We start from the raw sequence: 260,835 nt of genomic DNA on the forward strand, positions 1-260,835 counted from the left end.
GAAGACATATATTGGTTGTTTGTTTTATCCATCTTTAAATCCCTCTGTTTTTAAGTGCATAGTATCACATACATGCTCGGAGCGATTCAATTTCACATTTGTTCCTAGTTGTATCTTCCTTGGAAGCCATCAGTTCTGTTTCTCTTCAAGACTCTTCAAAAAGTCATTCCAAGGCTCTCATAGAAGCCTGAATCTCTCCCCATCTCACCGGTGTCGAGATTAAAACCAGGTCGTCTTCACCTTCGATTGAAGGAACGCTGGCAGCAGGATTGATTTAGGGTTTTCTATGTGACTCTAAGTTGTATTCTCTACAGGGAGAGATCTTTCTTCTTCTGTCTTCATGTTTTTACGCTAACGGTGCCTGCCACAACTGATCTGCTGAGCTGTTCTGAACACTTGTTCACTGAAATAATAATGAGACTGAGTTGAAAAGTTTGGAGTGATTGGGAAGTGTATCAGAGACGTGCATGTGAACATCAAGTTCTTGACACTTTGAATCGTCTTTTTGTCCTCGGCAGGTGTTTGTTTGGTTCATATTTAGTCTTCACGTAAGATTCAGCTCCTGAGGACTTCGAGTGAAATATAAAACACTTTATTTTATTACCTAAAGGAGACCGTCAGACCGTTTCTAAAATCAACATGGCTGAAGAGCCAAAATGAGAAAATTACTGCTGAGTTCTTCCGACTGAAGAACAAGTGCCGTATCAGCGGTCTACAGCGGCTCAGGGAGCGATTCAGAGGTGTTGGATGTGGCCAGTTGCAAAATGAAAGTAGTGAAATGACTTAGAGACTGCAAAGTCAGACTCCTTGGGGGTGTAGTGATTTGACAAATGAGCTACATTTCTGGGGAGGCGTTTCATCACTTCCTCTACGGCTCTGTCAAATAATTCTTCTTTCTGTTCCAACAAAGCACAGCTTAAAAGCATTTTCTCCAATTATCTGCACAACTATTTTTTGTTCCTTCCACATATTTCCTGTGTGTTCGTGACTTAGCTCCACCAAAAAGATTTCAAATGAGTAGGGTGCAGAGCTGCTCCAGCTGTTCCTATAATTGTTGCCTCATCAGTTTCCTTCTTCAAGTCAGAACCTTGCTGAGATAAACACGCATGTCATTTGTCCTCCATTAACCAGAGCTCAACCTGCAGGACTTTACTCAGGTGTAGATACCAAATCTTTAAAAAGTACACTGATAAAACACACTGTTGGAATGTAAAAGTGGGATAATATTTTTGCTTATTTTATTTTGGTGCATTTAAATCGGTTTTTGAGTACAAATGGTTAAAATTTAATAGCTCAAAGACACTTAAGTTAGTTAAATTTCAACCAAATTTGAAAATATACTTGCCTAAATTAAGCAATGGAGACAATTTTGCTTCCCTGGTTTATCCTCCATTGTTTGTGATAAACTAATATAATATCACCGAAGCACTAAGCTTTATAAAATCTATTTTAACAAGTTGATATGTAAACCTATTCTCGTTGACAACCACAGTTTACGTGGTGAGGTTGAAAACTTCAGCTAGTTAGCATGTTTAACTTTAGCATTAGCACTCAACTAGCTAAAACTAAGAAGGTATAAACTTTTTTCTTTTACTCCAACACACAGACTTTCCAAAACCACAACTTTCAGAACTGTCCTCAGTTTTTTTGTAATTTGACATATTCATTCATATTACAACCCATAGGATATACCCGGCTTACCTTTCTCTGGCTCACAAGACGAGTGAGCTGACAGAACTAAAGATGCTACCTAACTAGCATCTTTAGGATGTCACAAAAATTACAAATGTTACAATTTAATAGTTACATTACATTCACAAACTATGCTAACTGGCTAAACATTTAATAATTTGGATGGATACGTTATAGCGCTCTCCAAAGTTACGAACCTAATTTAGTAAACACAGCATAAAATGTCAAATTAACCTCGACTTGAGTTTGCACAGAATTTAGAGAAAACTGGAGCCTCGAGTTTTGGGAGCCCAAATATTATTTTATGTTTCAAAATATAAGCCAGTTCTATTGTGAGACTTTTAAATGTATTCGTTCTTTTAGAAATTGAAGGAAAGTCTAGAATTGAATACAGTTTCTCTGATGTTCTGTTTCCCCTGTCAAGGTCTCTTCAACTCCAGTTTTTGCTGAGGTAGTTCAGCATCTCTCTCTCTGTGAGAATCATGACTGGAGGTAAAATGTGCACATCTCTGCATCTTATGAAAAAGCAGCTTATGCTGTTTTTGGAGGAAAAAAGATATAAATAGACTTGCATCTCAGAAAGATTGCTCGCCATCGCTGAGAACATCAGTTATTTGTGTAAAGTGTGTCCATAAGGGGCGTAGTGCCTTGATAAACAAGATAAATGTGCAACCCAACCCGTTTTTGTGAACGTGTTGAGGGAAATGATCCTCCAACGTGTTTAACCCATCAGGTGGCCGGTGATTGGTGCCGTCTGCCAGAAGGAGCTGTAGGTTTATGGAGCAGATCCTGGTGACCTCCTGAGATGTTCATTAAGCTTCAGACTCTGCTGCACATATTAGAGCCAGATTAGCCAAATTAGCCACTTTTTTCCTCAGATGGGAGGAAAACTCCTAACTACAAAACTATAAAAGCAAGAAGGTAAAAAATATATATGAAAATGACTTTAACTTAGCCCAGACCATAAACAAAATCCTAACTATATCTGGTAAAAGCCAAATAACTGAAAGAACAGAGAAGGAAAGGAAATTGCTTAAATTCAATAGCAGTAAATAGTTTGGAATTGATAGTTACTCCTTAAGAGCTGAGAGTATAATATTAGTTGATTCAGTTACCAAAATATGTAATCCTTCAATTGCTTGATAAAAGTTTCAGAGTTTATTGTCAAAACTAAAAATACTAACTGGCTTCGCTTTAGGAATGCGCTGATTGCAATGTTCTGGCCAGTCGCAGATCTTTAAAACGCCTGATCTACCGATTCTAATTTTGACTGATACTGATTTCTTTTTATATGTAACTGACTCTGTCATGTGTTATAAGGTCACAATACCCCTGTAATATTCCAATCCTATTTTGCTCAAAAACATTTAACAATAATCAGTTATTTTATGTGTTGTTGACAAAGACTCAAAAGAGATTGAAAAAAAGTTTATAGTTTTGTCACAAAAAAGTCACGGGAGGGGCTTGAAGAGTTGCTTTGCAGAGATTGATAAGATCGGTTTCACATCGGCCAGTCACCCAAAATAAAGACTGATCAAACAGTGTTTACATATTTCCCTTTATTTTTTGTTCTCCAGTGTGAAACTAAGTCTTTATGTTTTTCCCACGTTTTGATATGCAACACCCTTAATTTTAGAGAGGGTGTACTTTCTTTTTACTACGACTGACAGTGCAAACAACCTGAACAAAGACCAAATGCAAATATTAACTATGAACCTAAATAATCCTGAGGCATGTTTCTAAGAGTTTACAATCACTGTTCATCAGCGTCACACGAGCCTATTTCAAATATATTTTAAAGCTTCTTATTTATCTTGATATTGGTTTAAGTTATCTTTTACTTCAAAATGATGAAACATTTACTACAAAATAACTGGCTTATATAAATCTTTTAAACGAGGATTTAAAGACTGGAATGTTTCATTCCACTGACTGGAAGTTGAAATCAAGTTAATTATTCTTCTCTAACTCTGCGTGTGTCAGTTTCAGATGGAATGTTTACAGTGCCAAATGTTTTGTCAGTATAGGTCCAGTGTCTACTTCTGCTTCACATGTGAGTAGAACCTAGTCAGTGGGGGATGAGGGATGGTTGGCGATTTAGTTTTTTGGCCTTTTGATGGGCAGAAGTATAAAAATACAGTTATTTTGTAGTTCCGTTCCAGGTTAGCTATGTAGATGCTGCTACTGCCACCTTGTGTCCACTTCTTTTATCAGTTCAGACAGAAAACAGAACCTGGCTGTGATGAAAGATCAAGCCTTCACGGCAGAGATGAGATTCACATTACTGATCTGTAGCTAGCTTTCATAGCTTAAAGTTCATTTTCACTGGACTTTTGAAATAGGTAAGTAAATAAGTATAGTACTTTCAGTCCTAATGTAATGTCTGCATCAATCTACTCAGATTGATGTAACTATAAAAAAAATAGGTCCATATGCTTAAAAATCATTGTCCTCTTGTGGTTGTTATGGTAACCTCCAAATATCTCAGTAAGGTGAAGTGAACAACGAAATCTCATTGTTGCTAGGTTGTCTCGACAACTGTCACATCCTAAAAGTCACTGACACGACTGTTGGGGCATGTCAAGCACCATCCGTGACTGTAACCATGGTTTCCCAGTAAAACACAGCCCAAAGCATCACACTGCCTCCACCAGCTAATTTTCCTGAGCCCAAGGTAAATAACACACTCACCCATCTGTGGGATCAGACAGAAAACACAATTCAGTTCCATTGGTTCCTGGTCACATGTCTGTTGTTGGTGGTGGTTTTCCATGGTGGACAGAATTTATTCAAAAGTTGATAAGGTACTAAAGACAAAATGTCTACATGCCAGTGTCATTCATTTCATTTGCATAAGGGCATATTGTGTTGTATGTCTCAGTCATTTATTGGTGAAATGGATAACATCCTCGTTCCTACTCCTCATGTACGGAACACCGAGAAGGCCAAAAACGTGGAATTTCACATCCATCATACACAAAGTACGCCGGTAATACACAAGTAACTTAACTTTATGTTAACACAAGCAACTTTAAATTAATGCAATCAACTTACTTTATATTAACAAAAAGAAACTAAGTTAAAACAAACAACTTTAAGTTAACACAGCAAATTTAAGTTAATGATTTGGTTAAGCTTACAACTTAATTTAAGTTTACAAAGTTAGTTTACAGGCAGTAAGTTTACAGCTTAAAGTGTATGTAAATGAACCACACGTCCAGCAAATGACAGATTGTTTTCATCCAATTGGTGTATTCTTGGGTTCATAAAGAACCAATCACAATGAACAAGTTAAAATATTCCAGGAAGTGACTTTTGCACTGGATCCGTGAATACATCCTGGTTACAAAATTTTATTACAGCCTTTTGAGAAATAAAATATTATACCAAGTTTTAAATCTATACAAGATGTTTAAAGTGTTTTTAAGCCTTAAATTAAGCAAGCAGAAAAGTCACACATGCTTTGGTGTTTTCGACAGATGGCATTTATTCTCATCAGGCATCTGACATTAGAATCGCTACAGTTTGCCATTTGGGGAATGGCTACTAAACCTCCATTTAAGGGACAAAAAGCAGAATAAGATAAAAACGGAAAAAAATAACTGTAGTTGGAGAGAAAACTCCCGCTAATGCTGCCTGTTGGTCTTTCTGCTAAGTCTGGTCCTCCTGGTTCTGCTGTGAGACTGGATTCGGATCAACGGTCTCACAATGCCAATATTCAGTCACATTTTTATATATGCAAGTTTCACAAACATCAGATATGAAATGCAACAATTCATACAGCTGCTTTTCCACTGAACATTCATAAGTAACGGCGCACAGTCGAGACAGACGGAGAGATTACAACTGAGAGTCCAGAAGTCTTCAGTCACAAGGATCAGAACTGGGAGAGATGAACGACACAGACTCTGAAGTACGATGGTGTGTTAGGGCCATTGTAGATGAGGCGGGAAAAAAAGGACATTTCTGCCAAAACAATCTCAAACTATCTAGAAAAACAAGGACATTTCTGAGCATGAGAAGTCAAAAAATGCTAGAGAAATTCAGAACTTTAGATTCATCTCTGAAATTTTCTAGAAAAAAGTCTAAAACGTTTCGACTTTTGAAAGTAAGACAATTACTTGTTTTTTCTACAAAATTTCTGAGATTAAACTCAGAACTTCATTTTTTTGAAGCAAATATTAAAATTTTGAAACTCAAATGTCCTTGTGGTTTTTTTTATATATATATATATATCTGAGAATCTCAAAACTTCAGAGTTTTTCCCCCCCAACAATGTTTTTACTTTTGAAACAGAAATTTCTTTGTTTTTCCTGGAAAATTTCTGAAATTAATCTAATAATTTCTGAGTATTTTTGGCAGTAATTTGCTCATTTTTTCCTCTCTACAATGACCCCTAACACGCCATCGTACTGAAGGCCTCTCTTCTCCTAACGAAAACAAAAACATACCGTTAAGTATCTACAGAAAGTGGAGCTGTGACATCAGGTGAAGCTCACCTGTAGCAACGAGACGACCACTCATAAGGCTAAAGAAAGTGAGCAGCAAGGGGACAGAAATCTAGTAGTGTGGGATTCACAGATTGTCACACAATGACACAAGAACAGGTGGTGTGTTTATTGTTCAAACCTGTTCATATTTAATGATTACATTAGCCTCAAAGCTTAACTGTGTTACTGTTTTTTTTTTTTTATTTTTTTTTTTTGTTTTTTTTTTACAAGTGCTCAAGTGTTAAAGGAATAGTTCCACAAAGTTGAAGGAGATTTCCACTCTTCTCATTACATTAAGAGGCTAAAACTAAGAGCGTTGCCCTGTAAAAGGTCTGCAGTTACTTGGAGAGGCTCAGAAAAATGAGGGGCTGACTGGAACTGGACTGAGAGAAGACTCAAAGTTAGCAGTTTTTCAAATAGTGAACGTGTTTAAAGTGAGAGGAAGGAAAGAAGTGGAAAGATTATTTTTTTAGATAAAACTGAATATACTATATCTACTTTTCATTCAGGCTGTGGGAAAGCAGAAGTTTCAATAGATAATCGGAAGGCTGACAATTTCATAAAACATATTGTTTTATGTGTACCGTGAGCCAGAACATGCTGGATATAAAAAATGTTGGCAGCCTTTTGGAAATCTCCGTAAACATAAATATTTACATTCTCTAGGATGTATACACGGAGTCTGGTTTTAGAAATGCTAGCAAGCTAACAGTGATGTTGCCAGTACATGATGCTAAGTCCAGTTTAAAATGATTTTGCTTTTTGCTTCTTTCTTTGTTACAAGAAAGAAACAAAGAAAAGACAGAAAAAAACAAAGAAATGCTGTTTTGTACGTTCTTGTTTTGCAATCCTTACAGAAGAAATTAGAGTTAGCTAAAATCTGGACCGGCAGATGGAAGCTTAAGGAAAATTTAAGACTTAAAATTGGCCACAAACCTCTGAACTTTCACGGTGGGGAAGCATTCTGTAAAACTGGGATTTGAAAAAAAGGAAGGAAGAAAAAGAAACAACCAAAGAAATTGACGCATAAAATCCTGAAAATTCCAAAATTGTACAAGACATAATGACTTGTTTTAAATTAATAACTTTAAAAAAAGGTTGATGTAGCTTCAGATATCATTCATGTTAGTGGTAACATCTTAACTTTGCATAAGTTGCACATATTTGCTTGGTGAACTAAAGATGCTATCCAACAGCAGAGTTGAGATGAAACAGTGTCCTGTTAGTTTCCCGTCAGGAATGGCCATGTGAGAAGTTGGTTCTGATGTGAAAGAAATCTATTAAATGAACTCAAAAGTGATCACTATCAACTCTAAATCTACCAAGTTTTCCTTCTACAACAGAATTCCTATCAGTTCTTCCCAAATCTGAGAACAGTCTTTTGTTTCTGGGTAAGAGTTCATCCGTTTTGTCTCCTAGATCAGGATTTACTATGCTGAGCTGAACAGTTACTCTAGGAACTGTATCGTCGTGTCTGTTCTCAAAGTACAAGCTTCTATGATTACTCTTCTACGGCACAAGCAGAAAATGCGTTTTTCCTAGAAACTGTAAAAGAGAGTGGACAGAGTCAGAGTCTATGGCACGTTTTCATTGCGTGGCATGGCGCAGTTCATGCTTGGGTTTTCTCTGTGGTTCAGAATCCTCTCGATGCAGGCGGGGATCAGCTGCTCGTCTTTGCACCGTCTCGGACACACAAACCCCTTTCGAGAGTGTGTGTGTGTGTGTGTGTGTGTCAGCGGACACTTTCGAGATTTGGAATGAACTCGTCATTTCAACTGACAATCAGGAGAAACTCACAATGCTGCAGTTCGTACAGCGGAAAACCTAAAACGGAGCCGTACCGAACATTGAAATGAATAAAATGCCTTAAGAGATTATGAGATTACTGAGCGAGTTTGGGCTGAGTCAACGAGACAGTGAGCATGTTCAGAGTCAGCACTGGGTTAAGATGTTGAGGGCAAAGTGCAAGAGCAGCAGCGTCACAGAATGCAGTTACGTCCTTCTGGAGTCATCACAGGCAGGGGGTGCTGCGCTCAGTTACTGGCCACCTCGTCTGCATTGTCCACGCCCTCTAAGGTGCTGTCCAGTCCGCCGCGGGCGCGCCAGATCTTCACTGTGCGGTCGCTATGACGCAAGAAAGCAAATAAGCATAGATGGAGTTAAACATTTCAGACAAATGTGTCATGACGTGTGGTTGGTGGTGGTGAGGAGAGACGCAGAGAACCCAGGTTATGGTGAAGATAATGAATTTAATGAAGATAACTCATAGAGTCCAAGTCAGGCAGCACGGCAGGAACAACTAGCACGCAGCTAACAACCGGTAGCAACTGACAGCATCGAACAAGAGCGTCGCAAACCAGGACTTAAACAGTTCTACTGGAAAAACGGACTAAACGGGAGCCAGCACAAACCAGGACTTGCCAGTTCCACTGGAGAGTGCCGACTAGACATAGACAACGACATAGACACTAGGGCTAACGCTAACCAGGACTTAACAGTTCAACTGGAGCGAACACTAGACGTCAGAACACTGACAAACGACGACAAGGACCCGACGAGGAACACAGACAACAGGTGGGTTAAAATACACACGGGGTAATTAAGGGAATGAGACACACCTGGGGAGCAATCAACGGGGAGGACAGGACAGAGACTCACAGGGAAACAGGAAAACATAGAAAAACATACAGAAACACGGAACCTAACAAAATGGAAAGAATGCCAAAGTTCATGTTAACCTGCTACAGATCCATGTCTTGTTTTTTGTCATAAAACCACAAAAAGAAAGGTCTTATCTACTAGCTCTACTTAATCAGTGGATGTGGTGTAACCACCATTTTTAAGTTTGAAGAGGTAAAAATGAACAGAACTGAATCTGGATTCTCACTGCAAAAATTTGAGGTTTTTCACCTGTTCTTACCTCACAATCCAATATGGCTTCCTTATTGTAACACACACAGTCTATCATACACTCAGACCCATACAACCGCCTTAAGCTAACATGTTGCTTGCATGAAATGCAGAGAATTCACTATTAGCTTGCAGACTGGCTAACAGCTGAGCTAAATTTTCACCCTGTAGCGCAGGGGTCCCCAAACTTTTCCCTGTGAGGGCCACATAACTTTTCCCTTCTGTGGTGGGGGGCCGGAGTCAGTTTGTAACAGAAAAGGTGTGACGATTGCAGGAGTGCCTAAATGTAAAAATGTATTGTTTTCCAGAAAGCACAATCAAATAACTCTCTCTGGGTTCTTCACAGAACAAAAGTCAGGAAGGATTATAGTCCGTATTTTCCTAACTATGAGCCACACCAGACCACAAACCACAACCCCAAAGTTTTTTTGTTTTTTTTAAACCAGTAAACATACACATATAAGCCGCAGATATCTCTGCCGCTCCAGGTTTTCCACAGCGATGCAGCAGCAGCAGAGGGGGGTGGACAGCCAACATTTGAGCCATAACAGGTCAATTGAAAATTACATTTATTACGGTTGAAAAAGAAAAAGTTGCCAAGTTTAGATTTAACAGAACTGATTACAGTAGTTTCTGAACGGTAACTGTAACAGTAAAAGTGCTGATCCTTCGTGTGTCTGCTACTGGCATGTGCTAAATGAAAAGGGTCTCCTTCTTCTTCTTCTTCTTCTTTTGTTTTTTATTGGCGGCTGGCATCCAACTTAAGGTGCATTTACCGCCACCTACCAGACTGGAGTGTGGTCATCAGAGATCTCAGAGGGAATTACATCCACCTCAATGATGTGTAGGATGTGCAAATTCACATCCTAACACACTCATTAATACCTGAATTAATGCATGAGCATGCACTGGCATACACACAAATACTTGTTCATATCCTAAATACGACTCATTAACCCAGTGTTATTTAAGAACCTAAATAAGAGATTTCTAACATAACTTGATTTATTATCTAATAGACTAATCATAGACAGTCCTATATTCTTTCTGCTTAGTAACGACTTTAAAATCTGACGTTCCTCTGAGTATTTATCACATTCTAACAAGACATGCTCCACTGTTTCCACCTGATTGCAATAATTACAAGCCCCATTTTCATGCTTTCCTATTTTAAAGAGCGAACTATTAAGTCCAGAATGTCCAATTCTAAGTCGAGACATAACTACTTCCTCTTTCCGCCTTCCACTCAGATAATTACTATCTCCCACACTCTTTTGAATTGTATATAGTTGTCTCCCATTATCATGGTTATCCCATATCTCCTGCCAAATCTTAATAATTTCTTTTTGAATAATAGATTTACCCTCATTTTTACTCAAAGGGATATTCAGATGAACAATATCTGATCTCAAGGCCTGCTTAGCTAAAATATCTACTTCCTCATTTCCTTCTATACCTACATGAGCAGGAATCCAGACAAATTGAACCAAGCATTTATTGTTATGAAGATAAAGTAATAATTGATATATTCTTAATATCAAATCTAATCTGCTAGATTTACCAGATTTAATACTTAATAATGCTGCTTGACTATCTGATGCTATGATAAATGTACTTACTTCCCTAGTATCATTATCAAGCAACCATTCTAAGGCCAATATGATGGCTGATAATTCAACTGTAAAAACAGCTAAATGGTCAGCTGTTCTCCTCTTAATCAAGACTTTATGGTGTGGGATATTCACTGCTGCTCCAGTTCTACCACTATTTGGATCTTTAGATCCATCTGTATATATAATTATGTTGTCTTTATATCTTTCAAAATATCTATTAACTACAACCCATTCTGGAGTCTTTCCCTTTTTAAGAATTTCATTTAATTGAAGATCAACTTCTGGAGTTAAAAATAACCATGGAGGAATTTCAGATTGAGGAACTGTAGCACTATACTGGAGCATAGTTAAACCAAGCTGTTTTGCCTTTATTTCCCCAATCCATCCAAAACTATTACAATTTAATTTATGATGTTCCCAACATTCCTTCAGCACCATCTTAGTTGGATGATCACCCTTATGTCCTTGTAGGTTCACCCAGTACATGTACATTAATTTCAACCTTCTTAATCTTAAAGGAAGCTCACCAGTTTCTACTTGTAAAGCAGCTAAAGACGATGTTCTGAAAGCTCCACAACAAATCCTCAATGCTTGTGTTTGCTCACTATCAAGTTTTCTCAAATGACTGTCAGCAGCTGCCATATATGCTATACTCCCATAATCCATAATAGATCTCATGAGCGCCTGATAAACTCCCAACAGTGCACTTCTTGAAGCTCCCCATTCCTGTCCTGAGAGACATCTTAACAAATTATTCACTTTTTTACATTTATTTTGAACTGATTCTATTTGATGTTTCCAAGTTAAGCTTTCATCAAAGATGACACCTAAAAACTTCACTGTTTTCACTTGTTCAAGTTTATGTTTATAAAGATTCAACGTAACTTCCTTATGTCTTCTATAAAAGCAAATTACTTGAGTCTTTGCAATTGACATCCTAAAACCCCATTTATTAGCCCAACCTTCCACTTTCAAAATGGCAGCCTGCATCTTTTTCTGTAAATAAACCAGATTATGTCCCCGAATCCATAGAGCACCATCATCTGCAAATAAAGATTTACCTATACTACTATCTATCTCATCAAAAATGTCATTAATCATAATATTAAAGAGAATTGGGCTACACACACTACCTTGTGGAGTACCATTCTCAACAGCATATCTAGAAGAGAAATTCGCTCCTACCCGAACTTCTATTTCTCTACCAAACAAAAAATCCAAAATCCAATTATAAATCTTACCTCCTATACCAATTTTCCCTAATTTAATCAATAATCCTTCTTTCCATAACATATCATATGCCTTCTCAATGTCAAAGAACACAGCTATCACTAACTCTCTATTCGCTTGAGCTTTTCTTACTTCTGACTCTAGACACAGAACTGCATCCATCGTATTTCTCCCTTTACGAAAACCACTCTGGAATGGACAAAATTTATTTTTACTCTCAATAAAATAATAAAGCCTATCTGTAACAATCCTCTCCATTATTTTCCCTAATTGAGATGTAAGAGCTATAGGTCTATAATTTGATGGGTCTTTTGCATTTTTACCAGGTTTTAAGATGGGAATTATAACTGACTGTTTCCATTCTGCCGGAATTCTCCCAGTCATCCAAATCAGATTAAACAATTTTAATATAACAGTAAGAGATGAATATTTAAAATGTTTGAGCATTACATAACACACTCCATCCTTCCCCGGAGTTGATTGCTTAACATTATTAATAGCTTTTTCTAACTCATACATAGAAAAAGGCATATCTAAATCCTGGTTTGAGACTTCTCTCCTAGTAGTAACTCCTGGATTTCCATCCAATAAATCTAATTTATTACTTTTCATTTCTTCAGATAAATTTTCTGAACTATTCACCTTAATTAACGTTACTGCTAATAAGTCAGCTTTTTCTTTATTACTAACCGCCATTTTCCCATTTAATTCTAAAACAGGTAAGGAAAACCTCTTTTTAACACCATTCATTTTCTTAATAACTCTCCATACCTCTGACAGTTTGGTCTCTCTTCCAATGGAATTACAGTACTGCCTCCAACAAGCCTTCTTAGCTTCTCTAATAGTCTTCCTAACTATAGCTTGTGCTTTCTTATATTGAATTAATGCCTCAAAGGTATGACATCTTCTTACCAATTTAAAAGCTTTATTTCTTCCCCTTATAGCAATACTACATTGCTCATTCCACCATGGAGTAGACTTTTTATTTCCTCTTCCCTTTGATTTAGGAATTGAACTTTCAGCTGCATTAATAATAACAGACTTAATCTTTGAATAACACATCTCCACATCACAAAACAAATTCTCATCCAGTTTATTAAATTGACTATCAACTAAATTTTTAAATAACTCCCAATTAGCGTTACTTAACTTCCATCTTGGAATCTGTCCTTCCTCTTCTTTTATCACTTCAGAACCAACTGAAACTAGAATAGGAAAATGATCACTGCCCATTGGAGAATCACTCATCACCTCCCAAGAAGTAATTCCAGCTAATGTATTTGAAACCAATGTTAGATCTAAAACACTCTTTAAATTCCTACAGCAATCATATCTAGTAGTGCTGCCATCATTAAGGCAAACCAGAGAATGTAACTCAAGAAATTCTTCAACAGTCAATCCATTTGCATCTGTATTAAGACTCCCCCATAAAATATTATGAGAATTGAAATCACCACACCATACAGTCTTACCTACATTTTGATCATTTACTTCATTGAGATTCTGAATGGACAACTTCTTGTTAGCATTATAAAAATTTATCACCGACATTTGGTCATTTTCTATCCAAATCTTAATAACTATTGATTCATAATTTTTCCCTATTGATTCCACTTTATATCTTATACTGTCTAGTACAAAAGTTGCTACTCCCCCTCCTTGTCTTTCTTTTCTATCATTCCTAATTGATGTATACCCAGAGATTTTGAAATCCAGATGAGGCTTAAGCCAGGTTTCTTGAATGCAAATCAGGTGAGGTTTAACTGTCAAATCTGAAATATATTTCTTAAACTCTAGACCATTACTAATAAGACTTCTTGCATTCCACTGGAAAATAATTAACATAACGAAGAGGGGCCACCACTGCATGATTGAGGTTGAGAAGATTGCGTCTCATTTAATTTTTCCTTTATTGATTCCCAATTAACATTTTTACAATCAAGATACTTTTGGGCTGCCTTCACTATTATTTGAATTTTTTCCGTTTTCCTTTGTGTTTGAGCAGTGCAGTTAACAACTTCTACCATGAACAATACAAAATCCTCCTTTGTCATGAGTAAAGTGTCACCTTTAATCTTAGAGCATTCTGAACAATTAGATCCTTCTTTTCCTCCTCCAGACACTTTCTTTGGGTATAATATTGGTTGAACAGGAACTTTTTTCGTTGCTTCCGCATAAGTAATGCCAGTAGTGACTTTGATTTTCTGAACTTCCTCAGCTCTTTTACTAACTATGCATCCCCTAAATCCTGAACTATGCCCACCTCCACAATTACAACATTTCAGCGGAGCCCCTTCCTCACATTTCCCATACTCATGATCCCCAGCACATCTCCCACATTTCTGTTTCCCCTTACACACTGCCGCGACATGTCCAAATTTCTGGCATTTAAAGCACCGCAGCGGCGGAGGAATAAATGGTCGGACATCATAGCTCATATATCCCACAAACACTTTATCTGGCAGACTGTTCTCTTCAAATTTTAACATGATAGAAAAACTATCACTCCTCTCTCCATTTTTATTTCTTTTCAATCGTTTGGCTTCCACCACTTTCCCTCCTGAAACATTAGACTTGATCTCATCAATTGGCACATCAGGTGGAATCCCCGAAATGACTCCGCATACATACTTCTTGTCATCCAAAAGTCTTCCTCTCACATTCTCACCAAGGATTCTTTTTATATTCAGCGCCCTTTCTTTTTGTTTAATATCATTACAGATAATCAATAACGATCCATCTCTTAATATTTTAACAAATTTCACCTTTCCAACCAGTGAATTGATTTCTTTTGTCAGCTTTATTGGATTCCACTTCCCAAAGGACACACCCTCTTTGACAAACTTCAGAACTATTTTAAATTCTGACATCTTAACAGTTTCTCCTTCAGCCTCAGAAACAGATGATTCTATTTGTTGTCTTGATTTTTTCCGTTTATGCTTAGCTTTTTGAATATGCCAAGGTCCTTCATTTTCCACATCATCAGCACCCTCTTCCATTTCCGCAAAATCACTACCTGACACATTTCCCTCTGACATCCTTCCAACCATTCACAGTCTGGTCGTGCCTCTTCCGCCTTTGCTCCCAATCCGTGTTGCCGTCAAGTCTTCCGCCTCGATCGCCCTCTCCTTCTTCTTCTTTAGATTTCAACAGCAGTTTGAATCCATTATTGTTGCACTACTGCCATCTACTGGATCCTAATATCTATACCTCAAATTCTCACAATAACCCCAGTATTAAAAGACTGTTAAATAGCATTTCCCCTCAATGCTATTTAACTGATCAACAACATTCTCAAATTTCAATTCCCTATTAAAAACTAATTTTGTTTTAATGGGCACGTTCTTTTATTTCCAATTTTGACTTCCAATGATTCACTTTGTAATGGTCTCGCTATGGTGTCTTGTACCAAAACTAACCATCAGCCAAACTCTTTTCACACGAGTCAGGATTAATTAGTTCTTCCTTTATTTCCATGTACAATGGAGTGAAACTGTCAAAACACAAACAACTCAGGATGAGCTCAGAGCAGCTAACAGAAGTGTTTTACATTCAGATACATACATTAGAAGTACAACTGATACAACAGCTACCTCAGAATGCTATGAGCTGCAATGCTACATAATGACCTAAGAAATCTTAGCAGCCTGTTGGTTAGCAATGACGTAGCACATAATTAAATCGCCTGCAGGTATTTCCAAAACTAATTCAATAAACAAGTTACTTATTTTATCACATGTTAACATAAAGGCTCGTTTTGAAGTATAAGCTGCTACTTAGAGGCATCGCTTCGAAGAACTCGACCTGGACTGCGGCGTTCATAACAGACACGTTTGTTCATCTGCTCTACCGCTAGCAAACAACCGTACTGATTAAATAACATAAAAATTAAGCAGTTCCCTTAAAGTCCAACATATGGCAGCAATGTGCCATGCAAAACAAAACACCCACAGTTTACAGAATACACTTCCTGCTAAAGAGCCCCCTGGTGGTTGAAGAAAAATCCACATATAAATACAATATATGAAAAAAAATCTGAATGCTCTCTGGTATTGTTCAGGGGGCCGGATCAAATGTGGAGGCGGGCCGGATCTGGCCCGCAGGCTGTAGTTTGGGGACCCCTGCTGTAGCATTTTAGATAACTTTATAATAATAACATTGGAATATATGCAACAAGTTCATGAGTTGGATTCTGAAACATGAAACTAAACCTGATTACTGTTTGATTTTTTCCCCCATCCCTCACTCTGTAGCTCAATAGATGTTAAAAAAGTGGTTAAAAAAAGTGAAGCAATCAAAAGTATCAGAATCTAAAATGGAGCCATTCAGTGGCAGCTTGAGTTGTATTCCACACAAACTGGCCCAAACTCTTCCACAGAAAACTGACTCTCTAAGCTCACTGCAGCCAAAGCATGTGTGTGTGTGTGTGTGTGTGCGTGCGTGTGTGTGTGTGTGTGCGTGCGTGCGTGTGTGTGTGTGTGTGTGTGTGTGTGTGTGTGTGTTGGACTTACTCGGAGGCTGTAAACAGGTGGCTGCTGTTTGCAGCGATGCTGTTTATGGGGCTCTCATGACCCTTGAGCTCCCCCAGAGGCCCCAGTGTGTCTGTGTGCCAGAGCTTGAGCACCCCTCCTCTGCAGCCACTCAGCAGGGCCGGGGAGCTGGGAACGATGCCCAGGGCGCAAACCCAGTCACGGTGAGCATTTGGGACTTGCTACGAATGACAATGACACATTTTATTATTCTAACGGTGCAATTCATAATAACAGGGTTCAGGCAGCTATCTTAAAGTAGCCTCTTGAACAGACTGAGGGATTGGCATTGTGTACCTGCAGCAAGTCTTTGCGATCCAGATCCCACTTTTTGATTCCGTTGTCGCGGGAACCGCTAAAGAAAATGTCCCCTTGGACCACCAGTGACTCGATACCGTCATAGTGGGGAGGCTCAAAGTTGTGCGCAGGGCTGACGCTCCCCAGAGAGCCTTCACTTACATCGAACAGCTGCAACAGCAACAGACTTTTGAACAACTGGCTGCTGTTTTGGATTTTTACTGGGTTTTTTCTATCAAATGCAAGTTGTCAGTAGGAAACCAAACGCCCATCAGAAGGCTGAGTCAGACTGTATTATGTTACAAGCAAAAAAACCCACCTTAATGTAATGGTCCTTAGACCCAGTGATCACCAGGTCTTGGTTGTTTCCAGACTGATCCACAGTCAGACACATGACAGGACCCAGGTGACCTGTTAGCTTTCCGGTGGAAACGAACCTGAGCAAAAATTAAACGCATTGCCACTCAACTGTTCCTCCCAGAACCACAAAGAGACAGCCAACAGGAAATCTGATTACATTATTATTCATCGTACAACAAAGGGGAAAATGTCACCAACGCAGCAGGAGGTTTATACAGCACACTTTGGAAAATGTAGCTTGTTCCTAAAGTTCAGAGAACAAGTTTGGCTATTTGCGCTCAGAAAATGACAGAATATTTCCATCTCATGTTGTTTTACTCATCCAGGGTGACGGCTATTAACAGATTTATTTTCCAGCAATGGATAAACAGGCAATCCATCAAAGCCAACAGCAGGCGGTGGACAGTAACTGATGGAGGCTGGAGATTGGATTCTGTCTGGTTTTCAGTCTGAATTAAGTCGTTTAAGTGGTGAAAACAATCAAACTTCAAGTCTCTTAAACATCTCCATGTTTTGTCACTCTACCACCCGAAATCTTAGAGTACTTTGTTGGGATTTTGTGTTACAGACCAACAGAAAATGTATAATTGAAGTGGTTAGAAATTGATACCAATCTTAATTTTTGGAAAGAAAATCTGGAAAATGTGACAAATGTGACATTGAGAAAACTTTACAATTCCAGGTGCAAATCTTTTGGGGTGAGTCTCGTCTAGAGAAGAAAATTGTTTGAGCCTCAAAACACAGAGCGCAATAAAGATGCAAACGTTTGACAGACAGGTCCGGAAAGAAAAATAAAAAACATAGAACATACAAGATTAAATAGTCTGGCCACCATAACATTTAAGAGCTGGGATTACTGGGACTCAAGGCCAAATTAGATTTTTACAAAATAAATGCAAGACATTTTAGGGGCTTCATTTTAGATACACAAATGCATGTGGACATCCTGAGAAGGTAATTCAACATACGTCAGTGGATTAGAAGAGAAGTGTAAAGGCAGCTCACCTCCTCAGATCCCACACCCGAACTGAGTTTCCAGCAGCAGCATAGAGGACCATCCCATTGGGATTGAGAGCAATTTGGTTGATCTGGTTTTCCCCTGACGGGATGGTGACCGTCCGACTGGTGTTAGATGCACAGATATCCCCAACATTGACCTGACCAGAGGATCTGGACACACAGATGGGAACTGATGAATATCTGTGACCAGAACATTTTCAGCTCACTGAACAGGTTCTGTCATATTTCGCCCCAACCTTCTAACATGGGATTGTCATGTGAGACGGTTGATATTAAATTCAATTCAAAAATACTTTCTTAACCTCAAGGCTAAATTAAATGTTGCTCTAACTTATATTAGCCAAGTTTCTTGGATAATTTCTTAAAACATTTTGCTGACAAACATGTTCGAATTTTTTCAAGCAGCACAAGGGAGAGTGGTGGGCACCGCCGACTAAAAAGATAGCTGCGCTAACCCTAAAACACTCATCATAAACCTTAGCTCCACCAACACTAAACGGCTATGTTCACATAGTATTTTGCAGAAGCTAAAGCGCTAAATTGAACCATTTTTCATGAGGAGAACGTGAGGAAACTCTCAAAACAATTCAAAAGTGAATTTATGCATGTATTAGTTCAATTATTAGCCCTGGCTGTTTGTTCATGTAAGTGTTGTTTTCTTTTGCATAGCTCATTCATTCGTTTGTTATATACTACATGCCATTTGCTTAATAAAGTTTTTTCCAGAAAAAAAAACAAACACTGAGGAGGGGAAACAAAACTGCTGAGTAAACAGTTTCCACCCACTTTAAAATAAGAACATAAAAGTAAAAGTCTAACTACTTGAACCATTGTCAACAGCTGATAACCGAGATTTCAACACAGATGTCAAACTTTCGTCAGCTGAATGTAAATTACAGTCTTATAATTTATCTGGAAAATTTGTATTTAGGGGAAGCAAAGTGCACCAAATGTTTTCAAAGTTAGTTCCAGTATTGGCGCGTTAGCGGGAATTGAACACATTGACGTTCCTGCTTACGTCAGAGTTCTGATGCATTTGGCCGAGTCCCTGATGTCCCACACTTTGATGTATGAAGTGGAGACGGTGAAGACTAGACTGGAGCTGTAGCGGACCGACACCACGTTGTTAGGGTGGCCTCCCAGGGACATTATCTCCTGACCCGTCACCAGGTTCCACACTTTACAGGTCCGGTCTGCAAGAGGATCCAGATCTGTTAATGCTGCCACTGTTTTAGATCATCAGAACTACAGAACTAAAAAAAAAAACAATGCAGCAAATATAGACGTTAAAACCGTTAAATGATAAAAACATTTAACTCTTTCACTATTAATAATTAGTGAGAACAGAGAGAGCTGTTCTAGAATAAGATGAGTCTCTTTTTATTATGTTGAAAAGCCTCTTCAGGATGAGACTTTTCCTTTTACACAGAAAGTCATTTTGTTTCATTACTTCATTTATCCACAGCCTTCAGCCCTGTCAGCCTTTATATAACAGCTTAACAAGGAGTCAAGCACTAATAGATGAACAGGGGAGCAACATGGAGACATGAATGGAGTCCTGATGAGAGATGTGACAGTTACAACCAAGAGGAGTGAGAACTGGAAGCATTAACCTTTGGATCCGGTGAACAAAAGGTCGTCGGTGCAGTCTACACACAGCACGGCTTTGCTGTGTCCCTCTGCCACGTGAACGCACTGCAACGTCGCCGAGCGGCTGCTCTTAGTGGACGGCACTGGGTTGATGACGCCCCTAAAAAACACATGTGCACATCACTATAGCGATCAGCTAACAAGTCACCGTGCAGCCCAATTATCAGAGAGGAGAAGAGAAAGAAAGCACACCCAAAGACATGCAAGGTACCGAGCTCTCAGAGCCAATTAACACACAAATGGAGGACAAATCTTTGCTGTGCCGAGAGGAAAAACGATTGAAACACACCTAAGCAGAACGAGATAAATGACGTTAATCGCATTAGCTGGTTTAGTGTGTCACTGTGACAGAAAGACACCACAGCAGTGAGAATGGAAACCCCAAAGAGGGCAGTCTGTGTTCAAATCCACCTCAAGTGATGGAACAAATTGTCAAACTTTACTAGAAGTTTACTTTTTTTTAATTTTTTCTTTTTTTAAAGGCAGTACTTTTGTGGGCTGATGGAGAAGGGAAGAAAGAAGGTGGAGGATTCTGTTGGAGAACAGGGTGGGGCATTCATGCATCCTGGAAAGGAAGACAGAGTCCAGCATTCCTGAGACGTGATTGGCTGCCTTATTATTTTTGTAGTCAAATTCTTTGTTTCTAATGAAATAATTCTGCATTCTAAGACAGGTCTTCATGATAGTCGCACTTTCAAACTTAAAAAAGTTATGATCAGCTCGTTCCTGTCTCTAAGAGCAGAATAAGCTGAAGTATTCTGTGTGATTTACTCAAAAATCTAGTAAATTCAGCTGAGGTTTTGTTATATATCTTACTTTAGTTAGCCAAATCTGTACAAAACACAACAGTAAATCTTTTAAAACATTTTCCATCACCTAAAACAGACTTGAAATTAATTTCAGTACTTGTTGAATTCCATTCTTGATTTGTCTATAAATGTTTAATGAATAGAAACTAATTAGTATGAAACAGAGTGACTCAACACGTGTTCTCCGACCATCCATTATACCAAAATAAAAGAAAAATAATGTCCTACAATATTACTGTAATAATATATCATTTTAACCGTTTAAATGAAATTGTTACCAATCTGTTTTAAGTCAAAGCTATTAGATAATGTTCTACATTATTTTTTGCAAATATTCCCATAAAAATAAAAAAACTTTTTCAAGGTCCTATAGTCATGCTGTTCCATGTCTACTTCATAATTTGTTATGCAACATACTTATGTTAAATGGGAAATTAGGCACCAAAACAGAGTTGGAAAGGTCAGCAACACTTCCCAGTTCAGCTGCTGCATCATTGAAGGGTGTGCAAATCTGTTTCCACTCAGGAGAAAAGAGGGAAGACACATGAAACAATAACGTCACTGCTAGGATGGGCTCTCAGCCAGCAGTGTCTGTCTACAACACACTTTATGTTTTATTTAAGGTAAACGAGGCGTTGGGGGGGGGGGGGGGGGTCTGGGTCCAGCAAAACATGAGGTCAACTTCAAATAAATCCATCTTGCATACCTGAATGGTGGTCTGCAACGTCTCATGATCTTATCCGATGTTTTCAGATGTGAAATGAAAATCTGAAACCTATCCAAAACCTATCTGAAGCTCTAATGTTTGTGACACACTAAGAAAATTATTAATGATGACAAATAAGAAGATTTGCCATATGAAATGTCAGTGATAGCTTCAGGCTGGTGCCAGTGTAAATGTCATGTTGTAGTCTGGAGGCTTTTTTTTGGTTGGTGTCCTGCTAGCTTAGTGGTCAAAACACAAACTGTTTAACCGCTTCTGTTCCACGGCAGGAACCTCAGGAGTGGTTATTTATATCCGTGTGATTATTGGATCACCTTTCTGGAATTCAGAAAATATTGAATCAAAACATTCATAAAGAGGCAGTGTTATGTAATTTTCTAGACACATTAGTGTCATTTTAGAGCACAATCATGTAAAGTTATGTTGAAATGGTTGTTAAAAAAATTATATAGATTTCAAAAATGGCTTAGAAGAAATATTACTGTGTAATATGACACATTGAAATTGGGTCTCTGTCTCTTTAAAAAGTCCTGTCCTTTCTGAAACTTCACCTTCAGGAAGTCATCACAACATGGCTCCTCTATTAACCCTTTAACAACGTTTTTGCCAGCGTTGCTCCTTTAATGAGCTCAGCAGATGCTCAGTTCCACCAGGTGTTTGCTAATTGTTGCTGGCTAGTCTGAAGGAGCTGAGAGGGGGAGAGGCGCTCTGTGAGGTGGAACCTTATAATCTTGGAAGCTGCAGCTCAAAGGAGGAGCTTCATCCAGGAAGGCAGAGCTAGGTCCACCCAGGCGTTTTACACAGCTGAATGGTTGCTACAGGAGATTAAAGAATTTCTTAAAGATGCATGAAAAAAAAAGCAACACTATCGGTGAGGACATAACATTATAACATGATGTAAAGCTAAAAATTATTTACTTAATTGTACACAATATTGTCCCTTCAGTAGGGAGTTAGCCTCAATAGACTTTATTTTGGGCCGTCAGAATAGAAGAGATTTGATGCAGGTCTGTATAATTTCCTTCCATTTTGAAGCTATGGACTACTTTGTGATGGTTTGAATTTTTAAAAAGGACATTTTTAAACAAAAGTGAATTCGTAACAAAATATAGATCCAAGGAGCATCAGATGCAGTGATAGGCCAAAGTCAGAGCCAGCAGGAATGAAAAGAGTCATTATGACTCAAGGAAGAGTCATAATTTCAAGGTTAGGGAGCAAAATCATGTTGAGTTCAGAGCACAACTGGTTTAGGAAACGCTTCATGCCTCTCGACAGCAGGAAATTGACAGGAGTATTAGTAGAGTTAAGGTATTGTAGCTTCACCTTCTTATAGCTTTCCAGCCAAAATGCTGGCAACAAGCTCTTACTGTTTATTCTCCTTGACCTTTGCCCTGTCAGCCGCTGCTTGTGCCTTGTCATAGGTCTTCCTGCGAGAGAGCGGGGACGGCTCTGGGGTTCGCTTCTCCAAACCTGACACAGTTCTGGAGCCAGAGCTGAGTGTTCGGTTGGACCAATTGTTCAGAAACACAAACAAGAATATTTACAAAGCAGCAGTTGGGACACTTCAATCCAAGCAAAATGCCGTAGAGATGGAGCATGCAGCAGTGGACACAGAAACACAGTTACCTGGTACTGTAAGGCCCAACAGAGGGGGTGTTCCTGGCCAAGCCCATGTTTACTGATAAAGACACTTCAGGTTTTTGTTATGCTCTAGCAGTCAAAAGTGGAACTAGTAATTTGAGTTGGGGTGCATCTTTAGAAAGTGTTGTGAAGTAAATGTGCAACTGGTTTGAAGCAGGGATTTAAAAAAAAGGAGAAAGCAGTCTGGTTAGTATTTTTACAAGAGATGCACCGAGAGATAAGTTAGTGTTTTCACACCTGATAGTCAGGCAGATTTAGCTTGATTGGCGACCAAAATGACAACATTTGTTAAATTTCCAACTGGTGTGTTTCTCTTTCACACCACACTGCATTAAATGATTCAAACCTTTCAAAAAACCTGTTCCCCTCCTCGCCTGTGTTGGCGCTGCACCAAGAACCACTGAAGAAAACGAAGACGACACGGAGCACAACTTCCTTCTTCATGAAACGTAAACAAAAATGGCGTAATGTCAGATTTTAGCGGTTGTAGGATTTCTCAAAAAGACCACAAGCCATTTTCTCAGCGAGCACTAGTTTGTTTTGGTTGCATTTACCCAGAATGCCCTGCACTGTAGTCCACTTCCTGCTTATGGAGCGGAGAAGTCTTTTATAAGTTCATTATCTGTATCAGTGAGGTGTTTAAAAATAAATTTAAAGTAAAAAAAAAAGAAAGAAACTACACAGCAAAGGAAATACACAAAAGGATTGTTGTTGGTAATACTAACTATGCCAAATGCTAATAAACACAGCCAAAGACAAAATATCCAAGATGTCAAGAATTTAATTATCATTGTTTTCAAATATTATTCAAACCCAGAGTGGTTGCAAGCCTCTGCTCCTAATAAAAAAATAACTATTGATCAATCATGATGGAAAGACTATAAGGCTCCTGTAATGGAAGAGATGACAATCTAAAACGTAAGTTGTTAAATATTTTTAAATGATCTTACAATAAAAAAGTGTATATGTCGTGACAATGGGACACATTACATCACCAGGTTATTGTATATTTTCAGCTCTTCCCTTTATCAGAAATCAGCTTAAAAATCTCTGACCGGTGCATCTCTACTTTTAGTTCTGATAAAGCCGTAAAGAGCTTGTTTTTGCACGGCATGCATTCTTTTTGATTTATAAATCTTTTCATGCTTTTATATCTGCTGGGCTAACAGATGGTGTTTTAAAAAAAGAAAAAAGAAAGGCAACCAAACTAATAAAGCTGCAGTCTCCACCATGCAGCAGCATAGAGAACTGTAGAGCTGAACCTGTATGTGGAAGAGAGCTGGGCCTGGACTTACATGCTGCCCATTTTAGAGGAAAAGCCAGGGGAAAGAGCTGTGTAGTCTCTGACTGATGGGCCCGACAAGTCCATGTCCACTCCACCTCCATCTGGGGTTTCAGCCAAAGACAGCATGGGGCCGGAGAAGTCAGCGGGCGCATCACCGGCAGATTCACTGTTTGCATACAGAAGCTCCATCTGAGTGGTGGTCCTCCTGCGGGCCTGTGTGGAAAAATCCACCCAAACAAATTAAGCCTAGCTAACATTTATAATCAATCAGACATTATGACTATAATTGAAATGTACCTTGCTCCTTGTTTTGGACTCCCCACAAAGTTTCATAAGGTCCGACGCCAATGTGCTACAGAGGAAATGCAATAAGCATCAAGAAATGCACTTAAGGTTCACCGCAAGTAAAGCAAAAAAGGAACTCATACAAAACAAACCAGGAGAAACTCCAACATCAAAAATCAATTACAGCACACACTGCCACAATAACGTAAAATAGAAAAAAACATAAGAGACATGACAACCCTCAAAATAACCCACAATAATAGAAGCATCTTTAAGGAAAAAAAATAAGCAAGAAGCTGTTTTTCTTGAAGCATTAACTCACGTTCCTTCTGCTGAGGGACTCTGGGCTGACTCATCGCTGCTGCTATCATCCCCGTTTTCTGTCAAATGAGATCAGTGAAGAACATCAGAGCTCAGTGATAACCATCATCCACTGTGATGACAGTCTTTCTTTGTAAAAATGAGATTCCTGCTCATCTTCATTAACATTGCTTTACTTATTGAGTTTTCCATTTTTTCTGCTTTTTTTGTTGCAGCTGCTTAATTAGGCTTCTAAGCATCTCAGCAGAATAGAATATTATGAGAAAAGTTCATTCATTTCAGTACTTCAAGAGTAAAACTTGTTACACAGATTCATTATGTGCATAGCGATATATTTCAAGTGTTTGTTTCTGTTGACTTTGTGGATTATGCTTCTAATGTAGGCCCAAAATAAGAAAGAAATCCTAGGGCCACGTTGTGTTCTACACAGTCATGTTGAAGACTGGTGACAACTTGGCAGCTGTCCACCAGAGAGTAACTAGGCAACTTCAACAAGGATGGAATTCACAAAATATTCTACAAATCTTCAATTCACTCAAGGTAACTCAGAAAAATTGCTTTTTTAGGCGATTGTTCCCTCTGGTGTTGGATGTTGTTCACTAGTCTTACTGGATATGACGTCATCAGCTCAGTTGTTGCTAAACAACAGACATGACAACCCCAGTAAGTTTGTTACAATATCTGGCGATTGTAACACGTTCTTTGCCACACGTTCAACATTTCAAAAGTTTGTCAGCTGCTCTATTAGGGAAAGTAAGATATTGGATTTACTTCATGCAAATCTCAAGGATTCAAGCATCTCCAAAGCAAGACCTCTTCCTAGCAAATAAAATGACCATCTTTTGTGTCTTTGCTTGGAATGTAAGCCCCTTGTTCAGAGGTAATGAACAAAAGTTTAAGAAGGAGTTTAAGCTGAAGAAGCCCTGTAGGGTTGTTTTGAGGTTACGGATTGGGATGCGCTGTGCCAGCCACATGGAGAGGATGACACCATGACTGAGAGTGTGACCATCTAAAGTTCTGTCTGGATAACACCCTCCCCTCTAGAACAGTGAGATGATTTTCCAATAACAAACCGTATGGCATTCTATATTTCCCCAAGTGTTGTAACATTTTATTTCTGTCTGGGATTAATGGAATATTTCTGAATTGAAAAAGGTAGTTGTTCAAAAGATGCACAAACCACAGAAATATCAGCAGCTTTCACAGTTTTATGAAGCAAAGCACAGTCAACAGTTTGGAGGGGTTGTGGACGGCGGATGGAGTCAGTCCTTCAGGAAAACACCACACACAGATGTATCTGAAAAATGGGCCTCAGCAGTCACCTTCCTTGTGACAACACTAGGAACTTTCACTGTAGCAGTGACACAGGATAATTGTCTCCATGTCATGATACATGCAAACCGAGTCAGGTTATCATGAAGTGGCCCCAAACAAGTACTGGCAGCATGTACTGTATAATACATAGACATACATTCAGTGGGCCAACATTTCTATATTAAAAAATTTAGTTTTAAAATTATTTGCATGCAAAACAATTTCTGGTAAACTGAAATTTTGATTTTGATTTCATACAAGTCATTACATTTTGTCACCTTCCAAAAATAATGGCCTAAATCATTTTTTTGCCTAAAGTTGTCTGGGCAAAAAAAAAAAATAAAATAAAAATAATAATAATAATAATAATAAAATCACTTTTAGAAAAAGAGATTAAGGCCAATATTTTTAAAAGGTGACATTATTAACTGCAGTAATGCTTGAAATATATCACTCTTATTACAATGAATTTAAGATCTGAAATATTTTTTTTTACTGAAATAAATCAACTTTTAATAATATTTTAATTTATTGAGAAGTACCAGCAAAATGTGAAAAGAAAAGAAATAATCGCCATGCTTTTTTTTGATAGTCAACCTTGCTCCTTGCTGGATCCGCTGGGATCAACGAGCAGGAAAAGATGGGAGGTCGGGGGTCAGAGTGTGACCCGGTGTGTGAGGGCTGGGATGGAGGTAAGAGGTCAGAAAAGTTAAGAGTGTGAGAAATTATTAGCTTGTCTCTCCTGTTGAGACTGGAGAGATCTGAAACAATCCACGTAGTTATTCCTGTAAAACGTGTCTGCACCAGGGTTAGCAGGTGCTAAAGCATGGAGGCCATAGCACATATCAGCTGGAAGGGAGACGGAGGGGAGGAGGAGTGTGTCTGAATTAAGGAACAGGGGGAGGAGGGTCAGCTGGCAACTGTAGGGAAGCTTGGCTGCACTGCACCTCATGCACCTGCATCTGTTAAGTTTAGTTAGTTCAAAAAAAAATGCCAAAAGTAGGAACCATGCATTCATAAGGAGCATTAGGGTCTAATGTGATTTCACTTACCAACTGGGAAGTTACCTAGCTCTGTGAAAACATGAGAAAGCAAAAAAGAAAAACATGGGGGAAAACAAAAGTGCACAAATCAAAAAACAATCCCCCAGTAAAAAACTAAAGCAAAATTCAGGAGTAAAAGTGGCTAGACTAAATATAGCATACTACTGAACAGGCTGGCAAAATACAAACAAGAAAAAAACCATAGGTAGAGCAGTGCAGAAATGTTTTTTTTTTTTTTTTCTGCTGTAGTATCAGAAACTAATAAGGCCAGCTTCTGTTCAGCAGATGGCAACAGGCAAGAGCATCTCTCCAACAGTTCAAACATGCAGCTGACCAGCAACCCAATCCTCTTCCTGAAAGAACAAAAGCCTTTCTAAAACTAACCTGAGAAATGAACAAACATGTCAGCGTCCTACTTTCTAAGATGAAATTGGAGCTAGTCTGATTAAAGGTGAGGGTTTGTTGTACCTTGCAGAGCGTTTCCCAGCAGAGCGTCCAGCTCCGGGTTGAACTCGGCCTTCTCCTTCAGCATGTGAAACAGCAGCTGGTTCTGTGTGGCGCTGGTGATTTCAGTCTGCTTCAGGCGGCCCTCCATCACCTTCACCTGAGACTCCCGCTGAGCCGCCTGCAGACCCTGGAAAGGTCATACCCTTTACATTAACCACCGTTTTTTTATTTACCCTTAAATAAAATAAAAACCTATTGATTTGTCTTTAGAAATCACTGGTTCTATCGTAGGCACACATTTGTATCCACCTAAATTATAAATCTAGAAACCAACTGGACGACTTCTCTTGTTACTTGAAGATCTAAAAAAACTTCTTCAACTTCTATAGAGAACTATCATGTACTAAATGCCTGAAAATCTCCACCAGCATATGGAAAATTATAGGTTATAAAGCATATTGGCCTGATGCATTATTATGCTTGAATGTCTTAAATCACCACATTAAGATCAACTATTTTTACATATAGTTACAGCTAACAGCAGTGTTGGTGTCTCCTGTTAAGGTGAGGGGTGGTACCTTGTTAATTGCCATGGACATGAAATGATCCAGTAGGAAACGAGCTTCAACCAGAGTGCAAGAACCAATCACAGCAGAGACGTCCACTGTGTCACCCTCCTCCTGCAAAAAAACTTATTTACTTTAATTATTTTGAATTACTGATTCTTCAGCAAATAAGTCCTAAGCAGGCTTTAGTATTTATGTGGCTAGTTAAGTACAGTTTGGCATAATAACGCCTCCAATGTAGATACTCAGGCTATTCAAAAGCCTCGACTCAACTCCTCCAAACATACTTCAGAGCCAGCAGCCCTTCTTACCTTGGTTTCCTCCATCTGCATGATGTTGGCCTGACAGTCGGCGATGCTGTCGTTAATGTAATCAATGTTGGCGGTCAGAGCATCCACTTCCTCGTTGAGGGGGAGCACGGTCTTCTCTGCCTCCAGACCCTCTCTCAACAGCCGGTCCCGCTTCCTGATCACCTTCTCCTTTCGCTTCGTCAGCTCCTCTCGTTGCTGTGTACAAAATATTAACAGTTATTTAAGTCTATTTATAGAACAACTTCTGAATGTGATCAATGTTGGAATTGATGGGGAAGAGCAGAAATGAAAGATATCAGATGATTCAGCTGTTTATTGTTTTACCTTTCATTCTATTTTTAAGTCATAATGCACTAAGCATTAGTTTTGCTAATGCTAAAGCATTTTGAAAGTTAGCGAAAGCGCTAATTAGAGTGCTAATATGTTTTAAGCCTATTTTTTACTATACGGACCTGAAAACAAGAACAATTTTACAAAATTCACATGAATCAGTCTGGCTATTAAAAATAGCAGAACTTTGAAACGGATGTGTCTTGAGTTGTCACCAACACATACCAAGTGTATTTAAACATATGCTTTAAAAAGAAAATTTAAAAGGACTGCATCAGGCAGCGGGTCTTTGATGAGCCTGCTATATTAAGAGAACTTTTACACAGTCTTATAATAACCTTCAACCTAATGTAATGCATCATGTCCTCTTTTACTTTATTAACAACAAAGATAGCAAAGCTATTACAGGGTTTCTGTTGGTTTCACCAACTTAAATTTAAGATTTTTAGAGACCATTATGAATGAATTTAAGATTTATCTCCACAATAATAAATAAATGTTGCCTAGACAACTAGTGATAAATTAGCACACACCCATGTTAGATGTAAAAAAAAAAAGCTAAGTAGCTAGCAAGGGTCTGATAGCAGTGAGTTACCAGTAAACGCAACAGTTTTGAGGTTGAGTGTGACTCAAACTTTTGCCTGAAAAAAAAAAAGAAAATTAAGAAAAAAACAAAAAGAAATACATGGAATATACTGGATTAAATAGTCCTGGCATGACAAAATTTAAGATTAACGCTTTTAAGGCCAACTTTTTAAATGAATTTCAGACATGAGACTTTAATTTTAGATACATTAATTTAAGACTTTTAAAGGATGTACTAAACTTTCAACAACCCACAGGTGGTGTTCTGGCTCTTGTCAGCTTCATTTAAAACCAAAGCTGAAATAAAACATCCCACTGGGTGCGTCATGACTTCACCTTGAGGAGACGGTTCATGTCGGCCTCCATGTTAGAGATGGTCATCCTCTGCATTATGACGTCTGTGATGCGCCGCTCCAGGGTCTGCCATTTGTTACGAGCGACTCTGGTGGAATAAACACCAGCTGTGCGCCTGTAGGAGGACCTGGACACACGGCATCGGTCGTCAGTCATTCAGGCTCCTCAGTACATACAGTATAAAGACACACTTCAATTTGAAGCTTGAAACTTTTTTTAAAAGAGAAGAAATGTGAATCATTTTCCTTAAACGTCACGATAATGCACTATTTGGTGGAAATGTGTCGAATGTAATTTGTGGTTATAAAATGATAATATATGAAAAAGTTAAAAGAGGGTACTGTATTGATTAGATGAAATCATATTCAGGTTCAGTTATATCTTCTTAGCAGGAACCTAAGAACCATTTGTAGCCTCACCATGTGCCGTTGGCAGCCGTGCTGCTGGAGGAGTAAAGGCGTCCGGAGGGCGGGCGGTGGCTAGAGTCCTGAACCTCCGGAAGGTTGACTTTCCGGACCACTTTACCTGAGGTGGGCCTCACCTGCCTTCTCAGAGCGGTCACCTGACAAACACACACATGCCAGATATGAGCTGATGCAACATGGGATCACTACAAGTTGGCGAACGAGGACAATACTAAGCAGGGCCGGATTTAAAAGGATGTGGGCCCCTGGCCTGGAGACAGTTTGGGTGCTCTATCCACTTACAAATGTAAATTACAGTATATGATTTATGTAATACTATAAATCAGTAGGTATGCACTGATACATTGTTGGTTTAATATATCTTCTAGCCAATAGCTCCATGTTATTCTCAAAGAAACTGAATATAATATTGATTTGGTATACATTTTGTGTTTCTTGAATGATTTATGATGCTGTTTTAATAGATTTCTTTGAATGTAAAGCACTTCGCAACATTTGCTTAAAAATGTTCTATGTAAATAAACTATTATTATAACTTCATGATTTTGAAATACTTGATTATTGTTTATATTAATAAAATATCAAAATGATACAACTCATGATTTGGGCCTATGAGATTTATACAAAGTGTAGTCTTTGCAAAATATGCATTCATTAAAAAACAGGTGAAAAAAAAAATCTTAGGGACTCCCCTTAAAAGTTGGCGCCCTGGGCTACTGCCCCTTTAACTCTGGCACACTCACCAAGTATTAGCAGCACTGTTGGCCTTGATATGAATAAACATTTTTACAGAGGGATTTTTTTCCTGCTAAATAAATGTATTAAAATTCAAAGTTGGATTTTTTAAATTTTTTTATCTTAAGTCAATATAAGATCATGCCATTAAATTAAAACTAGATTTTGGTCTGTAAAGCTTTTATAAAAGTTTGGTGGGATTGCATTTTCTAAATCATATGCAAACCTCTTTGAAAAGTTAACCAACTACATGCTTGATACATAACCAATCACAGCAGGGAAGAACCCCCCCACCCCCGCCAGCCTGTTAATCTTCCACCTTTTGTTCTCTCTCTCCTCACCTCCTCAGTCTTCCTCCTCAGAATCAGCTCCTGCTGCCTTTTCTGAGCCTCTAGCAGCTTTAGTTGATGCTGAAGGAGAAACAGTGTCATCAGCAGAAGTGGTTAAAAAAAACTGAAGCATTTCCTACATTGTTTCATGTTGCTGCAGCAGAGTTGCATTAAAACAGAAGTGAGAAAGCTGACCTCTTGCTTTCGCTGGTCCTTTTTCAAAGAGGCAATTTCTCTGTTCCTGCGCGACTCATTCAGTCGATTTTTCTCCTGCTGCTCCTTCATTTGCTTCATAAGACGAACCTGAAAATATCAGAACACACTAAAGTTTACATAATGCATGGCAAGAAAATCTACACCTGAAAAAAAACCTGTACCTTTGTCTTCTTCATTTCAGTGACATCCATCTGGAGCTTCTTCAGCTGCTTCTCGTACTGTGATTGGTTCTTCAGCAGGCGGGCGTGTTCCTTCTGAGCCGACTGGAGCTTCTGAAGCTCCTTGTTCATGACGCTCAGCTTCTTCTCATATTCAGCCTTGATTTTACGAGCCTTGTCCTCTGTGCCACTTTCCACAGAGTCTTTAAACGTCCAGCACAAACAAGAAAGGTGGATTACAAAAAGGACAGGCTGACAAGCTTTTTAAAGGTGCATTACACAATCTCTTATTTTAAAGGTGATGTATTATGTGAAATAAACAGTTTTTTAGTTTTATATCATGTTATAATCTTATTCCCTCATCAAAAATATACCCTGGGTGTTGATTTGATTTTTTTTTATTATGTATGTTTGACAAATACTTTAATCTCCATGGCAACCATTCATCTGTGCAAACACCTGGATAGACCTAGCCCCCCCTTTGAGGATGAAGCTCCTCCTCAGAGCTGCAGTTTCCAAGCTCCATGTTACAGAATAGCTTTCCTCCACAAAGCTCCTTCAGACTAGCTATAGCAGCAATTAGCAAACACCTGGTGGAGCTGTGGAGCATAAGAGCTCATTATAGGAGCTACTTCTCAGTCCAATGGTGGTAAAAACGTTATTAAAGGGTTAATAGAGGAGCCATGTTGTGATGACTTCCTGAAGCTGGAGTGTCAGAAACAGGAGTATCTTAAACAGATAGAGGCCCTATTTCAATGTGTTAAATTAAGAATTTAACATTTTTTTAAGTCATATTTGATATGTACAACATATTTATCACAACTGACGGTACAATAGTTACTTTATCGTGATTTAAAATGGCGCTATATGCCTGGAAAACACATGATACTGCCCCTTTAATAATTCCTAGAAGAATGTTTGATCTATTACTGTTTTTGAGCCTAAATATAAACCGTTTCCATCTTCTGACAGACACTAGCTTCATTATAGTCTATTTGGAGAACAAAACGAGTTAAATTTGGGTTTTTCTGAGCAGATCAAACATGCATATTTTTCTTCATTACTGTCACCATCTGAAAACAAGACCACATGCGCCACCTAGTGGATGATCTGTGGGTCTTACTCATGTTCTGAAGGACGCGGTCGCGCTCCAGCTGGGTGTCCCTGATCTTGCACTGCAGCATCATCAGCTTCTGCTCGTACTGCTGCTTGAGCGTGTGCAGACGCCGCTGGCTGTTCTCCAGCTCGTCGATCAGCTTCTGCTTGATGGCGATCTCACATGTGATGTTGGCCAGATCAGCCTGGTAGTTCTCTGCAGCCACAGACATATTTCAGCCTTTTGAAAGGTTAAGAAGTTTGCAGGACTTTAATATCTTGCATCTATCTAACAGCCCAAATATACGGTTGGTATACAGACTCTGCATGATTGGCATTTGAAATAAAGTGTTTCAACACATATAGTAGCAAAGCTACTGATGTATTTGGTGAGCTTGTTCCCCAGAATTTAATGTATATTTTTAGTAGCTTGGATGCTAAATGTCGCAAAGAGAGGGGTAGAAAGTGGACAGTTGTGTTGAAGAAAATTAGTTGGCAAAAATGTGTGTTAATCGAAATTGTAATCACAGTGATCAGTAACAGCATCGTAGCTAAATTTGTCATGAGAAATCTAAGAACATGTTGCTAGAGCAGAATCGTAGAGAAAAACAAAAAAACACCAATTTCTGAGAATTTTTTTTTTTGCTAAATATAATCACCTTCCTAAAATAAAGGAAAACTGTAATTTTTATTTTTATTTTTTACCAAAAGTGATTGTGGGTGGAAAAAAAGGGGGAAAAAAAGAGAAAAAGACGTGGCTCTTTATTTAGGAAGGTGATGGTACACTAGAAGAAGAAAGTCTTTCCTGCTTTAAGTAGCAGATTCTGAGGTTTTAAAAAGGTAAACTTTGTGGTTGAATTCAGCTTTTTACATTTTGTCTGTCTAAAAGAATATATATCCTACTCTGCTGCACATTCCTTTGTCTCAAAGTATGCCATTTTTGATAACAGCACAGCCTACTATGTTGTCATTTTGCCTTTACTGTATGGGATATTAATTTTGAAACATATTTGCTTCTGATACTCACTCAGAAAGCTCTCTGTGTTGATCACCTTTACCAATTTATCCTTTCTTTGATACTTTTTCTTAGCTGGTACACAGAACCTGAACTGCTTGTTAATCCTAAAACATTTGTTGACACAATGTATTTTCTCCACCTAACATCGTCATCAGTAATGTGCAGGAAGAGGAGACCAACACCTCCATCCACATCCAAACTGATTAAACAGACAAATGTGGAGAAAAAGAAATATGGAAGACATCACAGCAGGCTGACCTGCATTAATGTTTCCTGACGGTAAGGGAATAGCTCCACCTTCTGGAGATATATCGAGCACTTTCCACTATTTAATGATCTTCACACCTTTTTCATCCGACTCGGAGTCAGAATCGTCAGAGCTCTCCTCCACATCCATCTCCTCTTCCTCCTCTTCCTCCTCATCCTCTCCATCTTCATGATCACTGGTGTCTTGTACATTCTAAAACATCAAAATCAATGATTTGTTTTTATTATTAGCAGCATCCACAAGAATATTAAGGTCTCTGTATATTACAGCCTGATCTGAAATCTTGATCTCACCATTTCAGTCTCTTCGTTCATTTCCTTCTCATTTGGTTTCTCCTGTTCGTTGTCAGGAACTTCTTCTTTGTTTACGCTGAGAGACACACAGACAACAGTGAAAAAGATGTTCATTAATGACAAACTGAAGAACAGAAACTGGCAAACAACCTGGAATTGCAACTTCATGTAAGCAAGGATACAAAACAAAGGCCTTTTTTATTATTTTCGAAGGCACAGTGGTGAACAGAAATATGCAAAGTACATCTGTTATCGAGGGTTTACACTGTCTTTTTGACAAATAAGCTTTTAAATTAAAAAACTTCTAAAACAGCAGAAAATGTTGACGCATATTTGAGATTTCCAATCACATTTTCTTCTAAACCAGAACGCCAGAATGAGCAGAGGAAAGACATCGTTTGACGCCGTTCTGTTTTCCGTAGCCTTATTGTGGAAAAGACAGTGCATGATATTAAAATGAGGAGGCTTCCAACTCTGAACAAAATAAAACAGTAAAGCAGCATTTTGGGACGAGTGCAACACAAAAGATACACACGCAAACCAAATTCATGAACTGCATCAATTGGATAATTGTTTTATCCAATCAGAGATCAGCTAACCTGTGAGGCAAAATAAAAATGTGAAATGGAAGATCAGCTTAGTAAAAAAGAAAAGGGGTTTAGTTTGGACTCGTTTTGAGTCAAAGGTAGAACTCCCTAGAATAGTTGTGACTGGGTGCTGCTGTGTGGAGTCCAGATATTAAATTAAAGAAACCTAAAAATGAACAAACGTAGCACAGCAGGTAGTGAGAAAACAAAGGTTTGAGTTTTAAAATGATTTAAAACAACTGTCCAATAGGAGCAGCATTTGCTTTGCTAAAGTATTCATACTCTTGAACTTCATCTTCTGTCTCATCACTACCACAATGTTCAATAGTTCCTAATGGGACTTTATGTGGTAAAACAAATCAAAATATTTTGATTATACTGTAATTTATATTTTCATTCATGGAAAAAATATATACTTTCAAAATTTTGACAAACTACGGTCGGAAAGAGGTGTCCATTTTCCTCACATCATGGCTGCTATCCCAGCTGTTTAACAGGAATTCCTCATTTTCAACACAAAGATGGAAGAGTGGACATTCTCCACTTTCATCCTGAACACTGGTGCACCACAGGGGCGTGTCCTCGGCCCACTCCTCTTCTCTCTTTTCACCCAACACTGTTCCCACATATTTCTCACCTACACCACCATCAAATTTGCTGACATCACCACTGTAAAGCCAGAAACATCCTCGTCACTCAATGTTTTTAACTTCCCCTTTTGGGAAGAGATACCTGGACTCTCAGAGAAATGCATTTGTAAAAACATTTTAAAAACCATGCATCCCTTTACGTCCATTTCACCAGATGAACAACTTTAAGTTCCGATAAAATACATAAAATGCTTATAGTTGTAGTGTGACGAATATGTGAAAAAGGTCAAAGAATGTTAATGTAAGGAACTGATATCAGTCCAAAATAAATAGGTCAGTCGCATGAAATCAAGATGGAAGCAGGCGATTTGGGGCAGGAAAAGGAAGGTGGAAGCTTGAACAAACCTGGCATCCACCTCCTCCAACACCTCCTCCCTTTCCTCCCTCTCTCTCTCCTCCAACAGCTGCTGGAGTCTTCAGGGAGGAGAGAAGGGTAAAAAAAGAGAGATGGAAGAAGAATGGAAGGAAGAACGGTCAAGTGAAGCGCTACACTTTTGAGTCCAACAGCTTCACAGCAATCCACGTCTTTCACTTTAGACATCAGCAAAGTGTCGTGGCCACAGCTGCTCTGCTAGTAAAAGTTTTACAAACCATATTTTCAATTTAAGGTTCTACTAGCAGCCAACCTCATACAAATCATGAAGCTACCACCGCAATTCTTAACAATTAAAGGCATGCCATGTTCTGTTACTTCCTGGTCAACCTAAGTTTTATGGAGATAGTGGTAAAAGCAACAATCGCTGTGAATTCTGTCCATAAAAGAAATGTATTTGTAAAAACAGATTTTTACATATTACAAAAAACAAAAAATACTTTAGGCAGAGACCAGGCTGGCTAAAAAACTAGATCTGCAGAAATGAACTAGAAACACAGAAGCCACAGCTTCAAGGAATCAGTCAGGAGACAAACCCCACTGCTGTAAACAAGCCTTTAGTGTATGATGGTGTCGAAATACATTTATCTGATAGAATTAGAGCAAATTCATACTTTTGGCATTCTCTGGCCTTTCTGGAAAGAGCTTTAAGTTTTGTATTTATTCTTCTTACAAATAGAATACTTAAAAAAACATGAAACAATACTGTTATAACGCCAAAATCCCAAAGACCAAACAACAAGGATATATTCCAACATTAGCTGTATAAAAAATGGGCACAATATGGTTTTGACAGCAATGTAGTTGCAAGTTCTGGAAAAAAAAATTCAGAGTCAGATAAAAAAAGAAAACCCTTATTAACGGTTATATTTTTGAAAATGTTGAATACTTTTGTATAAAACTAACTGAAGACAAAATGATCAACTCCTTTGTAAATCTAAATAATCCAGTTGACCCACATCCTTCTCTCGTTACCTTTTCTTTTTCTTTTTCTCTCGCTTCTTCAGTTTCTCCAGGTCTTTCTTAGCAAGCTCAATGATGTCGGCAGTCTCTTTCTCGGGGGCCATCAGAGCGTTGGAGAAGGAGCCGGGCCCCCCGTAGAACGACTGACGGGTGGAGGCGCGCGACAGATTCTTCCTCAGGTTCTCATTCACCGCTTCACTCTCCAGCAGCTTAGCCCTGAGAAAAACATCCAGGGAGCAGAAAACTCAACTTATACCAACAAAACTAAAGTCCAGTCCACTTAAAGCTCCACTTTGTAACTTTTACAAACAATATGGTTTTTCTTATGGATTTGTTAAAACTATCACTATTTCTTAACAGCATAACAAATAATCTATGAAAAAATAAATAAATAAAATCAGGCTCCTCCTGGCCTGATTAATGGCAAGGTCTATACTTCATTGAAGACAAACAGTTACACAAGTAGCATCTATCTTTCTTCTTTGGTGTATAATTTCATCTTGTGATTTTATTTAGATAGCTGCTGATGACCTAAGTCCTTCATGTTGGTTGAGCACTAATTAGAGTGATAAAAAATTATTATTCTTTTTCTCTAACTTTAGTTTTAAAAAGATCCCTGTGCCTTTATTTTCCCACAGTTTTGAAAATAAAGTGAGTATTTTACTTGGCTTAGGTAAATGGACTGAACTTAAAAAATGTTTTTCCAGGCATTTTCACCATTAAAGTGATTTACATCAGAGTCACAGTCAACTCTTCACACTCACAAATGCTCACATACACAAATCAGTAGGCTTATTGGGAGTAAGTGCCTTGCTCAGGGGCACATCGACATATGGAAGTTGGAATCGAATCCACAACTCACAAGTAGAGACGACTGCTCTACCCACTCAGCCGCAGTCGCCCCATTTGATATGAGGAAAATGTTAATATCATCATAATTCTAATACTAGAGCTTATGTTGCACTGAACATATGAAAAGTATGAAGAAACGCATCCAGTCATTTACCGAAGATCTTCAATTTCTTTGATGTAACTCTGTATCATGTTTCCGATTTCCTCCGTTCCTCCTTCACCTGGGCGAGAAACAGATTCCTGATGAGGTGTTTGAACAGCGAGTGGAATGTGGAATGCAGACAGGTGCCTTCGGTCCTACCTGCCCTGGCCAGAGCCTGGTTGGCCTGATCGCTGAGCAGCTGGGTGAGGCGAGCCCTCTGGACGTCAATGGTCTCCTGCATGGCTTTCACCCTCACCCTCAGGTTGCTGTTCTCAGTCTGCAGCATGGAGTTCTCATGGAACATGTCGCTGAAGCTCTCCACGCCGTCCTCGCCCACCATGCGTTTACCCTGCAGGAGAGAACGGCTCCGTTACATCCCCACAGCGGGAGTCTACAGAAGCCCAGGAGGGCCTCGTCCCAGTTCCCTCTCACCGTCTTGTACTCCATCAGCTCCATCTGCAGTCGGGCGATCTCGGTCCTCAGCGCGCTGATCTGCTGGCTGGCCTTGTCCTGGTTCACCATCACCTTGTTCTTGATGTTGCGGGCTCGGTTGGCGTACTTTAACGTGTTCAGGGTTTCCATGAAGTCACGATCGGACGGACTAATGCATGCAATCATAACCGTTTGGCTGAAAAGAGAGTGGAAGAGTTTCTTGGTTATAAGGCTGATACCTAAAGGGGATTCATAGGGGAGGGTCAGGCGCAAGCTCAAAAGCTTGGAAACTGGAGATTCGAGGGGGTGCTAGGTCCAACCAGGCCATGGGAGACTTGAGGGTTTCTCAAACATGCATGAAAGAATCAAAACACTCCAGGTATGTTTTTAATCTGGGAATAACATTATAACACGATGTAAAGCTCAAAAAGTCGACATAATTTTGTCATTTTAAATTTGTATTAGCAGTGACAAAGAAAGCCATCACATGGAAATGGGTAAGTTGAACCCCATTTCCACCGTAACCAACTGGATGGACACAGTGGAGGAAATTCACCACATGGAGAGATTTACAGGCACTCTAAGTCAACAAAAAGCAAAAGCTGAAGATGGTAATATGTTGTCACCCGTCACTCTGTTCTGTTTTTGTACATGTTCTAAATATTTAGATGGAGTTAAACATTTAGAAAATTAACATTATGCAACAAATCAAAGTAAAAGTCCTAAGTTTAAAAAGAAAAAAGAAATTTCTGGGTGATACACTTGAACAACTTTACTATCATACGTTTTGGTCACCCAAGACATAACTCTGTGCCAATTAAAAAGCAGATTTGACAGACATAACTTGCACTACTTGCTCTGATTGACATAATGAGTGATCCACCAACCTGTTTCCTCCCAGCGAGTCCTGCAGCAGTCGGGTCAGTTTGGAGTCTCTGTAAGGCACATGAGAAGCCCGCTTGCTTCGGTCTCCTAGAGCACTGATTACGTTCCCCAGCGCCAGCTGAAACACACCCAGGGACCCAGAAGAACAGTTATTTCTTCCAGTCCTGATTGTTACCGACATGTTTCGTGTACTAGTAAGATAAAAACTTTACAGGAATTAGCAACGGCACTGTAATTTCATTACAAAATAAAAATCAGGAAATAAGCCCAACTCAAACACAGCCTGTTGTATGAAGCTGTTGTTTCTGTCCCTAGACACAACGCTTAACGATGTGCATGTTGGTGTATAAATGTATGCACGTCGTTCATCTACTTCAAATTTTATCACAACATTTTGTAGTACTATTGTGATGAATTATGATTTAAAAAACTATCATTTCTTTTTCAGGTAACTGTATGTCTATGACTGCATGACATCACATTCATAGAACCACAAGCTACTGTTGTTGAAAAACATTCACTTTTGAAACAGGCTTCTTCAGGACGTCACTTACTGAAAGTGGGATTTATATCACTAATCTGCTCACACCAACTACATTTAAGCACATTTTCTAAATGATTGATATTTACTGATGCTACTGATGCTCTCGTAGAACAAACAGTGGAGAAGATAGTAAAAACATCTCAGAAAACGGTTTGTTCTTTTCTTTAATCATATATTGAAGCATTCAAGAATCCTTACTGTTATACCAGCTCATATTTGCATGTTTATGATTCAATATTCAGATCCCAGTTTAAGAAGTCTAGTAAATGAGTAAATATAGATAAATATATAAAAATATATATATAAAAAGTGTAAGTATAAAGAGTATGCAAAAAGAGTTTATTAAAATTACAATAAATCAAAAGACATTTTTCATTATAAATGATAAACGATGCAATGAATTCCCATCCCTAGTGATTGTTTGTGAGTGTAAATGTGGTTCTGGTGTAAAGTGCTGTAACCGGTCAGTATGACTGGAAAAGCATAATACAAGTTCAGTTAAGCAGGGCAGCATCCCTTCACAGAATCCCTCTATGAGGAAGAAGAGCCACAAATACCAAAATATTCAGCTTATGAGAATTTAATAGCCTTCCAATTTCAGCAAAACCCAGAAAAATGCAACTAGAGGGTTTGGTTCTCAATAAAATAAACACAAAAACTACTTAGCCCTTTGACTTTCAGCAGCTTTTATAAAACCATCAATGAGAATAATTATAGGGCAGAATATAGTGTTTCTTTGGGGGAGAGAAAAAGTGCAATTTTCTTTTCTTTTTGATACCTTTCAGGACAGTAATTACATACTGAACCAGTAGGTGGCAGTCTACTTCAGGATAATAAAGAGCACAGCTCAGGAAACTAGTGAGGCAGTGAAGGAGAACGTACCAGTCCACAGTTGATGGAGATGCCCTCTTTGGCCCGGTCGCCCGTCGCTCCGGTTCTCTTCAGTCTCTCAGAACCAGCCAGGTCCACAAAGTGAAACTTGGCAGTCAGCGTCTCATATTCATCCATCTCCCCGTTTCCATTAGACACCTTATTATCATTCTCACCTTCTTGCTGAAAGATAGTTGTTTTTTTATGTACAAATTTAATAAGTGAGAAAACTAAGACTAATCAAACAATCAGTTGGTATTTTCAATACATGATCATCGTCTCTCACTAACATTGTCAGAGGCACAGACGCGAACTTGGCACAGGTGGATGGTGAAGATGGCGTGGGATCGGGAGCTCTGGACATTCATCTGAGTGCTGGCTGTCGTACGAGACAGAGCGCCCAGCTTCAGGCACTGCATCATCTGCGCACACACACACGCATGGACACGAATAGGAATGATTATACATAGAAACATTTTGTTGATTAAACAGGGGGAAATAATTCTGAATTCTACAAAGCAAACATTTCAATGATGAATAAATAAAACTTTATGACTTTAAACCTTGAGGTGCTAAACTGAGGAATGTATTGAATGAAAGTGATTCATTTATTGTCACTGAAACATCATGGTGTCAATACTACACACAGGTTTATGGTCAGACTAATCAGTTATGGGTAATCCTAACTCTAACCAGGCAACATGCACTTTTATTGTTTAGCATTAAGTAAGCTGCCATCTAAGGCAGTTCACACCAAACTAAAGCAAGTTTTGAGCCTAATAAAACTTTTTGCAATTAGTAATTATTGTTACTTTTGCACCAGTAGGTGACCCAAAAACCTAAGACGTTCACTGAGCAGTGATCCAAGTGTTTTGATGCCACTAATGTCCAGATTCTAGCTAAGTTAAAACAGTCCTTCATACAAGCACTTGATGTTTTTGTATTTCACCTCAGCCTCCGAGGAAACAGTCCGTGTGGTCACTCCAACCGTATAGATGCCTCCGTTGGCGTCTTCGTGGATCTTAATGTGAGATTTCTGCTTCATGTCTCGTGTGGAGTCAAACAGGTCCAGGACCTCCTCATTGTAAAGCTACAAGCACAGAGTAAAGGCAAAAGACAGAAAAAAAAATCAAATCAAGTCAATTCAGTTTACTTATATTGCATCAATTCACAAAATATCATCTGAGACATTTCAAGAATAGAAATAAAAACAGAGCAGACGCGGAGCTACAGGGGAGATGGGGGGGGCTGCTGCCCCCCAAACCGGGCCTGGAGGTGCCAGGGAAGGAGGACTGGTTTCAAGTCATTGAAATATGTGATTATAGACAGAGAACATGCACCCTCGCCTGTTGAGAAGGGTGTATTTAATGTTAAATACCCCCCCTACCCCACCCCGCTCAACAGTTTCAGTTTCACTCCAGGTAAGGGGCCCGGTGATTCCTTAGGGGCCCAGTAATTGGCCCCGCCCCCCGGCCCGACGCTGACTTGTTCCGCTAGTGAAACAGAGTAACTACTGTAGAGAGGCTGCTGCAGTTATTAGCAAGTAGCTCTGGACATTCATCTGAGTGCTGGCTGTCGTACGAGACAGAGCGCCCAGCTTCAGGCACTGCATCATCTGCACGCGCACGCACACACACACACACACACACACACACACACACACACGCACACACACACACACACCTAGACACACACACACACACGGACACGAATAAAATCAATTTTTTCTTTCCGATACATTTAGGTAAAAAAAGAAAAAAAAGTCAATACAGTAAGCACTGCTCACCCCTTTCAGTGATAAATGAAGTAATTCAAACTCACATCTACTTTGATTATGTCTGTGTGTAGCTTTCAAGAGCAATCGCTGAAATCATCTGCCATGATGTAAACAGAATACAAATGTACAATAAAAATGATTAGGGTCTCTATTAAGAAGAATTATAATCTGAAAAGTAATTAGTAAAGAAAACATCTCCTAACTGATGTACTGGAACACTGACTAAACAGATTTTAACAGTGACTTATGGCAGCCGACGAACGTCTGAAAGAATAAACTAATCACAATAGGAAATGCCTTCGCTTTTAGGGGTTTTATAATTTACCCCTATAGCTAAATAAGTACTGCAGTGTGCAAAGGGGCCCAAGGTATTATGTGCCAATACAAATGATGATTTTTTTTTTTTTATTTCAACTCCTCGTGACAAAGATGCAACCTCCCCCAACTCCAAGCAAATTCCTTAGCAGCAGCTGTAGCACAGGAATTGTCAGAGATTTTGAAGTGACTGAGTCCTGCTGTCACTGTTGGTTCAGAAATACTGAATCTCCACAAGTTGTATTCATGGGGTGTGTACCTCGAGGAATTGTGCGTTGATCTTGAACTCTGGTACCGGACGTCCCTGCTCCTGGGCCACCTGCCGGCGCTCCTCAATGCCCTTGAAGAGATGATGGACGGCACGAGGAATGATCCCCAGCTCCTCCTCCATTATGTTGACGTCAAAGCCGGTCCCCATCGTGTACGTCTTCCCCGATCCTGTCTGCATGGGAAAGAAGACATGTTCAGCATGAGCTAATGTGATATCAGCTCAGTTAGCTAAAACATAACTCTCCTACTTTTCTATTTTTGACAAAAAAAAACTAAAGTTGGTTGTTTGAAAACAATATTGTTTGCAAAAATACAATCAGTTATGTGAAAACTAAAGAAGCACCAATAGCTTCTATTACTGCAGCTATGTTTTAAAGCTACAGCTAGCATGCTAAGTCTGAAAAGCAACTCACTGCAGGCTAGCTACCCTAATAACTAGCTAACGTCACAGTATATTTGTGCTACAAATAAGGAGCAGAACAGTAAAAAATGATACTTTTCTGTCCAATAACCACTTGAAAATGTAATTTAGCTTGTTTAGTTTGTTTTATACATTTCTACAAAAGTGTACACATCTGAATCTAGACAAAAAATGTTATGACGATAACTTAATTGTAATAATGGGTTCGTTTTGCAGGAGTTGCTTTTTTTGTTTTTAATTGAAAAAAAAACATTTAAATGACATTTTAATATTTATAATCCAATTCAAATGTATATCATATATTTTCACATAAGTCTATCACACTGTGAAAAAATGGTGAGCATTTTTCATTTATAATGAACATTTTCTAATCAGGATCATTTGATTTATTGTCTCGATAAATTTCAATTAATGTTTAAAAAAATAAACAAAATTGACAGTATTATCAGAAAATCTATTTTTATTATTTTCTCCACTGTTTGTTACTTTTAAAATGGACAGCAAATTTACATTCGAGCAACAGGGGAAACCACTTTTTTTCAGTCCAAGCCGAGTTTGTTCTGTGTTTTCAGCTGCATTCAATCTGCCAAACTGAGGCTTAAACAGCCCAGTGATTTTTGGATGAGACGGATTTACTCTGCTCGGCCATGTCGTTAATGTCTGTTTATATCTGCACCCCAGCAGGGCTGAGATCTTGTGATGCAGCTGAGTGGGTCGCTCTAAATCTAGATAAGTCCCTGTAAAGAGGGACATGCGGGGGGCAAACGGGCAGATCTGGGCCAGACCATCCTCTCTGTGTGAACATGAGCTCCAGTCAGAAGTAGGCCAGCAGCAACACAACTTAACGCTGCCACACATTGAAGATGCATGGTTTAGACATGAATGTGAATGCTCTGAGTGCCATCCATCAGGAGCTCTGTATCTATGGCAACCTGAGTAGTAGGAGAAGAGAGTTGTGATGGACTTCACACTGTTATGATTTAGACTAAAGGTGGACTGGATGAGCAGATATTAGCTACAAGCTGTTGTTAATGGGAGCTTTCTAATATCAGCATGACCATACAAGAGAAACACAAAGTGGGGTTCGCAAAAATATTTTCAGTGACCGGAAGAAAAACAACAAAAAATATTATATTTAATTTTTTTTTTATTTAATTTTTTGTTTTGTTACTTGGGCTTCACATTTTTGTCGTGTTCTTACTCATGTTTGTTGGTTGGTTTGGTAAGTTTTTATAATTATTTTATACATTTTTAAATTTTATTTATTTTACTGACACTTCAGTAAAATAAATAGTTATTAGGTTCTGACAAATTAGTGTCAGAATTTGGGCCGCTGAGGAACATTTCAGTTCTTTTTCTCTTTAGCCCAAGAGATTCTGATGTCTGGTTCAGGAGTGCTTTGACAAAAGGGATCCAGCACTTTTTCCTTCCACTCAACTTTCTATGAACATACTAGGATAAAGTACTTTCAAATCCCAGCTTCTTTAGCACTGATTTATTGTGGCTTCCTCTCCATGTTGAGAATGCCAATGGTTGTCTCGTGTACATCTGTTCAGTCAGCAGTTTTACCAATGATTGTGTAAAAAATGCTTTTCTAAATAGGTGTTGTGTACTTTCTGAGACAAGGGAGTTTGTGTTATCATCTATAAGCCAGAGTCCTCAAAATTACAAGAATTAGAGGTTGAAAATATTTTATTAAGTATATTAAATATGAGCTTTTCTTTCTGAAATGAGAATTTTTTTTACACAATATTCATTTTTTTAATATACCTGTATGTGCAGCACAAACAAATCAACTTAACTCCAAAATAAGCTTGAACTCCCTCACATTTGAACCTACTGGTTTCCATAGTGACACCTTAAAACTAAAGAGATAATCAGTGTCACCAATTGTGTATAATAATCTCATAATCTGAATTTTATGTTCCAAACTTACATTCCTTGTAAAACTATTGCTATCCAGTCAGAAACTAAAATGTAAATTTCCAGTTTTTCTGCTTAAAATGTCAAACATATTCTCTTTTACAGATTCCCCAGCAACCTCTTCTTATTTTCCTCACAAAGAGATGAGCTCAGACAGAAATATGTTCCACTAGCTAGGCTAAAAGCGTCGTGGGTGCTGCAGCTGCAGCGGGCTGGAACACAAAGGCTTGCCTGTCCGTATGCAAACACGGTGGCGTTGTAGCCCTCGAAGCAGCCCTCGATCAGCTTCTCAGTGCAGGTGGAGTAGATGGCGTCCTGCTGGGAGTCCATGTCGAACACAAAGTCGTACGTGAAGGCCTTGTCCTTCCCCAGGATGACCTGAGGCTCTCCAGGCATCACGTACGTACAGATGTGGCATCCCTCGATCTTCTCCCTGGGCAGCTGAGGACGGATCCTGTGGACAAAGACACAAACTGTTTAAATGGGATTGTTTTATTAGTGCCGACTGTTCAGGATGGGAATATGAAAATGGTCTGTACTTTTAAAGAGATTTATCAAGTCTTGGAACGCAACTACTGACTTCTCAAGAGCAAAGAGCATCAAAATGTAATTTATAGCTTCATGGATTTATTAAAGGCATCACTGAATTTAAATGGAATCAGTTTCATCCAACATTCATATAAAGGTGACAAATCTTACATTAACGAATCCAATTGAAATGTCAAAAAACAATGTAAAAGTATGCTTCTGGGAGAACAAATAATTTCTCCCTGTGCTGCTTGAGTCTCCTTTCCCAAAGCAAGCTTTTTGTGTATCCCAAGTTTTATTGTCATGAAAAGCACATTTGTTTAACATTTTGTTGGCTTCAAATGTTTAAAAGGCTTCAGGTCTGTTGAGATGCACTGAAGACAGATGAACAGGACAAGCATCACCATGGAGAAGCTCAGAGTCCACATTCCAGTCTTTCAAATGACTCTTGCTTTCCCATCATATGTAGCTCGTCATAACAAAACTCTAAAAACTCTCTCTGTTCATTCCAGTCAGTCTGACGCTTTAATTTGAACTTTTAACCAAAAACATGTGTAAAATATTCCACAAAATATCAGGGGTTTGCCTAAAACAAGTATCTGTCTTGTTTTAACCACTGCCAAAATGTGAAACCTTTATTTGTGGAAAAAAGTGATTTACATAAAATGAATGTTTGTATATTAGAACAGAGCATTGGCTTTCAGTGACAATATATAGTGTTTACTGTATGTTACATAACATTAGAACAACAAAGCTGGTGTAGAAACAAGAAGTCACACTTTAATGTAAACTGTACATGTGCTTCTCTTTCATATATTTTTCGTTAAAATATGTTGGTTCTTTCTTCAATGAAGTTACTTGTATTGGATGGAGAATACAGAAATTTTACTCAAGTAGCAAAAGTAATAATATTCATAATAATATTACAAGTGCATTTGTTAAAGTAAATGTAAAAAGTACAGTGCAGTAAAAGTAATGTTTTTTTCTAAAATGTTACTCAAGTAAATGTAAGTAGTTACTACTCATTTCTGCCTATGTGAAATGCAGATCAAAATGGAATTAATTCATGAAATCTGGACTAAATTGTAGAAACAAACACCATCTGCAAGAGAATCTATTCATGGTGCTTTAGCATCCCTGAAACAGTAAATCAGTAAATCATTTCCATTACATCTGCAAGCATGACTAAAAGTTTTAGACATGAGTGTGAACGGATCTGGAAGGAGCAGAACATCACGATCTACATTTAGCATCATGCTTGTCTCATTTGTTAAGCACACTCCAGATCTGAAGATTATCTCCACCAACTTTTCACCATAATTTCATCGCATGTCAGGTTGATGTTTATTCATCTCATCAAAGCAGATCATAGACCAAAACAGTTTAGCCAATAGAGGAAACTATTAGGGGATTGATAATTTCTCCATTTACTCCTAGCTAACGCTTTATTTGCAACCACAGAACCAATTTTGATCCTTTTCTGCTTTTTAAACACATTCTCTTCAAGGCTTCAGCAACCAAACAAGCTGGGAAGAAAAGCACCTGACAGTGAGTCTCTCTCAGCAGTGTGGATAAGGGCCTCATTGTGCCTCCAAACTCAGGAAAGAACAATACGGCCAGCGGACTACAGAGCCGCCATTGTGTTCGCCTGTGTGATACTGGATCCCAGCACTGACACCAACGCCTCGGCTGGACGGAGGCGAGGGACGAGAGGTAACGACCTGCAAGGAGGTTGTGACATTTAGTTACACATGATGTGGTCGGAGATGTTTTCGTTAACGCTAAGACTCCTATTTTGATTTTATTTTTATGTTACTAGCTATCATGGATGATTTCATAGTTGATTCATTACTTAAAAACTACTTAATGATTGGAGACCTTGGAGAAGACGAGCTGTTTGAGATAGTGAGCAGATCAACAACCATGAACCCGTAGAAGTATTTTAATTGGCTTTCATGGTAAATTTGCCGTATTTAACCAATTACATGTTTCCTTGGCCTTTAAAAGTGCTTTTGGAAGTGTAATCCCATTCAGTCCACACATAGGCCTGCAGGGGTGTCTTTGTTTCACACCATTTAACTCACTAATTGGGTTTGTAATCCCGCTTTTCTGTCTCTCCCAGAGTGCCTTCACACCCGGGAATCTGACCACATTTCTTCTGTTTCTTGCTTCTCATCTGCAAGTAATCTCTACACTTCTGTTGCGCAGTTTGCTTTGTAGCTTCTCGTTAGCACTAGTCATCTTAAATTGGAGGAAGATTATTTGTCAACTCCAGTAGCTTTGTATTTAGAAGACGTTTCATGAATGAGTTTAGAGTTATGTTGGTAAAAATGAAGGGGAAAGGCAACCTGAATGTATCAATGAGGGCCTAGCCTATTTCAGAGTTGGATGCAGAGGTCACAGATCAGCTGAGGGTCAGGATTTGACTTCTGTGCTGTTATGTCAGCCACAAACTGACATTAAAATCCACTAAATAAAAAACAACAATAAGAAGAGACATACTGACTTCAATGAGGATAAATTCATCCAGTCCATGACTCCATATCATGTAGAACAATCTGTAGCAACAATAAAGTTTTCTTTTTGGTCATAAGTCTCTCACATCAGTGTAGAAGAGTTTTGTTTCACTCTTATTTACAACATTGCTTCAGTTCATTGTTGTTTGCTGATATTTTTGCCCCTTCTCCATCTTCAAGTCTCACTCTATCAGGCCGCTGTCCGATTTGGTTCTATCCAGGCTGGCTGTCTCCACTGGCAATGAGTTCTTCACCAAAGTGGGCATAAATATGGCTAGTAACGTGGGCATGCAGTGAATGCCCAGGAGCTGAGGTTGATGCGCCGATAACATTGTTTTGCGTATGTAATGTTAGGTGGCCAGTATCTCTAAAATCTCTAGGTATATTTGTCCGTCTTGGGTTCCAGTTGATGCATACAGCATCAAAAGGACGGGTGAGCCACAACTGATAAAAGCTTTGGACCTCAAGATTTGATCATCTAGCAATTTGCGCCTCGCCATCTCACCAAGTGCCACAGTCTTGTCACAGACTCTACATGCTAATCAACAAATGCAGTATGCTGATAGTCAAATTACATGAGCGTAGGACCTGCGTAGGCGAGGACCTGTTTCTACCACCCTTGAGGTGGTTCCAAAAAAATGGGGAGTAACTGAATAAGTTTGGGCCAAGCTTATGATGGTACTTAAATATGCCAACAGAGAAGAGTTCATAGTTGACTCAAACACTGCAGGGTGGTTGTTGTAAAAGCAATACCCAGTACTTCTCCACTACCTTACTTGACAGCTGGCATGAGATATTTGTGCGGATCACCATCGCTTTTATCATTATTACCATAAATACTTAAAGAGTGATCAGATTTAAAGTCTGTATCACCCACTTCTATGCACATTTGCTCACAAGTGCACTTGACCACCTAAATCCTGTAGATGACAGGAGGTGTGCATTTTCACACCGCTTTTTCATTTTGGTTGCATCGTGTAAAGTACATAATAAGAATGAGGAATCTGTTGTGTTTTTTATGTAACCTGTAGGCCAGGGGTGGTCAAGTCCAGTCCTCGAGAGCCACCATCCTGCAACTTTCAGATGCATCCCTGCTTCAACACACCTGAATCAAATGAATGGCTCGTTATCAGGCCTTTGTAGAGCTGATCCCGGTCTGTTGGAGTAAGGATACTTCTAAAACTTGCAGGATGGTGGCTCTCGAGGACTGGACTTGGCCACCCCTGCTGTAGGCGGTATAAATTTTATTAACTGGAAATCTGATAATTTTATGATGTATTGATGTGTAAACACTCATAATTTATAAAAGTGCGCCTTCCTTCACCTCTGACCTTATTTGACGTGTTTGAGTCACCTGTGTTCAGATGTTAACAGCACGCCTAAACCTGTCCCAGATGCCCCACGGCTCTTGAAATCACTGGCGGACTGGTGTTAATAGTTTTCAAGATTAAAGAAGTTAGTCATATGTAAGTATATATTTAACAAATCATTTAAAAAAAGAAATTCCAAGTAACAAGACATTAATCTATAGAATTATTGCTGACCAGCATGAAAAGGATCAGAAATATTGATGTTTTTTAATCTATGGCCAACACAATTACCTTGTTCAGGCAAAATTTATGTTTTTTTTTATTATTTATTTAAAAAAGAAAGCTGCAGTGCAGATGACTTAAAAATCATTCCTGGCTGGATGTGTGCCAGGAGGGAGGAGCTTAGCTTTCAGTATATCCAGTTAAACAGGATGTTAATTACTGAAAAACAAAGTGAAATGCCGCTTCAGCCTCTTGCTGTCACTTTTGTTAATCTCTCTGTCAGGCAAGCAAAATTTCCTCCCTTGTGTTTTTAAAGTTGTCTTTAAAAGCACAAGGGGCTGTGAAAGGGCTGGGTAAGACAACATGGATAGAATACACAGTTTCTGCAGGTTTCACCATCTCAAATTTAAGGTGTTATAAGACCATTACGAATGAAATACAAGACCTACACACAGAAACGTACAAACTTTTTTCCACCTTCTGATGATAAATTTTCACTTTATCCATGACAGATGCAGAAAAAAAAATAGCTTGGTAGTTATCAGTAGCCTCAACCGTCTTGAATCACAATGTGACAAAATTTGTCCACATACAACTGAAAGTTTTGTCCTGTGATTAACATATTTAAGGGTCAATTTATGTTTCTCATTAACTTAATACCAATAAATCAAGGAAAACCCCTCAGACATCACCAAGACAGTAAATAAGTAATGGTGTACCAAAAACAACAAAAGAAACTGACTGGCCGATAATCCAGCCCTGATTTCTTTCACTTTGGAAGATCGAAGATCGGCATACCAGGTCATGTCTGCATGTGGGTGGTTAACAGTAGTTACCCAACTGTTGCCAACTTTGTGACCTTGTTATATTTTGTCTATATTTTTCAGACAAAATATATATATAGTATCAGCCAAAATTGGAATTAGGCAGTCAGGTTTTTAAAAGTTCAGTGATTGGCCAGAAAACTGTAATTGGTGTTCTCCAATTAACTAGAGTTAATTTCTGTGTAATTAAATCTTGGTTTGTCAGAAAACAAACTTCACCATTTAGTGTAAGAACACAGGAGATAAGGAATGAAGTCAAGAAAAATAAAGTTCTGTAAAAAATAGAAAACATCCAAACCTACAAACCTTTTGTGGTTTGTAAGTGGAGCTACGAAATAAGACACAGGTGGGCTGAAAAACAAATGCTTGCCACACTGTTCAGATTTTGATTCAAAAATTTTGATTCAGACCGCTCTGTGTTGGTCTGTTGCATAACATCCTGATTAGATACATTGAAGTTTGTTGTTGTAACATGACAAAGTGTGGAAAAGGTCAAAAGGGGGTATGAATAGTTTTATAAAACCATGTACATATAAGAATTTCAACCACAAAATGTGGAGGTTTTACTTTATATCCACTCTCTGAAGAATCACACCTAACTGTCACTTTGGTTTGTTCATACCTCTGTTCAACACTTGGAGATGAACTGAAAGAAAATGTACCAAAATGTACCAAATGTTTGAAATACTAAAGATATATAAATGTCATGTTATGACAAATAATGCCTATGCTGGAATTGGACAGCTGTTAAAAAACACCAGGTATTATTTCCGCAGACATTACAGAAACAGAGCAGAGCTGGTTCCTGCTGAGCACACAACTAATCTAGTGCAGCCAATACTTTTGAAGGAATTCTTATATATATATATATATATATATATATATATATATATATATATATATATATATATATATATATATATATATATATATATATATATATATATATATATATAAAAAACAAAAACCCTGCTCTAAAACTCAACCGGAACAGTTCTATGTTTCATCATGACCTACCCAGAGAGGAGTCAGACTCACTGACTTCAGCTGTAGCTCTATTTCTGCTATTACTGAAACAGTGGGTTGGATCTTGGAGTCAAAGGGGACAGAAATCTGTCGATCCAATGCAACAAAAATGCATGACAAATGCCAAGTAAAAACACATCGGCTTTGGTGCTTTGTCTGTGCAGCCAGCAGGACCACCACAGTGGACAAAGAGCTCAGATGACAAGCTGGCACAAAAACAGAACGAGCAAAAAAAACAAACAAAAAAAAAACATTAGAACAGGAAACCTCTGACTGACTCAAACTATCGCCCTTCCTGCCAAAAGATTCATCAAGTCATAACAATCCTGCATGTCTGTGTGTCCGGTGCGCATTTACTCAGTGTGCGACACAAAAGAGGAAGGTTGCCATGACAACCCATAACAGAAGGACTGAATTAAAGTGTTAATCCGATCCCAGCAGGATATAATGCTGCTCTGGCTGTCTAGGAGATGCCAAGGAGAAAAGCATCAGGGAGAGGAAAGCAGTCAGCATTCTGCCACCAATCAGACTGAAGAGATGAAGTTCATCTGCTGCTGACCCAACAGATCAGACAATATGTGGCTCAAAACACGAGTGAAATCATTCATCTGTTACATATAAGGATACATTTTTTCTTAAAGGAGAAAATGTATGTATGTGAATTCCAAGCACAGACAGGAAAACTAGACAGTCAAGAGGCTGCTGCATCATAATTAGCAGGGGTGTGAGTGCAGGAGAAAGATGTTATGTCTCAGATGTATTGCATAACCCTGTTCCACTAGATTTCAAACAATCACAACTAAAAAAATGGCGTATTAAACGCGTATTAGTAAAATAAATTAATTAATTAATAAATAAGAGTATACTTTGCAAGTATACTCCTATTGCATAAAGATTAGTGGTGCACCAATTGCAGTTTTCTGGCCAATCGCCATTTACAAATCTTTTAAAAAACTTAACCTGCCGATTCCGATTTTGGCCGATACCAATTGTTTTTGGTCTCAATGTAGCAAGAAAGTTATAGAGTTGACAACAGTGGGGTAAATATTGTTAATTGTAAGCGTCGAGACATAACTTGGTGGGCCGGACTGTCAATCAAATTCTCACCAGAGAGCAAAAGAGGACAGTGGTCTTTGTTCTTTGCCAAGCAAGATAAGATTGGTGGATAAGATTAGCTTCACATGTAAAAGTCAGCGGATCACTGATCTCACAAAATTAAGGAAATGGGCACTGATAAATCAGCTGGCTGATAAATCAGTGCACCCCTAATAGAGATGCAAGATATGTCAGCATTAACATCATAATTGACCTATGTTGGTCGATTTTTAACTTAACAGCATCAGTTTGATAAGTAAGAATATGCCAATATTAATAACTGATATTTATTTCCATCTTATTACCGATTGTGCATGGCTTCGTAGAGCAAGAAGGGGTCGATCATGTGGTATTTGATCATAGCAGTGACACAGCACAAGATTTGAGGAAATTTAACTGAAGAAGAGAGGTATTTCAATGGTGTGGTTAGTTTTCCCCCCCACATAGTGTTCAAAGGGTAGAGGAAATGTTTATGATATTGCTAAATATCAGATATTGCTCATCACAGCAAAATTAATATGAACCCAAATTTTTAGATTCATGTATCTCTACTATTTTATGATCCAAAAATGCACTGCAAACTGAATGAGTAGCTACGTTAAATATAATTTTGAATTGAACCAAAATAACTATGTATGATTATTTTTATATTACAGTAAAGCTGTATTTACCACCAGGAAACTGACTGTCCCCTTCAGACAAAACCATTAGGAGTGCAATAAAATGTCAGATTTTAGAAGCCACAATGTAAATTAGATGTAAAAAAAAAAATCTATAAAATGACAATGATTGAAAACATTCCAGTAAATCCACTAATGGGAATGTTGATGGGAATTTCACATTTTATCCAGAAACTGGTCTTTAAAAGACATTTCTTTTAAAGTTTAATGATTTTTTTTTCTAAAATTAATTTGGAAAAGTTGTAGAATCTGACTGTTTAAAAAAAATGAATCAGCTATACTCAATTTCTACAAATGAATTGCAGTTAAGCCATTTTCTATTGAACGTTATCCGATAGTAGTGATTCCTTATTTCTGGACAGAATGTGTATTAAAGTACCTTTTGTTTTAACAATATGACCTCATGTTGCGGTGCTTACTACTGCAGCAGGATAAGATGGAACAAAATCACCACATATTGAACACAAGGGCAGAGCTTACAAAAACAGGTCACACTCCCAGGCCTCTGCCAGGACCCAGGGACTTGTTTAATCTGCATGGCAGGTTCATGAAGGCCGAGGCTTCCTGACCTCACTTTGTTTGTTTTCCTCTAATACGCCTCAAATGCACAGCAATTCCACAGTTTTGAGAACTTAAAGGGAAATACCCTTTTAAAAACACAATGGGGGCGACCTGAAATGCTGCAGCATGCTGATAACTATTTCACTGGTTCCTGTAGGTCAGAGGTCAGGTAGCGGACCGCCCCTTAATAAGCAGGGAGGGAAAAGTTGGCCAATAGGAGGAGTTTGCAGGAGGTTGTACAAAGTTAGATATGAAAACTGCCAGTGTCAGATGGGTTCCAGTTATAGGCAACATGAACTACAGGTACTCACCAACTTAGAAAATCTTTGGAAAAGGTGGTTTTGAGAATTGAATTCAGAAAGTAAAACTCCTCAAAAAGAGATATTTCTAAGGTTAATTTAACAATTTCTCAATAAATCAATTACAGAAGACAAAAACTGTTGTCTCACCTGTACCAAGGAGAAAACTGAGCTGAACCTTTTGCTCAGTGGTTCAAAAACTCTTCTTTACAGAAATGTTGCGTTTCATTTGGAAGTCATGGAAACACACAGAATGCAAGGTGTTTAGGCGCTGTGTGAAGTTTCCAGGTTCAATAGCCGTTTCTATTCAATTGACATGCAAGTTTTGAACAAACGTCTAAAACGTTGCAAAGAAGAAAATGCTATAGAGCAGAGCAATACAGTTTCTTAGAACCCTAGTAAACTAGCATAACCAAACAGATAATTTATGCAGCTAAGAGGAAGCTAAGACACACCAGAGCTAATGTTGCACATGAGCTACAGGCTGCGATCAACAGGCTAATCTCCACGCCACACTGCGCTGATGAATTCATGTAAAAAGGAACCCTGACTAAGTATTGTGTGCATATACTGCACAGTAAATCAGTACCTGAGCCCTCTTTAGTAGGTGAAGAAATTTCTGTACAAAGAAATCTTTGGTTATTTTAAAAAAAATCTTATGTGAAATTCTTAAAGTGTGTGGTTTTCTTTAGCCATAATAAGAACTTAAACATGCCACACTTTGTTAAATTATTCCATTTCATTACAGTTTTTCAATAAGCCACTAAAATAAAGTTTTCAGTGATATTTATTTAGGTGCACTTGTAGTATTCCCAATTAGAAGATACAACATCATGTGGCAGAAAGTGTTATGTACCTTCCCAACTTGATTAAATTTGTGCTTTGAGCGGTACTCAGGTTCTGGTGGACAGCTCAGTAAACCACACAGCCAGGAGTTTCCTCATTGTTCTTGAGCTTTGAAGCCTGCTGGGGCACAGGACTGAAACATGATATGTCTGAGACGTTGATACAATATAATCTTATGCAACACCAAAGAAATAATTTATCTTCTTACCGACCACAATAACATAAAATTATTCCAAGTGGTTATTTTTAAAGCTTCCTTTTATTGACTTGTTGATTCACTTCATATGGACACACCAGAGTGCTATGGCTGATGCATCCTTTTCAGGAGTGGAAATTGGAAACCAAACTCTTGGACCTATTATGAGAAGGGTTTAGTTACATTTGGATCATCTAACTTGGTGACTCCCAACCTGGGGTGCCAAAAATCACAGAGGGGTGGATGAGGTTGCCACCACACACCGAGTAGGGCTGTAGTGATGCAATAATCTCACGATACAATACACGATATTCTGTCCACGATACGATATATATTGCGATATTCAGCAAACGATACAATTCAGTACACTTTTGCGATTTTCTGAAAGATTTTAGAGGGACAGAGTGATTTTGGTGACATTTTGTGACTGTTATAGAGTTGGATTGAATTAATTTAACTGAAAACTGATTAAAAGCACCAGCTACACAATACCTGGCTCTGGTTGGACATGGAGACAGACTTAAAGTCGACAGCTGGACAAAATGAATCAAAGAAGTGGTGAGAAAACATGTTTCTTTTAATTGAAATAGTACAAACTGTAGCTTACATGCATTTGTAAAGTAAATAAAGTGCACCAAGTACTCTGCTCTGAATAGTTGAGTTTGATACCTTTTTAACCTTGACACTTAACATCTGAAGGAATCACTCTAAGCCTGATGACCTAATCACTCTCCCGGTGAAGCAAGCAGTGAGTGAGCAAGGTAACAGCTGGATGTTACGATACTTGCAGATGAATATCGACTTTTTTCTAGGAAATAAAATATCGATATATATCGCAATATCGATATTACACAGCCCTAACGCCAAGTGTTAAATATAATTATACACATATATAAAGTAGGGCAGGAACTTCTGTTGTTGCTTCATGTCTAATCAATATCCCGCTTGTTTCAATTAATTTCGAACGTGCTCTGAAGAGTGATCTGTCGCGATAGAACTGTGGAACAGGTCTGAGAAAACGCTGTCTGTGAACTACATTCAAGAGAGAGATTCCTTTGTGGCATCATAGAGTGATGACATCACTGCTGATGTCATTGATACCATTGGAACTGAACATTCTATTGTGGCCTGATGCAGCCCAGGTCCCAGACGAGTTTAACAGGGGAGCATCGGCTTCTTTTGGGTGGAGCAAAGTGAATACACAGCAATAATAAAATTATTAATGTAAAAGAAAAATGTACAGTGCAGTAAAACTACTCATATAAGTACCTTTTTTCCAAAAAAATTACTCAATGTAACAAGTACTATTTTTTTTAACATAAACAACATCAGTAGCCTATTGGCAACTAGTTAATAAGCTTAAGGTGCTGCATTGTTATTAGCTAGTCGCCATTTAGCTAGCATTACCTGCATCCAACAGCTTTACTCAACTCAGTCGGTTAGTTTGAGGGAAAACTGTGCAAAGTTCTTTGCGTTTTGCTGGTTTGCTGCCATGATTCTAACACACCTGAGTAGCTCTGCACAGCAGCAGCAGGTCTCCTTCACTGTTGCACAGGTGTAAATCCAGCGCGAGCGTCTTAGCACTCATGTTGTGTTTAGAGGCGACTCGGAAAAACAGGTTACTACATGTTAACAACAATTAAACTGTTTTAATGGCTGAAAAAAAGTGACAGAAGGCACAGATATTGGAAGTGCGGAAGCCCCTACTGTGTCAAATTGATACAGGAAAAACAACAAACAGCTTCCAGTCCCGGGGGTGCACAGCTGACTCCTTCAGCGGGCAATGACCCCCAATGCCCACCCATGTCACCGGGCCTGCCATCACCAAAGGTCTTCAAGTATAAAGCTGAATGGGTGTAATGACACTTTGCACCAATCTAATGGTTGAATAAGCCAGATAACAAATGAAAGTATCTTTTTTGTTGAGGTCAAATTTAGTGTAAATAATTTGCAGCAAAAAATGTTTCTTTTGTAAGTTTTTGATTAATAAAAAGCAACTATAGAAATTTGAGGGAAAAAAACTTGAGAGATGAAGCTCACAATTTCTGAGGTTTTTCTAGCAAATGTTTGACTTTCCAAACTCAAACGTTTTGGCAGAAATGTACTTCTTTGTTTTGATCCACTCCCAATATGCCATAGCATGTGTGTTTCAAAACTCATCACTGCTTTTGTACTAAAGAAATATTATCTTGACTTTATGTTGAAATCATAAAATTATTACTGTGGTGTTGTGTGCTTGCTTTTCCATGAATAATGTTTAGGTTAAAGCAGGAAAGGGTGTGTAGCTTTTTATATGTAGATGTAGGGGGGATTTCAACCAACTTCAGAGTTAAACCTAGATTGCCTCGTCACTGAACCATGTTCTGTTGACACAACACACATCTCTGTGTCAACTACAGGCCAGCGACACAAAGGCCAGCCCTGAAAGCACAGAGTGTGCATGTCTCTGTGGGTTTTGAGTGGGAAAGAGCAACATCAGCTATCTCCTGCTTCTGAGCTAGAAGAGACAGAAGGTACCGGGATAGCTAAAAAGAGTGGAGTTAGGCATTCAGTGAACTGTTTAATATCAGATATTTCTTCGTTCAGCAGGTGGCCAATTAACACAAGATATAACAACAGACACGTGAACTGTTCAGACTCACCTGGAGAATAACTACCGCCTCATAAATATGGAGATTCAGTCAGCTGCCACATGATGCCAGCAGGTGGGAAGAGTTCATTTGCAACTTTGCTTTAGCATTGTTTAATTCACACCTTCAGGTTAGAAGCAACACCATCTGACACAGTGAGGTATTTGGAAACCAAGCAAGTAGTCAAAGTTCAGATATTAAAACAACTTTCACTACAAAAACACAAGAAATTAGTATCCACAAGAAAACAGAATAATTTTATTGGTATAATTTTTTTTTTTTTTATGATGTTCAGATTTCATTTTCTGCTCTTCTATTTTATTTGTTTGCAGACTAAATAAATACACTTTTATATTAAATAGAATAATAAGAGTTATTTCAGTGTAAGCAGAGCTTTGTAAGAAATTTTTAAAAAAGTTTCACTCACTGAGACTCAAGTCCTATCGTTCATGGTAAGCAGCTGTTTAAAAAAATCGGATTATATGTGAACATCACTACGACTTTCTCTTTTTAACTCTTTGGGAGTTAAAAAGAACACACACCATGTGCTGTTTTACCAACTGCAACCCCAGGTAAGATAATAAGAAAGCTCGCCAGACATTTTGTCAATATTTCTGCCGTGGCTCGGAGAACAGTCTGCCTGGCCCAACACTTTCTCAGAGATATGATGCAGATTTTTTTTCTTTCAAAAAGCTTTCAAAAAGCTGTTCTTCGGCAGAACATTTTCTCCGGGTTCCTCATCTTTAGCCACCAAGGTTTTTATGGTCTCAAGCCGCCTAGTAAGACAGTAATTTGAGTGCGACCCTAAAACATTTACAGTGTTTGGTCACGATGACCGGCTCTTCCCTTCTATGACGCTAACCATAGCCTACACTTAAAGTCAACTTGCCTCAAAATAGACTCCCGACTGGCCGCAGCATTGCTGGAGGACCTCAGTTATCTATATCACCACCTAAAGAGTCAGCACATTTCTGCCTGTTTGCATCTGCACCAATGCAGGGAGCCTTCAGCTGTGCGGTCCCCACATGTGGACATTGGTTTGACAAAAAAAAAAAAGCGCTTTCACACATCCTTCTCCTCCACAATTGTGCACAACTTAAGAAGCCAGCAGCTCATGGTCAATGAATTGGATGTAATTACAGAGCAGCTTTATGTACACCACACCCTTCAAAATATGTTGTTTCCTCTCATGTTAGGTCTATATTACTTCAGTGTTAAGCTTTTCCTCTTTTTATAGTCGTTTTCTACGATATTTGTTTTCCCCCCTGTAATCTCCAGCTGCTTGATGCCGACACCTATCCAGTTAAAGGTTCAGCTAAAGTGGACGAGGCTTAAATGTGGATCTGTTGCCACAAATAAGACACGGATGCAACTTCATATCCTTCACCAAGTATGAAAACAGGTCACAAATAGTATGCAGATGGCCACAAATAGCTGCATTTTCACACCAAGCAGCCTTCACATGCATGCCAAGACAGCCTTTTAGTGGTTTCCTTCTATAAACTGACATGTCCTTCGGGATCCATCATGTGGGTCAAATCCAAGAACTCACCAGGGACACAATTCTATACATCACTCTTGTAATACACAATTTGCATATTATCTTTGTATTGTAATGCTGCAAACTCCAGTTGATGTATTTAGAAAGTTATGAACATTAGCACGAGGTACAGTGCCTTGGAAAAGCATTCATACCCATTGAACTTTTTCACGTTGTCACATTAAAAAAACAAATCTCACAAGGTCTGTTTGAATTTCATGTGAGAATGAAAAGTGGTGCATAACTGAGAAGAGGAAGTTGGAAAAGGCGGTGCAACAATCTGGGGAGGGTTTTCCCCATCTTGTAAATGAAGTTCAGGGTAAACTAGTGCCTTCAGATGTTGCCTAACAGAGTTTATATATGTCAGTGAAAATCCACCTGTTCTACAAAGCCATGAGAGGTTTGTTAAAAATAATTTATGAACAAACAAGTAAAAACAGCACACAGTTCAAAGAAAAAGACAAAGAAGTTTAAAGGTGGCTTCTCACCTGATAGTCCTGTAGATTTGAATTGATTTGGGGTCAAATCTGCAGCATCTTTGTTTTGTTTTCAAGCTGGTGTGGTTCACAGAGTCAAATGATCCAAACCCTTTGGAAAAACCTGTTCACCTATTCGCCTGTGGTGGCACTGGACCAAGAACCATTGAAGAAAACAACTCAAAAACCTCAGAAGACATTGAGTGCAACTTCCTCCTTCACAAAATGTAACCAAAAATGAAGTGGCATCAGATTTTAGGGTTTGTAGGATTTCTCTTTTGTCTTTGGCAAAAGATCATGAGCTTTTTCTCCCGCTAGTGTTACAAAAGCGTGTTTGTTTTGCTTGCATTTGCCCAGAATGCTCTACAGTACAGTCCGCTTCCTGCTTTTGTAGTGGTCTCCGGTCCACTTGGTATTCGAACAGCACCAAAGTTGTGTTGTTTCCTTCAGTGGTTCTTAGCGCCACCACAGGTCAGAGGAAGAATAGGATTTTTTCAAAGGGTTTGGATCATTTGATACAATGTGTACTGACAGGGAACTACAGCAGCTCACAATATAACAAATGTAGCAATTTTAGTCCCCAATAGAACCGAGTCTACTGGACTATTAAGTGTGAAAGCACCCAGAAACTCATGGAGTACCCCACTAAACCTGAGAACAATTCCTCAAAGAAGAAGCCAAGAGGCCCTTGGTAGCTGCGTTTAAGGAACTTACAGAACATCTTGATAAAGATGCACTTAATGCATTTACAGAATCACCTCGACACCTCCTGACAGACTGCTTCAGCTCAATGGATGCGAACAAAGCATGAGGCCAAGAGACACTTCAAGTCTGTCTGGAGGTTTTATGTTTGTGTGGTGCTGCCATGGGTGACCAACACTCATCCAAACATCCTGCACTGAAGCTCAGCCTGGTTTCTAGGGTTCTACTGTCTACTTTCCCGGATAAGTTATTTTGTAATCTTAACCCTCCCAGGTTGGTCTTTCAGGATAAAAACATACAGGTTTTGGTCAAAGTAGTTCAAAACTAAAAACTCTTATGCTCCAAACAATATTGTTGTGACAACTTTAAAGCAGATATTTGGGAATACTCATGGCTATTTTGCCATATTTTAAGCAGTTTACAAATCTGCACCTCACTTATCCTCTCAACTGAGGGGTCCCTAATCTCTGTTTGCTCTGTAACCCCCCCTCACAGCTTTCATCAGCTGTTGTCTCTTGTCAACACACATGAAGTCCATTCTGGTCACTGGATATCAGCCAGTATCAGCTCTAATCTTGGAGCTCTTTTTAACAAGATTTTTAAACCACAGTTGTCTCTGCTGTTGGCTTGTGAACTCCAACCCGAGGCTTAGATTGAGCCACTTATACCAGTTGCTGCATGCCTCAACACCATTACATGTAAGCACGCCTGCAACCTAAGCCTTAAGAGGTTTAACGATCTATTTAATTTCATTATCATCAATTTGATTGCCTCAAGAGGAGAGGCGGCATCAACAAGCCCCGACACAGGAGAACAAAAATAGTGACTAAAGGGAGATGTTTCTTTAAATCTTGTGGGTTGCTTCATGGTTAATAAGCTTGGCAACAGTAGCACACTAAGTAGTTTCACCACATATAAACAAAGCTGAAGTTACTCCCTTTCGCTTTGATCTACGCTGCTTCTATCACCACCAAGAAAAGAAATGATACTTAATGTTTGTTCTGTAGCAGGCGCCCAGCAGGCAGGTTTAGCAGGTCCTCCTGCCCTCCAGCTACACCTCCCACTAAAACCATTGGAACATGCTCGTGTGTGCTAACACACCAACTAAAATCCATTTTATATTGCCTCAGAGTTTCACAACCATCTGTTTTAATGTAAGGGTAGAGCATACAATCCTGATGCAGATATATACAGCTAATGGTTTGTTTTTTTTAATTCCACAGTGCAGGTTTGAAAGACTGTCTTCTTTTAAGCTAGGGTCTTAAACCATCAGCTAGCAGGACCCGCCAAGACCAGCCTTTCTAATGTATTGTAGACTGCAAATGCAACTTAAGTGGCTTTTTAGTGCTGTATGAATTTTTTTTTGTCTTTTTCATAGCAGCCTGAACGGACCAATTCCGATATTTTCACTCAAAAACACAAACCAATTTGTGCCACTTCTATGCATGGTATTAAATCGATATGTATACTTTTCAAAATGTCTGCAGACAGAACGGTCATGTTGCATTTTATCTAACTTTTACGTCATTTCTTCTGCACCAGAAAAAAACACAACTGGTAGCTGACTTCTTCTGCAGTGTATTTTTCTGATTTGTTCAGGTGAACAGAAACCAACAACTCATCAATAGAACGTCAACACCCCAGTTTACTTTAGCTTCAGTTAGGCCTGTTACAGTCAGTGACATGCGGTCAGGGGAGGCAGGTGAGGCAGAGCCTCACCTCTCATTATGGAAAAATAATATATAATAATAAAATCATTTCTAAAGATATTTTCACCCTGTGGTTTGTACTATAAAGTACCTATTTTTCATTTAATTTAACCAAATCTGATGGGTTTTTTCTTCAAAATCGCTGAATTTTCTTATTTTCCCATTCGAAGCCGGTGAGGCAGCAGTGAGCTGAGCCTCCCCTTGGATTGCGCAACCTCTAGCTAACTGCACCGGTTGCCATTCTCTGAGAGCATTGCTCCTCCTGTCTGTACGTCGCCAATGAAATGGCTACAAAAACATTTAATGTATGAACTGACTTTCCATAATTTAACTTATGTATTTAATGTACTGTGTTTTTATTGTCACCAACTGTGTGTAACGTCGTGTGCGGAGGAGCGATCAGAAACGGCAGAGAACAGATTCGAGGTGAGGCAGGCAGTTCTCTTGCCTCATCGCTGGGGGCGCTCATGAACCCAGACATTGTGGCTCCACAACTGCAGATTTAACAGCGATTTAGCCATACAGCAGCTGCGCTGATACAGAGAGCGAGAAACACGTGGTTTTGAGTTGTACTGTAATGGTTTCTCCTTTTGCTGTTAAGCACAGCACGAAATTAATAATATATCTACATGTCTTAAGTTTGATTGAGATAACGGAATTATTCTGCGGTGGCGGCGTGACTAAGCATCACATGTTAAAGAATAGTTTTTTTGCCCTCCAGCATTGTACGCATGCGCGAAATTTCCTTATGTAAACAATAACATACAGGGGTCTAGATTTGTAAATCCGATTATAATTAAGTCGGTGCCTCGCCAGCTATGAACCTCACCGCACGTCACTGGTCACAGTAACACAAATTGTCCCAGAAGTTATTGCAATAAATGATAATATTGTTGTTGTGAGATCATTTTCAAGTCATAATGATGTAATGTCCAAATTATGCAAGAACACATTCTCAGAGATCATTAAACTTTAAGTCCCAATGAACATTTAACACTGGGACATTTTAAATATGCAAAATAAATCCACAAAACAGAAACAACAAATAACATGATTTATTTAAGACTCTGTAAACAAAATTGTCCTTTAAAAAAAAGAATTAATTGAGTCCAGAGTGAAGACTTTTGTCATCCAGCTTTTGGTAGAAAGAAAGAGAGAAATAAGAAAAAAAAATGATAAGAGAATTATTAAGCTAGTCTTAATATATCATGTGATTAATAGATTTATTGCCTAGTGGAGCAGGCCTCGATCTGCCTGTCTCTTCCTTTCTAAAAGAAAATCCAAAGAAAAGGTCCAAAACATACAGATTAATTACCACAAAACAATTTTTTTGCAGCATCCTAAATTAGATTTTCCCCAATTTCACAAAACACAAAATTCCCCACAAAGCATCTTTTAATGAGCAATGATGATGCACTTTTATGAGCAAGTACAGGCAGACATGTTGGGAAAGTGATCAAGTGCAAGCATGGCAAATATTGTATTCAAAACAACAAGAAAGGAGAAGAAGAAATCAACAATGCATCGTTTTTATGATGACCAGAACAGAAACAAAGAGACACTAGCTTCTCCTTAACAAGTCCATCTCTGCCTCCTTACCAGATGGGTGGGAGTGGCTCTTTTCAATATGACAGCACTCTGCAATGTAATCATTCCCTAATCTCTACATTTCCTTGTAAAGCAAGCTCGCATGTCGGATCTGATTGGAATAAAGCTTAACAGTGAGATCCATCACTGGATTCTCTACTGAAAGAGTACAGACAAAAAGTAGAGTTGACAGATGAACTGAATGCTCCACCGCCCCTCCTCCTGAAACGTGGCTGACCGTGAAGCTCTTCTTTCAACGATTATCTGTCTCTCTGCGGGCGGCCCTGAGGACAGACCAGGCCAGGCCAGGCTGCTGGACAAACGGACTCATTCTCTTTGTCTCACCGTGTCTGGAAGCTGAGCCGCTGCAACAGATAAACATCACTCCTCCCAGCGCATGATGCCGCGTGCAAGGGGACGGAGCTTGTGCGTGCGCACCTGAGCTGAGCGAAAAGTGCTTCTTTGTTTTGCTACATCCCACATAAAGCCTAAAAATCTCAACCTAAACCATAATGTCTAAAAGAAATGCCTCCCTCGCAATAAAATGATTGGAGGCAGAGGACGTCTCTGGAGCAGCATCCGCTGCTGATGACCTGCAGATGTTTGCTAGGCCCGCGGCGCTGACTGACAGGTGGCACCGGGCAATTAAGACAGCTACGCATTTAGTAAAATGATGGAGACGTTCAGAGACTTACCTCAGTGCCACGCGGACTGAACTTTCATCCTGTCCCGTCGTCATTGCTCCGTAAAAAGAAAAGAAAAAACTGTCGAAAAACTATAGTATTGCAGCAACAACAACAAGAAATGTATCTTGGCTTATTTCCCTTTGGATTAAAAAAAAAAAAAAGGCAAGAAAGCAGTGCGCACTCTCTCCTCGGTACAAGGCAGACGGCGCTTCTCACCTCGAGTTCAGTGTCGTCATTTTGAGACTAGCTGAAAAATAACCTTGAAGGTGTTCAAACCATGGTATGAGCTAAAAGTTAAGTGATGCACCGCATCTTTGTGCCGCTCTGGCCGGGTGCTTCAGCTTCGGCTGAAGCTTGACATGCACACTGAGAGAGAGCCGCTACGGCTTTAGCTACGGGGAAAGCCATGCGCGCGCGCAGAAACGCACGTTAAAAAAAAACGCATCCGCGCGCTGCCATTCCTCTTTTTTTCTGCTCGGTACACACCGGGAGGGAGCCGCAATGCGTCAGCAAGCCACGCCCTCTCTTACTTGGAAAAATTGCCGGCGGAATGACGTCATAGAACGACTTTGGGAGAAAAAACAAATACAGGTGTTTGAAAGAGTTTATTCCATGTAGCTTTATTATTCACACCTTCCTCTTCGCTTTGCCTTCGCTTTGCCTTAATATTAGCACTGTAAGACCACTTTATTTATTATTTTATATAATCACAACTGTTGCAATTTCAATTTTTGATAGTTTGAAATGTACATTGTTTTATCTTTTTTCCTATTTCTCGTGCTTTGTACAAATCAATAGAAGCATATTTTTAATCCATTTATTCCCCATGTTCTATAGAAAAGCATAAATGTGAACACATATTTTTATTATTATATCAACTTTAATAAGTTGATTTTCTTATCACAAATAAAACAAGTGATCCTTAAAAATATATACTGCTCAAAATAATAAAGGGAACATTTCACTTTAATTTTGTGTGTGGCTCCAAATCCAGGCCTCCATTGGTTAATAAATTTGATTTCCATTGATGATTTTTGTGTGATTTTGTTGTCAGCACATTCAACTTTGTGCAGAACAAAGTATTCAATGAGAATATTTCATTCATTCAGATCTAGGATGTGTTATTTGAGTGTTCCCTTTATTTTTTTGAGCAGTGTATATTAAAAACAGTATCAGTTCACATATTGTTGTTTTTTTCCTATTAAGCCAAAATATGTAATTTTTCCTTTTATAGTAAAATACAGTAAGTAGAAAAGTAACTGGTTAGATTTCCTTGTAAAAATAAAAACAATCATAAAAGAATATTTGTCCCACTTTAAAATAAATATAGATGAACAAGATAGTATATCTTACATTATATCAAACATTTTGATGATTCACAGCAGGAGTTAGATGTGGAGAATGTCAGAATTATAAGAAACAGATCACTTATGTTTTTTTTTAATTGTCAGTAATTTTATTATCCTTTTAAACATTAAAAGCAAATCAAACTAAATTTATTCATGAAAATCCGATCCAGCTGCAAGCTCAGAGAAAAGTGAGATATTGACATTTTCAAGGAAAAAAATAGAGATTTTATAATCTCATATGACTCATTAATGCCTATTGATTTTTATAAAGCATGCTTTTTTCTTTTTTACACATTTGGTATTCTCAATTGAGAATATACAGTGGACATAATTCTAATATTTATTTTCAAGCTGAGGGTGATCTTGACTTGTGCTCCGCTACTGTTTAACATCAGAAGATCATAGAGGAGCCAAGAATGGAGCCACTTTTCAACAGACCAAACCAATGGTGCCATCTTGTGGCTTCAGAGGGAAAAAACAGTGACACAAAGATTTGTGTTGAGAGCCACTTACGTTACGATTACTTATCTTACTTACATCCCCGTACATCATGAGGCTTCCTCATGCCCAACATTTGTCTTCTAATGGAAGCATAATAATATATTATCTGTCAAAATTTGACTGAAATCCTCTCTGATAATGCTAAATATCATATTCTGTAATTAACTCTTGTTTGGTTGTTTACTGAATTGGATAACTGATAGTTGGAGAAACACAGCATACCATTATTTTGTGCATGGGAGGACTGCACCCAGCCTGGCACTTCCTCTTCATGCTACTTTATTTTTGTAATATTACGACTTTATTCTCGTAATTTTATAATTTTGATTTTCTTAGAGTGTATAATTTTGATTTTCTTAGAGTGGCCATAACACAAATGTGGCAACATTTTAGAGAAAATAAAGAGACTTTCAAAACAGTGTGAGATTTACTGGCAAAATTCATTGTCACAAAGACAAAAAAAAAAAAAAAGAAAAGAAAAAAATGATCAAACGTATGTACTTTTTGTAGCAGCAAGTTCATTCGTACCTCAGACACAATTATTCTAGCAGAAGAGGGAACCTTTGTCAACATCTGCTGGCAGAACATAATCTTTTATTTTTGCACTTGGGACAGAGTTTGAATCGTTTTACATCGCAAAGCGTCGGAATGCATTCATAGTTCATAGAAAACAGTTGCCACCATAAAACATACAGATACAAAGGTCTTCCAGTGTGCTGGACATTTTGTGCAATTTGCAAACACCTCGAGTATAAATAAAATCAACAACGTAACAACGGTTTAAGTAAGAAATCCTGTACAGTTTGAAAATACCCACAGTAACACAAAATCAAATGAGCACAAAATGACTGTGTAAAAAAACGACTCCTGTTCAGGGACACTTGGCCACGATTATCTGAGCTGCAACAACAAGGACATATGATTCATAACAATGTTACAAAATAAAGGCAAAGCTTTTAGCACTTCACCATGAGGCTGTACTTACAGTGATATAGGCTATGGCGCAGTCTGAGTCCACTGCTCCATAATGTGCTGGCCTGTAATCTGAAGACTGCTATAGAAAAACAATAACAATGTAGGAACACGTACACTTTCTAAAATGTAAAAAACAGTTTAAAAAAAAAACAAACCAACAAAACATTTGGCTTACATAGTGCAGACTCCCACCACGAAAACAGCAAACCATGGTTGTTTTCTTCCCCCACCAGCCCAGATTAGGAGAATAAAACCACGTTAGTGAATTTGACAAGAATGTGTTTTGTGATGTGACGGAAATCGCTGGGAATCTTCATGGATCTTAAGAGCAAAAACACATTCTTGCCGGTGTCCCGTGTTTGAACTCTCCCAGGCTAAACCACAGAAGTAGGTGTCAGACTGAAATCATGCAGAGTTTGCAGGAGGTATAAATCCACGTATCTTTACGCTCCAGAATGGCTGAGGAGAACTGAAGGTTTGGTCCCTCTAATCATTTTTATTTTTTTTTTTGTAAAATTTCTGCAGCCAGATGATGGTTCAATTCATAGGAAAGAGAGTTTTCTGGGACACAACAATGATCTGCTTCTGTCACATGGAGAGGTTTGTTTCCCTTTTAAGGTGGAAAACAACAGCTAACGTATTAATGCCTTGAGCAATAGTCAGCCGTTAGCTGCATTTCCATTACAAATGTGTGCAAAACTTGGTTCATATTCTGCTAATGTTGAATAAGCACAATTATTGCTGTGTTTGCATTAAATAGGAAACACAATTAAAATCACACACAAATGAATTTGTTCACATGAAAAGTCATTAAAAAACATCCTTCTGCCACTTCCTAGTGTCTTCTTTGTCGTTTCTGCCAGTAGTAACCTCTAGTTGTTGATCATGTGACTTGTGCAATGCAAAAAAAGTTTCAGCTTTGAGAAATCCACCAATTCTGACAGAGCAAATAAACCACCTCGTCCTAGGGCAAAAGCCATTTAATCAAAAAAAGTTTTTGTCAAAATTGCTGTGCTTCCATTAAGCAAATTTATTTTTGTAATTCCAATTTGTGCAATTGTACTGCCAATGGAAACGGAAAAGTCAGTGTTTTCTAAGGCAGCATTGTTGTCTTTCCTCCCTGCATAAGCAGTCTTCAGACAGAACAGAAAGCAGAATCAAAATAGATAGGAGAAAGTAAAAAAAAAAAAAAGCAACCAAAAATTAAAAGCCAACCCGCTCTACTCTACATCTGAGGCGTCGTTATCAGAATGGAGGTAGTTGTTGCCTTTTACCCGGATGTAGTGGACGTGGCGGTCGTCGCTCGCTGGCAAATCTCCACAAGAGCAGAGCCGCCTGGCGAACAGGTTCTCGATTTCCTCCAGCTGTAAGCCCTTCGTCTCCGGGAGGCAGCAGAGGACGAAGAGGAGCCCCAACACCACCAGGCCCGCGTACAGGAAGAACGCACCTGGGAGACAGGAAGTCAAGCAGGGGTCTCTGGTGATGTTGTTGTTTTATTTTGGAAACCCTCAATGGATTAGCCAGGATTAGCATGTACCCACCAGAACAGAGAGTAAATACTCTTGTGGAAACGTTTTAAATGAAGACAAACGAGTTACAGTTTAACAGAGCGATGTGCAGGTGTCCTGAGCATTACCCTTACCGTAATACGTCAGATACTCTGCAACATGGAGAAACGTCAAAGACACCAGCACATTGAAGATCCAGTTGACGCCAGCAGAGCAGGCGTTTCCAGTGCTGCGTGCCCACAGCGGGTAGATCTCTGAGTTCACCGTCCAGGGCATCGTGCCCATACCTGCAACACGCATAGCGTCTCTGAATTTTAAAAATAATTGTCAACTTAATCAGTAATCGATTAATCGTTAACTGGAGTACACAGACTCAATAAAAAGGGCAAGTGCTGAAAGAACAGCAAACTCAGAGCCAAAAGTGTATGAAAAAATATAACCATTTTGCATCTGGGATTAAGACTAAAAAAAAAACTTTGTAAAGGTGTTCTGCTCCTCAAGGGACCTAGTTTTAGCTTCACCCAGTTCTAATTCTGTTAAAAAAAAGAAAAGAAAATTCATAGGAAAGAGAGTTTTCTGGGACACAACAGTTTCCCTTTTAAGGTGGAAAACAACAGCTAACGTATTAATGCCTTGAGCAATAGTCAGCCGTTAGCTGCATTTCCATTACAAATGTGTGCAAAACTTGGTTCATATTCTGCTAATGTTGAATAAGCACAATTATTGCTGTGTTTGCATTAAATAGGAAACGCAATTAAAATCACTATCCATTTATTAATCGGTTCTTCCAAAAATAAAACCACAACAAAAACCCACAACAGACTACCGTAGAATTAAGATGTATTCTTTCAGCTGCAGATGTATCCTTTGCTACAAATGATCAAGCGCACACTAAGAGAGAGTTATATTGTTGCATTTTAGGCAATAAAATTTTTATTTTCTTACTTAAAAAAACAAGAAATGGAATTATTTGGGGGAGGGGGGAGTTCCACATTTCTTGTCTTGCATAAAACAGGCTCAAGTGTTTAAACAAAAAATCTGCAGATTGTGCCAATATTTCTATCAGATTAATCTGTCAGAATAATCAATGGAATAATCTATCACTAAAATAATGAGCTGCTGTGTTTGCTAGCTGTTGGTGTTTCACTGTAGGAAAAAATGGATTTTTGTTTCATTTTTTTCTCAGGTAATGTTATGATAATTCTTCCCATTTTGTGAGAAATCAAAGTTTTGTAAATAATTCCTATTAAACATATGTCATAAAAAACAAACAAAAAAAAAAAGACTCATCTTTACATGGTAAGCAACTTGTTATCCGTTTGAAAAGAAAAGAGGTGATCTGACCTGGAGCAAATGATGCGAGATAGAGGATGAGGCCCAAAAGAACAACCCAGGAGTACGATGTGGGACAGTAGTTGTAAGCCCAATATGGGCTGAAAGATTCTTCTGTCCGATTAGAACATCTGGATGAAAAAGGAAAAAAAAGAAGGAAGAAAGCAGACTGGTTTTAGATGTTAAACTCTACACGTCCAACTCAAAGCACATGCAGACGGTGTTCTGACCTTCCCCAGGCTGCGCTGTCGGTCGATGCCGGACTGACAGGAACGCAGGAAGAGTTGAACACGCCGGCGTCGTTTTCAAGGTAACAGAATCCACAGTCTGGATCCAACATGCACGGTTCACAGGACCTGGCAGAAGGAAACATGGTTAACCTAAACATGCCTGCAGGAAAAAAAAAGGCTCTCATAAGAAATTAAACAGTCATTAAAAAAAAGCCAGCCAAGTAGGTAGAACTACAGAAAATGTTTGAGATGAAACAAGACAAAAGTCTAGTCAGGTCATATAACTGTAAGCATCCACTCATATTTAAAGGGGCAGTATTATTTACACAAACATAGTGCCATTTTATAGCATGATCAAGTAGTTATGTTACCTTCAATGTTAAAAAAAAAGCCATATACTTCAAACATGACGAAAGGAAATTTTACTTAAAAGTAATTTGAAATTGGGCCTCTGTGTCTTTAAGAAACTCCTGCTTTGTCTGGAACTGCCTTCAGGAAGTCATCACAACACGGCTCCTCTATTAACCCTTTAACAACGTTTTTACCTGAGAAGTAGCTCCTATTACGAGCTCAGGTATTTGCTAATTGCTGCTGGCTAGTCTGAAGGAGCTGAGCGGGGGAGGGATGGGGAAGAGCAGCTCTGAGAGACAGAAGATTGTAAAGGTAGAAGGTAAAATGACTACAGCAAAATAAAGGGAAATCTCTGTAAGATCATTTGTTTCCATCAGTCAGAGAACATCTATTTTCCAACAGGACAGCGACCCGAGGCACCCACGAAAAGATACACGAGGTGGTTTGTGATTGCAGTCAAAGATGCATTTAATAAACACTGACCCGAATTGGGTGAAAATTTATGCAGTCACTTTTATGTTACTTATTTAATTTGATTGTCATTATTTTGAAGAAATCTGTGCTTTTTTTGTAAATTTTTTGGCCAAAAATGCCTAATTTTGTTGCTTATAACGAATTTCAAAAGGCAATAAAAGGGTAAAACTTCCAAGGGGGTGAATACTTTTTACAGGCATCGTATGCAGCCATGCTTTATGAAAGGCAAATTGTGAGTCACCTGTATTTGAAATTTGTGCCAACTTGCAATCTTGGTGCATTGCTCTTCACGAAAAATATGCGGCATAAAAACATTCGACATTTTACTGCAAATGGGAAGTTGGAATTTCAAATAAACAAACATGTAAACAGGAATCCTAAACAATCAGGTTTACAGACTCAGAGGAGCAGCTTCCCTTAAATCAATTCCTGTAAATATGCCATGTTAAATGCTGAGAGTATGATTTTACTATCATTCTCAAGAGAACAGAACACGGCTGAAATTAATTTGTGGGTAAAACCAAAAGTGAGAACAAAAAATTAGCCTTCTGAGGAACAGTGATGGTTTCGTTTAGTGCAGCAGTGGAACTTGAGAAGACGCCCATCTTTGAGCAGTCGGTTTCTCTAATGAGAAAATAAAAAAGGGAAGTGACTCCTTTGTGAATTTGGTTTTCTCACCCATAAAGTCTGCAGGTGGAATTGTGAAAGTCGACGGGGTGTAGCGTGACAGGAGGAGAGTGTTGGGCCGACAGCAGGAACCCCACAGCCAACAAAGTCAGACTCAGTCCAGTTCCTGCGTCAGAGTAAATAAAAGCTTTGAGACAAACATTTCTGAAATTTAAAGGGGCAGTATTGTGTTTCCTAGGCACATATAGGCTTTTTATACCACAATTAAGTAATTATGTTACCTTCAGTTGTTATAAAAATGCTGTATATATCCAAATATGACTTTAAAAAAATGTTGCTTTGTAATTTGATGCCTTGAAATTAGGCCTCTGTCTCTTTAAGAAACTCCTGCTCTTTCTGAAACTCTACTTTCAGGAAGTCATCACAACATGGCTCCTCTATTAACCCTTTGATAATGTTTTTTTACCAGCCTTGCACTGAGAAGTAGCTCCTGTAATGAGCTCAGCTGATGCTCAGTTCCACCAGATGTTTGCTAATTGCTGCTAGCTAGTCTGAAGGAGCTGAGTAGGACAGTGGAGGGTTGCTCTTTGAGACAACACTCCAGGAATGTTTATGAAGAGAGAATAACATTATAACATGATGCACAGCTCAAAAAAGCTGTTTTCACACAACACTACCCCTTTAAGAAGTCCTCTTGCCATTCAAACTGCCTTTCAAGCTAAAATTTGATAATCTGAGCAGTTACGAACCCAAAAGACTGCCTAGCGTCAGCTTCCTGCGGCCCACCCTCTCCACGAGCCAAACTCCCACCAGGGTGAACACGAAGTTGGTAGCTGAGGTTGCAGCAGCCAGCCAGATCGCCTGTTTGTCTTCCCGCACCCCGGCCATCTGCAGGATTGTGGCGCTGTAGTACCTGGACACGAACAAACAGAGCGATGAGGTTAGCAGAGCGAGGTAAAAACGTCTCAGATGTGACAGGACAAGCAGGGCATACATGACTGTGTTGATCCCAGACAGCTGCTGGAACATCTGGAGGCCACACCCGACGATGAGAGCCCTGCGAGTCGGTCCGTAGCTGAGGATGCGCAAAATGACGACGCCTCCTGAAAACCAAGAGTTAGTTTCCAACGTGACGTTAAAGCTGCAGTATGTAACTTTTATGAAAAATAGTTTTTTTGTTTTTACATATTTGTTAAAGCCGTCCCCATGTCGTGACAGTATAATATGAGACAGATAGTTTGTGAAAAGATCGATCTCCTCCACCTCTTCCCCGAGCTGCTATGCTGTCTGAAGAAAGGCAACAATCATTTCTTACAACCAATCAGAGCCAGGAGGCGGGGCTTAGCGCTGTCACTCAACCTCATGTTTACAGCTGACTGAATGATGGTTTGGTGGTCGAAAATAGCTCATTTAAACTATTGGCAGAGGGAGGATGGGAGGGGCCGGGGGGGGGGGGGGTCACAAAATACATTAAATTAAAAATCCAAAAATGTGTTTGTTGTGAATTTTCTTTTTGTTGTTGTTTTTATTTTACTAGTTCAATAATAAACAAAATATTTATGAAATGTGCATATCCAAAACATAAAAAGGACTTTTGCCTTAGTAAAAGAAAAATGGAAAATTTCCACATTTTTCACACTTTTTGGAGCAACAACTGTTTTCTATTTTATTTGCCAGATGTTTAGGGGTCGGAGGTCGAAGAAAGTCTTGTCAAGGGCCACAAATGGCTTAGAGCGCAAGGTTCCTAACCTTTTCCATGCCATGGCCCCCTAAAGTGCATTAGTTTCTGGCTGGGGACCCCTTTCCAACGCAGAGACAATGCTAATATGTAAAGAAACATCAGCTTTTAGAATGCGTTGCTTTACTTTTATTCACTATTTAATAATTATTACATTTGTTAACACAAGTGCTGCCTCATCCTTCCTTATTTTAGTCAGCCAGGAGCTATTAGGGGTTATTTGTACGAGGACAGTTCCTTTGGTCTTTTTATTATCTAAAATTATTATTATTATTATTATTATTATTATTATTAATACTAGATTCGGTTGTTTTATTTTCCCCCCTCATGTCTTCTCTCCATCTTTCTGAATCCCCCTGATTCCCCATGGTGGCCACCATTTTGAAAAACACTGGTCTAGAGAGCCACATAAAAAGCTACGGGAGCCTTGAGTCTCTCAGACCTGATCCCGTTTCGTTCTCCTCCTCCTCGATGCTGGTCCTGATGGTGTCGTACTCCTCCTCGATGTTCTGGCCCCCCCGGATCCGGTCCAGGACTTGGCGTGCCTCCTGACTCCGGCCTTTCTGCAGGAGCCAGCGGGGGCTCTCCGGCAAGAAGATGAAGCCGAAGAATTGCAGCACGGCAGGCAGGATGGACAGACCCAGCATGTATCTGGGATCGATCGGGAAGTAGTTGGAGGAGGACACTGCTGAACAGAAATTACCAGAGAGGAAAGGTGACATTTCAGGTCAAATACCTCCAGCCATCGTGACTCAGGTAGCTGAACGCTCCGTCCACCACACTGGCAATAAACTGGCCACCAGTGATGAAGAGAGAGTTGATGGTGACCAGCTGGCCTCGCAGGTGCGGAGGGGAAACCTCAGCGATGTATACAGGGACGGTCATAGAAGCAATGCCTGTTGGGAATAAGAGACTTTTTGTAAGTCATAACTCCAGTTTTTGCATTTTGCACATGTAATCTCTGCCTTAAAGCAAAGAGTAGCAGCATCAAGCAAAAGACTTGAGACTAAGGTGGAGAATGACGTTCCAGGGAAGCGTCAGTCCTTAACATCAGGGCCTGACTTCAGGAAGGGCTTACAGGGGCAGCAGCCTGGGGCCCTGATTTTTGGGGGCACCAAAGACTTTTTCTTGTTTTTTTTTTAAATTAAAGTATATTTTTCAAACGTTGTACTTCAAATCAAACTCATAATCCAACATCAGGTAAGTTGTATTGGGATGTGTATGAAGAAAAACAACATCCACTTATTTGAAAATTATTAAGTTCTTGCTGATGTGTGAAAAACTGGTAAATAACTCAAAATTGAATTGCAGCAAAAAGTGGTTTTAATGTACTAATGTGTTTTATTATATATTGCAAGTAAAATTTTGCTGGGGTGGAATAGCTAAAAAAAGAAAATAATAACTAGATTATGTGTATTTAAATAAAAATGTATGTAAATTTCTATAGAATATATGTATGTATTTCTTTATGTATCGGGTATTACATTTACGTCTTGATTGAAGAAGATAACTCTGTATGCCTTTGTGTGAAATGAACATGATTATCTGGTGGGGACCTATGCACTCCCCTTGGGGTCGCCGCTGATTTATACTCTTCACTTCACCAACTGGAGTTACTCACCGATGCCCAAACCCACTGTGATGCGACCAACAAGGAGGACCACTTTGCTCAGGGCGACAGCCATAACAATCCCACCGCCACAGAAGATGAAGCTGGCGATGAGGATACAAATCCTGCGCCCCAGCCACCCATTCAGGAAGCCCCCGCTGAGGGCGGAGAGCGCCGCGGCTCCGACGGTGCTGGACACCAGCAGCTCCTGCCACAGGGCGCTCAGGTGCATCTCCTTCTTCAGGAGCAGCATCGCACCAGAGACCACCCCAGTGTCATACCCGAAGAGGAATCCACCCAGGGCGGAGAAAAACGCCAGCAAGTAGACGAAAAACGGGGTCGTTGAGGCGTCTTGATCCCGGACGCTCTCCCCGGCGTGTCCGGACGGAGGTCCAATGAGACTCCGCTCTCCATCCTCTGCAGCTTTCTGCCTCCTGCTGCCTGTGCGGTTACTCATCTGTCATTGAAGCTGCTGGACACAGGAGAAAGCCGGGGTTAGTTAGTTAAACAACCTGCGCTTTTTGGGGGGCATGTCAGCACCAAGTTAGAGTCAAACTTAACCTACTATCTGGTTAACAACAGGCGATAAGGCAGCGTTTGCTATTTCTGCTTAATATTCTGTCACAGCAGCGACGACAGTCGCAACGTCGTAAGAAAAAAAAGCCCAAACTGCACTTTGGCAGTAAACTGGCAGGGCACATTTGTTTGTTTACTCATCTGATAAGGAGACTGCTAAGCGCTCGGGGCAGCCATGTTTGCGTGACGTAGGCAGTCTACATAGGCATGTTAGTGAAAAAGAGGAAGAAACACGTTTTAAAGTTGGGGCCGTTTTAGTCCAATTATCCGTAAATCCATTATTACAGTTGAATTACAAATACAGGATAACATTCTTTCTCCCTGAAAATTTGATTTTTTTTTTCCTTAGGGAATAACGACGTTAAAAAAAATCAGAAATGTTCATTATTGATAGGAAGTTTGTGATTTAAGATGTTTTATTCTAGTCTTTTTGTGGTTTACAGCTAGCCACACTAGTTTAGTGAATGCTAAACTAGCTTGTCTAAAGAATTTAACAGAAGCAATTCTATTTTACTGTTATTTACAGAACTTTTATTTAAGAAAAAAAAAAATCAAAGCCGAACTACGTTTTACAATTTTCATGCCCCTCGCAATATGGCGGAGATATTGACGCACGACCTCTGGAAGCTCATTGCTCGTCTCTTTTTCGAGTTCAAAAAGAGAACTCGAAAGAGTTCTGACGGTGGTTATCTGCAACCACCGTCAGGCTCAATGCAATGACTGTGTCACAGTTGAAAATCGCTGCTTTTCGGCAAGTTTCATTAAACCAAAACTACATTTGCTGACACTGTAAGTCAACATCCGCAAACGGCGACTCGATCAATTTTCTCTCGCTGGTTGTTTTCATAAGCGCATTAAATAGAAAACTATTTGCTATGAAGATTTGCTTAAATGAATGCATTTAAGCATATCTTAGTTTATAGAGAGCTTATAGACTAATCTAATAGATCCAAATTCGTTGAACGTAAACTTTTCAATCCTCAAACTATTTCTTTGACTCAGACAAATGATTTGCTTTGGTTTAGTTATTATTTTATATCTATTTTTTGCTTTCTCTTTATAATTGTATTACTTGGATCCACTTACCTCCTAAAAAACTTCCAACGCTCTGCTGCACAGCATTTCTTCTTCGGCGAACAGGAAGCTTTCTGTTGGATCATATGATATTGCCGATTAAAGGGACAGCAGGAAGGCGGCGGCAGTCCAGGTCATGTCGTAACCATGGTCGTAACCTGTTCATCTGGATGTTCAGCGAGAGAGACTCAACAAGGTTTATAGATGGAAGTTTCCAAAGACCAACGGACTTCGACTCCATTACTGAGTTGATTTTTTTTTATTGCACGCACTTAGTTCTAGTTTCAAGACGTCATGTTTTTTCGTATTTTATTTATTATAGCACAAACTTTATGTGCTCATTAATTAGTTCCACAAAAGTTTTTTTCTTTTGTTTTCTTTTTTTTTTTAAATGTTCAGATGTATGGGATCACCGTAGTGCCATAAAACATGAATATGAAACGTGAAGAAAATTAGAAAAAAATGAAGTAATTCACTATTGTTCAGTGAGATATTCACAAGTCTTTCCCCCCACGTCCAAGACTACATGCAAATACCTATATTTTGAAAAAAGATAAAGGGTAATACTTGTTTAATTAATAAATACAAATATGCAAAAAACATTTAAAATATAGAGAATAAATCTGTTAGGATTTTTTTGTGCCTCGAGAAACAATCCTTTACAACTCTAAACAATAAGCAAGTTCCAAGGTGGGCTATGAGTTACACAAGATAATAAATAGATGAGAATGTTGAAAGTTGCCATGATGACATTTTCATCATCATCATCATCATCATCATCATCATCATCATCATCATCATCATCATCATCATCATCATCATCATCATCATCTTTATTCCAGACACAGACAGACAGAACAGACAATGCTTTTATTTTGATAAAAAATTAATGCTTATTTTGCTCTGAAACAACCCAAAGTCATTTAATGCAATGTTTATGTTAATGCTGACATTAAACTCACACTGAAAAGGTTGAATGTTTTAGATAAGGTAAACCCTGAAGTTCAGCTTCCAGAAGGATGTAGATGTCTTACATAATTACAGTTATAGGTTATAGGACAGCAAAAATATCTTGATTAAGTTTTTCTTTATTTTGTTTTGTCAAAATGTTTAATTTGAGCTATTTTTTCTCAGTTTTTAAAACTATGTAATTATTTTCAGGCATTCGAGCATTCCATATATTCCAACTACCGTAACACTTCTATTTGCGCGCCAAAGAATTAAACACGTTTGAGATAGGAGACACGGCTGACAGTTGTTTTGGTTTTCTTGTTGTTTTTAATATACGACGTTATAAAAAATAAATACAAAATAATGATTGCGTACTTGCATATTTTCTTCCCTAAAATACAAAGATTTGTTGTCTAAAAATGAAAAACAAGCCATAAATAGTTATTTTCAATTTTGTTTTTGGATCTATTAGTTTTTGTCTAGTGACGCTGGGATTCTGAGACGCATTCTGATTACCGTAAAACTTGTGAATGCGCCGCAAAATCCAAATCATTTGACGGTGACGTTAGAGTACGTTGAAAAAATTGTTTTCCCTCTTCATTCCGGATTATTAACGAAATATATGTTGTATTAAAAATGTTTTCAGACATATAAAAACATGTCTAACGCTTGTTCTTCACCCATGGAATTTGCTTTGTGTTTGAGTAACGCAGATTGGGAAGTGCTGTCAATGGAACACGGCGTAAATCAGTGTTGAGTATTTATAAATTAGCAAACTATCATACAAATTAAAAAAGTTTTAGAGGTTGACTATTTTTAGGGTTGTGTCACTTATCAGCCGATGTTGCCATAGTTCCAAAACATTCCTCACGAGACAAACTTGGTTCCAAACTTGTGTCGGTGTGACAGCTGCGCCCTCGTGCTGCGCCACCGCGCGGTGTCCCTTTCCAGTCTCTTCTTCTCTAAACGGGAAGTTTTTTTTTCCTCGCTCGAGTCATATGATGTGACCGTGGAGAAGCAGGAACAGTCAGAGAGGAACCAGCGGCGTCTCCCACAGAAACACCGGAACGTGGACGAAAAATGGGGAACACGCGAAGGAAAGTTATGAGAGGAAGCTGATGTCAACGCTGGGACCGAAACTCCTCGTCACTGACAGCTTCCCCCTTATAACAACTTGTAGCTCTACTGTAGCTACTGTAATATTACGCAAACAAGGTAACGCATAATAATATGGTGTTATGATACATGTGGCTGTCGGGGACGTTTGCTGTAACAGCCAGCTTGGGCTCACGGAACACGTTCTCGGTTCTCACTGCGAGAGAGTGCACTGATTGACCTAAATGCACGTCAAGCCTTCAGCAGGAAAACAACTCTTCAAAGACCATGGTTAACAAAGAAGAGCTGGAAGGAAGGCTGAAGAAGCTGCTGGTGCGGCTGAAAAACCCGCAGGAGGACAGGCAGCTGTCCACGCTGATCCAAATCCTGCAGGATCTGCGGTCCCTGACGGCAACGGAACATGGTAGGAAACCCCCCATTGTTCCCTGCATGTTCACCAAACTGCTGGTAGCAAACAGGAAAACCTTTAAGTAACCATGCTGCAGTAGATTGAGGACATTTATGTTTTAAACGGTAACGACTCCATGCAAAAACCTACAGTCCAGTTAGTTGCTGCATAATCTAAGATGTAGTGCGTAGTAAACTTTATGCAGTTGTTACAAAAATCCCAGGAAGTGGGGTTTATTGGCAGAATGACAATAAACCCCACTTATGCATCTTAAAACCCTTCATCTTTTTTTTTAAATAAGTGGAAGAAATATTTGATTATTGTCAAACCATGTTTAAACAAATAGTTGTGCAGTATAAAAGATCAATCTCAGTATTCTTTAACATATATGTAAAAAAAATCATACTAAGTTACCTGTAAAATAAGCCAGCTGTCTTATTTTTGCCAATAAATTAGAAGCTGTGTATCCCAAGTTTTGTTCACTTGAAATTAATTTGAACTTCACTCAGAATCACTGTGCAAGAAAGCAACTATGGAATACATACATACATACATACATACATACATATATATATATATATATATATATATATATATATATATAGACATAAAATATATAGCGGAATCAACCAGAAACAACCAGGATGTTAAGAAAATGCTTTACAGTTGGTGCACACTTCCCATTTATCATCAATGCAGCAAGCAATAGGAAACTAGTTTGGTACACAACTGGCATGGATTTTCACTTTCATTTTCTTAACACTCCCCACCGCCCCCAAGAGTTTGCTGCCCTGGGGGGAGAGCCCATTTGGCAATATAAAAAAACCACAGAAAAATCTGAATTAGAAAACAGCAATACCTTTTAACCAATTTACTCTTACAGTCAGGGGGCAAATCTAACATCTCCCTGATGAGCTGATTATCAGCAAATACGACCACCTTTAGTAAAAACAGGAGTTTTCACAGTGTGCTGATTACCAGTGTATGTGATGCCAAGAAGAAAAGATATTTGAGAGGCAAATTTTGCAAACTGTCAATTCCGATCACATTTCCAACAAATCAGATTATGGCATTTTGGGAAAGTTTTAAGATGTTTCCAGCAAGCTTATTCCAAATTCAGGTCAGATTTTAGTTTTTCTAACTGTGCAGACGTTCTTGTTCCTGACGGTGTATATGACCTCTTTAAATTATAAATACTTCACCTCATAGCTGCTGATGGAGATGCTAAACTCATTTAAAATTCCTTAGGACTGTTGTCAATCCTGCATTTCAGTCAGATGGTGTTGTATCTCTGTTGGTATAATGTTTAACATTTCCAGGTTTATTCTTAAAATATGTGATGTTTTAAAAGCTAAACTCACCCACACTTAAAGCTAAGTACAGTTAAAAAGCTGCAATAAAAATCCTGTCAGAGTAATTACTGCTTCCTTTGACTTGTTCTTGCTGTAACACTGATCTTTTTTTGGAATTCAAATTTGAATTCTATTTTTAATGTGACTTCTTTCCAGTCACGTTGAAAATAGAAGCAGTCGTGTGTTTAAAGCTTACTTGTCAGGTCTGATGTTTTTTTTTTTTTTGTTCTTGTTCATGTTATTGCAGCAGCTGAGCTTTTTGAAGACAAAGATGTCCACGTTCCCCTCACAGTGGTGCTTTCATCTTATACAAACAGCAAAAAAGTCCAGGAGGTAACCCTTCGCATCTTGACCTGTCAACGGCTTCACCTTTAGCTTCTGTTTGGAGAGTTTTTTGTGTAAAAAGCAACAGAAATGTGAAGTTACAAACTTGCTTTCAAGGGTGTGTGCTCTGTTAGAAAATGACTAATCTGTAAGCGACTTTTCTCTGTCTGATCCAGCCAATTTATGGCATCAGGTGTATCTTTGCTTACCAGGCTAAGAAATGCAGTACAACGCAAACTGAAAGTATGATTGTGAGACAGTATAAGCACAGATGTGACACACTCACCTGCCTTTCCCAAGAGGTCCTGAAACCGAAACCAGTTTAGTCATTTAGAGAGAGAGAAAAAAAAGTTGTCTGATATGATTCCTCTTTCACCTCTTGTTACCTCAGGTGGGCTTGTCACTGCTGTGCCGGCTCATTGAAATACGGCCGAAAACGCTGGAGGAGCTTTGCAGACCTCTGCAGGCCAGCAGAGACTGGGAGGTACTGGCAGTGCACCAGTAAGTGAAGACAAACCTATTTGTTAGGGATTCATATCTTTTTACAGACCTGTAAAATATTTCAACTCACAATCTTAACATCGGTGTGTGTTCAATAGTCCCTGTGTTTGGTGGGCTGGAATGTTTGCCGTGTACTCGCACCGTTAATGCAACTAACTTTCTCCCAGCCAGTAGCTGCGTTTCCATTACACAGGTGTGTAAATCTCTGTCGATATTCCGCAAATGTCAAAGAAACACAATTTCAGACAAACTAATATAAACCCGGACATAAACAACAGCTGAAAAATTCTAAGAATTATGAAAGAATTCTGTGTCTGTAAAGCGCTTCACTTCACCATCCCACCACTCTTAGTTCCAACGTTGTATGCAGACACACTTCTCTTCAGAAGTTGCAGTCAGTACTCCACAAAAGGCCGTTGCTATTAGACATGCCTTTTTTTTGTTTTTTAATCTTCCTTTATGTTATGATCTTGTGACGTTACTGTCTGCTCCCGTTGCGCACATGAGTCACTTTGGGGTTGTAAAATGGTTTTCAGCAAAAAATCAGAATTGAGCATCAATACCTGCTGTGTATGTAGCCTTATTGTACCATAAAGTCTAAAGAATTGTTCAACACAACTGCATTCCACAGAGGTTGATCACTGAAGGCCTTGTAACTGGGTCAGGTCCAGCTTCTTTGACAGTCAAAAGCTTCTTGAGAGTTCAATTCAGTCTGTATCTTCCAAAATGACAAAAGTTCCTGGCAGAGGAGCCTTCGTGAGGTACGGATCAGCCAATCAAAATCAATAGTTTGTTATAACTAAAATGAGAAATTGCTTGGGGGAAATATCACATTGACATATTTGGAACTTCCTTAGTGCAAATGAAAGAACTTGCACAGAATGGTGCAACAACAGTTTGGAAAAAAAAACCCTGAAATGTAGTAGTTATCTTTTTGGAAACTAGCTGTATTTGCCTTGTTTTGGCTGAACTACAAAAAACATCCAAAGTGGGCAGGAGAGCAAAGAAAGGCCAAAGCTGGTTCCTGATACTTGATCAGTGGTCCTGTCTTCATCGATGAGTCGGTATGAAAAGGCATAGACAAGAGATAATGAAATGCCACATACCAGTAATGTTCAAATAGTATGAAATTATTCAAGTAGGTTATGTACCTGTGTGTCGTTGTTAGCTAACAATGTATAGCACCTGCTCTGCCCTGTCCTCTGCCACTGAGAGAGAAAAATGCTTTAAGAATAAGAAAAGTTGACTCCACTCCTCTTGTTATGAGCAACCTTTAATCTCTTCTGTCAACATAAAAAGAAATGAAATCCACTCAAGTGTAGCTACATTGATATTTTACAAAGCAGACAACCATCCACAAATCTGCAAGTTAGCAGTCATGAAAACACAGGAAGTGAGCAAAACAAACATTGCCTGATGACAAACTATGACACTCTTCCATTTGTCGTCAAATGTCCAACATGTGGCGCTATAATTATGATGCAGTATTGTACAGATCGCAGCCCTCTGGGCAAACATGTTGCCCTTCCCTTCCTCAGACATTGAACCCATTGACCTGGTTTCCTCTCCTTTGTTTACATGATTTGAATAGCCATCTATGAATTTTATAATTAGTTCACATAACGCAAATTTTGTCAGTTTTCAAGTTGCCCAAGCTTAATTTAACAACACGACCAAACATGCAATCTGCCGTTGGGGATTTTCCTCTCACAGTACACCTTCCACAGTTATTTGCACTCGTGATAAAGACGTGCCTTTTAGACATTTTTATTTCTCTTACCATGGAGCTTACTTTACATCATATCTAGATGAGATCAGCGTCTTGTTCAGACTTGTTCCTTAATGTCCCAATTGTTTTAACCTTTTTCTTATCGCTTCAAAAGTAGAAATGTCTACATTTTGGCAAGAAGCTATTCCCTAACTTACTGCCGTACTTGATCGATATGCTCTCTCGTCTTTCCCATTTTGCCAGTAAGAATTGGTGTTTGTCTTGCTCGGACTACAATACCCAAGATGCTAAGGGAGTGTTGGAAGAACAGCTAAAAAAGGGAGAACTAAGAAAAATATGTATTTGTCACAGTAGATACCAATATTAAACTATTTTACCAATAATTTTGCCACTACATGATTTCACCAACATCATGCGGCTCTATTAACACGATTTCTCGTTCTGATTTTGTTTTCAGGCAGATCCTGAAGGTCTTATCGGAGTTTCTTGCAGACCATCAAGTAACCATTGTTGGACTCAGAGCCCTGGCGCTTCTGCTCACATCAGGTACATTATGTCTATGTGTAGGAAAGAACTCCTGCATACATACACTGTATAACCAAAATAACCTGCTTACTGACCCAAATATTAGATCAAGTATTTCAATCACTTCCATGATGACAGATGTGTAAATTTCGATGTGTCTGATGCTGTGGTGTAAAACAAGCCTTCCATCAACTCTAAAACAGTGTAAAAGTGGAAAAATCAATTATGCCTCTCTGTCAGTTCTGTGGATGAGTGTAGGCTTAGCAGTTGCCAGGACAACAATAATTTCTTGACTTCACTGTGTTGTGTTTGTTTCAGGATGGATTACATTTGGGCAGTGGTGGGGAATGCTAACTAAAAACATAGTTGTGCTAACCCTAAAGCATTAATCATAAATGTTAGGCATACTCAGATGATTTTCTCTCCTCCCTGGTTTGCTCTGGCCACACTCTTCAGTGTATAAAACATATAATATAGTACAAAATAACTAAAAATGGAATACACATACAGCAAAGCTTAATATTTCCTTGCTAATAACTTCACAAGTCTTAAATAGCTTTTTAGCACTTTAATATCTTTAATATAATATCAGTATAACCTTAAATTCACAAAAATGTAAGCATTGCTCATATTGTATACTTTCTTAACTGTCATCTCCATTTTTATTTTACTTTTATTTATTTTTTTACCAATTACTTTATTTCTATCCCTGAACAAAATAAATTTAGGTCCAATACAGTATAGGTTTTGAAAGTGCCACAACTCCACCCATGTTTATTTTAATATGTCAATTATAACATGTTTAATTAAAATGAATCATGGTCATTGATATAATCAATACAAAAGTGACAAAAAACCCACATAGCCTTTGAGCTTAAGGCATTCAAATGACTTGCAACTGCCTCAGCTTTTAATACACTAGTTATGAAACAATCAGCATTTAAATCAATGAAAAATTGTTAGCTTCCAATACTGAACCTTGTGGAACACCGCCTTATATTATTCTCTTTACCCAGGATTCTGTGCCATACACTCCGAAAGCTGATTTCTAAATAACTTTTGTAATCCTCTTGTTTCGTTTCTCTAGTTTCTCTCTATTTATTCGTGTTTGCCTACAATTTTGGACAGATCCGATTCCTCTGCTGTTGCTGGATGAAGAAGAGGACGTGTTTAGCTTGGTCGTGCTTGCGATGAAGACATTTCCCTCTATCGAGGAAGTTCAACTCCAAGGTTGTATGGCTCTGCAGCTGCTGCTGGACAGAGGTGGGCTGACAACCTTTTCTTGTTTAATGGTGTTAGAAGAGTAAAAACTTGTTCTCATTTAAAAGAAAATAATAAAATCTGGTGGTTCAGTTACATACGTCACATCAAAACCAGTCACAACAGTTCTGTAGCTATGTCCAATGTGGAAATGTTTGGCCGTATTGCACAGTGGATACCAGTAGAAAGCAGTTTTTTGTAAAGTTGGTAGTGGAGGACTGATGTTACTTAGCTGTATATTAGTAATCACAACTTCTTTGTCCTTTTTTTCTCTTTATAGTAAGTGACGACCATCTGGGCGAGTTTGTGGAAAACCTGGACCATGTTGTGGTTCTCTCAGCTCTGCAGAAGTTCTCTGCCAGCCCCAAGCTTCTCACTCAGGCCATGAAGGTGTTACTGCCTTTAGCTCGCACAGGTACGCCGCTAATACGTCCCCTAATGAGACGGAAAATGTCTGACTCTCTGAGTTGTTCTCTGAATTGAAGCATGGGTTACACTGACCTTACAAGAAAGAGGTTTTTATCTCTAAAAGGCTATTCAGCAGCTGTGAGGACATTTTCACTGTAAACCTGTAAAGCTTGTTTGGCTGTCCTGATGTAAATTAGGCTGCATGGTAACATGAATGAAGTTATTCTGCCCCATTGCAGCAAACAGATCTATTTGGAAATTCCCCCAATGGCAAAACCCCCCAAAACAAAACAAACAAAAAAACAGGAGTGAGTCCTGTTAAAGCTGTTTGACATTTATTTGCCAGCTAACTGGTTTAAGCCCTTTCCAAGAAAGTTTATTCTTATTTTTTTACATCAAATACATTTGTGGAAATCACAAACATGTCCAAATTCTGACAGGTCGTAATGTGCTGCTTTAAATTGCAGACTTGTCAAAGTTTATATTTATGGAGTACCCAAAGAGAGAGGGTGTAAAATTACTTCCAGATTTTTATGTTTTGCTTTCGTTTTAATCGCTTCTAAAAGTTTCAAATCGTCAAACTGGTCTTAGCAGCGGATGAAGATATCCTGAATGAACACAAAGTCTAGGTTTCCAAGATTTAGATGAATGATGATTTCATTCGTGTAACAACTTGACTATGTGTGTAAAACTAATCACTACCTTTTGTTAAATAATAAATTAACTATAATTAACCACATGTAAACTCTGAATTAAATCAAATCTATCCACTTTTTTCACTTCCAATACCGATATCTGAGGTCTAGTATCGGCCGATACCGATCCGATACAGAAAAACAGTTGAATTGACTTAAAATGTGTTTTTAAACACAGACATAAATGTACTGAATTATAAATGTATTTGATGACTCTGCACTAAAATACACCAATAGCTTCTCAAGCTTGGTCAAAAACAACTTTAATTAGTTCAGTGTAATTAGGAGTAGAACAGCCAAGGTAAAATAAATGTTAAAAAAACTGAAACTGACAAAAACAGTAAGTTGACTACCTTTGTCAAACATGAAAATATAAACGGCAACAAACCTTCTTTCAGATTGTTCAGAAGGTGTAAACATAATGTAAAATAAATAAAGCATGACATGGCTCAGAGCACAAAACAAAGAATTAGACTGAATAGATCTGCCTTTATAGATCAGGTACACTGTCACGGTACCCGATCTATAATATTTTTAAATATTGGGACCGATGCAGATATTAATATTGCATTGGTGCGTCCCTAAAGCGGAGATGGTTTTTATTTTAATATGTAAAATCACGATGAAATTACTACATTTCTGTTTTTGTTTTTACTGTCTTTGTACATGCCTCATTAGTTTGTGAAGAAATGCTCTCTTAAACATATCAGCTCTGCCTTGCATGACCAAAAGCTCGTGATGAGGTCGACATGCGTTTCTCCTGCAGGCAGTAACGTGGAGGTGTTGATGTCGGGAGGCACTCGGTGTTACACCATCATCATCGCGGCCATGGACGCCTTCCCTGGCGTGGAGGAGCTGCAGGAGACGGCCTGCCTGCTGTTCAGGAGGTTCACATCAGGTCAGAGCTCCAACTCAGGTGATGTTTGTCCTTCTGAACTAATCACCCTCCTACTCCTCCTCAGTAATAGTCTGATTTAATTTCATATTTGTTTGTTAGTGGTGTGCCTCTGTCCAAAAATGGAATATTTTTTATGAGTTTCAATAAAATAACTCATAAAAAAGACACTTGAACTAAGATCAAATCAGATGAACATTTCCAGTTCAGATCACTAAAAGTATTTCTATTTGGTATAGAGTTGTTTTCCTCTAATTTGATTCAAATTCAGAAGTTTGCATAAACTAAGATTACTGTGCCTTTAATCCAGTGATGTCCAAAGTGTACTGGAGATTGACCTGCCAGTACATTTGTCTGATGCAAACATGTTTGTGTTTTGGTGTGTTTTTTTCTTTATTATTATTTTTCTAGGGTAAGATTTCACACATAAAAGAAATGTATAAAAATCCTGTACACTCTTGTAAATTTGTGGGTGGACAGCAAAAACTTTTGACAAAGTCATATAGTTCAAAGGCTACTACACAAAATAATAAGGAAATGTATGAATACCTTTAAAAATCATTAATTTTGAGTTTAGTAAATTAGAAACAATTTTGGTAATCCTAACTGTCCTAAAACAGGAAAGGTTTAATGTGTGAGGAAAAGTACTAATACTTATTTTTATGCAATATGTTTCATCATGTGGCTTCTTCTATGTTAAATATATTATTTTCCTGTCTTATGAGAGAACTCATGCTTCTCTCAGTTAACTACTATCTGAATAAAAGGAAACTAGAGTAAAACAGCTAAGCAATCATTGAGATTCCTTGTCAATAAATAACTGCTCACATATTGACAGATGAAGATAACATTGCTTGTGAAATCAATACACTACTGCTTGAATTTGATCCACTTTGATAAGCTAATGTGTTTTTTAAAGCTGATAAGGTTAAAAGAAGCTTCTGTCTAACTCAGATGTCTTTTTTTTCTCTTCTTTCATTTTCCTGCAGAGAGCTTCTACAACATCCTGGTACGGAACGGCGTCCAGAGAGTCATTGTGAGAGCCTGTCAGAGTTTTCCCAACAACCCTGTCCTGCAAGCTGCAGCTCTGTCCTGCCTGGCTGAACTTAGTGAGCACACACCTTCACAAGTTAGACTTGAGTCAATAACGTCCTGGAAGTTAGTCGACACAACATAGTAGCAAAACGTTACTGAAAATAGTTGAGTTTCCATTGGTGACAGAAATGCACAGTTTGATATTTTGGAAATAACTTTATTTAATGGCAACACGATAATTAAAAAAAAAACTAGATTTTTGGTCAAATGTTTTTGCGCTAGGACAAGTTTTTTTTTTTTTTTTTTTTTGGTTTATTTATTTAGAATTGGTTTATTTCTCAAAACTGTAATGGAAGCACTTTTTTTTATTTGCATCACATAATCATCAACTGGATGTTGCCACTGCTGCAGACCACAGAGAAGATGGCTACAGGAAGTAAAGGATGACGGCGCTGCATGTTTTTAAATTGCTTCACGTGAACAAACTTTCACACGTGTGATTTTAATTGCGATTCTTATTTACTGGAAACACCGCAATTGCAAAGTTGTTGTTTTTTTTTACATCAGCGGAATTTATGATGAAGTTTTGCACACATTTGTAATGGAAACACAGCTGGTGTTCCATACATCTAAACAAGATTATATTTCTTCTGCTTTTTTTTAATGGATGTACTGCATTGTGTTATCTGCTTGCCACACTGCAGCTGCAACCATCGTACAGAACAAAACAGTGGCGGAGGAAGGACTGAAGGAAGAGGAGAGGGGCCCTGAGGAGGTGGAGAACCTGGGGCTGGACTGGATGGAGGACTGCTGCACGGCGCTGGACCTCCATGCAGCCGAGCCGGCTGTTCAGGTCAGTCCTGCAGCTCCTAGCCGCTGGTGCTTTAGAAACTCTTAAAGTCACCATCTAACTCCCTTTTTCCCATCTCAGGAAGCTGCGAGCTGGGCCATTCACAGTCTGTTACTGCATGGAGCCCAAGTTAACCCTTCAGAAGAGGAGCAGGATGACAGGTATGTAGGAGTTTAAAGGGGAAAAAAAGCCTTCTGAATGAGTTAAACACTGTTTCATGGAAGCTGGATGACTGTTTTTCAGGACTCCTGTTCACAGACAGTTAATGGCTACCATGCTGGTTCACTCCTCCTCTTCCAGTGTGTTCATTGCTGCTACCAGCGCCATCGCCATGCTCATTACCAACAACAGTGAGTTTTCAGAAACACATATTTACTGCATATGTGCTGAGGTATGCATCTAGTTGTTGCATACTTACAGTATTCAGTATATATTATTGGGATCAAGTATCAAATTTTAGTAATTACTTAAAAAAACAACAACAAAAAGACCCAAGGGTGACTAACTACAGAGGCATTGAGTCGCATTGAGTCAATGAGTCAAACCATGGAGATATGGCAAAGTGTTGCTGAGTCCATGTTAACAAGAGAGGAGATGGTCAGGGCGTAGAGGTTTGGTTAGTATTGGTGAAATGTTGTGAAGGTCAGATTAAGGACATTAAGCTCTCTCCACTGGCCTTGAGCTAATCTGAAGACTAGCTATAGATTCTGTGATGACCTCAGGGCATTTTTGGTTGCCAGCATCATATCTGGGATCCCATTTTTTTTGGTTACAGTCCATATTTAATGCTCTCAAATGGTACAGTGGTCTCAAACTACAATCCTCAAGGCTCAGTTTCCTGCACCTACTAGATGTCTCTGCTTCAGCAAACATGGCCCCAGTATTAGCTCATGAGCAGAGCTCTGCAGTGCTTGACTACATGCTAGTTAGGGAGTTTCATCATTCAATTCAAATATGTAAGATAAAGGACACACCTCAATGTTTTAGGACTCTGGCCCTCGAGGAATGCAAAATCCCTTCCTGCCACAGAGGAATTTCAGAATGTAGACAGACCAGTAAATTCAGAGATTTGCTTTTAGGCTCAGCTCACCACATCTGCCTCATTTGGTTTTTATTTTCATTCTTTGGCGAAAGACTTCAAAACCATTCACTTCTTCGGCTACTTAAATCGAAACTATCCGCTTTGCTTGCAGGCAAAATGAGCTCCTTGCTGCTGTCTGGTGGCCTCCATGTCAATCTGGTAGAGATGATGAAGAGACATGCAAGCTCAGCAGAAGTTTCCATCAGCGCCTGCAAGTTGTTAAAGCTGCTTTTCCACGGAAGGTTTGGACCAAAAAACATTCAGTTTTTTAGAAATATTACCAAAAGCCAAAGTTTAAAAGGAAATGCATAAAAAAAGCCTTACAATGTTTGAGTAAAGTCATCGTTCTTAGGTGGAAGAGTTCAGGATCAGACTTTGAAATATCAGTGCTTTCTAAAAAAAAATAAATAAATAAATAAAAAGCCATAAAGATGGGTTAGCCTGCTGTTTAAAATTGTTTTTAGTGTTCAGTTATTTTTGAAAGATAGTTTATAAAATGTTATCTTTTACATTGGGGTTTATTATAATATTCCTTATGTAATATTATTATTACTGATTCAGTGTAATATTATTACATAAGGAAAGTTTAAAGTTGACTTGAAATTATACAATTATAAAGTAATGGGATTTGATTTTAAATTGGCATCTATAACTTTGTACGTTTTGATGATGTGATTGGTCAGACATTTTATCTTTGGACTGTTTCCTTGTTGAAGGTCTGTGACTGAAACATTGTGTAACATTTTACAAGATCAAGAGTTTGTGTCTGTCTCCCTTTTTTAAAATAATCAGCTATTATTTAAAATTAAGAAATAGAGCTCATTTCTTTGCTTAGCTAATTTTTTGAAGTAAAAAATATGTTTATTAAACTGACAACCAAAGGGGAGATTCCACTAAAGAGCAATATGAGGTACAACATTTCACTTCCCGTTGGTATAAAAAGTTTTTTCTTAGTTTCAGAACAAAAATAATCTTAACAATTAACAAAACATGAAACGGCCAGGTCAGCGCTCGTCTTAAAATAACAATGTAAAAGTTTCATAGAAAATTTGCTAATACAAACATCCTCAGTGGTAACAGAAACAATCCTAACAAACAAAAAGCAGTCATTCACCAGTGTTTCTCAAAGTGGCTGTTAAATAAAATATTTCTGAATAGAATTAAACAAGTGAACATTTTCTATTTTTTCTTTTCGTTACGTTTTATCTGTACAGTTCGTTAATTGCATTGACATTTATGGAGGTTCGGAATTGTGTGCTGGGTGTAGAGTTTCCATGAGTTCTGGTTGGTTTGTTAGTGAAAACTGTCCTTGTGTTTGTAGGACGGCCAGCCTGGATGAGCTGAACATGGCCATGAGTCAGATCCTCGTCACCATGAAGAGCCACAACTTCCAATCAGAGGTCCAGCTGGCAGCCCTGGAGGCCAGTCTGATCTTCCTCTGCCCAGGTAAGCTGCTGCTCTGCTGGCAGGCTTTTTCACAGCTCAGGTGCTACTTTAAAGATGATCTGATAAGGTAAGACATACTTTATTGTTCCCTAAGGGAAATTCATTACTGTTGGTGGGACAACCACAGCGAAATGTACAAACTCATTACAAAAATACAGGACATATCACAGCGTAGTCAAATTTCAGGAAAATGAGACTAGGCCTGTCACGATAACAAATTTTACTGGATGATGAATTGTCCCAGAAATGATTGTGATAAACGATGATGTTGTTTTGAGACTAATTTTCAAGTAATATATTGATAATGAGATTATAATGCAAGTTTGCTCTCTCAAAGAACTTGAATGAGACAGCTGTACTAAAACATGACAATAAAATTGCACCAACAACTAATTTAACAGCAGCTGTTGCCCGTCCCAACACAACTCTATTGCTGTTGTAATATAAAACAAAGCAATGAAACAATTAAAATTAGATAAAAAGGAGCAAATATCCAAATTACTGAATACTGAAATGACAGCCACTCAATCCATATAAATGGCAATGATTTTTTTTTCATGGCCATGTGTGGAAGGATAGATTGTAAGACACTTTTTTTATGGAGAACACTGTTTTGTTTTCTTGATTTCTACAGTTTTATATATAGCACGTCTTAACTGCAAGTCTGATAGTTGTATTTCATGAAAATGGTCTTAATATAGTCCAAAGACACAACATACACTAAACATGGACCAGGATCAGGTCACTCAGTCTTAAGAGGATATAATTAATGTGTGATATGTCCTGCTCTTGAAAGCTGCTTTATGCTTTCATTTTTCTGCAAACAAGACAAAAGAAGTCTCTGTACATGTTTCTTTTGCTGTAAAAACATCAGAAACATGCTTCTACAGCATGTTCTCTGTTTGGAGGAGGAATGCAAAGCTGATTCAGTGCTGCAGCTTTGTTTTTCTCTGCCTCTGCTTAAGAAAGCCGTCCACAGTGTTGTTTTAATTAGATTAGTCATTGAGCACAGTGAGGTTTTTTTTTCCCTACTTCTGACTTTGTATGTTTTCTTGCCTTTATTTTGTCTGAACTTGTTTCCTTACTGTGTGGGAATTCCCAGACAGGAGTTTAAGGGAGAATGGTTCCTCCATCGCGGATCCTGACATGGCCGACGTGTCGCTGAGAGTCCTGAAGAACCAGTGTGTGGTGGAAGGGGCTCACACACTCTACCTGGAAGCCCTCAACAGGGTGTGCAGCATAATTCTCTCTCAATATTCTCGGAATATTCTCAATATTTTTTTTTTACATTTTTAAATCAATCATTTACTTGGTACTTGGAATAAATATGGATTTCGTTGTGTGTGCATGTGTGTGTAGTTTATCAACAGACCCGCCATACAGCAGTGCGGCCTGAAGGTGCTGTCATCCCTGGCTGATTGCTCAGGTGCAGTGGATCTGATGTGCCAGCAGGGGGCGATAGACACCGTGCTTCATACACTTCATGCGTTCCCAGAGCATCGAGGTATATCATTGCCTTTGACAGAAATCACTCAGAATGAACTAAAACAAACTTTTGTCATGGTTTAAAATGCATTTTAATAGAAAAAAAGTTTTCATTATTAATTTGACACCACAAACCAAGATAAATTGAACTAATTCTATAGTCATGTACAGGTCTGTGAAGGTTTTGATGCACAGTTGGATTTACTCTGGTTTTTGTATTTTTTTGCGAGCAGATTTCTAATTTCTGGTCTTGTATTAGCTAACTAATACTTCTCACTAGTGACTATAAATAACAGTCTATGTTTTTTTTTTTTTTTTTCACCTCATACATAGCTGGAAAATAGTTCTGGCTAATCAAATCTTAGCACTGGAAAGTAGGAGTAAGAGTGATGTTTTAAACTGTGTTTAAACAGAAGTGTTGCTTATTTGCACTGTCGACCTCTAGCTCTTCAGTTTGCTACATGCTAGTTAAATCCAGTGACTAGTCAACAACTAGTCTCTCACTAGTCTCTCTGTTTATGAAGCCTTCCAACATGGAGAGGGTAATCTAAATGAAGCTGTTAAAAGATTAATTCTGATGTTTCCAATTCCTCCCAGAGATACACTATTGGGGTCTAACCCTGCTTAACTACCTCGTGACAAAGAAGAAGCTCTCCAGGATGATTGTACCAGTCCTGGCCTTCGTTGTGGTCGCCTCCCTAAGTCAGTACAAAGAAGATTCTGAGATGGTGCTGAAGGTGAGCCGTTTAGATCAATAGACATCATGTTAATTAGCTGTCTGGTGACTGAAACGCTCAAATAAAATGTACAATAGGTCTTAATGAATTAGGGTTCAATGCAGGAAGGAATCACATTCTATATATTATTGAATATTATCTGACGATTGACATGAGCTGAATGTTAAAGTTTTGCATACATTTGTAATGGAAACGCAGTTACTGAGAGTCTTGGGGAGATGCGGACCAAAAAAGCAAACTTTGGTCCGCCTACAAAACTCGGGCTCGGGTTGGTTGAGGTGAACTCTGATGAGATTCAAATGCATGTGTGAATGGGAATGGAGACCAGACCAAAAGCAGGAAGCAAACTGTGGCACAGGGCATTCTGGGTAAATACAACCAAGACAAACGTACAAGTCTAGCATTAGCGGGAGAAATGGCTCGTGATCTTTTCCCAAAGAGAAATCCTACAACCGCTAAAATCTGACACCACTCCATTTTTGTTTACATTTCGTGAAGAAGGAAGTTGCGCTCACTGTCTTCTTCAGAGGTTTTCATTGTCATTTCCTTCAGTGGCTCAGGGTGCAGCGCCATCACTGGCGAGGAGGGGGAGCAGGTTGCTCAAACGGTTTAGCTTGTTTGACACAGTGCATTGTGGAAGCAAACTGCACCAGCTGAAAATGTAACAAATACTATTATTCTCTTCTGCCGGACTATCTGGTGTGAAAACACCCTCAGTGTTTTAAATGTGGACCTTCCAGTGTTTTCAGGTGGCCCTGCGGATGCTGGACGCCTGCTCGGGGGCAGCAGCTGAACTGCAGAGAGAAGACTTTGACAGGCAGATCTTCCAGCACCTTATAGAGGGGAGGGAGCAGAGCGTCAGCCCAGTAAGTTTATGTTCAGATATGTTTTGAGTGCAGTGTCTTAGGGTTTTTTTTCCACATCTGAGGTATTTAGTACTGCACATTCAAAACAAACTTTGGTTCATTTCACATTTAGTGTGGTTTGTTTGTGTTAAAGCAATCACAGTATTACAGTATTACGTTAGGAGATCATCTACTCCAAACAGTGTCTGTGCGGTTCCAAACAAACTTCAGAGCAGTTTGTTTAGAGTTTGAACGTGAACCAACGTCGATCCAAACTTTAGCAGTATGCATGTACTTCCTCATGAACATTTTACTCAAAGTCTTATCCTTCTCCTTTTTGCTTCTGTGCAGCAGGTTGTTGTGTTTCTTGTAAATCAGGTGAATGCTGCAAGCTTGAACCAAACGCCTTCCCGTAGGCAGTTTGTTTTGTATTGTGAGATGATGTTGTAGAGTAAACCCTCCAATAAACCATCGGCTGGGCATCTTTACCGCGAAGCCATAAAACCCTTCTTCTACCCATGACTGTCTTTTTGTCTGCCACCAGCTGCGGAAAGCCGTGTGTCTGGCTTTGTCCAAGATGTGGAGCGACTCGGAGCTGCACTACAGCATGCTGGAAAAAGCCTGCATGGACGGCAACACACTGATGGCAGAGTGCCTCATCGAGCTGGGCGCCGACATCAACAGGAAGGCAAAAACAGAGTCTCTCATCTATCAGGTTAGCCCCTGAAAATGTTAGCTTAAAACCGTTTTGCTGTAGGTTCAGGTCAGTTTTGATAGATGTGATATGTGGTGATGATGCAGTTTTATGAATTTTTGAGGTGTGTGAGAAAGGAGGTCCTCTGGAGCTGGTGGAGCTCCTGCTGAGCAGAGGCGCTCCGGAGCAGCAGCTCCGCAGGGCTCTGGCTGTGAGCGTGAAGAGGGCCGACGGGCCCATCGTCATCCTGCTGCTCAGCCGGCTCGGTCTGGACTTCAACAACAGCGCCCTCTGTCTGGGAGGCTTCAGACTGGGCAGATTGGACTCCGCTTGGCTGAGCCCCCTGCTGGCCGAACGGGGCAGGACATACAGTCTGCGCTACAGCAGTGAGAAGCATTTGCAGATTCTGTCTTAGTAGTGCTTCCTGTTATCTCACAGCTTTGGAAAATGATTATGTTGTTGAAATTAGCAGCACAGCTTCTACCTGCTTGTTCTGTTGTCACTCTTAAAGGTAAAGGTGTGAGTTTGGCCAGGTACATTCAGTCCCTGCAGAGGTCCAAGAGCGTCAGCGGTTTTTCCAGACCCATGTCAGACCAGTGTCTGACTTCCGGCTACATTTCAGACGAGAGCGATGACTCCAGCTTCAGCGCCGTGTCGATGGATGACAGCTTGTTTATGAATGATGAAATAGAGAGTGATGGTAAATTCTTTCTGCTTCTCCTTTTTGTTTCTCTATATCACATAAAGATAACTTGAGTAAATACAAAAAGCTGTTTTTAAATTATGTTTGTAATTTCTTAAGAAGAAAAAGAAGACCTATCCAGACCAAACTGACAATTCCTGAAAAGTCTTTGCCCCTAAATATATTAACTGGTTGTGGCATTATATTGCTATGAAAGAATATTGGCCAAATCTTTGGAAAATTGTTTTAAACAGACATATTTGAAGGTTTTTAAGAAGTGGCGACCCGAGAAACATTTCGAATGGATGGCCAAACAAAAAACTTTTATATAACATTATTGTATGCATATATATAAACTGTTGCTTATATATATATGTATATAAGCTTCCATTTCACATATATATATAATAAATATTGAAGATATAAATGGGGAAACAGGCTTTTTCTATTTATTTCTGTTTGTCTAATACTAACATTTGTTTGATGATCTGAAATACCTTAGCGCACCAAAGACTAGAAACAAAATGATCCTGTATATGGTACTTGTTCATTTCTCTATTGGGTATGAATGGAAACTGTTTGTGTTGATTTTGCTCAATTCCTTCTTTCTTTTGTTCTTTACTCGGTTTAGGAAGTGATTCAGTGCCAGGGGCTCTGTCTCCAAAGTCAAAGAACAACTCCGTGGAGGAGCTGAGGGGAGACTCCATCAAAAGGAAGCAGGGACGTCACAGGCACTCCAGTGCAGAGGTCGTTTATTCTTTCAGACTCATTACGGTTCAGTTTCCTTGCTTGCTTTACTTTATGCAGCATCGGATTCAGGATGTTCTTTTCCATCTGTTTGATACATATGCAGAGTCCTCAACCTGAAAATGAAAACAATGAATTGATTAATAGAAGATACGTAAGGAGAAACTCTAAGCCAGGTAGGTCTGTCCAAAGGAAAAGAAAGAAAGAAAGAAAAAATATCTTTTCTTGGCTGGAGTATTGAGCCTCTGGCCAAGAGGCACAATACTCTGAATTATTTCTGTGTCTTATTTATTCATTTAATTTGTTTTGTCTGGTTGTTTCATTTGACCAGACAAAAAAACAGAGCTTAAAAAAACAGCATAAAAAGTTATCTGTAATCGTAGCAAATATTAATGTGTAATTTAGGGCTGCAAATAACGATTATTTTAATAATTGGATTATTCTATCAATTATTCTGATGATTAATCGATTAATTGGAAACGGAAATTGACACTCTGCAGATTTTTCAATTAACCACTTGAGTATGTTTTATGCTATATTAAAACACACTAAGTAAATAATGCAACTATTTTTTAAAATAAGAAAGTGAATATTTTATTGCAAAAGCTACAATAACAACGCATGCCTTTACTGAATTTGAACTCCAATATGTATGCATATATCTTGGAATAATTACTTAATTACTGCTCTGAATATGTTGGGGTTTTTTCTATCAAATTATATATATTTTTTAGTTAACGATTAATCGATTACTAAATTAGTTGACGATTATCTCAACAATTGATTAATCACAATCAATCATTTCAGCCCCAGTGTAATTGTGTTCTGGTTCGTCGTCCTCAGTGCTGGGCTCTGGTGAGAACTCCGCTGCTCTTTTCAAAGAAAAGGAGAGGATCCGCCTGCTGGACCTGTCAGGGAACGAGCTGGACTCCCTGTCCTGTTTCCTTGACGATGCTGTTGTCCAGCAGCAGCTGTGGCACATCCATCGCCTGGACCTGAGCAGCAACGTTCTGCTGGAGTTCCCCTCTGCCATCTGCCAGGTAACACACTTCAGCCAAATATGATAATTAGGTTGTATAACAGAGGAGAGTTTGACTCTTGGCTTTTGTTTCTTGTTTTGGTTTTTGTTTTGGTGCAGAGTTTGAAGAGTCTGACCCGTCTGGACTTGCAGGGTAACCAACTTCGGTCGTTGCCAGACGACCTGCTGGCTCTGCCCTCACTGAGCACACTCAACGTTTCCCGTAACTGCATCGGCCCCATGCTGACCTTCAACCCCGCTGTCACCTGCCTCTCACTGAGGCAGCTCAATCTGTCATTCAATAAAATCACCACATTCCCCTACGAACTGGGCCGGATCATGGGAAAGCTGGAGGAGCTGTTTATGGACGGGTGAGCTGTCTGGCAAACCGGTCATTTTATAGAGTTCAAAATCAAAATACTTATTATATTTCAAACTTTTAGTAAGGTGGGGTCAGATTTCTTTTTACCATCACTTTATGGAGTTTCAAGTTTTAAATTTCTTCAAAAGGACAAAAATGTTTTATCCATAAATGTTTTCCATATTTGGTATTGATTTTATTTGTTTAACTCTGTTTTAACATTTTAACACAGTTTTCAATTAATTTAGTCAGTTTGTTTTTATGATTTGTTTTATATTACTTGTTACTGATGTTCAGTACTTTGTTTCAGCTGTAGCGGTGTTACAAATAAAGTTGATGATGCTGATATTTTATTAAACTTTTCCTTTTGCGCTTTTGGCAAAACATAACTTAAGTACAGTTATTGTGGACAAACATCATTTCTGTCTTTTTTTTTGGCCCAAAATGATTTTGGCAAAAAAAAAAAAAACCCACTTTTGGCTATTAATTTAGGAAGGTGGTTATATGAAAAATTGCTGCCTGGAAACATGCTTTTCTTTCCTTTGGTCTTCCAGTAACGGTTTAACTGAGCTGTGCTCGGCTCTCTACCTCCCGGAAGTCAAGCTGCTGGATGTGAGCAAGAATAACGTGGAGAATATTTCTCCTGACTTTCTGACCAGCTGCCCTAAACTGGAAACTTTGAATGCTTCAAACAACAAAATAAGTAAGCACTAATGTGAGATGGATATTTGTTTTTGCACAGTCAAGAATGACTGATACTTTCTGATAACATAGACAGACACTGACCTGATTCAAGCAGAAACTATGTGAAGGTGGAAGGTGCAATCAACAATCAAGAGCAGGGTGAAGACATCTGCAGATGCTTAGTTATGTCATCAGTATGTTTTATTCAGTTAGCTATTTAAGTGGGAACGTGATCTGTAGAAATTCAGAGGAAGTTGTATTTCTACAGGAAACCTTTCCAAGTTGGCAGAACCTTTAAAGTGAGGAACTACTACTGACATTAAGCTAAAAAGTTAATTGCGCTAACCCCAAAGCACTAATCGTAAACATTAGTTTGGCTAACGCTAAAGCAGTACACCAACAAGGTATTTAGTAGAAGCTAATGCTAAAAAGCTAACTTCAATTCAAATTATATATGCCCTTGAAAGACTACAACCCTTGAGCACCAATTTTTATTTTCAGTCATCATAATTTGCATGTTCTGTTTATTTAAATATTGTTCTCTACTGTCTGTGTTTTTGCCCTTGTATGTTTCTTGTTTGAAATAATTATTTGGAAAAATAGAGAGGAGAGGAAACGGGATTGATGTGTAAAAAGTCTTCACTCATTTCAAAATAAGAGCATGAATGTAAATGACTAACTACTTGAAGAATCTTTTTAAGTCGACAATCAGCTTCAACACAGATGCCAAACTTTAGTCAAGACATTTTCTGACAAGTGAAGATCATTTTTCTGGGTCTGGGTTTAAATCCCTTAGTTATTCAGTTGCATTCACTTTACATTCATATTATTCAATCTAAATAAATCAATGTTACCTATGCCTGTCCAGGTTCCCTTTCCCAGCTGCCAACCAAGGTCACAACGTTGAAACTGGCTAACAACAAGTTCACTCACGTTCCTGAGGCCATACTGAATCTACCAAAGTACGTCCTGAAAAATAAAACGACGCCTTTTCGTGTCTCGTAGTCAGATGAGCAGATTCCGCAGTACGTAAGGCCTCATTCTCTCTGTCCAGCTTACGCTCAGTGGACATGAGGACCAACAGCATCGACGTTCTACCTGGTCCGGGCTGCTGGGTGTCCCGTAACATCCGAGAGCTGATGTTCAGTCAGAACGGCATCAAAGGTTTGGATCTGAGTGGGCCGATCTCCAGATGGTCCAGACTGGAGAAGCTCCATCTGAGTGACAACAAGCTTAAAGAGGTGAAGCTGCAGAAATGAAGAATGTTTGTGGCAGGAGAACATCGTTTAAACACCGTTGTGTTGCTTCCTTGCAGATCCCGCCGCAGATCGGCATGTTGGAAGGCCTGAACTCTCTGGATGTGAGTCGGAACACCAGACTGAAGTCGTTCCCGGATGAAATGGGAAAGCTGGGCAGACTGTGGGACCTGCCTCTGGACGGCCTTCGACTGGACCTGGATCTGAAACTTATAGGCAACAAGACCAAAGACATAGTCAGGTCAGCAGCGTTCTTATTTTTAAATATAAACTTACACCAGTTGTGTCCATGGTTGGTCCTCGATGACCGGCATCCTGCATGTTTCAGTTCTCTCCCTGGTTTAGCACACCTGGATCAATTGATGGCTCATTAGAATATTTAAGAAGAGCATCGACATGCTGAGGAGGTTGTTACTACCACCAGGGAGAGAACTGAAACATGCAGGGTGATGCCAACCTTGGAGGACCCACTTTGGGCACCGCTGACTTGTACTGCAAAAGCGCAAAATCTTACAAAGTGTCTTTGGTCCAGTTTTTAGTGCAAATATCTGAGTTCATTTGAAATAAGACTAAACTAACTTGCAAGTACATTTTCAGCAAGATATAGGAACTTGTTTTAAGAAAATAATTCCTTAATATTGATGAGAAGTACTAGTTATAAGTGAATTAATCTGCTAGTGGGAGAAGCCAGCTGTGTGAGGCAGAAGCTTGGAAACTGCAGCTGCAAGGAGGCGGAACGAACTCCATGTTTGGTTTTGATGAGGGACTAATTTTATAACGTGATGTAAAGCTCAAAAATGTTGATTTCACATAATATTGCCACTTTAAAACAAGCCGTTATGCTGAAAAGTTAATTATAAGTTAGTTTTGTCTTATTTGAAGAGTACAAAGATATTTGCACCTTGTACTAAGTCACTCTCAGAAAGTCAAGTAGTCTGTCCTGTTTCCCAGGTTCCTGCAGCAGCGCCTGAAGAAGGCAGTGCCGTACCACCGCATGAAGCTCATCGTGGTGGGGACCACCAGCTGCGGGAAGACCACCCTCGTCAGGCAGCTGATGAAGATGAAGCGGCCCCAGCCGAACTCAAAGCAGAGCGCTGTGGATGTTTTCGACTGGACCGTCAAGGAACGGGACAAGAAAATGTTGCTGAACGTCTGGGACTTCTCAGGTTGGCTCACATCGCAAATGTGACTCGAGAAATATGTGTGGGCAAAAAACGGTGGAAGTGCTGCTTGTCTAACAAGTTGGATGGGGGAAAAAAAACATATAAAGGTGCAGTAACCTGAATCCGATATGTTTTTGAAAATGGATCAAAAATCGAGTGAAACAGTTAGTCTTCTTGGGAATATAACATGAAACTAATAATGAAACTAACTTAAAGTACAGTTCAGCTGTCCTGGAAGGATTTTTGTGACATTTGCTCATTTGCATCATCCAGCTGACACCATAGTTTGCAGAGAAGTTACAAAAAAAAATCACATATTAAGATATGACAGGAATACCGAAGAAACTTCTGCTGTTTCTGTACTCTTGTCTTCTTTTCAATGTCTGGGCTAAGAAGAAGAGTCAAAGACAGAATCCTTTTCTTCCTTAAAAAGCCTGTGGTATAGTAAAAACTTGTTGGAAAACATCTTGTGGTGTAATCAAAGCAAGCTAATATTTTTTTAGCTGCACAAAAAACAAACTGAAAACAACATGTTGGTGCTGTGGTGCCATCAAGCCGTGGGATTGCTTTGACATCAGATGGAATTGAGTATTTTGTTAAGGTGAATGAAATCAGTCAGTTCTGACCCCAAATCTCCACTTTCAGATTAAACAGAGTTTTAGTTTGTTAGGGTCACATGGAGCCTGAGAACTCACTTAAAGTCAAGAATGAAATAATTCACCTCTGCAAAACCGAATGGACAATGTTCCCAAGTAAAACTATGGGAAGGTGACTCTTACCAAAGACAGAATGATTAAACTGAATCAAAGTCCTTTAAAATATGTTAGCGTAAGGGTGTGCACATTTATGCAAGCAGGCTATTACACCTTTTTCAGCCACATTAAAAGGTTTATTTGTGGGTTCATGTTTTCATTTCACAAAAACTTGCCATTTTACCACAAGTAAAAGGCTTTTAGAAGCACATCAGTTCTAATCTTGTTTGCTCCACAGGTGGAGAGGAGCTCACTGGCTCTCACCCTCTTTTCCTCACATCCAGAGCGCTCTATCTGGTCGTCTACGACTTCAGTAAGGGACCCAGTCAGGTGGACGCTCTTAAGCCCTGGCTCTTTAACATTAAAGTGAGCCACACACTAAACGCACAACGCATTTAATTTTATCACGGTTTCCCCAACACATTCATTTGTTTTGTGTTTTTTCCTCAGGCAGTGGCTCCGCTGTCTCCAGTCATCCTTGTTGGAACCCACACCGATGTGAGCGAGGAGCCGCAGATCCAGTCGTGCCTGAGTAAAATCAGAGAGGAGCTGCTGAACCATCAGGGCTTCCCGGCCATCAGAGACTGTCACATGGTCTCGCTCTGCGAGGACTCGGACTCCATCGCCAAACTCCGCAAGGCGGTCATCAGAGAGGTCACCAACTTCAAGGTAAACGCAAAGAAACCTGAAACCAGGCATCTGAGCAGCCACCCCACTACTTACATTATGTAAAATCAACTTTTTTGAGCTGTACATCAATAAATATGAAATTAAATTATATCACACTTGTTTAACACATTATTTTTTAAGTTGTATTGACTCTAGTGACCTTTATTTGAGAGATCAGACAGGAAAGTGATTAATGAGAGAGGGGGAAGACATGCGGCGAAGGTCACCAGGTTGGGATTCGAACCTGTGACGTTCATGTTGAGGACTAAGGCCTCAATACGTGAGTTTTGCTTTACCCCATGCCACCTCAGCTCCCCGTATAGCAATTTTAATAGTTTTTATAATGTTATTCCCTCATCAAAAACATATCTGGAGTGTTGCTTTGATTCTTTCATGCATGTTTGAAAACTCCTTTAATCTCTCATGGCAACCACTCAGCTGCGCAAAACACCTGGATGGACCTAGCCCCGCCTTCAAGGACAAAGCTCCTCCTCTAGCTACAGTTTCCAAGCTTTCACCTCACAGACTGACAAAGTCAGAGCACAAAGTCAAATTTCTTTAGTCATATTTGATATATAGCATTTTTATAGCAACTGAAGGCAACATAATTAATTGATTGTGCAATAAAATGGCACTCCATGCCTGGAAAACACATAACACTGCCCCTTTAACACACACCTCATCTGTTTGTCCAGATTCAAGGCCAGCCGGTTATGGGTCAGTTGGTGCCAGACTGCTACGTGGAGCTGGAGCGCAGAATTCTCCAAGAGAGGAACAGAGTCCCGCCAGAGTTTCCCGTCCTCAGGTACGACAAGCTTCTGCAGCTTATCCAGGAGAGTCAGCTGCAGCTGGAGGAAGCCGAACTCCCCCACGCCATCCATTTCCTCAGTGAAGTGGGTCAGTTAAGAACTGGACTTTATTTCTGACACTAACACTAGTTTCCAACATATAATGACAATGTCTAAAATCTGTTTAAAATCTATGTTCCTGCTGAGGTAAAATCAGTTTTTGTACAGCAATATTTTGTGCTTTAAAGAAATATAAACCCTCACTCTAACAGCTTGTAATTTATTTTTCATTTAAGGAATTTTATTACATTTTGACGACCCTGCTCTCCAACTTCAAGAACTTTACTTTATCTACCCACAGTGGTTGTGTAACATTCTGTCTCAGGTAAGCATGTGAAGTACATAATTTGTCCCCCTCAGTACATTATAAAACTGAAATCATCTTTTATCAACATGGGGGCACACAGTATTATGTGGAATAAGGTGTATATATAGATTGTGATTAATTCACATTTTACTCAATATTATTATTTTTAATCAGTACAGTCATTTTTTGTCACATAAAATCTAAAGCAAATGTGAGCATCAACTGCATAACTGCAGACTAAATATAATATTGGCATACAAAGTGAATTCAGGGAATTCAAGGATATTGCATCTAAGCAGTTCTTTGTAATTGAAATACTGATATTGTATTGATATTGCAATGGCAAATTTTGATCTATTTTGTGGCTTTGTTAGATTTGGGCAGTGTCAGGTCCAAATCTACCAGATTTTGTTGTGCTAGCCCTAATGCACTAATCATAAACATTAGTTTGTTGGCACTAAAATACTATGACAACATGGTAGTTAGCAGAAAAATTAATTTAGGGGAAGCTAAGTGTGCTAAACATTATCAAAGTTTGCCAAAAATACTAAAGCGCTGAACTTAAAATTATTAGCGGATTAGCAGACGAGTTCCTACCAGTGGAATTGGTGTTCCAAACCTCGGGCCTTTTCTGTTTATTTTTATACATGAATTACTTCACCATAGTTCTATTTTCAGGAAAGTTCTATTTTACCATTCAGTGTTTATATGCAAACAAAGCTTTTCCCTAGAGCTCAGTTCATTCACCAATGAGAAAAATAAACTGAACTTAAAGTCTTCAGCTTCATTGACATTTTCATAGTCATCCCTCTCCTCAGGCTGAAAATCTGTGTCCTACGTAATAAAATCTTTGAGTTTGTGCTTAAGTCGTATCTAAACACTCTTAGCAATGTATGTGAAAACTGTGGGACACATGCCGTGTCTGTCCGCTGTGCAGAAACTGACCTTGAAGAGCTGTGGCCTCTTGGAGCAACCAAAGGGAGTGGTCCAGCGTTCTGTTGTGGAAAGGTTTCTGTTGGAGACCAAATGTTTCCCCAAGAGCCACATGCTCCAGTTTTTCAAACTTTTGGAGAAGTTCCAGATTGCCCTTCCTTTTGGTGAGGACCAGCTACTGGTACCCAGCAGGTATGTTAAGATTTCTTCATGTGGAAATACATCCATGTAGCGCTGCCAAGTTTGTGATGTTCTCTGATTCGTTCTGTTTTAAACAGTTTGTCCAAACACAGACCAGTTATAGAGCTACCTCACTGTGAGAACTCTGAGATGATTGTGCGTCTGTATGAAATGCCCTACTTCCCCATGGACTTCTGGTCTAGGCAGATCAGTCGCCTGTTAGAGGTCTCCTCGTATTTGCTCTGTGGAAGAGGTAAATCCAACAATGGCTGCTAGCATCAGTGCTGCTCACTGCATTTTGTCTGAATGTTGGAATATAATGCTCCCCCATCTTTGTAATATACATTTAACGTTGTAAGACAAACAATTTGATCATCACATATGGTAAGCCTGGTTGCCAGTGTTCAGTCCTGTACTGTACAGATGCTTTACTCACCTTCGGATGTTGGATGCTTGAAACTGAAAGTAAAAAATAGTCTAATATTGATCTGAGCTCCTGAGGGCACTGTATGAACATTGACATTTATTTCCTGGATGGTCAGTTGACCTTTTAAAATAAAAGAATAAAGTAAGCGACACAAGAACATTAAAAATAGTAACGTACCTGGGAATGACAGCAGAACACTGTGAATTCCATACTATGGATTCCAGTTGACGCCCCGTTCACGACAGAAGTGACACAAATACAGGTTCTGATGTTCCTCAAATTCCACTTCAATTCCTTTAGTATTCCTTTAGCGTAAAAATGTCAAATGTTGGGAATCAGCAATAGCAGCTTAACAAATTTCCAGGAAAGACAGACAGTGGATATTAACTTTGTCACTTTTTTTTCTCTCTCTCTCCAGAAAAGGTGCTTCGACCCAACCGTATTTACTGGAGGCGAGGTATTTACCTGAACTGGTCCCCTGACGCGTACTGTCTGATGGAGGCTGCTTCAGAGGAACAGAGTCCCTCCAGCTTTGTGAGGATAACCGTTCCCTCGTCTCAAAAAGGTACCAAAGGGTGCAAACTGTATGGTCTCAAACATGATAAAACAATTGTAAATCCAGATGGTTATTTGCATCAGCAATTTATTCCATTTGATGCCTCTTACTTTTTATTTTTATGGACTGTTTATAAAAATAATCCAAATAATTCCATCCCTGATAGCATTACTTTCTGTTTTCCCCATTTTCTCCTTCTGTCCAGGCCGAGGATTACTGGGCCAAGTGGTGGACCATGTTGACTCCGTACTGGAGGAATGGTTTTCTGGTCTGCTCAACACCGACGTGCATGGCAATGGAGGAGCTTTGCTAAAGAAGTGGGCTCTCTACAGTTTTGAAGATGGCCAGGAGTGGAGCAAGATTCTACTAGAAGACCTTTGTAACCATTTTGATGAAGGTACATCCCTTTAATTCCCAACAGTAAATTCAGCACCTATGCTGATGACATCGTCTTCTTTTTGGTTTTTCTCTTCTGATGATATTTGGTTGCCAAATATGAGTTGACTTCCTAAAAGTGATTCTAAAACTCCCAGTGCATAGTCCCAGCATTACTCAAACTAAAAAATAAACCCAATGACCGTGTTGATTCTAGATTTCTTGATGGTGAACCCAGTGAATCCGCGCTGCAAGCTTCCGATCTCTCAGATCGCCCCGGACCTGGTGCTGAGTGACCAGCCTGCAGGGATTTCACTGGATGGCGAGGAATTGGAAATAGACCTCTCCAAAGAACATAGACTAGGTACAGCTTTTTGTTTTTTTTTGTAAAATAAGTCTCCTGAAATCGTTTGTCCTATAACAACTTAATATATGTAAATCTTATATTCTAAAGGGGACGGAGGTTTTGGAACAGTTTATCGAGGAATTTATAAAAACGAAGAAGTTGCTGTGAAGGTTTTCAACAAGCATGCTTCTGATCTTTACGTCCACAGACTCCTCAGACAGGTACTGCTGGAAGGGTTCTGCCGCAGCCATGGATGTTGTTGGGTTTTAGACATTTGTAGAAGTCGATGATTGGCTGTTTTATTTGGGGGTGGGGTGGGGGATTTGTTATAAAAACTGTTTCATAAAAGTAGGAAGAAAAAAACCCATTTTCTTTCACAGATAAAACCCATTTGCTGTTTTTTCCAGGAACTGGCTGTCCTGGGTCGTCTCCGACACCCCAGCCTGGTGAGCCTGCTGGCCGCCAGCTCCGCTCCTCCGGTCCTGGTGATGGAGCTCGCTCACAGAGGCTCTCTGGACTCCCTCTTTAACCATGAAAATGGCAGCCTGAACAAGAAGCTGCAGCACAGGATCGCCCTGCATGTGGCAGATGGGCTAAGGTAGAGAGTTAGAAAAAAACTGGAATATGAGGACCAGCTTCTGCAGTCTGGATTTGAAGTTTCCCTAATCATATTAAAAATTACAGAGTTAAAGTGGAAGTGAAGGTGTTCAGTTTCCAAAATTCAGGACGTTGTATAAAATCGAACATGTACATTTTTTGATTTGGTTAATTTTAGGGTACACTGATAAATCAGCCCCGATTTCCTTAATTTTGGGACAGTGGCGATCGACCGATATTTGCATGTGAAGCCGATCTTGTCCACCAATCTCGCCTACCTCGGCTAACGTCTAAAACTCAACCTCTGTCCTAATACGTCCCGCATGTTTAGGCTTGTTTTCTTACCTATTCAGTAAATCATTACTTTACAACTTTTGGGAACTCTTTGATTGAAAAGGATTGGAAAGTATTTAACTTTTAGCCCCAGATCATGTGATCGTTAATGGAAAAGGAAAACGGAAACCATGACATCACTGGAAAAATTAACTCTTTCTCTACTCAGAAGCAACATAAATTTTACACCTTTATATCAAAATAAACACAACAGGAAAGACACAGACAGTTTCTAGACATGGTAGAACTTGATTTTTCACAAAATGTGCTTCATTTCTTCCTGCCTTTTCTCTGTGTGCAGAAAATACAGACAAATCTCAAATTTGAAGCTTCCAACAAATTGAAACATGATTACCATAGTGTTGCATCATCCGTCCTTTGATGTATGTGCTTTAACCATTTGAGATCAAAGGAAACCCCTTGCTACTGCCTGAGGAATCTGTATCTGTTCTTCCTCCGTACTAGATTTAAACACTCTGTAGTCTGTATGATTCTCCATATCAAGTCAATATTAAAAAGAGGAGGTAGGCCGATCAGACACACACACTAAATGATCTTCTGGACCACTCAAGTCTTCTGGTTGTCTGATTGTCAACATTACATGTTTAGTTGCTTGTTTCATAATTGGAGACAGAATTATGTTTGCATGGTGTAAAGCATTTTTGACTGCCTTTATGCTGAAATGTGCTATACAAATAAACTTGACTTAAATAGGTAAAGGTGTAACGTAAGTCTATAGGTTTAATTTGATCCTTTTTTAATCCCCTGAAAATCACATGTTTTGTAATTTTGCTTATTTTAAGAAGGTTCATTCATAGTGCAGATTTAGTTTTTGCTGTCTTGGTTCCACATGAACGTAGAATTTGACGTAGAATTACTTAATGTGATATCCATTCAGTCAGTGATTGATCTTTATGATCAGGTACCTCCATTCCGCCATGATCATCTATCGGGACCTGAAGCCCCACAACATACTCCTGTTCAACCTGAAGAGCGACTCTGAGATCATCGCCAAAATCACCGACTACGGGATCGCTCAGTATTGCTGTAGCATGGGCGTGAGGAGCTCCGAGGGGACGCCGGGTCAGTCAGAGTTTCTCCTCTGTGGCCGATTCAGGCTGACTGGAAACAAGAGCTCTGACGGGTCTCCTCCTCCGTCCGGCAGGTTTCCGTGCGCCCGAGGTCGCCCGGGGTAACGTGATCTACAACCAGCAGGCGGACGTGTTCTCGTTCGGCCTGCTGCTGTACGACTTGCTGACGAAAGGCGAGCGCATTTCAGAAGGCATGAGGTTCCCCAGCGAGTTTGATGAAGTGGTGGTGCAGGGAAAGCTGCCAGGTGAAAAAAAGTCTGACTCTGGGTTCACCTCTGATTTTTACGAAAAATAATTTTAAAAATGACCTTTTTAATATTTTATTTTATTTTATTTTTATTGTTTTACACAGACCCAGTAAAGCACTATAATTGCTTACCTTGGCTCAGCTTCCAGGCTCTGATGATGGACTGTCTGAAGGAAAGCCCACAGGATCGACCCACCTCTGCTCAGGTGAGGTGTTGAACAGCTGTTCCCTGTTCTTCACTTGTCTTTGAGTGTAAAAATAATCTATAGTAGAACCAGGATGTAGGTTGATTCAGATCCTCATGGAGACTGCAGGGTTTTTGCAGGTTTCACCAACTCAAATTTAAGACTTTTTAAGGCCTTTAAGAACATTAGGAATGAAATTTAAGACCTGTATCAGGACAAAAATGTGCAAAAGGAAATTTCATATTTTATATCTATGTGTATGTAAATGGGAAACTATTGAAGAATAAATGGCACTGCTTGTGACACTTATAGATATTGTCATATTCATACTTTAGACATCAATTACAGTTCCTTTCATTCTTCTTTCTCTATTCTCTTTTTGTTCCATGCTCTACGCTTTTCCTTTTCTCATCCTTCTCAGTTGTAATTCTCTCCATGGTGACAACCTTGTTGAAATAAAATAAGACTGGTGTTTGACCACCTTGTTTAAAATCCACCAAACCTCTAACTTCAGTGTTGCACCACATGCTCCTCTTAAATCAGTGCTACGGTTTGTGATCCCTGTGCAGTTTTCTGGGAAGCTTTAGCCAGATCAGGGGAGAAAAACTTAAATTTCTGAGGTCTGTTTTTGGCTCTTAACTACAGCTTTGTGGATTTCACAGTGGATATGGCTCTTTCTCCTTAGCCCTCACAGACCAAGCTTTTTTTGAACATAATGCATGTAGCATTGTATAGGTTAGCAACAGAAGTGAGGCGAAGACAAACATCGTCCAGCCAATTTATCCATGGTAGGCACAAAAAAGCTAGCTGGTTAACTAGCAGGGGGATGTTAGCAGGTAATTAGCTGTAGCTCCAACTGCCTTGAGTCACAGGACACAATAAAGAGTCTGCAGCTGACTTAAACTTTTCCCTGACAGAATCCTGCAAGAAAAATGAGCAACCAAAACGCAAGACCTGTCATTAACGTATTTAGGGTCCAGTTATTTTTTAGATGAATTTAAGACATTTTAAGGCCTTAATTTTAACTATATTAATTTATATTTTTTAAGGATCTGCCAGTACCAGCTAGGTTTTTGAATCCCAAGCACAAGGAAACAATTTTGTAGATCAAAACCGTTTTTACCATCTTTATTTATTCATTTTTCTTCTGTGATGTGTCCAGGTGTTTGACCGGCTGAATTCAGGGGAAATGCTGAGTTTAAAAAGTGAAGTGAAGTTTTCCAGCATGTTTACTGCTCAGTGCATCACAATGAGCAGCGGCGGCGACCAGAAGACATCAAGCCACACAGCCTGGCTCGGTGGGGGCAGCAGCTCCAAGAGGAAGGGCTTCATCACAGCCATGGACCTCCAGACCAACGCGGTCACCACACAGGTATGAATACAGGTCCTAAAACTTGATGCCTCATGTTTGACTTCTTTTAAGCTAAAGTAGTTTAACTCTTTCCTGTCCTTTTGAACAGGAGATCGATTCCAGCCCCGTCCTTTGCCTCGTCACGGTTCAGATCCCAAATGAGGAATCTGATTGGCTGGTGGCAGGCATGCAGTCTGGCTCCTTACTGGTCATCAGCACCCAGGATATGTCCACTTATCACCACCTGCAGAGTGTCACCGATGCCGTCACCTCGCTGTACTCCCATGTACATCCTCGGCGCACGTAAGTCCTTACAGAACCACTGAAGCTCCAGCTGGTACTGTAGTGGAAATCATTGTCTGCTGCTCCAGACAATTCTAGAGCAGCAGAATTATCAGAGTTAGCTGTGTGTTCGTGTGTGTGTGTGTGTGTGGTCTTGTATTTGATACATTGAAGGATAATTTCTCTAATGCATACCATGTTGTGGGGAATGTCTGCTCCTTATGGGCCCCATAAGAAGTTGTTCTGTTTTTGGGTTATGGCTTAGGTTTAGGACTAAGGTGTGAATTGGTTAGGTATGTACTGATTAAGGTTAGGTTTGGTATCTGGTTTAGACTATAGAAATGACTGAAAAATTAATGGAAGTCAATGCAAAGTCCTTGTGAAGAAAGACATACTGTGTGTGTGTGTGTGTGTGTGTGTGTGTGTGTGTGTGTGTGTGTGTGTGTGTGTGTGTGTGTGTGTGTGTACTGGTATCTATTACACGTGACTGCTATAACCATTTTCATCTATTTTCATTCATTATTATTCCTTGAACAATTTATAGTTGTCCTTGTATAATTTCACTAATTATACAGGGATAATTTTAACCCATTGTGGACATTTCCTGGTATTCACTTTTTTAATTGGAATGCGCTCTGCTAGGTAGGTTCAGAGTGTGAAATAAGTTTTGGGTAGAGTTAGAAATATATTAGTAATGAATAGTGCTAGAAGAATGTCTTTGTTAGGACTAAAGCCATTGCTAAAATGAAAGGAAGTCAACACAAAAGTCTCAGTTGGATAGAAATACAAGGATGTGTGTGTATGTTTGTGTGCTCTAGAGAGCGTTTTGACTTAAAAACTCATTATTGTGTCTTACACAATGACACAATAATGAACGTGCCTACTCAGAAACGTTTCTACTGAAACGTTGCAGCTGTTTCCAAAATATCGAAACGATCATCCTGATTGTCAAACGGGTTATCATGAGAAAAAGAAAATTATTCATTGATAAAAAATTTCAAAGCAGCAGTATAATTAGCTCATCAATCTCAAACCTGATTATTTAGAATATATACATCTATATTAGAAATAGGCAAATGTGTTTAAAATGATATTGTTGTGGGAATAATGCTTTCTATTTTTCATTTTTGATTCCTTTGCAGCCAAAGGACGAATTACTTGCTGGTCGGCACCGCAGATGGAGTTCTGAGCGTTTATGAGGAGTCTGTGCTCATGGTAACCGTTCACTCAGAACCGTCGGGTCCATTGAGTTGTATGGTGATCACAGCTGTCTGCTCTCCTCCTTCCAGCAGGAGAACGGCCAGCCAGTGAAAAGCGTCACCATTGGAAACGCCAGCACTCCGCTCATGTGTTTGGGCCAGTCGACCCACTCGCTGGACAGCAGGTCGGTCTGGGCCGGCTGCGGCACCAAGATCCTCTGCTTCTCAGCCAACTACGACGTCTGCAAGTCCATCGACACGAAACTGAACCTCATCTTCCGGTGAGTCTCATGTCTGGACCAAACGACATTTTGTTTATTTATTTTGGACGTTTAAAATGTCTTCCAGTTCCAATGTTGATGTTTAATAGAATTAGGTTCATCGGTCTTTGACAATGTGTTCTTGCATCATTATGCCACTACCATTATATAACTTGAAAACAGTCTCAAAACAACATTATCGTTTATCGCAATAACTTCTGGGACGATTTATCGTCCAGAAAAATTTGTCATCATAACAGCCTCAGTGTGAATTTAAAGGGTTTAACAGATATTCTCACTCATGTAAGCTGGAGTAATAGTGGTGCTGCATGTACCTCCTCCAGTCAGCAGCGGGGCCAGAGCAGCGAGGCGTACGTCTCCCGCATGGTGGTGGACAGACACGTGTATCTCAGCAAAGCCAGCACTCCGACCGTGGAGGTTTGGGACAAGAAGAGCGAGAGGATGGTGGACTGCATCGACTGCGCTCAGATCATCCGGTACGCTCCGTTGCACTTTGATTGAATCCGTTGTGAATCGGACAGTAACCGGGCCGTCCCTCACAGGCGGGGCGGCGGGGCGGAGCCGCCCTCCGAGGCTTCACCCTCCTGGGCCACGGTGAAGACCTTGATGATGCAGAACACCGCAGCGCTCTGGATCGGCACTAGAGGGGGCTACCTGCTCCTACTGGAGCTCTCCAAGCACCAGGCTCTGCAGGTGGTGGCACCGTCGTCGTGCGACTCCATCCGGGCCATCGTCTCTCCAGTCACGCGTGGGTCATCAACTTTTTACACGGATTTCACTGCCCGCACTGCAAAAACACAATCGTATTGAGTGTTTTTGGTCCAGTTTCTTGTGCAAATATCTTGATACATTTGAAATAAGACTCAGAAGTAACTTTTCAGCAAGACATAGGAGCTTGTTTTAAGTAAATGATTCCTTAATATTGATAAAAAAAATACAAGTAGATTATTTCACTTGTAATACTTTTTGATCAATATTACATAATTATTTACTTCAAACAAGCTCCTATACCTTTGCTGAAGTTACTTTTGAGTTAGTTTTGTCTTATTGCAAGTGTACTAAGATAACTTTACTAAAAACTAGACCAAAAAAAACAAAATTAAGATTTTGTGTTTTTACAGTGTAGATTTATTCTTTGGGAACAATGTGTATTCTGTTATCTTCTATTTGGAATACGAAACAACATTAGACCCTCATCTGAAATAAACTGAAAATAAAACTTTTGGGGTTAATCATGACAGAGTTTAACATTAAGTAGGAAGTTTGCCAAGTTTTGCCTTTCAAACGTCCAACAAGAACACAATGTTTCCTGAAGCGTTGTGAAGGTTAACTCACCACAGCAGCTCCTATCTGCTGTGCAGCAAGGAGAGCGTGAGAACAAAATGGTGAAAAAAACAAAACAAACAAAAAAAAACCACATTATTAAGCAGCTGGCTTTTTGTTTGGCTTTTAGATTCACTGTCTCTCTGAGCGTTTGGTGCAGATGAGTCGACCAGCCACACGCTGGGAGTTTTATCCGTGTGTAACGGTGTTTGCACAAATGTTTCTTTTCTTTTTCTTTTTTTTCCTTTCCTACAATCAGAGTTGACGAACTGGAAGAACTCGGTGCTGGTTTTGGGCCGGAGGCTCCCACGAGACAGGAACCGGGACGGTGAGCGTCCTCGTTCGGCCCCGCCGCTTCTCTGTAAAAAAACAAAAAAGAAAACAGTGGCCTCGCTGCGCAGCTCTCTCTGCAGAACGTGACACGTGTCTGTGTGTGTTTGTTTGCCGTCTCTCAGATGAGGAGTCGGTGCTGATGGCGTGGAGCAACATGCTCCCTCTGGAGGTCAAAGACCTGAAGAAGCACTGTGAGAAGAGGGAGTGCGCCGCGGCTAGGATGAGAGAGCAGCTCCACCTCGCCTGAGCGACAGGTTCTCGTTGTTCTAACCTCTTCAGATGTTTCATCTGAAGATTTGGTGAATTCAAGCTCAGATCAAATATATCCTTATTTCTAAAAACCGATACTGGGGTGCAGGCGTGGAGCTCGACCTTGGTCATCGCTTCGTGTCCCGACCTGCTGACCTTTACCGCATGTCCTCTCCTGCTTTCATTACCAACTTTCCTGTCTGGCTACTCTTGAATAAAGGCCTTCTGAGCTTAAAAAAAAAACAACGAAAAAAAATAAACACCTTTATTAATAATTATAATAATAATAATAATAATAATAATAATAATAATAATAATAAACAATACTAAAGCAATACAAGATGCTGAATAATCCACATTTTGTGTTTGATTCATTTTTCCTGGAAGAATGATCATATAATCACTACTTTATTCTCCTAATATACAACCTTATGCTTTTAATATTATGATGTCATTCTGGTAAAATTATGACTGTATTCTAGTATTATGACTTTATCCTGATAATGACTTAATTCTCGTTTTATTCTGACCTTATTCCAGTAATATGACATTATCCTTGTATAATTACAACTTTATTCTCATTGTTTGGAAGTCATTATTGTATGACTTTATTCAGTTATTCTTGTATGACTTTTTTTTTTAATTTCGAAATGAAAAACAAGTCTTAACTTGGCCCTAATACTCCGTCATAGACGACAGCACACCGCTGAAGTAAAACTATTATTAAAAGCCCAAAACATGATATTGCTGCCCCTGGTTTGTTGATGTAAAATTACTCAAAAGTATCTTTCTTTCTATAGAAAAGCAGTTATTGTGAATGTTTGGTTTGCTTCTGGTTGTTGATGTAGCAACAGCAATAATAGTGACTGAAATCTCACCTCAGTGTTTTGTTTTGAACAGAGGAATCAGCCAAAGGGATGAACTCTTCAGCTGCACTGAAGACGATGTTTTACCTCAGCGTCTGACAACCAGCCGCACTTTTCAGGACTCTGATGTTCAGTAAGGAAAGACCGGCGGCTTCCCGAAGAATCGCATCATAGATTTATCTTTGTCTGTTCTTCAGCAAAGCTCACCTATTTCATCAGATAATGACAGACTTTTAACTTTCAGGAGATTTTTGTAAAGGGACACAGTTTGTTTAACTTGTGTGTGTTAAGTCTGACAGCAGAGGAGATGTTAAAAAAAATCCTGCTTCCAATTAACGGATATGGATTTTCACCCTGTGTGCAGTGGGCAAAGTGGAAACTGGAAAAAAACAAAACAAAACAAAAAAGCACAAAGCCATAAAAAAGTGTCAAGTTGATTATTTATTTGTGTCTGAATGCATATTTATCAGTATGGTAAGCCACTCAACATAGATGGGGAAACTAGTTATTCTAATGCTGACTGCTCTGCACATGTTGTGGAGTTTTATTTTTACATACATTCTTATAGCTGAAGTCATTGTGACGCAAATAAAAGTTATTTTGTTTACGGTTTTATTGTCTGCGTCCTTTACACTTAAGGGTCATGCATTTGGTCTGGTTTCTTTATTTTGCATGTAAACAATAATATTTATATATAATAAAGTTATTGTTACTTTGTGTATATTGCTACAATGTGTCCACAAAGTAAAGTGTGTAAAATGCCTTAAACTGAATAATTTTTTAATTGCTGTGTTTTAATTACCACTGAAATCAGAGTCTGGATTGAGGAAATACATCATCATTTGTGCTTTTCAACCAATCAGGTTTTCAACCTGATATGTGGATTTATATTATCATTTATATTAATCTAGTTACGTAGCTAGGAATGATCTGGCTACTATAGCTCTGCCAAATACTGTAGCAACATGTTTGCTTCAGGAGGTTGTACGTTACTGTGTCTGCAACATATTTCAGCTAAACTTACAAAAGGCAGCCATATTGGATTTGGAGTGGGGATATTCCCACTTGAAATGCTGACTCTACAGAACATTTCTGTTAAGTCTGGTTTTATAATTAGTATAATATTAATTAAAAAAATACAGCAGAAGACTGTGCTGTTCTGAACAGTAAAAAAAAAATCCCTCGTATAATCACAGAGGGATTATACGAATGCAATAAAAACTGAAGTGCTAATAAATGCGTCTGGCACCGTATCAAAAAGGAACATAAAACAGCCAAAAATGAGTCTTAACGTATGGATTGTTTTCCACTTTTATTCTTGAACTGGAGGGGAGGGGGGAGGAGAGAGACATCGCAATTTAAGCATTTCATGAAAAAAATATTTACAAAGAGGATGCAGTCCTCACCAACACTGACAGAACATTAGTAAAAAAACAAAGACATGAGAGTTAAGTACCTCTGAACCTTAAAAACACTGCTCTGATATCCAAACTATCAGGATAAATATATTTATAATATTTATATTGTATTTACAGAATACCTCAAATGTACAGCCATGTATTCTATAAACAAATATAAATGACTTAGGCACACTTCAGTCGCAGACAATCATCGGAGGGGGATACAAGCGCCGTCCTCTCACTGTTTTAACAATGCCGACGTGAACTTTGGCCAGAAATAATATGTTCCATCTTGTGTCTTTACATCAGCCATAGTGTATACACTGGGACAAATGTTTAATATATGGACCTAAATGTAGACAGCCTTTTCATACAGCAGGGGGTATTGCTGCAAACAGCCCTGAACCCCAAAAAGACCGTCAGGACTCTGTGAGCTCTGCAGCTTCACTAAGAGGGGCCAAAACTGAGGGGGGTCAGAGTTTAGGGGTGAATTCAAGCAAATAAGTTGGACAAGAATAATCTCTCTTCCAAAACCATTTGTTTTTAGGCTTACAGTCACATAAGGTTCAGAGACAACAAACAACAGAGCAGCTACCTTATATCTACAAAGAATATACATTGCAGTAACAATGTACAACAATGACGATGGCTGACTAAACGCACGCAGAAGGGTGGAGGAGAGAAATGGCCGGGCGGGGCTAACTATCACAGTCAGTCTACAAGTCCGACTCGGGCATATCTGGCATGTCCGCCATCAGGTAACCGATCCCGTAGCGGCCGTTGGGAGCCGTGTCCACCTCGGTGCCACCGCCACCGCTCTGCTTGCGGTAGATGCTTTTCCCGGGCATCGGCGAGGGCGCCTCGCTGGGGGTCTTGCCATGGATCAGGCTGGCGTCGTCGTCGTCCTCCGGCCGGGGGCTCTCCTTGATGACACGGCCCTTCTTGTAGGAGACAGTGGAGAGGCCGCTGGTGTTATCGTCGATGATGTTGAAGTAGCGCAGGCAGAAGACCACGGGTACAGGCATCATGGCCATCACCACCAGAGAGATGCAAACTGCGATGCCCCAGGGAGGGAAGTGGAGCGTCTTCTCTATGGCCTGAAGGGGGCAGAGGGGAGAGATGTGATCAGGTGACGATACAACCACAGACATCAAGGTGTTTTATTGGGATTCTATGGGATTAGAGCAACACGAAATAGCAAAAAGGGAGACTTGGAGCTCATGAGACTGTGTATTTGAACTGGGTTTGTAGTGTAATGCTGCAAAATCAGTGCTTGATCAAGATTAAATTTCAAAGTCTTGTTTGAGCAAAAACATCATCAATGAAACAATCAGCATTCTGAGATTGAAAAGTTTGTTTCATTCCTTTAGTGCCTAGTGGATCAAATTAGCATCACACCTATATTCTTAGCAATTAAACATCGGACTGACAGCAAAACAGCAAATATATTTTTTTGTACAACTGAACATAAATTGAGGGATTCCGAGGATAAAACTTTGGTTTCAATTTCAATTTGCTCTGCACAGCCTCCTGAACACAGAGGGAACCAACTAGTACTGCTAGAAAACCTGCTAGAGAAGACTTGCTTTAAATACAAGCATATTTGTTTGTTTGGATGGTATAGTCAAAGACCAGACTTGAATCCAACTGAGAATCTGTTCAAGGACTTAAAAATGGATGTATACAGCGTGAGTGAGACGGAGCTTATTTTCCAAAAGGAACTAAACATAAAAACAACAATTTTAAGATTTTTATTTGCAAAAAAATGAATGGAAATTCTGCTAAACTGCACTACTTGGTATTGTTTCATGACACATTGAAGTTTGTGGCTGTGTTGCGACTAAAAAGCGTGTGAATAGTTTTGCAAGAAACTCATAAAAAAAAAGTTTTCTTCGATAAACTGAAGACTATGTTTAGAACTTTGACTCGTTTAGTCTTTGTTGCACTTGGTTCTAAAATCACACAGGTGCTTTGGTGTTTTTACAGCAGACCAAACATCCTGTTTATTGTTCTCGACTGAAACGCCGCTCAAACACGTTTGTTTCCAAGAAGAAGTTTTGTGTTTTTTGTACTTTTGCGCTACCGTCCGGCTTCCCTCTGATCCCCCTTTAATCTGCTTTCATTTGGCTCCAGGGTCACAGAGCGGGACGGGTTGACGAGGGGGTGGGGGGTGGACGGGGACGTCGAAGCCGGAGGCCTCCACTTACCTCTTCCTGTATCCAGGCGCTGTAGCTGGGAGGCGTCATGGTCAGCTGGATGAAGCTGGCGCAGAGCAGGAGCAGCAGCAGGATGGGCGTGATGTACTTCCACATGTAGTAGTAGAAGCGGTACGGAGTGAAGCCCAGCATGTCCCTCAGGTCTTCAAAGAATCTGGGGAGAGGCAGGAGGAGCGTTTTGTTGTTTCGCCAAAATCACAGCATTTCTTGGAAATCGAGTGCAAAGAATGGGGCCGAGGTTTGTTTGTGTCGCCTGCTGCTTACTTGTCGATCCCGTAGAACCAAGCGATGGCCACGTTCTCCAGCACCACCACGATGAGCAGAGGCAGCGTGGCGGAGTAGTCGTCGAACATGGTCACAAAGTAGTTCCCTGAGCGCTGAACGAACAGGAGGCCGATGGAGAAGGCCAACACGCAGCATCCCACTGCAACACAGAGAGGCGGGGACTCAGCAGGCTGTGTCAAACTAAAGGCCCGGGGGCCAAATCTGGCCCGCCGTAGCTTTTAACGTGGCCCTCCGAACTCCAAATTATGCCAATAAGTCCCTCCAGTTTTCCAACAAATCCACAGAACTCACTCAAATTCACACAAAATCAACAGATTGCCACATTTCTTTCTGATTTTTAACTCTAATCTTTTTTTTTAAATTGGGCAAGAACAACAAACATTAGCACAAATATATTAATAATTACTTACAAATATTTCTAAATTAGTGCCACAAAATGTGATTTTGATTACAAAAACCATTGCAAAATCCTGGACAGACTGATCAGTTTGATTTCATTTTACAAAACACCTGAAACAAACAAACAACAAATAACTGAAACCAACACCTATTTATTGATATTTTAACAGCTGAATTGGTTTTATCAATACATTCTGGAACAACTGGCCCTTTAAGAACATTCAAATTATTCACCAAACTTAAAAAACCCCATCAAGCCGGTTTTTGGCAATAAGTTAATTCTTTTTTTGGTGTCTGGAAAACGAGTCGCTTCAAAAACCTTCGGCAAAGTAAGGTCACTGCCTGTTACCTAGGAACTAAAGAGGAGCTCCAATACATTTGGTCAGGTAGTTTTACCACTGTATCTGCTTTACAATGGCTGATGGAAAAGACGAGTGTTTTGTTGTTCATCTACCATCCAGAAACCACTTGTTGCACTCTTAGTGATTGTGCTGGAGGCTCTACTTCTGCTTTTCAAAGATGTATAGTTGTATAATTGTGTATCAGTTTGCAGCCATTTTCACATGTGAGTGTAAATGTTGAGTTGGGGGGGCGTGGCCAGCAGCAGCACGTTTGAATTTAAAGTGACAAGACGCCCTAAAGCACCTCAAAGCAGACTAAAATCTCATTAAGAATGATTTTGTAGAAAATAAAACGTAATGACCATGTTTTGTATAGAACTATCCTAACTTGTTCAATGAGACATAATAGGTCACATTTAAAACTCAAAATATTCTTTGAGATTTAAGAGGTTTTGTCTTCAGCAGGTCCGTTTTACATTTCTGCATGAAATTTTGTTATTTGAAATTTGAAGCGACCTTCACTCTACTGTTGGATTCTAGGAGAGCAACATACTGATGTTTTTAGTTAAAGCAATGACAAACTCAACTGGGACAATCTGCCCTGCATCTCTCCTTCAGCTTTATTATATTGGCGTCTAAAAGCTATAACATTTCTCATGGCCGGTGGTAATATTTGTGGTCAAAGAGCTTGTTGCTAGGTGACCACTCCCTCTGACCTGTAAGGAACTCCTTGCGGACTTTGAACGTGTCGATCAGCGGGGTGAGGATGCCCTCGATGGTGCCGAACATGCTGCCGAGGCCCAGGTTGATCAGCATGAGGAAGAACATGACGGACCAGAAAGGCGAGGCTGGGAAGTGGGTCATGGCTTCTGTGAAGGCGATGAAGGCCAGGCCTGTGCCTTGGACAGCCTGGTGGAGGGAAGGAAAATTCAGTTATCAGAAGTATTTCATTTCTTCCTGAATCTGTTTCTAGGATGTTTGCAGATTGGATTTTCTGTTTGAGAGGAAAGCTCAGCTAACTGTTCAGAAGGCTATCAAAATGTCCCATTGAATTTTGATTTCAGACTAGAAAAGTTGTTGGTTCTAAATTCAATATAATACACATAAGACGTAGTGGTAGCCAGAGATTTTCTACACTGACTTCAAGACTTCAACTTTCATTTTTGAGCTTTCAGTGTTTTTTGTTTGTTTGTTTTTACCATTACTCTGAGGTTTTAAATGTACAATAACAGTTAACAGTTTGGTCAATTTTCCATTGACAACAAATGGAAAAATAGCCAATTGGCCAATTCTGGCGCATTTACAGCAATGCTAATTAATTTTCTTTCTATTGGGGAAATAAGTTAATAAATGTGAAAAAGAAAAAAATAAATAATTGTAAATGTGTTCTGATCCAAATGTTAAATTCTGTTGATAGAACTATTACTATGTGAATGGGAGTTTATGAGAGAAAAAGACAATTTAGCAAATAAATGGATGATAGAGAATGGTACAATCTAAATGATAATTTAATAACTGAAGGACCTTCATGTATTTTTAAACCTTATTTTAGGCAAAGAGTCATCAAACTGACAACTAGTTCAACTGGATATTTAAATGGAGAGAACTACTTTATCAGCTTGTGTTGCTAATATTAGCTAGCCTGGTCACTGAGGCTAGAAATGAGTGAATCATTCTTGTAAAATAATCAAGAAGCCTCCTGGTAGCCACAGAGTCATAACTTTATTTTAACAATTTACACATATTAAGAGGAAAAAACTCAAAATTTGTTGATTTTTTTTCTTCATGTACCTGGTTGAGCTCATCTTCGATGCTGCAGGACTCCAGCCCCAGTTTCGGGTACTCATCCTCCTTCACCCCCTTGATGATCTGAATCATCTGATGGTAGTCCTCAGCAGTGACCTGACTGACCTGCGTCAGGTTGATGTGGTGGGGAATGAGGCTCGGTTCAATGCTGCTCCCCAGCAGCGCCACAATCTTATTAGTGTTTCTAAAAGAAAATAGAAGATTGGGCATTAAAAAAACAACAAAAACGAATCATTCAGCCCTAACAGTCAAGATCCAGTCGTTGGGCATATTTTCACGGTTTTTAACTGATCTCAGTCTGCTGGCGGACTCTCACTTACAGAGCGACACATTTGCTGTTCATGATGTTGGCTTTGAAGCCCAGCACGGCGAACACCACCAGGGTGGCCAGCACGGAGGTGAAGAAGTTGATGAAGGACACCAGGACGGCGTCGAAGTGGCAGTTGTTGTCGCGCTTGTTGTAGCTGGAGAAGGCGATCACGCCGCCGAAGCCGAGGCCCAGCGCGAAGAAGACCTGCGTGGCCGCCTCCCGCCACACCTTGGCCTCCAGCATGATCTCCAGCTGAGGTCAGAGCAGATACGGTCGGCTGTTAATGCTTGCAAAACAAAACAAAGATTTATAGAAAGAGACGGCATTTATCATTTGAGAGGATCAGAAAGAATTTTTTTAAAAAAAGAAAAGAAAAACAAAGTGGATTTATTTTTTACTTTTAAGGAAATAAAATATAATTTTCTATCAAGGATTCAGTAGAGTGCTGTATCATTACAAGGATGTTTATATATATATATATATATATATATATATATATATATATATATATATATATCTCCATCCATTTTCTCTACACCCTTGTCCCTTAGTGGGGTCAGGAGGTGCTGGTGCCTCTCCAGCTAACGTTCCGGGTGAGAGGCGGGGTCACCCTGGACAGGTCGCCAGTCTGCCAAGGGGGAGACCATATAAGATTTTTTCCCCCTTCAAACTGCTCCTTTTCATTCAAAACTTTAGTTTATGTTAACATAATATGTTCATTTTAGACTGTAAAAGAACAAAATAAATATATAAATATTAGATCACATACATCAACAAAGAATACGAGGGAACTGATGTATTTAAAAATATTCTTTAAATGGTCTTGTTTTAAAGCTCCATAAACATCAGTGATATTAGCTTACAATAATTTGGTCAATATAACGTGATTTATGATTTTTTTTTTATTTATTAAAAGCCAATTTAATGGAAGCACATATAGCTAAGAATAAATGCAAAGATTTGTTTCTCTGTATTTTAAAGTGAAGCACCCAGAAGCTCCAATCTGGCAGTGACCTTTCCTCCTGTAAAGGACAAACAATACAATGATCTTTTCCAGAACATCTACCATCCCACCCTGTCAGACGACAGCTGTAAACCTTCTCCATAACATTTCATATTTTTCCATACATGCCCCCCTCGGCCCGTTAAGCTCGGAGCAGGACGCGCTAAGCGGCTGTGATGTCCGCTGGTTCTTGGAGAGGTCGGGTGACGAGACGCAGCAGACACAAAAGACAGACGTGCTCTGCTGAAAATCACCGTCTCGGGCTGGCTGGTTACATAAGGACCTTGTAGCTGTTGTTTCCATGGTGACATGATTCTGTGGCCTGCCGTGCTATTGGCTGCTTTCTCCCAAGGAGCCAGCCTATCACGTGAAGATGTACTCTGAGCTCATGCAGGGAAACTACCAGGGAGTAAAGTGAAGGAAGTGTAAAATAAAAAAATAAAAAATAAAAATACCGAAGAGTGTGAGCGAATATTGGCCAACTGAATGGTATGAATGGTATTAATAGAGGGAATATTTCTAAATCTGTGTAGAATAAGGGAGCGAGCAGCTGTGACTCTGTTCCTGAACGGAGGAATGTGACTTCAGCCAGGCTCTACCTTGGGTGTGAACATGTGTCGAATCCCGTCGATGGAGCCCTTCAGCAGCAGGGCCCGAACCAGGAAGCAGATCAGGACGACATAGGGAAACAAGGAGCTGAAGTACATCACCTGCAACGAGGAGAGAAGTCCTGTTTAGTCCTTCTCAGAAAAAAAAGATGTCAGAATAAATGAGAGTCTTTGAAAAAACTCTAAAAATAAACTTTCTTCCTGACTGTCACAATCACTCGACGGGCAAAGCTTCTTTACCTTCATGCAAATTGAGAGATTATTAAAGACTCCAGTTTGCAACATAAAGATGAGACGTGTGCTGAGTCTGTGGTTTGGTTCTTTGCAACTGTGTGTTAAAATACCTCCATATTGCTCATCTGTTTCCTGAAGCGTGGCCTGGTCGCCATCATCATGTGACTTCATCTGGTAGTCTACACTAATATTATGAGCCCCACATATGATGGTGAGTCATTTAAGCTTCATGTCATAATGGAGTTGTTTCAGACTTTTATTTTAAGGAAGGACATAGATTACTATTAAGCTGCCCTGTGTTTACACAGTTGCTAAGAATGGGTGCCTCACTGGAACCAAGTTGTAAACATTATCTACTTGTTTAAAACTTTATGTGGCAAATTACTTCAAAACATTTCAATGTTTTCAGAGTTTATAATAATACATGAAATGAGCAAATTAACAAACTGTAAGCCATGAGATGATAATACCCTGCCTGGCTAACTGTTAGCCACTAATGCTAAAACTAGCATCTACTTTGCAGGCTTTTTTTCTTTTTGTAGAAAGAAATGGAGATTATAAAGCTCGTATCACACTGTTTCTCACCTTAGCATGTGTGCTAACATACCAAACGTTAGCATGCGTACTAACGTTTGATATATTAGCATGTATCAAATGTTACATGCTAACATTTGATACATGCTAACGTTTTATATGTTAACATGTCAAACGTTAGCATGACATGCCAACATGGCCTAAACATGAAGAAATGAAAAGAGTTTTATGGCGGTCAGACCTGTCAGGTCTATAAAACGTCTGTTTTGAACAGACTGTTGAAGCGCTGCCTTTCGGAATAGTGCATGTGTGTTGGGATTGTTGAGAAAATAAATTTAAAATAAGCTAGTTTTAAAACTTAACATGTCTTGATTCAAATGGCCTAATTGTGGTTTTGAAATTAGTAATGTATTCTGGCCTATTGACCTTTATTTTACTTGTAGTTCCAGCAGATGGTTTGCTAGGATCGTTTGAACTGCCTTTTGTCTGTGGGAAAACAATACAGGAGAAGTTCCAGCTTTTCACACTCATCTGTGAAAGGCCGTAAACACGGCAGGGGTTTCTGGCTTGAGAGAGGGTCAGAGATAGCTCCTGGTTGGATGAGCAAAGATACGCCTTATTTGAATAAATTAAAGATAAGAATACGCCTTAACTATAAAACTTTCTACACAGAAGTAACAAATCAGATTTGCTCTTGCAACTCTCCAAAGATGTCTTTGCTTTTCTTCTTCTTACCATTTATGTCAGGTAAATGAATGTATGTCTCCGTTGTTCTGCAGTTTCTTGTGTAAGTTTATGCATTGTCTTATATTGGATTAAACTCTGTAATTCTGTGACGTCAACACACGTTGTTGTTTTCCTTGTGGCCTGCCGAGAGGACCTGGGATCCAGAGGAAGAGAGAGCCAAACTTTTTTCCAAAGTTAACTTATTTAGAAATTTCTTCCTTAACAGGATCAAGAGTGTGGAAGCCATACTTCTACAGTCTCTTTTAAAATTTTATTTGACTTTTTTTTGTAAATTATTGATCTTCTTATGTTCTGGTCATGATTCACTAAGGCAGAGGTTCCCAAACTGTGTGGCGCGGCCCCTAAGGGGGGGCGCCGTGTCATTGCAGGGGGGGCGCGGGAAGCTGTCTGGATGAAAAACAAAACAAAACATGAACACTGTATGCGCTGGGTTTTTACCTTAAAATGGCCAACTCTCTGTTATTCCTATGTCAATTTGATACAGTAGAGGCTTCCACACTTCCCATATTTGTGTCCTCTGTCACTTTTATCAGCAGTTAAAACTGTTTAATCCGTTGTTAACATGTTGTAACCTGTTTTTCCGAGCCACCTTTAAACGCAACATGAGCGCTACGACGCTCGCGCTGGGTTTCCACCTGTGAAGGAGACCTGGTGCTGCTGTGCGGAGCTACGTAGGTTTGTGTTAGAATCACGGCAGCAAACCAGCAAAACGCAAAGAACTTTTCACAGTTTTTCCCTCCAAACTAACCGACTGAGTTGAGTAAAGCTGTTGGATGCAGGTAATGTTAGCTAAAAGATGACTAGCTAATATCAATACAGAACCTTAAGCTTAACAAGTACCTTGTAGGCTACCGATGTTGGTGTCTGTAGCTACGTACATTCATTTTGCCCCCCAAAAAGCCCCCCCCCCCCCCACACACACACACACACACCCCACACGCGTCGTTTCAACCAGACAGCCATTTGTAATCTATAGGGGGGGCGCAGAAGAAAATGTTTGGGAACCACTGCTCTAAGGACTCCTCAACATCTTCAGGTACAGAATACCTGAATTAGTCAGAAAATTATACTTACTTTTAGTTTCAAGGATGACGCATGGCAGGTGAGTGAATCGTTGATAGATTAAGTGAGATTAAGATTGGGTTGTTCCGGTAATTTGAATCACAGTTTTGTTTATTCTGTAACAGCGTCGTAAGTATCCAGTATTTTTTTTCCCATATGTATGCCAACCTGATTTTTGTGCTGATCAAACTGTGTACTGTAAAGTAACAAAAGAATAGCAGGAAAGGCAGATAATGTAGTGAATATATCATTTTGTCTCTTGGGCTGGATGTAGGATCATTGAGGAAGTTGGCAATAGCTTCTTTTGTTTTTGTAATTGAGAGATTTGCATCCAAATTTTTCTGCAGTCTGTGTAATTTTCTTTTGTGGCTCTTGGCCACGACTAGTTGTTGACCCAGATGCAAAACCCATCATTAACCAACGGGCTTGTTTGATAAGACAAGGTGAGCTTCAAAGACGGAGAGCGGGATAAAAGACCTGAGTCATCCGCCCAAGACACGGTGACACATGGATTTACAGGATGGGCTGTGAGGGCGCGGCTGCAGACTCTCTGAGGTGGTTTGGGGTTGAGTCATAGGCATGGTTAGGTGAATCAGAAACATTATGTCTGCTGCTTGGTGGTCCATATGTAATTCTGAAGGAGGCTGTGCCATGTCTCACATGAGTTCTCTTTAGGTATGGCGCAAAGTTCTACTGACCTTTTTCAGTTCTTTGGGTAAGGCTAATGATAATGCATGCTTTCTTACTCAAGATTATTCAAAGCAACACAAAAGCAAAATCGGTTTCAAAATAAAATCTGAACCAACATGAAGTCAAAAGTCCAATTTGAGAAATTTCTTTGTTTTCTTCACTTTTTCCCAGCTGCTGTTCTCATCAGGACTTGTCTTTGGACAAGCACTCTGGGATTCAGGGCTGTGTTTTTGTCTCAAACCTTGATCGGACTCGTCCTAAAGCCAAACAGTTTTAGGCTTCAGATCCTCGACTTTGTATTTTGTAAAGAAGAGACCTGTACTCTTCAGAATTACAAGCAGCTGCATCCTGCAAAAAGGTCAAGTTTTGGGAAATCCCACTGTTATCTTCACACACAGGTGCAAACGCAACGATTTTCCACGGTGATGTGTAAACATTTTCATTACACACTGTGGAAGTGTGTGATTCTTTAAAGTCTAATGTGTCTAATAATCTGTCCTAATCCATAAAGTTACAGATTATGTTCTCCAGTACATCACATTGTAGACAAAATCCACCATCACCACCACAAGGCCATTTATTTTTTTCCAAACCCCTGGCAATTAAACCAAGCCAAAAAGGCGCGCATTGCCATGGTAACCAAATGGTCTGATCCCTTTTCACGCCCACACTCACACATACACACACACACGATACAGAAACACTGTTTTTGGCTCAGAAATTCTTTGGGCAAGGCTTTTGTGTAAGCTGGGTAAGTGTGAGCATTTCTATTTCTATTCTTTTGTAGCACAGGGAGCAGAATCGTTTGTAAGATAACCGGATCAGGAAAACTCTCTGGAAGAAAACGCCTTGCACAGTGGTGTGGATATGTTTTGGTTTGGAAAAACAGATTTTTAAAATACATTCAAAAAGTTTGTGTCTGTTTAAAAACAGGTGTAGTAGACTGGATATTCAGAGGTTATTCCAGTAAAAAACAAACAAAACAAAATAGCTGTTTTGTTGGTTTTCGTCCACATCTGTTTGGTTTGTCCCCAACTCTGCTTCCGTTAAATTTCCAATATAAGCTCCTAGAAGTGGTATAATTGAAAAAAGTTGAATTGTGTCAAGAATATTCCACAGCAGTATAAACTTGTAGGCAAACAGCTAATCTACCTCGTTTGCTTTTGTCGGTTCTCTTCAAATTTCCATCCGGTCGTGTGGGTAGAAACCCGGGCAGAGAGACGTTGGACTAGGGGATATGATCTTTGTCCATTATGATCGATGAAAGAGATGATTTGAACTTCCTCCATCTCTCTCAGAATTATTACAGGATCATGAGTTGGAATCACAAAGACGGTGTAAACACAGTTCTTGTCTTTTCAAGAACAGATGAAAAAATATCCACTTCATAAAATATCCAGAGTAGATTTGTTCAGATTTATTATTATTCTACTGTCCCGTATCCTTATGTGAATCGATATATTTCCACTTTGCCTACACCTGGAACTCCACCACTAAGGGGTATTTCTATTTTCTTTTGTATTATAATGTAGCTGACTGTTTTTTTTATTGCTTTCCAAAGTGGAATTTTTTTAAAACCAGATGGAACCAGAGACCACGAGGACTTTATATTTCTGATGGCAATGAAAGTTTCAGCCACTCCACTTCTGAAGAGGCTGACTACAGGTCGGGAGATTCGAGGAACGGGTTATGTCCAGATGGAAAGTAGGAAATCTGGTTTAGCTTTTAGCAGTGTGTCCTCTGTCTCTGGTGTGTTGCATCCTGTCCAGTTCACTTTGGGAAGTCTAACTTCCGCCTACATACCTCTCTGACAGAGCTTTCAGAGATGCTTCGCAGCTTTGCATACGTTATCTTTTGACACTGTCTTCTGTGGAAGTCAAGCGGGGTGCTGTGGTGGTGCAGGGGTTAAGCAAAACCTACATAAAAAGGCCTCAGTTTGGCAGCTGCAGGTTCAATTCCCAGCTTGGTGACCTTTGCTGCATGTCTTCCCCTTCTCTCATTACCCACTTTACTGTCAATTCACTATCAAATAAAGGCCACTAGAGCCAATAAATCCTTCAACAAAAAAAAAAAAACCCCTACAAGCAACATTCAAAAAGATCACCAAGGTCAGTCAGACAACCTGCTTAAAACCTTCAACCAGAACATCGTCTTTTAAAGACCAAGACATTAAGTGAAGTGTGTTCATTTCAGCCGCACACTCTTGCGGTTCAAAGTTAATCAACATCCCGCATCAAAATGTATCCATAAAAGATTAAAGCCAGAAGCACAGGCCTGACTTTGAACTCAGAGGAACACGGTTAATGCTGGTCATATGACTGGAGAAACTTTGCAACAATTAAGATCACGATGTACGGAGGAGGAGATGACGAGCAGGGAGAGCAACCTTTAGCTGGTGGGGCTAATCCCTCCGGATGCTTTGTTATACTAAGCTGAAGCAAGAAGTCCTTTAAAGATCATAAGCAGTTTAAGAAACATTTCATGAGAAAGATTTATGAAGTCACATCTAATCGGTCACTTTAGACCCTTTAGATTCCGCTAAAGTGAGCTAATTATACCGGGGAAGACTGACAATGCAAAAGAAGACTTTTTGTATTAGCACTTTCAGATTAAGAAGTTAACTGAGCCAAATTAGCAGGATTGTAGGGCAGCTGTAGTAACCAATTTTCTCTGCTCTACTAGGTTGCTCTTGGAAACCATTCTCACATAATTTCCTCTACTTCTCAGAAAAAGGTGTCACTAAATGTCTATATTTAACTTGGAAGTAATAGTAGGGCTCCACACCTTCCCTGAAGACTGGATTCCCTTGATCATGGCGAGGCACACCATGGACCAGGCGGCCAGCAGGCACACTGTCATCTTCCAGTTGAGTCCTCCGCCCTCAGAGATGCTGTTGGAAATGTCCAGGGCCTCACGGTACCAGTAATAGGTGGTGGCCGAGCTCTTCTCACACTCTGGCACCACATCTGTGGTTCAAACCAAACAACAGTCAGGTTCAGAGAACGGCAAGAGTCATTTCTGCACCAAGAGACGTGCAAGGAAAAAACCCCAGCAAGATGCACGGATGGTCAGTCACACAAGTTGGTTTGTTAGTTATTGATATAGACGTGTGAACTACGTATTGTAATTATGGTCTAGTTCCTCTGTTTAACTCTTTACAAGTGATGCCTCAATTTACCTTGTAAATACAGCAACATTCACAATAAGAACCCTAACCACATATGAACACTTCTGATAGCATAAAGCTAATTAAAGCAGCTAACAGCATCGTCAGATGTCTCAATGCTGGTGCATTGTGTGTTCAGGCTGTAATTTATCCCTGAACGATGTTATTCAATACATTCTGAGTACGTTGGTAACAGAGTGATGAATGATAATAATAGTAATATTGATGTTGAGGTTAAATTGATAACTTTAATGAATTAGAGAACAAAACAAAATCCTGATACCAAATTTTCAATCAAGCAAAAATGAAACTGAAGTTAAAATCGATTGTTTTTTTGTGAGGCAAATTAGCTTGAAACATTAATATCAACTGTGTCAGACAAAAACTGACAAAATTGTACAAACTCATTTGAATATTTTACTTTTTAAATAAAGTAAAATATTTACTTTATAAACATAAATATGTTTTCATTCTTTCAGAGCAACGCTTGTAGAAAATCATAACACTATGATCATAATATTGTAATATAAAACATTTTCATCATATTCCCCAACACTGTGGAGCCAAACAGAAGATATTCCAGAAAGATATTTAGTTTAACTAAAGATATTTAGTTAAACATTAGTTATCTAGTTTATCATTAGTTACCCTGTCCCCCCTGCCCAATGTTACATGCTGCTGGTGTCTTACATGTACTGGTCTTGTTCTTGACAAGTGGACATTCATGCCATGGCAGCGGCTGCTGGAAGGACTGGGAGAAGTAGAACAGACTCCAGCTGATGATGACATTGTAGTAGAGAGCCACAAAGAAGCACACCTGCAAGCAAACAAATAAATGAGGCATAATCTGCTTACCGGTATCAAGCTTAACCAACGTTTCAAAGCCACTAAAACCTTCTGTCATGTTATTTGAGACTTGGTTGTTTGTAAATATTTCAGCTTATGAAACATAAGTAACACTGTAGAAACAAAGGGAGCGCCGCCCATCACCCTGATTAATGCAACATGTCTTCTAACTGAAAAAGATGTAAATGGTAAAATGTATAATGTGCATCATAAATTATACTAAATCTGTGGGTTTTTTTTAAATCCGTGCATCAAAATAAATACATTTTAAGAATTAAATATATAAAATACAACTGGCATAGTAATTTATTTTAACAGCAGAAGTATCTCTTTTCCTGTTTTTAAAAAGTGAAATAATGTATTATTATACAATTTTCTTTTAAGTGTTAAGAGTTAATTTTATTACCTAAAATGAATGATTGTACGTTGGCCTTTAAATCCAAAATGTATTATTTTCTCAAAAAGACTTGCAGATTTCTTGTAAAGTATAAGCCTCCTTCTGTTCTGATTCAAAGACTAAATAACTGAAATAAACTGATTTTTTTGTATGAATCAATTTCTTGTGTAAAAATGTTTTTAAGAAAAACATTTAGCACTGCTACGTAACACTTTGACCTTTAATGCTTGACGCTACTTGACATATCACAGAGGCATTGCATCAGAAAGATTAATGTTTTTTTTTAGGGGTCAGCTTTCACTTTGTGAGTGCGGAACAGAAAACTTCCCGGCGTCTGACTCACCACGCAGCTGGCAAAGCCGATGCCCCCCAGCCGAGGGCTGATGTAGTTCCACACGCCGATGCTGCCCCTGCGGATACGCTGGCCTACGGCGAGCTCCAGGAAGAACAGCGGGATGCCAATCAGGACGAGCAGGATCAGATAGGGCACCAGGTACGCTCCTGCCAATCAAAACAGAGCGCATAACGTGCTTGATGAAGCAAAACGCAAGGGCAGGAAGCCGTTACATCAGATAACCGTGACATCAGGAGGTTTCATTTCCTCGAAGCAACAATGCACATGGGACGACTGACACACGGTGCTCTTTCTAAACATCTGGGGGGTTTTCATCTCCCTTGTGATGTGTGGTGCAGCCAAACTATTCTGGAAGCTATAAAAGACGCCGAAGTCTTAAATTAGCCTGGACTACAACTGCATTATAAGTTTACGAGTTGAGGCTGATTTACTAACATCAGAGCAGGCCTTAATGGTGTGGTAAAGAAAGATAAAAAGAGTCACATCTGTAAAGGCAGAGCTCTTGCAGGTGTAGATTGGAAACCACAACTTTAAAGGGATTTAGAGAGTCAGCGAGCTTTTAGATCAGATATTGTCTCTTTTCCTCTCAAATCAGGGGAAACTAGATAATGTAGTGAGGTTCCTTCCCTTTAACCTTGTTAAGGTCGTTGTGCTTGTAGGAGACCAAGTGAAAAAGCATCTACTTGAGAGTTCCAAAGCCAAAACACAACCGACCAGAGAAACGGAAAGAATCATCTGACATTTACCAAAAAAACATCTACATAAGCACCAAGTCTTTTGGGAAAATATTCTACGGATGGATAAAACCAAATGAGCCAAATGTCCATTGGCAGTTTTTGATTTGGGCCGTACATCTTAATGCCAAAAGTGGCATTAAGATTTTACACAATTTTATGGATGATGGAAATGCAGCTACTTACAGCCAAACAAAGTGGTAGTGTGATGGTTTGTGGTGGATTTACCTCTTTGGGTCCTGGACAAATTGCCATAGTTTAGAATGTAAAAACAAATTCTGCTCTATTGCACAAAATCCCAAAGGACTATATCCAAATTAGTTTGATGATTTGAAACATTTAGAGACACCATTTTCTACGGAGCAAATACTTTTTCTCAGCATTGTATACTGTAGTTGTCTATCAAACATTCTGTTGGGTTAAGCTTGTTCTAGTCTGACTGACCCCTCAAAGTGTTAAAAGTCACATATTCACACAGCGATTTGCAGATAGAATCAGATTGGATTTCAGGGGACTGCAGGTTGGGGGTCTGGAACCAAACTCAGCGTCTCTCCTGCTGAGCCACAGCCGCCCCGTCATGTCTTGTAGACAAACCACAACAACAGATGTGAACCCTGGTGGGTTGGTGGTATTATGTCTGTTTCAACAGATCTTATTGTTCCATATGGCCGGGCGTTTATTGAAAATTGTTTCCTGAGTTCCGCTGTCCCACCCAGATTTGACCTGGGTGGGAGTGGCAATACAAAGGAAAATCAGCATGAGCGTCCCTTCTATGTGTTGTTGTTAGGATGTGCTATGTACGACCTGCTTTTAATATCAAAACGGCTAATTCTGGTTTGCTCACATACAACTGATTCTTGGAGGGGAAACTCTGTCTGGTTTCTATTGTTCTCGAAAAAGAAACTCAACAGCTTCCAACAAAATCAACGGTATGTACGGTTGTGTTTTGTTTTGATCGTAATTTTCTACTTCATTCCTGGAATAAACCACCAGTCCTTTTGAATTCTTTTATAGTTCTTGAGCCTCAAAGCAAAATTTTAATGTGTTCTCTTTTAAAATTGAATCATGTGTTGTAAATAAACAATAAATGTGAACAATACTTTCTTGGCTAAAAAGTATTAAACAGCTAGGAAAAGATATAACATGTATCTACTCTTAAAGTTCCAAATGTCTCTCCTATCTTAGCTTTTAGCAAGCTAGCTTGCATACATGCCGTAGGCACAATATGTAAGAACATGATTAAATGGATACAAAAAAATTACAAATACTTCATAAATCATATCCATCCAACAATATTCTTTGCTAAACTTTATTAAAGAACTAATAAAAGATATATATCTACTCTTAAAGTTTCAACTGTTGCTCCTTCTTAGCTTTTAGCAAGCTAGCTTGGATATGGTTAGACTGTAAATAGAAAGCAATACCATGCAGTTTTTTTCTCAGTATACCCTCAACCTTTGAACCAAGTGTTAACCCTCCAATTCCCCCTGCAATGGGAGGGAGGCAGAGGTAAGGAAGCTCTCTTAACACATTGTTAACAACTCACTAAGGTCCTGAGTGAAATAGGAGTAGAAGGACACTCACAGGGACCTGCTCCAAGCCCCAGATCTGCCATTTTAATCAAATTATAGATGAACACAGCAGAGTTCAAGGAGTTGTTTAAAGCAGGCCTGAAAACATGACAGAGAAGCAGAGGCATAAAGATGCACCGAACCTGAACTAAAAACATTTCGCAAACTGTCCAGGATGTACCCTGCCTCCGGCCCAATGACCGCTGGAATCCCAGAATTATTATTGATTACATTGAGGTTTTATAGATGGAATAAGTGGTATATTAAGCTTTTCAGTAGACTAATGCTCTGTCCTGTTTGATCAAAGTGATGTCTTGCTGTTGGTGCATTTGTTACCAAAACAAACCTTATTGGATTTTGCATTCCATCAGTGTGTAGTTCTGAAAAAATTACATCACCAAACAAAATATTCAGCTCCTCATGCTGATGAGGAGCTGAATAAGTCTAATTTGGTCTATTATGGGGAAAAAACGTGATGAGGCTGCCTACAAACAATAAAATTAAACTTGCTTTAGTCAAACTATATATATATATATAAGTGACCCAAATCACCATTTTTAAAAAGAATAAAATACCTTTTTTTATTAAAAAAATAAATAAATAAATTCCGTTCTTATTTTTTTATATTGAAATTTTCTGCATCGTTAAACCCAATAGTAAATTTCTATATGTTCAAATGTGTGAGAAGTTTTTCTTTTTTTCATATGACTATGTATAGAGTGTAACAGGAATCTTATTCGACTATATTAGTAACTGTTGTTCTCTTGGTGTGGAAAGCTCACCGACAACTCATCATTTCTCAACAATAACACACCCAGATTGAGAGTCGGTCTCCTCCCAGACGAACCCGTCCGTCTCAGTTGCATTTAATCTGCTTTCATCAAGCAGGTGACAGCTTTATATAATCTCTGGGTGGGAAGCACCTGCAGCTCGTTCCCACCTTTCTAGGACACATACATGTAGGGTATTATCACCAGAGCATCCTCAGAACGCCTAACGTGTTCCTGATACCACCGTGTTCCCGTGTGGTTACTGTTAGACAAACACGACTGATTTCCAAACGAGTTCACAGACAGGTTATTACGGCATGTTGGTTCTCAGGAGGTCATGTGACACTTATTAGTCAAAAAGTAAGCAGGCTGTCTTGTCAGGACAGACTAGTGGTTAATAATATGGACTTAGCTGGTATATCTTGAAAAGATATAGTAGATATGCTATAGTACACTTCCTCAGTCAGAGATTAATTTTAATACCGAACAAGATTGTGCAGCACTGATTGTAAACACAGAGCAAGAATGGTGTTATTACAAAAGAGATGCATGATCTTTTCATGGGTTTGGAGTTAGAATACATTTAATAAAGCAAAAACAAAAGTGTACCTCTCACAGAAGGCTAGCACACAGGAATAAAAACACAAGCTGCGATGAGGTGAACATGTTTGTTCTTGGTTTATTTCTCTTAAGCTCCAGCAGAGTCTGACAGCCTTTTGCGCTCTTTGTAGTTTGTGGGAACGTTTTGTACATCTGGTGTGAAAACCAGACTGAAAAAAGGCTGTTGATGACTTGCGCCTATTTAAATGCCTTAGAAAATTTGGACACAACAGTTTATTCAACAGAGTTGACAGATCTCGCAGAAACTACTGATGTAGTGATCAGCGGCGACAATAAAGTTTTAAGATAAAGCAACTTATTGCCTTATTGGGTTTTTTCCCCCCACAAATAAAGTCGCCAATTGATATATTTCAGATTAGCTTCAAGTGACTATTTAGGGCCAAACATGTTGTTTTAAGATATGACAGATTGTCATCAGACTAATGTTTCGATAGCAATAATACTGTTCTGAGTTCAAACTAAGACTGTCGGAATACGTAATAAATCAATTAATCGCATCATAAATGAAAACAAACTCGACCGTTTCCATTTGCATGTTTGTTTTTCTTGTGTCTCTATGTCTTTGTACCAAAGACCAGATGTCAAAAAAGCTTCAGTCTGGTGCATTGGTTTCCACTATTCCCTTTTTCAAAGGGCAAATTGTCTACAGAGACTTCAGTATTTGCTGTTTTGTTTATTTATTTAGGATATTTAAAAAGTCTTCCAGTTCCAGTGTTAAATGTTTGTTACAAATTAAATTTTGTTGATCTTTGAGAGTTTGCATTATTGTGCCATTACCATTTTGTTACTTGAAAATAGTCAATGTTGTTGTTTACTGCAATAACTTCTGGGAAAATTTATTGTCCATCAAAATGTGCAATTGTGACAGGCCTAACAATAACAGGTTTTGTCTTTTAAATGAGATTGAGTAAAAACACAAACTGATCATCTGATGAAAATTGATACTTTCAGCTGCTTCCATTCACTACTGCTGTTTTACAAAACCGCTGCCCGATCATAAAAATCAACATATTTGCGAGCAACAAGCTAGAAAACCAACAAGACAGTGTCATGTTTGAACCTTTTGCATTAGCCATCCTGTAAACAGGCAATAATCACAGACTTACCACTGGTCCCAAATAACACCTTTAAGAGTCTAATTTAGCTAAGCTGTTGTCTGACTTACATTATACTTACTCATCATTATATTTCCCAGCTGGATTTTTGTGGAGACATGTGGCTTCAGTTCAACACCATTATTTTCTAATCAAAGATGATTTTCCAACTGAGAACCTTCTACTTCTAAAGCCACATATGCTTGATGTGTGCATGAAGTCAGCTGAAGTAACATGTAAGTTGGACTTTGGCCTTTTCAAAGCAACCGCAAACATTTCATGTCACACACATTTGCTGATGATGTATGTAACAAGCCTCTTGTAAATGAGACAATGAGTCTCAAGAGATTTTCCTGTATAAGCAAAAGGACTGATGAAAATAATAAAATAATACTTTTATTTTGGTAAATCTCAGACAGGGAGGCATGCAAGGACGATAGAGAAGATGCAAAGAATTAGGAACATTTTATCTAGGGTTTGTGCAGGTTTCACCTAATTTAGGACTTTTTAAGACTTTTTTTCCAGACCATTCTGACTAGTGCTTGACTGTGTCTAAAATCCACAAAGCTTCATGTCCACCAAATGCTGCTCTGCTAGATTAGTGCTAACGTGATATCAGTGGTGACCATTTCTTGAGAGCTTTAGTTCCACCACATCAAAACTGTGACATTCTGGAGTCTGTTTGTGGCTTTTGACAACAGATTTGTGCTTTTCACACTCTACAGCCTTATCCCACGTAGTGCCAAGTATATATATTTTTAATTTGCACTTACCCATTATAGGTGCAATTCGCTTGCTGGCTTGCTAGCAAAGGCATATTAGCAACTAGTTAGCTATAGCCTCAACCGCCTCGAGTCATAAAACACAACATACGACTGCACGCAATTCAAACTTTTGCCTGACAGAAAAGTAATGAAAAAGAAAATAAAACACTACATATAATATACAACATTAAATAGTCCTGCCATGCAAATAGCTTGCTAGCTATCTAGCAAGGGTATATAGCAGCTAGTTAGCAATCGATTCAACTGGCTTGAGTCACAAAACGTCATAGATGTTTGCACGCGAGAATGTAAAAGATTAAATTAAAGATAAAAAAATAAATAAATAAGACCCGTGAACATGTTTAACGACAAATTACTTTTTTTTTTAAGTCAAGACATTTTATGGCCTTAATTTTAGATACATGAATTTAAGACTTTTTAAGGATACACAGCCAGACACCCTGTTATCTAATGCAAGGTTTACATGTGTAGAAGTGGGTAGTGAGCCTGAGTCATCATTAAAGCATAGCTAAGGGACAGATAAATGTGTGAAGGAACGGTGCACAATCAGGGGCCATAACACAGTCAACGTGTAATATAATAAACTTATTTTCAAATATTTTCCAGCTGTGAACAAATATTACCTCTCAGTTGTTAAGTTTATAATGTGTTTCTATTATTGCTGTTCAGTCTGAGTGGGAGGAAGCTATAACTGCCCACAGTAAAACTGTAAACGAGGCCTGCTGAGAGTAACTCACCGCCTCCGTTCTTCTGGCACAGGTAGGGGAACCGCCACACGTTGCCCAGGCCTACAGAGAAGCCAACCTGGGCCAGGATGTACTGAAGCTTGCTGTTCCAGGCCGGGCGCTCCTCCTCCTCGCTGTCCGAGGCCCCTTCCTCCACATCGCACTCCTTGCCTTCGCCTTCGGGGCTGTGGACAATCAGCGAGCTCTTCTTGAAGGAATCATCGCAGGCGTCCTCATTGGAAAGCAGGTCCCTGACAGACTCCGTGACATCGTCGTCAAGCTCTCTCTTGACGGCCTTGCTGTTTTTGGGCATTTGATAAAGCAAACACGGGCAGGGAGGGTGGAACGTCTTTTTTGTTTCTTTTTTTAAAGTCTTGGCGGGTGGATTTTAACGGCGGTGCCTGCAGCCGGTGAGAGTCACCTTGTGAAGAACTCTGAGTTCAAGGGGAGGGTGGGCGTCCAACGACCCAGAGGGATTCAAAAAGTCTGTGAAGGTTGAGTGGTTAGTAAGTGCTTTATTTCTTCATTATCACCAAATGTCTGTGGAGCAGAAAAAAAACACTCAGTATGAACAGTATATATAACAGTGAAAATACAGCACTCATTCCTTTGACGTCTATACTTCTACCATTGGTTGGTTGTCTGGCACAAATCTCCAAGCCTGATTTGGATTCCTCGTCAGACTCAAATCGTAATATCTAATTAAAGGAATTCTTGGTCAGGTTGTTCAAGAACAATGCAAGATCCACCAAGTCAAGTCTATCATACATAAGCCTGGTAAAAACCAGCCCCTTGTTTTACACTTTATTGCATAACGAAGGTCAGGTACTGACAAACGATTGGTTGCTAATCTTTGACTTTGACATAATTAGCATTCCAGCTCGACAGTGAAGAAAGCCACACTATGAAGTTTACCAAAGGTTTGGTGCACTGTAAATAATCATTCAATATCAACGCCATCAATAAAATGTCTTAAACATTCTTCTTGCTCGACCTTTAATTACTCAACATTTGGATGTGTTGGTAGAGCTGTTGCCTTGCAGCAAGAAGGTTTTGGGTTCGATTCCCGGCCCCAGTCTACATGGAGTTTGCATGTTCTCCCTGTGCATGGTGGGTTTTCTCCAGGTACTCCGGTTTCCTCCCACAGTTCAAAAACATGACTGTCAGATTAATTGGCCTCTCCAAATTGTCCCTAGGTGTGAGTGTGTGTGTGCATGGTTGTTTGTCCTGTGTGTCTCTGTGTTGCCCTGCGACAGACTGGCGACCTGTCCAAGGTGTACCCCGCCTCTCGCCTGGAACGTTAGCTGGAGATAGGCACCAGCACCCCTCCCGACCCCGCTAAAGGACAAGGGTGTAAAGAAAATGGATGGATGGATGGATGGATGGATGGATGGATGTGCAACATCCATCCATCTTCCTCCGCTCCCATTGCCAAACTAGAACCATAGGCAAGTTACCATCCTAGAAGAAGTGAAGAAAATCCGTGTTCGCTGAGTGGCCCGGTTGAAATTCTACCAAAGAAATTGAGGTAAATGGGTGAAGTCCCAGACAGGACACTGAAGAGAGATGAGAATCAAGCAGAATTATGTTTGAAGGCAATGGCCAGGCTAATCATACATTACAAGAATGTTTGGAGGAGTCAAGGTGAAACTTTTCAACCTAGAAGCGCTAAACTATCTGCGCAGCGAAGCGCTAAACTATCTGCGCAGCGAAGCGCTAAACTATCTGCGCAGCGAGAGTGGATGACAAAATGAACTAAGTTCTTCAACTTAATTCAAATTAACATCTGGAGAGTTTAAAAAATAAAACTGGCTGTTCCAATAAACACACATCAAAACTGTTTTTAGAATGGATAAAGCAAGCTAACATTAAGCACCTGGATAACCTCTGAGCTCTGACCTCAACTGTATTGAAAATTTTGTTTATGTTTTAAAATCCAGGTAAATGTCAACAAAGCAACCAATTTAATTGAGGCCCACTATTTCTGATGAGAAGAATTTGTAAAAGTTTCCAGTTAAAATTATATCAGAAGCATGCTGGTGGCTACAAGAAAGTAGCCAAGTAGTAGCCGGTGGCTGCAACTTGCTGTGGGACATCTAGATAAGTATTTGATTCCATGTGAATTTTTGATCATGTATGTAGAATTTTTACCCAGTGTGCATTAGAAAAAAACAAACAATTTCAGATTTCATCATAAGATCACTAAAGACAAAGTGCTTAAGGAAAAAGAGTGCTAACTATCTCTCTTATTAAGCTAATGCTGCATGTCTGTTAAAGTAGCTGACTGCACATATGCAAACAGCCTGACTAATAACTAAGCTAAATAGCAATTTGTTATACTTATGCTACTCAATAGAAATCAAAATGGCTATCAGATATGATATTGCCCAGTAGGCATGTGAAAGCACAACTTAAATTAATTTTATAATTCTCAAGCCTATGTATCAAAACCTTAATGCAATAGAAAACATTACTTGAAGTGTAATAAACAGTATTAATTTAGCAGTAGAAATAATTGTAGCTTTTCTGTTCATATAAAAATAAATTAGGTCATGTTGTGTGTTACAAAAATCTATTTTTTAAAATGAAGATGATCATAACTGAAGCATTAATCTAAGGCAGTGAGATATAAAAGATGCAGCCTTATGCCCTCACATGGGAATCACATGGCTGGCATGGGCATCAATGAATGGGGATCATGTTATTCTTTTCGTCACTGTTCTGAGAAACTCAAGGCCTGGGAGCGAATCCGACTGGGACAGGTGGACTTCTCACGTTTTCAGTCTCCTGAATATTTGAGGAGGCGAAGCTGCATCCAAACCCAAAACTATTTTAAGACAGATGATGAAGAAAACCCCTTCAATGTTCTTATTTACTCCGATTTTTTCTCTCCACTTTTCCCATTTCTCCGAACGACCGTAATTTACGACCATTGCAGACTAAGAGAGCCTTCCAGGGTGTGGACAACCCCGGCCATGCAGCCATCCACGCGCGGGCAAGGTGCGCAGCCTCCCTGTCTGCTCCAGTCCAGCTAGCGAAAATGCCGCCACTTCTGCTCATAAATATACACGTCCGTTTATTTCCACCCGTTTCAAGCTTCTTCTAAATAAAATGTCATGGGGGGTTCTCCTGAGGAGAGCACGCTTCCCGCCTATCTACCGCAGGATTAAATCCCGATTAGATTAGCGCTTTCAGATTAGCTGTTGAATGAGGAGCAAAAAGGAGCCGGTGATCTAAAGCAGCCAAAAAATGGGAGCGGAGATGATTTATTAAATAACAGAACCAGGATGTTAAAACGCTAGCTAAGCAAACAAATAGGGTTTAAGGTAAGAATTCAACACACGAAGAAGAAAAAATTTAATAAAAACGCCCAATTTCTTCCTTATTTTTAACCTAACAGCAAAGAAATGCGGCCAGAAAAAGACATTTTTTTTAAATTAATAGTAATATAAATATAAGACATCGTGATGCCATATTTTTTTTCCACTCCGGCACAATTTGTTCCGAATTGGCATAAATTAGAGCTGCGCGCGCTTCTTGACATCCATGTGAGATATTTCATCATTCCCCGGCCTTCAGCTCCATCCTGCTGCACTTGGTACCTCTCAGCCTCACACACACACACACACACACACACACACACACACACACACACACACACACACACACACACACACACACACACCCTCATCCTCAGATGCCTTTGTCCTCAACAACCTCCCTCCTACACGCTGGAGAAGCTATTTAGAGATGTCTCATCTCACCTGAGCGTAACAGCAGAATTTTCCCGACAGGATACGTTTCAAGGGATGAAGTTGTGAGAAGACATGCACGGGGAAGACATCATCACTCACTTCGGTCCGACCGGTTTATGTGGGTTCATCCGACTTCAGCGCTCTATTTCTCTATAGCTCGCCGCCCCAAGTGGTGGCATCATGTCGAGGGGATCTCCGCCCTTTCACCCCCGAACAACGAAGCTAACCCACCCTCCATTCTTAATTCCTTTATTTTTATCTACTATATGTTCGTGGTTTATTTCACAACACACGCCATTTTCACAAGTTTCCTCTTTAAATTTTAAGAAAACGAGCAGCTTCTTCATCCGGTACCCCCCCGTTCTGCGAGGTGAATTGGTTCAACCCACGAGAATACCCTACTACTTGGAAGTGGGCTGGCTCACGACATGCAATGTGCCTCTGTTTATAAACGCTTTATCCTCCACAGTGGCTGCGGATTCCGTTGGATATTCTGGGGATTATCTTTAGGTGTTGATTAGAATTTATATGAATGAAAGACTGTAGTTCGGGGTTCATTCAGAACGGGGTGAAAATCGTGTTGTTCTCTATGTTTAATTTTGCTCATTGTCGGAATTCAATCCGTCATCCACGAGTTCAACCTCCCAGGGTGTCGCGATAAAAACAATTACATAAAGCCCTGACAAATGGACTCCATTTCATATGAAATGATGCGTTTAAATCAGACATAATAACACAGACATGCACTAAAGTACCAGGAAGCTTAAAGTGCACTCTTTTTATGAATCAATATAATTTTAAGATCAAATAATATATTTGACAACCCCAAAAAATGGATTTTGAAGGACATTACATGCTAAAAATAAAAAAATATATATATTATACAACATACCAGTTTTTATCTGGTATGTTGAAATTCTATGCTTTGGTGGAATACTAAAATTTGTTAGAATTTAACAGTTTAGCAGATAATGGAAAGGGTTATATGTTTTGGTGATTAAATGTTTTCATAATAAATTATGGAAAACAACAGAAATAATTTTTTATGTTCTATACACCATTTTTCTTTTTGTAGCTGAAACGGATGAACAGGCATTTAAATTAGATTTAACATTCTTTGTCTTTGAAAATAATAAAACAAAACCGGTGGGCAAAGTTAAACAAACAAAAACAAGGCCTCAGTTTTGTTTCGAGACAGGAATCTAAAGCTTTCTACTTCTTTTCCAGCTCAAATGTTTTTTTGTTTTTTTTATCATGAAACAAATACAGACGGACAAAACCACATCAAATAAATACATTTCGAAAATTCTCTTGAGATTAGACAAGGCAAAATTATATTAAATAAAACCTATTATGTTTTTATGACCATTGTACACAGGTTACAGAGTCGGTTCAAAGTGTTTTGGGGGCCCTAACCAAACTGTCATGTTGGGCCCCAAGGTGAAATTTCAAATTAAAGCAAACTAAATTGACAAATATTATTTCCATTTATTTATTTTATGGCAGAAGATAACTTTGTTGTGAAAAAGATTTGCCTTCACCAACTGTTTCATACAGTTTTGCTTTTAGCGCAGAAATCTAATTTCCAAAATTCACATTGTGTGATTTACCTTTTCTTTTGTCACTTGTATCGTGAGAACAATGTTGATAATTATTCATTTATTTTTTTGACCTGAAGTTAGCCAGGTTAGTTGACTGAAAACTAATTATTATTAACAATGCCGACATTGTCCAGAGGTGGCAGTACCAAACTCTTCTGAGTGTATGAATTTAAACATTTAAACATTTGTGTTTATTATATGTCACCGTTGAAGTAATTTGCAATAAGTAAGTTGAAATAACACTAGCTCCTGCCACGCCTATAGTTGTTTTAGTCATCAGAGCTAAATCTTCTGTGCTGTCATCACACCTCACAGATTATTTCCAGATGAATGACTCCATCATAATTTTAGCAGCCACTTGCATCTCTGCAGTCCTGACATGACCACAGTTTGTCATTCTTTCCCTTTCTTTTTTTTTTTTTTTTTTACAAAATACTACGATTCTGCCTGCTCACTGCACTTTTCTCTCTCTGTAAAGGCTGACTAAGTAGCAGTCTCATTGATTGCTGCTAATGGTCTCCATCTCCTCAGCAAGGCAGCACAGAGACTCAGAGCACAGAAGGAAACCGATCGCATGTGTTAAAACTATTGTGTGATTGCATTTTGTTTCGCTGATGATGCTTCAGATCAGATTGTTGTGCTGTGAGGTTTGCCCGAAAGTTGGACATTCATGTTCTAGTGGCACTTTGTAGGTTAGTCATTATGTCCAAGGAGTGATTGCTATTAGTACAAATGCTAAGAGTTTAGAAAGATAAATTGTAGGTGTTCTGAAGGCCAAAATGAGACAAAGCCCTGAGAATTTATTGGTAGATCTTAAAAGGTGTGTGCGTACAAACCTGACCCAGTCATACCGGTTCTGCCTTAAGGAATGGGTCAGAATTCCAGCAAATTATTGCAAGAAGTTAGTGGAAGAAAACCTAAAATGTTTGACTCAAGTCATACAAAGACAGTACTACCAAATACTTGACCAAATGCATATAAAAGTCTGATTTTAAAAACATCTACATATTCTGTCATTATTGTGGAATTTAGCAAAAAAGAAATACTTTTGGTAATTCTAACTGACCTAAAACAGGAGGCGTTTGGTCTGATTTAACTTCAGATGATGGGATAAAAAGGTGTATGCCTTTTATTTCACTGTATGTAAACTTCTGGTTTAAGTGTAACCAGAAAGAAACTTTAAGTAGGATTTCTTATTCCTACGTAAGAAATTCTATCTTTGTTCTTATTACACTTTCATGTAGGCCAAATTTGTGGAGTGCATCTCCTCTCCTCAGATTATTCTACCTGAGTTGGTGGATCTCTCCAGGTCCTGTTGAGGTCTTTGTATTTAAGAGATGTGAATACTTTTTCAAGAGTCCAACATATCTGTTGTTAAAAATTTAAACCACTGTAGTCAAGACATACAACTTTGGGTTCCTGGAAACCAAAAATAGGAAGTGAAAGAGGATGTTGGTCTGGACCCAGCCATTGAACTGTTTGTAGAGGTCAGACCAAATAAACCTACAAGGTCTTGGTCTTAGTGAATATTCGGTTTGTGTCCGTATGTTTCATCATAGCTGGAAGATTAAGTTCTAAAGTTTTTAAGAAACAGTAGCAGATTCAGTTACTGCTGAATCTGCTACTGTGAGTGATGTTAGCTACAGTAACATCACTCACACAGTCACTACTAAATAATTCTCTACGGCAGAGAAGCCTTTGAAGGAGAAAATAACTTGAAGTAGTACTTTGTGTAAGCTAGCTTACACAAATATGTGAACTATCTTATTATGTTTGCTAGTATCTAGCCTCAGAATATTCGGTTTAATACAGTTTATTTACATAGCACCAAGTCACAACAATTGTAATCTCAGGGCACATTATGAAAGAAAAAGATATAAAACAATACAGCCTGATCGCTGATTCAAATTTTATTACACATGCTTGTACTTTATAAATTGTTGGAATATGATCCAGAACAGGTAAGGGCGAAATTTCAACTTTGGTACATTTTCAAATGTCAACGACTTTGGAATGGAACATCTCCTCATTGTGATGACTCTAGAACATTGGTAATGATTTCACTCCAATGTGTACGAGTACATGCCGCACCTATCGACAGACGCCGTTATTTGATGTTACACAGAAACTATCTTTAAGCTTCTTCAGCAAAATGGTGACGTCTGCATCTAAGTCTGGAAAACAACAAGGTAAGATTAAAAGGTTTGTAAAGGAAGAACAATCTGAACATCATGAAATTACATTTATTAAAAGTAACTACTCCATTTATCTCAAATAGGTTATGATAAAAACAGTTGGTGGGGCAAAAGACAACAATCCACTGAAACAGTGAATGCTATGCAGTTTATTTCTCACATCCTTAAAATTTTGATATATTTCTGAAAACAGTGTTCCATATTTTTGCCATATATCTTGGCTACACAATGCGTCCAAAAGGAATTGTCTGATGCAGTTAAGATGATTGTTTTAAGAAGATAAAAAAAATTGTAATATCATTATCTTGTACTAGTGGTAGGAGGCAGAAGAACTTTAGCTAAAATAACATCACTGTTTGCAGAGTTTTTATTTTCATATTGTAAACCGTCTATTGAATTTTAATGCACAAATACACATGCCCATTATATATATATATATATATATATATATATATATATATATATATATATATATATATATGTATGTATGTATATATATGTATATATATATATATATATATATATATATATATATATATATATATATAACCTCAGTACAGTATATTATTCTCAATTATATACATATATATACACAAACACACATACATATATTTATTTGGCTTAAATTCACTAGAACGATACTTTTTTAAATCTTGTATATAAGATAAATATGTTAATTTGCATATTTGTAGCATCATATTACAGCTATATACTATACTACAGCTATGTTGGCTGTAGCTTGGTGGTGGAGTCATCTCATGATCTGAAGGTTGCAGGTTCAATTCCAGCTTAAGGTGCTTAAGTTGGCTTTCAATCTTAGTATATGTATGAATGTGTGTGCAAATGGGTGATGTTGTATAAAGTGTTTTGAGTGATTGATAACAGTGGAAAGCTGTTATAATAAATTCAACACCATATTTCAGTAAAAAAAAAAAAGACAAACTTTATTTCTAAGAAAAAAAACAAACAAAATATTTTCCAGGAAAATGTTTGATGATCCAGCTAATCAACTGATTCCTACTTATGTTCAACAATGTCTTTTGAACAATACAGGAATATTTGTCAAAGTGTTTATCTCTATGTTATAATTCTAAGTATTTTTGTTATATGGTTTTAGACTTTGCTGTGTCAGCACACTCCTCCCATCTAAATACAAGTTCTTGGGCTACAGAGAGTAAACATTTTCTCCAATGAACTCCTTCCTTTTTCAGATAAGAGTCTGTCCAATGAATACAGGAGCAACATGAACGAATTGGGGTGGAGGAATAGAAAGGCTAATGTTGTCACTGAGTTGGACAACAAGAGGTTGTGGAATGTAAGATGGAACAACTTCAACAGCCACAATGCTGGTGAAACTCACAAGGTGACCATAAAGTTTGTCAGGGAATGGAGCAATAGAAAAAGAAGCTCTGTTAAAATGGAACCAGAAAAAAGACCCAGAAGCACCAATCTGTTGCCCAGCATAATTGTGATTAGCAGCAGCAGCAGCAGCAGCAGCGGCGGTACAAATGAAGAGTTGTTGAATAGACTGGGGAAGAGAACAGCCAGTGCTAATGCAGAGCCATCTGAGAAGATACAAAGGGTCTCTCTGCCAGTACATAGCACCAACAACTCACTCAGTGACCTTCGCAAAAGCGAATGTGAGTCCATACTTTGAAATAATTATAAGACAACAAAGGACGCCAATTATCCCGTATTAGCTGGGATGTTAGTCAAATTCAAGTGTCCCTTGCGGTACGCTCTTAACTCGCGTTTTGACTCAGTTCGCAATTTGTTCTAACGAACACTAGATGGCACTCCTCTCCTTACGTAACATGACCGATTAAGAATTACTGTCGAAGTAGAAAGCGCGAACCTTCGAAGGAGTCTTCCAATCAGAAATCACAACTAGTGCAACAATTTATTTTATGAACATATTGAGAAATCTGCAAAGAAAAAGAGACTCTAGATCTACAAAAGAATCCGTGGGTTAAACGTGTCAAAGGGGACGTGATTCAGTTCATGCCGCTGTGAGTTTTCAATTGGACACTGAAGTGAATTAAGTTTGATGATAAGTAAAATATTTTTCAGATCATATTGCATTAGTTTTTAATTCTATTTGCATAGTGATGTCTCCTTGAAGTTGCAGTTTTGGTTTAAAGACATAATGCTAAAAAAGTGTAAAAAAAAAAAATCATTGTGTTGATTAAATCCATCTTTTAATCCATCACGATAGAAGTAACAGAAACAATATTAAATCTTGTTTAGGGGGCTGTAACCCAAGCGGTGTTGTCCTGTATTTTGGAGGTGATCTGCTGTTCACTATTTTTCGCAATTAAAACAAAATTAAATAAAAGAAAGAAAAATACCTTACCTGGAAGAATTTATATTAGCACATGCACAAGCTAGCTGATGCTATATGGGTCGTGATTCTGGAACAGATCATGCAGAGACAAAGCGGCCATTTTGTTTCTGCTGAGGCTAATGACAACCTCCTGTCTATGGTAAATTCCATCAAACAAAATGATCTGCAAAATGTTCCTAAGCCTTGAAAAACCCAGATGAAAACAAACAACGGACACTACAACTTTACCTTTGATTGTTGCACATTATTAACAATAATTATCTGACAGTAGTCATTGCTTTATTAAAAGTGTCTTCTTTGTAAATATACAGCTGATTTTGAAAGAAAGTACAAGCAGCTGGGACTCATTGGAAAAGGGGGCTTCGGTTCCGTTTATGCTGGCCTGCGCCTTTCCGACTCCTTACAGGTTGATATTGTGTTTTGTCCTTGACGCTACGTCTCCGACTAAACACAAACATCCTACGGAAGAAATAAAGACTTGTTCTCATGTCTAACAGGTGGCCATCAAGTACGCTGACAGCAAGAGAGTGCAAGGTGAATTAAGAGTGAGTGAACTAGTTTGGAACCCACCACCATGCTTAGAATCCATCTTTCACTTTGCATTATACAAACCAGACGTCCGGGTTTTTTAGGTGGGCTGCGTCCCCCTGGAGGTGGTGCTGATGCAGAAGGCCGGAGGCGGCCCGGAAGCAGTCGGGAAGTTTGCCGCAGTCACCCTGCTGGACTGGTACTGTCTGGATCAAAAGCTCGTCCTTGTTATGGAAAGACCGCCATTCTCCTTGGATCTTGCGCAGTACATCCACTTCCGAGGAGGTCGTCTGCAGGAAGATGAGGCTAAGGTAGGGAAGCTGGACGGCTGGTGTTTCTATCACCTCAGGAGTCTAAGGGCACCTCTGGCTGCCTCAGATTTGTTTTGATTTGTCTAACTTTTAAAGATGTAGTAGCTGCAGTATGTAACTCTTATAAAGGATATGTTTTTTTTTTTTACATATTTGTTGAAACTGTCACCATGTTGTGACAGTGTGTTATGAGACGGATAATCTGTGAATAGATCGATCTCCTTCACCTTCTCCCTGAGCTACTAGTGCAGTCTGGAGAGACAACTCAATGTTACAGGAAAACTGCCATCATCGGTGGGCATGGTAACTAGGTTAGCATTCACAACAGTCTTTGCTGACAGGGATTTAAAAGGTGTAGCGGTACCAAAGAGCAAGAGGGGAGCAAGACAGGGATCAACAGCAGAACACTAGATTGTGATTTACAGCTCTAAGACCCGCCTCTGAGCTCTGATTGGTTACTTCTTGTTGGCACTGAGAGTACTGTGAAAAGGCAGAGGAGCTCAGTATTTTTTTCCACATACCATATACCATACTGTCATGACACAGTGACAGTTTTAACAAATATGTAAAAAAAAACAAAAAAAAAACTTATTTTTTTTCATAAAAGTTGTATACTGCAGCTTAGATAACTACATTTGAAAATAAGACATTTTTATTTAATTTTCATTAATTTAATTTAATTTTTTATTTCAGTCACTCAGTAATGAATAGTTTATGTAGCAGCTAAAATAAATCATGGATGAAAAGGAGCAGAAAGAATTAATAAATTTATATCTGGCTTCTATTCACATACAAAGAAAGTTAGTCATTCAACTCTGTAGACTATTACTGACATATTTCAAATACACAAAAAAACATCCACTTATTCAACGCCATATCACTTCATCGTAATGATTTTGTAATACCTTTTAAATGCAGAAAGAGAATCAAACTGTAGTTCCTGTTTTCACAGATCGTCTGTCTCATGTTATATTGTCTCAACTTTGTGACAGTTTTAACAAATATGTAAAAAGCATATTATAACATTTGCATACTGCATACTGTAACATTTGCATACAAATATATTTTCACAAGATTACATTTTATTCTGTCTCAAAAAAAAAAAGTCAACATGTATCATTTATTTAAGCAAAGGAGACATTTTGTTTGTTGTTTTACTTCAGCCTCTCATGAACCAATTGGTGAACGCTGCCATGGAAATGTACAATAGAGGCGTTTTCCACCGGGACTTGAAGTTGGAGAACACGCTGGTAGAAATCGGCTCCGCAGGGCCGCGGCTCCGTATTATTGACTTTGGCTGTGGCAGTTATGAGCTGAAGAAAAATTTCCGCTATTTCCAGGGTATAACTAAACTTTACTAAACATTTAGCGTAGCTTTGAGATCGTATTTGAGTCCTTTCCCAGTTGAAACCAGATACATTTAAACATACATTTTTGCTTCGGCTTAGTTAGGATTACCAAAATTATTTCTTAAACTTAGCAAGAATATATTTTGGAAATTTCATTGCAGCTTTCCTCGAATACGAAAGTTTACATATATTCGATTGGTAGATAACTGTCTTAAACTGTACGACTTGGGTCAAACCTTTTGGGCTTCCTTCTACAAACTTCTGATAGGTTAACCTGATTGGAGTCCCACTAACCTAAGTCAAGCTAAACTTCTGAATTCGAGTTCAGTTACAAAAAAAATCTCTAAAAAATATTTTTATGTTTTCTGGCATTTAGCAAGTAGAAATAATTTAGCTAATTCTAACTAAGTTAAAAGAAGAAAAATTTGGTCTGATTTAACTTCTGTCAGAAAAAAATGCTTGTATCTTTTTATTTTGTGTATGTAAATGGTTTCAACTGTATTTATCTCCCAGGATGTACGAAACTGAACCAATGATCTCATGAAGCTTCCACAGGAAAAGAAAACTGAAAGGAAGCCAAAAACAAAATCCAGTCCACTTTGACTATGCGTGTTTTCCAGGTACTCTTCAATATGCTCCCCCAGAGTGGTTCAAACATAAAATGTACAAACCTATTCCCACCACAGTTTGGCAGTTGGGAGTAATGCTTTACTGCATGTTGCACCGCTGTCAATTCGACACCAGGGTTTTCTCCATGGACTGGATTCACTTTAGCAGCAAACTCTCCCGAGGTGGGTACATAACCAGCAGCTACAATTACAGTCTGCCTATTTTCTGGAGCAAAATTCTCTCATGTTTGTTCTAGAGTGCCTCAGTTTCCTCCATCTCTGCTTGGAGGAGGAGTGTAAGAAGCGAGCCACCTTGGAGCGACTTCGTACTCACGCCTGGCTCAGCGGACTGAAACCTGAGCATCAGGGGTCCGCAATGCTTCTGCCAACATCTGACACTTAATTTCCATGGAAAATATAATAAAGTTGTATTTTAATTGGTCTCTGACTGTTTTGTATATGTATGTGTTATGTGAACTAGGAGAAGAGGCTTAAGCAGAGGGGGTGTGACTTTAATGGACTAATTTTATTTTATTGAGATTATAGAATTTAACGCATTAAACATTTTACAGATTCAATCTTTTTTTTTTCCCTTTGCAAAAGTCCTAAGCTGGAACCTTTGTATTTGTGTGTTTCTGGTACACCCATAAATCTGACGCACAAGCAGCATCTGATAATAGCAGCGATGGATGACAAAGCCGCTTCTCTTGGCTCACTGGGTTTTCATTTTTGCTTCAAAAACAATCTGATGGCACGCTGGAAAAGACTGTTGTGATCAAGTTGCGCTAAAAGGAATTAGGCTATCACTGAAGCTATTCAAGCCTAAAATAGCATCTTGACGCCGACTCTAAACATGATGCAGCAGCACAATGTCAGCGTCCACAGATCACAGATTGTCAAAGAAGTTTCATGAATGATCAGCACTTCCTTCAATATTTGAAAGATGAATGGCTATAATAACACTTCAATCTGGAGAGACTCAGACAGAGAAAGAAAGCGATTAAAAAGGTTTAATGACAAATAAATATTAAAGTCCTTTAGCATTCAGGCCCTGGCAGGGGACGTCGAATTGGAACTTCGATAAGCTCGATAAACATTCCTGATGCTGCATAGGAATGAAATCCCCCGGGGCCTGTACTGTTGGTGGAGGACGAAGAAGGATGTGGCCTGAAGAGCCAGGAGCAGGGTGGGTTGATCGCAGCTGGTAAGCGGAGGAGGCCGTGGATGAAGGTCCTTATCAACTGGAGCTTGATCGATGATTGGCCATGGCATGGCTTGATTCAGCGCAGATAGGTCTAGGGTTAGGGAGGCGCTGATTGATGAGGCAGGTGAGGCTAGAGAGTCTTCCAGATTGAATTTGCGCTGCAGCTTCATTTCACCAAAAAACAATAAATATCTTTGTTCTTGAACTCATATGTGTATAATTTAGCAGCTAATTTTTTTAAGTTAAAATGTTCCTTATTCTGGCAATACTTAGTTTTCGATTATAATGTGATTAATTGTGATTGATGAATTAACAGAACCTGCAACTGACTTAATTAAAAAATTTAATTGAGTCCCACCATCTCCCGTCATTCTCATAGTCTTGGCCCCCCTGCTACACCTGACAACAAAAGTCTAACTTCGCCACTGAGAAAAAAAAACAGAGAACCCCTGTCTAGTCTGACACCGACCTAATTGAGACATTCTTCAGTATTTTTCTGAACCTTTTTTAGTTGAAGAAATTCCAACAGATGTTTTGTATTGGAAGATGATCAAACCTACTGTATATCTTTTGTAAGGGCGGGTACATAACCATCTCTTTTCACATATAAAACCAGTCATTCTTATATATAGTCATCAAAGTTTTATGCTAAAACTGTACTGAAGACACGACAACAGTAGAAAGTGCGTTGATAAAAATCTGTTTGAAAGTTTGAGACTCTTGAAGTAAGTTTTGTCTTGACCATCAACAGGAAAACTTCCCTTTTTCTGTGAGCCACTTTAACTTTGCTTCATATATATTTTCTCAACATATTTGTGATAATTTGGGATGCTGTGTTTTGCAGTAGTTCGATAAAATGATTTGGTCCGTCAGCCGGTCACACACAGATGGTGGCTAGATGGCGGCTTATGTAGCTGTTGAATTCTTCATGAACCGACACTGACTTTGGTAACATGACGCCAACCCGTCGTGACCTTTCCCCTCCACTCCTCCTTCGCATCTCATGGAAAGTGGAGGAATATTGGTTTTCACTGTCACGAGGGCAACACCTCGACAGCGAATGAGGAACTACCTCAAACAGCTTTCTGAAGACTAAGTTGTTCTCATAATTAAGAAATAGCAAAGGTAACATAAGCATCCCTCATTTTCTTTTCAACTGCAGCCTCCAGGATCAAACGTCTTTTTTTTTTCTTATCATCTCAAAAACCTTCTGTTGTACCCAAAGGAAAATTCATTGCATGTCATGCCCAAGACCTGCTTTGAAAACGAGATAACATTGTGTTCTGTGAAAGGCAATGTGCAGCTCCGACCTGATTTGATTAAACAAAAGAAAACAGTGGATGCTGAGGTAACAGTGACGTTGGCTGTGGGAGCCTCCGTGGCTTGTGTATTCAGAGTGAGACCCCAAGGCCAAGCAGAGTGCTGCTAGATATGCGATGTGCAAAAGGAGGGAAACACTGCTTGATTATTTATCCGCTTCTACCTTCGTGGAGCCTTGTTGTTCCGGTTTATTCTGACTTTTTTTTTCTTATTTAAAAATTAATTTCTCTTGAAAAAGAAAAAAAAAACTCCTATCAGGGTTTTTCTGAGGAGTGGTTTATCATTTATCGCAATAAATTTCTTATCATGATAAAAATTTGATTTATCCTTGTCACAATAAATTCCAATAATAATAATAATAATAATAATAATAATAATAATAATAATAATAATAATAATAATAATAATAATAATAATAAAGTTTAAAAACTGCTAAAACTGTCTCATATAAACAATTTTCTTAAGACTTCTTGCAGCTGGTGAGAGTTGTGGGAAGGATCTCCTGTAGTGGTCCGTATTACAATGGCTTTGAAGAAACATCTGACTGAAGACATTTGTCAATGTTCTACAGTCATGAAATGAACCAACTAACAATCCCGAGGTCATGACACTGAAACTTTGTGTTAGTGTTTTCGTGACAGCTGGCTGACTTAGGGTTCTAAAGTAAGATTTTATTATCTGTTGCTCCGGTCAGAACTTTTCTGTAAGAGTTTGATGCTGCGGCGACTGTTGTGGGAGAGCTGGATCTGCGCAGTTTGCCTTTGCTTACTGACACCCATTCCCATTCTGTACAGTGGAGTTTCTGTTCATTGGGTTGCTGCACAAACACCCTGTAGAGCTTGTGACATTATTTGTAGACTTGCAGAACTCAGTCCTTTTGTGAAGAATATGAACAAGGCCACATTTAACTTGGCCCCTGGTGATCAGTGTTACCATTGATAGGCTGAGTTTGGAGGGCTGGGAGCGGGAGACAGAACTCCGGCATATGATTATGGACTTAGACATAAAATAAGGCAAATATTATGGTACAAAGAATAAAAATGTTTCTAATACATAAGCATCAATCAGTTTATTCATGTCATATGGTACATAGATTAACGTTTTGTCTGCACTGTATATCAGTAGATGACTGACAGCTCCTTTTGCTGTTTTACAATCTCCATTCATGCATTTTTGTTGATTGTTTCAAGTTGCAACATTGCATATTAATTAACTTTTGCATGTAAATACATGAGATTTTAGCCATGTGGCTAATTTCCATCTCCTTTGGCAGGTTGATGTGTGTGATATTTAATAATAATTATAAAAACGAAGGAGCCTCAAACAACTACACAAAAAATAACTCTTCATAAAGGAGAAAAGAGGGTAATTAAACTGCAATTTGTAGTCCATAATGGCAGCAAAATAAAAAGAACTGTATACAGTTAAACATAGCGTAGTCATTTGGTAGAGTACAGTTAGCGTACAGTTAGTTAAGTTAGCCAAAAGTTAGCTAACTGTATGCTAGCAGACAGGTTTTTTTATTTTAAACAAGGGACCTACAATAACAAAATAGAACACTAAATACAACTTCCATGGGCATTACAGAACATAGAGTAATAGTTTACAGTGTTAATATCAAACTGGTGCATTGACTTGCAGTTTTTCAAGGGTAGTTATTATCTCAATAGCTGTAGCTTCTGAGCATATGGATTCAATGCCAATTTTAATAGAAGACAATAAAATCTGAAAATTAGACTTTTGCTGTAAGTATTCGGAGGTATGGATATAATATTTACCATACATAATAAAAAGTTAAGATATAAAAGTTCTATTTTAACATGTTTACATTTCCCCATCCCAAATAAAACAACATTATCTATCAAAGTAATATTCATATTCTTTTGATGGAAAAAAAAATTAACATATCCTTCCAGAATATTTTGGTGTAGCAACTATTTAATGGTAACTAAGAGGTAGAGTACAGTTAGTTTAGCTGGGTGACACAATTAGCTAAACATGCTAATTAGCTAAACAGGCTAATTGTGTGACTAGTAAAATTATCCTGTGACCTAAGACACTATAACAAATAAATCTACTGTATCACTTTGCGTGTTAAATGGATTCACGTGCTTCTTTGAGGGGTAAATAAATAGTTTTGGCCCATTGTTCATTGTAATCTATGACTGCAGTGCATTTAGACGACATTGCAATTTCAGTGTCTCACCCTTCTACAGTGTGTGCCCCTGCCTGCCCCTCACCCCCCCTTAACGAAAAAAAAGTCTAGACACTCCCTCTGAAGAGAACCTCTAATCACAGCAATCCCACAGTCATTTAAATCAGATTTAGATGTTATAAGAGCAATCTAGCAGCTTAGCGCTAACTTTACAAGACAATCCAAATCTGTGTTCATGTCCAGCTGAGTAACCTCTTTCGTCAGCCCACAGCGGGACCAGTAATCTTACTGGAGACGTTAAAGGGAAACTGGATGAACCATATGACATATGAGTCTGATCTAAAGCTTTGGAAAGTTTTAAAGAGTGAATAAAAACCATGAAGAAAATGCAAGAAATGATTTGACTAATTAAACAAATAATGTGATTCATGTACCATTTCCCCAGGTTCCACCCTTCTCATCTCATGCACATAATGTGTGTAAATCAGGTTGTACGCGACCTCTTTTGTTCTCAGAAGCATGTAATGTGGATCAGTGCATTGAGAGTTTAAAATGCCAGCTTGTAATTACAATCACCTACCTGACTGACTGAATCAGACTGAGGTTGCAAAAGAGACTGTAGCACCTTGCAAAACTATCCATGCCCTCTGAACTGCTTCACATTTTTAATTATTTTAATGGGCTTTTCCATGACAGGAGTTATGTATAATGATGATTTGGAAGAAGTCTGATTTTTAATTTTCATAAAAGCTCAGAAAGCTGTTGGTTGTTTATTTGGGGGTGCGAAATTACAAGGGGCCAGACTTTTCAGTTCCACTAAACTGAATTAACTCATACAAATAGTTTGCATTAGTTATATGACCTAAAATCCCAGTAAAATACAGTGCAGTTTGAAGTTGCAAGCGGGACAAAAACTCTGAAAGCATCCCATGCACTCTAGATGTTAAGGCATTCAATTTTTGATAATTACTTTTATGGATCATTGACATTTGCACACTTTGCATCCACAGAGCACGCAAAGTACTGTGCATTGTGCAGAAACCCAAAGTTGGAGGTATACATTCTAGTAAAATGTCGACTCCCACTCCCCTCTTTCGTCAAACCCTTCAGATGGAAATGATGGGCTTAATATTCCCAATGAAAGTGGCTACAGATGAGTAACAGAAAATCCTTGGTAGAGTCAACACACAGCTGCTGTCCAAACCACCGCTGCGTTTCGGCTCGAGAAGTCATTGACTGGTGTAATCTGCTGTCTAAATCTGCAGTTTGGCCCTGTCTGGTCGCTGTCTGAGTCCTGTGCACTTGGACAAAAGTGACGGACACCTTGCTCACCGACAAAAGCCCCGGCTCTAATTGGAGCAGACAAGGCTTGCTGATGGAGGCTTTTTAGGCAACTGAACTTGTTCAATAATTCTTAGAGGGTCTGATGAAACATAAGAGACACACAGTTTTGACTCCAACAACAGCAGCAGCACTGAACTGTCCTGTATCTGCCCATCAACTGCAGGACAGAAGTTGTGCTTTGACCCGTGCCGCCCTTTAGCAAAAATAATGCCTCTGCTGAACCTTTGAAGACTCTGAAAGTGTTGACATTGGGGGGGACATAAGGATTGGAGATGCTCCTCTTGCTGTCATAGAGAATTTTGGCTCGGGCTTTGAAGGCAAACGCGAGTTTGAGCTTTCGACTCTCTTCTTCTGTGTTGCTTTCATCCAGGAATGTCACAAGCTCAGGAAAAGTGCTCTTTTTGTTTGCAGACCAAACGATCCGGAAAGAACAGTCTGTTCTTTTCTTTTCTTTTTTAACTCTGAGAAAGGAGACTGAGTCCCTTTTAGAGAGCCACGACAACTGTGGATGGTATAACCTGTGTGGGCCGATGGAATCGCCTCAAAGTGAATGACTGGAGAACCAGTGCAGAGTTCTCACCACAGGAGAGCACCAGGTCTTTGTGATCACAAATACCATGGAAAAAACGTCCGCATTGTTCCCACTCTACTGGATTTTTGTGCTTCTGTTCCTGTGATTCACCCACAAAGACTTAGCCTCTCTGACCTTGCTCGAGCCTCACAAAAATGCCCACACAAGTCGCTGACACTGCATTTTATTGTCACTAAGTAACTTGACCAAGTAACATTGGTTGTTTTGCCAGAATACAGCATCCTCAATGTAATAGTTATAGCAATTTTCTAGTCATACATACAACCCAAAGTACTTTATAGTCTCAGTACCCAATTGCATTCACTAACACGCACATTCATTAGGCAACTTTGGATTAAGTGCCTTGCTTAAGGACGCATCAAGATGCGTAGGAAGCTGGAATACAACCCACAAACTTCCGATTGCAAGATTACTCCTCTGCCTACTGATCCACACTAGTGCCCAGCACAAAAATCTCATGTAGTAAAATTAGCGATTTGTTTCAACTTCTCTTCAAAATGAGAGAGAGAAATGGAGATGTCAAAGTAAACACGTGTTCCAATCTTCATGTTACAGAAGATAACTTCAAGAAAGTACCAACCAGACTTAATGTGTTGATATTTACAGTCATAGCAATAGTGAGAAGTAAGACTGAATGAGAACCAAAGTTTGTTTAGCCACCATGCTTAGCAAGCATGGTAAGGAATGGTAGAAAAATGAAGCAAAGGCTGCCATCTTGGGGTCACTGAAGTAGCCACCCATTTATCCAGTCAGCTATTGTCTATACCCGGATATCATTGCAGGGTCGTGGGGAGGAGAGATGTAGGGATGGATGGTGCCAATCTCCAGCAGTCATTAGGAGAGAGGCTGTGTACGCAGATTACCAGCCCACCCCAGCAACACACAGGACAAACAACCATGCATCTACTCATGTGTAACACTCTATGCAGAAAGATCCTAGGCTGGGATTCCCATTGCCAGTGGAGCTTCTTGCTGCAAGGCAACAGTCCTACTAACTGCGTAACCATGCAGTTGTCCATAGCAACTATTAGACACTATCCACACACCAAGCTGTTTTTTGGGAGGCATGGCAAGAAAAATGATTTTCTGTACTTCTATCACAAACATAACCATGTCGAGTTTACTAAACACCAATAACAGACGAATATGTGGCAAAGCAGACCATGTTCTCTGTTAAGAATTGTGGCAGAATGTCAGATGACCAAACACACACAGGCAACCTTTTGTGATGTCTGTCAGACCTAGGTCTGTCAGGAACCTGTGGGGTGAGCTGAAGAGAATTAAGCTTAAGAGAGAACCTAAGACTGAATGATTCACAGAAAATGACCCCTCTCTCTGTATGCTCCAACTTTATGGAACGTTATAAAAGTAGCTGTTGCACTTGGTTGTATGTTGGTTGTATGGTCAACGTATTAACCACTGTAGTTCCAGTAGGCATGCCATGAGTGATTTTGTAAAGATTCTGGGACTGTTAAAAAAAATAAATAAATAAAAAATAATTAACAAAATATTCAGTGTAAGACAATGCTATTGCAGTTAAAGATTATATCTTTATCAGGGGTTGAGGGTGAAAACCCAGGAATGATTACAATCTTCTTCTGACATTCAGCCTGGAGAATGTATCCTTTTACCTTTTATGTTCAATGATCAATGAATATTAAACAAAGAAATACAAAGCTAAAGTAATGTTGTGAAACGCTGACCTAGTTCAGTTAAAATTAATAACTTTACTGGTCTCTAAATTTTTTTTTATGTTCCAGATGTATACAAATCAGGGACAATATACAATAAGTAGTAAGTAGAGGTGTGTGTGTGTGTGTGTGTGTGTGTACGTGTGTGTGTGTGTGTGTGTGTGTGCGTGTGTGTGTGTGCGTGTGTGCGTGTGTGTGTGTGTGTGTGTGTGTGTGTGTAAACCCAAACAGCAGTTTCCTCACTAACTGTATGTTCTCTCTTTTTCTTAAATTATCTCTGGAAAATATGATTCTACCTCAGTCAGCTTCCAAAATCTTTATTTTTCTCACTAAAGCGACCCTGAAACAATTATCTCCTTCACATTTTGTTTGCACTGAAACTCTCCAAACATCAAGTAACCAGAGGTAGTCAAACAACTACCTCTAGTGTTGATTAATGGAGTTACGCTTTCGAGCTCCTTTGTGGTCAGTCCACATAACACTCAAAGTACCAAATTAAAACATTAAAAATGTTAATCATCAAGCTTTGACAATTTAATCCCCTTAAAAATATTACCGCTCAAATAAAAAAACAATGCTAATTGTAATTCTTGTTGCCAGGAAGCAATAAAAACAACAAACAAACAAACAAAAAATGCGAAAATCAAAATCACTGGATGGGAAGGGAAACAAGCAAGCAAACATCAATAAAATAATACGCCTCAAGTCCCCGTCCCCGTTATTAAGGTGCCCATCTGTAACTGAACTCTATACTAAAGCAGCATGTTCAGATATTTGTTGCAGGACAAGTACATTTCCCCCCCAAACTATGTTCAAGACCATTTCCACCTCCACTTTGAACCGTAACGAGAAGCGACGCAGCTCGCGGCGTCATTTCCATGGAAACCGCCTCAACACTGAACGCAGGTCATGTTCGTTCAGCTATCTTCTTCGTAGTATAGCTGGGGATTATTTATCAATAGCTTACTTCTAACTGTACACAAGACAAGTACGAAAAGTGGTAGTTACGTAAGGCCATTTTATTACTATGACAGAGAACAAGGACGTATGTGAAGCTGACTTACTAAGGCTTAATACGAATAAAACTAAAGGAAACCTGGGCAGCTTCTACAGCGGCGAGCTGGTGAGTCTAATTAATATGGACACAGCTGGCTTGTTGAATGTTTACCTAAGTGAAGAAACTCGCTAAAGTATTCACACCCCTTGAAATTGTTCGCCTTTCTTATATGACACAAAATACTTTTTAAGATTCCATGTGATATCGTGAAAAGGTGGCATTTCTGGCATTTATATATATGGGCAGTATTAATTTTCTTGCATCTTCAGATTTCCATTTGTAAGAAAGAAATAAAAACTTTAAGCCATTTGTTATTTTCCTTACACTTCATTAGTCTATCAGATGCAGTCCAAATAAGTTCAACTTAAAGTGGGATAATAAAAAAATCAATACTGAAGTCGTGCAGAGGTTTTCAACAGCAGATGAGTTTTTGTTAGAAATATCTGTCAAGTTGACTTTGAACCCAGTCAGATTTACAGATTGTGAAGAGAAGACAGCATGCGACTAAACAAGCTGACTATTTGATTCCAGGATGATATTCCACCTTCTCTGATCAGCTACTTTGAGACTTCAAAAAGCCGAGCAGCAGTCTGTGAGAAACTGATCCTGGATGAACTCCAAGGTATAGTTAGGAAGAAATTCATTAATGGTTTTTCGGGGGGGGGGGGCGGTTCGGAGGGGGGGGGATACTTACTGTAATGCTGTGGCAGACATGGTTTTTCCGTAAACCCTCATATTTAATATGTTTCAGATGAGGTATTACGATCCGGACAAGGCGGAAAAATCAGAAGCACTTATTCCTGATCAAATTATAATGTGCATTTTTTGATTCAGTTAATAATCTTGTGAACGATTAACACAATTGTCCACAAGAGGTCACCCATGTCCTTTTTTTATCTACCTTTACTGACGGCAGACTGTACAGAACCAGGAGGCCTAAAACGAAGATTGAATCTTTATCAGAGCATCCAGATATTATGGAAATGTACATATTAGATATAATATATATTTGAGTTGATGGGCTACAACCATTAATCTACATCATCTGCAGACAGACAACATTTTACAAAATTGGATACAGTGCAGTGCATTTCCTAGATGAACGTGTATATTCCCCATGTACAGAAGAGAATTAGGGCCAAAAAAAAAAGGTTTAACCTTTTTTCTCAGGATTCTGAGAAAAAAGTTATAATTTTCAACAACAAAAAAAGGATTAGTGTTAGAATGTTGTGAGTCAAGTTTATTTTATTCTCAGTGGCCGTAATCCTTTTCCATACTTATTACACAAAGCAAAACGTAAATAAGAATATCTATATACATTGATCCAGTTGATCATGGGAACAATATTTTACAAGCCAGATTACTGCTGTTTTGATTGTTGTCACGCCTGTTAGAAGCAAGAAATCCCACAAACAGAGCTTCTCTGACAGCAGGTAGACGGAAGCATCTCAGAAAGCAGCACTTCTACAGACATTCAAAAGCAGATGAGAAATAAAGGCATTGACAAAAGGAAAGGATTCCCTCTCCATTTCTTAGGTTTTGGTTTTGGGTGGCCATGTGGAAAAGTCATTCAATGCTGCTGAATTACAACAGTTGTGGACAGAAGACCAAGTTCCTCTTGTACAAGACTGTTGGTCAGTTATTGCAAATGATGGTTTGTGACACAGTCTTAGGGGGCAAGTTGGTTTGGTTTTCACCATTTAATCCCTGCATATGTAAAAAAACAACAACAAAACCCCCCCCTGATTTTACAGATTATGCAGAGATTTTTTATGATGTGATCTTTGATTTAAAACATTTGCTGTGATGAACTGGAACATGTACACGTGACAAAAAAAAAAAAGCACAAAGGGAATCTATTAAATTTATTTTTACAACACTGAACATTTAATGGACTTTTCACAGACAATAAAACAGAGACTGAGAAAGATTTTCCATTGAACGTCGGCGACCGTCGGCCAGAGCGGGAGAAACCTCACCAAGAGCAGCTGCAGGAAACAGAGCAAAGGCAGCAGAGAGAGATGGACTTCCAGGAAGAGCTGAGGAGGATCACAGAGGCTGAACAGGTAAGACACAGCGGACACGCTCAGCTTCAGTCTCATAAAGATGGATGTTAGTAACACTGCCAGTGTAGAAAATCTGTAACCTGATGCAGATTGTTGGTTTTTGACTTTGACATTAGCAAACGGATGTTTTGATTTTTTTTTTTAATAACGCCTGGTGTCCACAGTTTCAGCAAATGGAACTTGAGCTCAGGAAGAGAAACGCTCAGGAGAAACTTGAACAGGAGCTGCAGCTTCAGCAGGTACGTCTGCAGGACGCATATGCTGCTGTTATAAAGATTTTATTTGAAGGTTTTTTTATGTATACCATGATGCCAAAGAATGTAGAGTTTAATTCAACTAACCTAAACCTCACCATTCACTTTGCAAATTGAATAACCACTGTTTCTTTACCAGGAGCTCCTCTGTAACTTCAAAAAGCAAGTGGAGAAAGAGAGGATGATGATTGTAGAGGAGGAAAGAAGAAAATCGGAGGAGGAAGCGAAGATAAGGGAGAAGGAGGAGAGGAGAAAAAAGGAAGAGGAGGACCAAAGGAAAAGACGGGAGGAAAACCAAAGAGGCATAGAAGTAAGGCTTCAAAAAGAAAGAGAGAGGAGAGTGGCGGAAGAGACGAGGAAACAAGAGGAAGCTGAAAACAGAAAACGCAAACAGGACAAAAACACTGAGGAAGACAGAAGAAGGAGGGAAAATGAAGAAATGAGACGACTGGGAGCACAGGGACAGAGGAAAAAGAAGGAAGAGGAAACAAAAATAGAAGAGAAGAGATGTTTTATGGTAATTGGAAAGAAGATGATGATGGAGGATGAAGAGAGAAAAAGGGATCAGGTAACGCTTAAGGATGAACTGAACACAATACAAGAGAAGGATGATGAAGAAATGAGACTAGAGGAAGATTTAAGAATTAGTTCCCTTTATGACGTTGGGGTGAATCAAGAAGAAATGAGGAAGGAAGAGGAAGACGAAGAAGGAGACAACAGGAAGACTTTAGAGAATGAAATGCAACACAGAGAAAGTGAAGATAAGAGAAAGATGGATAACTGGAAGAGTCTTTGTTTAGAAAGTGAGCTCCTTTTAAGAAAGAAAGAGGAGACAGGAAGAGACAAAGAGATTGGACAGAGGTTAGAGACCGTTACACAGAGTGAAGGAGAGGAACAAAGAAACACAGAACATGAAACCAAAGTTCAGCAAGAAATGAAGGGAAGTAAAGAATATGAACGAGAGAAAAGAGAAGGAGAAGATTTGGAAAAAACAGAGGATGAAAAGAAGATACAGGAAGAGTTGAAGGATCCTGAGGAGAAAGATGACAACCTGATGAAAGACAATGGGAGAAAAAGTGAGGAAGTGGACAGAGCTGAAAAAGACCAACAGGTGAAAACAGCTGATGACGGAGGAGATGTAGATGCAAAAACAGATCTGCAGCCGATTAGTGGCAATAGTCTGGAAGAGAACAAAGGAGAAAATGACGTTTCAGAATCACAGAAGTCAGGCAGAACTGGTCAGCAGGCCTCCCCAATGCCTGATCCAACACCTAGTGAGGCCACAGCAAAACACAGCATCTATGAAGCCGCTCCGCTCCGTCACCCAGACGACAACATCTCAGACACCTCCGCATTACAAACTGTTGGCCAAATACATCCAGAGTCACAGGCTTCCGCCTCTTCCTGCTCTCTGCCCGCTTCCCTTCCTGAGCACACAGAGCTGAAAAGGTTGTCTTGGATGGAACACTGTGTGTCGTGGTCCGAATTGTCCCTCCAGAACAAGAGGAAGGAGAGGGGTTCCTCCCAGAGCCAGAGGACGACGAGGAGGGCAGATGGACTTAACGCTCTGGTCCCTCTTTGTCCACGCACCCTGCTTGAGTCCACAGGCACAAAGTCCCTGCAGGAGGTAACAGTGATGCTGACATCTAAAGCCAAATAGGACCAATTAATATCCAAGGGCATGTTTCAGGCTTTAGCAGATGTGCGCTGAAGTTTATGCTAGCTGAAGCCCTTAAATGTGTCATCCTCTCTGTCAGGTCACCACAGTGGCTTTAGAAGACCTGGCGCCCTGCAGCCTGTCTACCCTCGCCCAGTGTGACCGACTGCAGTCCCTCACCCTCAGACGCTGCGGCCTCCGGTCTTTGGAGAGCATCAGCCAGCTGCAGGAGCTCTGCTACATGGATTTAGGGGTGAGCGTAGACTCCAGTCATCAGAATACACACCAAACGAGTCAAGCGTTTTTTGTAGAAGCTGTGTTTGATCATTTGATATTGCAGGAAAATGAGATCTCCTTCTTGGACTTTGAAAACATGGGCAGTTTGAGAGTTCTCCGGCTCGCCCACAACAAGCTGACGTCCATCCATGGTTTAAACGGCGCTCATAGTTTGGATGTTCTCGACCTGTCTCACAACTCCATCACTCGCATTGGTGAGAACAAGAGAAACTTCCACAAGAGGGCAGGATTTCCCTTCTTTTACACTGCCCCGAAGAAGGGAATGTCAGGTTCTTTTTGCTCTTCCTGAGCTTCTGTCTACACAATTAGCTTTTAATTTTCTTTTTCCTAGCTGGTCTGGAGTCTATGAGGAGGCTGCAGAGGCTGTTAGTGGACCACAACCAGCTGATTAGTACCAAAGGCCTTAGGGATGTTTATACTCTCCACCACCTGGACTGCTCTCACAACCATCTGGCAAACGTTGAGGGTCTGGAGAACAGTGCTCTTCTCCACACTCTGGATCTAAGGTCTAACAGCCTTAGTGAGGTAAAAACAAGCCCTGGTGATCAAAATAAGTGATAAAAAAAATCTCAAGAGAAGGCACTTTTGAATAAAAATCTGCTTTTTTAAAATGTCAAGACTTTGAAGAAAAGACTTTTAACAAAGAGGAGGTCTGGAAAGAGTGGCCTCCTCTGACTTATAAACCCGTTCCTCGGGAATATGAGTAGTTTTTTGCTTGTGGGCCAAGTCCACAAGTTTGCTCAAGTCTTAGTCTTTTTTAACAATTGCAGGACCCTGAATGTTAAAATCAGTATTAGTCTTTAAAATGGATTCTAAAATGAAAGGGTAAACAAGAGTGTGTGCTCTTCTGTTTGTTCTGGTTTAGATTCTTGCTGCCGGGTTGTTGGACCAGCTGAAGTTGATAAAGGGCCTTTTTTACAGTAGAAGAGAGAAGTGGAAATAAATGCATAAATCAGCATCTAAAGTTCCTGTTTGAAACCAACCGTTTTAGTTTGGAAATAGTTCTTGACTGTTTTGGACAATTTTGTTTTAAATTATTTCAAGAGACACTGATTGTTAAAAAAAAAAACAATTAAATTTTGCTTGATGGCCAAGTCAAAGAGTCTGACCTGCTTGTTACTTCTTGTAGGTGCTGAGAAAATGTATTTTGAAAAACAGAAAGGAGCAGTACAGCTGAATGTTATCTGCATAAAACTGAATCTGAAGTTAATGATCTGGCCAATTAGGCGAGTATACATGAACATATGCTCCTCCAATTGGCCATATTATATACATATATAAAATAAGTGGTGTACAGCTCCACAGTTTTTTATAGTGTACACATTTAAGGGAAGGTACTATTTCCCTTTGACTAGACATGAAAACTGGGGATGGGAAGCTTTTTCATTAACATGTTTTTTCTCTGTAATTGAGGTTAAATCCAGGGCAGTTACAGGAAAGTAAAGTGCCAAAAATAAAGACCTAGCCTGCCTTTCAGCAGACTAACTGGGAGAGCCTCCTCAGTTGGAGCCTGTCCCGATGACAGTAACCACAGCAGGACTAAAGCAACTGACATTGATGGATGGGGTCGGCCAGTGGCTGCTGGACCAGCAGCAGCAGTGTAAAGTTAGTCTAACCTCGCAGTGTGGCTGGAGTGAACTGACAGCTTGTTTCTCTGTCAGCCCCCCAGCCTGAACAACCAGGTTCTCCTCAGAGAGCTGCTTCTGGACGATAACAACATCTCTTCCCTGCACGGCCTCGCTGGCTGCTGGCTTCCTCTGCTGCTGCATCTCTCTGTTGCACAAAACAGGTTCATGGTTTGTTTTCTTCATTTCTAACTCATATTTGTCCTGCTGGATCTCCTTTGTCGTACGTAATATCCACACTGGACACGAAGCCTTTAAAGATACATGCACTTATGGAAGGAATCTATTGTGAAATGACTGTAATTCTCTATGTTTTGTAGAATAACCCAGCTGCCCTCCATGACTGACTTTGTGTCTCTGAAAAATTTGGATCTGAGATTCAACTGCCTGTCAGGTAAAACCTTTTCCTGGGTAAACAGTGAGTGTGCTGTTTGTGTCATTTTTTAGTTTGGTTACTGTACTGATTCGGTTATTTAAATATGATGACATTGCAATCCTTGGTTGTTTTTCAAATATCTACTTATTAAGTTGTTCTGGTGTTCTTGATCAGAGTCGGGAAGTTTCCTTGAGGATCTTCTAAATATTCAGAATTGTGAATTCCCAAGATGTGTGTATGTAATGTTAACACTGTGTGTAAATTTAAATGTAAATGTCCGTGTTTTTCCTCCTCAGAGTTACAAAATGTGTGTGAGAATCTCGAGGGATGTGTGTTTCTACAGGAAGTTCACTTGACAGGGAATCCTCTTCAGCAGGAGACTGATTGGAAGTAAGCTGAAGTTTTAATAGATGGATAGAAAGAGATGTTTTTTTTATGTCTCAGTACGTCTCATAGTTCGTACTTTACAACATTAAACACACCAACCACTGCTGGTCTCTTAAGCTAAACTTATTGGCTCAATAGCTGTTTTTGCTGCGTACTGTGTCACATTTTTTTGCTCTCACATTTAAATGAATTCTTTGAGACAAAGTTCCAGCTTCATGTTCTCTGAAACACCAGTTGCCTTGAACGGCGTTCAAAGAGCGTGCCACCGAAAAGCCGATATTTGTCTATCAAATTCTTCTATTGGCTGATTTAGTGTAAACATTCCAGGAGAACATAGGCCTTCCTGTTCCCTTCCCAGGATTAAACATGTGATCCTGCCTACCCTATTAGATTACTGTGAGGTTCCCCACACACACACATCTGTGTGTACTGAAGCCCCACACCAAGTGTATATAATTCCCAAAACGTTGGTACAACAGACAGATGAATTATCTTTGATCATTAATTTGTTCATTCATTTACAGCTGGTAAATATTTTACAGATGTTTATAACAGTTGCAAGGAGTTGATTTAAAATAAATGTTTTTGTGTGTCCTGATGAGTGAAGGAAGCAGTCCAGTTTTAATTAGCTATGAAGAGTTACACTGATGTGCCAAAATGTTATGAATATTACTAATTAGAATATGTTTATTTTGGATACTTAGAATGTCTTCCAGTTCCAGTGTTAAATGTTCATTAGGCCTTTAGGTGCGTTTGATTGACCAGTCTGTTGTGGACTGCTGGTTTATAATGGTCCTTAGCAATTTGTTCACGTTAGCTGTAGCTCCTTAACAATGAGCAGACTAGCTATGTTTCCACTACAAATGTATGCAAAACTTTGTCAACATCACATGTGAATAAGTTTGGTCACACAATAAGTCATTAAAAAACATGCAGTGCCATCATCCTGAAACTACTTCCTGTTGTATTCTTGTGTGTTACAAAAAGTGTTTCCATCTCATTCCATCTGGTTTAATGTTTACTCGCATTAAACCAATTTGCATAAAAAGTTTTTTTTTTTTTGTTTTTTTTAAATCGGCATGTTTCTATTAAGGAAATACATTTTTTAAATGTCATATTGTGCAATTATATGGCCAATAGAATCATTTCTAACTAAATGCTGTATTTAATACCTTCAGATCATCTCACAACAAAATTTCTTTCATATACCTCCAACATATTTTTCTTCCACCGTTAGGCTTCCTGCTTCATAACAAAGACAATTTTGTCTCATTAAATATAATAAAATAACTTCCTGTCAGGTTTATTCAACCTTTTATGTAATTAACTCGCTACATGGCATGTTTCTCATTATGCTGTAATTTATCTCCTGCTCAGTGGCGCACTCCCTAAAAAGTTTTACATAGGGGTGGCAAAGCAAAAAAAAAAAAAAAAAAGTTATAAATTTATAAAAATACATAAAATAATCTTTAAAATGTTTTGATTCAGAAGAGAGAAGAAAGTCGTCAAACTGTTTACGGTGCAGTAAACGGACAAAATGATCATAAGAACTATTAACAACGAATAACAATAATAAAGTAAAAAGCACTTTTATATTATTTGACACATTATATATTTTAGGATTCATTTTAAAATTCTTATGTTTGTTTTTAAATCACTACATAATCTTGCCCCGGCTTACCTCTCTGAGCTTCTTCACCCATACATACCTTATTGGTCTCTCAGGTCCGCAGATCAGCTGCTTTTGGAGGTACCGAGATCCAGAAGGAAGCTCAGAGGGGACAGGGCTTTCTCTGCAGGTCAGAGAGGCCCCATCACTGTCCACTTTTAAAGCTCGTCTTAAAACCCATCTATTTTACTTGGCTTTCAACTCCGGCGGGATCTAGTTTTAAATTGCATGTTTTTGTTTTTAAACTGTTTTTATTTTATGTCTTTTTTATTGTTATGTTGTGTTTTGATGTACAGCACTTTGTATCAGCTGTGGTTGTTTTAAAGTGCTTTATAAATAAAGTTGGTATGGTATGAATAATTTAAAGCACTTCATGACAACTGAACAGCTGAACTCTGAACCTGGAGCGATCCAGTATTATTGACTGACTTAGATAGTCTTACGTCTAGTCCAAGACGTCTAGTTTCAAGTCTTTTGCGTGAAAGACTTGAAACTAGATTTGAATTTTAAAAAATGACATGAACATGTCAGTTGTCTCTCAAGTCCTGATCATTTCAAATAAATTGTACTTTAGTATTTGTAGGTTATATTTCAGTATTTCTCTCACCAGAGTAACCCTCAAACCTTTCCTTCTTAACACCTAACTTAAACTTTACATTAATGTTTTACTGAACTTTTCTTAACCTTACCTGCCATCTAAGATAGTAAACCTCAGTATTTCCTCTCCGAAACCTTCACCCATTCATCGCAAGCCAGTGATAACATTAGCTAAATTAAAGCAGCAAAAGGCAGGCACTAAGAATTACAAACCCTGTTGGCGGTCCAGGGTGCAGGAGATGTAGATGATGATGAAAACACTGATTAATCAGCAGCCCTTTAAGAAACTTTTGGAGGAAGTCTTCACTGAATGAAGTACGGTCTTGTTGCCCAAATGTGCTGGGGAAGAACCACAAAAGAACGAGAGCAAACTGCGATAGAACTTACAGTTCATTCCATATTTTTCTCACCAGTGTGAAACAGAGGTGTACATTTTTGATCAAATTACAATCCCTTACCCTAATGAGGTCATGAAACAACTCGAAAGGTCATATTTTGGGTTTGAGGCTTCGTTTGACGACAACGGCCCAGACTACATGCCCGCAGGGCTGGAATCTAATCCCTGTTTTTACGAAGAGAGAGACCCAGCAGACCTCATACACACTGGAACTTCCCTGACAGTAAACACACATCTCGTCTTCTGTGGTCTCATCTTTCTGTCAGAGTGGTGTGGGAGCGTTGCTAAAATAGTACATGCTCACTGTCTGTGCTTGAGCTTAAAATGTCAAGATCATAAAATCTCCTGCTGATCTACTCTACAGTTAGGCCTGTAATTATTTACACCCCTGGCAGATTTATGTTTTGATTTGCCTTTTACTTTTGCTAACATATTTCTGATGTCATGCTAACATTTAGAAATGGCCCGGCCAGAATCCTGACTTGAACCTGACAAATAATGTGCAGAGGAAGCTAAAGGTTAGTTCAGGGATTCCCAAACTTTTCCACGTCGTGGAAACCCCAAACAGCATTAGCTTCTGGGTTTGGGACCCCCTTTGCAAACTCACAGATAGTGCTACAAAATATATACAACACTGACTTTTTGAATGTTTGTTTTTTTCTTACTTTAATTCCCTGTTCAATAGTTGGTCATGAGTTCGTAAAGTTCCATTATGTAACTTTTATTAAACATTTTAAAAAAATATTTGTTAAAACTGTCACCGTGACATGACAGTGTATGAGACAGATAATCTGTAGAAAGATCGATGTCCTCCACCTTCTCCCTGAGCTGCTATTGCCATCTCCTGACCACAGACAACCAATCAGAGCCAGGAGGAGGGTCTTAGCGCTGCCAATCAACCTTGTGTACGCTCTGCTAAATGTGCTAATGGCGAAAAAGCAACTTACTGCTTCAGGAAACCCATTTATCTAGAGACCCATCAGCATTCTTGACAGGCTCTGCTGACGGGAAGAAGCTGTATCGTAGCAGAGAAGAAGGCGGGATTGTGAGCAGTTTTGTTTTTAGAGATGGCCTTCTTTTAAGACAGTAGACATCCACTTTACTCTCGGCTCCTCTCAGAGCAGCTGTGAGCGTCAGCAGCCTGCTAATCTGGATCAATGTTAAATAAGAACACCAACAAAGTCATCTACTGCAGGCAACTTACTGTATACTACTTACTGTATACTAAGCATGATGCACCATAAAATTCAACCACTGATGTCATTCAGGACATGTTGCTGTAGAGTACTGTCTCTGCTACATACAGCAGCAGTCTTCAGGCAGAGGCCTATTCAGATTCGTTGCAAAACTGACTGCTGCCAGAGGTCTTTCCTGCCTACAGCATCACCATCCATAGCAACTTTTTTGAAAATACTTGGATGGCATGAGTTACGATAACATTTATTTGCCCTTTGGGATAAACTCATCTACACGCCTAACATGTAGATCAAGTATTTTGTCATCCGTTACTGAGAGACGAGGGAAGACGTAAAGATGTGCGGTGCTGTTGATAATCATTTTGGCAAGAGCTCAAGTCCTGATGCAATAAAATATTTTAGTGCATTTTTTTGCAGGTTTTATTGTTGCTATTCCCCGGTGTCCTGCAGCGTTCCCAGCTCTGTATTTTCCCACTGATCACTGACCACATTTGGTCAGTTTTTAGTTGCTTTGAGCTCTGAGTCTACTTCTGGGGCAGATTCTAGAGATTTCTGTTCTGCCTGCACATCCTTAGCCTCAGGCTACAGTTACCTCTTTCACAGAGCCTCAGTCCTCCCTCTAGTCTAAGGACAATGTAATTTATATATAATTTTTTCAAATCTGGAATTAGAAAAGTGTATAAAACTAAGCTTACTCTTGTTTGTGAGGGAGCAATTGTATACAAAAGATTTTTCAGATGTTTGACTCTGCCTGCCTCTTTTCTCTGAGGTTCACTAGTAGTTGCTTTTCCATTAACCATTCTGAACATACATTTGCTAAATGGAAACACGCCTTTTCAATTAATTTTTTTCAATAAAACTTTTTGGCTCTTGCATGAGGTGTTTTTTCAGCCGTATCAAAATTAGTGTTATTTTGCAAAACTGCAATGGAAACACTGTTTTTGCATCACACGAGTCACATGATCAACAAATAGATGTTACGACTGGCAGAAAAGACAAAGAAGATGACAAAAAGTGGTTGGAGGATCACAGTGCGGAATGTTTTTCGCGTGAACCAACTTAATCAGGTGCAATTTTAATTGCGTTTATTATTTAATGGAAATACCACAATTGCGAAAAATGTAGTTTTTTTTTTACATTAGTGGAATATCGTAAAAGTTTTTCACACACTTGTAATGGAAGCGCAGCTTCTTATACTTTTCACTCACATGATTTGGTGCTTCTTTTATCCCTTTTGTTGCTGCCACTTGACCAGGACTCCCTTGAAAAACAGAACGTTCTTTTTTCTTAGTCAAACAAATATAAAAATAATATTAAAAATCTTCCTGATGAACGTGGAAGCTGAAAGCAGCTTGAAAGCAGAGTAAAGCTGACATGTTTTGTTTTTCTGTCAGGTTCAGATTGCAGAAAGCAGTGGCTGGCCTGAAGACCCCGGACGGCCAGCAGACACCCTCCTCTCTCAGCTTGGCCACCGACAGCTTCCTCATGCTCTGTCAGCTGCAGCTTCAGCAGACTCAGGATTTACAACAGCGACTCAGCACGGAGCTCAGGTAAGAGCAGATGAGACCGCTTGACACAAAGTTGACACAGTCCATGTGATGCTACAACCCATTTCCCATCAGTTATCATTTTGCTGTTTTTGATGCAGAGTTTTAGCTAAACAATTCATTAAGTAAAATAGAAATTGCTTGTTTGTTTTTTTATAGTGCTGGATTGTCAGAATACAGCTGGAAGCTGTTTATAGGAATGAAGTTTTGGTTAAAAAGAAAGTACACCCTAAATGTATTCAAGGCCTTCTTTGATTTATGAAGAATTTGACCTCAGGACTTTGTAAGATGCAAAGTTGGGTCTGAATAAACCACGAGACTTCTACAACAATGTCCTTTTTTATTAGTGATGTACTTTGGTGTACATCACCTCTACACCAAAGTAGAGGTTATGTTTTGTCCGTGTTTTAAGGACTACCTGCTCATTAAAGTTGTATTATTGAAAGGGTGTTCCAGTTCAGTCCCAGTCCCAAATCCAGCATATACTTTTCTTTACCAGCCAGAACATTTAGTTTGACTAGTCATATGCAGATCGAATTAAAGTGGAAAAAAAGATCAAATAACAAAAGATAATACACAACAGTTGTCTTGTCTGTTGATAGGCATTTTCATGCCACTTTGTTTTATCTTGAGCCGATCAACCCGCCTGACATCAAGCAGCGAGGAATGCTTCCTCTCTCCTTGTTATGTCTGATACACAAGGCGCGGTGAGCCTAAAGACAACGTCCATCTATTTTCACAAGTCCTTCAGTGTCGAAGCCCCTTGCGCTATGAGGACCACCAGCGCTTAAAGCGGCGGTCAGCTTTCTGCTTATCTTCCTGACCTCTCCGAATTATGTCGCTCAAAAGATGAAACGTGGCAGCGACCACTGGAACGGGTCACGCTAAGGACTCCTATGGCTCGGGGGGGCAGTGTGGTTCTCCCCCCACAGATCCACCCCTCACTGGGTACCCTCTACCCCTCTGGCCTCTGAACAATGAGCCATTTAAGGGGGCTTTGCATGAGCCGACACAGCCATTTAACCCCTGACCTGACCTTGTGTCAGACTGAAGCTTAGGGGAGGTGAGAGCGGTGCCACACGCCAGCTCAATGGTGACTGTAAGGTATGAAGCTGTGGTACATCTTTGATTGAGTTGAATAGAGCTTGTGTTACGATGTTGAGTTTGTAATAATAATAGTTTCAGCAGTGCTAAATTTTTTTGTAATTCACAAACAACATAGTATGGATCAAAATGTGAGAGTTCTTGTTTGCAGGGATTTATTTCAAAGTTCAAGCTTGGAACAGTTACCTTAACTGAAAGATATATATATATATATATATATATATATATATATATTTTTTTTTTTTTTTTTTTTGTTTTTTTTTTTTGTTTTTTTTTTTGCTACTTCTTGGGTGCCCCACCCCTTTTTCATGCCACCCTGAGCAACTGCAATATATAGCCCATATCAAAAACCACCACTGTATGGGACAGTAAAAAATGTTTTTCTGTCTCAAACCAAACTTGTCTGAATAGTCTCTGTTTTCCAAGATTTATATTCAGGAAAATTTAAAGGAATTTGTTTTGTTGTAAATGTTCATTTGGAAACGGCCCTTTCCATTCATTTTTTTAACTTGTATGATGGGACAACAGTTGCTTGTCCTCATTCAGCCGAGCGACTGACAGAATTTGTGCTTGTAAAACTTGGAGCTCGTACACGTAGACGCAACACAAGAAAGTTGAAAATTGTTCAACTGTTGTTGCTGTTTGCTCTCGTGGAAAACTTCCACCTTTCTCAGACATTTGTCCCTCCCAGTGTGCCATTAAGCGCTGCCGGGAACTTGGTAACTGTCCACTGGAGAGAGGCTTTTAGGTCAACAAAGGAAGTGCGATTAATCTGCGTTTTGTAATAATGCGTTAAAATTTTCAGATACATTTCAAGCTCTCTCTGGTTTTGTAGCATGGCAACACATAGCAAAGTGGTATGAATAATGTTGCAAGGCGCTGTCAGGTGAAAGGATTTCAATATACCTGCAAGGTAAAGAACTGGATATTTTTTGTATACAGCTCTGGAAAAAAATAAAGCCTATTGAAAACTTCCTGGTTATTCCACCAAATATTAATATCTGAACTCTTCCTGAGTTAAAACATTAGTATTGTTGTTTCTAGATAAATGTGAACTTGTTTTCTTTGCATTACTTGAGGTCTGAAAGTGCTGCATTTTTTATTGTTTTATTTCGACCATTTCTCATTTTCTGCAAATAAATACTACAATTTTGCTTGGATTTTCAGAGACATGTTGTCAGCAGTTCATAGAATAAAAGAACAATATTCATTTTACTCAAACATATACCTATAGTATAAAAAGTAAAATCAGAGAAACTCATTTTCCAGTGGTCTCTTAATTTTTTCCAGAGCTGTACATACATGCTACATGTATCAGTATTCTGCTTTCTTGCTATCCATGTTGTGTGTCTCCTATGGTGACCTTGGAGTGAACCAACAGGTACAAGGAAGAAGGCTCATTGGGGTCACAGTCTTCCACGACCCCCTGACTCTGTTCTCGCTTGTCCAACTGGGAGTGAAGAGCCGGACCTTTGTAGAGAAGGAGCTATCCGCCTTAATACCAACGACCTTCCAGACAGAGAGTGTGTCTGCCGCCTCGGGGTTGAATTCAGGGGAGGGGAGTGGAGCAACAGAGCAAAGCATTGCTAATAGATTCATTACATTTCCATTGAGGAGGCTTTGTAGAAGGTTAATCCTCTTAATGAAAGAAACATTCTCAACCGGAACTCATGCAGAGCAGGCAGGCAAGTCTTTTGTCTTCTCTGAAATACACCCACACTTACCTGTGAGTGTGATCACACATTTAACCTCACATTACTGGCGGAAGAAGCTTTTTAAAGAGTGATTTACACATCACTACAATGCTACAAACATGTAATAAAGTCTTTACTGGATTTATTCTGTATCAGAAATTTTTTATTTGGGTCTAAAATAAGCATGGTGGATTCCAACATTCAGTACACTGAAGTGAGTGGCTCTTCACTAGCACAGAATGAGTGTCTGAATAATGTAGTACATTATTGTTAGGTCATATGATGGTACGGTGATAGGGTGGCAGATTGAGGACCAAAATGGCAACATTTGTTACATTTTCAGCTAATGTTGTTCTTTTTCTTACTGCACTCAGTCAAATGATCCAAACTAATTGAAAAAACAGTTCCCATCCTTGCCTGTGGTGGCGCTATACCAAGAACTACTGAATGAAATGATATGAAAACCTCTGAAGAAGACACTTTATAAAAACATAAACAAAAATGGAGTGGCGTCAGATTTTAGCAGTTGCAGGGTTTCTCTTTTGTCTTTGGAAAAGTCCACGAGCCATTTCTCCCTCTAGTGCTAGACTCACACGTTTGTTTTGGTTCTATCGACCCAGAATGCCTTGCGCTATAATCCGCTTCCTGCTTCTGGAGTGGTCTCTGGTACACCTGCATCCACTAAATCATGCTAATTCAAAATAGTGAAGGACTGCTTTAAATGCAATAAAAGGCAGGTAAGGTTATGTTTTTACACTTTGAAAAATGACGTGAGCAATAAGATTTACTAAAATGTCTAAGTGAAATTCAGAGGGTTTTTCTTAGATGCTAAAATAAACATACCCTAGTATACGTTTTTAAATGTTTTCCTTTGTTTGTGTTTGTTTTTTTGTTTTTTTTTACAGAAATGCTTCATCTTCCCTGGATGCTATGAAAAGCTGCTGCCATCACTTTACTCAGGCTTTGCAACTAGCTGAGGACCAGAGATTCGCTCATGAATACGGTGGCATCATTGTGTCTGCAGGCCAAGCAAAGCCCGAGAAACCCCCAGACATGGACGGTAGAAGTCAGGGAAAGCTAGCAGATTCCTTGAAAACCGAGTCTTCTGCCATACGACCTCCTGACAACCTGAGCAGAAATCAGCCCGGACGTTCTGAGGACACGCCAGATGAAAAGAGCCCACAGGATACATTTGGAAGTGTTACAACAGGTCAGAGGTCGACAGCGGAGTCAAATGTTGCCAGAGGTTTTGTTGACTTTCTCCCTTCAAATGGAGAAAGAGCCTCCACCAGTTTGGACATGGGACCAGATGACCTCGACAGTAAAAAGTAATTTACCTAATGTTTACATCTGTTTAAGGAAGTTCTACCCAGTTTACCAAAATCCATTTGATGTAAAGCTGCAGGATATAACATTTATAAAAAGAAAAAGTTTTTTACATATATGTTAATATGTAACAAATATGTCACTATATTGTTACACCATAATACAAGGCAGGTAATCTGAGCTATTACTTCCATCTTAAGAAAAGCAACTGGTCATGGTCAGAAACAACCAATCAGAGCCAGGAGAATGGCCTTAGTGCTCTCAATCAATTTTGGGTATGTGCTGCTAAGTGTGCTAAGGAATAACAGCGTATCCACTGTCATTGCTAACTAGCTTTAGCATTCATGTCAGAATGTGCTGACTGGGAGAAGCTGTATCATAGCAGAGAGAAAGGGAGAGGTGGTGAGCAGCGGGTATGAGTGTGATTGGTGGCACTAAGACCCTCCCCCTGCTCTGATTAGTTGTTTCTGTGTGTTTGCCTTTAGCAGAAATACACAGATTATCTGTCTCATCTGATTCTGTCACATCATAGTAACAGTTTAACAAATATGTAAAAAACATCTTTTTTTTTTTTACAGAAGTTACATACCCCAAATGTAAAAAAGTGAAAGAATCAGGACTTCATATAAGCTCTTTATGAAGAAATCTTCTTATACCAATATCTGTTCTCATTTTTTAAATGACTTAGAAGAGCCTGTTTCTAACAGTTAATCTTAATCATTTTGTCAGAAATAACTCCAGTGAGGTGCTTCCTGTAGCCATCAGTGTGAGGAAGTGTTGCTCCTCTCCTCACTTTCAGGAATGTTTCAAATGTTTGAGGAGTTTCTTGCATGCGCATCCTGTTTCAAGACAACATGACATCTTCATGAAAATCAAGATCTGGGCTTTGACTCAGCCTACAATGTTCAGTTTCTTCATTCTCAGCCAGTCCTTGGTGAATATACGCTCCAGCTCAAAGTTTTTTGAGACATCTTGAAATTCCTTACCAGTCATACGCTGCTACAATCTCCTCTCTAAAGCCTTAAGAAAACTCGTTCAGTTTTACCATGATGAAACTGAGAGAGTTTTCCATCAGTCTTGCCATTCTTACATTGACAGCCAAGAGCAGACCAAAAGTCTGAGGGCAAAACTCCATCAAAAATAATGAGTAACCATGTTCTTATTATGTGTTCCTCATCTGAATTCCAATATATAATTTCTGCTACGTTGAGTGGAAAATTAAAATGGGTATTTATCCAAACTTGAAAAGAAATATATAAATTATAAATATATATATTTTAAAGGGTAACTGTTAAACAAAATGTACTTTTTGATCATGTTTGTACTTCAGTTTGGGTCTCTGTTGCTTTTAGAAACAATCCAAGAGCTAAAGATATGTATCCAGCCATTTTGTGGCAATAAGTCAACGTACTTTGGTGTCTGGAAATCGAGCTGTTTCAAAAACCTCCCGATTATGACATCACAACCAGTCAGCTGGCTTTGTTGCTGCAAAGCACTCGTCTTTATTATTAGTAGATTTTAAATATTTTTTTTTGAAATGAAATGAAATGAAATTTTATTCGAACATGATACAAATATAAAAATAAAATAGTGCACAGTAACAAGAAGTGCATAAGAAAGAAGAGAAAATACAGATTTTTTTGTTTCAGTTAACATATCATGCTCAAAATGGGGTAGGAAGAAGTGAGAACTTATAAACTCCTACCCCCTAAACACTTGAAACTTTAGAGTCCTACTGTCATTAAAAAAATCACAATCAAAGTGGCAGTCAGAAGTAACAGTTACTAATATTTACCTATACATTTTCCCATTTTATGCTGGTTTGTCTTTCTAAACCCTTACACCAAGTTATCTGCAATACACACCTTATTGCTTTCTGTCACCCATATGTGTATCTATTGAAAATTACCTCTTTGTACTTTCTTTTGAATTGTGTTAAACTATTGCTTTGTTTTAAATCTTCATGTAACTTGTTCCATAACTTTACACCTTTAATTGAAATACAGAAGCTTTTTCTTGTTGTTCTAAAATTGCGGATCTTGAAGTTTGAGTGACCCCTTAAGTTATACCCCCCTTCTCTTTCAGAAAACGTGCTCTGTATGTGCTCAGGTAACAACTTTTTAGATACTTTGAACATAAACTGAGCCATTTTAAATTCTACAAGCTCGTCAAATTTGAGAATTCTGGATTTTATGAAGAGTGGGTTTGTATGCTCATAATAACCGACATTATGGATGATTCTAATGGCTCGTTTCTGTAGGACGGTTACCGGATGTAAAGAGCTCTTGTAATTAACTCCCCACACTTCACAGCAATATGATAGATATGGTAAAATCAGAGAGTTATATAGAATATGAAGTGATTTAGCATTCAATACATGTCTAGCTCTAGCCAATATGGATATACTTCTACTGAGTTTACTCTGTAAATGTTTAATATGAGGTTTCCAACTGATTTTGTCATCTATTATTAGACCGAGGAACTTATTAGCAAAAACCCTTTGTAGAGTTACGTCCTCTATTTGAACTTGGATTTCAGTATTTTTATAACAGTTCCCAAAGACCATGATTTTCGTCTTGTCCAAATTTAGGGATAATTTGTTATGGTCAAACCATATCTTTAACTTACTAATCTCTGAAGTGACTGTTGAGAGAAGATGCTCTAAATTGTCGCCAGAGGCTAGAATATTTGTGTCATCAGCGAATAAGATAAATTTTAATACATTGGACACTTTACTGATATCATTTATATAAAGATTAAATAAAACTGGTCCCAATACTGATCCTTGTGGTACTCCACAGACAGTCTCCTGCCAATCAGATTCCACATCTCCCAATTTCACAAATTGTTTCCGGCTCTTTAAATAACTCCTCATCCAGTCAGAAACTACTCCCCTAATTCCATAGCGTTCTAATTTTTTAAGTAAGATTTCATGATTTATTGTATCAAAAGCTTTCTTTAGATCTATAAATATCCCTACTGCCAGTTTCTTACTATCTGTTGCGTTGGTTATTTCTTCTATTAAGTCAGTTACAGCCAGCGATGTTGACCGGTTTGCTCTGAATCCATATTGACTGCTAATAAGTAGCGAATGTTTTTCTATGAATTGTTCCAGTCTTTTCTTAAAGAGTTTTTCCAGGATTTTAGAAAATTGTGGGAGAAGAGAGACAGGCCTGTAGTTAGTGAAGAGGTGTTTGTTGCCAGTTTTATACATTGGTTTGACCTTAGCTATTTTCATTTTGTTGGGAAATAATCCTGTTTGAAATGATAAATTGCAAATATAAGTTAGTGGTTTAGAGATTCCTTTAATTACTATTTTAATAGTTTTCATGTCCAGATCATCACAGTCAGTGGAAGTCTTATTTTTACAGTTATTCACAATGTTTATGATTTCTTCTTCTAGTACAGGGTTGAGATATAAGGAGCTGGGATTATTCTCAATTAGATATTGCTGAGTTGCAGTTTTTGTAGTCGGTATTTTTTCTGCTAATTGAGGTCCTATATTAACAAAAAATCTATTGAAATTATTGACGACACTTTTCAAATCAGTAATATTCTGTTCATTATCTATAAAATAGTCTGGATAGTTGTTATTGTTAGATTTTCTAATAACTCTATTTAAAATATTCCATGTTTCCTTAATGTTGTTTTTATTCCTATCCAGTAATTTATGATAATAGTCCTTTTTACATGTTTTTATAATATTAGTTAACTTATTTTTATATTTCTTATATTTGTTTTCTGATTCAGACGTTCTATGTTTTAGAAATTCTCTATAAAGTTTGTTTTTCTTTTTACATGCCTTTTGTATTCCTTTTGTGATCCACTGTTCATTTTTTTGATTGCTTTTCCTGTTATATTGTTTGATTGGGCAGTGCTTGTTATATAATATTTTAAATGTTTTTAAAAATTCTTCATATGCTAAATTCACATCATTCATTTTATATATTAATCTCCAATCGTAGGCCAACAACTCAGCTTGTAGAGCTTTTAGTGTCTCTTCAGACGTAACCCGTCTGTAATGCGTCTCTATTTTTTGATCGTCTGTTTTGCACTTACAGTCGTAGACTATGAACACTGGTAAGTGATCAGTTATGTCATTCATTAATATTCCACTAGTTAAATTATTTTCCAGCACATTTGTAAAAATATTATCAATTAAGGTAGCGCAGTGCGATGTAATGCGACTGGGCCTGGTGATTTTAGGATACAGGCTTAAACTGAACATGGTGTTAATAAATTCTTCAGTCATTCTATGTTTATTTGGATTGAGAAGGTCAATATTGAAATCCCCACAGAAAAATGTTATTTTTTGATTAATTGTTATAAATTTTTCTTCTATCCAGTTGTTGAGTACTTCAATGTTTGATCCAGGGGCTCTATAAATGCAACTCACTAAGACATTTTTCCTTTTTTCCACGAGTATTTCTATAGTCACACATTCAAACATGTTGTCCATCACAGTTGACATTGTTTCGATCAACTTATAATTAATCTTCTTGTCAACATATAAAGCTACTCCCCCTCCATTTTTGTTTTCTCTGTTCTTACAAACCATTTCATAACCATTTATTTCAAAATCTATGCCCTTATCACTATTGAGCCAAGTTTCTGATAAGGCAATAACATTGAAGGTCTGTGAAAGTTGTTGGAGGTATTGTTTGATGCTGTCAAAATTTGCATAAAGGCTTCTGCTATTAAAGTGAATTATTGACAGCTTTTGTTCTGTTTTAATGCTGTTGTTGAACTGATCATCGCTGTAATAGTGACAACTATCATTGCTGACATTGTAGAAGTTGTTATCAGGATCAATGTCAGTTTCAATATCTTGCTGATGATAGTTTCTGTGTTGGAATACTGGTAGCTCTATATCCTCATAGGCCATGATCTGTTTCATGTTTCTCTTTCAGAAGTGAACGTCAGCTATGTCTGGCTGTCTGTCATACATTGTTGGATAATTTAGGGGTACTAGTACGTGGATGGGTGATCAACTTATCATAACGTAGGTAAGCGATGTCCCCTCTTTGACGCGCTGCTTTTAAGTCCGGCATTAGTTCCGCCCTCCTTTTCCTTACTGCATCCGTGAAGTCTTCGTTAATGAAAATCTTAGATCCCTTAAGTGCCTTGGTGCTCTGCAGAATAGTTGATCTGTCCTTGTATCGTAAAAATTTGACAACAATGGGCCTGGGTCTGTCTCCTCTATGTTTACCGGTGCGGTGAGCTCTCTCAATATCAACCTTATGTTGAAAGTTTAGTTTTTCATTTAAAATAGTTTTCACTTTCTCCTCAGTCTCAGCCCAAGTCTCATTTGGTGATTCAGTAATTCCATCAAAAACCAGATTGTTTCTCCTTGATTGCCCCTCAAGGTACTCCATTTTATCAGTGATAGTCATCATACCCTCACATACTTTAAATATGTCTGACTGCACCGTGTCACTTCGGTTCTTGTGCTTAGCACTTTCTACTTTAATGTCGTCAATATCTTTCTGTGTAAATTGCAGGCTGGTTTTAATGTCCTGTAGTTCTCGTGTCATTGCGTCCATTCTGGTGTTAGTAGTGTCCACAATGATTTTAACAAAACCCTTAAAATTGTCCTGTTGTTGTTGGAGTAACTCCATATACATTTGCTTTTGCTGGCTCAGCAACTCTTTGACTTGCGTGAGTGATACATAGTCCTCATCTTGTCTCCCGTCGGTCTTGGATCCTTTTGGAGGCATTATTTCGCTTCTTTTTGCCTGTCGCTTCCTTAAGGCTCCTACTCAGCAGTTGGAGGCCACTGCACTGTCTCTCTCGGCTTGCTGTCAATCCAACGTATCGTTTTCCACTGGTTTTGTCCTCTGTTAGGTCGGTTAACTGCCGGACGTTGGCCTCGTCCCGGTTAGCAGCCGCGATGTTAGCAAGCTAGCCGCAGCAAGCTAGCCGCACTGTCGCTCTGTGAACACAGACACCCTGGGCCAGACGCGTTGTCCAAGCACAGCCGATCTCTCGCTGTTCAGCTGACTGTGGTGGATAGCGGTACTTACGGACAAGGCAGAGTTTTACCTCTGCCTGCTGTCAATCCAACGCGTCGTTTTCCACTGGTTGTTTTCTCGGTTAGGTCGGTTAGCTGCCGGGCGTTGGCCTCGTCCCGGTTAGCAGCCGCGATGTTAGCAAGCTAGCCGCAGCAAGCTAGCCGCACTGTCGCTCTGTGAACACAGACACCCTGGGCCAGACGCGTTGTCCAAGCACAGCCGATCTCTCGCTGTTCAGCTGACTGTGGTGGATAGCGGTACTTACGGACAAGGACAATATTTATGGTCGCATCAATTGCACATCAATCCGCTGCTATTTTGGTGTGTATAAAGTAGAAATATTGAGTTGGGGGGGCGTGACCAGCAACACTCATTCTGAAAGAAGCTCAAAATAAGAACTTATAATGAAATCTCATGATCTGAGAATGATTTTGTGTAAAAAAACAAAAAAACGTTGAACATATTTTGTGTAGCCCATAGACCCACCCTAACATTTTTAAATGGAATCACAATGGGGCCCCTTTGAAATACTGAAATATATTTCCCTGTGTTTTTGCTGTTTGTCATCTACATGACTTACTTTCATGACATTTCAGTGTCGCTAAAGTCTAACTTAAATATCCATATGTTCAAAAATGTGAATAAAACCACACAAGCTGCTGCGGGGTGTTTGAATTTTTTCACATGACCATATGTGATTTACTTTAATGGTGCAAAACTGAACACAGCTGGAACAAAGCAAACATGTCACATTTTATCTCATTTGCTTATAGCAGCTGAACCTTTTTATTAGTTTCTGCTGAAGGCCATTTGTCATCATTGGAGCCTCTTCTAGTTGATTTACAGTGAGAGATGTTGAAGATCTCCTTAATTTTAACACACCACCTTATCATTAACACTCTGCTATCTTTGCGAGAGTAATAGATCTTTGGTATGAGCCCTGGCTCAGGACAAGCCTAATCTCTCATGAGTTCTTCACTCCATATTTCTGCTTCAAACCAAAAGAAAAATCAGTTTTGAAAGGTGGCCAGTGTGATGTTACTTACCTTGTGTGTTTGTATTGTCATTTGAGCAGTGTGGCCACTGTGCTTCAGAGGATGCAGAGGACATCCGGGGAGAAATGTGGACATGCTGAAGCCTCGGATATTAGAGGAGAAGCAGAAAAGCCATTGTCTGAGCTTTCCGTTAATAACATGAAAGCCGCTTGTGAAAACCACGCAGCAACTGTTATACAGGTAAAACCTTCCTGGCCAAGAGTCAAAATGTAGTTTCACTGAATCACTTTTAAGCTTTAGGACCACAAAGCAAATGTTTGTCCCCCTGAAGATTTTGTGATGTCAGCCTCATTTGAGAAAGTGAGTAGTTCTTAAAAGTATTCTTGCTTCTTGCACTCTATATTTGCACTCAAACTTCAATTGAGTTAAGTGAAACCGTCGACGAATAGCTAAAACATTAACCATCATTCATCTCCTTGGCAACTACCAGGACGTGGTGATGTCACCACCGTTCACAAGCCTCAACAGTTTCAACAGTTTCCTAAGGTAGCACCGACTGATAGACATAGCTATCTAGACGCAGTAAGGTAGGAAGATCTGACAGAGCAGAGCAGATCATCAGGACACCAGCAGAACGTTCTTTATGTACCCAACTACTGACTTGTTCCTTCATCTCTGGCCTTCTCGATTTCAGTCCATGTTTAGCTTTTCTCATGTTTAGTCCTTGGTTCATATCTGCCAGTATGAATCAATTGTTAATGTGTCACGAGGAGGGAAAAATAACATCCATAAGTCCCACAATTCCATCCATCTTCCCAAAAGTTCTGTCCCTGCCGAAACAAACCTCCACAAAGCATGACGCTTTCTGCGCAACGTCAGTGTTGGCCCTTTCTGTGCAGATAGCCCCATATTCCACCTGCTAGCTACATTTCTTAACATTTCTTCATTAGGACTAGATATTGATCTAGATGTTGATATTGATTGGTATTTGTTGTGGATCTCTGTAGAGTTACTTCATCCTTCTTGGCTCCTCTCCTCGCTCTGCCTGTAGGTCTACGTGGATGATGGGTTAGCAGATGTGCCATAATTTCAGATGACAGATCGCACAGTGCTCTGACACAGCTCGATATTGTGTTTTATAATGCATCTAGTTAAAACGTCTCCATATCTTTATGTCCGCCCTCGGTCTTCGTTGGTCAGCTTTTAATTAAAACAGTGACAGCAATGACTGATTTTCCTTCTGCTTTGTGTTTGTCCACTACATAAAACTCCAAGACAACACACTTTGAGTTCAATAAGTTTGTGGATATCCAAGGGACGCGAGCACTTTTGCGAGGCAATATATTTTCAATCAAACTCAACCAACCTGCAAAGCCTCTGAAACGTTTTAGGAGTGTATAAAGAGACCTGTGGATTTGTAAATAATGGCCGGCTCTGAAGCCACTTTCACACTTTGGATTTATGAATCTATACGTACACATCCTCGATCATCAATCTGCTGGCCCCCAGTGTGTTTGGGACGTTTACTTGGCTAATCCTCTTCACTTAGCCGAGCGCTGCCGACCTGAAAAACATGCTACTCGCCACCTCTCTGATATCCTCTCTCAGCACAAGAAGTGTTTGATGAGTCCTTTAGGATTCTCCAGAGGAGAAAGCGGGGGTAGGAGAGGTAAAGGAACAGTATTTAGGGGTGTGTGTGTGTTGGATGGGTACGGAGTGATTAATCAGATTCCAGCGACGTGCGGTAGTAAGAGCTCTAGAATTCCTGCGAGGTTCGGCTTAAAGCGAAGCGTGCCCCCCCCGCCCCCTCTCCCACCACCCCTGCCTCCCCATCTCCGTTGGGAATTGGAGGATTTAGGGGAGCGCTGGAGCTCCATTTGTTTCAGAGCAACATGGAGTCATGCAGAGTTCAGAAAGCAGAACGTTCAGCAATTAAAATAGGGTCTAACATGTTTTATCTCTCTAATGGGATAACATGCAGTATTTACGTTTGGGGCCGTGATTCATAGACGGTGTTCAGACTTTTTTTTTTTCCTTTCTGCATGTACCTCTAGGCATTTTGGAGGGGCTGTGCTCTGAGGAGGAGGCTTGCATCCGCCCTCACTGCCTTTACGTGCCCAGACACAGGAGAGGACGACACCTTCGAGGAGCTGGACGTAGAGGAATTTGTCGTCGATGAGGTACGCAAGTTTGTGTTTACCTCTGACCTGTACATAGACTATGAACCGTGCTTAAGAATTCAGGTCTGACGACTGGTCAAAAACCCAGCCACATTTACACCATAAGGTACACTGGTTAATTGCCCCCGATTTTGTTACATTTTGGAGATCGGTGACTGGCCGATACTAAGGTTCAGATTTTTCCCAATATATATTCGTCAGTCCAACAAATGATGATATATTTGTGCAGGTAACGTTTTGGACTTTTATTTTTTGGGATGAAAGAATGTAAACATGCATCCACTGATTTGCCAATTTAGAACACAAATGTCTGTCCAAAAATGTAGGAACAAGTTGCCAAAAAATACAAAGTTGCATATTTACGATTATTTGGGCTTTAAACGGGATGAAGAGGTAAACCAGAGGCTGCCACAAGGGACTCAAACCATCTGGTTGATTACGTTACGCAGTCACCATGTGCTGCAGCTCCGTCAACAAGCTGAAATACGAAATTTGGTTAAATATGAAAACGACAGCCCAGAAGGACACAGTGAGGCTTGGTTGGAGTTCTCTCAAAGCGAAATGCATAAGAAACGTTTCCCATTGATGTCACAAATGGCAGGAAAATATACATACAATTTTTTGCATGTCACTCCACTATTTAGAACTCAACAATTTTGTCACTGTTTAGCGACTTTTCAGACAAAAAAAAATCGGAATCAGCAGGTCAGGCTTTCTAAAGAACAGTGATCAGTTAGAAAATCGCAATCGGTGCGCCCTTAGCGTACATGTAACTTTGAGGTGTATTTTGAACTTGTGTAGATAAGAAAAAAAATCTGCATTAAATTCAAGTGCAAGCTTTCAAATGGAGTTAAATATTTATTTTCTCTATTGATTCACCAGCTTTCCTCTTTGGGAAAAACCTGATTATAAGTTCCAAATGAATAGAACCCACACTACAGATAGGCAAGTTATGTTTAGTGCTATGTACTGCATTATGCATATATATTTGTTTACCATTTTCTGCTCAAAGTCAGCACTGGAGGAACTCTGGACAATGACCTTCTCTGAGGATTCCCCTCCTATGCATCAACCTGTGACAGAGCAACACTTACCTCCACAGGTAAACTCCTGTAGTTTTCTCAAATCCACTTTAATTGTGAAAATGGCCAGTTGTGGTTTGCAGCCAACTGGTAGGTAAAAACAGTGATTTATCAGCCTATATTATCTGTCAATGAAAATTTAAAAGCCACTTTCTTAGACCTGTTCCTTTTACATCTTACTTAACCCACACTACCTCCCTCCCTCCCTCCTTTTCCTCAGAGCTTACACTCCCCCTCCCTGATTGATCTTTAAATTTATTCTTTTAAAAACCAGGATTATTTCCCTGAGGGACTGAAGGTTGCTCAGGACCAGCAGATGTCATTTATCACACTGGCTGAAATGTCGTCCTGTTTTTTTCTTTCCCCCCCCTCCCCTTACCTCTCGTTGGATCTTTTCTTTGGAGCATGCTCAGCACAGTACATCATGGTAGTCCAGTCAGGCCAGCTGATGTGCTGCAGCTGCCGGTGTGGTCGGCTCCAGTGTGTTGACGCTGAGCTGAGGTGCACATCAAAAGGTGATGATGAACAATTCTGCACTCGGACGGAGAGAAAACGGGACCTGGAGAGTGATTAAGCTGTTCGTCTGAATTACACTTGAGAGTTTCACGAGTAGGAAAACTTACTGAGGGTGAAATGTATCCGTTAAATATTTAACATGAAAACAAACTTTTGATTTAAATGTAATTGGCTGTTATTGTGTGTAATGTAAGATAACAGTGCAGCAGCTTAAAGTACCTACCACAATTATTTAGACCTCCAGTTAAGATCTGTAAAATCCTTGTCGATGCGTGTGAGTGTATCTGCTACACGATTAGAGTGGTGAGAAGGATAAAAGCTTCTAGGGGTTTCTGAGGCAAAACACAAAGGGCCCAGAGTCTCCCCCCCGTCGATCCTGGCAATTACCAGAACATAGTCATGTTAGCGTCCCCGCTCCCATACTGGCAACTGGCAGCAAGATTGCCTAAGAACGTGTTAAACTCATGTAATGTTGGTAATGTCACTCCCAGGTTGAACTTCAGGCCTGGGAGGCTGACGAGAAAGAAGAAGTGGAAGATGAACAAGATTCATTATGGAGTTCTACTAGGTAATAAAATGCAATGACTCACTCCACTGACCATATAATTGCACAATTGCACATTTTTAAAATAAATTTGTTAAATGGAAACGTGGCAATTTTGAAAAAACAAATCATTTTGTGATAAAAAAAATGTGCCAGGGTGAGGTTGGGCTTTTTGCCGTATCGTAATTGATTTTTTCCCCACAAAACTGCAATAAAACACTTTCTTTGTATCACATGGGTCGCGTCATCAACAACTGGATGTTGCCACTGGTGCAAACCACAAAGAAGACAAGAACAGGAAGTAGTTGGAGGATGATGGCACAGCATGTTTTTGAATGACTGATCACGTGAACATGCTCATTCACATGTGATTTTAATCAAGCTTCTTATTTAATGGAAACACTGTTATTGAGACATGGTGTTTTGTTTTTTTTTGACGTTATCGGAATATTGACAAAGTTTTACCCACATTTGCAGCTTCTGTTGATCTGTTGATATAATGGGTTGCATTGCCTAATCTCCTTAACAGGAAATTTTGATAATTGAACTTGGCACAGAGATCCAAACCAGTTGCACTAAAAAAGGAAATAAAACAGAGTTCATTTCACATAAAAGTGAAGTTAGATTCTCTTTGAACATTTCAGCAGTAAAAGAAATGTATGATTTTCTGTAAAATTACTTTACCCTACCTGTGAAATTTCCAAAATAATGCCAACATTTCTGAATCTGGCATGTTCCTTTGTTTTAAAAAGTCTTAGTTTTTTTTTTAATCTTAGACTTTGTGGAAATTTCTGTTTAAATTAGGTGGCAGCTTGAAAAAACCTGACATAGATGTATATAAAAAATATAGCTTACAGCTTTTGCACTTCCTCTGACTTCTTTTGAGACTACTTTCTCATTTGCTACAGAAAGTAGTCAATTCTAAGTATTATTCCGAGTAATATTGTTAGCATGGTCTGGTAACATGCTAGCAGATAGCATGTGACCAGATCGTGCTAACAACTGGCCAGTTTAGGCTGGTCAAGTGAAAAACTTGGGAGTTTCAGTTCCTAACTAGTTTCCTCATGCATCTCTGATAGTTTTGATTAATTTTGATAATGTGTATGTTTTAAAAAAAATAATTAAAAACATTAACTTCTAACATCAATTAGGTTACCAAATCTCGACATTATGGCACAGTTAAGCTAGAGATAGCCATATGTGTTAAAGTAAGCAAAAATTTATACTAAAAAATATATATTTTTTAATGTGTAAATTTTTTAAATATTGTGAATTTTTTGTTTTCAGAAGCAAGACTAAAGCTTCAACCCTGATTCAGAATGGTCTGTCTGAAAGATCAGAAAAAATTCTGCAAGAATGGTAACTCATCATTATGTCTCAGATGCTGTTGCATTGTCCTTTATCGATATAATGTGTGAATTCAATACAACAGAAGTTTTAGATAATCGTCTCTGTCTCGCCGTCTGCAGGGGCTTCACCAACAGCCGCACAGCTTTTCTGATGCTGAAAAGAGCTCAGAAGATGAAGGCGACCAAAAAGCAGCAGAAAAAACACGGAAGTGAGTAGCCCAACACACTGTAGACACCGTAACTGCAGCTAAAGTTTGTTCTTCCACTTCACAACTATTGCTTTTCACTACAAATTAGTTGAAGTTTGCATTTCTAATGCAAGAAAACTTGGAAAAATCCCAGGGTTGTTACTACTGCTCTACCTGTAGTCCCTGTTTTGTTTACTGGTTGACGAAATTGATGGTTGGATTGTTTTGTAAAAATGTTCTTGTGTTATGAGGAAGATCTGCTTCCTATGCAACTTATTTTGTAAAAAAAAAAAAAAAAAAAAAAAAAAAGTCACACGCAAATACCTCGGGCCGTTTTTTTTTTTTTCCATTCTCATGTGTTTTTCTTCCAGTCTTGCCTCAGCAGCGGTGACCCTTTCCAGCCAATGTACACTAATGAGCCATAACAGGCAGCAGAAGCGGGTCCTGTCGCCTCTCATTGGCCCGTTTTTTAAAAAGCCAGCTAAATAAATAATAATTGTCAGGAGAGCTTCTGGCAAGTCGTGACGACTTTCAGTCCACCTCGTCATAACGGCTCAGCGTAGCCGCGGTGAAAGTTGACCTCACCTCTGCTCTGCTCTGCTCCAAGACACACTGCTCCTGACACGGATATCGTGCATGTAGGTCATGTACAGGGAGGCTGCTCTTTGATCATAATTGCAAATGCATGACTGAAATTGCGGCTCTCTTGTCATCTTGTGCCACCAACACACAGGCCTATGTCGGCTGTAACTCCTAATGGCATGTCCCTCAGTGGAACCAGAGCTCTGCTCTAATACTTTCCGAATCTTTCATCTTGTTTTTTTTTCTTTCTTGTTCTTCTTGTTTTTGCTTCTGGTTTTAAGTCTGCTATATCCCTCCTTGATGTTCTCTTTCGGTTCCTCTTAGATCCCTTTGCCTTCAGTGGGTGCAATTACCAAATAAGCCCAGCGGAGGCCAGGAACAGGACTTCACGACGCAGCAGACAGACTTTTGGAGGTAGAACTTAGGATATGTTACAGTCCAGATTTTTAAGTCTTTGTTGTGTTTTCTTATGTTTGTTAAGAAACTTATATGTCTTCCATTTTTCCCATACTAAGCCCTTTACAGATCAAAGATTCTTTTTTTTTTTTACCCAAGGGTATGGCAAAATGTAGTTTCATGTAATGGCATACAACGTAATGTAATACATATGCAATACACGTATTACCCCACAGGGCATAAACCAAACTCCAGCGCGGTGGTTTTGAAACTTTTCAGCTATCGAGAAGAGCTTGTAGCATTTTCTGCGGACTCCTGGTATTCACAGGGGTTCAGGACCACAGCCACCTGTGAACAGCTAAGATCCAGAGATACTTGGGACACCCTCTAATAATATTTATAACTGCCTATTTTATCAGCTCAAACACCAAATTCACCTTCATATGCATTAATATACACATTGGAAACTGTCTTAGCAGAAACAGCAGAAACTATTTTCTACAGGCAAGGAAAATAAATGGCATTCCCGCTGATTTGCAAACGACAGCCAGTCGCTTGTCAAGAAGCATTGCATCTAGTTATCTCTCCTTCCCAAGCTGCCTTCTCTTTAGAATATGAGCTATGAAAAAATCTGCAAATAGGTGAATTTACATCTGCAAATAATTCTGAGTTACGTTCCACAGAAAAATCTGTGAATACTAAACCACGAATAGGCAGGAATCCACTGTTGCAGTTATAATAAAAGTGGTCAAAGTTTTAAAATGATTAGATTCCACATTTAAATTTGTATAACCTCACAGTCAGAAGAGCCTCACAACAATAAACAATGAACTAAAGCTAATTATCCAAAGTAGTACTTCACTTGAGCAGTTGAGGAGTTGTTCTGCCAAACAGGACAAAGTTTTTAACCACATTTCAAAATGTAAATGCAGCATTTATTGGTGATTAACTGTAGAAAAATAGTTCAAACAGCAAAAGTAAGAATCAACTATCAAACCAGCCAGTTGTCTTACACCTTGCTTCCTCTAGAGGGTCTGGACCCTAGACACTTGAGAAATATGTTCTTCCTGGAGGCATGTTGAAGTTTGAAATAATTGGATCTGGTTTTACCCAATTGCTAACGTTTAGCTGTGACTTTATTAAATGCCCCAGCTCAATGAAGCTTACCGGTCACCGTGTAGGTTCTAAACAACACCGGGGGGAATAGAGCCACATCTTTACCAGTGAAATGTTTTGCACATTCCTGTTGCTCAGACGTCATTTGTTTAATGTCTGGAAGCAAGGCCAACACAGACTGAATAGCTTTGTTGAATTATATCAACTTTTCAATGCTAGCACTGGAATCATATCTGAGTGCAACACCTCTGTTGATATGCTCTCAGCCAACTGGCAGAAGGAGACTGTTTCTATCTGAAGGATGCATTACATCACAACAAGATTTCCAGCTCTTTTTATTATCTGTCCTTTCCACCCTTGTTTACGTAAGCCATCTAAACGAACTGGAGTTTCCACTGCATATTAAGCTGTTGAATCAATTTAAACAACTCCATTAACCGGTCATATCACCAGGCATTCATGCCTTGTTCGCAAGTGATTTTTTGCAAGTCCGAGTCAACTCTTACATTGAGATCAAAGAATTGATCTCAAGTCTTTGATCTCAAGTTCAAGTTAATGGCCTGTTGTTGTTGTTGTTGTTGTTTTTGTTGTTGTCTCAACCTTCCAGACCACTCAGGTCTTGTGGTTCTGACCTACTCTACATCCGCAAAATGGACGAAACACTGAGTTCTGTTAAATCAAAACCAAAGACCCACCTGTTTAATGTTGCCTTTGACCCTGATCACTGGAGCATTGACCAACATACTTGATGTGAATTGATGATTTTGATGCTGGTGCTTGAGAGAATGTAATGTTTCTTTCTGGTGACTGTATGATGATGCCTTGTTGCTGAAAAGTGCTATACCAATAAACTCAATTGATTTAAGAGATGACCATGAGCTGACATACATGATAGAGGTGGTCAGTCTCCCTTGTAGTGTTGTGGTTACACTCCTCTCCTGACCTATGGAAGGCTCCCCCCCGCCTCCTCCGGATCCTTTCCCAGTGCCCGGGGCCTCGGCAGCCCCAATCCAGCCCGGCCCAGCCAGCACTCCCCGGCAGGGGCTAACGTTTCAGGCTTTGACTCAAGCCCCTTCTGGAGGTGATTAGCCCCAAACCCATGACAGATTCTTTCCGAGATATCTGACGCGGCATGTTTATTTTATCCGGGCTCGTTGTGTGGATGTGCTGGACATGAGTAACCCACTTGAAATGGGTATCGGCTTACACGTGCAAAGAGAGACACAAGAGAGAGACGACGGTGCAAAGACCTTGAAAAATCTTATTTTTTAAGAGCAGAAAACCGAGATATACATTTCCCCGTTTTATTTAATTTGTGTCTTTCAGTGCGAGAATGCTCCGTGGGACGGAGATGTTTCATGCCTCCGAGCGCTTCTGCTAATTTCCACTCTTACTTTTCCACCGACACCTTCCACTCGTCGCCTGGAGGCACACATTTCCACTCTGTTCCAGTCGAACTTCAAGTTCATCACACATCTGTCCTCAAGTCACAGCGCCTGACGGATCTGTGTTTTTATTTCAGCCATGGACCCCTACCTCTTGAACACTTAACTTGGTTTCACACTTCATGTCATCAACCAAGTCGAGCTGAAACTCAACCACTGTGTTTATCTCCAGTCCTCCAAAATACCTCAATCTCATAACATTTGCCGCCTCTTATGTGCATTCAGTTCACAAGCTATACGCTGTCTAAGGGAGCAAATCTTCTCTCTGTTCAGGAAGTGTTGGCACACTTAAGAGGCGAGCAGAGCAGTTAGAGCAGTCTGAGCTACTAACATGGATAGACGTCCAACTGAAAACACTAAGTCAGTCATGTCTCAGACATGCTCTAATTCATCTTCCACTTTACACATGACATTTAAACTTTAAACACCGCTTGTAATGCACTTTGAAATGTCTCAATTTAAGCGGGGTGTACAGGCAGGGCCACGTTTAGATTTTTAGATGTAGTTGGAGGTCATTCTGTCCTGGTTTATCTCAGGCAAAATTTTGTAAACAAGTCTGCGATGTATTTTGATTTCGGTGAGCAGAATGTACCCACTCCACCCCCTTAGTTGTGGATTTTGAAAGATTTTTTTTTTTGGTCATAACTGTGTTGTTTTTCAGAGTACAACAGCATTAAAAACAAGAATCAAAAAACAAGAAAGCCTGACAGAAAATGAAACAAAATGCAGATTTGGTTTTAAACTTTTGATCAGTTGATTGTCAGTCTGTCTTAATTTAATGCAGTTTTTACTCATTATTTTTGGAAAAATTTTGCAACAATATTCTTTAAAACCACAGGTTAAGGTACTGACTTTGTTTGGTCCATTACACCTTAATTTTTAAGGCATTCTGTTGCAGATTGACTGCATTGTTTGGAACTTATTTTCCCACTTTATGCAACATTTGGCTAAGCTTTCGCTTCATATTTGACTCTGGAATATGTTTGTTTACTGAGCAGTTCAGGGCTGAATCGAAAGGTCCTGTGGCTGCAGACAAACGTGAATCATAGACCTGCTTTCAAAATGCTTGAGCATTAGGATGAGGCCTTTTTTCTGGTATGTTAATTGATTTCTGCCAAACCTGATTAAAGTATACCCAAATACCTCTATTTTGAGCCAGCTGGCATGCTTGGGTTTTGTAAATTCTATGGATTTTGACTGTTCTGTTCCTGGCTCTCTTAAAGGGACAGTATTATGTAAAATCAACTTTTACAAGCTTTACATCATGTTGTGATGTCATTCCCTCATCAGCAACATATCTGGAGTGTTGCTTTGATTATTTCATGCATGTGTGAGAAATCTTTTAATCTCCCGTGACAACCATTCAACTGGGCAAAACGCCTCATTGGTCATAGCCCCGCCTTCAAGGACAAAGTTCCTCCTCAGGACAGCAGTTTCCAAGCTTCTGCCTCACAGAGCAGCCCTCCCCCGTGGCTCTCCCACTCAGCTCCTTCAGACTAGCCAGCAGCAATTAGCAAACACCTGGCAGAACTGAGCATCTGCTGAGCTCATTATATGAGCTGCCTTTCAGTGAAACACTGGTGAAAACGCTGTTGAAGGGCTAATAGAGGAGCCATGTTGTGATGACTTCCTGAAGATGGAACATAGGAAAGAGCAAGAGTTTCTTAAAGGGACAGAGGCCCAATTTGAATGTGTAAATTATAATTTTAAGATTTTAGTCATTTTTGATATACTAAGTTACTTGATTGTGCTATGAAATGATTCTATGTGGCTGGAAAAAGCATAATACTGCCTCTTTAATTGTCTTAAATTATTTTTTGCTTGTGAATAATCTTTTGCACTGTTGAATGCTGGATTCTAGAATTGGTTTTCTAACAATTTCTTCTTAAAGACTTCTTCTGATGTTTTTCCTCCTTGGGAATGACCCAACATGCCTCTGTTCCAGAACAGCAAACTGCCAAAACCCACTGCATTTTTCAGGGTGGTCGGACTTGATGATGATGAATTAAATCAATTGCCACTTTCCCTCCTAGAACTTCTGAAAGCAGCAATTTTGTTTCCAGTTTTACTGTGTACTGTTTTTTTCATTTATTTAGTTCAATAAAGAGAAAATCATTTCTATTAAATCCTGATAGGTTGAAACTAAAAAGAGTATAACTTGGCTTTACGATGTGTGACTGTATTCGCTTTAGATGTCCAAATGTATGAATGCCAAGCACATTAGATCTTTTGTCAATTCAACCATTTTTTCTTTTCTCTTCTTTTCTTTTCTTTTCTTTTCTTTTCTTTTCTTTTCTTTTCTTTTCTTTTCTTTTCTTTTCTTTTCTTTTCGTGACAACAGGTTTATAATGTGCAAAACTCTATGGTACCACTCGATTTACTGTTTCGTAGAATTGCTCAAATTCCATTTTCTCTGGCAGATACTGAGGTTGAACCTGCCAGTTCTGATCCCTGACAGAGTCTGGTTCATTTAAGAACTATAAAACATTAAAGACAAACAAATATTTGGCAGCTCCTCTCATAGAGGTAGTGGTTTGGAGTGTATGGATTACGGTCAGATTCAGGGTTACGATTACCTAAACTAACAGAGAATTATGGAGTTATAAGGTGATCCTAAAGCTTTTTCTTTTTTCTTTTCTTTTTTTGTTAAACAAACAAAAAATGTTGTTGGCTTAGAGACCAAAAATGATGAGATTTTTTTCGTTTTGATTCATTTGATGAATAGGGACAAATGGACTTTGGAAATATAAAGTTTTGATTCTAAATTTCTAATATAAATATTATCACCTTCCTAAAATAATGGCCAAAGTCATTTTTTGCCAAAAGCAATTTAGGCAAAAAAAATGATCATTATTTCAGGAAGGTGATGACATGGAAATTGACAGTTGTTTAAATATTTGACCTTCTGACGCCAGCTCAGCAATCAGAGCAAATCAGAAGAAAATAGTTTATTATGTGAACTATTTCTGATCCATTTGTCCCAGTGAGAACAAATTGGATGAGGCTCTGCAGTATCCAACCAATTCCTTAAAGGGGCAGCATTATGTAAAATTGACACCTGGAGTGTTGCTTTGATTATATCACGCATGGTCCGCCTTTGGAAGCTGCTCCTCCTTAGCATTGTAGTTTCCAAGCTTCTGACTGAGTGGGGGGGTTTCCTCAGCTCCTTCAGACTAGCCAACAGCAATTAGCAAGCACATGATGGGACTGCAGATCTGCTGAGCTCATTGTAGGAGCTACTTCTCACTGCAACGCTGGTGAAAATGTTGTTAAAAGGTTAATAGAGGAGTCATATTATGATGACTTCCTGGAGGTGGGGTCTCAGAAAGAACAGGAGTTTCTTAAAGAGACAGAGGCCCTATGTCAAGGCGTTAAATATCAAAGTCAAATTTCTTTTAAGTCATATTTCATATTTATAGCATTTTTATAACAACTGAAGTGAACATAGTTACTTGATTGTTCTATAGAAAGGCATCATATGCCTGTAAAGCACATAATGCTGCCCCTTTAATTGTCTTCGGTTAGCCAGGGGGGCTAAATCCTCCAACTTCCTCCCTAACTTTCTTATTCAGAGTTCTTTCAGTAGACATTAGATCACTTAATGTGCCTATGAGCCCCGTTAAATAGGCGTGACTCCTACAGGCCCTGTTTTGATGTCCAGCGGGGGAGAAGAAGGGGCTTCAGGAGGTTGAAGGAGGTCAGGAAGGAGCTCTGGGTCTTCTGAAGGGAAAAGGAAAAGAGAGACAGGACGGGAGCTGGAAGGAAGGGTGGGAGTTGGTTTGGGGGGGTGAATGCTACGCGAGAGTAGCATTAATGCAGACTATATATCACCGAATTCATCTTGGATTACCTCCACACAATGAGAATCACAGTGATTGTAAATTATCATTAGCTGCTTTAAAACCATCCATATAAAACCCTGATATAATTAGTGCATATAAAACAGTTTATGGGCAATTTTTGAGTCATTTGGTGAATTATTGGTAATTATTTAATTACTTTAATTGTCCGGTTTTAAGAGAAAGCAGCTGCAAAATAATAAAAAAAAAAAAAAATTGAAGAATCTGTAGCAATTTGGGCTGCAAATTCTTCGTTTCTCTCTCAACTTTCGGAACTGCGTACAGCCATTTCCTGGCCTTTGTTGCCCCAGGGGGAGGCATCCATCACTTGACATTTTTAGTGGGGCCTTTCAATTAACCCATGAAAACTGTAAAGCCTTTCTCCTCTTTTCTTTTTGTTTTTTTTTCTCTTTCTTTTTTACAGCTCCACAAAAGCGAGTAAATCGCTTAAATAACTGCGTCATTAGTTCCAGCGTCGGACTGTCAAAATTCATTATCAGTTTACACCCATCCACTGCGGCTTTACTGTCACTGCAGCATAAATGTTTACATTGAATTATGGCCTTATAATGGGATTTCAGCACAACTCATAAATCAGGAGCCCTTTCAGATCTCCCTCTGCAACAAACTGCTACGTGTTGCTTTGATTGGGTTTCACAAAGGGCTGCAGGCCTTCACAGAGCTGCAAGAGAAATCACAAAGAGGCTTTCGTTAGCATCATTTGGATATTTTATGATGATCAAATTAACACATGTCAAATGGAAAAACTTGGCTAACTTTTACTAGCATTTCCAATGATGAGCTTGCTCTGTGTATACAGTTTAGATTGTCTCCTTATACAGGCTTTCCACGTTTATTTTCTGGGTTCTGTCGGGTGCAGTCGGTGAGGCCCAGGTGGGTCTTCGGAGAGCAGAGCGACCGGAGCAGATGAGGCGGCAACAAGATGAGCAACAGCTGAAGACGCAGGTTACTCTGCGTGAGCGGCAGTCAGAGAGGTGAGGGGCTTCATGTTGCTGCTGAATGTGTTCCATAAAACCTTCAAATAAATTCATCTTTTATCGTAGCAATATAATCTCACAAGAGAGAATTTTTTTTTTTTTGTTTTTATAAAATCCCTTTTACCACACTTACTCTTAAACCTAATAATCCAGCGTGAGATTTGTGTTGTATGTCTTTATGTATGTTGATCTTATTAGCTGTGTTTCCATTACAAATGTGTATAAACCTTCGTCTATATTCTTCAGGTGTTGAAAAACACAATTTCACAATTGTAGTGTTTCCATTAAATAAGAACTGAAATTAAAATCACACATGAATAAGTTTGTTCAAGCCATAAGTCATTAAAAATCATGGAAGCAATGGATGTAACATGAATATATTTGTATTTCAGCCATGGTACTAGCACTCATCATCTATCAGCCTTCAGTGGTTACATACGGGGCGTTTTGGGGAAATTGTAGTCAGTGATTTTACAGAAGAGCTATGGATCCAACATGCTGGAATGACACAACTTTTTATGAACTGTGTGATGCTGTGAGTCAGAGTTTGGGTGGAGCCAGCTGCACATTGTCCAAAAAAAAAAAAAAAATCATCATCCTCCTACTACTTCCTGTTACCTCCTTTGTTGTTTCTGCCAGTAGTAACGTCATCGTGTGATGAGAAAAAAGTGCTTCCATCGCAGCTTTGCAAAACACATTTATTTTGATTCGGTCAAAAGTTCACTTCATCCTAGCGCAACGTTTTTTTTGGAAAATGTGAGTTTTTTTTTTTTTTTAATTGGTGTGTTCCCATTAAAGAAATTTATTTTTGTGATTTCAATTTTCACAATTTTATAGTTAATGGAAATGCAGCTAGTAAATACGACATGGAGAAGAGCCCCATTTCTTCTACTATCAATATTCCCATATTGAAGGCGTTTGTGTTGGCCTTCGCAATTCAAGAACTGACTCTCCTTGCCTAAACTCGCCCTTAACTACATTCAGAACTAAAAGTTTTAAACAAGTGGAACTGTGAAAATCAAGGCTGGAAGCAGAGTTACCGCCTTCCTGCCCGTCTTCATATGGTCTCTTCAGAGTGAGTTCTCTTGAGCTTCAAATTTAGACGAATAAAATAAACTTTTGTTATTTTTATCCCCAGGGGACAATTTTTACCAGAGATAAAACCATCCATCCTGAGCAGAGGTACAGTCCAGGTCGCGGTGAGTATTGTGGCATCCTGTCTCCTGGATCCTGCATGGTTGACCGTAAATTGTTATCAGCACAAGTTCTTTAGGTTTCTTAAGTCAGAAACGGACCCAGACTTTGTTAGTTAGTGATTCTTTATGGTGTTTGCAGGCATGTGGAGCTCAACCCAAAGCGATAAGACTCTGCTCCAGCAGCAGTTTGACCGCTCCGCTCGGCAAAGTGAACAGAAGCAACGTGACTTGTGCAGGTCAGTATTTTAACCACATTAATTAAAAAAAAGTATTCAGTTTTTTAACTAATCAAAGCCGATCAAATTCAGAAATGATTTGATAAACTGGACACATTTAAACATTTATTTTTACAATTCACGTCATTAAGATTTTAAACAATGTAAGATATTGATGATTGCCCAAGTTAATATTCATAAGATTATCAGTTTCACAGTCACTGTGGATTTTGTATGAATGAATTTAAATCTCCACACCATTTGCTGAGCTTTTGTTTTGAAACTTGGGCTTATGTAGAAGCTTAAGACACATTGTTAATTTAAAAAATAAACAGGTATCATCTGTTTATATGAATTGTAAGCAGTAACATTCAGGTTTGTGTTCCTTCAAAAGTGACAACAAATAAACTGTTTAGACGGAAACAATATGTGCCAGTATGAAAAAACAAACTTTTTATTTGAAAAAGAATGTGTTATTACCTTTTAATTGAGCGCTAATCGAGTGTTATAAAGGCAGGTTTAGTGCAGCTACGTTCAAACTTGCTTTTTTGCATGTATGTGGTGATATTGATGGGGAGGCAGGGGGTACAGGGTCGGGCCGGGGACAAGGTGCCGTGAAATCTGTCCTGAGAGGAAGTGGACAGACACAGACGGAGGCAAAAAAACAACTAAAAAAACCTGTCCTTTCAGTGAAGAATGACTGGCCCTTATGTCAGGACAAGTGAGGGACTCAGGAGTTGGAGTGACAAAGATGCTACTGACAGACTGACAGCAGATGACCGCTTTAAACAAGCCCAGGAATTCAAGTGAAGGAGAGCCCTGTCCCCTCCTCTAACGAAGCCAAATTGAATTGGGCTGATGGTTTCAGAATCATGTCCACGAGGTGCAGCGGCTGCTCAGCAGACACAGACGCTGCTCCCCACTGGAGAAAGAAGAAGCTCTCTTTGTCCGAACCGACGAAGACGCCACTTACCGAAGCTGCCCAAGGCAAATTGAAATATGAATGTGTGTTTAAGGCAACAGCATTTCTAAATAAAATAAAAAAAACAATTACTTACTTCATAAACTGAGCAGGGTATGAAATGGGCTCAGTTAGCAGTAGAGATGTGATTCTTTCATTGTCTTTCGATTCCCAGTTTTAGGATCGAGATTTGATTCAGGAGCCATTTTTAATTCAGAAGCTAATTTTTCTATTCAGGCGTACAGCAGGGGTCGCTCTGAGGCAGCGGTGGGTTTGAATGAATCGCTTAGTGCTGTTTGACCAGCGTACGTTCAGGTGGGACGGTGTCAGCTGCAGTTTACGAGTGTTTGGCAGCGGCAGGCGATCCGCTGAGCAACCAGACCCACCAACTCTGAGCTCACTCCAACACCTAGTGAAGGATTTGTTTTGTTTTTAAAGTCATTGAAAACACATGATTGGACATTGCCTAACACAATGACGGTCTTTAATAAACCACTCTCAGCCCTCCTGACTGTTGCCAGGTTTCAGCTCAGAACAACGTGGTTCTGTGCCTTTAAACTATTTCAAACAAGGCTAATAACACCAAATTGACACAAACACAAAGCAAACCTAAAGAGATTTTATTGGGTTCGACTTGTGAGCATAGATACTTTATAATTTACTCTGCTTTTTGGAGTTGGATCAATGGTCACAATGCCCCCCCTCCACCTAAATATGACCCCAACACCCCCAACTCCTCCCCACCCTTAAATGTTTGTCTCCCTGTGTGGGGAAGCTGTGGGGACCCGGGGTCTGAGCTCTACACGTGGAACGCATCATATGCTGTAAAAACTCAGCCTTTGTTCTCTGTGTATGAAAAGCTTTGTGCTGATCCTGCGCTGAGACGGAGCGGCCTCTGACGCAGCTTTACCCTGCGTCTGCAGGGCCGGGTAGAAAAACACCGGATCTTACCCGCCGCACACTTTGGCGTCAAATTCTGTCAGTTATAGTGAATTTTTATTTTGTTATTAAATCAGTTTTAGAATTATTTGGGATAGACCACATGGGAAAATTATTTCTAATTTGCAAAAAGACTCAAATATTGTTTGTTCAAAAAAAAAAATAAAAAGTTCAGTACCAAATATGTCATTTGATTTATCACATAAACCTGGGTTGTCCAAAGTGAGGCCCGGGGACCATTTGCAGCCCTCCGAATAATTTCTGGTGGTCCGTGGTCACAGTTAAAAAATAACTTGTTCTTTCACTTAATGTTGAGGTGAAATTTTACAGATGCCAGGCTGTTCAGAAACAATATAATTACAATGTAAAATGTAAGGGGCAACACAAAGTAGTCCTGACCAAAAAACATCCAGTGACTTTTCAGAAAGTGCACTTTTAGTCATTTAATACACTTAGCAAAACAAAGGAAGAGTTAACTGCTTACAGTTTTTGCTGCTTAAAACATACCAAAGAAAAATCTAGAAAAAAATGAAAAATGTAGGCCATGGTTTGCTGTTTTGCTTGACAAATTTTGCAAGACCTCCCCTCCTCTCTTTTGTTTTCTGTCTAATGATTTGAACATCGCTTGTCTGCAGAAATCTTATTTCTTTGCTTCTTTTCTTAAAATGTTCTATTTACATTGCTGTTTGTTTAGCAGGTAAAATAAAATAAAAAATGATTTTTTTCTATAATTAGGAAGGAAAAATACAAAAATTATAAGTTGAGGCCCTAAGTAGTTTCAACTTGACGTTTTTGGTTAGTGATGGGACTTATGGCTCTTTGAAGGGAACTGAATTATTTGTTCACTTCAAAGAGCCCTACAAATGATTCCTTTTTAAAAAATGTAAATTTTTCTATGAACAAGAAATTTTACTCATAGCATAGCTTTACGTTGACAAAGTGTTTGAAAGAAAGACTCAAGTCCAGTCGTTCAGGTTAAAGAGCTGTTGAAAAGATTTGGATCGTCCGTGAACGTCCCGTCGCTGTTTTTGACCCCCATGCCAAAATGTTTAGACACCACTGGCCTAAATCCTGGTAATTTTTTTTATCTTAAAAGTTGATATATTCCTTTTCCACTTTTCCCCAGGTAAAGACGCTCTACCCCCCAGACGAGTCACATCCCCTGTGGTAAAAAAGGAGCGCATCTCTTTCCGGGACAACCCCGTCCAGCTGAGCGGCGGCTGGGGCGGAGGCAAGAAGAGGGACAGACTGCCTAAGTAAACGCCTGAAAATATCTCTTTACTTCATTTTTTTCTAAAGCTTTTAAATGTATGTATTCCTCTTAAAGATTGACAGATGTTAAGATTACAGTTGATGTCAATAGACATAAGAATAAATTGGTAGAAAATGGCCTGTTCCTTCATATTTTGCTCTTGTACAAGTCTTTCCCCCTCCCCAACTCGAACAGAAAGTAACGGGGCCTCTTAGAAATGAAGACGGACAGGAACCTGAAGCAGCCCAAATATCTCGAGGCGTTTCCAGAGCTATCAGTGCCTTCGCTTGGCGGCAGCCAACTCGCATCAAAACACGTGGAGGAAAGCCACAAAACTCTGGGAAATTACTCGCTTCACATGCAGATGATGGCAGGAAATGGAAACCAGGATCCTTCAGTACCTGTGGGTTCAAAACGCTGAACTGTTATTGTTATTTTGTTCCTGTGATGTTTTATAAATATGGACCTCAACAGAGAAAAACCCCTTCTCGTTAGTCTCACAAGAATGAACTCAAATAAAACTGTTTCCGTTTTATTTAAAGGTGCAGTATGTGAATATGGCAAAAAATCATTTTTTTCTATATTTATTAAAATTGTTATGTCTTGATAGTATGAGACAAAATCTAAACAAAAATTGAGCTCCTCCATCTTTTCCCTGAGCAACTACTACTGCAGTCTGAAAAAATGCAGCGCTCCCGGTCAAAAACAACCAATCAAAACCAGGAGGCAGATTTTAGCGCTGCCAGTCAAGCTTCTGTACCTGCTGCTAAATGTGCTAATGGTGGAGAAACAATTTACCGTTACAGTAAAGCCATCATCAGTGGCAATGCTAAATAGCTTTAGCATTTTTTGCAGGCTCTGTTGAGGTGCAAAGCAGAGAGCAAGAGAGTGATTGACAGCGCTAAAACCCTCCTCCTGGCTCTGATTGGTTGTTTTGGACTGAGTGGTTTATTTCTGTAGTTGGTACTGAGAGAAGGCAGAGGAGCTTAATTTTATTTACAGATTATTTGTTTTATACTCTGGACATAATGATAATAAAAAAAATATGTTAAAAAATTATTTTTTATATTAAAGTTACATACAGTTTTAACTCTTCATATAAATGTGGATTTTAAATTTGATGGGTCATAATCGGCCTGTGTGTGTCAAGTTAATTAAAAATAATTAAAACAAACAGAATATTTTTGTGAACTGAAATAAATAAAAGCTGTAATTATGGGGGGAAAAACTAGCTTACTAAAACCCTATCATGCATTTGTGAAACATACTGAAATTATATATATAATATCCCTTGATTAAGTGTTTACGAATCTATTTATTAGCTCGAACTGATGTGGAAATGATTTTTTTCCCCCATACATGCAGTTTACATTAACTGTCGGCAGATTATGGCGTTACACTTCTGCTGGTCCACAAAATGGCGACAGCAAAAGTTGGGAGAAAACACCAGTTAGTTGATTGTTCAATCTTTGAAAACATTTTTTGAAAATGGTATCTTCTGCTGAGTATTCATTACCGAATTGATGCGAAATCGTAATACAATTCAATTCTGCACCTAAAATTGAACCAAAGTATAAAAAAACTAAAACTACTGCTACAACTAATAAAAACTAACCTACACAACATTTAACTAATAAAACTAGCAAACACACTCTGAAAACCAATTAAAACCAACTGAATTAGACAAACACAAAGTCACAACAACTTAAAACTAAACTAAACTGAATAACTCTGGTAACCCTGGTGTGTTTTGGTGTTTGGAATCCTCGGTGTAAGCGCACGCCGCCCCGCTGTAGGCGTCTCACCTCAGGCGTTCGGGCTCCTCGCCTGAGCTGCCGTCTAAAAAAAAAAAAAATCATACGTTAATGAAGGTCAAAACAAACAGCGAGCTCTTAGGAGTGGCTCCTTGGCAGGAAATGCGTGCCTGTCTGCTTATTTTCCTTCTATCTTCCAGCGTCTGCGGGGAGGGCTTGGGCCGTGAGCTGGAGGGGATTTTCGGCACACGCCAGAGATGTGGTGGTCCTGTTTTTGGAAACATAAGAGCTCTGTCTTCTGTCTGGGGGAGGACGGGTTTGAAGTCTTTACAGGTTGTTGTGCTGGTGCCGGATACATTTTCATCAAATATAGCAGATCGGTGAAAGAAGAGGGCGGTTTATGTTCCAAACCAGCTCAGAAACACTACGGTTTGCTTCTGTCCCCAGAATTATATTTTGAATCCATCATCCGCTGCAGTGCATAATATTTTTAAGTGTAGCTCCTCAAGCCTTTGCATTCCAGTTACTCAAAGTTACACCTCAAAATGTATAAAAAACTTCTCAGTGAGGCTTTAGGTTAAGCTGCAAATTCATTCCATTCTTCTTTTTTTCTTTTTTTTGTGGTTTCCAGAAACATTCCTGGAAACCTTGTTTTTTTGTTTTTTTTTAATCAAAACTTGTGTTCTGTCCTTGGATTGTTGGGTATAACCCTGAAATAAATTTAATGACTTTTGACCCTATCTTCTTATTTGTGTGCTTACAGCTGCTAAATTAATGCTGAAATTTTAAGTTATCACACTTTTATCGAACGACAAGAGACTCTAGTGCGTCGTGTTGAGAATAAGTGGGCTCTGATGTGTGCACACAGGATTATGTATGACTTTAAGATGTTCTGTCATTTAAATAGTCGGGATGTTCTAGATATAAAACCTTTTCATGTACCATATTTTTCAAATTTTACTCTTGCGGTGGTCTTATTTCGGGTTCATGATGTCAGAAGTTTTTCAAATTAATACAAAAAATAAAAAAACTAAATATGAACCTGTCTTACTATAACAGTCTCAGAAGAAGACATTAAGTTTTTTTTAATATAATTGTTTTAGTATTTTTTAGCATGTAAGGTACTTACTGCCAGAAATGTCCACCTGTCCATGAAATTAAAACAAACTCAACAGATCACTGTTGTACAAAGTTTTAGAGTGAAGAGATTTATATCAGCCTGCACGTTTATTGGCTCCTCTGGGTCAGGATGAATGAACAATAAATACATTTTCCAATTATATTTTGCTCATCATCTCACACTATAACAAAATCCTACTTGAATTTCATTAGTTTAATTTTATATTTATTGCCTGTCTATACTTCATTAACACATTGAGCAGCACTGATTGACAGCGCTAACTCCCGCCTCCCGGCTTTGATTGGTTGTTTTTGGTCGGGAGTGGTGCATTTCTTCAGGCAGTAGCAGCTCAAGGAGGAGTTGGAGGAGTTTGATCTTTTCAGTCGTCACAGTTTTAACTAATAAAACTAGCAAACACACTCTAAAAACCAATTAAAACCAACTGAATTAGACCAACATAAAGTCAACAACAACTTAAAACTAAACTAAAATGAAAAACCCTGGTAACCCTGGTGTGTATTGGTGTTTGGAATCCTCGTTGTAAGCACACGCCGCCCCGCTGTAGGTGTCCATGCCTGAAAAAAAATATGGAAAAAAACCCCAAAGTATTTTTGTAAAAGTTACGTATTGGATTTGTTTTAGGCTTTTGAATCATGACTATTGATATGAGCAAGATTAAACAATTAGCATTTTCTTTTAGCCTTTTCTTCTTCTGAGGCTCGGCACATACCTGACTTACCTAAATGTGGTTTCCTTGACTTTTCTATTTTGAACACTGGCTAAGAAAATTTGGTTTCTGAGTCAATTTATGGACAAACCCAGAGAAACAAAAGGCCATGATTTACTAATAACATGTTAGAATTTAGGATCTTTGTAAAAAAAAAAAAAAAAAAAAAAAAAAAGCTTCAGTATTTGATTGAAATGTTGTGATGCCAACCAGTGTGGCAGGAATGATTTTCTTAATGGGTCAGAAAATCAGAGTCAGATGTCTTTCAGGATTCGCTGCAGTACAGACTGCTGCAGGAGAACTTTCCTGCCTACCGCCATCAGCATCTACTGTAACTCTTTGAAGAGTTACAGCAACATTAACATGCGATAAAGCAAAATAGCAAAATGTATATATATATATATATATATATATATATATATATATATATATATATATATATATATATATATATATATATATATATATATATATATATATATATGTCAACATTACATTAAGGTTGTCCTTCGTCCAGGGTTGAGTCGGTTTTCTGTGGCCCGTGCTGTGTGTTCACACCAACCCAGATGGCACGAGAGCGACGGGGACGAGAGATGATGATAGTTGGCATCAAGCATCGCTCGATTCCTGGAAAAACTGCAGACAAACAAAACAAAAAGAGCGTTCAAAGCGCCAAAGTGCTGCTTTCACTTTTTTTTTTTTTTTTGAAACTCCTCCCGGAGTCAAATGTTCTTGCCGTCTCTCAAGCAGCATTTGTAAACTCTACGCAGTTTGGGCTTTAGGGGCAAAACAAACTCTGGTTTGATTTTTGTGTTTTTGTGGCGAGCCAACGTTTGAAGACATTTCAGAAGATTAAATCAGAGTTTAAGAGCGGCTTAGGGCGCAGTGATGTCATGCTCGCGCGCTCTCCCTCTCTCCCTGTCGGCACGCGGGGTTCGGTCAGGCTGAACTGTGTTGGATCACATTAGAACTGACAGCACTGATCATTCATTATCTGGAGTTTGATGCTGAGCGCTGCAGGACTCAGTAAGTTGCTGCGTTTCTATTACAAATGTGCGCAAATCTTTATCTATATTCTGCTAACTTAAAAAAAAAAACACCATTTCGCAATTGCGGTATTGCCAATAAAAAAAGAAATTAAATTAATATTACACCTGAATCAGCTTGTTTACTGGATAAGTCATTAAAATCATGGCAGCAATGGAATGTAAACAATTACATATATGGAGAGATATTTGTTTCATTCAGGAGCTTCAGCTACTTCCTGTCGTCTTCTTCGTCGTTTACGCCAGCCGTAACGTCTGGTTGTTGGTCACGTGACTGGTATGAAAAAATAGTGTTTCCATCGCAGTTTTCTGAACTATACATCTATTTTGAAACTGCCGAAAAACTTTTCTCGAAAAATACGTGTGTGTTTTAAGTTGGTGTGTTTCCATTAAGCAAATTTATTTTTCGTAATTTCACTTTACGCACTTTATGGTTAGTGGACACGTTAGTGTTTTTATTTTTAATGTTATTTTTTTCACTAAGTTTAGCCTTTCGTGACTTACTTACCGCCTGCAGCACTTAGAGAATTAGTCCAACTGATAAACCTGTTGGACCAAAGTCAACCACAGACTTATTCTCTATAATGGCTGGCCTCTTCAGACATAAGGCCTATCTATAGCTAACCACAATGAACTTTTCACATTTTCTCCTCAGCATGGGCGAGAGCGCGGGGTCACCTTAGAAGGCCGTTGTGACAGATCCCTCCCGCTACTTAAGAGCGCCTCATATTTGTTTTGAAATCTTCTGCTGTGGCACCGAGCGGCCCCCAGGTAACTGCCACTGACCCCACAGCGAACCGAAGCTGCGCCCGCTGGGCTTCGCAGGGCGGAGACGTGGAGCCGGGAGATGCACTGTGGTGCCGGCGGTAACATAATTCCTCCAATAAGAAGAGAATTTTAGACGGACTCTTCATGCCGTTTCGGAGAAACTCCCCGCAGAGCCCGGAGTGTGTGCTGCTCCTGCAGGGGATTCGGCGGAATCCAACTTTCCCGCATGAAGAAGGAGGATGTTTGCTCTTTAATTCATCCTGTCGCTTATGGAACTGTTGAATTTCAGGCAGAACCTGAATTTGACGCCGTGTACAGTAATTTGCTCCTAAAGGTCTTCCCACAGATTAAAATTGGTGCTTTTAAAAAAATAAAGAAATAAAAAATAAAAAAAGGCTTATCATAATTCAGCAAGTCAGTGATTATTATTGCAGTCATTTAAGTAAAAGAAAAAAAAAAGATTTGTATATAAAGCAGAAAAAAGTAGCGAATGAGTAGATGTGTTCAAGCTTCAGAAAGACAACATTTGAATTAAAAGTCGCAGTTGTAAGGCATTCTTCTGAATAAAATGTTATTATTAACCATTGTCACCAATTATTTAAAAAATGTAAAAGAAATTGATTCAGCTTTTTCCTTTTCACTGAGCACAAAATGCTTAAAATGCAACACGCTGTAAATATGTTTTTCAACCAATACATTGATACACCAGTTCATTTCTGCTGGCTAATATTTTGTCAATAGAAATTAATAGCAAATTAACTTTGTTCAGTATGAACGAAGTTGGCTAAAATAATTTCCAAAATTGTAATTAAAAAAAAAACAAACAAAGAGGAAATAAACTTTATTTTTAAATGAAATAGAAGCATTTAAACATAAAACTGTCAAAACCTACTTTAAAAAGCGGAAGCAACGACAACATGAGATCTAATGAGTCTGAGGCGGAATTCACTGCAAAAACTGAGAATAAAACAATAAAAATAAAACAAAGTACAGATACATTTACATTAAATCAGATTCATTTAAAAATATTTGATTATATTGTGACTCCCCCCTAAAAAGTGACTCTTTAAAGTTCAGGGCAAGAGCAGCTAGAATCCCCCCCCCCCCCAGAATATAAAAGAGCTCATCTGACAAATAATTGACTTTAATCGTCAACATTCCTCAAGTAAACAATCACAAAAAGCACTCAAGCACGCGCTTTATCTAAACGTTCGATTTATTCCATTTTCTAATGTAATCTCCCCTCCACCCCGCCCTCAATATTTACACCTATTTTAATCATTAACTGCAAGGCTGGACGAGTCAAATCTCTGACAAGGATGAAGCAGCGCCTACACGCAGGCTCGTGTCCCATACGTCTTCATATTAATCAGAACATTTTCCTGTCGGCTCCATCCTCCTCCGACGTGAAACGGATTAACCGCAGCGATCAGCGGGCTCCTGGGCGGCTGACGGGTCCCGACTGAGCCTCATTTTCTAGCGCAACCTGCAGCTTTGGATAAATTATTGCCTCATTTCGGCTGTCTAAACATGTTGTAAATTAAAGTCACTTTTGATTGCTTCCTCGGAGCGGGTCACATCGAACTGCTGTTTGCTTTGGATTCGGGCCGTAGAGGAGGAGTTGTGCGCTGCTTTCACGCACTGTAAAAAAAGACACTCTGGAGCTTGGTGAGTTTTAGTCGTCACAACTTTAAATCGTAATCAGGCATATTGATTATTAATATCTGAGTTCTAAAACTGAATTGTTTAATATTTAAATGTTTTTAATCAGCATTTAACTGAAGACCTTATTGGTCTGTCATGTGCGCTGTCCAAAGGACAATAGTAATGGTGATATTTTGATATAAACTGAAATGGCCATTTCAATTTATCTAAAAGTGAAAAAAGTCCATGCTAGTCGAGGTATACGAGTCAGTCTCGATAGCAATATTTTTATTCAATTCTTAAAAGATTGTTTTTAAATCCAAGAGGGGAAATTAAATGGTGTAACTCACATGATCCAAGTTCCTCGATTGATTTGTTGTAGCAGATGGCGGTGACAAGGAAGGATCTCCTGTATCAGTCTGTGATACAGTGGTATAGTGGAAAGCCTCTGACTGAAGACTCTCCATCTTGATATGTTTATCATGATATGTTTATGCTGAATCTGAGTGAATACTAACTAATGAAATCATAAAATCAAGACTTGTGACTTATAAAATGTCAGTGTTGAAACAAGAATGTAAGATCAAAATCCAGCATTAGCTTAGCAATAGATTAGCAAAAATTATTTTTGAAAGATTGGTTACAATTTACCTAATTTAATTAATTAACTACATATTTTTTTATTAACCAATTACATTATTCTTAAACTGCTTTAGTTTATCAACAGAAATATTGAGTAAAGTATATCCAAAAAAATGTTTACAAATTGCTTGGGTAAATTTATTGACAAAACTCTAACCGTTTGTTTTGTCAGTGTATTCAGGAGGAGGAGGGCTGCGTCGGGACCTTTAAGGAACTCATAGCTGCTCTTCGGGTCTATTAGACGTCGGGGCTTCGCCGCACAGCAAATTAAAACTCCATTGGCGCTTTATTGCATTACAGGACACCTCTCCACTTTTCTGTTTGCGTTTATTTCCCCTCCCCACACACACTTTTATATATATATATATATTTATAGATGCTGACATTTAATTAGAGGGAGCACTTTATTGGAATTATGATGGAGTACATAGAGGATAAGTTCGCCTTGAAAAGCCAGGCGATGAAGGCCAGCGAGTACTACATGGACCAAGTCATGGAGAGCCTGGACAGCGCGCAGTACTTCAACAAGCCATCCCCGAAGTGCGCGCAGGCCTTCGGACTGCAGGGCGCCGAGCACCGCTCATCGCCCTGCGGAGATCAGAGCTGTGAGTCGGAACTTTTTTTGCGTCCCTGTGAACGGCGTGGTGCGCATCAGTGTGCACATTAGAGAGATTTATTTATTTTTCAGTTTTATGTTTTGTTAATATAATATAATATAATGTAATATAATATAATATAATATAATATAATATAATATAATATAATATAATATAATATAATATAATATAATATAATATAATATAATAATTTTGTCTCCTATCAGCCAGTTACGGCGTGCCGAAAACGGACGAGGACTCTCTGCGCTCGGATCTCGCGAGGTCCATCGACAGCTGCTGCTCCCTGCGGGCGTCTCCGGTCACGAGCGGCCCGGAAAAGACCGAGCTGGAAGACGTGGGGGACAAGTGCGACAGCAACGTGTCCAGCAGCAAGAAGAGGAGACACCGGACCACCTTCACCAGCGCGCAGCTGGAGGAGCTGGAGAAGGTGTTCCAGAAAACCCACTACCCAGATGTTTATGTGCGGGAGCAGCTGGCCATGAGGACGGAGCTGACGGAGGCCAGGGTACAGGTACGGTACAACCTAGCTTACCTTTAGTTATTTTGTTAGTTTTAAGAAAAATTTCAAGATACGCTAATTTTAAAAACAAAGAAGCAAACATAAACATTAAATTTGTCAGTTAACTTTAAGTCAAAGATTTTCCTAACCAAAAGTGTTTAGTTTCTGGATTTAAACTGCGTTATGTTTAGTTTTTTCCAATTTGTTTCTGCTAGGTTTGGTTCCAGAACAGAAGGGCGAAGTGGAGGAAAAGGGAGCGCTACGGTCAGATCCAACAGGCCAAGAGTCACTTCGCAGCCACCTACGATCTATCAGTGTTACCTCGGTCCGACAGCTACACACAGGCGAGTTTCTACTATATTTACGTTCATAAATCAGTTTTTATTTTTTTTTATTTTTTTTTGTGTTAATTTTATGTTTCGGACTGGAAGTGAAAGAAATGCCGTCGGCTGCTCTGATAAAACCAACATTTACAATTTAAGACATTTGGAGACATCTTTCGGGATATATTTTAATCTTTATTTCCGAGCCGAAATTATATCACTATACCACATAAAATATATTTAAGCGATTTGAACCCACGTTCTCAACAAAATTAGTTGAATTGTACCCAGTTATTTTGTCTACACATACAAAAAATAATAATAATAAATAACAACTTGCTTGGATTAAATCATACAAGTAAATAGAGGAAAACTAACAAGGTGGCATATGTAGCTAAGTCTGAATAAGGGTTTAATAAAACTCAGCTTACAGCCAAAGTAAAATTCGCTGCAACTAATTTGAACTTTCTCTACTGCAAAATGAATGACAGTTCTTACCTTGTATGAGCTCGATATATTAATTCCTAATAGGACTCATATGAATCATTCTTCATGTTCTCTGTCAGACAGGAACATGATGCTTCTCTGAGCCCCCCCAAAAAACAACATTAAATTCTAATGAGAGATGTGGTGAACAAAACTCATATTTAATGTTTTAGTGAACATTGAATGTACAAACTAATATGCTTAATCAAAGTAATAATAATAATAAAAAATGATTAAAGTGTATTTATCTCCAAAACTCATTTTTTCTTTCCTGGACCTATTTTGTGTGGATTCCTCCAGCTTGGCCTCTGATCTTTCTTTGGTTCGCTCACTTTTGACAAAAATGCACAACAACTTGCGTCAACGGCTCGTTTGCCATGAATCACTTCCAGTGAAAGCCATCTTCAGATAAGAGCCCCGGAACGCTGATTAGAGCCCCCGCGAGGTGTCACGTCAGAATGAATGGCCCTCATATCAGATTTCATGTCGGCCGACCATTAATCTTTCAGTTTGAGCAAAGGTCAGGTACAAGATGAGGTGAGAGGAGACGCGGGATGTCAGTCTGTCCTTTGGTTAGGCGTTCCCCTCTCACAAACTGACACAGAGTCTCCAAAAAGAGTTCCAAGTGTTGTGGAGCTTTTTTCTCTCTCTTTCTTTTTTTTCTAAGAAATAAATAGAAGCTCCATGTTACGGGTTTTTAAAATGAAGATGCTCTGAAATGAAACTGGAAAAGAAGAAGCGTTTCTTTCAAAAATCTGTCTGGGCTGCCTCGCATTTTCTTCCCAAATGTTCCTGAAGGGCTTCCTTACATACCAGCCTTACTAGCACAGCTGAAGCCAATTATGGATCTGCTTTTAAAACCCATCCTGAGTTCTTGTAGCTTTTAGACGTTAGACCGGTTTTCTGTTGGTGCTTTTTTTCACCAAATGTGACGCATGTTTTCAACTGGCCTCTTTAGAAGACTTTTAACTACCCAGGATTATTCCTCTGGTGCGACCACATATTGTTCCTGCAGAAACAAGTTAGTCTCACTGTCAAAGTGGACTTTCACTGTCTCAAACAGTGGTTAGCTCATGTTCTTTGCCTCCGTTTTCTGAAAGCCACACTTGGGCAAAAGGTGCAGTAAACAACCTTCAGTTTAGGTGTTTCTTTACATCTATTTTCGTTTTCGGCATAAGAAAGTTTATGTATTTAAAAGACCTGATTTAGACTCAATATAACCAGGAACAAATGCATGATTGTGTCGTCTTATTTCGGCCGTCATCTCATCAGATCGGGCAGAGTAACATCGAATCGGTACGACCAAGCTGCCTCGAGTCAGAGATCCTGCCTGAGATCTCACTAAATGTCTTCTTTGTCCTCTGTGCTAAACTTAGAAATGCTCACTGAACGCTTAATTTTTCTGTAACCTTAGATCTCCAGTTGAGTTCGTCTTATGGCTTTTTCCCCTTTAACACCTTTAAACCCAGAAATGGAAGGTATTTCACTTCCTGTTCAGCTTCTCTGGTCAATGATCTGGACATTGGAGGAAGTCATGCAGGTAGATTTCATTCACCAAACCGTTACTCCATTGGTCCAGGCTAAAAGTCGTTGCAATGAGCTCGGTTTGCTCATCTGATCAACACCAACCGCCTTCCACCTTATTTAGGCATCTGTAGAAGTCTTTATCTAGGTCTGTTTTCTTATTTCACTCTTCAGCTGATACCTTTTTTATACTTCAAATTTATACTCTTATATTTATAATGAATTTTTGTATTTGTTAGGCTTCTTAAACCTGGACCTGCGTCTAAATGTGAGCTGGTCTGACAGTAAAAATCAGCGTTGTCTTTTAATTCAATTCAGTTTATGTCACAGCAAATGTCGTCTCAAGGTGCTTTACAATAAAAGGAAATCATTTCAATTCAATCACACACATTCCAGTTGTTCCCATTTATCAGACAGTACAGAATGCTCAGTTAAAGTCTGGTTTTTATCTCTGTTGGACGGCGGTTTGCCCAGATGTAACCTTCTGGAACGTGATAACTTGTATTTTTAATTACTGCATGGTCCACATTTATTAGTACACGTGGTGAAAATATGCATAAACAAAAAATTAGAATACTAATTTAATTTCAGATGTTATTGCAGTAGCAGAATCAAACATACAGCTGTGTTTATATCCGTTAATGTTTTAACTCCTTTTTTTCAGCTTTCTATGTGAGGCTAATTTCTCTTAACTTCCCATCTTTCTGCAGATAAAGAAGCATGTCCCTTAACGAAATAGCATATTCTTCCGAATTTCCCGTTTTAAAACATGGTAGATTACTTCACCCTCAGGGTTGTACTTTATATTAATACTTTAGGCTGTCACTGATTACTTATTAAAACTCCTCAGCACTGATCAACTTCTGTTAGGGATGGGTTTAAAATGCTGCAGTTTCTTTTATCTTATAGGAGTTAAAGAAATCTGAGATTTTATTAAAAAAAAAAAGTCATGCTGAACATAGATTTTTGTTCCCTTTCTTAATAAAGGTTCTCAAATAAATATTTTGTAATAATGTAAGATTGCTGCTGCTACAATATATGAGTTTAAGGCTTTTAACACATCTGTTAATAACTGTGGAACTTTTCAAGATCTCATCTTCAGAGATTTCATCATCCTGGCCTGTAGAGACCAGATTTAAAACATATTTTCACATTTTTGTGAAAATACAAGGATTCAGTCATTTTATTTCTCGTCATATTCCTACAAAATAAATAAATAAGTAAATGTTGGCACTCAAAAAAATAAAATAAATAAATAAAAAAAGACTACAACTTTCCAGTTAAACAGCATTTTTGTGGTAAATTCCACATATTAAGCGGAAGATGTAAATAAATGAATAGCATTTTAAAACTTTTAAGATTTTCCTGTTTGTATTAGGAAATGTGAAATAAAAAAGAGGAATGTCAACATCGAACTTGGACCAAATGACCAGATATCACCGTTTTTCTTAATGAATTCCTCTTGGTTTTTCTAAGAGGTTCACACAGTTTTTCGGCCGATCGCTGATCTTTAAAAAGCCTGACCTGCTGATTCTGATTCTAACCAATACCACATTTTTTTTTGTCTGAAATGTTGCTAAATATAGCAAGAAAATCACTGAGTTGGTAACAGTGAGTGACTTTTGGTAACTGCAAAAGTGCAGACAGACCTGGGGGGCGGTCATGTCTGACATCTGTCAATGCAGAGCTGCTGAGGACAGTCCTTCATTTTTAGTCTTTTGCTAAGGTAGGAAGATCGGCTCCAACTTATCAGTGCTCCCCTAGTTCTTCTTTAACACCAAAAGTCTCAAACTTTATCACTGAACATGTTTTTATTGCAGTGTGGATTTTTATATGTAAAGATCTCAGATTAAAATAAACTAAAAATATAGTTTTGTGTTTTTTAAACTTGAAGTGTTTGAAAAGCTGTAATTTCTCCAATTTATCATTTTTTGTTTTGTTGTCCTTAGAAAAAAGATCAACATTGAGTGGATTTAATGTGAAAATGTTCCCATCAGATCCCCAACAACCTGTGGCCGAGCGCGGCCCCTGGCGGCTCCGTGGTGTCCTCCTGCATGCTGCCTCGGGGGTCCCCTCCGTGCGTCACCTCCTACTCCCACAACCCCCGCGCCGCTGCCGCCTCCACCGCCGCCGACCATGGCTACGTGGGCTTCGCCGGCCAGCAGAACCAGTTCGGACACGTTTCCCTCAACAACTTCTTCGGCGCCGACTCCCTCCTCACGCCGGCTACCAACGGCCACCCAGCCTTCGAGGCCAAGCCGGAGTTCGAGAGGCGCTCGTCCAGCATCGCCGTGCTGCGCATGAAGGCCAAGGAGCACGCGGCCAACATCTCCTGGGCCATGTGAACCCGCCGGAGGTTCTGAAACCAGAACGCCTGCAGAGGCAGGGTACGGACTGTTTCTGGAGTTTCCAGCTTCCCAAAGAACGTGGAAAATACGCCTTAACTCATGGGTCCATATGGCTTCGGGAGAAACTTCAGCTCAAGTTTGACTGAAGAGGAAATGGGAACGAGGAAAGTTGTTAGCAGACGACAGAAGGACACTTTAAAGGGGCAGTATTATGCAACACTGACTTTTTTGAGCTTTACTTCATGTTATAATGACATACCTGGAGTGTTGCTTTGATTCTTTCATGTGTGTTTGAGGAATCCTTTAGTCACTGTAGGAACTATTGACCTGTGCAGAATGACTGGGTGGACCTAGCAACGCCTTCTAGACGAAGCTCCTCCTCTGAGCCGCAGTTTTCCGAGCTTCTGCCTCACAGAGCAGCTCTCTCCCCCAGTCAGCTCCTTCAGACTAGCCAGCAGCAATTAGTAAACACCTGGTGGAACTGAGCATCTACTGAGCTCATTATACAAGTTTCCTCTCAGTGGAATGCTGGTAAAAACGTTGTTTAAGGGGTTAATAGAGGAGCCATGTTGTGATGACTTCCTGAAGGTGGAGTTTCAGAAAGAGCAGGAGTTTTTAAAGAGACAGAAGCTCACTTTCAAGGCATTAAAATATAATGTCAAATTTCAAGTCATATTTGATAAATATAGCAATTTATGACAACTGAAGGCAAGATAGTTACTTGATTGTACTATAAAATGTGACTATGTTCCTGGAAAACACATAATAGTGCCCCTTTAAAGAGTCCATACATACACAGCCTTGATCTTTTTCACATTTTCTTCCATCGGAACCTTAAACTCTGATGCATTTTACCGGATTTCCATGTGATAGATCAACACCAAGTCATGCATTGGCTAAAGTGGAGAGATAATGACTTTTTAAAGAAAATCTTTGGGATGTTTATCTGTTCAGCAGGAACGTTTAGTAGAATGGAGGGTGAGAAAGCAGAGGCAGAGGTGACATTGAGTGACTGAATGTTCACACTGCAGCAAAAAAACAACACAACAATTTTTATATATTATAAATAAAATTGATTATTATTATTATTATTATTTAAAGTTTATGTGTTCATCTCTATTTTGCAGTAAATCTAACCATAAACATCCAGCAAGTTTTACTGTAGATTTGGGTGAAGGAATCAATCAGACCTGCAGTGCAATAAAAAAAAGGTCACAAGAAATTATTTTTGTGATTTCAAGGTGACAAATTTGGCCAAAAAGTTAGAACACTACTATCTTACCTGATGCTATTTTCATATCTGTTATTGTGGTTAGGGTTTTCATATAATTATTAATTCCACATTTTATTAAACCATATAAAACAGGCTAGGCTTTTTATGAGGCATCCTGTGGTGTGAGGAGAACTTTTCTTTGAAAGTTTTCTTCAAGACTTTAAAAATATTAAGACAGGTTCAATAAATATCTATAATTCTTTCTTAACAGTTTGTGTGTCATAATATAATATTCATTGTAGATCTAAAACTTTAAAAAGTGATTTTGCATGTTGTGAGTTTTTGTTTCATTTTACCACATCATCCTCTGATGTCACTGCATCTGCAGGTTTTGTTCCCACTTTCTTTCATTATTTCAGGTCTTCTAAACATTGTGTGCACTGGATTTTATTTAGGGTTATCTAGTTAAAGGGGCAGAACACAAACACACACCTTTCTGATCGTTTCATTTGGGAAAAATGTGGAGACAGACTACGGACACATCACCACTTTGTGTTGGTCTATCACATAAAATCCTCAGTGGAAAACATTGAAGTTTGTTGACATTTTTGTGGGGGGAAAAAACCTGCAAAAGTTCAACAGGCATGGATATTTTTTTTCTTTTTCAACGATTCCCGTGTTAATGTTCTGTGCGTGTTTGAGTTCTCGGTCAGAACAAACATTTCTTGCCCTCTCATGATCTGCCGAGGTGAGAGCCGCTGTGAAATCTTCCTCCGCCGAGGTCATGGAGTCACTTCCTCACGACCGACATGTAAAGAAGGACGACAGGAAGCAGTAAAAAAGAGAAAGAAACAAAATCCCAAAGGCTCTTTAAAGAATTTGTGAGCATTCGATTGCTTTTTGGACCCGGACTGAAAAACTTTCCGAAACTTTCCAGAGCTTTCCTTTGAGTTCCTGTTTGACTCTGAGGTCCGGACTGGGAGCGAAGCGAACCAACTGTTCGTGCTAACGTGTCTGTGTGCTTTGTAGCAAAGCTCTGAATCCCTATCGTCTGCCTTTGGTCTGCATGGCGCAGTGCAGGCCTCGCAGGCAGGTTCTGGAACTGTATTTGTGTTTTAATATGTTTGTGGAGATGTAATAAATGAATGTCACTTCATGTGGGAACTGTTCCTTTTTTTGTTTTAAAGGATACAAATTTCCACAAGCCAAGATTAAACCACAAAAATGGACAGAAAAGGCTAAATAACAAGAGGCCTTAAAAAAAACATTTAAATTTTTCTGGACTAAACAGGCTCAAGGGTTGATTGATATTAAAAATTACATGCAGGTGATATATATTTTATAATGGGGGGAAAATACTACATTAAGAAATAATCAAAGAAGAGTTAGCCACAGTTGCTATCAAACAAATCAAATAAAAACAGCTGACATGTTTTCATAACTCATTTCATTTTGAAATGATGGCATCAGTCAGAAGTTTTGATTAGTGAGGATGAAAAAGGGTCAAATTTAAATAAAATCTAAAAACTAACATGGGAATGAGAATCCAAACTAGCACACAAAGAACGGGGCACAATCTCAACAAAGCAGGTTAACCATGTACGGAACAACATTAACGACAAGAATCAGCAACACAAAATAATCCGGATACAAAACCAAGTAACGACCAAAACCACATAGCCTTTGATTATGTGATCAGGTCAGAAAAGGTGTTTGCTTTGTTAATAATAATAATAATAATAATAATAATAATTAATAAAATGTTTTAAAACCTTATACCATGTGTCAAACTCAAGGCCTGGGGGCATTTGGACAAATAAACATAAATTTCAAAATAACTTATTAAAATAAACCATTTTATCAATCAAATCAAAGGAGTTTTCAACTTGAAAATGTGTTCAATATTAATTAATTTAAAGGAGTACTCATGGAACCCAGAGGCAGATATCTATTAATATCAAAACAGTTTATTAATAGGTAGTTTTGTCAATACTTTTTGTAATATTTTTGGAAGTTTTGTAAAAGTGTGCAGTGAAACTCCACAGACTCTCACTGCCCAGCGGCGTGCGGCAACATAGTAAAGACTGAATATATTGGAAATTGAAGCATTTAAACAGTCAGTCTTATGAAACGTCGTCTCTGGTAGAAACTGCTGTTCGAGTTCTGCAATTGATCACGTTGCCCTGTAATTGAGAGCACGTCTCCTCGCCTGTCTTCTCTGACGTCATGCTTTTGTCTCAGTTAGAGGAAAGCACTATGAGGGAAACCCTGTCCGTGGAAGCGGCAGGCTTGATTCAATTAGTGCCGTAACTCGGATCAGATGCCTCGGATTGGAGACGACCTTGTTTCCTTAGGTTCTTCCTGCTTGCTGCCATTTTAACCCGCAACACCAGGCGCTCCATCTGCATGCATCACAACACTCAGGCTTTGATGGGGACGTTCCGGTGGAACCGGGGCAGAATGGGTTCTCCCCTTTTCTGGTCAACACAAACCCACAACAGAAATGTGAGGATTTTTCAGTGGACATCGTGAATTTAGCTTCACCATTAAAATAGTTGGCTTGGAGAAAATTGTAGTTTGGTGGATAGCTTAATTTAATCTATGAACGGGTTATAAACGTCAAGACGCCTTTATAAGTGATTGATGTTTCTATTACACTTTGTCCTTTTCAACTCACTCATGCATGCAGTGAGTTCTGAGTTTTACAGTTCTAAAATAAAAAAATCTGATGACTTTTTATTTTATTTGGACAATGTACAGCACTGTGTAAAACAAAGTGCCATGCAGAAAAGTATTCACGCCCCTTGAATATTTCACTTTTTGTCACATTGTAACCATAAACTTCAGGGTATTTTAATGGCAGACCAACACAAAGTAATAACTGTGACAATAACCAGAAGGCCGAATGAAAAGGTCCATAGTCTTTTTTTATACAAATCTGAAATGTGTGGCATGTATCTGTGATAATTCCTTAAGCCTTTTCTTCGTAAAACCGCGTTATGCTGCTTTGAAGTTATGATTCTTTGGATGCTTCTTTACAAGCTTTGTATATCTGCAGACAGAAAATGCCAGCACAAACTTAGACAACGGATGGGCAGAATTCTCAATTGAATTTAGGCCTGGACTTTGACTGGGCCATTTTAACACATGACCATACTTGGATTTCAACCGATCCAGTGTCGCTCTGGTCATATGAGGAAGCTGAATCCCGTGTTTTCTGGCAGCCTTCCTGGATTTTTTCTCCATCCATCTTCAACTCCAATCAATTTACCCACAGCATGATGCTGCCATCACTCTTACAGTGGAGACGGTGTGTTCAGGGGTGGTGTACAGGCAAATGTTCCTTGTAGCAAACTTTGTCGCTTCCTTTCAACAATGACTTTTTTCACTGCTATTCTTTCATAAAGACCAGACCTAAATAATGCTCTCCATGTTCAGCCAGTCCATTCAGGTGGATGTCCATGTTTTATTGGTTACACTTTTCCCATTTACGCATGATGACTCAAGCAGCACCAAAGAAATATGTTGAAGTTTATGGCTGCTGCATATTATCGTGTGTAAAAGGTTCAAGAGACGTGAATACATTGATTTGGCACTATAGGTAAGAAATAACAACAACAACAACAATAATAATGATAGAGTCCAGGTCCATCATGGTCAGTTGATCACAGGGCCGGCCACTTTGGTGCTCTCTGCAAAGTTTTAATTAGTGCCCCATTATATCACCAACTTACTTATGCCTACACTAAATAATTTTTCTTTTTCAGTTTAGGAAAGCATTTGTTCACCAAAGCATAAGTTATAAATACTCAGAAAATGTTGAAAATACTCTGATCTGATCAGGCGTGAAGCTATGAACCCTATACCAGCGGAGGTGATATTATTATTTTTAAATGTAGCATTTAATATTATTTCCTGTGCAATCTTTGGGACGGCTCTTTGGGAATCACCTGGTTGCCACTAAAATACCATGTTATGTGCTACGTTTTTTTCCAACTGTTACCTCAGAGAGAGAGACACTCCAGCTTTCTCACTTCTTGAGATCTCTTCAATCTCTGACAAACAGCTGGAACTTTAAGGTCCGGTCTGATCTTCTCCTCCATGCATCACGTCTTCTCCCCCGCCCTCTTCGTTCCTGCTCCCTGCTCCTCTGGATCATTCTTTATCTCTGCCCGGCCTGGATCATCGCAGTCCGACTGGTGATTGTGCAGTCAGGTCTGCAGTGTGTGCATATGCGTGTGTGTGTGTAAGAGAAAGGGAAGGAGTGAGAGCTCCTGCAGCCCAGATCCATCAACAGCTCCAATGGGTTTGACCCCTCCAGGTTAACCGCGACCATTAATACAAGAGATTCCCTCCTTCGCCTCCCTACTCCCCACACAACCTCACGCGGGGGAGTGAGTGAGTACATACGCACACACTCGGCCATTCACGGGGACGAAATAGAAGTAGATCAAACGTCCTGCTGACCAGGAGCCTGAAAAATGGTGTCGACGGTCACGTGCGTTCCACGGCGGAGATCTACGCTCGGTGTCCGCGCGCCGTTGTTATTCTAATCACTCACCGCCGATGTTCCGATTCTTCCTCTGCTCTGGAATGGACCCGGCAGCTATGAAAGCAGACATTTCTCACAAGCCTTCACCATTTCTCTCTGCTTCACAGGCATGTCACTTTTATTAAATGGCCATCTATTACGGGACTTCTTCCCGCTTTGGCAAAGACAAATTTATGAACAACAGACCCAAGTAAGCAGTAAGCGATCAGATTTAGAATCTTCTGTTATTTGCGACAAACCTGGGGAAAAAGATGTGCAGAATTAAGAAATTGATGTTGAGGATGTAAAAGACTTGCAGAGTTCCCCACCATATGTCTAAGAAAGTTATTGGTGGCGGAATGTTACCTTCAGCGAATATTATTGTATAAATTTGAACCAGAGATTTTAGCTGATTTTTATTTTTTGACATTTTTTATTGGTCTTCAAAAACAGAATAGAGTTGTACCAAATCACACCCTGTTTTTTCTTTCTTTCTTGTTTTATACTGATCAATGCATATATTGCAGTTTTCATGGTAATTAACCCACCCTCCCTTCGCCTCAAAATAACTTTGAAAGTGCACTTCATTTGTCCCCAGGAACAGACAAAAAGATATAATAAGGTTTCAAATTATATATTAAATAATTTACATTTTACCCAGTTAATTTTTCTTTCCTGTTAGATTTGAAGTACAGATGTACAAATGAACTCAAGACTCTTAAAAAAAAACCCAAAAAAAACACGGATTGGGATTTTAGTACCAATTGTCAGCTGATGTCAGAGTCAGGTGATCAGAACTAATATGGATCATATTGGTTCTGTTTGACCTTGATACGGGAAAGAACTTAAAGCTGGTACAAACTTCCAGAAAACAGAGAGTTCCTTTAATTCAAGGCTAAAATCTCACCTGTTTGTAACTATCGATGTTTAGCAGTAAGTGGATCATTGATCAACATATTTGATTTATATTTGCTTGTTAATTTTGATTATGGCATTTGATGATAATTTTGATGAAGGATGTGAGGCCTTAAGCAATAAAAATGTGATGTTTATTGTTTGCTTCATAATTGGTGACTGTATGATATTTTTATGATGTAAATCACTTTGAACTGCCTTGTTGTTTAAATATACAAATACAAATAAACTTCAGCGTCTCCTGCTGCGGGAGCTGGAAGAGAAAATAAAAATATATATTTTCATATTCCTACAGTTGAAAATACATTGAAAGCCCTCTAGTGGTGTAAGAGGTAAACTGCTCATTTCAAACATCATTCGGCGTGAGGAAATATAATTATGATGCAAACAAGGTACGCTTTTTGTTATTCCAGTGTTTTGCAAGTTATGAACAAGTAAAATGATCTGATCCAAAAGTGATTTAAGGAAAATGATTTCAGTCAAATGTCAAGTAAGCCAAAGCAAACGAGCAAAGATGAAGCCAAAATGAAAATCTACATTATATGTATAAATGTACACCATAGAATTTAAAAGGGAAAGTGGTAGCTATGTGTTGATAAATAAATGCAGTTGAATAATGGATTATAGAAGCTTTATGTCAAAGCTGGAATTTAGTGCAGTTTGCTGCTCTGCAGGGCCGTGCAGAGACCACTAAAAGGGCAGGTGCTCAAAAAAAAAAAAAGGGCACATCTTACCGCATTCTAGGACAGAATATTAACAAAGCCTCTCAGCTTTCAGAGTTTAATAAACAATGATAAATTACAAAATTGTGAAATATACAATCAAAGCTAAGGAAAATCTCTATACAGAGCATACAACTATGCATATGTAAGATATTTTATTAGTAATTTCTTTCTGCAGGTCTATTTTATTATAGGAAAGTATTGCAATATTCAAACCCGCAATTTAGCAAGATATGTAAATCAGAGCTGGAGGTTTAGTTCTGATTTACATATTTTGTCTTTACAGAATTACATTATTAAAAATATAAACAAGGGCACAATGCAACCTTTTAGTGTACTGTAATCTATAAAAAAAGAGCTGCCTGTTTGCTGCAGTGGAGATGAAGATGGTCCATTCAGGAAAGCAGAGCTGCATCAAACTTTAAGGTGGAACTGCAGAAAAAAAGAAAAAACAAAAGCAAAAATTGAATTGTTAATGCATGTCACTATGGGAAAAGCCTACTGAGTTTTGCTTACAACTTTTTTAAACACTTAAATCACACATTTGTCTCATGAAGTGAATTTTTTTGCAAAACAAACTTATTTGTGCATGTCAGAAATCTTTTCTTGATATTCAAAGTTTTTGTTTGACTCAAAGTTTTGCTTGTGATTTTCACATGACGTCATGGGCAAGACCCAAAATCGCAACAAGATTTCTGATGTGTGCAAATAAAAGTTTATGTTTGGCAAATAACTTTTTAAGTTCACAAGACAAAAATTAGTTATTTAATTAAAAAAAAGTTTTTTAAACAAAATAATTTGTTTTTAAAAAAGAAATCATTACAATTCCAAAAGTTTCAATTACAATTTTATTTTACTTAACTGAGGTTAGTTTATTTTTTCCCATTGAATAATTGGGGAAAAAATTTAACTACATACTCTGCGAACCAGACCCTAAACTTAAAGTCTGGGTTGAGTTTTTTCCCCTTCATTAATGACATACATTTTATCTATCATGGTAATTCAGGGTGAGTTATTTTTAATTCTAAATGAATATCCTTGTTGGACTTTTATTTAAGTGCTATTCTCTTTCAAGACACATTTACCTAACGCCAGAATAAATGCAATGTACATTATGCAGCAAAGCAAATTAGAAGATCGGACATATATTCATTATGGAGATGATACGTTTTAGACGGGTGATGTGCCTCGTACACGTGGAATAAGCTTTTTATTTATCTAGCTTTGCTAGCAAAGTCGTAGCTAGCAGCTAGCTAATAGCACAACAACAGCAGCCTAATGTCTGTATGATAAAAATACTGAATCGATAGATGAGAACAGTTTTTCCTCACCTGGCTGTCTCCTCCCACTCAGTAGTTCTTCAGAGTAAGCCAGATGCAGAGGCCTGTCAGTGTCTGTTGTATTTCATTACCTCTCTGCTTAAACCGCGACTCCGTGCTATCTATCTATCTATATATAAAAATTCCCCTCTCACCCTCCGTGGGTGGTCTCTTTCATCCTCTGAGCTCGGGTCCTCTACCAGAGGCCTGGGAGCTTGAGGGTTCTGCGCAGTATCTTGGCTGTGCCTAGAACTGCACATTTCTGGACTGAGATGTCTGATGTTGTTCCTGGGATCTGTTTGAGCCACTGCTCCAGTTTGGGGGTGACTGCCCCGAGGGCCCCGATGACCACAGGCACCACTGTGGTCTTCACCTTCCAGGCCTTCTCCAGTTCCTCTCTGAGGCCCTGGTATTTCTCCAGTTTCTCATGCTCCTTTTTCCTGATGTTGTGGTCACTTGGTATTGCTACATCCACCACAACGGCTTTCCTCTGTTCTTTATCCACCACCACAATGTCCGGTTGGTTCGACATTACCATCTTGTCTGTCTGGATCTGGAAGTCCCACAGGATCTTAGCTCGGTCATTCTCCACCACCTTTGGGGGTGTCCCCCATTTTGACCTCGGGGCTTCCAGTCCATATTCTGCACAGATGTTCCTGTACACTATGCCCGCCACTTGGTTATGTCGTTCCATGTACGCTTTCCCTGCCAGCATCTTGCACCCTGCTGTTATGTGCTGGACTGTCTCAGAGGCCTCCTTGCACAACCTACACCTTGGGTCTTGTCTGGTGTGGTAGATCTGAGCTTCTATTGCTCTGGTGTTTAGGGCCTGTTCCTGGGCGGCCAGGATGAGGGCCTCCGTGCTGTCCTTGAGTCCAGCTTTCTCCAGCCATTGGTAGGATTTCCTGATATCAGCCACTTCAGTTATTTGTCGGTGGTACATCCCATGTAGGGGCTTGTCCTCCCATGATGGTTCCTCCAGCACCTTGTCCTCTGTTCCCCATTGCCTGAGACATTCGTTGAGCACATCGCTGAGCACATCGTCCGTTGAGGCTTTGTCCTTGATGTATTTATGGATCTTGGATGTCTCATCCTGGACAGTGGCTCTCACACTCACTAGTCCTCTGCCTCCTTCCTTACGGCTCGTGTACAGTCTCAGGGTGCTGGATTTGGGGTGGAACCCTCCATGCATGGTTAGTAGCTTCCGAGTCTTAACATCCGTAGCCTTCATCTCTTCCATTGGCCAGCTAATTATTCCGGCAGGGTATCTGATTACTGGCAAGGCATAGCTGTTTATTGCACGGATCTTGTTCTTGCCATTGAGCTGGCTTCTCAGGACTTGCCTTATTCGTTGGAGGTATTTGGCTGTGGCTCCTTTCCTTGTGACCTCATCGATGTTGCCATTTGCTTGCTGTATTCCCAGGTACTTGTAGCTGTGCTCTATGTCTGCTATTGTTCCTTCTGGGAGTGATACCCCTTCTGTGTGGACGACCTTCCCTCTCTTTGTAACCATCCGGCCACATTTCTCTAGTCCGAATGACATCCCAATGTCAGTGCTGTAGATCCTGGTGGTGTGGATCAGTGAGTCGATGTCTCGCTCGCTCTTGGCGTACAGCTTGATGTCATCCATGTAGAGGAGGTGACTGATTGTGGCCCCATTCTTAAGTCGGTATCCGTAGCCAGTCTTGTTGATGATTTGGCTGAGGGGGTTCAGGCCTATGCAGAACAGCAGTGGGGACAGAGCATCTCCTTGGTATATGCCACATTTGATGGACACTTGTGCAAGCGGTTTGCAGTTGGCTTCAAGGGTGGTTTTCCACAGCCCCATCGAGTTTGCAATGAAGGCTCTTAGAGTCCTATTGATGTTGTACATCTCTAAGCATTCATTCCAGGTGTGTGGCATTGAGTCATAGGCTTTCTTGTAATCAATCCAAGCGGTGCACAGGTTGGTGTGTCGGGTTTTGCAGTCTCGGGCGACTGTGTGGTCTACAAGGAGTTGGTGTTTGGCTCCTCTCCTATTTATGCCGATGCCCTTCTGTGCCGTGCTCATGTATTTATCCATTTATCCATATATATATATATATATATATATATATATATATATATATATATATATATATATATATATATATATATATATATATATATATATATATATATATATATAATTCACCAAAAACTGTTCTGTAATCTGGAACGTTCACTACGTTGAGCTCCAGTTAGCCGCCTTATCTCACTGCGCGAGAGGCAACTGCGTCATGCGTCACGGGCAAAAGGTCAAAGGTAACAAGGTGACCGGAAGGCTTATTATGTTGTACAAAAAATAAATAAATAAATAAAATAATTTTAGTACATGTTATTATGTGTCAGAAGAGGGCTTTGAAAATAATACCAAAAAAAAAAAAAAAAATTGACCAAAAGGGCACTTTGGGGCAAGGAGCAAAAAGGGCAGGTGCTCAAGCACCCCCAGTTCCCCCCTCTGCACGTGCCTGCTGCTCTGGAAGGATGTGAGGCCTTAAGCAAAGAAAAAAAAAAGACTTCCCTAGTGAAAAAGAAAATACTTTAGTAAATCTCAAACATACTTACATTTGCATCAGTACATTTTACATATACTGAGTATTAAGTGTACTATATTTAAATATATACAACGTATACTAACAATATGCTTGTAATTTTGGCATTATAACTTTAAACACACTTAAATATAATTGTACCACAATACACTTTTCAGAAATATGTTCAATAAAAATATTGTTTAAGTGAACAAAATATGTATTTGCTCAAGTGTACCAATGAAACAATATGCTTTTGAAGATATTTTGTGTGTATTTTAAAATATATGCTCAAAATAGAATTTTAAAAAATTCACGTTTACTTTAAAAGTCAACTATTAAATATACTGAAATTTCGATATGTTTTAAATTACATCTCAGTGTATACTTTAGGCTACTGAAGTAAGTCTTTTAGATGCCTTAATGATATTTTACTATTTAGTTAAAATGGCAAGAATACAAAAAAAAAAAAAAACAACAAAAAAAAAAAAACAATCCTGATAGTGGAACTTGATGTAATGTTGTTAAACAAAGTAAATTATGTCTTCATGCCCCAACACATCAAACGTTGACAGTTTAGTGACAGAGGGTCTACAACAAAACCAATATTTGTCCTTAACACTAAATGTAGCAGGTATCTTCAGTTTTACATCTCTCTGAACATGATCTGTTGTTTTCAGTTTTTTAACTAAAACAACAGAAGCTGTCTTTACCCAACCCATTTAGATGTATGATGTAAGATCTGTTAGTGAACGGCATTAGCTCCAGTTCACACTCCAGACCAGATGGTGGCGGTAATGCACACTTTCAGTTTTCTTGAAAAGCATCATAAGAAGAGTAACAACATCACTGTGAAGCCGGGGAGAAGAAGAGATGCTTTTCAAATTCACCATTTTTACTCACACAATCCATCCATCCATCCATTTTCCTTCACCCTTGTCCCTCAGTGGGGTTGGGAGGGGTGCTGGTGCCTATCTCCAGCTCACATTCCGGGCGAGAGACGGGGTACACCCTGGACAGGTCGCCAGTCTGTTGCAGGGCAACACAGAGACACACAGGACAAACAACCATGCACACACACACACACACACACACACACCTAGGGGCAATTTGGAAAGGCCAATTAACCTGACAGTCATGTTTTTGGACTGTGGGAGGAAACCGGAGAACCCGGAGAAAACCCACGCATGCACAGGGAGAACATGCAAACTCCATGCAGAAAGACCGGGGCTGGGAATCGAACCCAGAACCTTCTTGCTGCAAGGTGACAGCTCTACCAACTGCACCACTGTGCAGCCCCTCACACAATATTGCCTTAAAAGTAAAGAGAGCATTGATAATAGTTAGTAGTTTTGGTAAATTCAAACTGGTCACATCAACGTTCGAGTTAGATGACAAAACAACTGAACAAGAACTGGATGGAAATGAAATGTGGGTCATGAAAGGCTACTAACGTGTTGCTAGTCAGCTATGCTTTACACAACTTGTTGCCAACTGCTTTTGGTGTTTTTGTTCATCACCAAAAACATTCAAACATTTCCCACACAAAGAAGAAAGCATTCAGTCCATTACAGTTTTATGTTTTCAGACATGATGTTTAAAGTGATTGCCGGAACACTGTGGTGGTTGATTAGCGAATTTAAACACCTGATGATCTGTCAGAAAGTGGGTGTGTGGGTCGCCTTATTTTTTAATTGAACCAAAACACTCTGCAGTACATCTACATATTAAGGTTGCCAAAGTCAAGCTAGCATAACTGACCTACTTCCTTCTCCCTTGCTATTGTTTTTTTAAATTAAAACTTTTCATCTAATTGTTGTAGTGTTGACATTTAGCAGCAAAGCACTGCTTCCATTATATATATATATATATATATATATATATATATCATGCATACATTTAAGATTTAGTGCGCAATGTTGACAATTTGATAGCTAAAACCAATGGTAGTCAACTACCAATCGTAGTTAAGCAGTTTTTTGCCCTCCAGCAGGGAGCTTGGGGCAGAATTTTGTGAGTGTGATGTCAATCTGCAACATGTCTGTAAGTCTTTATATGATCTGAACATGCCTGTGAAGAGAGCAGCATTTTACCAGGGGTGGCAGTAGCCCCTTTTCTCCCCCCTTGAGGGGCACCACTGCTCTCCCTGTCTTTGGACTACGAATTCTGTTAATTTCACTTAATTCCACAAAGTCTGAGTTGCCTGTTTCACTGCTAATCATATTACGATCCTGTTTTCATTTTCCCTGCTTCCCTCAAACATAATTTTAACATCATTTTTGTGAAACATGCTTCATTGCAAAGCGGTTGTTGCTCTTTTCACTCCCTCTTTTTCGTTCTGTGCTTAAATTTAAAGTGAAAGCCTGAGCAGCTTAAGGGGCTAAATAAATTCAGATCTAACATGACCGGGGAAGTTTCCCAGTCTTTTAAATGATAAACCCCTGTACCTCATTTGTCTCTGTTCTCTCTTTAAGGTCATGTCCTGTTGTTGTCACAACCCTTCAGAATCTACAAGTACCTAATAGCCCTGAGGAGTCAGGGGACCCACAGCCAAGAATGCCTTTCAGTGTGTCCCTCGGTCCCAGTGCGGGGAGGAAGTGGTCCACCGCCAGCCTGGGGGGAGTGGGGGGTGCAAGTGTTGCTTCACAAGAGGCCTATTAGAGGCCTGTGGCAGGATGCCTCACAAATCCAATTAGGAAGAACCGGGGCTGGATCTGGACTTCTACTGCAGGCTGTCAGTCATGGCAGGAGAGGGGGTGTCTGGTTACCAGGGACTGAAGTGTGCATCTTCGCCAGTCGAAGATTTTTTTATGAAAGAATCTGAGATTTTTTAATGTTCTGTCTGTAGCGATCCACACAACGGCCACATGCTAACATGGCCACTGTGGGAAAAGTACAGACCAGGCCCCTACAGGCCCCTGGTGAATGAAGCCCAATTCCACTGGAACTAATGAAGAATCTAGCTGACTGTTGCTCAGGCATGAAGTCATCTCCCTGCAGTACATCACAGCCAACTCCAGCGCCAACTTTCTCTCAGCCGTTTAAAAGGGGCAGCATTTTATATTTTCCAGCCATTTTATAGCATAATCAATTAATGTTACTTTGAGTTGGTATAAACGTGATGAATATATGAAATATGACTTAAAAGTAATTTGACATTGTAAATTAACACCTTGAAATCGGGCCTCTGTCTCTTTAAGAAACTCTTTCTGAAACTTCATATTTAGGAAGTCATCACAACATGGCTGCTCTATTAACCCTTTAACAACATTTTTATTACCAGCATTACACTAAGAAGTAGCTCCTATAATGAGCTCAGCAGATGCTGACTTCCACCAGGTGTTTGCTAATTGATGCTGGCTAGTCTGAAGGAGCTGGGCGGGGCAGGAGAGCTCACTGAGGCAGAGGCTCCAAAGCTTGGAAAATGCAGCTTAGAGGAGGAGCCGCGTCTCGAAGGCGGGGCTAGCTCCACCCAGGTGTTTTTCACAGCTGAATGGTTGCCATGGGAGATTAAAGGATTCCTCAAACATGCATGAAAGAATCAAGGCAACTCTCCAGATATGTTTTCGATGAGAAGATAACATTATTACATGATGTAAAGCTCCAAAAAGTACATTTTATATAATACTTCCCCTTTCAAATCAGAACAATAGGAAAGTTTAATCCATTTTATTGCTGTTAAAGCTGTTGCTCTACTCCCCAATGGGTTGTTTACAGGCAGACAATTTCCAATAAGCTATAGCATTGAATTGCTGCATTACATAGATTAAACTTTAGCAATTGAGTAAAATTTAAAACTTCAACAGAGTCCATGCCTCCAAGAAGCTATCGTTTTTCAATAACCGAGGGTCCAGAATCTCTGGACAAAACAAGGTGTACAACAAGAGTCTGGTTTTTTCTTACATAAATTATCTTGGCATGGCTTACTTCAACAATAACTGTGTTTTTCCACTCTTCTCTAAAGGCCAGAATGGTCAATGCATAGCTATCCAGTCAACATGCCCCCCATCCCCCATGAGCAGTGATATTCTGTAAGGTGGTTGCCAGGTCTTGATGGGCTTGCTACCGCTGTTTCTTTCTTTTTTATTCAGATGATGGATTGAACAACACACCATGAGATGTTCAAAGCTTGGCGTGTTATTTACAACACAGTCCTGCTTTTCAATTCTAAAACTCAGAAATTTTATTTCTGGCCTGTCTGTTGTGTCTTTTGGTCTTCAAAATATGTTTTTTTCCCTACTAATATTCTAAAAAACAAAACAAAACAAAACAAAAAAACCACATTAACAACAATTGGGTAGAGAGATTCTTTATGCTAATTGGATGATTTCTGAAGGCAACAAGTGCTGAACTGCATTTAGGATAATATGCATTCTGTATTCTTTGTTGAAAACCATCTTACATTTCTTTATTACCACAAAGTTTTTTTCTTCGTCTAGCACTAAAAAAGACCAATAAAACACACTGACATTTGTCAATGTGTTTTATTGGCTGGTTCATGTATCAAACTGTGTGTGGTGCTCTGGTACCACCTTTTCCTGGTTGACATCAAGCATAAAAAAAATAAAAAATGTTCCCATTTTCAAGAAAACTACAACGGACACCAGAGCAGTCGAAAATCCATCCTTTCACCTGATTTCTCATTTTGTCTCTTCTCTCCGTCCGCTGCCCCCAGAGCAGCAGCTGAAGTGGATTTGTAATCAGAGTGGACTGATGGACACGGACAGAGAACTGCCTCTGGACTCCTGAAGTGGGATTGCTTTGCCCGTTCTCTTTGATGGGCCAATTTATCTGACTGAGTCACTCTCTTTCCCCCCGAGTCTTCACCTATTTCTCTGACCCTGTTCTGGATGTTGAGAAACACTTGGCCGGTGTGTGCCCCCGAGGTCCATTCTGAGCCAGCTTTGGGGATCTAAAGAAAGTGGGTCAAATTTCAGAAGAACTGCGTCATTTGCTGGAGCCGGTTCAATAAAAATTAACTAATTTTTGAACAACCTGGTTGACTAATTCTATCAGACTAATTATGTGGCGCCCCCTGGGGTTGAGATACAAGCAGTGATTCTGTTTGTAACAGCAGTATGAAGCTCTTAAATTTTCACCAGTGGGTTGACTCCGCGCCAGTTGGTGGCGGTAATGCTTCCTTTGCCAGCCGCCAATATAATAATAATAATAATAATAATAATAATAATAATAATAATAATAATAATAATAATAATAATAATAATAATAATGAAGAAGAAGAAGAAGAAGAAGCAGAAAACTCGGCACTAGTAAGCATTGACAGCGGAATCGGCTCCACCGTCAGCAATAAAGAAAAGAAGCTCTTGCCCACATGGACGAGCCAAATGTGTTCTGGAGAAGTTTCATGTTAATGTGAGAAAGATGGAGATATTTGACCAGGACGACTTCAAGGTGAATGTCTGAGTGTTATGCTGTGGGTCTGTTGAACTAGCTGTGTTTCCACGCAAATCTTTGTCTATATTCTGCTATTCTAAAAAAATATAAAAGCCTAAGTAGTTTTATAAAGCTACTTAGAGATGTGGGTGATTCATATTTGCTCCAATTCCTCCCATAAAAACATGAAGTAAAGCGTCCCTTTATTTGCTGCGTGTTGATGTGTCAGAAAACCTCTTTTACTCTGTCACAATCCCTTCATAGGCAGAACGTCACAGGACGTTTTTATAAAATCAAAGCCTGGAAAATACCACTACTACTAATAATAATAATAAAACCCCCCTTGCACTTTTTATCCGCTCAGATCGGACCGCAGGCAGACCGCGTTCATCAGGCTGTGATCCTGTTGCATCCACGCAGATGAACGTCTGTACAACATGAAAGCTGACAGGAGGACGATGGCTCCTGCTGCGCGCCGGCCAAACCAAACTGCAGCCAGGCTCAGCGGCGAGCCCGCCGTGGCCCGTATATCTGACACCACTGTGTTTGCTTTACAGCTGCAGGTAGGTCGCATGTGTCGTAAATACATCTGGAAGCACAGGCTGGGTCTGCGGTCTCACTCCGGGCTCAGCGATTAGGGAAAGAAAAAAAAAGAAGAAGTTAAATGTCTGTTTGGAATGAAACTGTTCATTTATCATAAATGAGTAAGGTGATATTTATTTCAGCGTTATGTAGGTAGTAAAAATGGTCAAAACATGGTTTTGTGCTGACATACTGGTGGAGTTATTCTGGAGTCCACTAGATGGCGGGAAATCCTAACTTTGAGGATAAGAAAGTCAGCAAATCCCTTATCGAGCATTAAAGCATTCAGAGAGTCGATAAAGAAATGATCTTGCTAAATACAAGAATAAGGTAATTTCTGTGGCACATAACTAAATTATAAGGACCAATTATTTCTCAATATTTTGTCATGTTAAATACAGCAGAACGGGTGGTCCGGTTCTGGAGGTTCCTTAGTGACAATACCTGACGTTCCCTGACTTTTTCTTCCGCTTTTGTAATCCTGAAGTGACTCGCAGCACTTGAGTTCGAGAGCAGATCTTCTGCCATTTCTTTTGTTTTCTCTCCTCTGATGTCTCCCTGAAAGCATGCCCTAAGTGCCACTGAAAACCACTTGAAGGTAATAGAAAGGGCACCAGGTGGGACCGAGCCCGGTCCCTCTCAGCGTTTTCATCAGCGAACATAGAAGATGACAGAACTCTGATGTTCTGATTGGAGCTCTCAGAGAGCAGAGCCGAGAATAAAAGGAAAAAGACGAAGCGTCGTCACGGGGACGCAGACGAGAGACGAAGTGTCAGTAATGGCTCAGACTGTGGAAAGAGCTGCGACATGCGACTCTTCGCTCTCAGTTTGGTGAACGTGGAGACAGTAACACTACAGACTCGTTCAATAAAACAGAACCATACTGATGAGTATCTCCTGTCAGATTAAAAGTAACTTTTCTGAAAATAACAACCTTTAAGCAGATATTGAACATACTTTCCATTAAGCCCACATTTCTGTTCTTAAATTTTTTGTATTTTATTTGATGTAAAATTTTCAATTAACTGTAGCAGAAAATCAACATAATTAACAGAAAACATCCATCTTTTTGTAATTGATCTATATAATCAGTTTCACTTATGAAGTTCCATAAGAAACAGGCTTTTCTAGAATATTTTGATTTGTTGAATAGATTTGTTCAGTACCATTTAATCATTTTAAAGGGGCGGTTTTATGCTTCCATGCACATAGTCATTTCATAGCACTATCATGTTACCTTCAGTTGCTATAAAAATGGTACACACACCAAATATGACTTAAAAGAAATTTGACTTTAAGTTTAAACCTTGAAATTGGGCCTCTGTCTCTTTAAGAAACTCCTGCTCTTTTGGAAACTCCGCCTTCAGGAAGTCATCACAACATAACCCCTCTATTAACCCTTTAACAACATTGTTACCAACGTTTCATCTAGAAGTTCTTGGGTTGTGGGATGAAGCTGGAGTACCCAGAGAGAACGCACACAGCACAGGGAGGACATGCAAACTCCATGCAGAAAGACCTCAGGATGGGATTTGAACCCAGGACCTTCTTACTGCAAGGCAGTGTCCAGCTCTCAGTATTGTTTCAGACTCTAGCCTGCAAGTAGAGGAAATTCAAGACAGCCAAAAAACACCCAGCTCTGGTTGCTCTACGCAAGTTCAGCCTGAAAACTAAAGAAGTTTGAAAACGGTAGAAAATATGATGAGACCTACACCTTAACCCTAACCCTGACACCAAAAGAGAATTTGACTTAAACCAAATTAAGCATTACAACAAAGAACGTTCAGACCAACTGTAAGGCATGGCAGTGGATGTGTCATTGTTTGGGGACGCTTTGTTGGACCAGGACCAGGCCAGCTCACCATTGTAGGCTTCAACATGAATTATTTTGTGTATCAAAGGGACCTGAGGAAAATCTGAGACTGTCTGTTAAAAAATAATAAATAAAAAAATAAAAATCAAAACTGAAGCAGAATCTATTAGATCTTTTAATTAAAAAAATCTGAATGCAGTGTTGGACTTTGAATATGCTTATATAAGCAACATAAAATTAGAAAACAGGTACCGCCTTAAATGAATGTAACAGTTTGTCTATAGTAGAGGAAACTTAAATAAGTTCTTTTCTCTGTTTATCGTGATTTGCTGCCCCCTGGTGGCTAAGCACATTTGAGACGGTTTATATGGATGAACACAGCTGCCAAGCCACAATGCTTTCACCTTTGGATCACAAACTCCAATGAGGACTTTTCATATAGTATTATTTAGCTAAATTAAATCCTTATGAGTATTGTTGATATATACATTTTCATTTTCACCCCAAAACTGACCTGTTTAAGAACTGAAAAGTTATTGCTTTTTACCGATGTACAGTTTGGTTAAAGCCAAACAAACAATGCTGATCAGTAACTCTGAAAGTTTATAATCTTGAAAAATGTGACGTGATGCTGATGTAACGGGTGTGAGCGGCGTATATTTGGCAGGTTAAAATGTGAAGCATGGGGCTGTTGTTTGCTTTTGGAGGAATAAAATGAGATCCACAGTCAGTAAGGAGAAAAAAAGCCGATCTCTTCGACGGTCTGCATCCTGTTACCTCGTTAAAAGTGTGAAAGACTCGCCTGGCAGGAGGCTTCTGGTTACACTCTATCACACACACACACATTGAAGTTGTGTGACGTCCACTCTGGGTTCAGTTCACCATTTATTAGCATGATTAGTTTTACATTCTGCCTTATCAGCATTTGTAGAAAAACTTTCCTTGTTTTAAGACATCTAATAACAAAACTGAGGAAGTAGAAATAACGGGATCTGTCATCCTGTCAGATCGCCCACATTGGAGGAGACATGCGAGAATCAGGATAAATTACATTTTCCTTTTACTTACCAACAGAAACAGAAACATGGAAGGTGAGATTCACTCTATCTTGTCACAAATAGGAAACAAAAAGTTGAATTAGGGTGGTGCGCTTCTGCTGATTTCAGTGATTTCCTTGTTATTCTTCAATGCCTGATGAAACAAAAACCTCCCACTGTGTTTCTGATTGCCACTTACAAAAAATGTTTTTGTCTCGCTTAAATGTCTCAGCTCATCAAGCAAATGTTAAAAGCAGACATAGATAACTTGAGTAATTTTAAAAAAAAGTCTGTTTTCAGACAGTGATTTTATTTTGTTGAGGGAAACGAGTCTACCTGGCCCAACTGAAAAAATTGTCAAATCACTCTAAATCATTAATTAACCGTAAAAAGCATTTTTTCATATTTAATTTGACTGATCTATTAATCTCATTGTAAGTTCCCTGTAAGTATTCAATCTTAGTTGCCTGGCTGCTACACCAAAGGTAGCTCATAGCTTTCAGTGACTATCTTCAACATTCTTACTGAGGGAAGAAGGTTGTTATCCACAATGATTCCATCCGCTCTCCTCCTTTCCTCAATATGCACTGCAGTTGTTCTGTCCTCTTTGGAGAAACGCATCACCTCATGATCACTGAAACTCCACAATTCAAGACCAAGCAAGGAGGCCCAATTGGAGGGAGACTGACAGTCCACTTGAGTTTTCTCCATCCTCTAATAGTTGCGCCCACAGTTGTTGCCTTCTCACCGTTTGCCTGTTGCCCTCTAGCCCATCCCAGTGTCCTTGCACAACTTTTTGGTCTTAGGTCTTGCCCATTGTGGTCAGTGTGGACTCTGATTGGTTGCATGTGTGGACAGGTGTCTTTTATGCAGGTAACAAATTCAAACCAGTGGTAATGAGTGGAGGATAAGAGGACTTCTTGAAGAACGACCAACAGGTCTAGTAGACTTTTTGCTGGCTGGTTGGTGATCAAACATTTATTTCACGCAATAAAATGCTAATTTATTATTTTCTGGATATTGTTTTAGAAGGATTCTGTCAAGCAGTTAAAGTGTACCTACAACCTATCCATTGTTGTACAGTGGCTAAACTGGTGTAAGGGGTGTATTAAATACTTATTTTCTCCTCTGTGAGCATTGATCACGTATGAAACAAGATCCAAGAAAACTGAAAACAACAAGTGTTGCGAAGGGATTATTTATGGTGTGACTTTTTTGACTGAGTTACTTTGACAGCGCTCCAGTTCAGCTCTAGCAAAACGTAGCGTTCATCCAGGAAAATGAACACTGGATGTAACTGTGATGTTCAGGAAAATAGGTTAAGATGAATCATCCATGTACATTTCTTGGGTGACTGACTCTCATAATGGATCTTCAACCCGGATGAACACAGTGGGAGAAATGTATTACTGAGAGCTGGAAAAGGAGGAAAACCAAGTCGAGCACAATGATTCGATGAATGATTTTTTTTCAATGTTTATTCAAGGAAAACGTAAGAAATTAGGAGAGAAAGAACTTCATTTAACTCAATGTGAACAATTTTTAAAAAGAAAATGCAGGTAGAAATGGTTTCAGCTAAATAAAGTGGCCTATTTTAATGGATTAATGTTTGCAGAAGGTCAGAACTTTCTATTTCTTGGATTGGTGAAACTCTTCCACATGGATTAGCAAAATTCTACATTTTAAAGTTCTTCTGTTTTATAACCTGAGTTTGTTAATCCAAGTGACAAAGTGTTGAAAAGATAATAAACAAAACTTACAGCCATTTGATCATTCAAGAAATCATTTAAAGTGGTCAAAATCCTTGAAGTTCTACTCTGATAAAAAAATAAAAAATAAATCTCTTTCCTTTGCAATTTTGTGAAATAAATTGATTTATATGGCCAAAATGCCTCATCGTAGCACCAATTTTTAAAATCAAAAATCAAGTTTTCTATGTTTTGTTTTAATTATGTTTCCATTAAGCAAATTTGTTTTCGAAATGTCAAATGACCCATTTATGCGGTCAATGGAAACGTAGCTGGTGTGCCTTCGCACTACAGAAAATTTAGCCGAGCTGTTAGCAGAGATGTTCATAGAACGGCTTTTTTTCCTAAATCAAGTCTCAAATCTTAAACGGACAAGTGTAAGTCAAGGCTAAAATCCCTGCATTATTAAGTGAATACTGATTTCTTCCAGTCCATGAATGATACACCGGTGTAATTTCCATCCTATTTTTCTCCAAAATGATGCATGTGATCATCTTTGTTTCCGTGCTATCAGGATCATCTCCTGAGTCGGCCGTTGAATCGTAATGAACCGTTTCTGTTCGCCAGGAGAACCCTCAGGAGAGCGGCGCTGCAGCTGCGGCCCTGCAGGTCCGGCACACCTCATCTAAAAGGAACACTGTCATTTTAAATGCATCGTCACCAAATCATCAATTACTTTCAGTGAAAGACTCACCTAGCAGACAGATTTAAGTATATAAAAGCTCAAACTGAAATAGATACAGATCAGATGAATGGATTCAGTTTGGAAACAAGGACAACCTAAACAGCAACAATCCACCATTCTTGTTTATTGTTATATTCTTTTCATCACATGTGAAAACTGGCTTGTTGTGAAACTCTTTTCTATCAGAGGGTGTGGCTGGGGTTCCTCCCGCTTACACCAAAAACTGTCACCATGTTGTGACGGTTTAACATGAGACAGATAGTCTGTGAAAAAATCAAGTTCGTCTGACCGGTACACCGCTTCTGGTCTGAAACACCCAGTCAGGGCCAGGAGGAGGAGCTTAACTCTGACAATTACACTCATGTATGTCACTCAATGTGCTAATGGCAGAGACAAAACTTACAGTAACAGGAAATTGTTTTATCTTTGGTCATCGGTATCTCTGCTAACTAACTTTAGCATTCACTGGTGTGGAGAACTAGCTGTAGCGTAGCAAAGAGGAATGAAGAGGGTTTGAGCAGCACATACACAAGCATGATGGGCACCGCTAAGACTCTTTTCTTGATTCTGATTGGTGGTTTCACAGATTAACTGTATCATGTGACGGTAAAGTGAGTGAGCTGAACGGAGCAGGGGTTCGAACCGGCAACCCACCCACCTCCAGAGCCACTGCTGGCCTTCCTGTGTAAATAAGAACCCAAAGCAAATATAAAAAAATGTTTTAAAGGTTTTTTAAAATAATGTTTGCATGAACTGCTGTGACATTTTGAAGATTAGCGTTGTTCTGAAGTGCAAGAAGCTCATTTTTGATTTGGCTTCTCTAAATGAGACACGACCTTTATCCTTTGAAATCACTCAATTTATACTAAAGTCAGTCTCCACGAGTTATCTCCTGCAGGTAACATATTACTGGCTTGCTGCTTTTTAGTGAAAGTCTGCATGGGATACAGCTCTGGTTGCCTTAGATTTGTATTTTTTTGTCTAAAACCAAACATCTGGTTATCCTGCTATAAATCCGTCACAGGACTCTTTGTTACATTTGACTATGATGAACTTGTCAGACTAACAAGGATCCCACCTTACCATGAATGAAGGATGGTGAACTTCTGACACCTTAGCATCTGTAACAAGCAGACGGCTTCAGGGGAAAAAGAAAAGAAAAAAATACAAGTTTGCAGCAAAAGTTCTACAGCAAAAGAGCAGATATTGTAGCATTTTTATTGTTATATCAATGCAGACTCCACTTATTTATTTTTCTCTCATGTAGAAAATCAGTCAACAAATCACTAAACTGGTGTTGTGTGCTCTCGGACATGTCGACAGCTTATGCTTAAGTTTAACACATCAACTGTTTGTTCAAATCTAGAGCATTTAAAACCAGTTTACCCAGGAGAATCCTAGAGCTGACATGATGACAAATGAAAACCAGGAAGACTGTGATCTAGCTTTTCTTCTGTAAAATAATACAGGACTGACACAGGACAGGTGTTGCAACTGAGAATATATGGGAGATCTACACACAATGCCAGCTATTGTTTGTAGATGGCATCTATCAACGATCAATCAATGTATCATTGATTTATGGTACATAAATCAGTCTTTTGTCTGTTCTTCTATTTTTCATCCAAAGAGCAATCTGAACATTTTCATGCCTAAATGATGTGTACATTAGTTCAGCAGCGTTTTATTGAATTCCTCAGTACGGATCAGAATAAATGTGTCCTAAAGGGTTTAGTGTAAATCCACTTTGTTCATTTAAATTGACTTTTTGGAGCTTTACATCATGTTATAATGTTTTTCCCTCATTATAGACATGTCTGGAGTGTTGCTTTGTTTCGTTCCTTCATGTTTCCAAAATCCTTTAATCTCCCATGGCAACCATTCAGCTGAGCTTCACAGCTGGATGGACCCAGGTCTGAGCTTCCCTCTGCCACGAATCCCCACTCAGCTCCTTCAGACTAGCCAGCAGCAATTAGCAAACAGCTGGTGGAACTGTGCATCAGCTTATTATAGCTACTTCTCAGAGCAACACTGGTAGAAACATTAAAGGGAATAGAGGAGCCATGTTGAGATGACTACCTGAAGGCAGAGTTTCAGAAAGAGAAGGAGTTGGAAGTAAAATTTATTTTAAGTCGTTTTTGTTATAAGTAGCATTTTTATAACAACTAAAAGTAACATACTTACTAGGTTATGCTATAAAATGTCAGTATATACCTGGAAAATACATAATCCTGCCCCATAGCTATAAACAAAACATGAGCTGATTTGATGTATTAGGGCTTATTTTTTAAGGCCCTTCTGAAAAATTTTATTGAAAAACAAAAACCACAATTTAATAACTTATGTTAAGTGACTGAGTAACATTATCAATGTGGCCATAGCTTCCCCCTCATGATGCCTCTTCAACATAACAAATGAGGCGAAGCATAAAAAAAGGGGAATCATAAAATCATCAGAGTCAGCACTGGAGACTCAAAGTTTGGACACTTCTCCCGCTTTATAGGACCGTACAGACCCTGCAGGCTGCCACGGCAACAAAAAGACATCGACCGTCTTTTAAAGTTTCAGCCGTAGCATAGGAAAGAGCATCATTCAACTGACTATTATGCAGCTGTGAGATAAGGTTAATGCCCCGGAGAGCTCACCGTTCGCCTCGCTAAAGGTCAAACGCATTCACCGTCTCCTTTCTGAGTTTTATTCACACCCCAGAAGCTTTGATGGGACTTGGCACCCCCGGCCGCGGCTTGGGTTATGTAAGCTTTCTGAAACAGACTTAACAGCCTCAACTGTAAAGGACGCCTGCAGGGAGGCTGTGTGGGCAGGAAGGCTCGAACGCTCCAACCCCTCCGCATTCACTGCTTCTTTTCAGTTTAAGGAATGAGCTTTTGTCGCCTCAGGGTGGGAATGAATCCGCTCTCCAAACCCACTAAACACTCGCGCCCGTGCGCCACAGACGAGAATGAGAGCAGATGGATGTGCCGAACGTGTCGAAAGTTTACGCAAGGACGGCCCACTCTCGATGTCGGAGCGAGAAATGTTCCCCTTCTTGCAGTCGACAGAAATGTTCCATGACTGTGGAGGATTAGCCAGTGAAGGTGATATATAGCCAGGCAGAGATCCAGAGGTAAATACTTCTGAGGTCTGTGTAATGTGAGGAATGCTGAGGCTAACAATGCATGAACCAGAAATCTCAAGTGAGGTGGCAGATTAAGTGTCCCTGTTTAGAGTTTAGATGGGAAAGCTCAGAATGTGTTGGAAACAGAGGCGCACACACACACACACACACACACACACACACACACACACACACACACACACACACACACACACACACACACACACACACACACACACACACACACATTTTGGGGACTTGAATGCAAACACACTCTTTCTACCTTAGTAGTATGAGATTTCTTACTAATAAGAATATCATATATATAAACACCTTTTTCAAATGGGTAACGATGCGCTGATTGAATCATGTTCAACCCGAATCAATGAACTCATCAATGCGAGGTGCCATAACTTTCTCCAGCTGAACAAAAACAAAACTGAAATTATCTGTAGACATGAAGAAGAATGATCTAGAATCAGCACAGGCCTGAAATCTGAACCTGAACCTTCAGAGTCACATAAAGATAATAATAAAGTCAGCCTTCTGTCACCTGAAGAACATTTCCAGGATTAAAGGACTAATGTCCCAGCAAGATCTAGTGATACTCATCCATGCGTTTATCTTTAGTCGCACTGATTACTGCAACAGTGTCTTCATAGAACTGCTTAAAAATAAAAAAAATCAGCTAATCCAGAACACTGCTGCTGGTGTTCTGACTAAAACCAGGACGATAGAGCACATCACCCAGATCTAAAGTCCTTCCACTGAGAGGATAGAATTTAAAATACTGTTAGTTTATAAATCACTGAATGGCTTAGTACTAAAATACCTTAAAGACCTGCTGCTGTTGTATCAACAGCAGCAGCAATCTGGAACAAACTTCCAAAAAACTGCAGAACAGCCGAAACACTGAGTTCCTTCTAAATCTAGACTAAAAACCCTCCTGATTAGAGCTGCTTTTGATTGATAATAACTGGAACATTGACCAACATATTCAATGCGTATTTACTTGATATATTTGAAAAATAATCGAAATGTTTATGTCTTGTTTCATAATTGATCATTGTATTACTTGAAATTGTAATGTCACCAATTCAACCAGAAATAAGGTCTGTTAAAATGAAATGTTTAACAGAGGTGATTTGCTACTCTATTTGCAATTAAAAAAAATAAATGAGTCAAAAATAAATCACTATGGGTCATTATTGCAAATGTAATAACTACATCTACGAGTTACTACATTTTAATTTAACTTATTTTTTATTTAAATCTAAAATCATTTAAACATACTCATAATAGCCATATTAAAAGGATAAATATTAATTTGGATCTTTTTGCTGCTTTTTTTCTTAGTTTTTCTGAATGTCAGTCAGAAATATTCAACAGATAGTATCAAGACAGTGGAAACTGATTTATTAGCTCCTGTTGTGCAGAAGCAGACAGGAAAAAAGCTACATAGTGTAAACATGCGCATTGTTGCACAACTGCTAGCTCGCTCTCATTTCTGTCTGTGGCAGATTTATGAGCTTTTTTATAAAACTCTGGCAAATTATTCAGAAGGAGCCACAGAAATGTGGCGGCAGACAGAGAGGCTGGCAGAGGGGGAGGAGAGCTGAGGAGGTTTCTGGTCCCAGAATCCTCTGGCTGACCTCGTGGTTTCACTGCTTCTTTCAAGGACTGAAAGGTACAGCCAAAACAAATCCATAAACACCAGCATAGGAATTCAGAGACGAGAAAACCCACAACCCTCTTCAACCGACAACTTATCAGCACCGTTTGAAACAAGGATCACGGAATAAAGTCACAATGTGTTTAATATTTACTCATAAAAACAGACATTTGAAGTGGTTCTTCAGTACTTCAGCAGTCGACTACTTGGATAAAATGTTAGCAAAACTGGAAAAAAACAAAACAAACAAAAAAAAAACTAAAGCAGTCTGTCAATAATAATTTACTCTGATGCTGCATTTAGTTGCCTGGGATGTTTGACGTCAATCCAGATTCAGATATATATAAAAAAGGTAAAATCCAAGTTTTTCATTTCAACTTACCTGTTAGTTGGACTCATACTGTGAGAAACAAACTTTCACAAGAGCTGAGAAATGATCTGCAAATGCAGTAATGTTTATTGACACACGGGGGCCATCTTAGATTACAAGATGGAGCTTGTAATCTACCTTAGATTAAAAGGTAGACTTTAGTTTCCACCGACTTTCTGAGGCAGATTTACGATTGACAGTCAGCTTTATTGGCCAAGTTTTATTGTTTTTACATCACAGATATGGATTTGGGCTCTCTGAGTCTGCAGAGATGTTGGCTTCCCTCCTGCTGACCTGTGCTGGTCCTCAGCCCTGATGATCCTCTCTGAGGCCTGGTTGTTTGTTGCAGTCTGAACCTGTCTTGTTTTGTGGGTGAGCCAAACCGCAGAGTGATGGATGAACACAATCTGACTGAATAAGTGACACAGAGCCAGATTAGCAGAAAAAAACAGGGCTTGTGGTCCAAACTGGCTGGCTAACAGCTGCGCTATCGAGAAAATCTGCTTACAATCTGTTCATTTAGTCTTGTTGTAACAAATAATGAAGGACAATAATCCTACTCAGCCTATTGCTGTTAGATTTGTGGTGACAAATGAGAGAATTTAGGAGCATGCTGTAAATACTGCTGCTGCTACAATACAGTGCCGCAGAATGTTTACAGTAGGAAGCTTTGAAAAGGAGAATAATAATTAAGTCTTCAAAAACAAAGATACCAAAGAAAATGAACTTTTTCTGCCAAAGGCTCATCTCGTATATTAACCAAATTAAACAAATGACACAAACTAATTGCTAGGAGATTGCTGTTCGTCAATTTTTCTTTAAAAGCAGAGCCTGCACTAGTGTCAAAATCTAGGTAATTCGCTGATCAAACATACAGAAAGCATTGAAAGAGGTTCATAATGAAGAAATGAAGCCTTTGGTTGGAATAAATTATATAACTGACCAGAACCGTAACGTTTTCATCTTTGTCTTGTGCGGCTTCAGTGACAAAATTAAGACTATTGCACATGTAGCGGTAGCTACTTCCTTGTTGCAGGAGGCTACATCCATTCCGAAGCAAGCTACTGATTAATGGTAGGACGGCACCTGTTCCCTGCACCTGCTCCTAACTGGTGGCCAGGAACTGGCCACAAGTAACTGAGCGGCCAAAACTGGCAAATAAGAAGGAGACTCACTGGTGTTAGCATTGGTTTGGCTGATGGCTACTAGCTTAGCTACCCTGGTCACTCACTGAATTCCCTTCTTCCTCTGCTGGCCATTAGCAAATATAAGCTAGTATTATCATTGTAGAGGCTGGACTCAGCCTTGGACAGACTGGCAAACAGCAAGCCCAGGCTGGTTACACGACTCATATTTCCTTCTTTAAAGAAAACTTCAAGAAAAATTGTTGCCATAAAATATCTATAACCTGAGGATCATTACAGAAAATCTAACTTTAAAATGTGGTCCTCATATAAATGCTGCTCAGCAGGATCTATGAATGGGTGCAGCTGATGTCACAGATAGCACCTGCAGAGACTGTGGCAAAACCTTGTATTAACGCCCTTCCATCCGTGACACACACTGAGAATTACAAAATAATCACATAAAGTGTTTCCTTTCCTGCCTGGCCTCTTTAGCAAATAATTAAGTGGATTAGCAGAAACCCTTTGCATAACGCACATCTGTGTACTTTAATCAACCTAATATCTGTTCAAAACACACTGCTGCTCTGAGGTAATCAAAGCCTTTACAAGGATGAACGTGCACCTGCAAGTAGTGATGATCCGCATTTCTTTTGGAAGCAACATCAATATTTGAGTTGTTTTGCTAAATCAGTGGAACCTGGCAGTGATTAAAAGGACAATATTTCCAAAGTCTGGAGCTGGGCTCCATAAAAATATGCTCTGCAGTGCTTGCTAGCACCGTCTGTGTTGCGAAAAAAAAGTACATGACAAATTTGAAAGCTTGCACATTTACCTCATGTTATTTTTATATTGACGTCAGGAGTCTTCATTTACAGTAATTAAAAAGTAATAATTGTACCTGGGTGTTGGTTACTGTTTAAAGATTGATTCAAAATTTCGGTGGAGTTGCACTAAAGGTCCATTCACACCAGCCCTGTTTAGTCTGCTTTAATCAAACTCCAGTCCGTTTGCCTTGAAAGTCCTTGCGAATGTGTAATCAAGCTCCAAAAACTTGAACTCTGGTCCGCCTACAAACCTACGCCCTGGTTCGCCTGAAGTGAACTCTGGTGCTGTTCGAATGGATATGTTGAGGCCAAGCAGCCCAGAGACCGCTTCAAAGGCAGGAAGAAGACAATAGTGCAGAGAATTCTGGGTAAATACAGCCAAAACAAACTTGCAAGTCCAGCCCTTGGGAAATGGCTTGTGGTCTTTTGCCAAAGACAAAACGCTAAAACCCGACACCACTCCATTTTTGTTTTATATTTTGTGAAGAAGGAAGTTGTATTCATGTCTTCTTCAGAGGTTTTCATGTTGTTTCCTTCAGTGGTTCTTGGTGCAGCGCCACCACAGGTGAGGAGGTGAACAGGTTTTTCCAACAGTTTGGTTGTTCGACACCATGCTGTGTGAAAGTGAAGCTGGAAATATAACAAACGTTACAACACTGGTTCCCAATCAAACGGAGTCTGTTGGCTTATTAGTTGTGAAAACGCCATGTGTCTGAAGTTGGATTATTTTATCTGAGAAAAACCTTCGTGAATGTATAAAAAGCTGCTGGAGACTCCTTGTTGTTCCTCAACATTATCACCATGTAGATATATTAGGTTTAACAAGGTTCGAAGCCAAACCTACAATCGACATTTTCCTGATGCAGTTCAATTACAAAGTTTTAGGAAAAACCAATACCCTGTAGAACCTAACTTATGTGCAATAATTTGATGTGGAAATTCTCTGTATGATAATCCGTCTCTCCCTTTATTATGGAAAACTTTGGCTCACTCTTCTTTGCAGCTTTATTTCAGTTTATGGAGATTTGCATACATTTTCTCCTAATGTCTAACCACAACGTTTAATCAGTTTGTCTGGACTTTTACTTTTGACTGGGCAACTGCAACATCACCATTTATTTAGTTTTTCAACTGTTGTAGAGTTTTTGCTTTGTTTAAGCTTCATCTGTTGGACAAACTGCCTCTAAATGACTATAAATACACTCCTTGCGTGGAGAAGTGTATGGTTGACTCAGAGATTGAACGGTATGAGTCACAGCAGTTTGGCTCGCTGGTTTAATTCAGAACTGCGTACTTTAAAGCACAGCACTTGGTAATTACAGAGAAAATAGGTCTCTTACACAGCTAGAGGAATCAGACGTGATCTTAAAAAATAATCCATTGCTGTATAAAAAGACTCTTTGTCAAACTAGAACGGCACAAGTTTCATCATTAATAGTGGAGAATAAGTACAGTTGATGCAGTTCCAGTTTGTTCAATAAACCCTCTTAGTTACTTGTGGAGTACCACAGGGCCCCATTGGCCCATCGTTGTTGGTAAAATCATCATCTGGGGATAAAGTGAAGAAATTGTCATTTAAATCCCATATAAAACAAGTTTCTACAACTTCCTTCTTTCAGCTCTGGAATATTGTCAAAATTAGACAATATTAGAAAATCAGACAAAATTTAAAAATTAGACAAAATTTTAAATATTTTGTCCAGAAATGAGGTTGAAAAACTTTTCCTCACTCTGATACATTCTTCTACTACTCCTCAATTTTAGATTTGCTATTTTTAGCGTTTAGCAGACCATTGACTCTGTATCCACCAGTTAGTGATTAACCAACTACTAAATTACCGTAGTTGACAATTATTTCAATAGTACATGAATTAATCCAATTAATTTTTGTCAGCCCTATTTAGCAGTGACTTACTGACTGTGTTGTGTAGACCTGAAAGCTGTTTAGCTGTTTCTCTTTTAGTTGAAGGCAGTTTGCTGCCCTCTAATGCTTCACATTTTACTTTTCAAGTAGTCCTGAGTCAGCACTTCTGTGTTTTATTTTTTGTGTTGGCCGTGCTGTAGCCAGGTTCTGCTGAAGTTTCTTCCTCTTAAAAGGGAGTTTTTCTTGTGTTTCCGTCACATATTGCGCAAAACTTTGTCAATTTTCAGCTAATGTGGAAAAAAAACTTCGTAATTACAGTGTTACCATTAAATAAGAAACACAAATAAAACCTCACGCGAATACGTTTGTTCACACGATAAGTCATTAGAAAACATGCTTTTTGAAATTGCCACTAAGCAAATTTATGTTTGTCATTTCAAGTTGCACAATTTTGTGCTTAATGAAAACCCAGCCACTGTTTGTATAATAATAATAATGTTCAGTACAAACTGCTCCAAAGGCAGCGACAGCCCAATCATGAGGAAACAAAAAAAAAAAAATCAAACCCTCATTTTATATTTTACAGTTTTATGTCCTCTTACTAATTCTGGGTTATTGTTTTTTGCAAAACAGGAGTCTGTACATTACAGAGAAAATCTCTAATCACTCATGTATCCAGAGGAAACAGCTTAAAGTCATTGCTGCTGACCAGCAGTCCTCTAAGACCACCTCGCTTTTCTAACGGCTTTTACGCCTGGTGGGAATCATTTAATCAACTACATTAGATTATTATAACTGTCCCTCTTAAAGGGAGCAGCACTGGTGTAATTAGGTTATGTTTGCTGCGATATACTGGCAGTGAGAGTCTCAGTAAACTCCATTACTGATACACAATTAATTTAATCACTTCTTTAGATTGTACAGGATGAAAAAAAAACTCGACAGCTGCTCATAACCAAGAGGAGAAATATTGAAACAGGGGAAAAAAATCTTGCAATGCCAGCTGAGTGCTAAAATATGCTTTCACAACGTGGTAGAAAAAAAATTGCTATTAAGATGTGGAGTGATTTAGTGCATGGGAAGCCTGGAGATAACTTTAACAGCAAGGTGAAGTCATGCATACCTGAATACCTGCTATAATCTCTCTTCTTGTGCTCACAAGACACGATCTGATTATTGATGGCTGGAAGGGTGGGCCGGCTGTTTGTTAAAAGCTGCCGGTGCTTTTTGATATTTACGTCTCCCGCGTGTCTCTTAGTGCCAATCTGAGAACCGAGAAAATGCTGGTAATTGCTACAGAGGAAGGGAAAAGCTGTTTTTATGTGTGTGTTTTTTTTTTTTTTTTTTTGCAAGCAATTGGAGTTGAAGCATTTATTCAGAAGACAAAGTTTGGGTAACAGCATAGAACGACATAAAGGCTGTGGAAACGTACCATTACGGGACCATTTCTGCTGAGTGCTGCAGCGCTGCCCTTTAAGAGGCCCCGACAAATTACAGGCTTCAGAAAGGAAACAACCCCCCCACACCCCCCCAACCCTCGATTGGTTGTGGATCTGAAGGCAACGCATTGATTAGACACAACACCGACAATGAAGCGTGGACGGAAGCCGCGCCGCACTCTGGAGTGAGCTAAACCTTCAAAGACTTGAGAGCTGCCATGAAGCGAAGGTGAAGAAACCGGCTCTTAGCGAACGTTGCTAATAAAATGATTTGTTCCCCAGAGGCGATTCAGGAATCACAACTTTTTTTGTGTGTCTGGACCTGAGCAGCTGTAAACCCGCTCGGCTCGGGTACAGCCTGCAATGTCGAAGCCCTGGTGGGGAGAGTCTGCCTCGCCACGTTCGCTCAACGTACTCTGCTTTCTTCCAAGTCGATCAGTGGAGAACGTGGCTGAGCAAAAGGCCCAAAACTAATTTGCCACGGCAGCGTTGACTTAATCCAACCACTTAGTATCAATTTACTTGAACGAGAACTGCATGCACTTTCTCAGGTTGCTAATAAAGCAGAAGTAATGAGCTCCTGGCTGTGGTTTGATTGTGCCAGTCGTGCATTATGAAGGCGCACTGCATCAAGCTTTCATATCGTTGAGCAGCGCAGACTCATCGCAGTGGAGAGCTACCCTCACTTAGGCAATTTCCCTACTTGCATTACACACATGACTTAACAGAAATATGCAGCGTTCTGTGAACAAATACATAACACACATATAGGGGAAGAAAGTCAGTTGTCTGCAGAGTTTTATGGATTGTTGCAATAAAATCACAGATGCCCAGATTTTAAAGAATGTCAGAATTGCTGCTCAGCATGAAGTTGCTTCATAAAATCATTCAGCCGCCCCCACTGCAAAGTATTTATTGGTTTATTATTATGGTGTTTGTACCAAAACAAACTACACAAGAGCTGTTTAGATAATGAAAAAACAAATCCAATCCTACTTTCATCGACTGCAGTAGCCGCAGTATTCAATCCCCTGAAGAGAATTTTTCATACCGTCACATTCAACCAATCAAGAGCTTCGCCACCTGGATGTGACAGAAAGAGGAAGCCGTTAACAGCTGCCACAAGGTTTCCAACGAGGCAGGAGGTCAGAAACCCTTGAGCAACTCCTGAAGGTCTATAGCAAGACTTGAGGGTTGCAGAAACTGCGGTTCCACAGTAAAGTTCATACTAAATTCTGAAGGGCTCCACACCTTAAATCTGAATTGTATTCACATCAACCCTATGTCGTCCAGCTTAATTGAACTTTGGTTCGTTTCCTAACAAAGTCTGGTTAGTTTAGGAAGGTAATGGCCAGCTGAACTCTGACGTCGATCAAAAAAGCAAACTCTGGTCTGCATAAAAGTCTCTCTTTAGTTGACATGAGCTCTGGCGCGATTCATATGCATATCTGAACACCAACGGGACCAGAGACCTCTCCAGTAACAGGAACCGGACTGCAGCGCCTGGCATTCTGGGTAAATGCAGCCAAAACAAACGTATGAGTCTAGCGCTAGTGGGAGAAATGACTCATGGTCTTTTACCAAAGGCAAAGCATGAATCCTGCAACCGCTACAATCTGATGGCACAATACTTTTGTTTACATGTTGTGAAGAAGGAAGTTGTTCTCAGTGTCTTCTTCCTTCAAGGTTCTTGGTGCAGCGCCACCACATGTGAGGAGGGAAAATAAGCTTTTCAAATGGTTTGGTTGTTTTGACACAGTGCAGTGTGACAGAGAACTGCAGCAGCTGAAAATGTAACAAATGTCGCAACTTTGGTCACATCTGATTAACTGTTTCACATTTGCAACAAATCCAAGACATTATTATACAAACGTATTAGTCAGGAGAAGGAAACAAAAAGTTTGACAGCATTATTTATACACCGTGGTGCAATGTGGATTATTCAATCAACTGGAGAAAACGTGTGACAGCAGTAACATTAGGAAAACTGTCAGTTTCAGCAAAATAATTGAAAAGACAAAACAGAAATGGATCAGGAAGGCCGACAGCAACGCTAACGTACGAGTTTCCAACAGAGACCGATTTTATTCTAAATGTCACAACAATCCCCAGCGTTCTTCATGACTCCAGGCTGAGGAGTCTTTCTCTTACAAAGACAACATTCAGGTCCGGATAAAATCTCCTAAAGAACCTGTCTGACGAAACTAAACGTAAAGTTTCAGACCACAAACCCAAGAGGAATGTTTGGCACCGTGACTGTTGAGCACGATGAGACACGGTGGCGGTCGTGTAATGCTCTGGGTTTTCTTTTTCTTCAGATGGAACTGAGTGGATAAAGTAGTAAGAAGTTCCAAATAACATCCAGTTTCCACCTAAATACGTCAGACACTAAAAGATGAGCTGTGAACAATTCACGTCCACAAATCTGAAAGAGTTGGAAAACGTTTTCAAGATAGAGGAGACAAAAATCACGTCTTGAAACGATTTGTCTCCTTTTTTTTTGTTTTCCATAAAGCTTGTCATTTTAGAAGGGGTATGCACAACTTTTGAGAGATTGTTCCCAATTGGACTAATTTGGAACGATTATCTGTCATTGCAGCTTGTGCAGGAAATGGGGACGCTCCCCTCAGCAGCGAGGAAATAAACTAATTATGGAAGATGATAAGGAAGCTCCAGGAACGTCTCAGAAACAACAACTATTTCTGGAACAGACACACCGGAGTTTTTCTGAAGTCTACCCGGAGACAGAGTTAGTTGACTTTTATCCCAGGGCAAAACGTAAACATGAGACCCCAAACTTTTCTGCTTTATTATTTCTTTAATCTTACTGATTCATAGCTTACTTTACTGTTATTATGACCTATTGGTGGACATAGCTTTTATCATTTCAGTGATTCCACAGTTTTTCTTGGAGATGGCTGGAGGTGCGTACTCTGCTAAATGTTACAAAAATATACGTTTCATGTTTATCTGCTTTACTCAAAAATGCAGCTGCTTTTAAGTTCATTTGTCTGAAGCACAACATTCCTGATAGTGATTTGTTTTCTGCAGCATTTTAGGTCAAATCGCTGAAATCGATTCAGAATCAGTCGATTCTGCTAAACGACACCTCAGACATCCATGGGAGATTCTCCAATAATCAATATCTGAGTTCATTTGAACATCAGCATGTTAGATTTTGAAAAACTAATAAAATATACACTTTAGTTGTTTTTGTTCATGATTTTTGTTTCACCATTTCAAGTTTGAGTAAAATTCTCCGACTGGTTATTGAATTTAGGGTGTCGGTGTCGGCCGATGTTGGGACAGAGTGCACTTCTCGTTATAGCGCCACACCTTTCTGCAGACGATCTCCTCCATGGACTACCACTCTGCAAAATCCAGCCATGAGTTTTTAGCCATTTGACAATCTTTATAAGTATTTTTTGAAGAATCGTACAAATGTTACGTGATGGTGGAAGAGGACAAGTTGAAATAAAATATCAGTATTGTTATTTGAGCGAACAAGTTTCTGACCAATCACACAACACTTTGCACAGAACTCTGTACTATATAGTTTGACTGTCAATGAGACAAGTTTGACTCTTCAGACAGGATGTGGGAGAGCCTGAAGTTTGACGGTGGGCACCTTGTGTTTTTTCTTTTTAAAATCTGACTACAGCGAAAACAAACCAAACCTTGTATTTGTTGGTAGAACTGTTCTGTTGTGTTTGCTATGAGTTCGGTAGGTGGAACAATCCTCAAACCTGCAGGTTTGGAACTAATCCGTCTCCAAGTGCTGCCACTAAAACCAGCTGGAGTTTCTCCAGCTTCCCCGCATACCAGAGCAACATATTACTTGTGTTGCTCTGGTCCAAATAATGATGCCAAATGTTACAAATCCCTAATTTGTGTTAAACACTGGTAGACTCTAAGACCAGTGAGTGTAAAATGAGGCCTCTTTCTTTTTATGTGTGAGAGTTTCTCACCTCTTACTGCCTTTCAATAGGATTAGAAGGAGAAGCGCTTGCTAGTTTACTTGTTTGATTTCCCCCCCCGTGGAGTCAAGTCTTGCACACCCAAGATGTCTGGCTGCTCCAAAGCCTCAGGCTGAAATACAATCTTGAGCTCTGTTGAAAAAAAAAAAATCACAGGGGTGAAATAAAACACCCAGGTAGACTACGAAGCCCAGAAGATGGAAGAGAAAACCTTTGCAATATACAGTCAGACGTCAGGACTGCAGTAGTAATGTGCAAGGTTGTAAAATTTCACTGTTGAAGCACCACATCACCACTGTATTGCACTGTATAAAATACGAACTGGATGAACAGCTGTTGCTTTAGGATCAAGCAGGTCATTAGTTTTCTGCTAATGCTCCTCAGAGGAAGACAGATGAAATGTTACATAGAACTCACAAAGCAACACAAACCAACACTTTTTCATTCAAAGACCTTCAAATGATACTCTGCTTTTTAAAGGGGCATTATTGTATAAAATTGACATTTTTGAGCTTTACATCATGTTGTAATGTCATTCCCTCATCAAAAACATGCCTGGAATGTTGCTTTGATTATTTCATGCATGTTTGAGAAATCCTTTAATCTCCCGTGGCAACCATTCAGCTGCACAAAACGCCTGGATGGGCCTAGCCCCGCCTTCAAGGACGAAGCTCCTCCTCTGAGCTGCAGTTTACAAACTTCTGCCTCACAGAGCAGCACTCTCAGCTCCTTCAGACTAGCCAGCAGCAAATTAGTAAACACCTGGTGGAACTGCTCATTAGCTGAGCTCATTAAAGGAGCTACATCTCAGTGAAACTGGTAAAAATGTTGTTAAAGGGTTAATAGAGGAGCCATGTTGTGATGACTTCCTTAAAATGGAACTTCAGAAAAAACAGGAGTTTCTTAAAGAGACAGAGGCCCAATTTCAATGTGTTAAATTACAATGTCACATTTCTTTTAAGTCACTTTTAATATATTTTATTTTTATAACAACTAAAGCTACTTGATTGTTGCTATAAAATGACATGATGTGCCTGGTAAACATTCAGTACTTTATTCATCACATGGTACCTTTACAAATCTCCCACAAGCTGGATTTCATTTCTTCCCTCAAACTTCAGAATGTACGAATCATTTCTTGTTCTTTGGAGAGACTTTTGATTGACTGTCAGAGTAATTCAAACAGCTCAACAGCGTAGCTTTTAGAAGCATGTTCAGGCTTTTTAAAAGGAGCAAAGTGTTTTCATCGTCTGCTGTCTCCCACCCAGACATTACATGTAGGGGTTAGCTTCAGAAGGGAGATAAGTGAGAACAAAGTGAGCTATCCCACGGTGTCAAAACAAGACCTCCTGTTTCACCCCTATACTCCGTGTTTTCCTGCACCAGATACCAGACGCTCTGTAGCCTTCAGGAGATTAGGAACCAAAACTTCTTTAGACAAAACTATCACACGACCTGCTTAATCCCGTCTCCAGGACAATTCAGATGTTTTCCTATTGATTAGATGGGAAATATTTGGACAGATTTGGGTGTTCTTGTCATATTTGCTCTAAGATGGTGCATCAAATTTGTCTTGCGCTTTTGTAGTAAATGTAAACCATTATTTTTATTGTTTAGCCATTTTTATTTCCATAATTACATGTCTGGACACAAGAAAAAGGAGGAGTACATTTCTGCCAAAAATCTCTGAAATTGTTTTTTGAAAAAAACAAAACAAAAAAAAAAAAATATGGAAACTTCCAGGTTTTAAAAATGTGGAATTTTTGAAAATCTTCAATTTTCGAAACTCAGACATTTCCAACTTTTTTTCTTGAAAACTTATGAGATTAATCTCTAAATTTCAGTTTTTGTTTTCTAGCTATTTTTTTGACTTTTCAAACTCTAGGAAATATCTGTTCACAAGGCGCAAAAAGTCACATGTGGACAGAGAATTGCTGCTTCCCCTCTGTTAATGAACGAAAGGTGACAATGGTCACTAAAATAACTTTAAACAGACAGAAGTAATAAGTAAAAATGAACTTAAAATGAAAATCAGATGTTTTTGAACTGTGGTTCAGCAGAAATGATAAAGAAACAAAAGCAAATGCTGAATCCGTTGAAGCATCTAGACGTAGTGAAAACGACCTGCTGAACGTCAGAATGAGGAAGAAAAACGATTTAGGTTATTTTGAATGTTAAATGGTTTTGGTGTCACATTGTAGAAAATGATATATCTTTCCTGGTTACGTCTCCAGTCATCTGGAGGCGGCTGTGGATTTGCATTTCTCTTATTTTTGTGAAGAAAACTGGCCTACCTACTGCTGGTGCCGAGGTTTTCCAAAAATGTGACGTGAAGGAGATTTTGTAGTGTTGGAATCTTTGCCTTTGTAGGAAAACTTTTGAATTTGATGAATTAAAGCTGTTGGGGTCCCTGTTTTTTTGTTTTGTTTTTTAAGGGGTGTGTTCAAGCAAACTAAACTAGTCTTGGTTGGCTTGGTGGCGCTGTTCTGTTGCAAACGGAAAGCAATCAAATGATTAGGAATCAAACGTAATAGAAATGCATTTGTATTGAAAAACAATGTTGATGGAAGTACACTTCCTCTTCCACACTAAAATGCATGCTATTTAAATTAAAATTAAAAACACTTAAATAATCTGTTCATTCTGACTCTAACCCTACAGTTTCTCTAGTGATGATTTTAAAACCACAACATGCTCCTAATATCTGGTTTCAACAGTTAAACTGCATCCATAAAATGGAAGTGGTTGCAGAATGAGGCAGCTACTTGTTGCCTAAAATAGTTTTTTTCCTACCACGAAATAAACATAAATTAGCAGGAAGATAGTTATTAAAGAGAAATGCTCTTATTTTGAAAGACAGGAGCTGTCTTTGTAATGATGTAGCTATCACCAACAAAATAAGAGGTAACTTATATTTTGTGCTGAAATGACTTGAACTGACTTTTAATATGCTTAGTTGTAAGGGCGTCTTTGATTATATGAGACATATATTATTAATCAGACTGGAGTCCTGGACCTTTACAGTCTGAATTTAAGCCAGTTATGAGAACTTAAAGGGAAGTGTTATTTATTTACCAGGGGTCGTTTCATAGCGCAATCAAGCAATATCTGTGTTTCCATTAACCCTAAAATTGTGCAATATGATATTTTGAAAATAAATTTGCTGAATGGAAACAGAGCAATATAAAAAGAAAGTCATTTTTCAATATAAAGTTTGTGCGCTAAGTTTAAGTGGTTTAGCAGCAGTATTTGACTATTTCTCTATCAGATTTATTTATTTTGTATGACACGAGATCTCTGACTATTCAAAAAAGTTTCAAAGTTGTGTCGTAAGTCCAAAAATACCCAGCAGTGTGCACTGTTGGGGGGAATGTGTTGAGTTGTGGGCTCTAAAACTCAGAAGAACTCTGCAAAATGGCTTTTTAATGTGAGGCCGGCCTGTGAGTGGGAGTTAACCGCCATAAAGAAAACCAAAACAATGGAGGGCGTTTCCTGTTGGAATCAAAGCGCTCCTGCTACCAGCTTCCTGTGATTACCGGGGCGGTCTGGTCCCGGTAGTTTGCATCTGGGAGTTGCGACATTCCGCGCTTTTACACTCGCCCAGATGCTTCCACGTCAGAGCCGGAGTGGAGGTCGCGAACCCACCGCGTCGGTGCGTAAAACAACAGGTGCTCCCTGACATCGCATCCCAAAAGGCAGCAGCGTCCAGGTTTTGGCGCGGCAGCCAAGGAAAGCAAAAGCTGAAACAATGAGAGGTGACGGCACACGCGTGGCAGAGCATTCCACAACAGAGACCACCCAAATCTGTTCGGCCCGAGCCAAATTAAAGTTTATAATGTATCAACACTTTTGCTTTTATACGGTCGATATTTTAGGGAAAAACTGCACAAGCCGTGATTTGATTGGTTCCTTTCTGTCCCTGTTGTGAGCTGTGGACGTTTGGCCTTTATCTGCCATCCGGCAGGAACTGAGCCAGAAGATTCCTGAAAACGACTCAGTTGTTTGCGCTCGCGGGTGATTGCTATCCAGGTTTAATTCTTCCCTCATCTTTTGTGGCAACAAACACGTTCCAGTAGCTCATGTGGAGATTTTCTGCTCAGTGCAAAGCTTTGTTTTTCAGCAGGCAGCTGGCTCATATTGTTGTATGTTTTCAATGCTCTCATTGTTCTGCTGACAGGAGGCTTCGTTCCCATCGGCACCGTCCACCTTCTCTCTGTTTCTATATCTTTAGCCGTCCCTTCCAAGAGTTCTTCAACAGTTTTCTTAAATGCTTAAAAAAAACCCCATCACTGGTAGATTAACACTAACAGATGACTGATAGGGGCAGAATTCAGTTTCTATGCACCATAAATCTGAATCAAACTTCTAGAAAACTATAAAACAGCTGAAACACAGAGGTCCTTCAAATGAAGGCGACTGGATTTGGTTCCTTCGTCACACAGAGGAACTCATCTACCAGCTGTGTAACGTCACAATGCGCTCTGCCAGCCTTCTGTTGCGACCGGGATGACATGAAACTTATTTTCTGGTTTGTACTCCAGGCATCACACCAGTTATTTTAAGGATTCTTATTGGTTCCCCAAAAAACAATAAAACCCGGACATGATCAAAAATCAGTGATATAACCTATTAATTATGCACAAGTTAACATCATAACTTGAAAATGGTACGTTATGATGCTAACACTTTCGTTGACAACTCAGAAGTGGAAGTGAGAATGTTACATAAGATAAATAATCACCTGGCCGGAACACGGTGCGCTATAAAATAAATCAAATTTAATAATAATAAAATAACAATGAAAGATCATTTAACAAAGGTTCGAGGCAGATAATTTTCCTCAAGGAATTTTAATGGCTGTAGCGATTCCTCGAGTATTCCATTTACTCTAGTTTCCATTTACCTTGTGCAATTTGACACTTTGCAATTTGCCTAATAGAAACACTTCAATTTTGGGTAAAATAAAGTTTTGTGCTTTGATAAAAAGTTTAACTTTTTATCAAAGGTGCTTTTATTAGGCCGTATGGTTTGACACAATTAACAATCTGAGGTTGCCTCTAGCGCAAACCACAAAGAAGACAGGAAGTAGTAGGATGATGACACGGCATCATCCCACTACTACTACTAAGTCTGTTCACACTTTTTGTTTAAAAAAAAAAGACAAAGTTTGGTGCACATTAGTAATGAAAAGGCAGCTACCGATCAGTATATCTGATGTGTATTTCCTTGATGATTTTGATGACGGTATTTGACTAAATTTAATGTTTTGCTTGTTTCATAATTGGGCGACTCTATGATGTTTTTCTGGTGTGAAGCACTTTGAACCACCTTGTTGCTGAAATGTCCTATACAAATAAACTTGACTTAACTAGAGGAACTTTAATAAACACATTTATTATTGAATCTATGTGCATTTGAAGCACTTGAATTATATGTGTGAAAGGGAGAAGAAAAAAAGCTAGTAATTGCTGCTTGCCGTTGGCAGAGAAGATGGCGATCAGCTTGTTTGTTTACTGTCTGCAGGGGTCGTTCCTCTCCGCTGTGAAATGACTTGAGCAAAGTGGTAATTACAATGAGCGGCTTTGACTCGAGTCTAAACGGAGCGGATGGACGGTGGGTGAGTGGGGGTTGAGAAAGGGTGCGATGACGTCACCCGTCCTGCAGGGCCCGGGTGTTTACAAGATAATGCGGCGGGCGGAGATAATGGAAGCACAGAGGACATCATCGACTTTAAAAATGGGAACACATTCCTGCGGAGTGCAGGGAGGCGAGCATGATTTGTTAAAAGTGTCATAATAGGTCAGGAAAGTTTTAAACACAATGGCGATGGCCTTCGTTTGTGTCCGTGTGGACAGACGGCTCTGCTACATTCCACATGGATTGTCTTTTGTCGACTGACCTGCACTTTTCAATAAGAGTGGAAAATGTAATGGAATTTTATGATTGTGTAATTTCCTCCTTACTCTTTCTGTTTCTTTAAATGGTCTCTAAGGTCACAGTGCCAGGCCACAAACTTCATCTTGGATGTTTAAAGCTAAAGTTATGCTGTGGAATATATGTTTAGAAAAGTGGCACTTTTTACGTTCACACAGCAGGTCTCAGTTATGATTTTTTTTTTTTTTGTTGCTAAAATTTGATTTTTGCATTTACACTACTAAACACAAGCGACTACAATCAGACTTCAGTGTGAACGGTTTTAGTTTCCAAAGTGACTCGTTTTTATACAGTGAGTAGGCAATTCCACCATGGGTCTTAATAACTTTAGCCAAAAATGATAAAGAATCAACAAATGAATCTAGATGTAATAAAGATGCAGGTTTTCTGTTTATATATGTGTGTATGTAGATATATGATTTTCCAAAAGTATGTCCCCTTTTGGCAAAAAAGAAGATGAAAACTATTTACTACTTTTAAGCCTAAAATAGATAAAACGGTGGGTGTTTAAAAATGACAAGTTTCCTGGAAATAGCCTAACAATGCAGGAACACTTGCTCAAAGATCAAACTTTAAATCCGAATAAATAAATATCCAACACATTTTTTCTGTGTTGGGTATTTATCAAAAATAATAAATTGTGTGTTTTCAAAAGATAATTTAACATTTACAGTTGTAAAGAAGATTCATTTAGCTGGGCAGAGGGGAAAAATTTGTTCTATGGATTAAGAATGTTAAACACCGCTGACATGTACAGTAAAAAAAAAAAATAATAATCATGCTCCAGCAGCACACTTACATCCTGGATTCTACTTTTGAATATGGAAGTTACTCAGAGTTCGGTTTGTGTGTGGACGTTTCTGCTCTGATGTGTTTGGTATTCTGCTCTGTCGCAGCAGGGCTGCTGTATGTCTCTGTGCTAGAGAACTAAATGAACTTAAACTCTGAGTGGGAAGAAGTCTGTGGCTCATCCTCAGCGTATGTACAGCATACAAACTGTAGCTGGTCATACCTGAATATTAAAAACAGCTACACAACAGTGTGAGTGTCCACCGGGGGAATAATTATGGCCATGATAAGCTGCTGTTAGCATTCAGCATTGCTGCCAGAAGTTGTATTATACTCTGCTACACCATTAGCAGTCACATCCTTATCCGTCCTCCTCCTTCTTCTTTGACCTTTCCTGATTCGTTATTCCTCTGTCATTTTGTTAATCCTTCGCTTAAAGATACAATAATTTGTGTGGAGGTAACGCCGACCTGTTCACTGTAAAGTTTTCTTCAAAACTTTATAAACAATAAGAGCCCAGAAACAAGTGATTGTCTGATTAGCCATTAAGTTAGCATAAGTACCATGCTAACCTTGCTTATAGGCAGCTAGCGGTTACACTGTGTGATTTTATTACATTTTTTCTGTCCGCTAATTGCTGCCAACAAACATGACATGGTCTGATAGAAACTAGAACCTAGTTGAACACTTTACTTCTCACAGAGGGTTGGGACTCTCTACTATTGAGAAATGATGGCTAGCTACAGGTGAACTCTTTGTAGTTTAAAATTTTACCCAGTTGCTAATGTTTGGTGACGCTAACTGGAAATTATCTGCGACGTAAACAATCATTCACCACTGAATGCAGATAACCATAACCCCACATAACTATAGCTGCTCCGACCCATGTATATTACATTCATCACATTAGTTCCAAGATCCCTAAACTGAACAGTAAGGACAATTTGTTTCTGCTTTATATGTAGTCTCCCACAAATAGGCTGAGCTGACATTTTGTTATCTGAGTGTGTATGTCTTTCCAAGGTAATTAATTCCCTCTTTATCTCAGGCTAGCGCACATTCCAGTCTTCAGCGTCAAAAAATCTCACAGGTCAACTGCAGGAAATATCAGACTGAACTATACGGTCATAGCTGTGGGACTTTCCAGAGTTCCATTTCCTCCATAACTCAGAATATGAAACAACGGATCTCCTGAAATATTGATGAAGTGTGGCTATGTGAACCACAGACGGAGAGGATGGGACCCAGGTCAGCAGATCGACAACCACATCATCAGCACTTTTAGAATTTGTTTTAGATTCTTTTTCCACCTCTAAAGATAATTGACTGGATAAGTAGCTACTAGATGTAGTTCTGGTGATCACCCAAATAACTTCACTAAATTTTCAAAATGATAATTTGGAGCTAATTAGCTCCAAATTATCCAAGATATTTGAAAGTTGTAACTTTCAAATATCTTGGCTATTTTCACTCAGGCTCACATTCTGGACAATCTCATATTGACACACACACACCACCATTAAAGGACCAGTATTATGAAAAAGTGACAATTCTTTTAGCTGTACATCATGTTATAATGCTGTTCCATTGTCAAAACCAAACTGTTCCCTCCCCTCAAGACTTTCTGAAGGTGGAGTTTCAGGAAGAACAGGAGTTTTTAAAGAGGCGGAGGCCCGATTTCAAGGCGTTACATTACAAAGTCAACTTTCTTTTAAGTCATATTGTCATCTTCCTACAATAATGGCATGAGTCTTTTTTTTTTTTTACCAACAGTGATTTTAGCAACAACAAAAAAAAGTTTTTGGTAATAAAAAAATAAATAAAAATGACAAAGATATTTGACATATGCATCATTTTTATAACAACAGAAGGCAACATAGTTAC

At 39.2% G+C, this 260,835-nt stretch overlaps 7 protein-coding genes across 14 annotated transcripts; 4 read left to right on the forward strand and 3 right to left on the reverse strand.

The window, feature by feature from the left end:
- Positions 1 to 5,154: 5,154 nt before the first annotated feature.
- kif21a (kinesin family member 21A) lies at positions 5,155 to 67,051 on the reverse strand. Of its 2 annotated transcripts, XM_088006570.1 has the most exons (34): positions 64,790 to 67,051; positions 45,579 to 45,801; positions 42,993 to 43,175; positions 41,591 to 41,731; positions 40,932 to 41,063; positions 40,654 to 40,824; positions 39,230 to 39,345; positions 38,343 to 38,538; positions 38,070 to 38,259; positions 37,923 to 37,989; positions 36,929 to 37,132; positions 34,344 to 34,419; positions 34,128 to 34,242; positions 32,793 to 32,981; positions 31,673 to 31,872; positions 31,491 to 31,598; positions 31,308 to 31,376; positions 30,226 to 30,368; positions 29,789 to 29,933; positions 28,538 to 28,732; positions 28,239 to 28,340; positions 27,682 to 27,847; positions 27,223 to 27,243; positions 24,858 to 24,915; positions 24,548 to 24,602; positions 24,261 to 24,463; positions 22,692 to 22,817; positions 19,755 to 19,891; positions 19,160 to 19,334; positions 18,127 to 18,291; positions 17,081 to 17,198; positions 16,762 to 16,932; positions 16,447 to 16,646; positions 5,155 to 8,306 (listed from the first exon to the last, which is right to left on the reverse strand). In XM_088006570.1, exons 1-34 carry the CDS (start codon positions 64,831 to 64,833, stop codon positions 8,216 to 8,218), a joined length of 4,695 nt encoding a protein of 1,564 aa, XP_087862696.1. In that variant the 5' UTR covers positions 64,834 to 67,051; the 3' UTR covers positions 5,155 to 8,215. The 2 variants fall into 2 exon arrangements, with proteins under 2 accessions (XP_087862696.1, XP_087862695.1); XM_088006569.1 differs by lacking the exons at positions 27,223 to 27,243; positions 45,579 to 45,801; positions 64,790 to 67,051 and having other exon boundaries at positions 42,993 to 44,969.
- Positions 67,052 to 67,204: 153 nt separating this feature from the next.
- On the reverse strand, positions 67,205 to 77,757 carry LOC106911857 (proton myo-inositol cotransporter-like). Of its 5 annotated transcripts, none has more exons than XM_088006573.1 (13): positions 77,137 to 77,755; positions 75,487 to 75,946; positions 74,602 to 74,761; positions 74,308 to 74,516; positions 73,122 to 73,230; positions 72,877 to 73,040; positions 72,179 to 72,293; positions 70,676 to 70,801; positions 70,458 to 70,576; positions 69,248 to 69,400; positions 68,880 to 69,052; positions 67,616 to 67,681; positions 67,205 to 67,530 (listed from the first exon to the last, which is right to left on the reverse strand). In XM_088006573.1, exons 2-13 carry the CDS (start codon positions 75,929 to 75,931, stop codon positions 67,522 to 67,524), a joined length of 1,848 nt encoding a protein of 615 aa, XP_087862699.1. In that variant the 5' UTR covers positions 75,932 to 75,946; positions 77,137 to 77,755; the 3' UTR covers positions 67,205 to 67,521. The 5 variants fall into 5 exon arrangements, with proteins under 5 accessions (XP_087862699.1, XP_087862698.1, XP_087862697.1 ...); XM_088006572.1 differs by having other exon boundaries at positions 67,616 to 67,684; positions 77,137 to 77,752; XM_088006571.1 differs by having other exon boundaries at positions 67,205 to 67,681; positions 77,137 to 77,757.
- A 1,230-nt stretch (positions 77,758 to 78,987) lies between these two features.
- Positions 78,988 to 115,803, forward strand: lrrk2 (leucine-rich repeat kinase 2). Of its 3 annotated transcripts, none has more exons than XM_088006567.1 (52): positions 78,988 to 79,594; positions 81,179 to 81,264; positions 81,647 to 81,756; positions 83,943 to 84,031; positions 85,139 to 85,273; positions 85,551 to 85,685; positions 87,140 to 87,289; positions 88,258 to 88,377; positions 89,008 to 89,156; positions 89,235 to 89,314; positions 89,397 to 89,503; positions 90,347 to 90,476; positions 91,556 to 91,680; positions 92,783 to 92,910; positions 93,040 to 93,184; positions 93,763 to 93,902; positions 94,643 to 94,768; positions 95,292 to 95,462; positions 95,566 to 95,827; positions 95,953 to 96,141; positions 96,755 to 96,870; positions 96,977 to 97,046; positions 97,714 to 97,910; positions 98,009 to 98,259; positions 98,804 to 98,952; positions 99,802 to 99,895; positions 99,988 to 100,174; positions 100,249 to 100,430; positions 101,141 to 101,355; positions 102,343 to 102,470; positions 102,555 to 102,773; positions 103,469 to 103,670; positions 103,858 to 103,946; positions 104,866 to 105,053; positions 105,140 to 105,294; positions 105,887 to 106,033; positions 106,230 to 106,421; positions 106,617 to 106,763; positions 106,854 to 106,966; positions 107,153 to 107,343; positions 108,598 to 108,758; positions 108,841 to 109,011; positions 109,119 to 109,219; positions 110,361 to 110,570; positions 110,659 to 110,852; positions 111,974 to 112,046; positions 112,121 to 112,311; positions 112,635 to 112,787; positions 112,854 to 113,059; positions 113,894 to 113,962; positions 114,090 to 114,221; positions 115,117 to 115,803. In XM_088006567.1, the coding sequence occupies exons 1-51, from the start codon at positions 79,459 to 79,461 to the stop codon at positions 114,212 to 114,214; spliced, it is 7,599 nt and encodes a 2,532-aa protein (XP_087862693.1). In that variant the 5' UTR covers positions 78,988 to 79,458; the 3' UTR covers positions 114,215 to 114,221; positions 115,117 to 115,803. The 3 variants fall into 3 exon arrangements, with proteins under 3 accessions (XP_087862693.1, XP_087862694.1, XP_014864105.2); XM_088006568.1 differs by having other exon boundaries at positions 81,182 to 81,264; XM_015008619.2 differs by having other exon boundaries at positions 78,989 to 79,594; positions 87,140 to 87,271.
- A 574-nt stretch (positions 115,804 to 116,377) lies between these two features.
- Positions 116,378 to 141,707, reverse strand: slc6a15 (solute carrier family 6 member 15). The gene is made up of 12 exons (XM_015008620.2): positions 141,546 to 141,707; positions 137,794 to 138,321; positions 131,470 to 131,627; positions 130,574 to 130,700; positions 129,502 to 129,683; positions 123,442 to 123,552; positions 121,850 to 122,091; positions 121,515 to 121,713; positions 120,440 to 120,632; positions 118,963 to 119,122; positions 118,690 to 118,852; positions 116,378 to 117,579 (listed from the first exon to the last, which is right to left on the reverse strand). Exons 2-12 carry the CDS (start codon positions 138,092 to 138,094, stop codon positions 117,199 to 117,201), a joined length of 2,217 nt encoding a protein of 738 aa, XP_014864106.2. The 5' UTR covers positions 138,095 to 138,321; positions 141,546 to 141,707; the 3' UTR covers positions 116,378 to 117,198.
- A 3,582-nt stretch (positions 141,708 to 145,289) lies between these two features.
- Positions 145,290 to 150,875, forward strand: LOC106930830 (serine/threonine-protein kinase pim-2-like). Its single transcript, XM_088006751.1, has 7 exons — positions 145,290 to 145,326; positions 147,988 to 148,082; positions 148,174 to 148,233; positions 148,309 to 148,515; positions 149,679 to 149,856; positions 150,485 to 150,655; positions 150,730 to 150,875. The coding sequence occupies exons 1-7, from the start codon at positions 145,290 to 145,292 to the stop codon at positions 150,873 to 150,875; spliced, it is 894 nt and encodes a 297-aa protein (XP_087862877.1).
- An 8,930-nt stretch (positions 150,876 to 159,805) lies between these two features.
- Positions 159,806 to 201,969, forward strand: lrriq1 (leucine-rich repeats and IQ motif containing 1). The gene is made up of 24 exons (XM_088006575.1): positions 159,806 to 159,901; positions 160,367 to 160,457; positions 161,741 to 161,901; positions 162,066 to 162,140; positions 162,295 to 163,782; positions 163,913 to 164,065; positions 164,153 to 164,303; positions 164,441 to 164,634; positions 165,771 to 165,898; positions 166,055 to 166,128; positions 166,407 to 166,500; positions 171,751 to 171,906; positions 175,607 to 176,029; positions 183,111 to 183,273; positions 185,088 to 185,213; positions 186,226 to 186,315; positions 187,303 to 187,379; positions 188,643 to 188,714; positions 188,825 to 188,913; positions 189,799 to 189,888; positions 197,151 to 197,265; positions 198,407 to 198,467; positions 198,604 to 198,700; positions 201,706 to 201,969. The coding sequence occupies exons 1-24, from the start codon at positions 159,806 to 159,808 to the stop codon at positions 201,837 to 201,839; spliced, it is 4,398 nt and encodes a 1,465-aa protein (XP_087862701.1). The 3' UTR covers positions 201,840 to 201,969.
- A 7,978-nt stretch (positions 201,970 to 209,947) lies between these two features.
- Positions 209,948 to 215,326, forward strand: alx1 (ALX homeobox 1). The gene is made up of 4 exons (XM_015008616.2): positions 209,948 to 210,137; positions 210,356 to 210,660; positions 210,864 to 210,992; positions 214,979 to 215,326. Exons 1-4 carry the CDS (start codon positions 209,948 to 209,950, stop codon positions 215,324 to 215,326), a joined length of 972 nt encoding a protein of 323 aa, XP_014864102.1.
- The last annotated feature ends 45,509 nt before the right edge of the window (positions 215,327 to 260,835 follow it).

This window comes from Poecilia mexicana, unplaced genomic scaffold (genome assembly GCF_051168715.1).
Source record: "Poecilia mexicana isolate PSO_F unplaced genomic scaffold, ASM5116871v1 scaffold_6, whole genome shotgun sequence".
Lineage (NCBI taxonomy): Eukaryota > Metazoa > Chordata > Actinopteri > Cyprinodontiformes > Poeciliidae > Poecilia > Poecilia mexicana.

Excerpts from the sequence above, each read along its gene's own strand:
- LOC106911857 (XM_014978675.2), bottom strand. The coding sequence starts at position 75,931 with ATGAGTAACCGCACAGGCAGCAGGAGGCAGAAAGCTGCAGAGGATGGA. Across the intron at positions 73,231-74,307 it reads GGAGAACGAAACGGGATCAG|GAGGCGTCGTCATTTTGCGC; the intron begins GTCTGAGAGACT and ends CTTGGTTTTCAG. Across the intron at positions 73,041-73,121 it reads TCTGGGATCAACACAGTCAT|GTACTACAGCGCCACAATCC; the intron begins GTATGCCCTGCT and ends GTTCGTGTCCAG.
- lrrk2 (XM_088006567.1), top strand. The coding sequence starts at position 79,459 with ATGGTTAACAAAGAAGAGCTGGAAGGAAGGCTGAAGAAGCTGCTGGTG. Across the intron at positions 93,903-94,642 it reads ATTCTGAGATGGTGCTGAAG|TGTTTTCAGGTGGCCCTGCG; the intron begins GTGAGCCGTTTA and ends TGGACCTTCCAG. Across the intron at positions 113,963-114,089 it reads ACGAGACAGGAACCGGGACG|ATGAGGAGTCGGTGCTGATG; the intron begins GTGAGCGTCCTC and ends GCCGTCTCTCAG.
- lrriq1 (XM_088006575.1), top strand. The coding sequence starts at position 159,806 with ATGACAGAGAACAAGGACGTATGTGAAGCTGACTTACTAAGGCTTAAT. Across the intron at positions 160,458-161,740 it reads GATCCTGGATGAACTCCAAG|ACAATAAAACAGAGACTGAG; the intron begins GTATAGTTAGGA and ends GACTTTTCACAG. Across the intron at positions 164,066-164,152 it reads TCTGCTACATGGATTTAGGG|GAAAATGAGATCTCCTTCTT; the intron begins GTGAGCGTAGAC and ends TTGATATTGCAG.
- slc6a15 (XM_015008620.2), bottom strand. The coding sequence starts at position 138,094 with ATGCCCAAAAACAGCAAGGCCGTCAAGAGAGAGCTTGACGACGATGTC. Across the intron at positions 129,684-130,573 it reads CAAGAACAAGACCAGTACAT|ATGTGGTGCCAGAGTGTGAG; the intron begins GTAAGACACCAG and ends TTTGAACCACAG. Across the intron at positions 123,553-129,501 it reads GAATCCAGTCTTCAGGGAAG|GTGATGTACTTCAGCTCCTT; the intron begins GTGTGGAGCCCT and ends TCCTCGTTGCAG.
- kif21a (XM_088006570.1), bottom strand. The coding sequence starts at position 64,833 with ATGACGACGGGACAGGATGAAAGTTCAGTCCGCGTGGCACTGAG. Across the intron at positions 29,934-30,225 it reads ACGGCTGCCAACGGCACATG|GTCCTCCTACAGGCGCACAG; the intron begins GTGAGGCTACAA and ends CCGTGTGTCCAG. Across the intron at positions 27,848-28,238 it reads TGTCCATGGCAATTAACAAG|GGTCTGCAGGCGGCTCAGCG; the intron begins GTACCACCCCTC and ends TGACCTTTCCAG.
- alx1 (XM_015008616.2), top strand. The coding sequence starts at position 209,948 with ATGATGGAGTACATAGAGGATAAGTTCGCCTTGAAAAGCCAGGCGATG. Across the intron at positions 210,138-210,355 it reads GCCCTGCGGAGATCAGAGCT|CCAGTTACGGCGTGCCGAAA; the intron begins GTGAGTCGGAAC and ends GTCTCCTATCAG. Across the intron at positions 210,993-214,978 it reads GGTCCGACAGCTACACACAG|ATCCCCAACAACCTGTGGCC; the intron begins GCGAGTTTCTAC and ends TGTTCCCATCAG.
- LOC106930830 (XM_088006751.1), top strand. The coding sequence starts at position 145,290 with ATGGTGACGTCTGCATCTAAGTCTGGAAAACAACAAG. Across the intron at positions 145,327-147,987 it reads TAAGTCTGGAAAACAACAAG|CTGATTTTGAAAGAAAGTAC; the intron begins GTAAGATTAAAA and ends GTAAATATACAG. Across the intron at positions 149,857-150,484 it reads AAATTTCCGCTATTTCCAGG|GTACTCTTCAATATGCTCCC; the intron begins GTATAACTAAAC and ends CGTGTTTTCCAG.